Source organism: Lycorma delicatula, chromosome 1 (genome assembly GCF_047948215.1).
Source record: "Lycorma delicatula isolate Av1 chromosome 1, ASM4794821v1, whole genome shotgun sequence".
NCBI lineage: Eukaryota > Metazoa > Arthropoda > Insecta > Hemiptera > Fulgoridae > Lycorma > Lycorma delicatula.
Window position 1 is genome coordinate 349,068,208 of NC_134455.1, and position 245,517 is coordinate 349,313,724.

Sequence of the window (245,517 nt, forward strand, 5' to 3'; positions counted from 1 at the left end):
TCTAAATTTATCTTTGATCTAATTACTTTATCGACAATATAAAATATTTCTTTGTATTTAACAATGAGGTCTTTTGTAATCCTTAAAAATTTATTGGTTGGGTCATTAATTTTTTTAAAACTATTTCATTTATATATTTATTTATTAAATCATTGTATTCATCAATTGAAATAAATTGATTTAAATCATTGTATTCATCAATTGAAATAAATTGATGAATACAATGATTTAATTTTAATTTTATTTGGTTTATATTGACATCATATTGTTCACATATGTAAAAAAAATTGCATTTTAATTTCAACTTAATTCATTTTAATTAATTAATCTTTATAATCTTAAACAATTTTTTATGTTTTACATATTGTTTTGATTATAATTTTTAATTTAAATAAAAGTTAAAAATTTTTGTATAAGCTTTTAAGGTATATTAAGTTAAATTTAATTAAAAAATCTTTAATTAGTTTAAAAATGCTTAACCTAAAATTATAAGTGAATAAGTGGTATGATATCATGAATTGCGAGTTAATGATGTTTTTTGAAATACATATATAATTATAATGCAGCTGATGATGTGAATCAAGTTCATGAAAGCACTTCTGCGTATGTAATGAAGTAAGGTAAGTCATCCTATTTTAATTATTCTGTGCTTGGGGGTTGGTCTATTAAATATAGATTAATGTATATACATTTCCAAATAACTGTGATGCATCGAAGAATGTACCTGACGCATGCAAAAGTTAGCCTTCAACTTACTAACAAATACCCTGTTTGAATTTTAAAATGATTGTTTGCAGAACACCCAATTGCACCTCCCAAAACAGCGCGCCAGAGGCACCCTGTTTATTACCAGTTGATAGCGATGATTGATCTAGCCTTCCATGATGATTGCTTGCATACCTCACCACTCCAGCCCTCACACACAGTCCCCACAGGAAGGCCATTATTGTTAAACAGAAATTTTTTTAATATTATTTTATTTCACGTAAATTTAATTCTATTAACTCTGTAATATTATTTATTTGATTGATAAACAAAAACCCTCTTCCTCTTTATTTAATAATATAGATGAATGTTTGGCTATATTTGGGCTTATAACTAGACCCCATTGAGTGATTTGCTTCAAACTTGATAGATAGGTACTACCTGCAGGGGAAAGAATGTATTAAATTTTTGCAGAAATTTGAAAAAAGAGTGAGGCTGTTTTGGCTAATATAAAATTTCAAAATCTTTCTGGGGCACTTCAGAAAAACGTTTTTACAAAAGTTGAAGTTTTTCTTCATCAAGATCACAAATTACTAAAAAAATTTATTTAACATTCATCCCCTCTACCAAAAATGACACTATTTATTTTTATTACTTTTTTTACCTATATCTTGCTTCAGAAAAGGAGTTGATGGGAATTTTTTTGCATCTATATTTTCTACATTAGGCCTTCAAACCAGTATAATTTTTTTGCCCTTCCTACTCCAATGGTCTATAGTAAAAAAATATTCTTTTAATTTAAAAAAATAAATTATTTTAAATTTAAATTGATCTCACAAGCTACATGTTGCAATTAAAATGTGAAAATCATTATTTTTTAATAGCCCTTATTGTTTAATATTTTATAAAAAAAAATTAGCCAAACATTTTCACCACTTAGAAAATTACAACTTTATTTATTTTGAATTATGGCTGTATCTTTGTGTTTTTTAAACAATTCTAAAAAGCTATTTTTTTAATTTATTAATACCACTTTAGAATTATTGTCTTAAAAATTAATTTTACCCAAATGGTTCCCATTAAATGTGGGAGCTACCAAAATGAAAAAAAAAAATTTTGAAAATTTCAATTTTATTTATTTAAAATAAATTTTAGTGAATATTTTAATCATTAAAAAAAAGTTGATGCACGAGTCCCAAAATTTTCAAAAAGTAAAAACATTTTTTTTTAAATTGTGATGCTAATATTAAAAATTTTGGTCACTGCTTTATTTTGTTGAGCATCTTGACTTTAAAAATTAAAATATAATCAAAATGGTATTAAATATATATTCCATTCACTGAATTAAAAAAATAAATAAATAGATTTCATAACTTGACTGGAGTAGCTGGGAAAGTTATGCAATTCATTGCCAGCTTTTTTAAAATATAATATTAATCTAGGCAGGATCATCCCACTGAAGAGGATCTTAAGTCAGATTAAACATCTTTTACTTGGTGAATGTTAATCATGTTTGGATTTTACTGGGTGATCATTTGGAAAGTTACCACATTTATTATTCAACAACTATCAGTCTCATTGTATTTCTGTTTGCAGGCATGTATACCATTCACAGGGGGAGAACCTTTTTAAAATCATTTTCAAAGGGGGGAACCCATTCTTTCCGCTAAACCTACCCCAACTCAAAAATCTTAAATGGGAATGGTAACATTTAATTATATTAATTGAGATCATGAAAAAAATAATGAATTTTGGTGAAAAGAAAATTAAAATCCGCCCACCCTTTCGCTCAATAGGTGCAAAAAACCATTTGGGTTAGTACTTTTTTTAAATTTCAGGCCAACAAAAATAACTATAAAATCACATGACGTTATTTCTTAAATTATTTAAAATAATCAATCTGTGAAAATTATTTTTTAAATTACCAACACAAAACTTCACCCTTAAATGTTTTCTAAACTTTCAAGGGTTGAAAACTTATTATTTTTTTAACTGAGATGTAGCTTGTAACACCTAATTATAAGGTCCTTTTAATGACAACTAATTTGGTACAAATAAAATAAAATAAAAATTGATTCACTGATATTGAAGTTACGATTAAAAATGTGTTTTTTTAGGTTATGTTGCGATATAGTGTTACCGACCCAAAGCATTAGGTCTGAAATCGTCAGTTCATCAAATATATGGTATTTAGGTTTCTCCAGCATTGAAAAAACGTACTAGTAAACACAGCATTATAACATCAGTTAAACTTTTTATCCATAAGGTTCCAGGTTCAGATCCTAGCGAGGCTGGTATTTTTCATACACAGTAACTATTATTCGTATTTCTGTGTATAAGATTAAAAAATATAAAATAAATAAGCCATCTAAAAAAAAAGTTATTTTCTGACTGTCTATTAGCCTTGTGTGGCTTTGCCACAATGTACTCTTATGCTCTGCCTTTTTTATATTACTGTAAATTAATCTGGACAATTGTTTCTAGGATGAAAAAGGTAGCGAATGTTTACGTCCATGTTTACGTTTACACAAAGTTTGGTACTGAAATAAGACAACTAAATCGTTTATTCTGATCGGTTTATGATAAATAAATGGTTGTATATCATGTCAGTAATTGTTATGCATGCTAATACACGAATAAATTAATGCCCGGCATTTGTGTGGATGGATGATGGAAAACTTTCGTAAAATCTTGATTAGCGCAGCATCACAAAATACAGAATTAATTATAAAATAAAATATATATGTTATTATAATCTAAGCCAATTATTTAAAATACTACTAGATATAATCATACAACTCCAACATAAAGTTTGAGTTCATCAGTAACTTTTATTCAGCATCAGTCGGCTATGTTATTTTAAGTTAGTTTAATGTTAACTTATATTCAGTACAATGTTCTAGATAATAAACGTTAGCAACAACAGTATAGTCCACCATTAAAAATAAATGCAAATGGTGATAAATGAAAGCTTATGACATTTTTATTTCCTTCAGCCAACTGTGGGTGTTTGTCGACTCTACAGATTAATCCAAAGGAATAAAACAAATATTAATACTGCTATGACCAAAATTAACTTTTTTTCAATCAATGAATTTTATGAACGTTTGGCTAATCGACGCAGCTCGACCTTGCATCCGTACTCATCTACGGGGCAATGGCTTACTACATTACTACTTCTAATTTAGCAAGATTAATTTGTTCAATTCTTAATAGCCTTCTGGTTAAAAAAGTAAAAGTTATGAAATTTCGTCGTGACTCGTAAATTTAATTTGAAATCATTTTATTTTTATTTAACGATTTTGTTAAGTTGTTAACATGATACTCAAACCTGCATTAAGTAAAAAAAAAAAAAAAAAAAAAAAAAAAAAAAAAAGTATAGTAACTAAGAACAAAATATACTGAAGCAGAAAGAAAAAAAAATAAATGAGCAATAATTATAATGAGGGTAATTAACAATTGTTCAGCAGAATATTATTTATATTAAAAAAAACAAATAACAACTGATAATAATTTCCCTTTTTTGGTCTGAGAAAATAACCTTTATTCCAAAATGTAAGTACTTTGTGAAAAATAAATGGTGTTTGCTATTATGAATATATTATAGCAGTCTCATTTTATAAACGTCAACTATCTATTACAGTATTGGTCGAAGTTGGTTAGTGTGTTGATTGTGAAATATGACGTGTAAGTTCTAGCAGTTAACTTGCTGATCTGTTGCTATCAAGTTATTATTTACTGAAAAAGAAAATGGCATTTAAACGTGATAAAAAAGAGGAAGAAGAGGGTAGGTATATAAGTGTGTAGAGGCTGTTATTAAAAATTGTGTATATATTTTTCAAATTTAGGTTAGCTCTCTGCTTGCTGACGTCTGTTGTGGTAAGCTTTAAAAAACGTTTATCTAGTTATTTGGAATGTATCCGTAAGTTTCTATAAAATTATTTGTGATTTGACCAGTAAAATGAAGTGGATTACTACAATTAAAATAGGTTAGAAACCATTCAAGGGTGTTTTTATGCTATTTATTTACATCATTTCTGTAATTTTTTTCAACTATTTTTAAGAATTTTCTTGTAGCATTGAATAATATTGATTAATTATCAGTAATTAGCTATTATTAAAATTGTTATAATTATTTATAGAAACTGCCCCAGCCATTGCATAAACCATGGTGATCTACCAAATTGATTTATTGAAAGTGCTTTAATGGTTGACATTTTTTACTTCCTTTACACTTCAATTTTCGATATGTTACATTATTAGATATTTCAATAACAGTAGTTCCAGAGAATTATCAATTACATGGAGGGTAGTTTTCAGTATCATATTTTTGTTTTTGTCTGTGTTAACAAGTTGAAATGTATACTGGAACAAAAAATGGGTTTCTTTTAAAATCCGCTTTGATCAGGCTCGGCTTCCTAAAGGATCACAGTTTAAAAGAACTGTAATTGGTTTGCATTTGGAAATACCTAACAGAATTTTAAAACATAGTTCCATTGGAGGTGTAGTATATTAATTTACAAAGTCTTTTTGTTACTGTTCATTTGAAAGCAGTAATTTTATTCATGCTATCTAAATATATATAGTGTTCTTCCATTATATTTAACGAGATAAGTGTTAAGTAAGTTAAACTGTTACTAAATAACATTTAATTTGACAAATCAGGTTATATGTAATTTAGTAAATAGTCTTAAAAATAAAAATATTTAAATTAAATTTTATTAATGAAAAATATAAAACTACAACAAACTTGGATTACAGTAAAGAAATCTGAATAATCTGTTTTAATATGAAAGAGTAAAGTTTTAGATTTTCTTCCTTTTTGCTGTTATGCTAATATACAGTCAGTGATAATAAATAATTGTACTTCACTACAGTCATTATTAGATAAGGAAAGGAATTCAATGTAGAGTCATTCCATAAAATGTTGCATGATGATGGTTATATCATCTTATGGAAATTTAATTTTTATGATGACCACATTCAAGAAAAAAAAGTTGAAATGATTGCCCCAAATCAGTTGTCACCACTAAAGATTGTTACAAGCATTTATAATTCTTTAATAATTTCTGCAGTTATTAAGATATTAGTTTACTTTACCCTTTCATTAAGAAAATTACAGGCTGTAGAATTACATATTCTTGTTTATTTTATTCTAGATGTAAGAAATAAGTTAAAGCTTGAAATTGATCCTTTTCCAAATTTCAGTTATATAACTCATATAAGACAAGCATACAGAAACTGATATTCTGACATACTGTCAGCATGTAGTAAATATACGTGGCTGAATAAATAGAAATAAGAAGCCCATTAACTTAATTTAAAAGTTGCATGTTTTTAAAAGTAACAATTTTTGTTGGGGGTTTTTTTTTTTAAAAAAAAGGTACTATGCACAATAATCTGTACACAAAATGATCTGTTGTACAATGGAAGAAAAATAGCATCTTTTTTTCATTTTTGTAGCAAACAAATTTAGTAAAAAATATAAATAACTTCTTCAAACACAAAATAAAATTATGTATATTTTGATATGACTTGTTTGAAAATAGGGTGGTTGGGTAGTTTGTATTTTTAAGAATTCTGACCTGAGTGGATATAATTTCTGCACCAAGTAACAGTGAACATAAAACCAACACTTTAATTATTAGATGCAATATAATTTGTGATGGAATTTCTGTTTTCAAAGAATTCCACCAAATTATCCCTGATAATCCCCACTTCCAGATTTTCACCCGAATTAGCATATTTTATATTGAGTTTTAAATAATTTATTTTAGAATTATGTATTTGTAGAAATAACTATTATTTCCATCAAGGTTGGGAAAAGTATCTTATATTGACATAGCATATTTCATTTCTTTTTACTAAGATAAACATTTTTTGAAGTGAAGTTAGAAGTGAAAGGCTTAATGCTTCTATTTTTACTTTATTTGAAAGACCTCTTTAGAAAGGCTTTATTAAAGTTAAGTCTGTTAAAGCATCCCATTGGTTTGCATCCCATTGTGTTTATTTTAACAACTGTTTTACTTAAATTTGGGATGTATTTTGCTTTTTTATGTTTAATTTATATTTAACTCTAGAATAGCATATGGAAAAATATTTTTTGCTCTTGTAGGAATATTTTGAAATTTTATTTATTTGAAAATAATGTAAAAATACAGTGTTCATAAAGTTATGTAGCCCATGTATAATGACAAAAGTAATTTAATTATATGATACTGGAAGTTAAGCGGACTATAATTTTCACTTACACCTCACAATGAATGTTCAAATTACCCATCTTGACTGTAGATGCAGGTGTCAGTTCATTTATTCATATGTTGAACATTTAGAAGTGGTGGGAGATCTGGAAATCCTGTTTGGTTGTAATCAATCATTAAAGCTCAGGTGCGCTTTGCACTTGACAAAAGTGACATTAGCTCTGCTTTATCAGCAAGTCTATCTAATGAGTGTAACAATGAACAGTTTATTGTTATTTTTCCTTTAATGTGTCTTGTACAGAGTAATTTTTAAGTCCTGTTACCCAATTTTAAATGTAATTTAAGAAAAGGAAATTTGGGTGGAATAAAAAATGTATTTGTTACTTACAAAAGAGATTTAATAAAAAGCTATTACTTACATAATTGTTAAAGAATATGCTCAAAATGCCCACCCCTTGCGGTTATACATGCATGGACTCTTTTCAGCATATTAGCAGAAACCTTTATAAGAGTTGCACTGGAAATATTCGTGATTAAGTCTCTAATATTGACTTTAAGTTCATCGAGGATTGCTTTTGAAGGCCTCGGACTTAATATAGCCCCACAAAAAGTAGTCAGGAGATGTGAGGTCTGGGGACCTTGGAGGCCATAAGCCGCTGCTTATTATTTGATCTTCAAAGAACTCTTGCAGAAAATCCATGGTTTCTCTTACATGCCATGTGGCATGTAGCGCCGTCTTGCTGAAATCAGCAATACCGTGCTTGAGGTTCCAGGAGGGACACAAATTGGCGCACAATATTCCTGCATACTTCACCATTTATTATATGTTCGAAGAATATGGGTCCGACTATACGATTACGAGATATCGCACACCACACACAAATTTTTTCAGGATGCTTAGATTTGTTTTGTAAAGCGTTAGGATTTTCAACCGCCCAAATTCGACAGTTTTGACTGTTGACATAACTGTCGAGATGGACCCAAGCTTCATCACTAAAGAATTCTGTGTTTAAAAATTTGATTCCGTTATCATTTACGAGTGACCTTACCAACGGCAATATTGCAATCGCTTGTTTAAATATGGAGGCTGAAGCTCTTGGACTAATCGTACGCGATATGGATACAATTTCAATTTTTTAGCGGCTTTCTGAACTTTCGAATATGACAAACCGACTTGCGTGGAAAGTTTTCGTAAACTTTTCCGTGGAGAATTGAGCAATCTTGTTTTCACATTCTCTAAAGCGTCATCTGTCAAGCGAGTTTTCCACTACGTTTTCTGTCGCAAACACTACCTGTCTCTCGAAATCTGTTTGCTAGCCTAGAAATTGACATTTTTTCTGGCGGAGGAACACCATCAAATTTAATTTGAAATGATTCTTTTACACTCGCGTACGATTTCGTAGCAAAATATTGTTCAAGAATGAAAACTCGTTGTTCTATGGTAAAAGACATTCTGTTCGTAACACGACCGGAAACGGCACAAAAGTTTACACAGCTCAAGGAGAATCAACTCACACTGCCGTATGTATACCGGTTGAGTCGCGCTACCAACTTCATGTCACAAAATAAAATTTCCCTTTCTTAGAAAAAAATTACCAGACATTAACAATTGGGTAACAGGACTAAAAAATCACTCTGTAGTTTAGTGAACTTTATTGTTATTAAATATTGTTTATTTTATAAATCGGTTATCTATCATTTTCACACTGGTCCAAGGGATTGTTCCAGCCCCAGAATTTATCTTTATACAGTCCATTATTTCCAAATTAACATAAATTTTCTCCCTGTATGGTACCATCCTATCTAACATTAAACCCATCACATGCTCAGTCCAATGCTTCTTAGAGTTGCTGCACTAATTTTAGAAATATTATCGTAGATATTTTCTTTGATTTATTTAAAGTGTGCAACTGCTTTTTAAAAATAGTACCTTTTTACACAGGGTTTATGATCCCATTTAAAAATCTGGTGGTGAAAGATCTGGGGACTCCTGAGGCCATAGTCTATGGAAAATTTTACATTCATTAAAAAATTGACATAATCCCACAGCCAAGTCAGTTGAGTGGCATGTAGTATCAACTTGTAATCTGGAGTTTTCAAGCAAGGTTACAGAATTTATAATAATATCTAAATATTATTCTGCAGTTTCTGTTAGAAAAAATGTGTCCAATTACTTGTCATCACAAAATGATGCACTAAATACCAATTTTTTGAGAATGCAATGGGCTTTCCAGTTAAATGAGAGGATTCTCAGAACTACATATTCTATTGTTTTGGTTGTTAGTTTATTCAGAAAGATGAAACTATATTTCATCAGAATAAAAATGCACTAAACGATAGTGTTCATGTTTTGAACAATCTCATATGAAATGTTTTGAAGTGCCTACATTATTGAAGTCATCTCTTACATTCAGGTTCTCAAATTCTTGCACTATTCGAATTTGGAAACTTCAAAAATTTTATTTCGAGACTTCAGGCTTTTAACCTTGTGAAAAACCCTGGCTGAAAATCCAGTATGTTGTGTAAGTTTCGTGAGTAACTTTATTGGAGAATGTAAAAGCAGTTGATGAAAATCATGTTACATTGAGGAATGACCATTTTACATTTATGATCAGCTGTATTTCTTGTTTCATGAAACCTAGACTAAACAAAAAATACTGCATTAATTAGAAAATTAACTATAAAAAACATTCTGGCCTTTAGAATAAAACTGAATGCTTAAATAATGTTGTAAAATACGTATACACTAAGCTTGTGGAAAGTGGATGCATGTTGTACTGCTGCGAAGTATGATATAGACAGAGGGACAACAAGTCATAATGTTTACGTTTTCACCTTATTTAGTACAGCTCAGCAAAATATCCATCTCAATAGACATCTGTAACAGACTTATAAGTATAGGAAAAGGATCTGTTTTGGGTTGCGTGACTTTATGAATGATTTGTATAACCATTATATAACATTTATAAGTATTATTATTTTTTCTATTGCTGTATTATAACATTTTGAATTATGTGGCTGGAACTTGTATCATAATGAGGGTAATTTTGAAGCAGATTTTCAATATGATACAGGTATTCAACCTATTCTTTTCAAACACTGACTAATAAGAAGCAGGTATTGTTTAATGTATCAGCTGTTATTTTACTTTGATTTTAATCCAGTTTAATAGATAACAGATGTTAATTTGAAAGTACAGTGATAGATAGCTAAGTTTCTATATTACACTGTTTAACCTTTTGTTAATTATGTCAGATTCTGTAGAGGAAATGTCTTTAAAACCAATTGATATTAAAGAAAAGGCAGAAGTTATGACTAAAACCTATTGCCACAGAAATGTATTGTTTAATGCATTTTTTGAAAAATTAAAAAAAAATTGTAAATAATGCATTCTATCATTGATTTAAATCAATAATTCCAATATTTTCTCAGCTGTAGAAAAAATAGGGTATACGAATCTCTATGGTGGCCATTAATGCATTCTTGCAAAGTTTATGACACTCGCCAAGGCTTGTATCATAACTTACTTTGCACTTGTGTATTAATGGTTATCATAATAGGCTTGCATAATGTACTATTTTATGGCATAATTTAAATGCTGATCTGAATACTGATTTAGGTTTTTGTTTCTTGTTTTAGGTGGTGGTAACCCATTTCAAAATTTGGAAAAAACTAGTGTCCTTCAGGAAGCAAGAACATTTAATGATACTCCAGTGAATCCAAGAAAATGTACTCACATACTTACAAAGATATTATATTTGCTAAACCAGGTGTGCTATTTTAATTTTTTTTCTGTTGCCATTGTCTTTTTTCTTTCTTTCATTGTTATATTATTTGGTATTTTATTCTATATAGAGTGTTTCAAATTAAAAGAGGCCTTGTCACCCAGTAGTTTATACTAAATGCATATTTTTGTTAAAATGCATATATTGTTGTGAGATGGATAGAATAATGTGGAAAATGTTGGTACAACTGAAGCTAGAATGGGGAGGGAGGACTGTTATTAACTGCATATTTGAGTGTTGCCAGACCGTGTCAAGCATAGCTTTTGAACAAGGTTGTGTAATTAGGTGTTTTTTTGTTAAAATGCAACTGTTGAAGAATGTGTATTTGTGATGGAAACTTCTTTAGGAATGAAATCTCATGTTGTGTGTTGGCAAAAGTTTAGAGAGAAATTTCAAAAGGAAATTTCAGTGAAAAGTATTATTCAGAAGTAATATAAAAATGTTGTGAATCAGGTTTGGTGTTAGACCAGAAATGTGCTCGACATAAGTCAGTTTTAATGATGCAGGGCATACAGGACATTAAAGTGGTATTTACAAGATCTCCTAATAAATCTTTGTGGAGACTAAACCGGGAAAAGAACATTTCACTAGGTTCAACCTGCACTGCAATGAGGAGAATGCTGAAATGGTAGTATTATGCTAAAGGGGTTCACTATAATCAATGGTTCAAGAACTTCATTATAGACATCATTTTAGATCTGTTTTTCACAGATGAAGTGTGGGTTCACCTTTGTTTTACAAGACATATCATAAAGTAAGGGCCATTGCATATATTTAAATATTAGCAGGTGTGAACATGGTTACACGCATGTAGGGCCATTTATTGGCTACTTACGAAGCCACTGCAGTTGTTATTTTGATCCAGTAGTCGTTTACCTGTCGGTGAATTCAGATCACAATGTCCACGACAATCGTTTCTCCTGTCATTTGTGAACTGTTTGCTGTGATTTGATTTTTGTGTGCAAAAGGATCTTTAGCTGCTGAAATTCATCAGGAGTTGTGTCTAGTGTATGGACCTACAGTATTGAGTGAAGGAAAGGTTAGACAATGGTGTTGAGGCTTTAAAAATGGCTACACAAAAGAGCGAAGTGGCAGACCTAGTATTCAGACCAATGAAATTGTTGAACAAGTGAACCGAAAACTTTGATGTGATTAGAGATTGACAAACAGTGCTCTGGCTGATGAATTTCTGCACGTTGGACGCACCTCTATCTATATGATTGTCACAGAAAAGCTTGGATATCATGAATTGTGTGCAAGTTGGATACCAAAAATACTCACCAACCAACATAAAAAGCTAAGAATGTGCAGTGGATGAGTGATTTTGGACTGCTATTGACAAGATGGATAGGATTTGTTTTTCCACATTGTTGTGGACGATGTTCTACACCAATGCCGAATCGAAACAACAGTCAATACAGTGGCACCATTCAAGTTTCTCAAAACCGAAAAAGTTTAACCTATCTCCGTACTCAAGTAAAAAAATGTTGGCTACCATTTTTTGGAATGAAAAGGACATTATTTTGGTTGATTTCATGGATCATGGATCAACATGTACTGCATAATGCTTACCAAACTGAGACGTGTGATCCAAAATTGACGACATAGAAAACTGTCACTGGTGTAATCCTCCTTCATGACAATGAGCGTCCTCACACCACTCCCTTAACCAAGAAGAAGATTCAAGATTTTCATTGAGAACTTTTTGACCACCCTCCATATAGTCCCAACCTTGCACCTAGCGACTATTTCCTCTTCTTGTATTTGAAAAAGTGACTATCTATTGAAAAAGTGCTGACTATCAGAATTGTGTAGAATTTTCTCAGCTTTCCAATGATGCCAGTGGCGTTTTGCTATTTTGATAAATAACTGATATGTTAAAGAAAAACCAAAAGAAACAAAAAAAATATTTTTTACAATAATTTAATGAAAAAAAAGTCAGCAACAAGATATTTTTATAAAAGAATTTTAGGGACTCTTTCTGCTTGGTCTTATGCTTGGGATAATTTTTTCTCCTATTTTGATCCTCCTGCTCTAATATGCCTCCTCCATTAGTACAGGGGATTAATTTGATGCTAGAATGGTGAACATGTTCCAAATCAATAAAAAAAATTCAGTAAATCCAGTTATTTTATATACATGTGGGATTACCTAAATAAAACATTTTCTCAGCTATGAGGTGGATGAGAAACATGGGTAATGTTTCTCCATGGCTTCCAGCTCTATGGATAAAAGAGGTGTGTTTCAATTTTATACGTGGGGTTATGAAAAAACCCTAGTGTTCTTTTTTCAAATTAGAAATTTGCGCAGTTTAAAAGAATATATCACTGTACCAATTGCTTCTATCACACAGGATGTTCTCTTTCATGTATGGCAAGATATTGAATACAGCTTTGATGTCTGCAAGGCAACTGAAGAAACTCGCAACAAAATCTATTGAACTGATAAGATTTTAGGAGAATTTTCCTTATTTTGATGTATACTTTATGTCATGCTTTGCTCCAGAACTATGACTGTTTGAAACCCCACCAATTATTTTATCATAAAAAGAGAATATACATGATTATGACAGTAGTGGCTAGATCAGTGAAGTAATTTGCTAGCACTGTATTATTTTTTTAATTTCTTCAAAGAGATATTAGGTAGGTAAATTTGCATGATGTAAAAAATTTTGCTTTGCTGATCAACACAATAATCTGTTTTATTTTTTTATGTGTTGTAGGGAGAGCAGCTTGGTTTGACAGAAGCAACCGAAGTGTTCTTTGCTATGACAAAATTGTTTCAATCAAAAGATGTAGTACTTCGCAGAATGGTGTACTTAGGTATAAAGGAGCTTTCATCATTAGCTGAGGATGTCATTATAGTCACATCTAGTTTAACAAAAGATATGACTGGTCGTGAGGATTTGTATAGAGCAGCTGCAATTCGAGCACTCTGCAGTATTACTGATGTAATATATCATATTTTTATTAAAAAGTATTAAGTAATCAAGATTATAAAGTAAATTATTACTTTGTTAAATATTACTATTGGCTTCGATAATTGCTGGTTTATAATTTTTCTATTTTTATTTTTTTTTATCTTTAAGAGTTAAAATGAGAAGTTTGTTAAAAAACTTTTATAATATGCTTCAATTTTTTCCATTTTCAGGAAATTACAATCTGTAATGATCACTAAAATGAGGTTACTTTGTATGATAGTGTGTGTAGTTTTGATTATTTTGAGCTTTGAAGCATGTTTGATCGAATGAATTAAGCTTCTTATTGTTAGTTGAATAACTTCTACAAAAATGCAATGTAAGATACTGTGTGTTGTAAGTTGTTGGTTAATTTTTAACATCAGTAGAATGCTGAATGCATATAACTTTATGTATAACGTTTTCTACTTGCAAACTTTTATATAATTTTGTTTTTGGTTGCACAACTTTTTCTACTTTCTGAAACAAGGAATTAATTAAGTCTATAAAGATAAACAGTGTAATTGTTTGGTTGGCACTTTTATAGCAGTGGGTGGAAGGCTTGATATACTCTTTGTTAAGGCCTATTATGTAGTGCCATTTCTGTTGTTGAAAGGGTGGAAGGATTAGCTTCTGTTTGTACTGATCGTTGGAAGGAAAGATGCTGCTATGTCTAATATAATATTCCTTTACTTGCATAACTTTTGTGGTTGAAATTACAAAAAAAATCTAAGGAATCCCTTTTATTGATTAGCATAATAATACAAATCTTTTTGTCAGAGTTTTTCTCTTTGCTGATCGGTATGTCCAAGAGACAAGGAAGACAAGGAAAATGTCTTAACTTTGAAGAACTGATACTGACCATAATGTTGTGTTTGCAGTGCTGGTAATTGAATAATAATAATGTAAGTCCCATTTTAAAATGACATTTGCTGTCTTAAATGTTAATTTTTCTCTTTGCTAAAAGTCTAGTCTAAAGTACGTGACTATCACGTGGCGTGATAAGTCTGCGAAAATAACAAGACATAATCTTTTGGGAAAAATCATTTTCCCTTTCTCAACACAAGTCTATACACTTGATGTATGATAATCAAAATTTTCAATCCCGTTCTTGTAATATAATTTATCCAAGTTTTCAAAATAGGCTGATATTTTGGCATATTTCTTTCCAGCAAGCCAAGGCAATTCTTCATTTTTGGATATTAGTCCGAAGGTTCTAAGTTTGGTCAGTAGAGGGTATGGGGAAAAGAATTTTGTAGTGTAATTCAAGCAGCATTTCTGTTCCAGAAGAATGAGCTGATGTATTGTCTTGGTGAAAAGGACCTTTTTTCAAATGTAGTAATTTTTTTATGTCTTCATTTAAATGATCCAGCAAAGATGTATAATGCTGCTTGATTATCATTTTATTCTTGTCTAGAAAGTCAAAAGATTATGCCAAAAGTGGCATAAAGACAGTGGCTATCATCTTTCCTACTGATGAAATGGTCTTCTCCCTCTTGGAGAAAGTTTCTTGCCCTGCAAATCATTATATAAATATACATATTATATACTGTGTGTATGTGTACATTGTAGACTGTGTAGTTGAGTATATTTATTTGCTAATTTTGTTAATTCATTAATCTTTTTTTTTTTTATAGAATCTTTCCTGTTTTGGTATTTTATTTATTTTTAAATGTAACTAACGAAAATATTTAAAAATCTATTGTCACTTATTTTCTTTACCTATTTTTATTGACGTAATAAAATATGATTATAATAATAGCGTGTCCCAAATGAAACTGTGCACCATTGTTAACAAACATTTAATTTATTATATTCAAGTAAAATGATAGAAACAGGGATGAGACTACAATGAATTTTTATTTACAGGAGATGCTTAATACGGTTACCACTTGCCTCTTATGTTTGAGAATACACTTTAAAGCACACCAAGTGCTTTAAAGTGTATTCTCAAACATACGACCAAGTGCTAAACTGTTCTTTTTCACCAAGTGCTAAAGTGTGCACTTTTGACCATACTTTAAAACACTGCATTTATGAATTGAATTATCTTATTTTTCAGTTCATCCAGTATATGAGAATTGTTCTTATAATAAATGCTTCTATTGCTCCCCATAAATAGAAATCTGTTGGTCAGACATGCATTGAAATGAGTCTATCCCAGAAAACTTCATTCAAAAAAATTTAGCAAAACATTGGTGGAATGCACTTTTGCTACATTTTGTTGGAAGTGCATTCCAACAATATCTTTCTCATTTTAGGCCAATGAAAGTATAAATGATTTCACTGTCGTAATGTTCTGAGTTTACTGTGTTCTAGAAAAACTGAATGATTATCTACTTACATGATATAAGACATGAAATATCAATTTTTTTAGTCATATTGTTCCATTATCACTTGAGGAAAATTCACAAACCACACCCACCTGACTTCTGGCTATTGACATGACCTGATAAATGAAACTACATTTCATCAGAGATCTGACAGAAAAGGCTATTTCAAGAATATCTTTTAATTTTTAATTTATAAAATCCAAAAACCACTGGCAATATATATAACATGTTTAGGAAAATTAGCGTTGTGTATGTGTAATCTATACTCTGTGTCTGCTACACTGAGATTTTTTCTTGTACTAATTTTCTGATAAATGTTTTTAGACTTTGAGCACTGTGATCAGAAATATCATCCAACTGTCCCTCTGTCAGGATAGATGGTCTTCTGGACTTTGACAGATCCAGCTCCTCGGAACTCGTTGATCAAGTTTCACACAGCATTGTGATATGGAAGTTAAAAAACTTTTGATGAAACATTTCCTTTATCCATTTTATATACTCACTGCCACAATGAAATAAATTTTCAACCAAAAGAATGTCGTCTTCAAGTTTTAAAACTACTATCATCAACTGTAAACAAAAGCTTTCAATAATTATTAAAATTAAAAGTATTGTCCACAATGTAACTTTGATATCAGATGTTAGTTTCATTGCTGATTATAAAAAGTCAAGTTAAATCATCTTTTATTGATTGAAATCCAGATGTTTTTGTTTAGGTGCACAGCTACAGTGGTGAATAAATTAATCTTAACATAGTATTTTTAATAGAAAATGTTATTTTTTTTAAAGAAAAAAAGTGTTTAATAGTATATGTGTCCTTTGTTTTTGATTATCTCATTAATCCTTTTTGGCCTTGATTCCACTAAGGTAGAACAATGATTTTTGATTTCATCATCTCAAAACTAAATCTGTATCACTGAACTAATAATGTCAGTTTATGTTCTACAATTCATTTTCCCAAGTCTTCTTTTTAGTATGGCCCATAAATTTTCAATGGGATTCATGTCAGGGGAGTTCTCTGGCCACGAGAGCACTCAAATTTTTTGTTTTTTGAAGAACTCTTTTCTTTTCTGTGATGTGTGACATGTTGCAAGGTCCTGTTGGAAATGAGTTCTGGGTTTGTTTGGATAAGTATGACTATTTTCCTTAGTGTTTCTGGCCCTTCATATGTAAAACATCGCCAAAAAATCTTTTTGGCTGGGTGTTTGGGAGCTTGTTGCAGGTGTGCTGGCATAGTAGTCTTCTCATATGCTGAGTTATGAATGTAGACTACTGTTTCCCCTTGGACAACAAAAAAAAATGAGTCTCGTCTGAAAAAATAACTTTTTTCCACATCTCAATACTCCATTCTTTATGTTCCTTTGCCCATTGAAGTCTGTTTGTCTTCATAACCTGTGCCAGTAAAACTGCTTCTTTTTAGGTTTCCAAGCAATTCTTCCCACTGCCAACAGTCTTCTATGAACTGTCATATCAGAAATATTAGTCCCATTGGCTCTCAAGTACCTATTAAGGTCAAGAGTTGACAATTTTGGATTAATTTTGCTTTTTCTTATTAGTAATCGATCCTGTGTAGGCGTGGTTTTCCTATTCCATGTACATTTTCCTTTTCTCTTTGGAGAGACGGAACCTGCATTCCTAAACCTTTTCATGATTTCATTTACAGTACCTAACCACACTACACTCACTGTCTTTGAGTCATTTGTGTGAGTTGGGACAGACAACAATTTTTTATCGCTTTTGTGGGGTTATATCCATTGTATTAACAAGAAACTAATAACAGACTTAAAACAAAAACTCACAAGGTCATAAAGAACTAATTGGCAATGAATTATAAAAGCACAAAAACCACTAATTCTGTTTGTATACGAACTAACAATGTAACCTGAAACACCAAACAGCAAGCAGTCTGCCACAGATTGAAAGTTCCCTACAGCAGAACAAAAATTCCGTTTGTTTGGATTAATTTGTTCACTACTGTACATTTGGGATATCCTATATAATATAAATTCAAATTTATAATGGTAAAGATTTTTTTTGAATTTAATTATTTGACAGGTCACAATGTTGCAAGCCATAGAACGATATATGAAACAAGCTATAGTAGATAGAAATCCAGCCGTCAGCAGTGCAGCTTTGGTTAGTAGTTTGCACCTTACTAAAGTAGCCGGTGAAGTTGTTAAACGATGGGTGAATGAAGCACAAGAAGCAGTAAATTCTGACAGGTATAATTGAATAATTAAAAACAATATAAGTTTATAAGTTTGTCTTTAGGCTTTCTTATTATTATAAGTGGGTGATAACTTTACATTATCAGTGTGTGTGGTAATACATAGTGTATTTTATTGCATTTAGCAACAGAATTCTTCATAATTTCTGAATTGTTAAAAAAGCTTACTGTTAGTCGCAAAGTTATATTAATTATAATTGGAAGCATTATTAAAACAAACTATTCACCTGATTTTATAACAGGTTATGTCAAAATTTACATAAATTTATTCTGTGCTTGATGATACTGAACTTTCATCTTTTACTAATTTTTGTCTGCTGTGAGAACTTAAAAATGACAGTGCTTTCAGTCTTTATTACATTGCTTGAATTTGATTGGTTGCCATTAAAGAACTACTACACTAATCTTCGTGACGTTTTACATTTTTAGCCCCTTATTAACTTATTGCATCTTAAATTTCAGATGTATATCTGTAACTGATTATAAGTTGTAACTTATAACACCATTTTATTTTCATAACTACACATAGAGACATAGGTCTAGATTCTATGTGTTCGTTGAATGATGAATTTATTGTTGTACAAAAATTATTGCTAACCTGAATTTTTTTTACAGATTTTTATATGAATATATAATAATTCTTTTAACCGATTTACTAATCAAGAGAAAATTTGTATTTTTTGCTAGTAAAACCTTCCTATTGACTTTTCTAAAATCTATTAGTTTTTACAATTTGCAGTAGTTTGGAAGACATGTGTATAACAAGTAAAACAAACTTGAATGCCATTATTAGGAAAAAGATCACTCTTCGTGGACAGCTCCTACAGTGCAACCACTGTTGATTAATATACACCTCTACCTCATCCAGACACAGACAGTGATTTTATTTTAATAATACAATTGTTTTATTGATAGTATCTAACAAGAACAGAAATAACATTTTCTGTGCAAATAAAGGATAAAAATGTTTCCTTTCAAAAAAGTAAAAAATAAAAAAAATATATAAAAATCCCAAAAGAAGAACAATTTTTGTTTTATTATTATAAAATTTAAAAAAAGTTGACAACGGTTACATAACTTTTCCAGCTTTAACTTTGAAAAACTTTTATTTCAAAATTACCATATTTAAATATAATGATTTAGTTATGCAATGTTTAGAGGGTACAATTACAAAATCGTTTGGATTCGATATGCTCTGGATCAAGTGACATTTTTACCTTTAACATATGCAACATTAAAAATAAATTGAGAAAAAATCAAAAGTTCTTAATAAAACATTTTGTATTCCAGATGATCCATTTCACCAAACGACGTTTTTTTTTCATCAACATTATAATACTACATTTAGAGTATAATTGTTAAAAAAAATAACATTTTTAGTAAAAATTTTGGTTTTAGTTTTATAACCTCCTTGCTTGACAGCTACTTCATATTACTTTTATTCTTTTGTAAGAACCATCCATGCATTGGAAAACCCAAACTTCACCGAGAGCTAAAAAAGCTCGAATGAGCAAATCAAAGTTCAAAGCAGTGATGATTGTTTTTTTCAATATTCATGGAATTGTGTACCTTCACTGGGTTCCTGAAGATCAAATCATTAATCAAAAAGTAAGAAAAAAACAACCCGAAATGTGGAAGAACAAGTCATGGGTTCTTCATCAGGACAACTCATGGGTTCTTCATCAGGACAACGCACCAGCTTACACTGCATTGTCTTTCAAGATGTTTCTCGCCAAGCATAACATCCCAGTGTTAGACCGTTTGCCTTATTCATCTGACCTGGCACCGTAACTTTTATCTGTTCCTCAAGGTCAAATCTGCATTAAAAGGAACAAGATATCAGATAGTTGAAGCTGTAAAGAAAAAGCGGCATGGGTCATGAAAGAGCTCAAGAAGACTTCCTTCCAGCACTGTTTCGAACAATGGAAAATTCACATGGAGCATTGTAGGGATAGAGGAGGGGTGTTTATTTAAGGGGATAATAACTAAGTACGTATAAATTTAAAATAAAATATTTTGCAGCATTAGTTTCATTTAATAGCCGTACCTCATACAATTACAAATAATAACACAATTATATATTTTATTTTTAGTTAATAATAATAAAGAAAATTCAATGTAACTATTTCTGTAATATAACTTAACATAAAATGTGTATCTTGTTTGAAAATTTACTTTCCCCATAGTTAAATCAGTGTTGAGGGTTATAATCAGAATAACATTTTATGAAGTGAAACAGAAATTTTGAGATACACCACCAGCAACTTACAATAATAATAAGTCTATAAATATTGTAATTCTATAATAGTAATTTCTTCAGTAATTAAATTAGAATAATAACTTCAATTTCATCGATTTATAGTAACCCTATAAATAACAGAGTATTGTATTCTCTAAAGTTTCTTGATTCTTTTATATTATTTGTAATATTTTTGGCAGAGTTAACACAAATTTATCATTCCTACCTAAATTACTCTTGACATATGTATGTGTGTTACTCTGTACATATTACACCTTTTATAACAAATTTTTAGGACTCTAGAAACATAGAAATATTTTTAGGACAGGATGCTATGTTTTTTAAAAAATGAAAAAGATTTGCTGAATATATTTTTAAGAGAAATCATTCTTTACATATTTATTTGTGCTACCAATGATGGCTTTTTATTAGAATAATTCATATTTACTAAGTTATGATTGTAAATAGTTTAATAAGTTATATATATCAATCTTGATTTTATCAAGGAGTGATATAACATTTTTAGTAAAATTGTTGTACAAAAAAAAAATTCTTTAAGAAATAAAACTTATATATACTTAATATATTAAACTTAATATATTTATACTATATATACTTAATATATTTATACTATATTTACTATCTATACTATATATCTATATACTATACTATGTATACTATATACTTAATATATTATATATACTTAATCCTATTTCCTTTTTTTATTTTCCTTCAAAGACAGATTCACATCTAAAATTACTCCCAGTTTCTTAACCATGTTTACTTGTGATATAGCTTGACATGTGCAATATATGTTTGTATTACTGTTTAAATTGAGATTTTTATGCTGTTTAACATTCTGTCACACATTTTAATTTGAAAAGTTAACCGTTTTTGATTTTCCTCTGCCTGATTCCCATAAGATCCTAAATATTTTTCTTTATTTTGTATACACTTTCAGCCTCATTAAATTTTTCACTACATAAATCATTTATGTATATAATATATAAAATAGTTCTAAGTACAGAACCCTGTGGGATACTGTAGATAACAGTACCTTGAGAGCTCTCCTAATTTGACCTGTTGAGATTTTCTCCTCAAATACATCTTGAACTATTTATTGTATTGACCTTTTATTCCAGTTTTCTGTAGTTTTTAAAACAAAATGTGATCAATAATATCAAACGTTTTTTCAAGTTCAAGAACAAACCCGTTACTGGCTGACTGTTGTTTTTACCTTCTATTATTGGATGTGAAATTTAAAAGTGCATCTTCAGTATTTTTTCCTTTGTGAAAACTATATTAATCTTTTACTGAAAAATTTTGTTTTATCGATGAAATCTATGAGGGATTTGTCTAAAATAAAGACCGCTGGGATTTTTCTCTCCTTAAGGTAATTAAAATAGTCGTTCATGGTCATGCTAGTAATGTCACTGCATTGTTGTTGCATTGTAGTATCTTTGATTACATGTGAGATGTGAGTTGTTATGTTATAAAATGAATAAGAAAATTGATTTGCCGCCGACTGTGAAATACATGGAGTCATATGTTTTTAAACCATCAGAATATTAAGCCGGCTGAAATTCATAGGTAGTCGATTGCTGTGTACGGTGATAATGTAATGATGAAAGAAACATTTGAAAATAGCGTGAAAAGTTTAGAAATAACAAAAATAATGTGCATGATGAAGAACGTTATTAGAGGCCCTCGATAATCACCAAGGACTTGTTGAAACGCGTTGATGATGAAGTCAGAAAAGATCGTTGCTCAACTTTTTTTGACTTGGCCCTTCTTTTTCCTGATGTTTGTTTCAAGAGCTATTATCGGTCACACTGTTCATGACCATTTAGGCTTAAGAAAGGTTTGTGGACGTCGGGTGCCGCACATCTTAATGGAACATCACAAAAAATTCCTAAAGGGAATTGCTTTGGAATTTTTGATGCGCTACACAGAAAATGGTAATGAGTTCCTTAATTCAATTGTTATCAGTGATGAAACATGGATTTCATATTACACGCTAGAGAGAAAACGGCAGTCAAGTGAATGGCGTGGTGCCATCCTCAATCACCAACCAGACCAACAAAGGTCAAGCCCCAGCCATTTGGACACAAACTGATGGCCACAGTCTTTTGGGATCAGTTTGGCATACTGCTGATTGATTTCATGCCATGTGGAACAACTATAAATGCAGAAGCCTACTGGAAAACTACCAAAGTTACGGTGCGCAATTCAAAATTTCGTTTTGGGTTGCTGATCGACAGCATTGCCCTGCTGCACGATAATGCATGTCCACATTTTGTGGATCCAACACGTGATTTATTGAGAACATCTGGATGGGAAATTTGCGATCACCCACCATAGAGTCCAGACTTAGTTGTTTCTGATTACTGTTTGCTTGGGAATGTTGGGTAAAGTTAACAAAAAATAAAAGAACACACAGCTCATATTTGCCAAAAGAAATTGGACTTTAATTGGAAAGGAAACAAACGAACTTATGCTAAATCATAACCTTAAATTAAATGAAAGTATGAAATAAATATAACTTAATTATTTATAAGAAATAGTAGCTGAATCAACATATGAACAATGATATTAAATGAGAAAAAAATGAATATACATTTTGAAAATCTACAATTTAACAAAGCCTGAAAACAAGAGAACATAAAAAACCTTATTTACAATTAGATACTTATAAACATAACATCAATAAAAATAGTGTAACTGGAAAACTGTTGCATTACTGAAAATTAGCAATGAACAAAAGGTCATTAACCTAGAAAAAATAAATTACAGTAAATCTTATTAATGGCACTGGCCTTTTCTAATTTATGAACATCAAACTTAGCATTAAATAATTAAAACATGTAATTCTAGTTTAGTGTAGAAAAAAGGCCACAATAATATTCTAGTACAAAAAGAGTTAATTACAATAATCAAATTGAAATAAATAAACATATAAATAGAGTTCATTTAGTGGTAAGCTTTCTTGAAAATATAAAATTACAAAGTCCAAAAACATAAATTCACATCAGGAGTAATTTGCTTTAGGTTAATTTAAGAGCAGTATTAAGAATACAGTTAATGAGTAGAAAAGGATTAATCTCGGCGATTAACAAGTTACAAGATTAAATGATAGAGTTAATTACAATAACAACAAATTGTAATAATTAAGCATGTAAAATAGGTTGCACCTGAACAATGACATAACCTTATATAAGCTACCTGTCATGCCTGCACTTAAGTGAATAAATGGTTTTTTAAACCAAACTTGAAATTGAAATGGATAATGTACGATTAACTGAATGTTTCACAAATTTTACTGATAAAATAACTGATTAACGTAATAAATAATGAAAATTGAACTTGCCTGTAGCACACAAATATTAGCAAGAGACGAACTCGTGAATGAAGGTAAATGAATACATACAGTAATCCTGGGCGTAGTCTGCAGTGGTGTATCAGGAATACAGGGGTGAGACGTGGTTTAGAGGTTGAGCAGGACGTGGCGTCTTCAATATGTACCAACAAGTTTGGAGAGATTCTGCATCGATGTAAATGTAATCAGCAGCTCGAGAAGATTCGGCGTCGATAGAATTGGCAGTTTGTAGTGATTGAAACACTTTCCACAGAGACGTAATATAGTGAATTTGAAGAATAACTTAACAAAGAAACGAGGCAAAACAAAACATAGAGATCGGTGAAGTGACGAGACGCTGACGAGTAGAACTAGAGAATATTTCGACAGAGAAATACCACAACGTTTATGAGAGTATGAATGCGATGAAAATATTATCACAAAGTTTGAGAGAGAAAAGTTACAGTCGACTGTACATGGTGAATGTCTGATCTACTCTGCCGAAAAGATGGCGTGAATGAAAAGAGGGGGAAACCAAGCATAGGCAGTGGACAGGAGAGAGTGTGTGTAAAAAACAAGAGATGTGTGCATTTATTAGTATGGGAAAGAAAGAAAAAAGGGTGTGTGAAGGCAACAATAAATAATACAAGAAAAAAGCACGCCGTCACTATTAAGATGACAGAATCGCCCGTCTGGCTGACGCCAGGTCTCAAAACAAATATAATCAAACAGATACAAATATGACAAGTCCAATACGGAACATAGTAATAAATTTACCAAGCCTGTAACAAACAACAAGACCCAACCCTAGCTTTGAATTCATAGGAAATGACGCAACTTTACGCAATGGCGTAAACAGGAAAATGAATGAATTTCTGAGTGGTAAGCGATCTACAGGTGATGATGAACTTAAAAATGCTGTTAATCAGTGGCTAAATGAACTGGTGGCAGAAGAATAGGATGAGGGTTTATTGAAGCTGGTGTATTGCTACGAAAAATGTCTTAATACATTTGGTGATTGTATAGAGAAGTAGTATATAAGATATGTAGTTTAAGAGAAATAAAAAATATTTATAAAGTTTTCAGAACAAATTTTTTGCAATGAAACAGTCTACTTTAGAGATCACCTCTTGTATTAACCTAATTTTTATAATTTTTTCTAGAATTTTTGAGACCTTAGGCAATAATGATATAGGTTGGTAATTGTTAATATTTTATCACAGATCTTAAATAGAAGTACAACAAAAAATTATTTAAATATAGCGGGAAATCTACCTTTGCTTATACTCAAATTAAACAAATGAGTCGAAACATTAATAACAATATTACTCCTTTTATTATATAATTCCTGTTCCGTCTATTCCCATTGACTTTTTATTTTCCGTGCTTTTAATAATACTAATTATTTCCACATTACTTGTAGGCTTCATTTAAAATGACTTGCTTGGTTTTTCAGAGAAAAAGTACCTTTTAAATTTATTATTAGAATGCATGTCACTTGTTGCTATTTCTTAATCTCCTCTGCTACGGTTAAAAAGTAATTGTTAAGTTTTTCCGCATTTAATTGTTTGTCTCTTGTAACCTCATCACCAATAAGTTCTAAAGAATCTATTTTGCTATTTTTAGATTCGGCTATTCCTAATAAATTATTTATGCACATCCATTGTTCTGCATTATTTTTGGATCTCGAAATAAGGTCACTGAAATATCTATCTTTAGTGAAATCTAAACCAATTTTTAACTTATCTTTATATTTTATATTATATTTTTTGATGGTTATTTATTTAGTTGCTGTTTTATCTTTTTATTTATTGCGTTTTTAATTCTATATACTAAATTAACATTTATACATGGCTTTAAGGGATTATATTTAGTTTTACATATATATGTTTTTTATAGAATTTAAACAGTCAGAAAAGACATTAAAAAATAAGTTAAATGCATTGTTCACATCATCTGATTTTAAGGCGTTACTCCAATTCATAGAATAAAGTTTTTATTTTAGCTAATCAATATTCATGTAAACTTTACTTATGTTATCCTTTTATATTATTATTTGTTAGAGTAAGTACTAAACTAATCAATGAATGATCTGTAATGTCTATCAAGAATTTCCAAATCGTAATTTTCACAACTTAATGATTTCCTTATTTGGACATGAAAATCAGCAATATGGTCCATATACATACCAGATATAAGCCTTGTAGGATGTGTTCATTATAAAACTAAAACCGTGATCTTGCAATAGAAGTAAATATTTATCACTTATTGCATCATCAATTATGCTATTTATACTTATATCACTGACATATATTATATTCTCATTTTCAGTTGCTTGCCAATAATTCTGTAATTCCTGTAGATAAATACCTTTTGAAACCCAGTTAAATCTATAGAACACCATTATGTTGAACTTAAAATTATTTTGTTCAATTTCAATTCATATATCTGTGGATTTAAAATTTAATTTAGAATAATCAATACAATGTAGGCCTATTCCTTTTTTAATATATACAATAATCCTCCTGCTGTATAACTAGAATTGTAGTTAGAGAAATAATTATAATTGTCTATTTGACATTTAAATAATTATTTTCAAAAATCTGTATTTCAGTCAGTACTATTATTTCAGGCATTTTTCCTAGTAATAATAGCTCTTGTAGAAACAATGAAAAGTTCACACACATGTTTCTGATATTTTGTAAAACTAAATGTAAATCTTTTTCTGCTCATTTATCTGATTATAAACTATCAAACATAAAAAACCAAATACCATTTTAGGCCAACTACACTAAATTATCTAAATCAGAAAGCTATTTAAGTACAGTGATTGGATGACCTGTTTTCCTTTTTAATATGTTCTCATTACATATCCAAAAGTATTTAAACCATTTTTCCTTTTTCATCTTTTCACATGCTGCAAGAATTTTTTGTCTTTCCATGGATAAGCTTTTGTTGATGCACGTGTGTATATCTGTATGGAGACCCCCATATGTCACATTGAAAAAAATTCTTTTTATTCTTATCTTTCTCAGTAGCTCATCTTTGTTGATTTTTCTTGCCAGTTTAGATAATGTTTTGGGCAGAGAGTATTTCCCCTTTATCCTGGAAGTTGATGGCAGTAGTTAATTTGCTGGTAAGAAATCTGATGATCCAATGCTTGTATACTTTTTTAACAACATTGACCAATGTATTCATTAGGTTTCATAAGATAATTATGTATTTCGATGTGATTTTCTTTTGAATTTACTTTGATGTTATTATCCTTTGATTTTACTTTTAAAACAAATGAATTTAATATATGTGAGCTAACTATTTAATACACATTTATAACATAATTTAACTATAAATACCTTTTTCATGTAAGATAAGGTTGACTGAGCATAATCCAAACATAACCAATCATTCACTTTGCTTACTCATACTCTACTTGAGTTTATTTTAAATTTCTACTCTGTTTCTGGATCTTCTTTTACAGATTTTATATTTATGTTTGATCTCTCAACATTGTTTAGTCTATAATTTAGACATATGTTTGTTTTAAAATGCTTAATCTATCACTTTTTAAAAATATTGTTTGCAGCATTATGGTTCAGTATCATGCTCTTGGAGTATTATACCACATTAGAAAGTCAGATCGTCTTGCCGTCACAAAACTGGTAGCAAAACTAGGAAGAATGTCATTGAAGTCACCATTTGCAGTTTGCATGTTGGTTAGTTAAATTTTATTTTTATTGGTCAAATATTATATTATTTTAGATTGTATTAGAATTTTGTTATTAAAAAATGAAGTGGCCCTAGAATGTATTCTACCTGTCTGTACTTTTCAGTGATTAAATTTTATGTAAAATTAGTTTCATTTACATTTTTTTTCACAGTTTGGGCCCTGGTTAGAAATGTAGTTTGTATCAACATGTATATTACTTTCATAACTGTAAATTTTGTCCCAGATATGCAAGGTTTACATCATTTTGAAAATTCAAAAATCTACTTTGTATTGTTCCTTGTCTGGAATTACATTTTAGACTTAAAACAAGATAAACACCATATCGGATTTAAAAAAAGTATCTTTTTCACAAAAAGGGTTTTAAGAAATTGTCAGAGATTTAACTTCTGTCATTTAATGTTTTCTCCTTAATTTTTAAAAAAATCTTAATTTGGGGCTTCTTGTGAGAATTTTAGAAACATACAAATAAATTATATTAACATAATTTTTTATTGCTAGAAATTTTTGATGACATAAGTGAAAAAAATAAAAAATAAAACGACATTTGGATCAGAGACTTCTTGATTATGAGACTAGAATGCTTGCCACTCAATTGCTGCTGCTGCTGCTATGACCGTAAAGTACAAATGAGTTACTTAAACCGCTTGAAAATCTTTAACTGGAGTTGACTCAGAACTAGGGCCAAGTTATAGAAGCTGCCATTTTGGATTTAAAATGGCAGCCCTCTCCTACCACTCTGTGAAAGGGCATCCATAAAATCTCTGATATATTATCCACCTTGCTAGTCATTCATTTTGTATAGCAGAGAATAGAGTGATTATTTTTATAAATTATTTTACATAGTTAGCAACGTGAAAGGTAAAAGAGAATTAAATGATTTGTTTTGGCACTTTAACTATTGTATATTTAAATCTATCTAAATGTAATTATGAATGCTCAAATTTTGATTCATGATAGGTCCCTGAGAATAAAAATTTATCAACTTAGGAATAATGATATGCAGTTCTTTTCCTCAAAATACAACATATGAGTATTATGTAGTTGTTTTTCATCTAGTTTCTGACTGATTATATGATTTTTTTTTTTACTGCATCTATTTGTTTTATACAGGGTGATATTACAGTATTGAAATAGGTTCATATTTTGGGTATTAGGCCCTAGGAGTACTAGGAGGTCAAATTAAGTTCAGATGTACATACTTATAAAATTACTACTTTATGATGTTTTAAATTTTTTTGTGGCATCTTGTATCCGGCACAAATCAACTAATTTAGAAGCAGTTATTACTGTACTTGTATGTTGAAGTAAGAAGTCAAATGAGAAGTTAATAAATTACATAGTTGTTACATAAAACGAATTGAATTGTGAAGTAACAGCTGATTTACTGGTCTAAAAATGTAATAACATTTTTAAATTTAAAAATTTTTTAATTCTATAAATTTTATTTAAAATTTATTACACCGAGTAAGTTAGGAATAAAAAAATTTAACTACATTTTAAAGTTAAATACTGTGATAATTAAAGTAAATAATATCAATTGACCCAGCCATTTAATTTGTAGTAGTGTTATAAATTATTAGTTATTGCATATTATTATTATAGCATTATTTGTTATTGTGAAGGATGTTATTATTCATATTTTGGTCATTAGTACCAAAATTACCTGTTTAAAGTTTGTTATGCGATGATAACCAGAAGGTAGTAAGAAATAAAAAAGTTACTACTGGGCATTTTACCTCATTTTATTACTACTACAATTTTTCTGTTTTTGCAACTTTGTTTACTTATAACTCAAAAACTAAGGTATTTTTCAAAAAATGGTTTTCACCATAATTTTTTTCACAAAATTTAATTTTTGTAATTTTATAACTATGTAGATCAGCACCTAATTGTGCGTCCTAGTATTTCTCAGTTTTGAAATATGAAGCTGTTTCCATACTTAAATATTGTTCTGTATATGTAGTAATTTGATATAAATGCAGATTTTATTTTGAAATATTTTAACAATTGAAATTAAATTGTGACTAATTGTAATAACCGATATCTTGTGTCATGTCAGAGAGTTAGCACCTACCTTCCTTTGAGAGGGGTTTGTGCCAGGTGTAACCGGTTATATTTTTTCATGTTATTGGTTGCTTGAAACTTTATTAAATTATTATTATTAAATTCTAATCCATAATACATCCTGTTCTGGTGATCTGGGATATAGTAAGCTGCGTAAAGTAGGTAGACATGGGTTATGATTTTGAGCTATGATTCTAACTTTCTGTTATGATTCAACACAACGTGAGTGTTTGATAAATGTGTACAATGTCAAGAGATTGTGCTTATAGGATATTGTTGAGGTCATTTTTATTACCTACCTCCTTGATAGGAGCATACACCAAATTTTAGTCATGTTGTTGGAAAATTCATGTTGTTGGAAATTGTTAGAGTCGATCAAGTATTGTGATTTATGAAAAATGATTGAAAAATATTTTTGTACGATGATAAAACATTACTTAAAAAACCAACAAGAAAGTAAAGCTAAGCCAGATAAACATTGTAGTGAGACTGCTCCATCAATCAGAATAGTTTAAAAAGTCATTCAGTTATTTTCAAAGTGTTCATATGAGTAGAAACAACGTTGAACATTCAGGATGGCCTTTTGAGATTACAGTTGCAGAAAATAATGAAAAAGCCCACAATATGGTGCTGAAGGATAGAAGATTGAAAATATGTGATATTGGGCACCTCAAATGAAAGGGTGCGTAATATTTTACACAACTATTTACATATTTGAAAACCATCCATCAGATGGGTGCTGTGTTTGCTCACAGTCAATCAAAAGCACGAATGAATAAATAGTTCTGAGCAAGTTTTGGATTGTTTTGTTATAATCGAGAGGAAGTTTTGTGCCATTTCATTACAGCTGATGAAACTTTTATGTATCACTACCTACCTGAAACTAGGAACACTGAAACAATGGGGTGCAGTCAGGGAACTTGCTCCAAAGAAGGTGAAAACTGTCCTGTCAACAGAAAAAGTGGTTGCCAAGACAATATTTTTCATCTCTTCTAGATTATCTAAATGAGGAAATAAAGAAAAACAGCCATATTTGACAAAAAAGAGGTTAATTTTTATCAAAAATGATTCACCAGTTCGCTCTTCTTTGATTGTCACAGCAAAATTAATCGAATTACACCATGAAATTCTTCAGCATCCCTCCACTTACCTTCAAATATTATGTTTTTAAATATGAAGAAAGACTAGCTGGAAAGAGTTTACATGAAATGAATTATTGTCAACATCTTTCTATTCTGAGACCCCAAAAATTCTCATATTTGTTTTTGCATGGACTTATCAAACATCCCTTGCATTAAAAAACTTTTTCTGTTTAGTAACAAGGTGCATGACAAGGTATACTATACTAGTCCAAATGAGTTGTATGCAGGTCATTCTACTGTTAGAAATTGATACTGTTTTGAATGTTTTGATAAGATAGATCGATGTGTTATAAAGCAATAAAACTGATATCCAGTGAGACTTTAAAACAACTGGATAAGATTAAAGGAGTGCACAATAAACAGAATTTTAATTTTTTTTGAAATATTTCTATTGAATTCTTATTTTATTTTTTAATGTTGCAGATCAGGATTGTGTGCAAGTTGTTAGAAGAAGAAGGTGGAGAATGGGCGGACTCGCCTCTGTTTGAATTTGTTGAGTCTTGTTTAAGGCACAAATCTGAAACTGTTGTGTATGAAGCTGCACATGCTATTGTTAACATGAAGAATACAACACAGCGTGAGCTTGCTCCAGCTGTTAGTGTTCTACAATTGTTTTGCAGTTCGCCGAAACCAACATTACGTTTTGCTGCTGTTAGGACGCTTAATAAGGTACTGTTATTGCAATGCATATTCTTAAAGAAGGCATCAAAATATTCTTTAACTGTATCATTGTGATACATATTTTTATTGGTTTATTTTATAATGTATATACCATGTTATTGACATATTTTTAATACAAAAAATATTTGTTATGACAGGTGGCAATGTCTCATCCTACAGCTGTTACAGCGTGCAATCTCGACCTTGAGAATTTGATTACTGATACTAACAGATCGATTGCTACTCTTGCTATCACTACTCTCTTAAAAACTGGTGCAGAATCTTCAGTTGATAGATTAATGAAGCAGATTGCCTCATTTGTGTGTGAGATCAGTGATGAATTCAAAATAGTTGTTGTACAGGTATGTGCTGTTTAATTTTTTTTGTTGTTAAAAAAAATGAATCCTACGTTAAAATTTCTCTGAATGAAATAAAACACTTTTTTCATATTATTTTTCTGTGTACTTATATAATTTTTATTGACTATTGAAGGGAGGCTAATATATTTTATAATATACTATTTATTTGTTTAGCATTGATATTTTGTTGTTTGTGATTTGAATATATTGGGATTAATAAATACATTTTTTATTCTGATCTTATTTGCTCCTTTATAAAAAAGATAAAAATTGTAAAAAAGGATTAAAGGAAATGGTTTAGTGTTTGCCTGGATGGATCAAGGGAAAAACCATGGTTAAATCGACAAGAGTAAAATGATAAAATACACAGTTAACTTTAAAATAAAGGGGTGGCTTAAATCTAATGCACACTGGAACGTAACAAGAGAACAAATTTTGCACAAAGCTGACTGGGCCTCCCGTCTAGTAGTTTCATTCTTCTACTAACATTCAAAAACTTGTTGATCCATGTCCTCTCATTTTCTACCGGTTGCTATTTTTATAGAATTGTGTATGCTTGCACATCAACACATCTAAAACAAAATGCAGTGATTGAATTTTTAACAGTAGAAAAAGTGAATGCTAGTGATATTCATCATTGTGTAAAAGTTGTTCAAGGTGATTAAACTGTTGTTCAGCATACTGTGAGTAGGTGGGTAATAACATTTTGTGGTAAAGCGAATAATGAAGATGAACCTCACAGTGGTCAACTGGTTTCTGTGACTGATGAGAAGCACCAAAAGGAGGTGGAAACACCGGCTTTGATGCTTACAAGTCCATTTTTTTTAGGAGACCTATGCATCATGTCTGACTATCCATCGAGCTGATCATTCTGCAACACAATAATGCTCGGTTGCACCGAGGCTCTTGTGAAGTTGAAATTTGAATCTATTACGTACCTTCTATACTTGCTAGATTTGATGCTCTGTATTTTTCACTTCTTTTGGCAATTAATTAGGGATATTAATAGTATTCATTTCACCTTGGGTCATGAATTGAAGGATGCAGTGAGGTTGTGGATCAAAGAAAGACCACCTCAATTCTTTGTTGATGGAATTAGAAAATTGATTCACTATTAGGAGAGATGTGTAACTGTAATTGGTGAGTAAGTAGAAAATAAATTAAGTTTCTATTGCTAATAAAATATGCTTTTGTGCTATATTTGTTTCATTTGACTATTTCTTTTCGTTGCGAGTTATTTTTTCCAGCACTCATAATAGATTGTATTAAATTCACATTAACTACGTAGAATAAAAACACATGAAATAATGTTAGAGGTTGTATATATACAATATATATATATATATACATATGTAATTTAATAATGTTAAACACATGAAGAAATTAGTACAAAATATGTCACAATTAAGAAGAATTATTTGAATATATATTTATGTATATGTTGAATGAGATGCAGAAAGTTTAGGATATTTTATGAAATTATTTATTATTTTTAAAGAATTCATCTACTCATATTACTGTATATTATTATGATTTTGAAATGATTTAAATGCATATAAATTTGCAATACAGTTAATATTTTTTTGTATTATTAAATTAATGGTAAAATATTAACAAATTTTCATTATTAATAAATTAGATATTAAGAGTTAGTTAAATATTATTAAGGTATTGTTTCTAGTTGTTTCATTGTATTTTATCTTAAAAGATTCCACTTATGTTGGTGAAGTGGGAAAATTTAAAACAGCCGTAATTAAGTAAGATTTTATTTTAACATGAATATTTCTAGACTTTTCTGTTAAGTTAGACATACCATTTTATTTTTTAAAATAAAGCTTAACATGTTTACACCATTACAATCTACACAACCTTGTGGCTACTTGTAGTCTCACCCTTGTAGTTTTAATTAAAAATTTCCTATTATTTGCCATAATATGGTTGGTGAAAAACATATAACTTTTAAAATTTTTAATTTTAGTTTCACTATGTTTGTGATCACTTGACATACATCTTGCTCTTGAGCAAACTTCTAATAAAAAAGTTGTATGTGGGCAAATCAGGAGATCTAGCCAGCCAAAAAATGTACCCATCTTTGGATGTATTTGGTTGGGAAACTGTTCTAAAAAACAGTAATGGATACATCAGCAGTAATACTTGTTGCACTGTCTTGTTGGAACCATGCAATTTGTGGAAATTGAAATAATTTTTGCCTTAAAATTATTTTGACTGTGCTTGTGTAACACGCCAAAGTAATGGTTTTAGCATTTCCTTGATCATATTGATAAAAGAATGATCCAATAATGCCAGATGGTGAACATGCACACTGCAGTGTAACTTTTGGACTAGGCAAAGGTTTCTCATTAGCTGAAGTGGGTTTTCAACGTTCCATTATATAGACTATTCTGCTTATTTATGTAGCCATTCTGGTGAAAATGAATTTCATCTGACATAAACATATGGTGGATTAAGTTTTCATCACCATTCAAATGCTACAACATTTCTTGATAAAAGTTCATATGAGGAACCAAATCAGTATGTTGTCATTATTGAACTATTTGGATTTTATAGGGGTGAAAACCTGAGTCCTTATATAAAATTTGACAGATCCGTGATCACCGATATCAGTGCTAATGATGTTTAATTGCAGAACTCTGTGGACTGCATATTATGGCAGCTTTGATCTTCTATTAATGTTTTCTGGGATTCTAACACGTTTTGCTGCTCTTTTATGTTTTAAATTTAATGTAGAAATAAATTCCTCAAACTGCTTAATCCATAAGTTAATTGCGTGAACATACGGTATCTGCCCGTGATCAGAATATTGAACAGATAGCGAAAGTAACCATACTACACAGTTTTCGCAGAAACACTATTTATATAAAATGATTTAACACAGAAAGCATGGTGTGCACCTAATCACTGTTCCATGTTTATTAAATGGCATTAGATGATCACAATATATCACGATCAATGCTCTCACCCAAATGTCAGATGAATAACCAATTTTTTAAATTTTCCCATTTCATTGATATTCCCTGTATTTTCACCTAAGTTTAGCTTATAAAGAGAAGAGTTATGCATTCCAACTCTGGAATACTAATTGGAATAATATTTTATCTTCCCTTAGGAATGTTTTTTATTGTCAGTCATATTCAGATGGTTTACCATTAAAATTTAATTATTAAATAATCATTTCTATTATTCCATTTAAATTCAGCATTGTCATTTAAGAATATGTATAATTCATTCTTTACATCATCATTTCTAAGTCATTCCAATTTACCATATACCTTGATTATTCTTAATAATTTCTCTTACATATTTTTAATTGAACTCATTTTGATCCATGTTTTGACACTTTTTTTGACCCGTGCTTAGCCTTCTGAGGCAAATTTATACTTTGTCTTATAACATTTGGTTTGATGGATTTTGATTTGAGGCATGGCTGATTTTACATCAGTCTCAGGATATATATATAGAAGAGGATATCTTGTTTTAATGTTTTTTAATTATCTTTATTACAGAGAGGGATTTGTTTAAATCGGTCTTAACGTTACTGCTGGTGAATAAGTAATGTAAGTCTTTAAAATGAATGTAAACCATCTGATGAACGATTATGATTATATGTAAACCTTCTGGTCTGGCCATTGGTTAAATATACTTGAAATACAGATCCCTCAATCTCTTCCTATTGCTTTCAGTAGCTCTAGCAATTCCTCTTTTTTCTTCTGAAACTATTACTTCTTCAGTTGCTATCTTTTGATTCTCTCATTGTCTGCATTGCATTTTTCATTTTAGATAATTTCCTTTTTTTTATTCTTTTCTCCAACTCTTACTATCACTTTTGACCGTTCTATTTATTTAATCATCCTGCAAGTGATTCCTCCTTTTCCAAAACCCCTTACCTTTGCCTACTCTTGTATTCCCATTTTACTCAGAAATTTCACTCTGGTCAGCCTTGATTTGGGCTTTCTTCCTCATTATTTATTTCTGTATGCATGCATGAAAGAAAAAGCTCTCTACTGAGTAAATAGAATACCTGCTGAATGCAGATACCTCTACAATAGTATACTTGTAGTAACCTTACTTCTATTAGACAGTTCTGCTTCAGAGCAAATACCCTAAATTTATGAAGAGTGTTTTGAGCTGGCAGGCTTTCTTATTTATTGCTTTCCTATTCTTGTCTATTTTACTATACTTATCAGCTATCTAAAACTTCTTGACTTATTTGTCAGTTCATTTGATACTGATAGCCATTACTACCTGGATCACTTTTCTGTATGCTTACTTTTATCTTACATTACTGCATCGTTTCTTGCCACATATTAACTTTTATATTTCCTCACACCACCTGAACTGTCTATAAACATTGTTGCCTTCTTTTTCCTTCTCTGACCTTTGCTAACTTTGGTAACATATTTTGTCTACTGCATTAATAAATACAAAGGTGAGAGCACACTTCTTGGTTTCAAACCATTTCTCTATTCTATCTTTAGATATTTCTTCTTTAGTCTTTACACAGCTCATATTCCACTTATTTACCTTATCATTCATCTACTTGTGAGCGGTCTGATAAATTATGCAGATTTTTTGTTTTGAATTTAGTCTGATAAGTAACCCTTTTTTTAAGATTATTAATTCCTTTTGAGTTAAGATTAGTTTTAAAAAAATACTTACAATTATGCCCTAAGTATCTCAGTTTAAAAGGCTTATCATGCACCTTTTTACACTTTTTTCCTATAGATAAGAGCTGTTTTAATAGACTTTGAATAATGATTTAGCAAAATAGTGCCAGAATCTGACAGCAGAGACATTCTGAAATTTAAATTTGTTTTTTTTTGTTCCTATGAGTAAGTGGCCTCTCGCTGATTTTATTAACTCTTGGTTTATTTACATTTCCGTTTTTTTGAATAAGACTCAGTTTTATTATATAACTTTCTTAGGAGTCTGATAAAGAAATCTGAGAAATTTTTACAAAGCTAATTAATAAGAAGCTTAGAAGACTTATTTAAATTTGTTTTTTTTATTACCTTAGAAGTTCATTGTTCTAAGAAAGTAGTAGACAGTTTTGTGCTAATTTTATGGACTTATCAAATTGCGTCTCTTTACTTGTCATTTTTTAAGGTAGTCTGTTCTCTCATTACTCTTAACTGCTTAGTGTTCACATAATCTAGGATTCTGCTCTGTTGGAAAGTAAAAGCTTTCAGTCATTCTTTAACTGGTGAGAGATAATATTTGATCTGAGAACCCTAAGTACTGCTGATCGGAAATTATGATGCGTTTGTCAACATTTTTTCATTCTAGGGCTTTAAGATCTTGTGAACATTTTTGTGAATTAATTTTAAATAAGATTGAAAATTACTAAAACAAAATTTTACTTAAATTGTTTTTTAAATTACAAAATTTTCAATGTTGTATATTAGAAAATCCAAAGGTTTCAAAGGCTTTACGAGCGATCTTTGATAGAGAAAAAGTAGTTATTTGGAGTGCTGTCCAATCCCAGGTAATTTTTGGACTATATTTCTCTGAAAATGAGTACAGATGTGCAACACTTGTTATTGCAGCTTGATGCATAATACAGTTGAAAGATTTTTTAATTAATCATTTAAAATGACTAGATGGATGATCTTGGTTTCAGTAAGCTGCTGGAACAGCACACACTACTTGTGTCTTTTGCAGCAATTGTTTGGGAGTTATGTCTTTTCTAGAAATGGTGTCATTCCGTGGCCAGCATAATTTCAATTTAAGTTTGTGTAAGACTTTGTGAGTCATTTTTCAAGATGCAGTCTTACAACACTAATCATCAGTTTCATTGAAGAAGCTGAAGTGAACATTAGTAAAGAGATCATAAACATTACGGTTGATTAATAGCAGAAATTTCTGAAAAACTTAAGCAAGACGCTTCAAGAATTCATACTTTCAGGTTGTGGACATTTAAAGAATGTAATTTTTAAATTGTAATTGTAATAAAATAGTTTGTAAATTGTATATTTTGTTCTTAAATGTGATGTAAATAAGAAAAATTAAACAAGATTTTAGGTTTTCATTTTCCCCTTCACATTTTCTCATTTCATTGGCCCATTCTGTATAATGACCATGTTTTGTATAAGGAATCTCTTGTCAATATATTTCCAGTTTACAATGCAGTAGCTTCTGTTAAAATTATCCATACCTCTGCTAAAATACATGTTTCTGATGGAACTGAATCTAAATAATGCTTAAATGCTAGTATGAGTGCACTTAAACATGCTGCAGATATAAGAAAATAGTCCAGACTTTAGAAGCTTGAAATTTATCTCTTGTCTGTTTTATAACTTTTATATGGTTTTTTTTGTTGCTGAATAACTGCTCTCAAATATATATATATGTATGAAATTATGGCATAATTATTATCTTGTGTAAACAAAATGGTGGCTTTAAGCTTCAACATTTTCCTAAAACATGTCTACTGACCCAAGTTATCATCTCCTGGCCATGATTTTTAATACTTCATATCTGTTTAGTTACACTTTTTTTCTTTTTTCAGGCTATTAGAGCTTTATGCTTTAAGTTTCCAAGAAAGCATAGTGTACTGATGAACTTCTTATCAACAATGTTGAGGGATGAAGGAGGTCTTGAGTATAAGGCTTCCATTGCTGATACTGTCATAACAATAATTGAAGAAAATCCAGATGCTAAAGAGACAGGTATATTTGTAACTTTTCTGATTTTATAATTTTTTTTTTTTTTTGCTATTATACTGATTGTGATATTAATAAACTTTTGATTTAAGATTTACTGTATTATTCTCTGCACATATTCTAATGATAAGCGAAACTCTTCATCTTGGATCACAAAAATTGGGGAAAAAATGTATTTTTGGGACAATACAGTTGTGAGATTGACTGAAATGACTTAGTGTAATTTATAAATAACTCTTTTATTTTACCTTCATTCATTCATAGTGTTCTATTATTAGGGCATGTCCTGTCATGGCTGCTGCTCTCCACGTTATTCTATCCTTTGCTATCCTTTTTGTTTCAGCATATTTTCCCTTTTCCATAATCCCATCCATCATTTTAAATTTCTTCCTTCCTCCTCCTTTCCTTCCATTCACCAAGCCTTCTTTTGCATCCACTAATAATCACCTTCTCGTACAATGTCCTAGTCAGTTCCTTTTCCTATAATCAATCACATTCAACATTTTCCTGTTCTCTCTGGATTCTCCTTAATACTTCCTCATTTGTTACATAGTCTTGCCTTCTAATGTTTATTTATCATTTTGTACCACACGTATATCTCAAAAGCCAGAATTCGTTTTTTTGTCTGCCTTTCTCATCATCTATGTTTCAGCTCCATTGAGCATTACATTCAAAATAAAACATTTCCTTAATGCTAAGTTAACATTCCACAGTCTTCCTTTCGTTCTAAATGCCCTCTTTCTTCTTAATATTCATGTTTTAATTTCTACTGTGCAAGTCAGGTCATCTGATATAATGCTCTCTAAGTACTGATATTTCTTCACCTGCTTTAAAATGTCGATCTCTAAAGATTTAAAGATTGAATTTAAAATGTCATATCTTATTTTAATCTCAATCCTCTCCTCTTTTCTACCTAATACCATACATTTTGTCTTCTTTTTGTTGACCCTCTACCCTGAGTTTTGCAATCTTCATTTTAGTCATCAAGCATTTCATTTAATTTACTTGGGTTCACTGCCAGTACTGTCATGTCATCAAAACGTATACATTCTAGTCTTCTTCCCCTGATCTTTATTCCTCTTTTCCCATTCAGACAGCATTTAATTATTTCTTCCAGATGTATGCTAAGCAGTGTGAGAAATGCAGCATCCCTCTCCGTCCAATCCCTATTCTTCCCTGTTATTTTGTCTCCTACACCCACTTTTATTCTCTGGTTAAATAGTATAGATCTTTTATTAGGTACCTCTCTTTCCAGTCAACATCCTTTTTTTTTTTCAAAATTAACAGTAATTAATCCCATCTAGCTCTTATCAAATGCCTTTTCTAGGTTGTCAAATACAGCATACACTCTTCGCCTCCTTTCCATATATCTCTCACTTGTTACTCAGCAGCCCTATAGTGTCCCTTGTTTCACACCTTTTCTAAACCCATACTGTTCTTCCTCAATACTGTCTTCTAATTTATTGTATATCTTCATATTTAGAACCCTTAATATTACCATAGCTGCATGTGATATTAGGTTAATTGTTTTATTTTCTTCACATTTCTTCATATTTTTTTTCTATTGGTACCATTATTGTAGCCCGGAATTCTTCTGACCACTTTCCTTCTTCAAGTACTTCATATCGTAGATCTAAAAATAACAATTTTCCTGTCTTTCCTAGTACTTTGAACAGTTCAACTGGTAATTCATCACAACCCTTGGCTTTTACTTTTTTCATCATTTTAATTGCCTCATTTATTTCCTTTTTTAATATATTGTACCCTCTTCGATCTTCATGAACTATATACTCTTCTTCCTTTCCCATATTCTTTCTCTTAAGTTTTCTTTTAACACTTATAAATCCGCAATGTATTCTTCCAAACTCCTTTTTATTTCCTCCTCATTAAGTGTCTCCTTATCCTTTGCTCCTATCTGAAAAATGCTCTTTCCTTATTTTTCTTTAAAAAACTATTTCTGAAGCTTCTTTATACGTTAGCTCATATCTTCCTTCTACATTGATTATGTGAGGAGCCAAATTTTCTGTCACTGTGTATTTTTCCTCAAGCCACTTTTCCATAACTTTCTCAGTTTCCCTTAGTTCATTATTCAACCTTTTATATTTTTTCTACCTTCTTCTGTTTGTACATTTTTCCACTCTCTCCATTTTCTTCTCCGGTTTTTAAATCCTATCTCTTTTGGAGTTTCCTTTAAACTCTTCTTAATTCTCATCCACTTATCATCTGTATTGATTTATCTCCCACTCTCATTTTTTTCAGCATAACCTTTTCCATTTGGAATGGACATGATGCTTGATACATCAATACATTGAACATTTTTAACTTGATCATTTAAGATGATTTATTAATAGGTGATCTTGGTTTCAACAAGATGACAGAACAGTACACACTACTTTTTTTTTGTGGCATTTTTTTACAGCATTTTGTGTTTCTATTGCAAATAACAATTATTTGGGAATCATGTCTTCTCTAGAAATGTTGTCATTCAATGGCCAGTATGAACTCCTCGATTTAAATGTTGGCAAGACTTAGTGGGTTATTTTTCAAGAAGTAGCTTGGACAACACTAAACCTCAGTGATTGAATAAGTTAATAGGAGTATTAGTAAAGTGATCACAGACATTGCAGCTAATTAATAGCAGAAATTTCTGAGAAGTTTAATCAAGAGGCTAAAGCCTCTGAAATTCCTAGCACTGTGAGACGACTGCGCTAAAATAAAAAAAAATTAGATTTAATTTATATTTAATTTGTTTTAAAAAAATAATGTATTTTGATGATCCTATGATTATATCTAAAAAAAAGTTATTTACTTTATTAAGAGAAAAATTACAATTATGAACAAATCCTTTATTTGAATAAAATAAATAGATAACTTATGTTCAAGTCTGATTCTATTATTCTTAAAAATAACATTTATTATAAAACAAAATTTGAAAATTACAATTAATATATATGTATTAACAAAATAACACTGGTTTACAACACTTTTTTAAAATAATTATTTTGCTTTATTCTTATGTATTTTTTGTCGCTCAATCCAAACATGAACTCAAAATTTATTTTAATGGTTTCATTTTTTTTTTTGTAATTGTCACTTGTAAAAATTAAAAATTGTTGAAATTGTCTATTTTCTTTATTATTCTAAACATTTCTTGTGAATCATGGTTTAAATTATTAATGAAATATTAATGTCTGAAGATATTTTTAAATGAAAGATATTCATAAGTTGCTTAGAGTGGAATAATTTGGAAGATTAATATGATGTTACATCATAGAATGTCATTGACGCTAACTGTTGACTCATTCTGTTTAGGAAAAATAAATGTATCTCAGTAACAGTGTAACTTTTAAATCTCAAAGAAGAAATAATCAATTAATCAAGTTAAAAAATCATATGAATTCTAGTTTCGTATAAAGCCTTGGTGCTGTTATATCTGCGTAATTCTTGTATAACTTTACTAAGTAGGAAATTGGAACATCTTTGCTGTTCTTTTGGTATGGAAAGAGCCTAAGGATCACTCTATAGACTGTTACTTGTATTGCAAAAATCAACTTGATCACAAATAAATTCAAGAAATATGCTGCATATTCTAGCCTTCCTTCAGCCATAAGACCTGTTCCGTTGAGGTACCTGTATCGGCTTCACCTTAACATAGAGTTTAGAAGAAAATGATGATGATGATGATGAAATGGGCTATAGTGATATAGAAAGTAATGAAGAAGAAAATGATCCAAATTTCTAAGGTGAGAGCAATGAATCTCATAAAATTACTTAAGCAGAATTTATTGATCTGGTTTGTCAGCTTAATTTGTTTAAAATGCAGACAGAGTTACTGGCTTAAAAGTTAAAAGGCTGGAACCTCCTTGAAAGTGGCACTAAATATATTTTTTTGTGTTAGCAAGAATTTCAGCACCTGTTCGCCTACAAGATAATAGTGTGCTACAGTGTTGCAAATACGTTATTAATTTTACTAAAACTTACCACAATCCTACAGAATGAAGATTGTTTATAGATTCATCTAAAACGAATTTGAAAGCCAGGACCTTCATAATGAAATGAGGAACCATCAATTTCTATTGCTTATGCTGCACAGATAAAGGTTGGCTGTTATGTGAAGACCTATAGGTGAATACCATTTCAGTAGGACAGCAGCTTGGCTAAGTAATAAGCATGGAAAACATGTTCATCAGGATATATAAATGATACACATTGTATTTTTCTTGATGTGACAAGTATGTAAGTAGTTAAGTGGATTTTCCCCAATTGGCTTTTTACACAGTTTCTTCCTAGATGTGATGCTTTTAGAGATAGGTTGGTCAGATTTGGTTTGATTAATTCAGGCTTGTGCCCAGAATGTAGGGCCATTGCTGATGTGCGCCATGTCTTATATGTCTGCCTCAGGTACAAAGCTGAACGTATCAAAGTAGTTAGAAAGCTTATGAGGATCAGTTCTGGTTTTGATCTGAGAGTTAATTGGAAGACCGAAAGGGAATGAATCTTTTTTAGATTCTTAGCCCTGCGGAGGATGGCTGAGGGGCTCTGATGCTGTTATAGATAGAATAGCATCCCATGTGGCTAGGGGCCTGCCTGAGTGCTTATTTTGCCAAGTTAGGTGTTTTGGCTTTGAGCTCTGGTTTGTTAGCTAAGATATTCGCTATTAGGATGAGAGTGGATTTGTGGAGAACTCTGTGATGGAGCTGCAGTGTGGGAGGGTGTAGGCATTGACCTCGCTCTCGAAAGCGGATCGTAGCAGAGAGTAATAGGGTATATTTTCATTAGAAGCTTATTAAATTTGTGAATCTGATTCTTGATTTTTAAGTAAATCAAAAGGACTTAAGTAAATTGGATTGTAGGAAAAAAATGTTGTTGCGGTCAATACTTATTTTGTTGGTATGAAGATAGTTAAAGGAAGAATTTTTGTGTGATACCTTTGGTGATAGAGGAAGGGGCTACAAAAAATTATTTTTATCTGAAATGAAATTTCAGGGAATGCAAGTACTTGCATTATAGTTTTTTTTTTATGGCACAGTTGACGGAATGTGTCAGGAATTGTTGAACTAAAACTGGATAACAATTATCTTTTAAATTATAAATGAATTTTCAGCTTCAAACTTCAGCTTCAGGTTAAACTGATGACTGTGTTGTATTATCAACTTTAGAGGGTCTAAAAGATGACTTCTGGTAAAGCCATCAGGGCTAGGAATATAGGGGGTGGTGTGGCGACCAGGATCGTCACAAGGTGGGTGTCAGGATATATATAAATGATGAGAACATGCTACCGGGAAAAATGGAGCCTGAATCTTGCAGATTATTGCTGGAAATTGAAAATTGATATTCCAGAGGCTTAATATAGGAGAAAACTAAAGAAAGGCAGATATTAAGTGAGATAATACCGTATCATACTGTAGGCTGTAATTCTTTAAAGAAATCAGGATTTCTTTACATACTTTTCCTAAAAATCCCTGCCCTTTCTTCAATTTTGATTGCAGATTTGAAATAGTGTAAAGAAATATTAGATGACACGGCTTGATTGAATGCTGCATGTAACAGAAAAAAAACATTTATTTTATACCATTGTTATTTGAGCCATATTTATATTATGTTGAATGGGAATGGAGAAAATTCTTTTTTCTTTTTTTTTATGTATAAATACTTTCATTTGGATTCCTAGGAAATTATATTTTCAAAAATATATTGTACGATCAGTGAAAAAATCATTAAAAAAAATTATTTCAGGTTTTTCATATAACCTGAAATTCATGTGGAGGGAATAATGAATTATGAAAATATAAAGATGAACCACAGTGCAGAGTGGTGATACTTGCAACTGAAAATATGATGTTTTCTATGATGAATTAGAATCTTATCACGCTTTCAAAGGAAAGTGGGAAAATACATTTATCTAAGAAAATTAGATTGTGATGGATATATTTGAAAGATCCTCTGATAACAATCCCATTGAAAACATTTGAGGAATCTGTTTAGATAGTTGGCCAATGAGGATTGATGTTACGAAATCCAAGAATGAATTTACAGTAGTAGAGTTGTGTAAAACTACAATTGATTTTATACCAAATAGAATAAATAACATTATTTTCAACAAGGAGGGGATCACATTTTTAACTAGTTAATGTATTTTTGTGAGCGAATAAAACTGTTATCAATAATTGGAATTTAAGTTTGCATAGTACTGTATATGTAATAAGAGGGAAATGTATGGTAATAGAATTTAATGACTAGTAATATTTATTTTTTAGCAGTTGCTAGTCTCTTTTAGGATTAATATTTCTTTTAATTCTCATCTAAAGGTTTGGCACATCTGTGTGAGTTTATTGAGGATTGTGAACATACCAGCCTTGCTGTTAGAGTATTACATTTGCTTGGAAAAGAAGGTCCTCTTACGAAACAGCCGTCAAGGTGAGTTGTTTGTAGATAATTGTTTTCCTCTTGTATTATTTATATTATTTTTACCCCATGATAATTTTGATTGACAATTATGCAATGTTAGTTATACTGTGATACCCACCAGGTTGGTCTAGTGGTGTATGTGTCTTCGCAAATCAGCTGATTTTGAAGTCAAGAGTTCCAGCATTCAAGTCCTAGTAAAGACAGTTACTTTTATACGGATTTGATTACTAGATCGTGGATACCAGTGTTTTTTGGTGGTTGGGTTTCAATTAACTACACATCTCAGGAATGGTCAACCTAAGACTGTACAAGACTGGACTTGATTTACATTTATACATATCCTTTGAAGTATTACCTGACAGTGATTTCCAGAGGCTGAACAGGAAAAAGGAGGAAGTTATGCAATGATGTAAATGAAATTCTATTAATTGAACCCGTAAATTATTTTGCCAGGTGTTTTAAACAGAGCAGTTTTGTTATTCAACAATATTCACCATTAGGATCTTTTCTTGAATACTCAGGCTATTTTCTGATTACTAATAGGTTTTACTCATCATATACATTCCACAAAATTGATAATAAAAATAAAGTATAGGATTTATTATTTTCTAAAATCGAGTCTCTTAGAATTTAGATTACTGTATATTGATTTATTTTATTTTTTCATGTAATGACAGGCTCTTTTCTGATTGTATAAAATTTATGGCATTTGAAAAATGCCAGGACTTGAACTCAAGTACATTTTAGATGAGACAAAGATGCTACCACTCCATGACTTTTATATATAGGTGTCTCATAAGGAAATTGACATACTTCACAGGTGTATTCCTCTCATCAAAATAATGAGAGTTAAATATAGGTCTGGAAATGCTTAGTTAGTAAGTTAAAGCTAGCGAAAGTTTCCATCCGGAATTCAGCTCTCCTGGTGAATTTTTTAGGATGTTAATTGAAGGGTGAAATTAATGGTTTCCTATGGTTTTTGAAATGCAATGCACACTAGAGTACAATGGGAGAAAACAAAATGATGTCCCATAAAGCAATATTTACTCATACTACTAGTTTCATTCTCATACTACTAACATTTTAGAACTTGTTGACCCATGACCTCTCATTTTCTGTTGGTCTTCGCTATCATGGAATTGTACACTGCTATGTCAGTGTGTCTTAAACAAGTTACAATGATTGAATTTTTAACAGCAGAAAAAGTAAACACAAGTGACATTCATCATCATCTAAAAGTCGTTTGAAGTGATGCAATCATTTATAGTAATGGAACTTTTGATTGAAGTGCTGTGAGTAAGTAAGTTTTAAGACGTTAAACCTTTTGCATCAAAAGCTGGTGAAGCAAGTATTGAGGATGAACCTTACAGTGGTTAATCGATTTCTATGATTGATAAGAAGCACCAAAAAGAGGTGTATAAATTACACTATGATACACATATCTATGTAATCACATACACTGCACTGCATGTGCATTCAAATGCACGAGTATTTTACACAACAAAATAGTAATCACTTTGATTAAACCAAATTACACAACCAATTACACATATACAATGTGTCCAATGAGGAAACTGACATATTTCACAGGTGTATTCCTCATCAAAGTAATGAAACAAGTTTACATAAATAAAGGTCTGGGTACACCTGTGAAGTATGACACAATCAAGTTCACTTGTATACTTCTATTACTCCTATTTCATTCAGTTTTTTTAGATTAGAAGAGTTGATAGTAGTCTTTGATATTTAAAAAAAAATGTTTTAAAGTTGTTAAAAGGTTCCAGGATAATAGGAGTCTGGAAAGGTAAACTATTTACTGACTAGGATCAACTATTTACTAACAGAGGTATCCCAGTTGTAATACCAGACAAAGTAAATTGATGTGGTTATTGACATGGATTATTTTATTTATTTTGTGTCTGCATATTATAATGTAGTTAAGATTAGTAAGGTATGTCAGCTATGTTTGTTTAGTGTTCCACGATATTGGCCAGTTTAAGTGCAAGTTTAAGTGCCAGTTTAAGTGCAGTTTAAGTGGTATAAAGTGTGTTTTTGTGGAACTTTTAGTACTAAGTGAGAGGAATGCATGGATGTAATGTTTTTTTAATCTGTCTGTTAATTTTTGTTTTATTTAAGTTTGAACATTTAGATGGCGTCGGGGGGATACAACCTCCTGACAAGCAGTGTGATAAATTTTTTAAATGCCATTCGAAACAAAAAGTTGCAGTAGTAGTGTATTTATTATGTGAAAGAATATTTCATCAAAGTGATTTTGTGAAAATAAGAGGAACAAAATATATAAGTGATACATTAGTAATTTGTCCGGAGCATAATCTAACCTCAAAGTATGATGAGTCAATAAGTGACTTTGTAAGAACAGTAATAGCTGAGATTAAAATCTAAAAGCAAGAAGATAACAGGGCACAAATGCTTAAAGAACTACAAGAAGAATTTCGAGACACGCGTAATAATACAGTAAGAGATGAAGTTGCAGGATATAAAATCATGAAAAAAGAAAACATATTACTGAAACAATTAAACAAGGAATTAATCAATAAAAATGCAACTGTTAATGTAATTGAATTAAATACAAAAAAGTGAATAAGAAAGTAAACCAACTTTTACAGAAGTAAAACAAAATTAAATCTCAGATAAGAAGAGTACTGAGACTAGTAATAAAAAGAATAAACAATGATGATGATACTGACATAAAAGATAAAATAAATATTTTATCACTTCATGATAAAATATAAATCTATTCAAACTAAACAAATCTACATGAAGAATGATAATAAAATGATAAAAATTCTCCAAAATAAATTACCTAGTTGCTTTTAAAATTTAAGTGGAACAATTACTGAAACCCAAAATAAAAGTGGTTGGAATAGATAATTAAGGAAAGATCAACAATAAAAAAAATTGAACAAGATATAAATAACAGAAGTTCAGCAATTTTAGTAGCAAAGGCCAAGTTTTACACATGTACATCAATAAAAATACTGGAATGGATACAGTTATTATGAAAGTTTCATCTGAAATTTATATATATCCAAGAGAAAACAACAATCAAATTTTTGTAGGATATCAAATTGTAGAATTTATGATATGATAAATGTTACACCATGCTTCAACTGTGGTAAATTTGGACATAGTGGAAAGAAATGGAGAAACAAAGTTGTGTGCCTAAAGTGTTCTGATAAACATGAAACTAACATGTGCTCAAGTCAAGAAGTAAAGTGTCAAAATTATATTTATAGCAATAATAAATACAAATCTAATTATAACATTAATCATTTTGTCATGGACTTGAACACGTGTCAACTATATAAGAACAGAGTAAAAAGGTTAATCGAGATGATTGATTATTCTGTGACACCTGAATTACCGACATGCAACAATACAAATATTTCACGTCAACCAAGGGTAACTCAATGGATGACACCTACTACATCAATAACTAGACTACACAAAGGTCCCTTGTGCACTTTATACAAGCAACAGAATTGTCTATCTGCATAAATATGCAGTGGTCAGTGGCAAAGAGGATAGCAACTGATTCAAATGACGGTGGAGAATAGGATAGATATTATTGAAAGTATACATGACAATCTTGTGAGAGAAACAACATATTGTGATCTTGAAACTCTTAACAGAATTATGCATGATGATGATAGATTAATATTATACCTAAATATAAGAAACTTAAGTGCCAATCATGAAAAACTTAAAATTTTTGTTGAGAGTTTATCAACTATGCCTTATATTGTTATTTGTACTGAAGCTTGGAATCTTGAAAATCTTGCATGTTTTGTTTCACAGGGTATAGAATATATTACAATAATAGTAGGATTAACAAGTTTGATGGTGTTATATATGTGAAAGAAAATTTAATGGATAATACTGAAATTTTTCTAAAGTCAATATTTATAGGACCTATATTCCTCTGTACCAATATATTGTATTTTTTGTAATCAAAAACCAACTTGAGCAACAGAATTACAAAGTAAATGAAATGACACCTTATTTTTCTTTTCTTTATTCTAATAAAGAAAAGATGCGATCCCGTATCATCAGTTTTATCAAATTTATATATCAAAACAATTTTTTTTAGGAAAAATTAAAATATTACAATTAAAATTACTATCATATATAGAAAACATGAAGTCAGTTAAAATAATTACATATATATGACATCAATTAAGAATTAAAAATTAAAATTAACTTTAAAAATAAAATAATTAGAAGATTTATACCATGTAACCTGGCCACCCAATGTTACATTACTGAGTGGATTTGAAATTATTTATATACATTCTAATATATCTATTTTTTTTAAAAACATGCTGCCATCTGTTGCTGCTTTTATAATAGTGTTATCTTCATAATCTGAAAGTTGATAAAGTTGGAAATTCTTTTGTATATATATATAATCTCTGAGGTTATTTATAAAAGAAAAGCATCAGAAAAATCATCCTAACACAGGTATGGCATGCAAAATTATAAATTTTACAGAATTGAACTATATTTTCCCTTAATTTTATAATTGTATTTTCCTTAAAATTGTATTTACAGAAATGTAATGTACACCAAAAAGCAATTCAAGAAATGGTATCACACTTAGAGAAACATTAAAAAAATATTTTTTGTCTAGCAGTGATATCAGATATAGAATGTTGTTAAGGTGGTCAGCAATATTAGATTAACCCAATTTACCACTTTTATAATTTCTAATATATTCTAAAAATCTAGTAAAAGTTTGGATGTATATATATATATATATTCTCTCCAAAATGTCCAAACTTTTACTATTATTAGAGCTTTTACTAGATCCAAATCTTTACTAGATTTTTAGAACATATTAGTTTATAGTTTAAACTATATTTGGACGAATCTTGGAAAGGCGCCAGAGCTCTCAGGTTTATGAACTTGTCCTAAGTGCAACATAGTGAAACATAAGCTCATCTATATTTGTGCAATAAACCAAATTATTTTTGTCAATAAAGTTTTGAGAAAGTTCTTTTTGTCAGCTTCGAAAGCCTGAAATTTTTGTATTTTTTTAAAGTAAATTCCAATCTTGCAGTCTTGATCCTAACAGTTCAGCCTGTTGTTTTGATAAATTTAAATCCCTAATCAAGTCATTTAATTCACCTTGTGATATAAGATGTGGCTTAGTGGAAGATAATTCATGATCCTTTGGTTCACACCAAACTATAGGTACACCAAATGGGAAAGCCTTCTGTGTACCTTTCAGACATCCTCTTAAATATACAGAACAGTTAGTCCATACTATATGAGGAGCCCACGTCTTATCCTGCTCACTAATTTTGCACTGAAAGTGCAAATGATAAGCTTTTTTAATTAAAGGTGTAATGCTTTTTATTTGATTTTACGGTAAAATCACCACATACATAACAAAAGGCATCCGCATCATTTACACAATTTTGAGGCATTATGATGCTGCACTGTTAACAAACTTAAGACAGCAATAAGACTGAACAATTGTAATTCATTCCTAAATCCAGTGCTTAATACAAACAATACAGCTGTGTTTTCAGCTACATGTTTTGACCTGCACCGATCAAACATGATTAATCTTGTTCATGAAGGCTCACTCTTCCGTACTAGATATTATGTCATAATATGTGACTATGGTATGATTGAATTCTTTGTGTAGTATTGTTTATTTGTAGCTTACAAATCATGTTAACAAAGCTAAATAATAAAAAATGAGCTAATGAAGTATAATATAGGAGCTTAAAATCCTAGCTGTACATTAAAAAATGAAACAAACCTTTAATTAAAATTTAAAAATTTTTCAAAAATGGTAGGTGATAGAAAGATTCTGAGTTCATACTCATTTCAGCATAAAAAAACAGATTAAAATCATGTATCGCATGTTAGGAAACAAATATTACATTTATCAGTGTATTCGGACAAATTTGGAAATAGTGGAAATCAAGAAATTTAATTTAAATAGTAATAGTAATAGTTTGGAAATTTTGAAGAGATTTTATGTATATAAATACAAAAGAATTTCCAACATGATCAACTTTCATAGTATGAAGATGACACTATTATAAAAGCAGCAACAGATGGCAGCATGTTTTTAGATAAAAATAGATATAATCAGAATGTATATAAATAATGTCAAATCCACTCAGTAAAGTAACATTGGCTGGCCAGGTTACATGGTATAAATGTTCTGATTATTTTATTTTTAAAGTTAATTTTAATTTTTAATTCTTAATTGATGTCATATTTAAATATATGTAATTATTTAATTTAATTTACTTTATGCGTTCTATATATGACAGTCATTTTAATCTTTTAATTTTTTATAAAAAAAAAAGAAAAAAAATTAGTTTTTGATATGTAATTTTTATACAACTGATGATGTGGGAAGATCTTTTCTTAAAGATTTTTTCTTTAATGGAAAAAAGAAAAGAAAAATAAGGTAAGTGTCATTTCATTTACATTGTAATTCTGTACTTTGGTTGTTCAAGTTGGTTTTTCATTATAAAAAATACAATACTGAAATTATAGAAATAGACAGACTTAAAGTTCTAATACAAGTGTGAAACTTGTTGGGTTAAGCAACTTTGATATATTGGCTATATATATATATCACATGATATGTCTAAACTTGAATTAATCAGTAATATAAAGAAATTATTAAACCATCAGAAAAATCTCAAAAATCATATAATCATTGGAAACTGTAATATTAATTTGATAGAATATGATGATATAAGTCAGGAATTTTTTAACTACTTTCTTATGAATGGACATATATCCGGTTTTCACAGGATAACTAGACCATCCCATAATGAAAACAATGGATTGTGCATTGAAAATATGTTCATCAAAACCATATCATTAATCTTGAGGATATTAAAACTTGAAAGCTCGATGACTGACCATTAGCATTCGCATCTTTGAATAAATTGAAAACAATAAAAACAACTGGTATAAGATACAATTTAAATTATGGCTAACTCAAAAATTATACTGTAACAATTAATTGGATGGAATAGCATAAACTCTATGCAAGATCCAGTTGAAGCAACTCATAGTCTCATAATGGCAATAAGGAAATGTATTGATGATACCAAAGATATTAGTCAAGTTAGAAAAGATTGAGATAAAATACCCAGAAAGAATTGGATTACTACAGGATTAATAAACTCCTGTATTAGAAAAGAGTTCCTATATAAGATATGGAAATTAGAGCCCACGAATGAAAAATTGAAAACTGAATACAAAAACTATAATAAAACCTTAAGTAAAGATATAAAAATGACTAAAATGAATTTTGATAGTAAATTAGTAGAAAAGAAATCTGATAATATTAAGAATTTATGGAAATTTATAAACTGAAAACTTGGAAATAAGGTAAATATATTTAATGGAATAAATTACATTTATGATGATAGCAAGAACAAAATTGAAAAGCTTGAGGAAATTGTGAATATTATGAATACGTATTTTTGTGGAATAGGAGATAATTTAAGCAAAAAAGATTTTACAACTGTTGAATATGAATATAAAACTACCGCCTATGAATGAAAAAAACTATATTAAATGTACTGATGAGATAGAAGTACAACTAATCGTTAAATGTTTGAAATTAAAAAATAGAGGAGTAGATAATATTAATACAAAATAAATTGACATTAGGTTGTTATATAGCTGAACCCTTAGCTTAGCTCACATATTTAATCAGTGCATAGAGAAGGATGTATGGCCTGAAGCTCTAAAGAGAGCTGAAGTTATACTGATCTATTAAGCAGGTCCTAAATGTAATATGAGCAACTATAGGCCTATATCTCTAATATCGAATCTGGGAAAAATCTTGTGAGAAAATAATTCATAAAAGGATTTACTACTTTGTACTTGAATGTAAAATACTAGGACATAATCAATGTGGTTTTATAAACAATAAACTAATGATGCCCTCAGCTACATAACTAATAAACTATATAATGAATTAGATAAAAATAATTCAATGGCTGTTACATTTTTTGACCTAGCTAAAGCATTTGACCCTATAGACCACCGGATTTTATTGGATAAGCTTTGTAGATGTGGTATCAAGGGGAAAACTTCTCCTACAGGGTCAGGAAAAACTTTGAAACTTATGGAAAGTTATTTAAAAAACAGGCAACAGAATGCTAGAGTTGGAGTAGACAAAAGTGATTATAGGAAGATATCAATAGGAGTTCCACAAGGTACAATCTTAGGTCCTTCTATTATTTATATTGTATATCAATGATGTTCTTGTGGATACGTGTGAAAGTGCGATTTTGTTATATGCAGATGATGCAGCTGTTATTGCAGCTGCAAAAATTAGATTGAAGTTGAAAGAAAAATGAATGAATACTTAAACAATGTTTCAAATCGGCTAGCCCTGAATAAGTTTATCTCTGAATGTATACAACACAGTATTTATGACCTTTGGAACCTACAGTGATAGTGTACCCATGGAAATGAATGTACAAGTCAAAGCCGAAAAGAGTTGAATATATTAAATATTTAAGAATGATTATTGATTTTAACCTGAAATGGGATAAACACGTTGAGTATATAATCAAAAAGACTAAATACGTAGTATTTATATTTTTTAAGCTATTGAGAATCACGAACATAAAAATGTTAAGAATGAAATAATACGCCTTTTTCCACAGCTTAGTGATTTACAGAATTATTGCACGGGGTGGTGCATGCAAAACGTGCACAAACTTAATACAGTCTAGAAAAGAATATTGAGAATAATAAGGGAAAATACTTTTAGAGAAATTACCTATGAACATTGGCAGATGTTTTCTTATCATTCATTAAATTACAACTATATTGAATTACAAAATAAATTCATCAATTCCAATAGTACAACAAGAAATAAATATATTCCAGTGCTGAGAATAAATAAGATTATTACCTTCAAAAGCAGTTATACCAAAGCTATAAAAATATTTAATCTATTGCTAAATGGTCTCAAAAGATTAGTGAGAAGTAAGTGTACCATAAGCAGAAAACTTAAGAAATGGATTAGAATGAATATATAAGTTTTATATTTTGTTAAAATACTGAACAGGGTGCTTTAACTTGTTGAAGTGCTCTAGTTGAATTTTTTGAATTCTCTGCTTAAAAGGATGATGTATGGTTACTACTTTTGGAAATATTTATAAGATGTATATCTATTGTGTTTTAGTTATTAAGTTCATTTTGTTTTAATATGCAAGTTTCAGTCCTGCGAACAGGTGTAATCACTAGTAGCTCTGCTGGAGTACTGATGTGTATTAGCTGATGTATATTGACTAGTGAAATAAATAAATGTATTTTTATGGAATCGTAATTTAATGATAAGAAATTTAATATTAATTATTGAACTACTTAAAGTAGTATTTGGTATATTTTTCAGATATATTCGGTTTATTTACAATAGAGTAATATTGGAGAATGCAGTTGTACGTGCCGCTGCTGTTTCTGCGATGGCACAGTTTGGTGCTGCTTGTCCGGATTTGTTGCCCAATGTCCAAGTATTACTCGCTCGATGTCAGATGGATTCTGATGATGAGGTCCGAGATAGAGCTACTTATTATCATAGCATTTTGGAACGTTCAGACAAGCCACTTGCTAATCATTTTATTGTTGATACATTACAGGTAATTGTTTTTAGAGTATTTCTCTGGCTGTTATGTACATTTCCTCTAATGTGATAACTTATATTTGTTATAGGAAATATCAATTTTGTTGGATCTATTTGTTACTTTTTTTAATACTAATTGCTACCCAGTTATACTTAAAATTATAGTACAGTGTTGAACATAATTATATTTCAGAAGGAAGATTTCTAAATCATAAATGTAGGAGTAGTATTTTTTTTTTATTAGTGCTTAGTTTTTCTACTACCACTCTTAATATAACATCAGTAATTAGTTCAGTTTTATTTTTTATTTTAAAATTACATTGTCTAAGAGAAGATCTCAAACCCAGTAATATGTAAGGTATAGCTTTTTTATGAATTTTAAAATTAATTGCCTAACAGAAGGTTTGTTAGTAAGTTATACATGTACAGCTTTTTTATGATTTGCTTGTATAAGAACAGTTAGTTTTTTCACTGTGCTATCGAAATTAACTAATCTGGCTGCTAATTACTTTTCAAGTTCTCTTGCTTCTTCTGAAAATAAATTAGTCTTTTTTTAATATACCTTCAACATTTATATTATATTCTTGTGTAAATTATTCTCCTTATTTTAGTAATTATAAATCAATGAGCTGTTATACTTCCTCATATTATTTTTTACTTTTTTGTGGCAGTTCTCATTTTAACTTGCGCCTGCTTTCATTGGTGCAGGTAAATAATGCTTTTATTAAAATTTGAGGTATTTTTCAGTCTTTAGCCTATGTTCCTTTACAGCTTGTTCTACTTTGATCAAGAGCATACTAATTGAGATGATATATCATTAATTACTATATTTTATTCTTGCTTTAAATTTTTAGAGCTCTTTGAAATTTAGATTGTAGTACAGTTTTCTTTGAAATCAGATCATTTTCCTAGTTCTGTATCTGATTTTTTTCTTCTGTATTTATTTTCTGTATATTCCTTCCACGTATTAGCTTTCTTTTTACTGTCTGAGAGTGGTATTCCATACAAATATGATATCATACCCTGGCTTCATTTCCCCTAATTTTTTCCTAATGTTTAGAAAGGTTTTTGTAAATTTTTTTTCTTCATCATCACTACTTATAGTTATTTACAAGTTGGCTGCGGTATTTTTTTAATGTGTATAATTTTCATGGATTGTAAGTCTAACTGTGCAGTTTTTACTGGTGCATTACAGAATACTTTCATTTTACAAGTTTTTTTGCCTTTCTAATACTGTTGGTCATCAACAAAACTATTTTTTATTACTTATCACTGTGATGGTCTATTCAAATGTCTTTCTTATTTAGGCTCCAACCATACTGATCTCATATATCTGGTATTGTACCAAAGTGACAGTAAATTTTATCTTCTTTTTACCAACTATTAGGACCTGTACCGCCCTTAAGGAATTTTTTTTCTAATTTTCACCAATAAATATTTAGGGACCTCTGCTGCATTTAAAAAAATAAATTATATAAGTTACTTATATTTCATGTTTTCCCTCTGAAAATTAGAAAGTAGGAATAAATCTTATTTTTATAGAAAATTAATTTGAAATAAAGAATTTTGGGTAGAAAAATGTAATTAAGAATTCAAAAAATTGTATGAATGGAAAAAATCAAAAATCATTTGTGTTATTAAAATTAATAATCCAAAAAATGTATAAATTGCAAAATCGTAAAAATAATTTAAAAAATTGTACAAACTAAAAACATTATATAAATATTACAAAAATATGTAAATATTAAAACAAAAATTATGTAAAAAAACTGTTCTACAAATATCATACAGCCTGGAAAATATTTTATTATAAAAATCAATAATATGTTCATATGGAACATTTAAAATTATAATTGTATATCATAACATCAAACTAATTATGCTGTTATTATTATACAGGGAAAAAATATTTGCTTTTAAAGTAATGAAACATTTTAATAAAAACATTCATAGACAACATTAACTAAAACAAAAGGAAATCAATTTCTGTTAAACATCAACTGACATAATATTTTATCACTTTTTACGAGAACATATTTTGAAAATACTAGAAATTTATTTAGTTTTAAAAATGGTTTACTATTTTTCACAATAAAAAAAAATTGCAAAAATATTTAATCTTTGAATTATTGTTAAATTTGTAACAAAAGATTACAATAATATAGAAAATAAACCTATAAAATTGGCAGTGCATTATTTTCTGGAGGAAGTTATACTTAAAATACAGATAACCCAGTTGTTTTAGCATTTAATACAAAAATAATAATTTGAAAAATATTAAATCTATAAAAATCATAAATATTTTAATTCAAAGATTATTAAATCATTAAAATATAAGTTAAACTTTCAAAATATTTATTGCCAAATAAATTAAATCATAATAAATATTTTGAAAGTTTAACTTTCAAAGAGATATCCTAGTTGTATGTATATTTTTTGTAGATGCATTTTCAAAAATTATGATCAAAAAACTGAATGAAGTCATTCCTGAAATGATGTGTGAAGTACAGTATGTTTCAAAATGAATATCGTGGTTTATAGCTATGTAATATTTCTTAAATTTCAGGTACATTCATTAGTTATACATGAAATGAAACTCAAACAGTTTTAGCCATGCACAAGCTCATAAACTGTTTCCTGTACCTTCTGCTTGAAAGTTTAGTAGCAAAGATGGTAATCCCCTGACAGAAAGTGTGTTTTGCAGTTTGCAAAGTGAGAATCTGAATTTTCGTTTGAGCATTCTGTTAGAAGTTCCGTTATGATCCTCCAAGTGATAATAATGTTCGTAGATGGCATAAACAATTTGAAACTGCTGCCTGTATTTGTAAAGGGAAGGAGTACAGGGTGACTGAGTATGTCCAAAGACAATTTTGAACATATTAGAGAGTCTTTTGTGCATGGTCCTAGGAAATCTATTAGGAAGGCTAGCTGCGAATTAGCAATTCTAGTGACATCTGTGTACAGTGTTTTAAGGAAACACTTACAACTGTGTCCATATTTTTTACAGCTGTTACAAGTTCTAAAGCCTACAGAGTACAGTTTGTGTGCTAGCTTCGCAAATGAAATGATGACAATAAAGACTTTCTTTATTGTGCTATATTCAGTGACAAATCAACATTTCATGTTAATGGAAGAGTAAAAATTAATAATGTGTTTATCTGTGGATAAGAAATATTGCAGTGTGAATGAAACTCCTGAATCTTTTTTGTGCTGTATCCTGACGGCAAGTTTACGGGCTGTTTTTTTCACAGAAGCAAGTGTGTTTGGACTGAAGCATCAATTACTTCAGACTTGCTGATTAAAGTATGGGATAAACTCTCCTATCGGCTGGACGTGTACCATGTGACGAATGGTGCTCACATTGAACACTTGTAGGAAAAACTGTTTGAGTTGCTCTTTCATTTCACGTATAATTTATCAATGTAAGTAAAACTTAATAATTATTACGTAACATTAAAACCCTGTTATTGATTTTGAAACACACGGTAGGTATAATTATGATATGGTCAATTAAAGCATTTATTTAGATGCTGGTTGGTTATAAGTAGGACCTTGTACCAAACACTATGAATTTTGTATTAAAATGGTACAGTATCAGTCAACTGAGTCTGGTACAATTTAATTCTTCTAATGTTAGAATTTAATATTTAGAATTACTCAGTATGACATAAAAAAATAAGTTGGAGGATAGACAAAAAAGTGTGGGAGGTTTTTCACCTCCCACACTGAAGGGAAACAGAGGAGAGAATAGGACGCCTCACTGTAAATACTCGTTCAGGGTATACTTAACCAGTGCCCCAGTCAATGTGTTAACTAATCTTACTTTATCGCTTTCTACTCTATTTATTTATTTTGCTTCTTATATTCAAATGCCAAATATTTGTTTGAAAATGCTATTGGAATTTTGGAGATGACAAAAAAGCTGTAGATTTAAACTGGATATCACAACTGAACAGAATATCAAAGAAGATGTTGTCCAAACATATTCTATTGATAGAAGATGATTAAAGTCTTAGGGACGAAATATTAAGATTAAGAAACAAGTGTTACTCTTTAAGTCTATGTATGTAAATGATGTCTATAATATTGTGAATTCCAGTTATAATTCTGATTATTTGTGTCGATCTCAAAATAAAGACTTGTCTGTCAGCTTAGGATGGTAAAATCTAATTTATTTTAAGAGGGAGTTACATAGATTTGAAGCTGATGAAAAGTGTAGTATCTGTCATATGATGAGCATGGAATGTCTGTTTCTCCTCATTACGATGAAGATATGTCTTGCTGTTTGTGGAGGATAGCAGAATTCAAAAGGAAAAAGATACACTTTTTGGTATAAAAGTTAAAAAGCAACTGAACTATGTATATGTGTACATGTCAGACATTAAAAACGGGTTTTTTAAACATTCAGGAGGAAGATTTTTGAAAATTTAAAATAAAATATGTAATTATCTATAATTTTAGTTTGTTAGGTTGTGTTTGTTTTATTAATAATTTATAATTGCAGAGGAAAAACGAAGAATAAAAAAAAGATTAAGAATTTGAAGTTGAGCAATATTATTAAATAGTAAAAGATTTTATATGGACATTATTGGAATAAATTGATAATTAAATTTAAATATTGTAAATGAAGTGATTTGGAATTGTAGTATTTGAAGATTAATATTTTTTTTTATATAAACTCAGCTGTTTTCTAATTCTTTACTTATATAAATAAATTATTATTGTTATTAATTTTACATCTTCCATATCAATACTTTCAATAATCACGTACTATAAGTTCAGAAAAAATAGGAAAACATGAGTTTGTAATATCAAAAGAAAGTAGTTACATTGTATGAGATTCTACTGGAAAATATAATTTAATCAAATTAAACTAATCTTGTACAATCACCAATAACTTCCCTGTGTATGGAAAAGTTATTTTTGTGTTGAGATTAGAGAAATAATCTTGAAATAAAATTTTTGTATTATTCAGCTATTTTTGTTATTGTTCTCACAAATTTATTTAGCAGTAATTAAAATTTTAATAATATTATTGGTGCAGAAAATGTGTGTGATCAAGTTGGAAGCTTTATGAAAACTAAAACCGTCCATCAGATTTTTATACAAATCGCATCCATCACCTTTTAGATTCTGTGGAGTGGTATTAAGATTTTGTTTTTTAATGATATTTTACCATGGTGAGAACAAAACAGAGACTGTTTATTAAACTTCCTGTTGCATAACTTGACGTTCATCATTTGTTACTAAAAAACTATTAGACCAATCATGTTTTTTTGACCAATCTTTTCATATGCAAATACATTCTATTTTATCATTTACAAAATTTCAGATCAGTATCTTTAATAATTTTTGAGTTATTCAAACCGTAAAAGCACATTATGTGTGGATGGATGTATACCGTGTAAATATACAAGACAAGGCTTATTAAATTCATAATTTTATTTTAAATAGATGAATATGATATTTGATGAAATGCATTGTTAAACGTGCATTTATTAGGGATTATTTGTTAGAATTCATCGTTGTGTTATTGTGGTAACTAAAAAAAAAAATAAATCACCCTTCAGGAAGTCAGTTCTTTTTTTTCTGATAGTCTATCCTACATTCACAGATTGAATGTTTTACAATTTAATGGTTGTATAAACCTGTACCTACTAACTAATAAGAGCTAGACTGCTTCAAGTCTGTTTAGGGAGAAAAAAGGTTATTCATGAATAACTATTATTATTATTTTTTATAAATTAAGTAAAAACAAAATTATAAAAATAAAAAAAAGATCACTAATTTTGATAAAAAATGTTGAAGGTGATAAGGTAAAAATATGGGCTGCATGTGTAAAAATTTTAGTATGTTCAATTCAGTGGTTTTTTTAAAATAACAAGCGATAAAAGTCAAGGTGCACAACAGAAAACTCAAAAAATGATATCTTTTGTTTTTCACTGTGGTAAAACATTTTAAGAAAAAAGTGTAAAACTAAAGTTTAATATCATTAAATGCAGAATAAAATAATCTAAAAGGTGATGAAATTTGTTTCAAAATCTAATAGAGAGTTCTATTTTAGTATAGACTTTTCGTGGATTTACATCCTGGATTGTATATTCAATACTATCTAGAAGTTACTTTTTACTTTAGCTTTCAACTTGTTACTATAGCTTTTTATTTTTAATAATAATGCCATTTAAATGTGCATTGAAAAGTGTGAAAACATATTAATTTTCCATTTAATTACCACACACTGGTATCTGTGTTTGTATGTTATGCATTTTGAAGTTACTTCTAAAAGTATAAAAGTGGATTAGCCTTTATCTGTTTAAATATTATTAAAAAGAGAAACTACTGCTCTGATGAAAATTGATAAAAAGGTGCTCAGTAATTATGATTAAATAAATGTAAAAGAGTATGCTTGCTTAATATTATGAATTTGGATTTTTATTAAATATATCAACTTTAATGTTTTAAATAGGTGTCTGTTCCAAGTCTAGAAAAAGCTTTGCATCAATATACATTAAATCCCAGTGCCATTCCGTTTGACATGAAATCTGTTCCTCTGGCATCTGCTGTTCCAACAGAAGATCCAAATGCTGTTATTAAGATTGCTACTGATGGAATTATTACTACTCCAGGTATTTAATAAAACTATTATTTATATTTGTCTTATTTATACTACCGCATTTTAAAGTTTAGATTTGAACAGTTATCACCTCTGTTTTGCTTTTAATGTGTATACAAATTTAATTCAAAGTTCGTTTTATTGAAAGCTTTTTGATATCTGCTATTAAGATTACAAAATAACCTGCTGAAGGAGGTTACAAAAATCTTGAAAGGATGACATTCCATTTCATTATAAAAATTTCTTCACTGAAATTCAATGTTTTGAATTCTCCATAGTTCCATGTGTATATTTCTGAAAATAGATCATGTAATAAATTCTGCAAATACAGCAAAAAGGTTTTATACATATATATTTATTATTTTACTGAAATTAATTTTTTTAGTCATATTAATCATCTGTACTTTTAAATTATATTTAAACTAGCTGCAGAGCATGCCTATGGATGCCTCCGCAGTTAGGCCCTCCAGGCAGGTTGCCCTGGTGGGCGGTGTCTTGGAATGGAACTATTATGTGTCCAAAATTGATTACCTCTTGTGTAAAAAAATTTTTTTTTTTATTGATGAAAATTGATATAATGAAAGTTAAATTAGAAATTTAACTCTAGAAATAACTATTAACAAATTGAGATTTTCCACTAGTGATCGGTACATTTCGGTGCCTACTTTTTGGTTATAGATCATTATTTTATGAAGAAAATCAATCACATAAACAAATAAAAAATATATAAAAAAAATTTTATAACAATTCTTAAATTAAATGCACTAAAAGGGAAAAAATAATTTTAGGACAGTATCTCAGAGTGGATTTGACAACAAGCTTTGATGATGATATGTAAGATTATGTGAAAGTAATAGCTTCAAATTAAAAATTTGATGTTTTTGCAAATTTTTTCTTATGCGTGTTTGCACCCCACTCTTCAGGCCATTCATCACGCATAAGAAAAAATTGGCAAAAACATCAAATTTTTAATTTAAAGCTATGGCTTTCACATAATCTTATATATTACCAAAGCTTGTCAAATCCATTCTGAGATACTGTTCTAAAATTATTTTTTACATTTTATTAGTGCGTTTAATTTAAGAGTGGTTATTAAGAAGTTTTTTTATATATTCTTTATTTTCTACTTTTTAGTCTTCATAAGTTCATACTTTGCAGCTGTACTAGTGCACATGTTTGAATGTATTTAGCTAAAGATCGGATCAGTATGTTTTACGGTGGGTGAGTGCAATCAAAACATAGGGCTAAACGATTTAATTTCTGGATAACAAAGATGTGGTCGATCAAGAGTGTACTTGATGCGTTAAACAGTTAGTGCCTGACTGCTGATACATATGGCGTTTAAATCATGAAAATCAAATGAGCGGTTATCAAGATATTACGGTGTCACCGCATTGCACTCCTTCCCCTTATTTCCGAATGGTATCTTGAAAATATTGTCATTTGACGGGTACCACTGGAAGTGGATGGGGTTATCGTTGGGGGAGGTCAAAAAATTTTTTCAGTGCTAGGACTGTTTGTTTTCGAGATAATTCAGATGTGGTTAAAAAGTACTAAATTTTCCCAAAACTTTGATATATATGTTGCATATATATTGATATATATATGGTATATCAATATATAATAATATAACAAATATACACTGGACCACACGAGACATGTATTAACGAATTGGAATTTTCAGCTAATTATTGGTATATTCTGTGCTAAGCTAAGGGGGATGCGCACGCATGCACACATGCACACACACACACACACACAAATGCCGTTTTGTAGGGTAGGATTCTCTTAAATGAACCACCTAGTACAGAATATCGAGTTTAGACATGTCTTAAAAGCATAAAAATAAATTAAAAAGTAACTGAGAAGATCCAAAATTTATTAAAGGTATCGTCACTATTATAAGAAATATATGTCAACAAAACAATATTGAATCTAATAAAAAATGTTATACACAAAAAAAAATCTTACCTATAGGGTTTTCACTCTCAGCAATTATGTTAGAAATATATTTACAGGATTTTGAGAGTATAGAACATTGCATACACATAAAACTTTAATAAGGACACACTATGTTGATGATATTCTCATTATATATAACTTTGTAATAAACAATGAAAATTTAAAATTCACATTTGAAATAGTTAATAGAATGTTAAATTACTTAGATGTTAGTATCGAAATAAACAAGGACAACCAAATTGAAACATTAATATATAAAATACCTACAACTAATAATATAACAATTCATAAAAATCAATTCATCCTTCGTCTCATAAAAATTAATACATAAATATGATTAATAGAACAATCAAATACACACACAATAACAAAGAAAAGTTAAATAATAAAATAAACATCATAAAACATTTAGCCATTGAAAATGGATATGATACTACTTGTTGGGTAAAGTTAACAAAAAATAAAAGAACACACAGCTCGTATTTGCCAAAAGAAATTGGACTTTAATTAGAAAGAAAACAAATGAACTTATGATAAATCATAACCTTAAAAAATTAAAAGAAATTATGAAATAAACATAACTTAATGATACTTAAGAAATATCAGCTGAATCAACATATGAATAATGATATTAAATGAGAAAATATATGAATGTACATTTTTCAAATACACATTTTGAAATCTACAATATAACAAAGCCTGAAAACAAGAGAACATAAAACATGTTATTTTCAATTAGATACTTATAAACATAACATAATAAAAATAGTGTAACTGGAAAGCTGTTGCGTTACTGACATATTCTGTAATAATGAAAAATTAGCAATGAACAAATGTCCTTAACTTAGAAAAATAAATTACAACAATTCTTATTATTGGCACTGGCCTTTTCTGATTTATGAACAACAAACTTAGCATTAAATAATTCAAACATGTAATTCTAGTTTAATGTAGAAAAAAGGCCACAATAATATTCTAGTACAAAAAGAGTTAATTACAAAAATCAAATTGAAATAAACAAATATATAAATAGAGTTCATTTAGTAGTAAGCTTTCTTGAAAATATAAAATTACAAAGAAGTCCTAAAACATAACTGCACATCAGGAGTAATTTGCTTTAGGTTAATTTAAGAGCAGTATTATGAATACAGGATTAATCTCAGCGATTAATAAGTTACAAGATTGAATGATTACAATAACAACAAATTGTAATAATTAAGCACATAAAATAGGCACCTGAACAATGACATAACCTTATATAAGCCACCTTTCGTGACTGCACTTAAGTGAATAAATGGTTTTTAAACCAAACTTGAAATTGAAATGCATAATGTACGATTAACTGATTGTTCCACAAATTTTACTGATAAAATAACTTTAACGTAATAAATAATGAAAATTGAACTTGCCTATAGAACACAAATATTACCAAGAGACGAACTCGTGAATGAAGGTAAATGAATACATACAGTAATCCTGGGCGTAGTCCGCAGTGGTGTATCAGGAATACAGGGGTGAGACGTGGTTTAGAGGTTGAGCAGGACGTGGCGTCTCAAATATGTAGCAACGAGTTGGGAGAGATTCTGCATCGATGAAAATGTAATCAGCGGCTTGAGAAGATTCGGCATCGATAGAATTGGCAGTTTGTAGTGATTGACACACTATTAACAGAGATGTAATATACTGAAGTGGAAGATTAACTTAACAAAGAAACGAGGGAAAACAAAACATAGAGATCGGTGAAATCATGAAACACTGACGAGTAGAACTAGAGAATATTTCGACAAAGAAATACTGCAACGTTTATAAGAGTATGAAGACGACGAAAGTATTAACATTATATGAGAGAGAGAGAGAGAACATCGAAGCCTGGTCCTCCAAGGCTGGAGGACCAGTATCCGCATAATGTGAAAGTCAGGACTAGAATGAACAAAGCTGGCGTGGTGAGAAGTAGGGGAAGCGAACAAAGCAAAGGACAGAAGAGTGTGTGTGTGTGTGTGTGTGTGTTGATAACAAGAGTAGTATCTTAGTGTTAGTACGAGAACGATTAGAGAAAACATGTGGAATTCGGGAACGAAGACATAACAAAAATAATTTACAAGCAAGCAGACCATTAAAGGATTACGTAAGACTGATAAAAATAAATTTCTGAATACGCACAAGTTGAAGAAATGGCATTAGGGCAGACAAAGAGAAATAGACTTCTAGGAACTAAGACAATATTGAAATTGGTGAGAACAAAAACACTTAAGAAAAATATATATATTAAGACTAAACAGCAATAAATAAAGTGTGATAGAAATAAGCTGACACCAGTATGATGATGCAACAGTAAGTCAAACTGGAGCCTGAGAGAAATTGATATCGAAAACAAACCCAAACAACCTATTTTAAAATACACGTTTGATAAGCCTTAAAAAATGCAAAATAAATTTACCAAGCCTGTAATAATTACAACACTCAACCATAACCTTGAATTCATTGGAATAAAACAACTTTACGCGTTGGCGTAAACACTACTTTATTAATGTTTATAATAAACAACTATCAAAACACAATAACAAAAAAAGATTCCTTACAACCAATATATATATATATATATATAATAAGACACAAAAGAGTGAAAAATATCCATAAGTACCAGATGTTTCAAAAATTTAAAAATATATAAAAATTTGTTTAGATATTTACAATTCAGTTGAGGTCTCATTTCATAGCAAAACACATTAAGTTTTGATTCATGTAGTTCACTATTACCAAATTTGGCTACCATTGCTGTCAGTTTTGTTAAAAATTCACTGGTGTGGAACATGCTTGCTATATGTTTTAGTTTCACAATTTGCAGCCAGCAACTGCAGTTCAATGTAATTTTCGTAGAGTGTGGTAAGAAGCCTATTAAGTATGCATACATATTTACCTACAGGTTGGTCTAGTGGTGAACTTGTCATTGCAAATCAACTGATTTCGAAGTCGAGAGCTCTTTTCTTCAAATCGTAGTAAAGGCAGTTACTTTTATACTGATTTGAATACTAGATCGTGGATACCGGTGTTGTTTGGTGGTTGGGTTTCAATTAACCACACATCTCAGGAATGATTGACCTGAGACTGTTCAAGACTACACTTCATTTACATGTGTACATTATCCTCATTCATCTTCTGAAGTAATACCTTACGGTGGGTGTGGAGGCTAAACAGAAAAGAAAGAATAGACGTATGTATAAAATTTACGTTTGGTACCAAACCTTCGTTGAGACAGGTTATTCTCTTAAACATACAAAATCACCAGGACACCCACGCGTTCTTGAAACTGCTGTGGAACAACTTAGAGAAAGCTTAGTTGGAAGAAATCAACTCGATGTGTGTCACGTGAGTCTGTTATTCCACAAACAATTGTTTGGCACATATAAACAATTGCACTTGAAGCCGTACAAACTAATCGTGGTTCAAGACGTTACAGATGTCGACAGAGTTACTCAGTTGCAATTTTGTGTAGTAATGATGGATAGAATTACAGACAACGCTAACATTTTAGACAATGTAATCTTTAGTGGCGAGTCAATGGTTCACATCAGTGGCAAGGTAAACACCCATAACTGCCAAATATGGAGTAGCAAAATCCTACATGAAACTTTACAACACATTCATGATAGACCTGAGGTCGTTGTTTTTTGTGCCCTATGCAAACAAACATTGTGTGACCTGTTCTTCTTCTAGGAGGCAACCACAAATGGTATTGTTTGCCTTGACATGCTTCAAAATTTTCCAATTCCTCAGTTAGACGATGATGACTAAGATGGATGCTGTTACTATCAGCAAGTTGGAGCACCACCTCACTACCACCTAGAAGTCAAATTTCTTGGTCATGAAGGTACAATTGCATGGCCATCTTGCTCACCAGATTTGAGCCCGCTAGATTTTTTCTTGTGGGGGTTTCATTAAAAATTGGGTTTATGTACCACCTTTGCTTGCTGGTCTTGTTGAATTAAGACTTCGAATTAACACTAGTGTAGCTGCAGAGGTAATGCCGGACTTGCTGGCCACAGACTGGAATGAAATCAACTTCAAGTGGGATGTATATCACCTTACAAATGGAAGTCATATCGAACCAAAGTAATTGGGTGACAAACTTTGTGTTTTTCTATGAAATGAGACTTCAACTAAATCTGTAAGTTATCTATTTTTATCGCAATAAGCTTTTAAAGTTGTGAAGTCCTTTTTGAATCACCCAGTATTTATACACTAATAATATTGAAAAAATTACTAGAACTTAAAATAAAGAAAATTTAAACCAGCATACAAACATAATATTAACATAATAAAATATTTAAAAAACGGAAGTAATAAAAAAAGTAAATAATCTGTGTGGAATTTATAAAATTAAATATAATGATTGTGATGGAATTTATATAAGAAAAACAAATAGATCCTTTAAAACTAGATTTCTTGAACATTATAGGAATTATAAAAATAATAAATTAGGTTTATCTAATATGGCAGACCATTTGATAAACAATAAACATTCTGTTTCTGATAACACAAATTTAGAAATATTAGAAATTAATAAAGATGATATAAAATTAAAAATATTATATGTATTATAAACAAAATTTCAGTTTGATACACCATCAGACAGTGTATGAGGGAGACTGTTTTGTAAATATAAATTGTAACAGATAGCAGCACTTTTGTAATAAATTAATTGGCAATTTTAATTTTAATATTACAGTAATGAACAAACATTACACCATGTACATAGTTTGTTTTAGTATTTTTAATTTTTGAGATATATTCAAATGAAAAAACTCTCTTTTATAACATTTTTGTAAGAGTGTAAGGAAACGTGTAAGTCAATATTGCTGTACATAAAATTTACTAACTTAGAAAAAAAAATGTATATACATTTTTTCATTGTTAAATAATTAATTTTTGATTTATTTAATTATTTGTGGTAAAATAAATAATCATAATTAAGTAAAATAATAAAATCGTAAATCATTTTTGGGTCATTTCTGACATTTGGTTTTCTCATAATATTGTCAATGCCCATTATGTAAAAATTATCTTAATGCCAAAAAAATCCTATTTTTAATAGGTGAAAATACCTATTAAATTTATAATATATTTTTACACAATAAAAAACAAAAAGAGAATTAAAATGTTCATTTATTTAGTATCCTTTTTTAAAAACTAAAAATCTATTGTCAAGTGATTAGTGTTTTGTTCTTTGTTCAAATTACAAAATAAAAATACTATACAAATAACTGAAAACGCTTTAAAATGACTCTTGTTTCCTTACAGTATAAATGATTAATATAATCCAATGATTCATATATTGCATTGATCTCTGTTTTGTCTGAAGCTCAGCAGAAGAATTTTGATTATGATTGGTCTGTTAATGTATAAATAAAAAAAGAATTACAGCTAAGAGGGTATGGCAGAGTTATAGTTGTTAGAAGTTTTATAAGACAGTGTTGTTTTAATTATACAGGTGGCACAGGGAAACTGGAAATTTTGAAAGTAGTAGTGGCAGCCTTGAGAAATTGGTAGAAAGATGGGAGTGCCATCTTTCTGCACACAACTACCTGCCATTTAGTAATCATGGATCAGTGGGTCGTTACACAATGTGCATTTGCCGTGAAGGCATTTATTTTATAAAAATGGTGACAATGTGACTGCTGTTCAACGAGAATGCCAATGTCATTACAATTTAGGATGACATGGTTGTGTTCAATCTTGCTACGCCATCAAGGGTTGAGAATTTTGAGGAGATGGGTTCAGTTCTAAAAAAGAAACCACAAGAGGTCAATGAACCCCAGAAGAATTGAAGCAGTTTGCAAGTGGAAGAAGCCCACGATAATCGGCAAGGAAACACGCTACAGTATTTGAACCTAAACTGAACATCCATCTGTCGAATACTCCACAGTGATTTGAAGTTTCACCCTTACAAAATTCAAGTTGTACAGGAACTGAAACCATCAGACTATGTGGTGCGACAACAATTTTGTGATAAAGTGATTGAAAAGATTAATGACGTTCCTAATTTTGTTGATAACCTTTTCATGTCAGATGAGGCTCATTTCCATATCAGTGGGTATGTAAGCAAACAGAATTGTAGTTATTGGGTGGCTGAAAACCCTTGTCAATTGCATGAACAAAATACACAGCCAAAATATTAAAGTTTGGCATGCCGTAAACACAAGGTGTGATTGGGCTTTAGTTCTTTGAGGATGAGATAGGGAATGCGATGACCGTAACGTCTGTATGATATGTTTGAAACTATGCTGTATTATATCTTCATAATCCTTTGTTTTAGCAAGATGGGCTGTGGCTCCATCTGCCAGAGTGTCGATGGCAGCCATTTGATAGCTCTTTGATAACCATGTAATTTCACGGTTTGGTGACATTCATTGGCCCCTAAGATTTTTCTGTGAATTTTTCTTGTGGGACCACCTCAAAAATAAAGTGTACTCCACTTGCTCAACAAAAATTGCTGTGTTGAAAACAAACATTCGAGAAGAAATCGCTGTTATTCCCATGGAAGTATTTCAAAGTGCTATGCAAAATCTCAGCATTCACTTCCAGGATGCATAAATTCAAATGGCCATCATCATCTTATGGACATTATTTTTAGAAATTGAAATTTTTTGTGTTGGGATATGTAATGACATGCAATTTACTTTTTATTTTCAACAATAAAACTTGTAAATTCATTATTTTATGTTTGTGAGATTTACTTCAAAATTCCCTGTTTCCTTGTGCCACACTATGTCAAATCTTTATTTTATCTGTTGATACATATAACAGTTGAATACAGTGCTCGATCAAGATGTTCTTGGTGCAGGTTTTGAGATCTGCTGAGTAGTTTTTGATGCTAAAAGAAATAATCCTTTTGTAATACATTGTAAAGTATTATAAATGAACGTTTGTAATAAATGAATTCTTTGGAATTTCTGAGTAAGAAATTTTGTTACTTAATCTTTTAATTGGGTTTAAAAGAAAAATTTTCTTTTGTTAAAATTATAGTACTTTAAATACATTATTCACTGCTTGCAGAACTGTATAAATTAATGAAAAGGACTAAATACATAAAATTTTAATGGGAAAAATGTTAAATGATTACCCTTTAGTTTTTTGGCTCGAGAATAGAGAATTTCTTCTGTTAATTTTATGTTGTACTTATAAATGTTTTAATCAATTTGATTTTAATTTATGTTTCATTCTTATACAGGACCAAAAGTACCGGTGCTCAGCCGAGAAGAAAGTAATGCTGAAAAATTGCTGAGTGTTCCACAGTTGGCAAATCTACCTGGGCCTTTATTCCATTCATCTGATTCGGTTCAGTTAACAGAATCTGAAACCGAATATGTTGTGCGGTGTTTTAAACATACTTTCCCGCAGCATCTTGTTCTACAGGTTGGTAGCGGTTTATTTTAGAACTTATTTAGATGTGTTTTTTTTATTTTTATTCTGATCGATGTGAAGTCAAAAGTTATTTCACCAATTTATCTGATGATATTGTTAAATTGCAGTAATTGATAAACTAAGTTTATGAGGTTTTTTTTTGTATTGATGGATTTACTGTTAATAAACCAGAGAAAAATGTCTAAAGCACTTTAATAAATTTACTATAACTTTGTACACAGACAAATGCAACTACAGTTTTCTTGAAGGTTGTAATGCACCTTGGTGTGAACATCTTCACATATTTGACAGTTTTTATTATCTTTTGGATTAAATATACTGAACAAAACTGCTGGATTTTATATTACCATACGTTGCTGAAATTTTTTTGGAAGTAAGGAAGTGTAGAAGTCTAAAACAGAGATGTATATGTGCTTAAGCACTGCCCTGAAAATGCTTTCTGTATTATGTTCATTTTTTTAAAATTGCATAGTGTATTATAAGGTGCTATCTAAACGTTATTGAGTTTAACACTACACACATCGTATATCTGGATCTTATTTTCCACCGTCATCTTTAAAGTAGTCCTTGTAGAGCTCAGATATTGATCCCAGCTTTTCTTCCATGAGTGGATTGCATCCTGAAAGTATTGAAAGGTTGTATATTCATCACTACTTCTGAGTTTGTTTGAATTTCTTCTTTAATGTCAAATCTTCATCCCTTCAACTTGGGAAAGAGAAAGAAGTTGCATGGAGATAAACCAGGCAAATATTATGGAGAAGGAACAATCACTGTATTGTTTTCAACAAAAAATGCTGTTTTATGAAAGCAGTATGTGTCTTCTAGATGTTTTGGTGAATCCATTCATCCCTGCACTCCTTCTCAATACATTTTCTTCTCATGCTCTCCCTTAGCCATCTTAGGGCAGCACATTAGAATTTTCATTAGTTGGTCTGACCAGAAGGATGTTACTCTTTGTGGATAATTCCATCAGTATTGAAGGATGAAATCAATAAGGATTGGGGTTTGCTCTTGACTTCAAAGGCTTTCTTTAGACAAAATGATGATGAGCTCTTTCAGTATAATGATTGGTACTTAGTTTTGTGTCATATCCCATAAACTCTGTTTACTGAGAAAGGAAATATGGGTCATTTCAAAGGATTTCTTTCATTTTACTGCGAATATTTAGGTGATACTATTTCTGTACATCACTCAGCAGTCGTGGCATGAACTTTGTAGCAATCCTTCTCAAATTATATTCTTATGATAACATATGCTGATGTATGCTACACAGTAGGTCCACGATGTTACGGATGTCAATTGTCTGTCTATGATCTTTCACCATTACATTCCATACAGTAATGACAATTCTTATTTAATGTTAGTAGATGGTCATCCAATATGTTCATCATCATCATCAATAGTTTAACCATTTTTAAAATGTTTAATTCAATTATACATTTGTGTCTGGCCTAAAACATTGTTATTAAATGTGGCCAGTAACATTTTGTGGATCTCTGTTGCTATTTTACCAAGTTTAAAATAGAAGTTGATATAGATGATACACATTCTCTCAGATAAGTCATTGCAAAAGCATAACATACATATAGCAAACAAAATAATAATGGTAGTAAACATAACAATGGAAGATTGTCTGCCAAGAATATATTCACTTGATGCATTATGTTACTAGTACAACTGTGCTTGATTGTGTTAGTGCTCATTCATGTTAAATACAATCATAACTTTTTGGTAACACTATTTTGTGTGTTTTTTGTTCTAATTTCATTTTTGCATATTGTCTTTCTTAAATTATATTATTTAAGAAAAAATATAACTTATTTTTTCTAAAATATTTTCAGTAGAAGGATTTATTTTGAGGAATTTGCTATATATGTATTTTTCTGTTACAGTTTGAGTGTTTAAATACACTTAGTGATCAGCTTTTAGAGAATGTTAGAGTTCAGCTAGAACCAAGTGCCGGATTTGAAATAGTTAAAGAAATTTCATGCCCTCACCTTCAGTATGGAGAAACTGGCAATACTTATGTTGTTCTCAAATTCCCAGATGCTCTTGATGCAACAATAGGCACGTTATTATTAATTTTATATTTATTGTGATATTTAGTTTAATTCAGTTATTGAGTGTAATTTTACTGTTGATTGTTTTTTTAAGTGATTAATTTACTTATAAATTTTCCAAGAACCATAATGTATCCGAGTTAATGTGAAAAGCAATCTTTTAGCATACACTTATAAGGGATGGCTAGAAAGTAATGTGCACACTCATTTGTAACTTGCAAATGGAAAGATATTATTGAAGAAAAAAATCACTACGCACTTGTTTTATTGGCTCCAAAAGTTAATCTTCACTTTTCAGTGTGGTCACAAATCACAGGTGTACATTTCTCCCAGTGGTGAACCAGTTGGTTCATCCATTAATGAAAAATGCCAGTAGTTTTTTATAGTCTGTGAGGTCACAGACTATGAAATTACATAGATAGTCACATTTCCATCTGTAGTGAAATAAATTCTCTTAAGTTACCTCTTCAAGTATGGGAAAAAGTAAAAATTGGGTAGTTTGGAATGATTTGAAGTTTAATTTCACAAGAGCCTTGAGTAAACTTGCAGTATGTTTGTTGTTGTGTTGCAGGATTATTGGGTTAGTGGATTTTTTAACACGTTTAGATTAAGACAACCATCAATTGTTTTTAACATATCTACTTATTACGTATTCTTAATCAGTGTAAACGAATTCTGTTAACCTTTTACGTTATTAAAAATTTAATCTCTTCATGTTATTTTAAATGCATTGACATAGCAGGTACACTCAACTTGATGGAAAATGCTACTGACAAAGGAGTGAACAAAATCCAATGAAACTATATTCTTGTAGTGGGGGAAATTGCTACTGACAAAGCAGTGAACAAAATCCAATGAAACTATATTCTTGTAGTGGGAGAATGTTGATAAAAGATGGCAGTATGTGTTCTTTATGTTTTGTTCTCCCATTTTATATATGACTGTTTGATACTTACTTATCGGTCACCCTTTGCAATTCTTGTAAATTTAATAATTTGCAATAATTGACAGCATAATATATATATAATTTGTAATAATTTCAGCATTTTAATATAACATTGATGTAGTTCAGCATTTAATATAAATATATTAAAGATATTTATATATTTGTATTAAAGTATGTAATTACACTATTATGTATTATGTACAATAGCACCATTCTGCTCTTTAGAAATACTGAAAAAATTTGTGAAAAAATTGTGTGTGCTTTCAACAGTTTCATGATCAGCAGCGTAGTTGTGTTCACTTGGATTGGCAGCAAGGCATAATTTATTGTAATGTTTCAGTTTTGTGGAAAAGTGATTTTTCTTGATTTTTTATATCACCCTTAGGTTATTTATTTCAATTTCAAAATTTACGAGATTTATCAAGACTTATACAATAACTCACTTTTATCTACGTATATATGTGTAAACAATTCTAATGTTTGTCCCCCATCAATATAGTCCTCACTTGCACTTATTTATGCAGTCTTGTTTTCCACTGGACAGAGGTGTTGAGCAGATCAGTTTCTGTCAACTAACACATCTGTCCTTTTCTACCTAATTGTGTTCCTTAAAAACCAAATTCACTTTAGGGGAAAGAAAATAGCCCATGTTTTCAAATCTGGAAAATATGAAGGATGACTTAGTGTATTAATGTGTTTGTTGGCCAAAAACTGCTTTACAGAAAGTGTTACGTGAACAAATCCATTTTCCTGATGAAGAATGAAACATAGCTTTGCCAGAACTTCCTTATAATAATTCCGGTTCAGTGTTGCACATTTTGCAACTCATTCTTCCAAAAGTACAGTGAGGAATTACAGTTTCAAAACAGTGAGCATGGATTTTGAATTTGGTCTCAATTTACCAAGCTTTTTACATTTTTTTTGGCGACGATTGTGTTTTTACCCAACCATTTTGTCTCAGGATCGTTCTGGAAGGGCCAGGTTCCATCACTATTGATAATTTTTTTGAAAAAGGTTGGGGTGGGTATCTAGCTACTGCCACATGTCAGTACAAATTTCCTTGCGTTCTTTTTGATCCAGTGTGAGAATCCTACAGACCGTCTCTGCAAAAACCTTTTTCGTGGTGAAATATTCATGCAGGGTCTTTGTCAGTGTTCACAGCTTTAGTTATCATTCAGATATTCAGTCTGCAGTATTCTCGAACAGTTGGCTATTTTTTTTCATTTTTGCTGTTTCTTCAATTTGAACATTATCCAGAACATTCATCACTTTCCATTTGATGCTTTTTGATGAATCTTTTGTGCTGCTCAAACATGCATGCATGAAAAATACATCTTCCCCATTAGTCTCAGTAGGCATTTAAAACCATTACATTGGTGTTTTGTCCAGTTTTACTAAAATTTTCATATTGACACTTAATTCAATTTTTAAAGTTGGGCATTATTCTGTCACACAATAGAAAACTTGTGTAATAAATGAACTGTACAACTGAATTTCAAGAGAAGTGTTGTTTGTTATGCAGGTTAAGACATGCATTCAAGGTCTTTATTAGAGAGCTCACAATTAGTTCTCACTGCTTCATGTAAGCAGTAGGAACACTGTCTCATTATTTGATCAACACATCTCATATAGTTTTAATTTATACTGTGTTTATGGTGATAACATATGCTGTATCAAAATAGAAATTAGATATAGAAAAATAAATATGGTGAGTGTTAATACTTATTTGCTGAATAAATTTTTTCAGGTAGTTGTGGTGCTACGCTAAAATTCATTGTGAAAGACTGTGATCCAAATACTGGTTTACCCGATTGTGAAGAAGGTTATGATGATGAATACATGGTATGTACTTTATTATTTGTACACTTGAATCATTCTTTGTTTTCAGAATAGGTAGCAAATGTTTATATGATATCTGTTTTTCCTGCCTTTGTTACGTAAAATAAATTCATAAGTATTATTATGAATTTATTTTAAACTACACGCAGTATACCTGTGTGTAGTTGATAAGTGAAATTCTTCGGCTTTTAAGATCTTGTGCTTTTGGTGGCATCAGCATTCTGTAGTACCTGGATTATTATATCTGGTAATAACTATAATGCAAATAGTAATAAAGCTCATTGCACAGGCAACATTCTATGTGCTCTAGAAAGTTACTGTTGACAATTTCTTTCATTAAAATGCAAAATGCAGAATGCAGGAGTGTTGCAGGATGATAATCTCTATCTATTCTTTCTATTTTGTTGTTTGATTTTTTTTTATAATGTTGTTTAGTTTTACTTTTTGTTTTGGATTTTAAATTATAATTAGTATTGTTTTTTTTTATTGTTCTTTGGCTGTTTATGATTAATAGTTGGTTATATTTTAATCTAATACATTGAATAGAATTGGAGAATTGGATTTCTTATATTCAGAAAAGAATTCATTTCTTTGATAACGTCTACACAGCAGAAATAATATTTCTGTAGCAGAAGTAAATGGACAAATGACTACTGTTTGACTTCTGAACTTACAACGGCTTGTTTGTTATTTGAACTCGGCTGAAATAGTGGAGATTGAGTGATTTCAGAAGTTGTAAATGCATACAGTATATGAATATCATTTAATTTTTTAAGTAAAAATAGAAAAGTGTTCGCAATTACCAATTCAAGATACTTTTTAATGAAAATTGTGATAAACTAAATGGTTTTTACATTTTGACACAAAAAGCTCGCCAGGTTTCTTGGTTGAGGAATTTGTTTAAAAGGTCTCAGTTTCTCGAATAGTTAAGGAATAAGGTAGGTTTTCTTGTTTACTGGTTGTTTTCTAAGAAAAACAGCACTTAGTGCTATTTTGATTTTATATATATATATATATATATATATATATATATATATATATATATATACTTGTAAAAGAATCACATAAGAATTGCTAAGTCAGTGTGGTAGAATTACAAAAAGGAATAGTCCTGTTTTTACAAAAATGAGTATTTTATATAATAGACTATTTTACAAGAACCATGAAAAGGTTGAAAAAGAATTACTTGGTTTTATGCTTTCATTAACTTGTTACATTTATTACAATTTCATATAGTTCTCAGTATCATGTGATACAAATTTCAATGAAAAGTTTACTGTTTTCCCTCTAACCTTTTGACAAATGAAGGTTTAGTTTAGTCGTGCTTTTAGGTTATTGAAAAAGTTTTTGTCATAATTCCTTTCAAACAAACAAACTGGTGTGTGGTGAGATGGTAAGGAAGGGGGCTGTTACAGAGTGGAGGGTTCAGGTGGAGAAAGGATTGGTAATTTTGCTGAGCCCACAGAAAAAGTAAGATATGTCGATGAAAGAATATTTTTCTTGAGATTGAAAGGCAAAGGAAAAGATCTAGTGATAATACAAGTGAATATATCAACAAGCCAACATCAAGATGAGGAGATTGAAAATTGCTGTAACAAGATTCAGGAACTGATAGATGGGGAAAGGTGAGGAGCTTGCATTATAGTGGTGGGAGATTGGAATGTGGTGGTAGGGGAAGGATCGGAGGCTTTGGGTTAGGTATAAGAAATGCTAGAGGGACAAGAGTGGTGGATTTCTATAAGGAGAACTCTTTGGTAATTGGTAATATGCTATTCCAAGCCCACAAGAGATGCCGCCGATACACATGGACATCAAGAATAAATGGAGAGAGGTACCAGATAGACTATTTTATGATAGAAAATGGGTATAAATTCAAAAGCGTATCCAGGTGCGGACCATAATCTTGTGGTGAAAGAGATACGGATAAAAGATTAAGAGATTCGATAAAATGGATGAGAGAAGAAAGTGGAAGAATGTCAGAACAGAAGAGGGTAAGAAGATGTACAGGAAACTAAATAATAAATTAAGAAGAGAGACAGAAAGGGCGCGGCATACATGGTTAATGGAGAGGTGTGAAGATAATTCAGAAATTGGAGAAGGTAGGGAATGAAGAGATGTATAGAGTAGTTATGGAACTGGTATCTAGAAAGGGAAAAAGTAAAACTAGAATGTAAACTAGATTGGACAGAAGATGGGGAGGTGGTTGATGGGAAAAACGAGGTTCTAGGTAGATGGAAACGGTATGTGGATGGACTTTACGAAGTAGATAAAAGACCAGAAATCCTAGGAGTTGAAGATGAATCAGAAGTGTGTGAGGAGGAGAAAGCCTTAAAGGAAATGAAGAACATGAAAGCATGTGGATTCGATGAAGCACTGGCTGAGCTATGGAAAGGCTTAGGGGAATTAAGAGATATCACAAGCCTGTGTAATTTGATATATGAGAATGGTGATTGGCCGGAGGATTTTGTGACTACTATTTGGTCCCAATCGACAAGATTAAATTGAAATGCGAGGAATATAGGACCATTAGCTTTATATTGCATGTAGCTAAGGTACTACTAAAAATGTTGAATGGGAGACTTTATGGAAGACTAGAGAGACCAACTGAAGAAGAGCAGTTTGGGTTTAGAAGGGAGAAGGTAAGAAGGGATGCAATAGGTTTAATAAGAGTGATCAGAGAAAGATATATTGAAAAGAAAAGAGATTTATATGTGGTCTTCATAGATCTGGAGAAGGCATTTGACAGGGTGGAATGGGATAAATTGCTGAGAATCTTAAAGGTAAAAGGAGTCGCTTGGAGGGTAAGGATATTAATAAGAAAAATGTACTTGTCACAAATGTTAAAAATGAAGATCGGGAATGAGTTATCAGCGAAAGCAGACTTGGGAGAGGGGTGTGGCAAGAATGTTGCATGTCACCAATTCTGTTCAACTGTTACCTGGAAGCGATAATTGAAAAGAGTGTAACTGGTAATAACGGTGTAATTTTGGAGGAAGAAGGAAAATGTGTGTTAGTTTCGCTGATGACATGGCAGTGTTAGCAGAGTGAAATGTTGAGAATAAATCAAACCTGCGAGGAGCATGGGATAAAGATAAATACAAAGAACACAAAAAGCATGATAATTAGCAAATCAACCATAAGGGCAACAAATAGGATTGGGGGAAATAAAGTTGAGGAAGTGTCATCCTTCAAGTACTTCGGGTGCATCATTAAGGAAGATATGAAGTGTGATCAGAAAGTTAAAGCACAAATTGCTAGGGCAAAGGAAGCATTCAGCTAAATGAGGAGAGTGCTATGTAGCAAACTAGACCTGCGACTAAGGAAAAAACTTGCGAATTGTTTTGTGTGGAGTGTGGCCCTTTATGGTGCAGAGACTTGGACTATTAGGAAGGGAGAGGAGAAGATTGGAGGCCTTTGAAATGTGGGTTTGGAGGAGGATGGAAAAGATCAGCTGGACGGAGAGAGTTTGGAATGGGGAGTTGCTTTGTGGAGTGGGTGATTATTGAAATAATAAAAAGAAGAAAATGCAGTTGGTTGGGACATTGGCTGAGACGTGATGGCATTGGAAGGATTTGTAACGGGGAGGAAAGCAAGAGGTCGGAGATAAATAAAAATGGTAGACAATATAAAAAGGGAAGTGTACTAATAGGAAGTAAACTATTTATTTGCCGTTCGATTACGGTTTTTTTTTTTTTTTAATTTGAAGTTGAGAAATTTGGCATTTTGGGTCGTGTGTTTATTTATTTCTTTATTTATTTTTAATGTTACAGCTTGAAGATGTGGAGATTTCGTTAAGTGATCAGATACGAAAAGTTGTTAAGGTCAATTTTGGAGCTGCATGGGAGGAAGCCGGTGATGTTGGTTATAGTGAGTTAGAAGATATGTACAGTTTAGCCAGTACTTTAACACTAGAGGAAGCTGTTTCGAATGTAATCGCATTTCTTGGAATGCAACCTGCTGAACGAACTGATAAGGTGCCTTCTGGGAAGTCATCTCATACCCTCTTTTTAGCCGGTGAGTAATTAGAAATCTATTACTTAAATTTTATGCAGTCAGTGAACAGAAGAATTCTATTTTCTTCTAAGGTTACTTATTTTATCTTCTTAATTACCACATCTTGCTCATGGAGAACAAATTAGCCATAAGGTTTATTGTAGGGTTAGCTTTACTGAAAACTTATGTAGAACACTTATCACTTATGTAGATATGAGTCATCTGCATCTCAAGTAAGACAGAATTTTTCATATTTCACTTTATATTATGTTAGGTCAAAACAGAGAATATGATTTTTTACTTAATTTACACAAACTTAGGAAATTCTTGTTCTTTTTATTGACATAGAGTCCTGAAGCTAAATGGAAGCAATGATCAAGACTGTCATACATTTTTTAAGTTTGCATTTCAGCTTCTACAAAGTGAACAATTGATTTTTCATATACCTAGAACTATTTTAATTCAAATTTATTATGATTTTTAAAACCGTTGTTGAAGGCCGGCAAGTACAAATATTACCCTGGATTTTTGAAGGAAAAACTGTTTGAATTTATTGGCAGTCAAAAATGTGTGAGATTGATAAAAGAATTTGTCTCCTTTGTTTAGCAGATCTTGTCTCTATTCTTGAGACAGTAGAAATGGGTATTTATTACCTATTTCTTACAGATGTAAAAGAAAAATTCACTCTTTCCTCTCCATATGAGGTTTTGTTCATGATCACTTAGGAACAATTTCAAGAAATAACAGGTGATAGATTCAATATAATAAATAAACTTCTCCCTAATCGTGCCAAAAAATATCATACGATGATGATCACATATTGCAGCATAATTTTTAAAAATTCATTTTTAAATGATAATTCTATATTTATAGAAATGTGTTCGTTTAATTCTTATCATGAGCTTTTTAGCCCAGAACAGAACAACAAAGTGGGGGCTGCAAACTGGTAAAAATTGATCATCTATGCTTCTCTTTATGACTGCATATTTTAAGATTTGACTTTGCTGGAGAGAATTATAAGCTACAATAATATACATCCTGATGTTTCATTAAGGATTAAGAATCAGTTCTTAAGTGAAAATAGAAAACAAACGACTCCTGCACCTTTCTTCATAAAAATAGATTAATATGCAAATTTCATTTTTTGAAGATATAATATTTTTAGCAGCGAATACCTAAGAGCCTGAATAAAAAAAAGTAATGAAATAACCTTCTAGCATGTCCAACAAATATGTGAAAAAAATTACATATGTTTTTGATTTAATAAAAACATTAATTTAAAGTTAGCCACATCAAGAAAAGTGATGAGTTAATAAGTCTTATTGTACCGATTAAACAATGTTTAATATTCAAAATACAATTAACAATGTATTTTGAATTAGTTATCTTTTGCTACAGATAACTATTAGACAATTAAATACAAACAAATTATGGTAAGACATATGAAAATCCTGTAGTAAATGTTTTGTTTGTGGCCATTTTTTTTGTGACAAGAAGTTAATTGCATTTCGTCTGAACTGTTCCTACTCTTTATAGCTTCAGGTACCTTTTTGAAAACAGAATTTTCATATTTTTGTAATATTTCAATAAACTCTTGTTTTATTACTTTTGTTTTTCTGTCAGTTTTCTTATTTAAATAATTTTTCATGTTTTTTCAGTAACTTCTTTAATTTATCAAGTTCCATTTTTTCTTGTAATTTTCTTAAAAATCATTGAATATTATTTATTACAAACCTTTTCTTTTACAATTATGATCATTTTAGAATTTATATAAACCTGCTTAAAACCAAACCAAAGTGTTATCTTTTATTAGTAATAAGTGAATGATTAATTATGCTGCTGTTTTATACAAGGTTCAAATATAAATTAATTAATTTATGAATGCCTAACAATAAATTGATCAGTTAAGATAAATAAGCAGCATTACAGTTTTATAAACAAAATATAGTCATTTAAGAAGTTCCAACATGTATGTTAACTCTCATGTTTAAAACATATCGGTTTTATCCCCTGTTTAAAAATGAAATATTATCTCAGAAAAGCAGACAAAAAGGTTTGCATAACTTTACCAACTTTGTGCATGACAGATTGTCTAAAATTCCACATGGGCTTTTAACTTAATTACCTTTATTATGCAATATTTAGAGTACATTAGAAAAAAGATCAAAATACTCATTAAAAAACTTTTGGGTCCAATTTGACCCCTGAGATCAAATGAAGTTTTTTTCTTTAAATTAAAATTATGTTGTATTAAAAAGTAAAATTGAGAAAAAAATTAAAATTTTTAGTAAAAAATTTTGAATACAATTCGATTCCCTTGCTTGCCAAATTACCTCGCAAAACATTTTTAATAACAGTCAAAACTTGGAAAATACTTTTTTTAAATTCTTAAGTCGGGTCCTATAGGACCTCATTTTTGAAAAATGTTTCCATGTCCGTACAGTTAAAGTACAGACCCCATTTAGCCTCGTTGATTTTTGGGGCTTAAAAATTTATTGCAATGATATTCAACAAGGGTAAACAAATTATTGCTTACTAAAAAAATATGGGTTTGTGGATGGTCCCTAATCTAATTGGATCGAAAATCAGATTTAAGTTGGAATATATATATATTTCCAAATATTTATCATTTTTGGTCAGGGGTTTCAAGATACAAGGCAAAAAAATAATTAAAAATAACATTGAATATCCATCACCACTAAATCTGGTTGAATTAAAATTTAGGAATTTTAAATACTTTATTTTATGACCTTTATTTTATACAGAAAATCAAAATAAAAAATGAAACTATTCCTTCCCCTTTTTTAATTTTATCCTAAATTTAATGCCGTCAATGTCCCCTCTACCTTAGATAAAGATATTTTAAGAATTTATGGTGAGTCATTCTGGAGATATTAATCAAAATATTCTTCTACACATGATGTTATACACATCTTCCAGAAATTTTTATAACCTTTTTTGTTGTTGAAATGTCGACATTTACAAAAATCCTCATATCCAAAATGTTGACCGATTGCTATATTTTCCCTTTAAAACTCTGCTAATACACCAGTATTAGAGCTATAGTAGGAAATAATATGATTGATATTGCATTGCAACATTTTATTGCCTCTGGTGATTATTTATAAATATTAGTCAATATTTGTTTGTACAAAATTAAATTACTTAATGCTATATACTTTCAAGTAAATACTTGAAAGTATTAAACATCAACCACATTAATATAATACAAACATACATTTTCTTGTGCTGTTTTTAGAAAGTAAAGTTGAACCTAGGCCTTGTTTATAATTCCTCTTTTTTCTACTTGGATATACAAAATATAGAATATTAAGGTTTTAATTTGTTATATCTCATGGATGAGATGTGCAGTGTTGACTTAAGGTTAGAATCAAAGACCAAAAAGGACAGTTTTAATTATGTGCATGGTTGTAGATTGAATTCTTATCTTTCTGCTTGACACTGCCAATAGCAAAGATTGTGATTACTTAACAAAAAGCCTCTGGGTTTTGAAATTTGTGAATCTATAGTTACAGTTCAACCTGCATTTCGTAGAATATTTAATTGTGATCCTCCAAGTGACAATAATATTTGTTAGGGGATTAGGGAAGAATATTAGAAATGATTGAGAGAACATTTTCTTCAAACCTGAATCTGAAGAACATTGAATGTGCCAGTGAGTCTTTTCTGCTGTCATAAAAATTCTTTTATGCTGGCAGTGAACTAGCAGTGCCGGTGAAGACAGTAAGGAAAGCGTTTACACATGCTTCCATACTGTTTACAGCTGTTGCTAGCTTTTAAGCCTACCAACTATACTATGTGTGCTGACTCAGTGATCAAAATGTTACAGCATAAAGATAAAAACTTTCCTGATTGTATTGCTAAGAGTTACACTCTTATCATTTTATTTGCGATTCATTACTGGAAGTCAAAAGATAAGAGATTAACTAGCTTTTAAATCCTGATATTTTTGTACACCTTGCATAAGAATTAATTCTGTGTGTAATTCATTGTGCTACTGCTTTTGTCACACACTGATACAATGGTCTTATAAAATAATGAAAATTGTTGTGTTCACCATAACTTTGTTAATTTACAAGTTTGGTCAACCTGCTCTCAGCACGTCTTTAATATTCTCTCGTCCAACCAAAAATGCGATAATGCCAATGAAACATGTTTCACACGATCTTCACTAATTGCTTTTTTCAACATTTTGTACAATCTGGAAGGTGAATCAAATTGAACAATTATATAATTTCCAGAAAAATTGCTCATTATTATTGCCTATTTTATGGGAGCAAAGTCAGTTTTAAGTGGTTAAAAAGTGATGACTATGCTTTAGCCTCAGTCTAAATTAAACACATCCTGATGAAAGATTTTAGTTTCAGTTAAACCTCTTTTTTTGGAAGATTTTGTTTATACTGTATCTAATTTATAAATGTATATTATTTAATGATTGTCCTTTCATTTTTTATTTTACAGGTGTCTTTAGAGGAGGTCATGAAGTTTTAGTTCGTGCAAAATTAGCATTGGCAGATGGAGTAACGATGCAGTTGACTGTACGATCAACTGATGAACAAGTTGCTCAGCTTATTACATCAACTGTTGGATAAAGTGACTTACTTGAATAGTTCAATAATTAATTGTTATAACTTGAAAAGAAATTCAGTTGATTGTACAATTTTTATGCACCAACCTTAGAACAATTTATTGTCCATGAAGTTTAAAAATTCCTTTTCTGAAACGTTAAGATTGTACATTATTCTCTTAGCTTTATTATCAGTTATTTATTTTTTTTATGCATTTGTTTAATTAAATATTTTAAAGAAACATACTGTATGGAATAAGAAAATGGTGAAATAAACAAAATTATATTAAATGTGTCATTAAAAAAAATAAATATATAAATTATAAAAGATGATAAATATTGTTTTTAAAGATTTTATTAAAAATAAAAGTTAAGTATTAATTAAAGAAGTTGTATGTGTTAGCCCATTTTTATTGAATTAGAATCTAATAAAATTTAAAAATAAAAGAATTTACTTACCTAAACGTACATACTTTTTCTTGTATTGTTGGTGTCAAGGTTGTTATAAGAGCTTTACATTTTGTTTAGAGCTACTTCTTTCAGTGTCTTTCATGAAGTCTCTTGGAGTCTCTCATCACTGATAGCAGTAAACACCCTGGCTGTCTTAGCTGTTTTTCTTCTGAATATACAGGTTGTTTCTAAAATAGTGGGCTGGCTATACTTTTTCAGATTCTACTTGTAAAACTAAACAAAGAATATCCTTTGAAAAAATGGCAATTTCTCCTTCGTTCTCACCCTGCATATATATATATTTTGTTATTTTTATAATTTATATGATTTAGATAGACGAATCACATTAATAATTGGTAAGCATCTTGGTAATACAGTTTTAAAATTGGCAAACAGGACTTAAATACCTTTGAAAATTACAAAATGGTGGCCATGTTTATTTTTCAAATATATCTACATAATTATTAGTTTTATCAAAATTTATATTATTTACCTAAAATATTAAGCCTTTTATTTTGAAAAAATAAAATGTAAAATAAAATAAAAATAAAAAAATTAAAAATAAAATGTCATTTTTCAACAAATGGTTGAGTTATGGGAGAAAACTGATGTTGTAATTTTGTATTATAATTATTAGGTCTATTATTGTGAGAAAATTATTACTTAATTTGAGACTAATTTACAATACTAGAATTAACAATAAATAAAAACAATATTTCATTGAATTGAACGTAAGTAGAGGACGTGAAAACAGACACATAATTACAACAATTTTCTACCACAACTCGGCTATTTGTTAACATATTTTCAAAAAATAAAATGCCATTTTGTTCAAAATAAAAGTCTTAATATTTTAGTAAATAACATAAATTTTGATAAAACTAATATTTACGGAGATATAACAGATTGAAAAATAAACTGCCATTTTGTAATTTGCAAAGATATTTTAAGGTCCTGATTTTTTGCTAATCTTACTACTTTATTACAAAGATGCTTACCAAATATTAATGCGATTCGTCTATTCGGACTTCAGATATAAATTTTTATAAAAATAACAAAATGGCGAACAGGGGGAGAATCAAGGAGAAATTGCCATTTTTCCTAAGGATATTTTTTGTTTAGTTTTACAAACAGAATCTGAAAAAGTATAGCCAGCCCACCATTTTAGAAACACACTGGATAGGGAATCTCATGTATTGGAATTGGTCAAATTTGAAGCATAAACTAGCACCACTAAATGAGTGGTAGAACCAGTAGAACTAAATAAAATGAAAGTTTATTAAAAAAATGTCTTTATTTAAAAATTACTACTGTCCGTAAATTTCTGCTTATGTTGCAAAAATTAACATTCTTTTGGTTATCTAAATTGAGTAAAATAAACATCCCTACAAACACAATTACAGTTGCACAAGCGTATAATGGTTTTATTTAGTTCCCAGCATCTTATTCTGCGGTGCTGGTGTTTGCTTCAATATTGAACACTTAATTGTATTTTACACCATAAGGATCCCTTATCCAGTTATATAGTGATCAGTGATCTGGTCTATAAAATTCATGGCTTCTGTTATAATCAAATTCTGTGTAGTCATCTTGGACTTTGTGATACTGCATTGTAATTTGCTTCTGTATAGTGGCAAGGTTTTATATAAAAACTGCTATTTTTTGTTTTAAATGGACATCTGTCAGTTCAAGAAGCTATTTAATAAAACAGAATACATACAGCTTTCCTTCCTAAGTATAATAAAACAGTGACTTCCAAACAAAAGCTGCAATTCATAGTGAAAATCTTATTAAACATATATTTGTGATAAATATTCTGTGATAAATATTTATATATATATATATATATATATATATATATATATATATATATATGCTCTAATATGATGCTGCAGATAGAGATGAGATATATAAATACTGAGATTGCTGGAGTGTCCATCAACAACCCTATGTGCCAGTCTTTGCGTATTTGTATGCAAGCAGTGAAAACAAAAGTCTGATTTACAATTGACTGACGCTTTTATATTAGAAATAGGGCTAACATATAACTGGTTCATCCTGGTTTATAGATTATCTCATTCAAGATTGACTTTATAACCATCAGAAGAAAAGTTCACACTTAAGAGTCATGGCAGCAATTTGATTAACAGTGTATTGACTATGATTGTATGAATTATAATTGTAAATAACTGAAACTATAGATAGATACAAGAATTTTCCTGTAAACTGGTGAAGAAATAAAAATAAAATTATCATAATTAAAAACTTTAATTTTACATAAAATTTTAAAAAATAACAAGTTTTATCACAGCAGAATTTATAAGCAGTAATGATACTTATAAATCTCATAAATGATTAGCTACAATAATTAAAAACCTTCAATCTAGCAACACAACTTTAAAAAAATATCACTTAACATAACTGTCCTTATAAAGCTTCTTTAAACATTTTATATCTTCCGCTACAGCATTAAAAGCTGTTTAAATAGTAATACTAAAATATTTTCTATAAAAAATAGGATAAAACACAAAGTATAGGTATTCAGTTAATTTTTGTGACAGGTTTATCTATAATACATATGTTAAACATTAAGTAAAAATGCATCAAACTGCATCAGTTTGAAAAGCAGTACAATTTGATCTTTGTCAATTACTAACAGATGTTAAAAAAATTGAAGGGCTGGGCCATTATGTATTTTTCACACAATTATATAAAACAAAAACAAAGTATTAGAACATAATAATTTAACCAGTAAACATTGAATATTTTCTAACTAATTTCTAGTAACTGTTATCTACAAGGTTTGATAAAAAAGTAAGTGGAATTTTTTTTATTTCCCAGGCTGTATAAGTCCAATTGTAACAATTTTTTTTTGTGTTGGTACACTTGTCCTTAATGTATGTTTTGGTATGGCAGCGATTTTTAACTTGTGGAAAAAATTGAACAATGAATTTGCATTTAATTTTGCTTTAAGAATGGAATAAAGTGCAGCACTTCATTGTAAATGTTGAATGTTGCTTTTGGCAATTTTTCTATGCATAAAAGAAGTGTTTAAAAGTGGTACAAATGTTTCCAAGATGCGTCCTGAATGACCCAGCACATCAACTGTTGATAATTGCTAAATCACCATTAGAGAGTCAATAAGGATTAATACCGGGAAGTTCTACAGTTTGCTTGAAGCAATCCGAAGAAAATGCCCAGATCTGTGACTAAACAAATCTTGCACCTGGTAACATTTCACTGCTTGTTCATGAATTTTTTGCCAAAAACAATCTCCATTATGATGCCTCACCCTCTGTATTCCCTGGAAATGTGACCTCTTCCAATTCCCCAAGCTGAAAAGAATTATGAAAGTTGACATTTTGCCAACACGAAGAGATCAGACAGAATTGCTGAAGAAACTACACACCACAGTGGAAATTGCATTCTAGGAAAGCCCTGCCACAAATGTATTATATCTAAAAAGGAGTACTTTGAAAAGTGATAAAATCCATATTGATGAAAACCCATCCATAATAAATGATTTTTGAGAAAACTAAAATCCACTTATTTTCTGATCAAACCTCATATTTTGTACTTTTGTTAAAAAAAATAAAAAAAAGTAAATGAAACTAAAAAAAAGGAGAATATAACATAAAAGCATTTTACATATATATTAAAGCTATTTAAAAAATGACACGATATTAGAATATTTCCTTTATCATTTACAAATAAAGTTTTAACTTTATTATATCAAATCTATATGGCACAGAATACTACTTTAAAATAAAAAAAAAGATTAAATTATTTAAATTCATACTTGCTCAAATTTAATTGAAAATCAAAAACATTCATAAATGTATTTAGGAACTGATTGCACCAAAACAATTTGAGATTCTTATTTCCTTGTGCCATTGCCAAGGCCTTATTGCCTTGTGTCTTATATCATAATTTTTATTATATATTTTTATTTTATATATAATTTAATCCTCTAATCATGCATCATGGATTAAACCGTTTGTTAATTGGTAAAAACCACAATAACTTCTTAAACTTTTAAGTGAGGTTAGAAATTCATCAAATGTTTCTCCTTCATTTTTCAACATATAAAAAGGGTTAAGTTTCATTTCTAATAGGTTTGCAATATCTTTCAAAAATTATTTTATTTATATATATTTTTTTCTGCTGTTGTAAGGACAAACGTGTACTTAAGAGAAACTTAACGTGTAACTTCTAGAGCTTCTTCAATCATATTATGGAAACAGCTACTTCAGTTTCAGAATCTTCTATTCTGATGCACCTGATGTTTTAAAATGTATTTCAAATCTCTGCTTCCATTTTTTAAAGTTTGTAAAGGTGATGGTTGTTTCAGTGTGTCAATTTGCCGCCTCATGCTAGGGAATGCTACTCGATACATATATAATTATATTTTATTACAAAACTTCCTGCTATCATATTTTATAGTTTGGATACCATTGCTGTCATGATCATTTGTTTATTACAAGTTTTAGAACATTAAAAGTGGCTCAAGAGGGTAGAGGAAACAACAGGAGAATCAGAGGCAAACACAGAGGAAGATAAGAAAAATGATGACTGACAGATGGCAGAAGATTAAAACCTCAAAGGAAAAATAAAGTTTGTATACACAATCCAGAGATGGCCAATTAAAAAAAAAACTTACCCAAATTATATTTGAGCATCAAAATTTTCAATTTTGAATAAACTTTTTTTTTTGATTTTAGGAGCTTCCTTACTCTGTAGATTCCTAACAAAAAAATTAATTTAAAAGGAATTAAAAAAAAAAAAATAGAATTATAGCATTTACAAGAATTATGAAAAAAAAAATACTTCTCATTTTGGGTACGGAATAATATAATCAGGTTTCAAAGCTACTTTAATTTTAATAGGTCTTAAGTGATGAAGAAATATACAGAAATTTTTTTTGTAATAAAAATTAAAAGAGAGCCAAACATAGAATATATATATATTTTTTAGAGGTTGAGAATAAATTTTAAGAAAACTTTTCTCTATATCTAACAGCCCCTTCAATAAAGGCTAAAATAATAAAAAGAAAATTTTCAAAAATACTTTTCAGCATTTTTCCGCAATTTTAAAAAATTCTAGACATTTCTTGATAGCTCTAAATATGAAGTATAAACTGTCAAAAATTTTCTGAAAAATATTTAAATCAAAGGAAATAAAGCAAAAGAAAAAAAAATTTGGATTATTTATATATGCATTTAAGTAACAAATTTGCTTTAATAAAGTTTTCTCTAAAATGCCTCAAAAGAAAATCAAAATTGATTTTTTTGTAGTTCTCCCACCACCTTAATAAATTTTGAAAAAAATATATGCCCCACATAAAATATTTCAGCCAAATTTGAAAAAAATCGGTTCAGTCAATCCTGAGTTATAAGTTACGGCTAAAAGCAGAGCAATTCGCAAACATTGTTTTTTTTGGTCTAGATGAACTAGATGCACCCTAAAACATAAAGATTTGCAGAAAATCATATAATCCATTTTTGACATGGTCACCATACTATACCCTTTATTACAGCTATATTCACTGGGAATATAAACTAGAAGTATTACAAAAAGATTGAAGTAATCTATTATTTTCTTATTCTTCAGATCACAGCAAACCTGATATGTGCTGCAATTTTATGGAACATTCAACAACTGTAATAACGTTATTTTTGCATATAAAAAGGGCAGGAGGAAAAATGTCAAATTAGTACATGAACAAGCACATGCTTAAAGTAAGTGCAACAACAGATGGACCACTGACATACTAAGAAGTAATTTAGTGTCAACAGAAAGATATCTCAAGTAGCATGTTTCCAAACTCTGTCACTTATGTTTATAACTCTGTCGAACACTTATTGTTTATATCTGTGGTTCAATGTTGTCGTCTCTCCCCATCAGAAACTGGCTACAGTATACAAAATTCCATTAGGGCATTCAGAAATACAAACATGACATATTGTAGTCCACCACAATTTCATCTTATAATATTTTTTTTTTGTTTTATATATTTATAGACTGTACATGTTGAACTGACACACGTCCATGTAAAAGCACAGTTGAAAATAAAGCATATACCAATATCCTATTATTTTATCAAGAACTCAAAAGGCCTACAGATTTTTTCAATGTAAAATACAAGTCATCATATATACTTCTACAGATGTTTATATTTATTTATAATTCATCTTAAAAGTTCATTATTATCATTTATTTCTTATGACAGATTATTGCTACCAATGTAGTAAATAAAAATAAAGATAAAAAATCCATCACTTTTATCAATATAAAATAACTGTATTTTGAATTCTATCGTGTTCGTTTTATTTTATGTAGTGTATTTAAATTTTGTACATTCTTATATTAACTTATCGTCTACCATCCATTTAGACCTAAGGTGTTATGCAACAACAGAAATCAAATAAATAAATGAAATTATGCATGATGCATAAGCAAGACTGGAATATGGTTGTGGGAGGTGAAGAATGGTACATCAACACCACATCTCTCTATACCATTTTGGCTTATACGAGATTACTTATAATTTATTTTGTAACTGTTTCTTTCAATACTTATCTAATTATACTATAGCACAATTTTTACAAATTAAAAAAAAACAAACTGGTAATCATTTTAAAAAATGGAACACAAAAATGTTAACGGGGAGACATTTATTGAAGCGATTCATGATTGAATAAAAAAAAATCTCTTCATCCAATAAAATTTGTGGCTATAAAACACTCTATTTTAGTGTCTATTAATCAGTAATCAAATTTACCCATAAATTTACTACTTCTCTTCATATATTCTGTGACAATACCCAAAGAAATAGTTTCTGCTAGTTCCAACATGTTTTAGCTACTCAAAAACACTTGTAAATACATAAATAGAACAGTAATCACAAAAAACAGGAATAAACAATAGATTGACAAATTCAGTACAGGAACTATGAAAGAATTGAATGTTCACAGAAAAATAGAAGGTGTTTTGACATCAGAAATCCTATATTAACCACTACTACAGACCTAGATCTGGAGGAAATCCCTTAATAAGCTGATGGGTTAGAAAATAAAATTACACCTGCATTAAAAGTCTAAAACCTTTCTAAGAGAACAGGATGAACAAATTAAACAAAAAATAACAGAATGATTATGCAAGCATCAGCTCTGTCGTCATAAATCTATCTATGTCTTACCACAGTATCTTCTTTTTTTTTCCCCTGTTTAGCCTCCGGTAACTACCGTTTTAGATAATACTTCAGAGGATGAATGAGGATGATGTGAATGAAGTGAGTCTTGTACATTCTCAGTTCGACCATACCCGAGATGTGTAGTTAATTGAAACTCAACCACCAAAGAACACCAGTATTCACGATCTAGTATTCAAGTCTGTGTAAAAATAGCTGGCTTTAATAGGACTTGAACGCTGGAACTCTCGACTTCCAAATCAGCTGATTTGGGAAGAAATCCACCCAAATCAGCTGATTTGGGTGGCGTTCACCACTAGACCAACCCGGTGGGTCACCACAGTATCTAAATTATATTTTGTTTACCATGAGCTATTTACTTTTATAAAAAATAATGGGAAAAAAAAAAGTGTTCTGCCAACATAGATACAAAATGGATTTTTATACAAAAAGATACCGTTAACCATAATATTTTAAATGGCATGAAATTTGTAATATGTAAAAATTCAATATTTCTGTAATGGTGAATGTAATGATTAACAAATATAGTGAGAGTTGAATAAAGAAGTTAATTAATAAAATTTAAAATATCTTTTTTTTCAACCTGGATAAAAGTTACACAAGTTAATCACATTTTTTTTATATTTTATATCAATAATCAATATCTGATTTTAATACAATCTATTTCCTACTTAATTTTTTTAATAAGTTTAAAAAAAATTTACTAAGAAATATTGTTAATATTTATCCTCAGCTAATAATTAACTTAATAAAGCAGCAAGTATGTTTCAAAGTTGTTGAAAACTACTACATAAATTTCTCTAAAACTAAAAATAAAACAGGGATAAAATCTACTTTCACAATATTTTTATGTAATATAGCAAATTTCATTAGCAAAAGCTAATGCTGTATGGGTTTAATATTTCACAGGCCCAGTCCAAATACAAAAATCTAAAGCTTTAATGTGGGCAGTGTATTATATAACAATACCATATTAATGTAATACTATACTAATCTATAATACTTCATATTACAGAATTTTGTTGATATTTTGGTAACAATTAATATCGTGTAAATAATTATGTCAAAGTTCATTTAATGATGTTTCTGCTGTTGATGATACTGAATTTGATGCAATAATAACTGAAACTGTATCGCTGATTGTCGCCACTTTTGTTCCACATTTACCTTTGATTTTCAGTGTAGCTGCTTTTGATCGTTGCACTGCTCGTTCAGTTTTTTGACTAAGAAATCTGTCATACAAGCAAATAGATGAATATATAATATATGAATATAATATATATAATATAATATATATGGAACGGAACGGAATGCAAGAATGGTGGGAGTTTCAATATTTCTCCCTACAGATCGCAGAGCCTGGACAATGTCCCTTAATGCTGCATCTTTCTGTTATCGGGCGGATTTCATTGATTATTTAGTGTCTGTTATAAATTTTAAGTTTTATTTGTGGACGGATTTGGTAATTTGCATTCCTATCCGTATGGACCAGCGTGAAATTTATTTACTGGTTCTGACAGTGAGAGACTAAGCTTTTGAGCCTAGTAATCCTGGCGTGATTCCCCTTCAGTCCATCTGCTGAAGTCCTTTCGGTACCAGCACCTATGGGCAGGAGTGCCCCTAATGGAGCCCTAGTTATTTGAAGGGAGAAATGTGCCCCGTTCTCCGGAGGGAGTCGCATATGCTGACTAAATGAGATTGTGGTCTCCACGTGGGACGGTGTGGGGTGTTGTTTAGATTTTTATAGTTTTAACAAAATTTAATTGCGAAAACGGTTACTTTCACGGCCAGAATTTTCATGCGGTTTCCATCTATAGGTTATGCGAAATAGAGGCTCCTAAGCCTGGTTTGTCATTTTTTGACTCTCGTACCGCCTCTTCACGGTGGTTCGTTTAATACATGAGGCCAGTATTATACTCTGTGAAGTACGGTCCTCTCGGCAGATGTCCCAGAGATGGCCGAGTTCGGACACGGCCACTCTCCCAAACAGTCTGCGTGCCTGCGCCACCCTCACCTCAGATACGGTGTGCAGTCCCGCATCGTAGCGAAGAGTGACGTTTCTGATGAACCACGGTGCTCCAAATATCATCAGCAACGCTATGTTTTGGATGGCTTCTAATTTCTTTTGCAGCATGGAGTTCAATAAAGCTCCCCATGCCAGGTAAGCATATGTTAGAATCGGCAGGACGTATAGCCGAAAAATGAGCAATTTGGTCGCCAGTGGATATGGGCTAGCACTATTCAGTACTGGGTACAGTGAGGACCTGACGGCCTTTGCCCTTTGGGTCACACATTTAACATGTTCTCCTAAGGTAAGCCATTTATCCAGGACTACTCCCAGGTACTTGACTGTTTTCCCAAAGGGGATTTTCTCTCCTGAGATTTCCAGCTGCCTGGCTGGAGCACGTGTCTTGTATGTGAACATCACTGCCACCAATTTTTCACCATTGATCTTGATTCTCCACATATCGAGCCACGGCTCTACTAGATCCAATTGCCGTTGAAGTCTCTTGATCGCGTTATCTACACTTCTGGATTCACAATAATATGGCGTGTCATCTGCGTATAGGGCTGTTTTGACTCCTCCCGACAGCGGCATATCGTTGATGCAGACTGTGTACAAGAACGGCGAAAGCACTGCTCCTTGGGGGACTCCAGCGGCTACATCTCTGGTGGAGGAGATTGTTCCCCCTACTCGTACAACAAATTGTCGGTCTAGTAAATAAGACCTTATCAATTTGACATAGCGACAGGGAATCGTCATATGTGTGAGTTTATACAGCAAGCCGCTATGCCGAACTTTGTCAAAGGCTTTAGCCACATCTAGAAAAATGGTTGCAGTTACTGCTTTTCTATTTAGGCCTCCGACAAGACTGTCGATTATTTTAACCAGTTGGAGGGTCGTCGAGTGGCTAATATATATAGATGAATATGTAATTAGCAAACTACTTTCTTTTCTATTATGAACTCTGTATGTTAATTAATTTGGTGTGATTTAATAAGTCAGTCAAATATAATCCCGATTTTTGTTTTTAACATTTATTAGGACCGAATAAAAATATAAAAAATTTAAGACTTTTCCATGCAGTCTCCCTTATGTTCTACATATTTTTCCCAGCATGCAGAAAGCTTGTATTCCTTTCTTCATAATACGTCATATCATGAGCAATTGTGCATAAACTCCTCTATTTCTTGTCACTCGGGGAATTGATGTCTTCTGAGTACCTCTTTCAATGGGCCAAACCAAAAAGAAATCACAGGGGAATAATTCTAGAATGTGCAGTGGGTGTTTAACAAATGCCTATTCCCTGTCATTGTAGTGAAGGAAAATAACAACTGTGATCTGCTGACGGCACCTTTTGTTCCTGTAGGTGGCTTTCATTTTGTCCAATTTTGACTGTAGTACACAGCATTCACAATACGATGTTTGTACAGAAAATCAACAACCGATATGCATTTCCAGACTTTTGATGATGTAACACAAGGTGTTTTGTGATATGTAATTGACACTTTCATGCCTGATACCCACTTCTGAAGCAATTTCATCAATTGTAAGGTGCTGTACATCTTCAATGGAATCATCTATCACATTGTCAAACAATTATTGTGACCTCATTTTCTGCAACTTCATGACCTTTAAATCCACTGGCCCGTTGTAGATTTCAAATTTTGGCCCTGTCATGAAAAAGTCATACAGGGAGTATGATATTTTAACTGCACATGCCGTCAAAATAATCAACAAATTTTCTAGTCAAAACTTTTTAAAGTTTGATGTCCACATTTGTAAGAAACTTCATGATGATAGGTTGCATAACTGACAATGGAAGCTACCGCTCCATGATGCTATTAGCCAGAGATGTAAATTCTGAGATGGCTGGAGGGTCCTTCCCTCCAACTCTATTGTCAATACCTCTCTGCATCATCCTACTTATGTTCACACATGAGCTGTGAAGACAAAAGTCGGGTTTATATTTGAGTGATCCTCGTAACACATAAAATTATTCAAATTACTTCTAGATTTCCCAACAAAAAAAATGTTATATTATGTTAGGATATGCAATACCAATTGTTTGTATAGAAGATCCAATATATCTAAGCTGCCTAAAGAATTTTAATCTTTCTAGAGATGTAGGAATATATTTTTATATAAAAAAACTCTGCTTTTTAGAGAATATACTAATATCTATCATATGTATGTAGTTTATTAATTTTTCTTCTTTAAAGATTACTTATTCTTTAAAGATTAACTCTGCACGTTTCTGTACAGCACTGCAATGTGTTAACCATTTTATAACTAATAAAATATTTAATAATTAATGTTATGAATGAACAGGACTTTATGTAGTTCAAAGTTCTCATTTAAACAGTTATAGGTGTTGCCATGAAATTTGATGCTTACTAGTGAGCCGACAAAACCTGCTCCATGACATTCTAGTATTCTTCTATCATGTATATGAGGAATGAGAACTTCAATTTTGCAAGTGTATTCTTATAAAAAAATGAATTTTCAATTACTTGCTTTACGCTTGGTAAGGTATGAATAATAATGAATTATAAGTAGTTTTCCAATTTCACAATCTGGACCAATTGCGATCAGAAAGTAAAAATAAGATATCCTCAAGTTTTTACTGTTATTAAATTAAATCTAATTTCAAACACTCATCAGCAAAGGTATAGGCATGCTGAGTACAAGCAGTATATGGAAGCAAAATTATCTGCTAATGTAAAATCTTTTCAATTTTTCACCTAATTAGTATTCATTCTGTACTAAGGCTGCAGCAAACAACTTTTCACCTGAACAATTAACAAAATAAAATATATTTCTTAAAAATGATTTATGTCTTACCGAACACAGACGTACTGAATCAGAAGTGCAGAACTAGCAGCTAGAGTACGTATACCAGGATCTAGGAACATTTGTATTACGAGCCATGCACCGCCGGCTGAAATACACATGCATGACACAATAATAATTGTGTGCATCCAGTGTTTACATGAGAATCCTGCAGACCAGTCTAATTTCCTATATAATTCCAGATCATATTGAGTATTACAAACTGAACAGCAAAGTGGGTTGTTTGAATTGCAACACTGTAAGGCAAAATAAAAGGTTTAGTTAAACAAACAAAATTTGTCAAAACAAGTAGTATTAAATCAAAAGAATTTTGGTTTATAAAAAAAATCAAAAATAAATTTTTCTGATTAAAATTTCAATTTTTACAATATTTGAAGCAGTAGATTAAACATAATCTTATCTAAAAAAAAATTACAAATAAATTTTTTAATTTTATTGAACCTTTTCCATCCAGAGGAAACAGATTTTTTTTATTAAATCATTAATATTTAAGTTTAAATGTTAATGTAATCAGATAAGCGAACAGTCAAGAAATTTAATTAAGATAAATTTTATTTGAGAAACAAATAAAAATATAATTTGCAACAATAAAGAAATAACTTGAATTTGTAAAATAACAGAATGAAACCATACTAATGTGGATGCAACGAAACAAAAATCTATAGCAGTTATTCTTTCCAGAAGTTTAGTGGGGTTAAACAGATGTTTGAATTTTTCTAACAATATGAGATGTAAATAAAAAGTCTATCACTATGTTTTTTCTTTAAAATATTTGAATGCAAGTGGTAAAACTATATAGGGTGCAGTACTACTACTCAATGCGCATGTATTTTTTTTAATCTCATAGAGCCTGTACCAGTTGTTCAGCCATTTTTATTTTATGTATAATTATGGAACACTTGAACAGTGTTACTGCATTAAGTTTTGCAAAAACTTGACGATACCCACATCAAAAAAATTTGTAAATTAACTAAGCTTTTTGAAATGAAGCTATAAAAATTAAAGTGGTATTACACTTTTTAAAATGACCAAACTTCAGTTGAGAGTGGCCAGGATATCAGTATACCATGAATAGACAAAAATCCATACATCATTAACATGTGCAGCTTGATAATGGAAAAACATCATTTGACCATCTGAGAGATTGTAAATGACTTTTGGATTAGCAATGGTTCTATACACATGATTTTAACAATGATTTGGGAACACATAAACTGGGTGCAAAATTTATGCCAGAGCTTCTTTTGCTTGAACAGAAAGAAATCCATTTTGATATGTACATCCTGGAGTGGATCAACAGTATTCCAAACTTTCTTCAGATCATGATAACTGATGTTGAATGTATAGTATGACCCAGAAACCAAAGCTTAGTCATCTCAATAGAAGTCACTACCATCACCATTAAAGCTAAAGAAAGTCAGACAAAGACGAGCAAGGTGAAAATCATGCTGATTTTTTACTACCACGGGGAGCTGTGCATCATGAATAAGCAGCAAAAGGCTAAAGTATCAACCAACAGTACTATCAGTTCAGGCAAGAGACTAAATCTTTGGAGATCATCACAAGTGGTGGTTCAGCTCTCCATTTGTCACACCTAATCCAGAATTTCTTGATTTGACATGGAAATCCTCAGGTTCACCAGGCTCTGCTTACTTAGCAGATATAGGTGCTTGCAATTTCTTGTTGTTCTATAGCTGGAGATGCACAGAAAGATTCCCAGTTTGACAAACTAAACAGCCAGCCATTCCTAAAGTCAACTATGAAAAATACTTCCATTTATGGAAGGACCAATGTTTAAAGTGTGTGAAGTCACAAGGGAGATGACATTACTGCAACAAGTTCTGCCAAAAGCTTAGTGATACTGGGAGGAAAACAATTCAACAGGATATCATATGATATCCTGTTCAGCTGTCTACACAGAATATGTTGGAATGGACAAACAGTAATCTTCCTTACTGTGAAAACTAGTGATAGATTTTGGGTAAAGAGGTATGCCAGAAATTAAAAAAGTTCAGTCTCAGTACAGTAGAAGTCATAATCATGCCACAGTGCAAAGAAAGGAGGACAGGTGACTAGCAAAATGAAGGTGAAGGTGATTGTGACCACTTTTTATTTTTACTATAGTGAAGAGGAGTTTGTGTATCATGAATATACCAGAAGGTTAAACTGCAATGTTTCTGTGATGCAGTTTAGCACAAGATATCAGAACTGTGAGAATCAGTGGCAGTTGAATCTCGATAACACACTAGACTAGTGTCACATCTAATCCCGATTTTTGTCAAGCATGGAATCCTGCAGGTTCACAAGACATGGTACCTTATGATCTCAAATTATTTTCCAAGCTGAATATGCCATTGAAAGGGTCCTGACTTGTCAAATGCTGCCAGTATCCTTTCAAAAGAACTACAGAAACTTTTTCAGGCAAACAGAAAGACCTCTGTATTAAATTCGCAATCCCAAGAGGACTATTTTAAAGGAGACTAAGATTGGAAGTCACTAGGTAAGCTACTTTTTTTTTCATTGCCTGTGGTCAAATACTTTTTGAACAAATTTTGTATTTAAAAACAAAAATAAGAATTCATTATAACTTAATTCAAAGTGAAATTACTGTAGGAATACATATTATTTTATAATGGAGGAATGTTTCAATTATTGATTTATTTATGCATCAACAACATACTATGCCCAACAGCAGTTACTGATGGATGATGATGAATTTTATAAAACGTAAAAAATTCTATGCTGACTTGGGCTTAAACACTGAGAACCTCAGGATAAAAGGCAGACTCTAACACTCTACCAAGGAGATTATCATATGTTGATAGTAAGAATACCTTCAAATGAATGTATAAAAAAATTCAAACAAGTAGATTGAAGGAATTTTAACATTATATACAAACAATAACTGAAATGTAATTCCCAGTTGCCCACTAACTCACAAATGAAAAGAGACAGTCAAATGAAACAACTATGTTAAAAGTAAATATTTGCTACAAAAACTAACATTTATTTCTCCAAGAAGTTACCATTTACAGGTACACATTTCTCCCAACGAAGAACAACTTTCTCATTTCATCAATGAAGAATGCTGATAGTCTTTCCTTGATCCACAACCCCACTGTGTCTTTCAGTTCATTAACTGTGATGAAATAAATACTCTTAATATCCCTCTTTAATTGCGGAAAGAAGTGAAAATCATTGGGAGCAAATCCAGTGAGTAAGAAGGGTGTGGAACAGTTTTAAATTTTAAATTCATAAGCGTGTCGGTGATAGCACACGATCTGTGTGGACGAGCACTATTGTGTTGCACAATTATCAGCTTTGTGGATTTCAAAAATGATTTACATACATCTTCCACAGTGTTTTAACATCTCAGTGTACCGCACAGACTTTATAATCGACCAGGTTGTTGGTCACATATGAATGTTTGGAATCTCAGAACACTATCAAGAGAATTTTTCTGCAGAGGATTGTGTTTTGAATGTTTTTGATTATGGCGAAGCAAAGCACCCAATTATATTTTATATAACTGTAACTATAGTTTATATTTTTGATATATTTTTTCATGCTTTATTATAATGATTTAAACCAAGTTTTCTTTCCCATCACAATATCAAAAAGAAAGTCATTTCCCTCGTCACGATATTGTTTCAAAAGCTGTACACAACAATACTTTTTGTTGTTCATTCTTTTCAATCATTTCTAAATATTGAACAAGATTTTTTTTAAAAAGTATGGGTTGACAATAAATAGCAGATCATGCATAATCTCTGTAATGAAGATGAATTACAGATTTACTTTACAATGTTACTCGGAAGAAAAAAAATTAATATTTTAAATGAGAGGGGCATCAGAGGTAAAACAATGAATGGCATGGTGTATTTTCTAATGTTCCTGGAGGTGAATTAAAAGAAATCTTATAATTGCAATGGTCAGGTGCTATAAAAATATATAATACTCTCCTAACCGGGTCCAGGATACAACAGAAAAATACCACTCTTTAATAAATTTGATAGATCTGAACACCTCAGAAATCTGCATCTTGAAAGTAAAAGGATAATATGTCAAATGTTTGAAGTAACGTTAATATAAATTGGTTCCTGTAGTTTTGCGAAGTTAACTGCTTTAGATACAGTATAAGTAAATTTAAACATGGTAATCACTATATTTAATTCATCATCATCATCAATATTAACTAAATAAACTGCCAAATAGATTAACAAACAACTCTCTAATGCAGTTGTGGATGCCCAGCAGCTGCAACATCGTGGCTTATGCCGATGATGGGTTACTGCTGATTTGGGTTGCCGGTTGAGGGCAACTTGCGTGCTGAGATAGAACTCAGAACGACGCAGGCATATAGGGTACTAAGGTTGTGGAGTCTTCAGGATAAGATGGTTTTCAGTGCAGAGAAAACACTATGATGTTCATCAAAGGCCGTCTAGCTGCGACACGCCACCTGCATGTTGTGATGGACGGCCATCCGATTAGGTATGTTACCGTTCAGATATATCTGGTTGTCATCCTTGATGAGGCTTCAATTCAGGGAGCACCTTCAGGTTGTCGCAAGGAAGGCAAATTGCCTTATTTGGTGTTTGTATAGTCATCCATCCCGATTGGAGGTTGAATTACTGTACCATGCGCATTCTTTACTAAGGTGTCTGTGAGGCCATAATATTGTACACTGCATCAGTCTGGGCTCATCGTTTGCAACTCCAATGATACAGGGACATGTGAGCCCAGTGTTTTCTGCTGCTAGCTATTGTCAGAGATTACAGAACTGTCTTGAGAGAGGTAGTCTCTGTGATCGCCAGCATAAAGCCTATTGACATTCTAGCTACTGAATGTAGCAAGTGGTATATTTCCAAGAAGGCAGGCCTTCTCATTTCTGGGTATTTACAAGAAATACAAGACCAAGGTTTTGACTCAGGTTAGGTGGAATGATTCTTCTACTGGTCGATACACGCACGGTATCAACCAAATGTTAGGGAGTTGCGAGCAATTAGCTGGGTTTCTCCCAATTGGTACTCAATGCAATTCCTCTCAGATCATGGTGCGTTTAGAGATATTTTGGCTAGATTTGGTTTGGTTGAGTCAGGCTTGTGCCCCGACTGTGACGACACTGTGGACCATGTCCTGTATGTCTGTCCCCGGTATGAAGCTGAACATATCAGAGTTGTCAGACAACTAGAGAGAGTAAATTCCTTTCTTGATCTGCAAGCCAATTAGAAGGCTCGCAGAGAATGGACTATTGTGGCTGGCTTCCTTCATTTCCTCAGGCTCAGCAGGACTACTGAGAGAGTATAAGTAGAATAAAAGCCTGGGTGGGAAGGACCGCTTGGACAATTGACTGACTGGAGGTAGGTGTATTGGCATTGAGCCACAGTTACATAGAGATTGATGTGATTATTTTGACTGTTTAGCTGTTGGCGGAACGTTGACTCCAGTGCCGAGGGCATGGGTTACAATGTAGCTGTGAGGTGTAGCGGTATCTCGATGATGGTTAAAATAGAGTAAATGTCATGTGGGACTCTGCGATGGAGCTGAGCGGGAGTAGGAGGTCTGTCTGCCTCTCCCTAGTGGACCAGACTGGAGTCGGTAAATTAAGCTCAGCCTAGGGTATGAGCTAAAATGAATTCACTAAGGGAACTAGGAGTAAACTCCATTGTTGCAAGCAACATTGCTGGTGGTATGTTATTATTTATATTGCCTCGATCGAAGCAACATTTACAAATTGGCTCTGTCAAATGTAGAACTAGGGGCGGAGTTCGTGCTTCCGCGAACTCGGTTAGCTAGTTTAGAGGGAAACGATTTGGACATTCAAGATGTCTGTATGAGGCCTGCAGCGAAGGCAAAAGCTGAGTTAAAAAGTCAACAATGTAAATGCCTCGGTAGACATTTACATTGGTGGGATCCCAATCGAGGCCTGGCTTATTACTGTGAGGTGTAATCAGTAGATGGTCTAAAAGACGACTCCCATTAAAGCCCATCAGGGCTTGGAACAGGGGGTGACTGGAATCGTCACACAGTAGGAGTCTTCCCTACGGGGGTTGGGTTGTGTACTATTATCAGCTCTTGAATACAAAGATAGCTGTCTATTAGAACAAAAGGCATGACCAGATTATGATTCTCCTTCACAATAATGCCCGGTAACATACAGTTGTTAACACTTTGTTAAACTGGACAGAATTTATAGGAAACTTTAAAATATCTCCTGTGTGGTCCAAATATACCTCCCCTCGTATTCTTTTTGTTTGAGCCATTGAAGGAGGGCATAGATTTTAGAATGACAAATAAATAGAGGAGTTCATGAGCAATTGGCTCATGAGACATCCTCAAATTTTATATGAAGGGATTCACAAACTCCTCACATGTTAGGAAAAATTTGTAAAATTTCAGAAGAATATGTAGAAAAAAATAAAGATGTTTTTTATTTTTAGTCTGTACTAATAAATGTTAAAAACAAAATTCCAGTTTATATTTGACTGAACCTCATAGTAATCTACAGCTAAAGATGATCTAAATATTAAAAGTCTCTCAACTGTTTAATTTTGTTTCATTAATATTGTTTTCAACATACAATTATGGAGAAAAATTATTAAATTACATTATGTGTTATCTACATTAACATTATGCTAAACACACATTAATACTTAATCTGACATAATTTAACTAGAAAAACAAATATATCTTAAAATAATACCTGTTCAACAAGCCACTTTTTCAAGCAGTCATGGTGTACAACAGATATATCACCACGACAAGCACAAGGTTGAATGAGAGGTCCCATGTCAGTACGATCTAAATCGCGACAAATATAACATTCTTGGCTAAGACATGAATCTTCCCCTGCGTTCAAAAAATTAAATTACTGATGTAATTGTTATAATTAATAGAAGATATACCTACTAAAATAAAAAAATACATCTAATAATATTTAAATATTTAGAACTTACATAATGGTATTCAAATGAAAGAAATAACTTGCTGCCTGATGCAATATCAACTGTTAAATACTAATTTTCTACAAAAAGCCAACAACTGCCTCGGAATGCTTTAAATGGAAAAGTAAAATTCATTTTCTTTCCTCAATGGCTGGATTTTTTCTGTACTAAAGGTTTTTCCAATACTTTGGCCAATTCAGGAAAGGGATAGGGATAATGAAAGTGATTTTCAAGAGTAATCTTGTAGCGTCTTTCTCTCTTCTCTTCTTTTTCACCTTGAAAAACATAATTCTAAGGCATTTTTATTCTCAGAGATTTTCCCCTATATGCAACCGTTTAGGAGCTACAGGCTCGAACTTAAAAACCAAAATGGCAACTAACTCCATTTTTTGTAAACAGTAAAAATTAATTTTAAATTAAGAAAATAATGCTCATAAATTTGTGATGGAACATTTAAATGTATTAAATATTTTATTTATTTGTAGAAAGAAATAAATTACATAATATTGTAGAAAATATTTTTTTGTAAATTAAGACGCCTAGATTTTCAGCAACAGTTGTGAATTTAATTTTGTAAATTTTAACAGTGCAGTAATTAAATGATTTAATATTAACATAATATTATTTATTTCCTAAATTGTAATAAAAAAAATATTTGCAAATATCTTTCTTTTGTATTGTTGATATATTTTTTTTTGTAAATTATACTGAAAAATAATTTGTTGATTTCATTAAATTAATTAATGCTCATAAATTGAAATAAAACATAACTATTTTGTCAATCTTGTTTTATTTTTCATTTATTAAGATTAGTATAGAATTTGGGCCACTGATTTATAAATGTTGTAAAACTTTTACTATAAAAAACATGTAACATTTTTAAAAGTTAACAAAAATAATGTAATATTATAAAAATTGAATTCCATTAAAACAATAACAAAATGTGTAAAATTACAACACTGAGGACTTAAATTCAACTCATAGGGGGACATATAGACAGGTACAACTAGAGAAGTATAGTTCCTGTTACATGTCTCTTACTGTTAATAACCAAGATTTAAATCTCTAAATATTTCTTATTATTAAATAGATATCAGGCTTTCGTGCAGATGTGTAGCTTTCTACTAATATTCTTTAAATTTATTGAATCATAAAGATTCTTAAATGAAAATAATGCTAAAATAAGCCTAACAATAAGCCTTATGGCTTATGGCTTATTGTTAGGTTTAATGTTATGGAGTATCTGCAGTTTATAAATGCAAAGATTCAATCGCTTGGAAATATCATGGACACTGCTTTTAGGAACATTTAGTTGACAACTAACATTATGAACTGAACATTTGGACTTTGTTAGAAAGACAGCTAATTCTTTCTCTGCTTTCAAAACATCCTTTCAAATTTTTTGTGTGTTCTTTCAAAACGCTATCAGTTTCCAAAAACTGCACCATTTATGTAAGTTTTTGTTACTTGGAGAATTTCTATAATAGACTTCATATAACTTTGTACAACATTCACTGATTTTGTTTCTGTGAACCAGTATGCGCACTGTGCTTGCCATGTTTCTAAAGCCTGGGCTTATAAACTGTTTCACCTGGGCAATGATCTAATGCAGCTGCTATCTGACTGAGAATGTTTAATGCATTGGGTTACGAATGAGGTTGATCATGGAAGGAAAGGAGGTGTGTAGAAGTTCAAGAAAAATTATAAAAATGTGCAACAATACAGAAGTGAATGTACTTCTGTTATCAAGACTGTAAACTTATTGGTAATTCTTTCAAAGATTTTTATTTACTGTGATTTAATTAAATTAATAAAAAATATAATATAAAGAGATAAATGAAAATAATAAAAACAATCCAAAAATCTACTGCTTTTGACATTATGAATTGTTTTTGAAGTTCTAACAAACAACTTGGGAAGTCATTTTCTCTATCCACCAAATCCATTAAAAAACTGATAGGTGGCACTCACCCGTGAATCTATCTTGGTAAACACAACAACCATTTTGTTATATTGCAAAACAACTATTAACTTTATTACAGATTTGGTAAATTTTTGGTCAAAGTACTTGAATGTCAATGGCCTTAATCAGAAACAAATGAAGGTGAACTCAAAGACTACCTCTGCGTCAAAGAAAAAACTGCTGTTACTGAATACATTAACAAAAATATCATTTGTTTGGCCGAATTTGACTGAAATAGATACATGTAACTGTCATAAGCTCTTGAATTTTGAATAAATGAAAGAATTGAATAGCATAAGTTTGATTTTAAACATTCCAGATAAAAATAATTTTGTATAGCAAAAAAATCGATATATTATAGTAACATTATAAAATATCCTATTTATATTACCTGACATCTTTCCCTTTTCTTCGATTTCATCATTCTGTAAATTACTCACTTCTGTCTTTTTTATTATACGTTTTGGGTTTAAAATCCATAATTGTTCTGGACTAAAAAAAAAAAAATATGTATATAAATATGTATAAAATGGTAAAAATTAATGTATTACAATTTTTAGTATAATTAGTGTTCAAAATGTTTAATACTGCAGACCATTATTTTCTTACCGAAGACCAAACCTCAGAGAGAAATATTTTGGCAGTCATTACTTGAAAACTTTTCTTATGTTTAGCGTAGAGCTAAACATAAGAAAAGTTTTCAAGTTTCTGAAATCAATTTCAGAAATAGTGTCTGTTCTATATAAACAATGGGTGTCTGAAAAAGAACTCTGCAGTTTTAAATCAAATAAAATTTATTACATTTAGAATTAAAAATGTTTATGGACTAAAGTTTTTTTTACCTCTTAATGTAACTCAATAAGAACACAGTTCTGCAAACAACAAACTGATAATCCGCTTAATTTCACACTCTGGTGAGCAAATCTGGAGGAATTGTTTTCACAGTTGCTGTTATTCTTTGGTGTAGGTGATCTAGTGTCTGGAATTTTTCTTGATATACAATGTCTTTCACACAGCACCAAAAGAAGAAATCCATCTGCATCAAATTAGGACTTCATGATGGAAGCTTCTCTGCCTACCCAGCCTTCTGGGAACCTGTCATTGACCGCAGTTCACACAACTTCTCTACAATGTGGAGGGGGTCCATCTGGTTGGAAAATTAGGCCCTTGATATTTTCAATCTGTGGAAACACAAATTTCTCTAACATGTCTGAACATACTACACCTTTAATAGTCTGCTGATGGAAAAAAATGAGCCAAAAATGTAATTATGCACAATACATTACCAGACATTAACTACTGGACAAATCCACCAATTTGTGTGGATTTTCTTAGCCCCATACTTGATAAATAGGATGATTCATGATTCCATAGAAATATCACTTCAACAGAGAATAAAATGCACTGCAGATAGGTTTCATCAGCTGAAATGAAATTAATTAAACAAATTTCATTCAAAGAGTTTGTTACAAATTAAACCCTTTGTGGCTTATTGCTAGGTTTAATGTTATGGAGTAACTGCAGTTTCAAAACGCAAAGTTTCAATCACTTGCAAACATCATGGACACTGCATTTTGGAACATTTAGTTGATAATTAACATTATGAACTGAACATTTAGATTTCGTTAGAAAGACAGCTTAATTCTTTCTGTGCTTTCAAAACTCTTATCAGTTTCTAAAAGCTGCACCGCTTGTGTAAGTTTTTATCACTTGGAGAATTTCTATAATAGACTCACACATAACTTTGTACAACAGTCACCGATTTTGTTTCTGTGAACCAGTATGCGCACTGTGCTTATCGTAATTCTGAACCCTACTGGGCTTATAAACAGTTTCACCTGGACAATGATCAAATGCAGTTGCTATCTAACTGAGACGGTGTAAACTAAAACTTACTTGTTGCTTCAAAATTATGCACAAAGCACTATTGAGTGCTGTAAATAAAAACTATTTCATTTTTAAAACTCTGGACTTCTTTTTCTAGTATAAAAAAAGTGATTCTAGAGCTAAACATAAGAAAAAATTTAATTAACACCTGCCAAAAGATTTCATTCTGATTTCTGCTCTAAAGGTAAGATAATGCAGTACAAACATTTTTTGGATACTAATTGTAATAAAAGATTAATGTATTTTTATCTGAATCAACAAGAAGGAAAATTACAACAAAATGGTTTCCTGAACTTTATCTTAAATATCTTTTTAGAAAAACTATAAAAACTAAAAAAAAAAACAAATAAAAAAAAGAAATAAAATAGCCTTATTAAACTGCCAGTAAACAAATAATAATTTGCTTACTGAAAAAAATTCAGAATAAAGTCAATAAAATCCAAATACTACTCTGAGAAATTGGACTTCAATTAAAATCAAAACAAGTTTTGCGATTCTAAATAGTAGGTCACTCAAAAAACCAAAATTATCAATCAATATTAAAGTTAATAAAAATTTAACTGATTTATCTTGAAGATATGTTGAAAAAAAACAAACTTCATTAGTTTCTAATGAACATTAACAAATTCAACCAATAAAAAATCGATCCAATTATTAACTAGTTAATAAAGATATTGTGTTGGACATCTCAAAATCATCTTCACATTTATTTATAAGTACAGCAGAATTTAAAATTTTAGCGATCGTTCATCTTGTATAACTTTAAGTTTATACCCTTTTACTTTCATCTGATTTCATAAACAATAATTTAATGGAGCGGGTATGGAGATCTTGGTGGGTTAATTAACAAGTTTTCAATGAAGAATCGATTGTTCATGAAGGACAAAATGATCATTTAAAAATTTTGTTACATGATTAGTAGAATGTAGAAGAGCTCCATCATGTTGAAAATACATTTCCATTCATTTTGATAGTAGATCATTTTCCAGCAGAGAAAAAATTAATTCTGTAAAAAATGTAGGTAATTTGTAAATTTGGCCTGTAAGATGATGCTTTAATATGAAAGGGCCAATTAACTAATTATCTATCTTAACACATCAAATATTCATTAAAAATCTATACTCGCAGTTTGTATCTACAGTATCATGTGAATTCTTTACTGAAAACAATTGAAAATTTAAATGTTGTTGATTACATCACAAATAAAAGTAACTTCATTTGTAATCAACAGTCATTAAAGTAAGCAGTGATTCACATTAATTCATTTACAAAATTGCAGTCGTGCAACATAATATTTTCACTGATGATGGTGCACAATAAACTGATTCAAACCATGAAAATGTAATGTTTACCATGTATGAGTTTTTGTAATATTAATTGGCCTAGGTATTTTTTACAAACTTGTTGAGCTACATACAAATGTTTAAAGAATAGGATATTCTGCAACTGAAGGTTTAGCATTTCTATTGAAAAATTCATAAACGTAAAGTATCATGTATTCAGCCATGAGTAAATAAGTGAGGTACCACTGTTACAAAACAATTGTAACAAAATTTTAATAATTACAATTAAAGTTGAATTTAAATTTTAAACATAAGTAAGTACAATTTAAAATTAAATTACAAATTATCTCTTCAAAAGGTTTAGCAGTTATCCAAGATGTTTTACTATGGCGATACTGTTAGGGTTTTTACATTTTTAAAATTTCTTGGTTTTACGATTTTCTGATTACTAACAAAGGACGTTTCTCAGTCCCTGTCATAGTACTACAGACAAAATTGGTGATTCGTTCTTTTGAAAGTTTTCTGCCTATACCTTTTTCTCCTTTGAATTTTTATTTTTATCAGATTCTTTAAAAAAAAAAGTCTTACTTCATGGGCACTGAATAAGTCTTCTTCCTTGTAACCATTATGCATTCTCGCCACACAGTTTTTAACCAGTTATTCATAGTATTCAAATCAAGATCTTTTGCTTTCCCGTTAATTTTGACCAAAGAAATGATGTGGTATTACTTAAATCTTTCTAACCAACCATCAAAAGCTTTAAAATTGTCACAGACTAACCTTTGAGTGAAGAGTTTGGCTTGAGTTTATAACAGGAGTATGTTTACTGGAAAATTTACTCTTGGAAAGTAAAACAGCTTGATCAATTTGTTCAAGTCTGGTTTCAAAAACTTTTTAAAATTACTCCCTTCACTACAAGGTAACTAAATTTTGTCTTTTTTTCTATATTGTGCCTACTGATGATGAGCTTGCTAAGTTAAACTTATGACAAACATCAACTTGTTTAACACCTTTCTCTAGTTTAAGAATGACTTCCACTTTTTCTTGCAAGAATAATCAGTTAAAAAAAAAACTTGGTTTAAACAATGAAAAAACTGTACACTGTACAGACTGTTACACTAATTTAACAGAAAAGATAACCTGCAAACGAACAACTGGGCAGGCTGATCAACTGACTTCAGTCATTGTAATGTGATGTTTTTCCTGGAAAAGCAAGGTTGGCAGGAAGTGCTGAACACTGACTGCCCATTTTCTGCTGTAAAATAGTAGTATTTTATTCAGTAGTACAGCAGCCTACTACCTGCTATGGCTCAGCAATTACTCTTCACAAGATAAAAGTCACATTTTAACAGCCCATCCTCTTAATATACAGTTGTAAAATTTTATGAACACTTTATTTTCATGTAAAAAAAGTAGTTGGCTTGACATAACAGGCTGTCGCGTTAGAACAATTACAGAGATTACTGGGATTTCATCAGTCGTAATAAAGAGATTAAAATGCTGCACTTTAGTATAACAATGTGGACCAACAGATATTGCTGCTATAGTGAGATTTCCATTATAGAGTACAGCACGGAAATTTGACTGTATATATACACATACACATATAAATATCATGCTGTACTGATCTTAAATAAACACAAAATTTATAAGGAAACCAAAACTGGCAATTAAAACAAATTAAAAGATTTAAGAAAATAAAATTTCATTTTATTTAAAATAAAGTATCAAAAGTAATGACTTATATCCTTGCTGTAATCAACTTTATTAAATGGGTTCAACAAAACTCACGAGGGTGTTGATATACAAGCTTATATACTTTTAGAATCTTAAGATAAGGTAGTAAAATGCAATTTAAAATAAAATAAAAACTCAGTCTCAAGTTCGATTGACATAAGTCTTTGAAAAGAAATCCAAAAGAAAGAAAAAAAAATTTAAGTTAAATAGTTGGTCTTATAAAGAACAACATTAATATATATATATATATATATATATATATTTATATACACCACTCCTTCCACTAAATAATGTACCAGAAATTGAAAGAAATAACAGAAATAATGCACGAGAGGATATTGCCCATATTAGAGCATAGGTCATATTTTAAACGATGAATGATAATAAAATTCCCAAGAAAATCCTCCTCTTTTATTTAAAAAGAAAATTAAAACTGTATATTGTAAGTTAACAAAGACTTAAAATGAAGCAAGAATAGAAATTCTGGACTTACAAAATGAGGAATTAATCAAATAAAAATGTAAAGAAATTTCAGAAAGGAGAGTTTTCTATGAATAAATCCAAAAACAAACAAGAATATTAATCAAAAAGTTCAGAAAAAACCCAGTGAGAGATTTAAAAAGTATTGCCAAGAAAGGAAGGAAAATCTAACCAGAAATAATTTTTCTAAGCATCCAAAAAGATGCTTAGAAAAATGTTTAATCTAATGCATAGTAGATTGAAGAAAAAATAAATTTAAAAGAAAGAGTTGTAAAAGTTTCCTGGCTTTGCCCTTGATTTAATTTCAAATACTCTGTAGTGTATTAATGACTTAATTATGCATTTCGTAAAATATTCAGTAAAAGCATTTTTGGTCCCAGTTTTCTTCTTAACCAAATGAAGTTTTTCATTTCAAAACTATAATGAGAGTTCAATAATTAAAAAAAATTAAAAGTTTTAATAAAAAAAGAATTGGTCATATCTGACCCCCCCCCCCCCTTAGCAATTACTTATTAAATTTTCAATAACAGCCACTACTTGAAAAATACATAAAACTATGGAAAATTATAAAAATTAAAAAAAAAAATTAGATTTTTCAATCGGTACCATGAGATCCCTCTTTAAAAAAAACAACATATCTTTTACATTAATACTAGATAAAGTTGGATTTTCAATTTTGAAAATTAAAGTTTAAATTAATTTGTATTTTAAACAGAGAATTCCACTCAGCTTCCTTGATTTTTGAGCATAAATGATTATTATCAGAGTATTTATTTACATCAATAAGTCAACCAGATTTGGTGCAGTGTTATTCAACAAGGCTAAAAAAATTATAGTTTACTGGAAAAAAAAAGTATAAGTTATGGGTACTGCGATGAACTCTTGCTGATGAGGTCAGAAATCAGGCCAAAGCTGGGATGTATATTCAGCCAAATATTTGCGCCAAATTTCAATTGAAGTAAATTTTAATTCAATTATTTAGAAATTAACTGAATTAATAATTATTTAGAAATAATATTGAACATCCCCCCACTCTTACATTTGACTGACTTCATATTTTTAAAATTTTATACCTTAAAAGTATTTTCATTGTACTAATTTACTTTCTAATTGTACATTAAAAATGTTAAAAAACCTGCCCTTTTTTAATTTTGTCCAAAATTTAATGTAATCAATGTTCCACATATAGAAATTTTTGAGCTATTTTTGAAAAAATTAAGTCAAGACAAAGCCAGTTCAGAGATAATAATTAAAATACAGAACACACCATTAATATGTGTGTGAGTGTTTACATGTAGCTAATCTTCTGGATATTTCTATTTTATTGTATTCTTTATACTAAGGGGGTGAATAATTTTCATAAACCCTGATACTTGAAATTTTGGCTGATTGTTATACTCTCACTTTACAGCTACACTGCTGTAACAGCAATACATCTGTAGCCAGGAATGTAAAACAAATTGTTTCCTTGGCAGCATGATTTCAATTTATTAGAAAAAAATAAAATAATAAATAAATGGCCAAAAGAAAAAAAAATATTTTACCTCATACAATTCCAAAGAACACAAGGAAACCACAAAGCAACGCCAATTTCAACAACTCTAAACACTAAGTCGTGCCAATTTCGACTATACAGAGGGACCCTGAAACAATTCATAATTATATAGATTAAAATTAAACAAAGATTAATTATATACAAAAAACAAAATCACTAAATTAATTACAAATATTTCATGGAAATTTTAACTCAAAAATAATTATATAGCAGTCTAAGTAAAATGCAAAAGTTACTTTTGTAAGATACTTTATCAACATTTCCAAGATGAAAAAAAAACAGTAGAAAGCGCTACCTCACTTTGTAAAGATTCACACTGCAGATATATAATAATGCAATAATATATTAAATATACAAAATTATTAAATACATTAAGTTATTGTAAATTACTTATACAGTTAAAAATCATAAATATTAAAATTAGATTACAGTACCTGTTTTGGGAATTCCCATAAATGGTAATCACAACATTTCTGCTGTCAATAAAGTGAAATTTTGGATGATTTTTTACATGAGAAACTGTCTTAGAATGATCAAATTGATCTCATTAACAATGAAATCAAACTGTACTGTTTTGTTCTGAAGCGTTTAAATAACACACTAAGCTCAATGATTAATTATAATTCTTTATGACTGATATATCATAATTATATATATATATATATATATATATCACATCCCCCTTTGATAAGTTTTTATTTGAGTTTTGTTATTTATGGGAGTATGAACAACCTCAGCGTTTGCTTGGGTGGATCAAGGGAAACTATGATAAAACCTTTATCAGAGCATCACACAAGTTACAGAGTTAATTATAAAATAAAAAATAAATGTGATTAAAATCTATGCTAATTATTTCCAATTAGAGACAAATGAAATAATTGTTAAGGTATCCATGTGAAGATAAAAATTAACTAAAAAATGTCAAATTCAGAAGACACTAATTAAAAAATTATTTGTTTAATTACTGTTATTTAAAAGTTAATCGATAGAATAATACTGTTTGCATAAAAAAAACTCTTTTAATTTTATTTCAAATAAATTGATAAGGAGAGTTTTTAAATGGTTTGTTAATTTATAAAAATGACACCAAAAAAGCTCTGTCAGAAGTCAAAATATTGTGCTGGGTTACAGGAAAACAGCTTTGTGGTCTGGTGTACACGACTCATGCTTAAAGGAAATTCAACGATTATCAGATATATTTTTATTATCTTGAAAAGCTTGTTTTGAATTTTCAAGGGAGCCTCCAAAAAATTGTTATATTTAGACAGGAATACACATGCGCATAATATTTAATAATGACAAGCTTAGCGGTTTATTAAGGCGCTTCAAAGCCAAATAGTAAACATCAAAACCTAACAATGATTAATAATCAGTTCAGTAAAAAAATAACATCAGTTTGAAACATAAGCTTAAAAAAGAAATCTTAAATAGTACTTAACAGATAATTATATCACTAAGTAATTAAATAAACAAAACTTTATTAAATTTAGTATTAGCCAGTAACCAGCCTACTCTTTTTAAGAATGTATAAAAATTGTGCACAGGCTATTTTTTATGTAAATGTATTCTTATATAAACAAAAAAACTACACTGTAAAAATTTTCACTCACTAAGTACTTAAAGAATCAATTAAAATTAACTGATTACATTCACTGTAAGACTGAACATTTGCATTTGATAATTCAACTGAGCAAATAAGTAAATAGAAAGTCTATTTATTACTTTTATTATTTATTCTATCTTATCAATGACTGCTGTTAACCTGGAAATATTTAGTGATTTATAAAGGTTCAAGACTGTTATAAAATTAATAAATTGATGATGAACTGTTTGACTTCAATTAATAAAAAAGGAGTTGCACTATTTATTATCAAATAATGTAATGATAAGTAATATAATACAATACAATTACAATTACTTCTTTCATTTAAGAGAATAATAACTCTTAATAATAAATATGACTTTTATTCTTATCAATATATAATAAATTATAAATATCACATTATGAATACATATCCTCCTCCATTAACAAAACCAAACTGCTGCAGGATTTGCTAGGATGATCAAAGGAAACTCTGGTAAAACCTTGGCATTTTATATGCACATGTGCATACACACGCACATGCAGAGAGAGAGAGAGAGAGGATGAAGGGAGAGGGAGAGGGAGAGAGTGAGAGAGATAGCGAATAACAGTTAAATAAAATAGACTTTTATTTAGAGCAATACAAAGACTAAATTTAACTGGAAAATGATTTTTATTGATAACTGATTTATTTTTCAAAACTGAAAAAACTAAAAAAACAGAAATTTCTGATATTCAAAATTAATAAAAGAAGTTTCAAAATAAATTATTTAATACAGGATAGTACTGAATCAACAATTGTAACAGTGTATTTAAGTCCTGTTAAAAAACTATAATTTTTGTTTAAATCAAATTAAAATAAGGAATAAATTCCATAAATTGGCAATAAAATAACAGTTGTCCAACAATTTTTTGATTATTTTTTTAATTGTAATTGTGTTGTTTTGTAAGCTTACAGTCAGGTTAAAGTTCATTAGTGCAATTTTCCTGTTAATACAAGTATCTGAATCTTGTTGATTATTGAAGTAATAATGCCATACTTATTTTTGAATGAAGAATATGCCAATATATATATGGTGTTTATTTATAGTGTGTGTGAAGGCAGTGCTACGGCCGCTGTTGAAGAATATTGATGTTATCCTAATCGCAGGATTCCAAACTCAAGAATTATTATTTGAGCATTTTGTATGTTACGGAAAATAGGATCTCTTCCTAACAGTAATCGTATCCCATACGACCGTTCTTTCCAGCATGATGTTAATGTCAATGTTAGCATTATTATTGCTGTTCAGCATAGTCCTGGTGTCAGTACAAGATGTCTTTCTAACTGGTTGAGAGTTTCACAAACTAAAGTATGGAGGACACTTAAGAATAACAACCTTTACCTGTATTATAAAAAAAATGCATAACATCTACATGCAGGAAACCCTGCCCTTTGCTTGGTGTTCTGCAATCTGTTAAATACTCAACAACTCTTCAAATATATTTTATTTACCAATGAGTAACAGTTCACTTGTGATAACATGCACAACATAAGAAACCAACACTCACTGGCAGAAGTAAACCCTCATGCAACAATGGAATGTAACTTTCAACAGTGATTTGCCATTAATGTACAGTGTGGGATTATTCATAATCAGTTGTTTGGACTGTTTATTTTCCAAGGGTGCTTAACAGGTGAGGCGTACTTACAGTTTTAAAAAAAAAAAATGATAGCCATTTATCCATGTTTCCACACTTCTCTTTCATTGTTTCCGCTTACTTAAATCAGCAATTCGCAGATAAATGGATCGGTCAAGGTGGTTCACAATCCTGGCCACCCAGATCACCAGATGTTACACCAATGAATTTTTGTGTACAGAGTTGGATGAAGTGTAATGTTTATAAGCTGAAAGTAAATACCTGAGAGGAGTTACTTGCCCGTATTGCTGATGCTTTTGCACTGTTAAAGAATAGCCTCAATGAACTAAAAACAGCAACACAAGCAATTCAAAAATGTGCAGCAAAGTTCATTGAAGTAAATGGAAACATTTTCAAAAATTTATTGTATTTTATTAATTTTTTATGTTTTTTTTATATTTTTTATGTAATCATTTTCTAGTTAAATTTAGCTGTGTATTGCTCTAAATAAAAATCCACTTTATTTAACTGTTATTCGCTTTCTGTTTACTTTGTTTATACTATTCTGTTTAGAATTAAATTCCTAAAAGTTTTATGGAAGAGTTTTATCTATTTATCAGCAATTTAATAAAGTGATTACAAGTCAAATGTAAAAAAGTGCATTTTTTGACTCCTTTTTTATGTTTTTTTGCCATTTTTTAAAAAAAACTAGAGAAGTGACAGTTCTTGGACTCATTTTTTTCAATTTGTCAGATTGAATTTAATATGAAACCATCAAATTATCTTACATTTTTGCATCCCGAGAATTTCTGTATGGCTTCATTTCACTGAAGGAAATGAAATCTGGGTGAAATTTTTTCACCACGTATAACTCGCTAACGAAGCATTTCAGGACCTATGTTTATATATACGTTTTTCTTTACTTTTATACATGGAATGATCTGCCAAAGTATTTGCATAACCAGGTAAATCACCATGTATATAAAAACAAAAAGAGACTGAAAGAGAATACATGTAAATTAATAATTTTTGAACGTACTTCTTCTTCCAGAACTCTCCTAGAGTCTCACCACAAAGGAACAAGACAATTGTGCTGAGCATTAATGCCTGAGATAGCAAGCCTAGTCGTGACTGATGTAACTGTGAAGTATCAATAACTTTACCCTGTAAGAGAAGACAAATTTTATATTCTACAACTCAAAATAAAAAACTCATGTTGTCAAATAATTTTTTAACCAAATAAAAATACTTTTAATCAGTACTGTAAAATTTATGGTGACTGAACAAGAATTTTACTCTATTCTGTAAAAAAAATATTTCAACATCTGTAATTCAGTGGATATAAAAACTAGTTTATATCCTCAAAAAATTAAATGAGAATTAAAAAACATGACTTCAGTCAGCCAACTGGCTGACTGAACTGGTTTATTTAACCTTTTGAAACATAATATCAGATTACTCTATTTTCTCATATAAGATCAGATCTGATTTATTGGACTCTCGTAGAAATGGCATCATTTTTTTAAACAAATTATAGCACATATTACATTCAAAATGTTTGAAAATTAAAAAAAATTATCAATATTCATTATTCTGAATTGAAATAAAACTACAGGAAGCTGGTCAAATAACTAGAAATAAAATAATTGTCTTTCCAATAATAAATAAAGTTCACACAAAAAAGTAATAAAGCAGTATAAGCAATAAGTGTATTCAACCACCTTCCATCAAATATGAATCTAAGAACTATTAAAATAAATATTAAAGAATGGATCACTGACTCAGTTTCAGGAAACATCGTAATAAGAAATGAATTATGTAATATAAATCTGAAAAATTGTATTTTGTCTACTAGTTGATAGGTTAATTTTAAGTTCATTCGTTTTAAGTATTTCTATAACAGTAATATCTCAGTCCCTGTGCACAGATATCTATGTATATCTCTACAGCGATTTCATGCATATACTGTAAAATTATGTGCGTAAAATTTCAGAAATAAATATCAAAATTTGACAATATTTAAAATTTAGTTATTATGTTTATTTATACAATTGGTAGAAGAACAAAAAGCTGTTCATTATAGCAATTGTGAATTGCATAGTACCAGGTCTGTTTAGAAAATAACCAAACATTTGTAATTATGCGTCAACAGAGATATTTAGTGACGTGCGGTTGGCAGCATTGTATTCAAATAATCTCCTTTGTAACTACATGTTCTTGGATTGTGGATATCTCGTTTAGTTTTCATGTTATTGTTATTTGAGCGCAACAAGTTTAAGTGTTAGTAGCAATTTTTGTAATGTGTGATTTTCAAGAGCTATGATATAATATAAAATTGCATGAGAAACTGGGAAAAACTTTCACAGAAACGTTTCAACTTTTGAAACAAGCTTACACAGATGATGCTCTGGGTTGTATGCAATGTTACAAATGGTTTTCACAATTTAAAAGTGGTCGCCAGTCAATTGAAGATGACCTTCGACTAGGAAGGTTTCAACTTGAACTGATGACACCCACAATCAGAAAATCAATGATCTGGTGCAGGCAAATCACTGATACACTATCAGAGAACTTGCAGAAGAATAAAATATCACGGCATCTCAATTGCATCATGCCGTGATATTTTGACTGAAAAATTGAATACGCATCAAGTTGCAGCAAAGTTTGTTTCTTGTTTGATGACCATACAGCAGAAAGAACAAGTGGATGTTTGTCAGCAACTTCTTGAACTGTCGATGATAATGAAACAATTACGCAAATGATCATAATGGGAGATGAAAGCTGGGTTTACGGCTATGACATTGAGATAAATGTTCAATTACCACAATGGATTGGCAAACGATCCCCCCAAACAACTCCCCAAGAAAGCACATCAAAATGATGCTCTCTATTTTTTCAATTTTAATGGAATTGTGCCTTTTGAATTCTTGCCTCAAGGTGAAATGGGAACTATGCGTACTATCAAGGCAATTTAAAATGGTTACATGAAAAAATCAGCAAAAAGTAACCAGAGTTGTGGCGAGACAACTCAAGGTTCCTTCAGCACACAATGCACCTGTCTTGCAGTTTGGTTCCTGTAAATGTTAGCAATTGTTCTTCTACCACTATACTTGAATCCTAAATTTTTTAAAATGCTGAACATTTTATTCCAGTCTACATTATCAAATGCCTTTTATAAGTCTATAAATACTATGTATGTTGGTTTGTTTTTCTTTAATCCTCCTTCTGCTATTAATCTGAGCGCTAAAATTGCTTCCCTTGACCCTATACTTTTCCTGAAACCAAATTTGTGTTCTCCTAACACTTCTTCTGTACAGAATTCTAGTTAAGATTTTTGATGCATGAGTAGTTAAGCTAACTGTTCTGTATTCTTCACATTTTTCTGCTCTTGCTTTCTTTGGTATCATGAAAATAACACTCTTTTTGAAGTCTGACGTGACAAAACTTCTCCTTTTTCATAAATATTACACACCAGTTTGTGTAATCTATCGCTTCTTCACCTGTACTACACAGTAATTCTGCAGGTATCCTGTCTATACCAGGAGCTTTTCTGCCATTCAAATCTTTTAATGCTCTATTAAATTCAGATCTCAGTATTTTATCTTCCTTTTCATCCTCTTTGACTTACTCTTCTTCCTATGCAACACCAGTTTCTAATTCATTTCCTCTGTATCGCTCTTCAATATATCAATATATTCCAATCACTTATCGTCTACATTTTCTTTCGTATTATAAATCGGTGTACCATCTTTATTTAACACATTATTAGATTTTAATTTATGTACTACAAAGTTTTCCTTAACTTTCCTGTATGCTCTGTCTATTTTACCAATGATCATTTCTCTTTCCACTTCTGAACAATTTTCTTTAATCCACTCTTCTTTTCCCTAATTCGCACTTCCTATTTATGGTGTTTCTTAATTGTTGATAATTCTTTTTACCATCTTCATCACTAGCATTTTTATATTTTCTACGTTCATCCATCAGCTGCAATATATCCTCTGATATCCAAGGTTTTCTACCAGTTCACTTTGTTCCGCCTAAGTTCGCTTCTGCTGATTAAGAATTTCCTTTTTAACATTCTCCCATTCTTTTCTATATTTTCTACCTTATCTTTTTTACTTAGACCTCTTACGATATCCTCCTCAAAAATTTTCTTTACCTCCTTTTCATCAAGCTACTCTAAATTTCACCAATTTATCTGACACTTATTCTTCAGCTTTTAAACCCCAATTTACATTTGATTATCACTATGGTCGCTATCAATGTCTGCTCCTGGATATGCTTTGCAGTCGAGTTGATTTCTAAATCTTTGTTTAACCATGATATAATCTTTCTGATACCTTGCAGTGTCACTTGGCTTTCTCTATGTGTATATTCTTCTATTGTAATTTTTCTATTTATTATTGTTAGTGATTATAAGGTGTGGTTTATCATTTAAATATTTTTTAAACAATAACAATGAAGCTATTGTTATAATCACTTATATGATTCTTATAAACTGGATAAACAATAAAGTACGTTTTACAGGATAACAATAAGAAAATGAACTTTAAGAATCTATATTATATAGTTTCATATAAGTTATATATAGATTCATAACCACACATACAAATCATATATATATAAAGGTAAAACCACCAGATTCTTCATAAAAAGGTTTTCAGAGCATTGTAACAAATTATAAAAAAGGAAATATTAAATTTTCAAATGTTATTGAACTTCTTTTAAAAAATAAACATAAGATTACTGATATTTATAATAACTTAGAAATATCAGAAATAAATAATAACAAAGAAATTGACATTCAGGAAAAATATTATTTTAGTAAATATAAAAATAAATATAAACTTATAAATAAGAAAATTGAATATGATAGTATAATTTTTTAATTTATAGACCTGATATAATAACTGAATGATTTAATATAAAATACCACTCATTATCATGCAATGGTAGATAATGTTTTAATTTATTGATATATAATATATATATATATATTAATAATGTGTCCCACGAAGAGGTTTATGCTTTTGATTTAGTATCACTCGCCCATTCCCCCACTAATTCTATTAAAGCTTTACAAACCTTTTAACAGAGGTTCTAAAAATGTTCTGTGAAAATTTCAACCTTTCAGGATTTATAAAAACAAAATGATCACTTTCAAAATCAGCACTGAATTATGGTATGGACTCTGCTAAATTGTCAATGGCCCATGCACAACATTTAACTTTTTGTTCAGTTGTAAATCCCATTTTAACAATTAAATGCTTACACAGGAAATTGAAGCAAGATTAATTTATTCAAGTTTTAATAGTTTTATTCAATTTGTACAACTATTTAGGTAAAATACTCATCTGATTTTAATCACTTTTACCAACTATTTTGTAATGAATAAAAAATGTGATTTATCTGAAACTGATGTTTTTACTTGAAAGCCGCCATTCTGTTTTTATAAATCCTAGACAGCTGAAATTTTTGTATAACATTTTTAGAACCTTCGTTAAAAGTCTGTAAAATTTCAATAGAATGGGTTGGGGAATGGGCAAGTTATGCTAAATCAAAAGCATATACCTTTTTGTGGGACAAACGGTAAATATACACACTGATGAAATTTATTTTAATTAGTATGTAATTTATATGTCTGACTGCTGAAGATGGGGTGACACTCAAAAGTGCTGCAGTTAGGCAAGAATTCTTAGCTTTTTACACTGACTTTATCTGGGATTATAATTTTATAATTGTTTAAATTATTAAATATATATATATGTCTATTGGAATTCAAGAGAGCTGGTATTATATTATACAGAACATCTTAAATTACCAAATCTCTGCTACCAGCATACATCTAGCTTTAGTCAGATACATATATCTGACTAAAGATAGTGTCTGATAAAGAAGTGTTGGGATTTGTTAAGAAATGGTGAGTTTCATGTGATGATTAAACATTACTTCTTAAAAGGCAAAACCACACAAGAAACTTAAGCTAAACTGGATAAATATTATAGAGAGTTGGTAATATCAATTAAAACAGTTTTTGAGCGGAGCATAAACAGTGAAGATTCCATGACTAACATAAAAAATTACAACAGTAGAGAATATTTTAAAAAAATTTCTGATATGATGATGGAGGACAGAAGATTGATAGTGTGTGACATCACTAAGGCAATAGGTATTCAAATGATTAACAGCATTATATTTTACACAGATATTTACATATACAAAAACTGTTTACAAGATCAATGCAATGTTTCTTCATGCACATTTTGGAGCTGTTCCCAGATAATCATGAGGAATTTTTGTCCCATTTCAAAAAAAGCTGATGAAATTTGATACATAATTACAAGCCTGAAACCAAGGAAGAATCAAAACACCAGTTGTAATTGGGGAACTCACTTTAAAGAAAGCGAAAAATCGTTCCATCAGCAGTAAGGTGATGGCGACTGTCTTTTTGGATGTTCATAGGATAATCTTCACTGATTTTCTGGAAAAGGTTAAAATAACTGGGCAATATTGTATATGTTTGATGGATCGTTGAAATAAGGAAGTAAAGAAAAATGATGAGATTTGATAAAAAAGAAAATTCTTTTTTACAAAGACTATGTGTCAGCTCAATTTTCTGCAAATACGACAGAAAATTGTTTAAATTACACTACAAAATTCTTCTGCATCCACCTTACCTCACCACACTTAGCAACTTTACCTTTAAACTATTATCTGTTTCAAAATATAAAAAGTGGCTTGCAGGAAGAGATTTACCCAAAATGATGAAGTTATTGCCAAAACACCTGCATATAAATCATGCTACAAGTATGATAAAAAAATTGTAGGCATTGCTACATTAAGTGTACAGACTTGAAGGAAGATTATGTTAAAAAATAAAAAAGGGTTTTCTTGACAAAGTATGTTTTCATTATTTTTACATGTATAAGCCAAACACTGTTGCTACATATGAACAAAAATGAATAATTTTATTCAACAGACACAATCTTGTCATTATTGCTATCCAAATTAATTTGGGGGTTATACAGAATTAGCAACTTAAAACCGAACCACTACAGACTAAACACAGTTGTGACACTTAACATTTTATGAATGAAATGAAAAATTTTAATTAAATTCTATATTAATATTAGCAAAAGTTTACATATTTACTTGAACACCCATGCAGCAACTCGCTTTTGTGCCCGAGTATCATACTGAATTATTGATTTCCTTTCATTTTGTGTTGGAAACTGGCCCTGTTATATACCATTTTTTAACTGACTCATGCATGCTACTCTTTGCTGGGATACAGGGAATCAGACATTTTTCCAAAATATATGATACAATTCTTGAAAGAATCCAGTATGCACATAAGCTTCAATTGTAGCAACCCTTTGCTAGATTGAATAAGGCATTTTAGAAAAATATAACTGCATAGAATGAAACTAAAACTATACTGCACTAAAGCGAGAACAGTTTAACTGATAACAATAGATGACAGCAGAAACATTTACAACTGACTGCTGCTATTAGTAGTAGCATTAAAGGTGATACTCAAATAACTGGAGTTGGAGCTGGTTCAGTTCAGTTTTAAGTTGGTCACCCGATATTACTCTATTATGGTAACAAATTACTGTTATAAATAAATCAAAACCTAGAAATTGAGTCTTTAAAATAAGTTAACAAAAACAGATAACATACAACAAATTTACCAATGATATAGAGTTAGAGAATAGCATCTAATTAAATAAATAAAATAATTACTGGTTATCTGCACAATAGGACGACAATATGACAGTAAAATATACTGACTTAAAATGAACTTACATGTTGAGAAGAACGAAACAGATTCTGGATCTCATCAAACTGGTTTTCATTGCAGTGTTTTGAATCATTTGTTATATCAACCAAAAAACCACCACGAACCTATTTGAAAAAAATTAAAATTAATCACTGAATTTGAATCTCTTCATGTAAAAAAAAAATACAATCTTTTTAAAACTAAAAGTTTTGTTAACAATCCAATAAAAAAATATAGCTACTATATATAACAAAAATTCCATATCTTATTTTGCTACAAAAAATCAGAAAAACAGATTTTTTTTATTAATGTGTTTAGAGCCTACAAGCCACATCAAAATTTTATTCTGCATTTGATTAAGATGAACTTTTTTTATAATTTTTTAAGATATATTTATACCACGAGGAAAGAAAAATAGCCATTTTTTAATCTTCTGTTTCGAACTTTGACTGCTTTGATTAAAGAATTACTCATCAGTTCACATTTTTATACAAAGTAACTCATTAATTTAATAAGATTTAAATTTAATAAGTGATAAGTTGATAGAATGGGCTAACATGAATAAAAATTTGAGCATGATTGGTTTAGTAGTTCTTTAATGATAAATGACCAAAATCAAAGTTTGGAGAAGACTCAAAAATCTTTTGTCTTTTTCTATTCTTACAACAAAAAACAAATATCTTGAACAATTAGTAAAAAATAAAAGTTTATCATCACAAATGCAGAATAGAATTATGTAAATTTTGATGTGATTTATTTTGAAATCAGATGAATAGTTTTTTTTTTTTTTTTAATAAGCATTTAAACTTGAGTGCATATAATTTAAAAGCCAACAGTAGTGAATAAATTATAAAAAAATATATTTGACATAACCTTAAAATTTGATTACAATTGGAGTAAGCATTTATGAATTATAAACAAACTGAATGACATTTACATATGAGAATGATAAAAATAAGTTCTTTTACTTGCCCATCTAGCGCTACAGCAGAGCTACATCCTCAGTATCTCAAGATTTTGCCTAATTAAGGTCTTATTTTTCTTAAGCACATTTGTTAACAATTAAAAAATAATATTTCCAAAAATAAATTTTTGCAAAATCATACTCCCATCACAAAAAATACTCTAAATAAACTACTGGCTAAGTGGGTATAGCTAGTGCAGCACTAACGTACAGCTGCTGTAGTAGTCTGCTATGTAGTGATGTCACAGGTGAGTTGTAGAATTAAATAAATTAATAATATTTAAAGTGACTGCTAGTACCACCACATCAATGTGAATGAAATACAGTATGCGCACATGCTTTAGTTAGAATCACTGAATTAAATAAACAAAAAAATATCATATTTAAATGAAATTATAAATATTTTAAATTAAGTTGTGCATGTAAGCCGTGTATCAGAAAAAAGCCGCATGATGGGAAAGTCCTACAACTGTGTGGTCAGCTTTTTTTTGTTCACAAAGAAAATAAAAACATAATTTACATGTATCATTTGGATGTTTCAGATTTGTATCATATGGTAATGACACCATACGATACAAATCTATCTCACAAAGATCTTTATTGACAATTCTTTAAAATCTTATAGGCTTTTTAGAAATTTATTAGCATAAAAATCAGGTTAACTACGTTTAAAAGTCTTTCTGTAAGGATAAGATGCCTTACAAACACATTCACCACAAACATGTAACACATCTTCTAAAAGAAACCAGTTACATGGATGTGTAAATTATAATAGAGCATAAATTTTACTAAAGCAAGTAAGGAATTTAAATTAAAAACAAATATGAAACAAAAATTACCTTAAAAAAAACTTCAACTCCATAGATGAGAAAAAAAATCAAAACTATAAGAAGCAAAATGGCGTAACAACCATTGAATATATGAGTGTAGAAATTCTGCAACAATAAAAAGATATAAGAAATTAAACTGATCTCTCATGTTACCAAAAGTTATTCAATATTATAAACAAAATAAATATAGCAAAAAAAATCATTGACAAACTACTGCAAACCAAGAAACAGATAAAATATTTCACACTATACAATATCATAGAAAAGTTTATCTAGCTCTTCATTTTCAAATTCAAATAGTGGTCATAAAATTCCTTTCAGTGATACAACACAGATTTTCTGAAATGCATCTGACAGGACCATATGTTTTTGAAGGATGACTTAACAGCATTTTAAATATCCCAGTCTCTTCTTAGGATATTAATTGCATTGAAAAACGCACAAAATAACAGACAGAGGGGGAAATGAAGCAAGATAGGAGAGCATTTATTTGCTCATATAAACATTTTATTTATTTTTATGTTCTTGAATCAGTCCTTAAGTTTGGTCAACACTTTCTGGGATATCCTCAATAGTACCTCTTAAACAACTGCAAGGCAGTAAAAAAAAAAAAAAAAAAAATTAGCAATTGCTCTTACCTTAAACTAATCTATTTTTCAGTACGAGACAACTATTTTGGGGATTATCATATGCCACTTTTGATACTAGCTGTTTTAAAATCTATTTTTGTTAACAGCTAGTTTAGCAGTTACAAATAGCTGTTATAACAGAGCAAGTAAGAAATCTAAATTAAAAACTAATATGAAAAAAATTACCTTTTTTTGAAAAAAGATTACCATTTTTTGTTAATAGTTAGTTTAATTGTTACTAAAAATATTAAATCATCACTACTTCAGTTACGACTGATGTAACCTCAAGTTTTTTTTTAATATCAAAATGTTTGTTTTCAATGCCCTTTAAAATGAAACGCCACAATCTTTCCTTTCCATTCAAAATTTTTAATTGTCCCACCACGGGTACTTGGAGATGTAACAAAGATTGGTTTTAAACAATAAAAAAATAAAATTACATAAGTAAGAGTGTAAAACTTATTCTGAAATTCAAGACTGTCAATGAGCTTCTTTTGTGTCAATGAAATTTGATCTTAAAAAATCAGTCTGAAGTAGTAATGTTTGGCTATAAACCACTAAAAGTAATTACTGTTTTTATCAAAGTAATCAATCCTATTTATGGATGTGTATTATTTTAACCTTACTCCATAATTAATAAATTTATTTAATAAAACAAATAAGAGATGTAGGCCAACAGTATATTAGAGACTTCTGAATGTGAATAAAACAAAACTCTTGACCGAAGACTCAAAAAAAAAGCCACTTTTCATTCAGAAACTAGTCAATGTAAGTTCCCACATTCCTATAGCATGTACACTTTATGTAACTTTCAAAAATCATTTAGAATCTTGTTCTTTGCTCTTGATAAGTCATTTTTATGAGCAATCTGTCATACTGCAGTTAATAGAAATGAAAATGAAAACGACAATGAAAGATCAATAAAACATTTTTTTTATTCCATTACGCAGTTTATTAATTTTAAGTTTGCCACCACTGGGATCACATTAACTAGAAAAGTTACGAAGAATGAGGAACTTTCCTAGAATTTTCAGCAGTTAAAAATACTCTTTGTAATGTTTGAAATTTCTGCCATTTTTTCAATATAAACACATTTGTTCAGAAGCTACAGCTGTAGCTATCGGCAATATCTGCCCTAAAATTTGAACCTGAGTTGTTATTTTACCCTTTGTTATTTCAATATCATATTTTCTTAATGTATCATTATATTGATTAACTTATAAAATGGTAAACTGTTTTGTCTTAACAGTTATACAACATTTTAATTCAATGGCCCTAAATTCTTTACTAATTTTGTCATTCCCATAAATAAATGTAAACAAAAAGATGGCAAAGGGGTGTAAAACTTACCCACTTTCCAGACAGATTTTTATTTCAAATACTTCATATGCAAAACTTAGAATACAAATGGGGAAAAAATCAAATTCTTCATAAAGAACACTTGTTATCTACTGTGACCCCCATTGATCAAATGACATTTTTACCTTAAAAATTATGCAGCATTAAAAATATAATTGCAGAAAAAAATTCCTAGTAAAAAATGTTGGGTTCCAGTTGATCACCGACTTGATCAACTGATGAAAAAAAAATAGCTGTTAAAAAAATCAATTTTTTTTGCAAAAAAATTAACAGCCACAACTTAAAATGTCAGAAATCATTAAAAAATTTAATTCTTAAATTAGGACCCGTGGGGCTCCCTTTTTTTAAAAAGTTCTCAAAAGTTATCTCCATTAATACTAGGTAAAATTAGATTTTCAATTTTTTTAAGTTAATAAAAATTAATATTTAAAGTACGGTTCCTCCTATTTAGCCCTTGTTTTTTAGGACTAAAAATCAACTTAATAAATAATTTATTTTAATAAATCAGCCAAAATCGAGCCAACTTATTGGCTTATAAAGCTTAATTTTTTATTAATGTACAAAAGTCAAAAATAAAAAAATAGCAAAAATTACCCCTCTTCTTTTTAGTTCTGTCTAAAACTTAATTCAACAGTGACCACATTTTTTGAGCCATTCTGGTGATATTGATCAAAATAGACGGCACCAAATATACATACATCTTCTGGAAATTTCTGTGTTTTTTAAGGGGGTCTTGAAATGTTGACATTTCTAAAACCCTGATATCCAAAATTTTGGCTGAAAATTATACTTTTCCTTTATAGTTGTTCTGCAGCAGCAGCAGCAATATTCTTACAGTCAGGAAAGTAAACAACAATTACAAATTATTTTTCATTACATATTTTTTCATACAAAGATGAAGTGTAGCTCCTGGATGTTTATATCAAGAGGAAAATGTCCAAAAATAAAAATGTCTTATAACCTATGGTATATCTACAAAAATTATAAAAACTGCAATTTCAAACATGCCAACATATATTTTTAATGCAATCAGAAATCAAGGAAAAGTTAGTCATTCAAAGTTCTTCACACCTTTTCTTTCTAGTTTACAAGATTCCAAATGGTAGCAATTTAAAATGATCATGTTGTATAACAGAAGAAAAAAGTCAGAGGTTTTTCTTTTAATTATAAGATAATTATAATTTATTTAATATATTTACATTTTTACCTATTTACACAATAATTTATTAAATTATTATATATTTAAGAAGAAATAATAACATGAGAGAAATTTAAACTTCAGAACCTGCAGAAAAACAATCAGATATGAACATTTTCTGACAGAAATCAAGAAAACGTTTTTCATTTATGTCTATCTATGAGTATCTGATGTATGATAGAACAGAAATACATAATAAATAATATTGTTAATTGATAATAAAGCAAAATTAACAAAATAAAAGTAAAATTTAAGGAAAAATAAGTGTAATGAAACTCACCTTTAGTTCAGGAGTTGTATCTAACAACTGAATGGTGTAAAACTCAGCAAGTAAAAGAGAATAACAAATTACATTAAACATTACAAAAGCTAAGAAAGATTTTGACAGGAACTGTGGTTTCTCCCACCTGACATCTCGAAGATGAAACACCTAAAATAAAAAGAGGGAAAAAAGCTGTAGTTAAAAATTAATGGAACCACTTTTGTCAGTTTTACTAACAAAATAATGTGTTAATGAAAATTAATTGAGTTCACATGTTAAATGAGCGATAAAACTTCAGGATTATTTGTAATTTTTAATTATCATTTACAAATTCAGCAACAGAATAATATTGCTTCTGTAAAAAAAGATTTTTTAACTTATTTAAATTATAGTGAGTGGGAAGATTTTTTGATATTGTTTGGTAATATAAAGGTGGACAAAAAGAATATTGAGGTTTTAAAACTATTTAATATCTTTTTACTTTAACTTAAGGTATTTGATTACAAATAAAATGAAAGTAACTTTACAGTTTTTCCCTAAAGTGTTCAGTGTGAGCACCTTTCTTCACGCAGTACACATCCAACCAATAAGAGAATTCATCTTATATTTTAACCAACACGTCTGGAGTAAAGGAAGCAACAGCTGCTTCAATCCTGTAACTCAAATTAAACGGATTAGAGGTTGTGGTGGAACATACACAAGATCCTTTATAAAACCTTGAAGGAAAAAATCACATGGGGTCAGATCGGGTGACCTTAGAGTCCACCACAAGCTCTGTCACTGGATTCATGCCCATCGATCCAGCAATCAGGAAAATCATCAATCAGCTGATTCTGTACAGACTTCTGCCAGTGAGAAGGGAGATAAAATCTTGTTGTCAAATAAAATCATCTGATCCATCTCTTAGTTGAGGAAAGGGCCATATATGCAATACATCCAAATAAGTAACTACTATTACATAAAGCACTTCAACATAAAAGAAAGGCTTGTAAACTTGCTGTCAGGATATCGTCAGAAAAAGTTTAATTTTGGGGAGTCCCTTTCACATTGTAAGAATTCATGGTGATTCTCTGATCCCATATATGGATGACATGTAAGTTAACTTCACCATTACGATGAAATATTGGTCAATCACTAAACAAAATATAATCAAAAAAATTGTCATCTTCATTCTGCAACATTTTGATCGTGAAATTGCCATGCACAGTGTAGTCAGTATGCTTCAAAGCCTGTTTCAACTGTAAATGGTATGGACGCATATCTGAGCGTTTCCTAAAAACATTCCATACAGTCATAACTGGCATCGCTAGCTGCCGGCTGGCCTTCCTAACAGATGTTTTAGGACTTCCTGATATATTCAACAATTTCTTCAGACAACCTTGGTCGTTCCATACTCTACCCTTCACACAGATACCGTCATTTCAAACTGATTATGCTGTTAACGAATGTTATTATTACTCAGAAAATCAAAATTACTTTCCATGGAACACAATTGATCTGTAACTACAGGTTCATGTTTAGCAAACTGCAAAACACAGAAGGTTTTTTGTAAAGGAGTTGCCAATTATGCTAGTGTTGCTAAGCGGAAAGATAAGGAATCAATCTACATTTCGGTATTAAAAATTACAATAAAAGTATTAATAAGGAAGGCCCTTTCTAGTTTGTCAAAGTATTGTGTTGAGTTATATGAAAAGTTCTGTTACTTGATTTAATAAAGCTGGATATTGCTATATTTTTAAGAATTCTGGATGACTATTCTTTTTAGCAATTGCATTTTCATACAAGGATAGTTTAACAGTAATTTTCTAAATACTGATCTACACAATTTATACTTTAGATACTTATAAATAACCTGAGAGTCCATTTTTGTATCTTAAAAACTCAAAGTGATTTTTTAAGGAAGCCGCAAAAGATGAAAATATACTTCAGATGGGAATATAAGTAAGAATAATATATATTTAAGAATTATGATGAGTTTAGTATTTTATTAAGGTGTTTCAAAGTAAAATAGTACAGTTTTTGTTGTAAATGAAATCGATTTTATATGACAAATTTCCTCGTTAAAAATTACTGTAGAACTAATTTCAAAGTCAGAAAAAACTAAAACATATTTTTGAGACTAAGATTACCTCATTTCTTCTAAGTTTTTGAGGTTGCAGTAAATTCACATTAATTATCACATTAAATATAAATAATTTACATTAAAATAATTATCAAAAATATCTTACTCAATTCATAAGAATGAAAATATTAAAAAATTTATTCATAGTTATAAAATGAAGTATAAAAATGACATTTCTGGTAATTATTGTTACAAAAAAAAAAGTCAAAATAAACTGTATTTCAAATGATAATATAATATAATAGTGATAGGATATAAACTTACATGTGTAGCAGTTCAATGAAAGATGATTAATAATAATTCATTGGGTAAATTACATAGTTCACTTGAGAAAGAGGAACTAAATTTACTACCTAATTAAGCCTAACTATTATTATAAACTGTAATTAATTAAGACAATTTATATATGAAATTTTTCATTCTGTAACTGTCAAAATTAAATCGAGTGTTTAACATCTAAAATCAAAAATTAAAAAAAAACAAAGCATAATTACAAATCAACACAATATAATTCTAAAAATAAAGTTTACAGTAAATAATGAAGAGCAATTAATAGAGATAACAAGAGACTATATAAAAGCATAGACAATTGAGAGATAGAAGGGGGAGGGGGAGTTGAGAGGGAGGGGGAGGGAGAGAGATAATAGCAACAGAAATTACAAGCACATTCATTACTCAATAATAAAATCTATGTAGCTAACAAAGAAAAGATAAATCTTAGATTAAAACAAACATTTATTATTATTATTAAATATTATCTCTTGTGCTGAATATTCTAATTATAATACCTAATTTTATCAAATCATATCACTACATATCAAACCAAATATAGCCCCACACAAACATCGCTACTTAGATTAAAACAAACATTTATTATTATTATTATTAAATATTATCTCTTATGCTGAATATTCTAATTATAACACCTAATTTTATCAAATCATATCACTACATACCAAAACAAATATAGCCCCACACAAACATCACTAGCAAATACAACACTTTTTCAATATGAAACACTAGTTTGAATGGTAGTAAATAAAACTAATTTTCAGCTGCTCTGTGATTCTACAGGATTCTGTGTTTGTGACTCTGGTTATGTATTTCATCAAAATTTGATTTTGTCTCAGTTTGATGCATAATTACTTCATTAAAATGCCAGTAAACAAATAAAATTTTTCAACAAATTTTGTAGAGAATTAATTCTGAGAATGTTTAAGAAATTTAACTTTTATTCAAAACAAAACACAGGCCAAAGCATGACAGAAAAATATTGTATTAAAAAAAAAAATTGTAATATTGTATTGTAATTTTTAACCAAAACAAGAATCATTTCAATATTGGAAAATATCTAAAACAAAATCAATTATTAAAAATAAATAAAAACATATTACAAACTTAACTATTACAATAATTGTTCAAAACGTATTCCTTCACCGTCTATATAATATTAACCTAAATTTAAAATTCTTTGGATGGCCCTTCTTAGTGTATCAGGATTGTTTCATACAATTTCAACTGTGTTGAGATTTCTAGAAATCAATTTTTCTTTTTTAGTTACTTTTTTCATGTACTACCAATTTCATACAACCCCTCAAGTAGTGGTGGTCAGGACAGTGGTTTCATACAGTCCACTGGCGGCAAAAATCCAGTCATTTGAAAAACCATTTCTTGCCTTGTCACTAGGGGAACATCTTCTAAAAGATGGATAGTTTATTTTCTAAAAAATTTGAGTACACATTTCCGAAATGGGACTCTTCAAAAATAAATGGTCCAACAATGTACCACACAAACATTAATACAAAATCTGTCTTGAATACTACTTTCTACTGCCTCATGTGGATTTTTGAAACTCTTAAAATGATTATTTTGTGAATTATTAACTTCATTTCTTGGAAAAATTAACTTTACTTGGAAATAAAATAAAAATTACTGTGTAAAAGTTGTCTTGAAGTCAATGAAGGTGGGAAGTTTCCAGGTTTTTTTGATCCTTTGCAAGTGTTATGGGTAGAAATTTTCTTTACGAAGTATTCACCATACTGTAATGTGCGACCAACTGGTGCAATTTGAAATTGTCTAGCACTTATAATGAACTTCTATTGGGCTATGTTGAACTTGCCGAATTAGATTCTGCTCTTCATTTATGCAATATTGTTCTTGGCGTTTAACAGAATTTATGGAAAAGAAACAGTTGTGTGTAAACACTGAAATACAGAAGGAAAGTTTTCAAATTTGAAATCATTCTATTAGGGAATTTTGTTTATATTTATGATGTGCAGTTAGTCTATTTCCATTACAATAACCGTAAAAATAAATTATGTTTAAGTATACTATATCACAAAATTGAAAAGGCACTGTTAAAAAGTGATATGCAAGCAGTGTAATTTTTCTTCAATTTTAAAGAATATAAAAATGCTTAAATGCAATGCATGAATTTCAATAGTTGATCAGCTAATAACACAACTTGCTGACTAACAAAATAAAATTTTTTTCAATTCATTTTTTCAAAACTATTTTTAAATAATGAATTTTCATTTTTTTAATATTTTTAAAACACGATGAAAATTAAATAACGCTATTAAATTCCAATTTAATTTTCTTTCATTTATTTAATTTTAATAATTGTTTTTATTTGTACATATTTTCTATTATTGAAATGATTCTTGTTTTGATTTCACATTATAATAAAGTGTTTTTCTGCCACATTTCAGCCTGTTTTGTTAAAAGTCAAATTTCTTATATTCTTCAAGTTCAGTTAATATTACCAAATATATTTTCTAAAAATTAAATTTTCTAAAAAATTACTACAGCTATTAGTTCTAGGACCTGCTTTATTCAATTTTTCAGTCTAAAACCCTACGAAACCATTCAACTTATCAATTAATTTTAATTCAGATAATTTCAGTAGTGCTTTTATCCTTAGAGCAGAAATCAAGGTGAAATTTTTTGCAACCTTTAACTTAACCATTCAGGCATGGATGTCACTGTCACATTTCTGCACTAATATTATTTATTAAAGATGTTTACTGCTTATAATAAAATAATAAAAATATATTACCAAAGATTCAACAAACCTCAAAAACTGAATGAATACAAAATCAGTTTATAAAATATAGAAAATGCAAAATACTACAAAATATAGTTTCAATACTTGTGGACCTAAAATGTTTTTTCACAAAAATCGCTAAATTATAAACATAAAAATCTGTAAATACAATAGAATCGCAAAATATGCCAGAATCACATTACGGCCAATTTTTGTCCTGATAGACTGATTTGTTTTAGTAAATCATTGAACACATATACTATGATAAAAACAAAAAATGTAAGGAATAAGCAATCTGAATATAATCTTTAAAAGTTGAAGAAAGAAAATAGTTATCTAATGAAAGAATAAAAATAAAAACAAATAAAAATACTGAACAAATAAAAGATCCACTGATAAAAAAGCAAAAAGTAAAATGAAACCATGTGTTTAGAAAAACTACTTCAAATAATTATTACATAAAAATAGAAAATATCCTAAGTAAAAATATAAAATAAAATAATATCTACCAAAGAATAATATACATTTTTAGTCCTGTTTTCACTTTTTTCAGTCTCTTTTGGAAAGACAAGTTGTATAAGTTTTTCTTGAACACTGCACGTAAATTGGGCTTTGACATGATATACATTTGTAGTTTGTTTTCCGTTTTATTAGTGGAAGGCACAGTCTACACAATTTTTTACCATCTAATTTATCATTTGGTATATTTTGTCCATCTGCTTCAGCATTTTCAGGTGCAATGTCAACAATTCCCAAAACCTTGCAAATAATGTTTTTTATTGAACTTGAACATTCGGATTATTTAGCCAGTTTTCAAGGTGCTGTTCCATAATTTTTCGGCCATATCAATGTATACCAAGAAATTACAGGATTATGTGCGTAACAAATACAGAAAGGGTATTCGCTGAACTTATATCAATAATTTTGTAAAAAATCCCCAACAGCCATCTTGGAGTTCTACAGTTTGAAGAATATTTGAGGACTTCATATCAAGGACATCTACACCTCCTTTTGTTTTGTTGTAAAACTATATTATTTGAAGTTTTCTGTCTTCAAATGTTTTTGACTGGTGTATACTTAATATTAATATTATACTTCAATTAGATTTTGGGACAAAAGACGTAAGAGTTAATTTTCCGTTGAAACCAAAAAGAGCACTACCAACTGGCCTAGATTTCTTCGGTAAAAATTATTCGGGTATCTGTTTTTACGAAACATCCCGACATATGTTAGACCGCCATCTAATAGCTCCTTGCGTACTTTTACAGAACTAAAGTAGTTGTCTACAGTTATTTCTGTTCATACTACGAATACATTTAGTCAGTTTTAGAACAGCTTGACTTTGCTTACTAAAACAGGATTGCTCATCAGCAGTAAGGCCAGTCCCATCATAATCTTTCCCTGTGTAAATTTAACCATCATAAAAATAAAAATTGCAGATGTTTGTAAGTGACATTACTTTGATGCCAGATTTTTGCCGGCTTTTTTGGCATGTATACTGAAACATGACACCTTCCACGAAATTGGTTCGTGGCAATTGGCAATTATCAATGAACCTTTTAAAAATTTAAGAAATTGCAGCCGCCGTTTCAATTTTTTTCCATTCATTTTTGTCATCTGGGTTATCGAAACGAAGGCAAGAAATCAAAATTTTGTACCTTTTTGCTGACATAATTCACAAAAAACTGGCCTTCCTGAAACACTAGTAAAAAATAAAGATTTTATATTTTCTGAAAAATTTGCTCAGAATTTTCAAAAAATTGCTATCAATGCTGATATCTCATCAAAATTGGTAGGCTGAAATCTATTTTGATATTTGCTGGAGTTTTTTTTATTTTTTGTATTGTCTAATTTTTAATTTGTCCATTCAATTATCTTTAAAATAAGCAGCTTCTACACTTGATAGGGAGTAGCCATTTCACCAATATTACGAGCTAGAGGAAGCATTCCAGGAAGACTTCGAATGATATATTGTTGAGGTACCCTCACACATTGATTGGGCTGTTCTGAATCCCACTCTTCGCCTCTTCGTAAATATAATTCTGGAATTTCTAGCGCAACATTTTCATGTTGAATAGGCCAGTCATTATTATTTTGTCGTTGTGGCCTATTATTCGATTCCTCATTCATCACTATTTGAACAGTGATGTCACTATTGATGCCCACTCGATGCGGAATAATCTGATGTTAGTATATAGTCATGGTCTTCATCAGAATTGCCAATAGTTTCATCTGAAGAATCACTATGAGTTAAGCTTTCGTCTTCTTCTTCAAAGACTGTTCTTTGCACAACATCTTGAAAACTATTGTCGTTTACACGGAAAATGTTCCCTGCCATCTTAGAATTTTGTAACGATAATCTGCAGATGGAGTACCATAGATCGGTAATAAACTTAATGTTATGTGCAAACATGAGTATAACAGACCGCAATGATTTATAATATGAACCGGACTTTAGGGAAATACAGAAATTATAACAATGTTAACATGCACAATACTCACTCAACCACTGGCAGACACCTACTGAAGCTCAGAGCCTAAAAATCGTTAAACAACTTCTCCACACCAACCTTCAAAATTTTCCAGCAGAATGTCATACTACGTCCACACCTGAATTGTTAAATGTGAAGGGTTTTCTGATGCATATTTATATCATTTCCATACAGACATTCTCACCTGCTAAAGACTGCACCTCAAATATTTTTACACAGATAGATGCAAACGCTATAATCTATAATACTGTGGTGTCATTTTGACAATATGTTTATGAAAATGTTGTTCTGTGACAACTTGAGATAAAAAAGACATTAATTAGACTTAATTAAACCTGATAATACTTTACTATTTGTTCTCTACAATATTTTAAGACCATACATGATATTTTATTTAAATCACACTAATTTTTTTTTTTATAGATATTGTTACTGAATTAATTACCTTTTCTTTTGGTTCAAAATTACTGCACAAACATGTCTGAAGGTATTTAAATCTTTGTTTTGCAACATATGCTTACTTATTATAACTTTTAGTTGCTGCTGCCTGAAAATTCCTCTTAACGAGTTGAAAATTTCTCTACCAATGATAATAAACTTTCATTACAAATCCACAACATTTTTAAAGCTACTGAATTCAAACATTTCTTTACACATTTCACAGTCCTGAGTAAAACGTTTAACAATGCTTTTAAATTTTTTGCGGTGTTAAGTTCTTAAAGTGAATATCTACTGCCTGCAGCCACTGCAAAATGCAAGTTTGAAAGGTTCAGCACAGACAATGGAGACATGATTTCTTTACATGACAAAGCAAACAATGCTGCGCTAAATATGCTGCAAACCACTTTTTGTTAGTTTTTAGTTGCAGCAAAGGGAGTTCATTTTAAACAGTTGTAGTGTATTCCTCTTATTTGATTCAAGGGAGGAAATGAATAATGAGTAGTGTAAAATGTTAATTCAATTCACCTTGAAAGTTATTATTGAATTCAAAATTACCTAATTATCACAGTCAACTGCTCCACAATGATGCCTAGAGTAATGAAAAAGTTTATAGAGAAAATGTGTGTCATTTTCTTGAGAGTGATTTCAATCAATAAATACAACTATCAAAGTTGTGTCTTCATTTGGCTAAAGTTTCTTGTGATTTGTTAAAATGTCATGCTTTTAAATAAAATGCTTTTAAAATGTCTATTACCTCACTGAAATCAGTTCTTATCTGATTGCTTAAGCCAGAATCAGTGCTATTATTTAGTTTTTTCTTAATAACATTATGAATTAAAATAAATGCAGTTGTGTAATCTTCACTGTCCATTTTGACTATTATCAAATGACTGACAAACAAAATGGATCACTAGCCATATAACAAATGAGTGCTGCATGCAATGGATACCCACCTTCAGTATTTTCTTTCTGAAATAATTTTTTATATCTTTACTCATGCTGAATAACATTTGTTCCCTATATTTTGAACATAATTATTCCTAACTCAGTTTCCTAAATTTAATAAATTTTTTTGGTAACTATTCATATCCAGGTTTTCTGTTTTAAGCTGCTTTTTTCTAGAAGAATAAACTATACTGAGGAGTTTAAATAAGTTTACAAATTTATTAATCAGGTATTACAAATTAGGTTAATTTCCCCTGAAAAAATCTGATCAATCTACCTGATTCGACTTCAGTTTTAATTCTGCTGAAATGCTTGGAGGTAACTCACAAAATTTTATTATTACTACTTAATTTTTCTCATTTCACAACTGCCAACATCATAAATACTTGAGAATAATTCATTACTTTAACATGAATCTAATTATTGATTAGATTTCTTAAAATATCATTTATTACAGAATCTTATATATATATATATATATATATATATATATATATATATATATATATATATATATGTAGTATAACTATGAAACATAGATTTATGTTATACATATAAAATTCTTTAGATCTCTTAGCACTTCTACTGTAATGCCCTAGAATTATTATTAAACTAAATTTTTCAGTTAGCCGATAAACACTGTGAAAATTTTCTACAATATTCCTATCCCCTATTTCTAATTAATCTACATCCATTTCAGAAACAACCTATTTGTAAAATTAGTAATAAAAAAAAACACGCATTTCCCTAAATAATTTCCCAACACAAAAACCTTATGATATTTATTTACTTTTAAAGCAGCAACAGATTTATTCTCAGTAAAAGTTACTTCATTTTACGAGAATTTTGTAGAGAATGAAAAATATCAAGTCTGACTGGGATTCAAAGCTCACAGCCTTCCAGATGAAATGTAGTGATGCTACCATTCTGCCATGGAGGTCAATGAAGTGGTAGCATACAATTACATACAAACATAAAAAAAACTTAATAAATGTAACAAGAACAAAGTCTATTATTAACTGTTATTCAAGTGTGCTAACAAACCATAATGTTAAACTATTACTAGAGCCTATATATAGTGAAATTTAAAGTTAACATTGTACAACTAACCTCAGCCCAAAAACAAACAATAAGAGATGATCCTGACAACAGTAAAGGGTAATAAGCACTCATCAAGCTGCTTGACCACCGATATTCCATTGATGCCTAAAGATCACAAAAACACATAAAATAAAAGAAAATGTTAATTTATAGTTTAGAATGTAATCTTAATGAAGAACAATTAAAACAGATAATAATGAAAACATCATGTGAATGAGGTAAAAAAAAACATATTACAAAGGGTGTTCAGATTAATCCAGAATTATTTTTAATAAATGTAGAACACACTTATGATAATACACAAAAACTTTCATTTCTCAATGTAATTCCCTGCTACATTTATCCCGGCATTTCATTAGTGCCTGGATACCCACAGTGTAGAAAGATTTGTCGTTACGTTGAAACATAGATAAAACTGGCTGCTTCACCTCATCGTTGCTACTGAAATGCTGGCCTTCCAGAAACAATTTCAAGGGCTGAACTGGTAAAAATCACTGGGAGTGAGATCCAGACTGTACAGAGGGGTGTGCCAATAACTCCCACCCAAGATCTTGTAGCATGCATGTCGTGCAGTGAGCTGTATGCAATTGTGTACGTTGTCCTGCAGAATGCCTTTAATAATTGCACCAGGCAATTTTTTTCGAGAGCATTGTGCACATCTTGAAGAACTTTGCAGTAGTACTCGTTGTTAATACTGATTCCACGGGATAGAAAACCAATGTGAATGATGACATTTTTACTCCAAAAACTGAGGCATAATGATTGTTCCAAACCACCTCGACCAGGATATCATCACTGATGTATGACCTTCTTTAAAACATTTGCACCACTCAAATGTTTTACTGCGACTAAGAGTGTCAACACCTACTGTATACAGAGTTGTGAATAAATCTCATCAGGTTTTTTGCCTTCATTCGTGAGAAATTTCATTACAATGTGCTGTTTCACATATCCATTCACCACACTGGACGCCACGTTTTTACAACTGATTGTTGTTATAGTTTAACATTGTTTCACATTGGCACATCATGCGGTAACAGCTGACACTTGTACCTTTAATTACAACAGAATGTGCAGGAATCTCCACTTACACTCTAGTCTAACAAAAGTTCTGGACTGACATGAACATCCCTCAAAAGAGATAAAAACATACTACATAAAAATGCCTCATGAAAATTAATCCACCAATCTATTAAGTGATGTTTTGTATTTTATATCCAGAAGGTTAAGCAGGTCTGGCTTTACCCAATAAATACTTCAGCCAATAACACTTATTGTTTTTTTTTGTGTGTTTATTGGTGGGTGAAAAATGCTTTAGCGTTATCATCACCCGGAATAAAATTTTATAAAAGAAAACAAATAATAAAAAAAGGCTGGTTTAAAAATTAAAAACTTACAACTAATATCACAGCTGAAAAATTTATTTTTAAAAACACTTAAAACTAAAATACAGCCGTAAAATATAAAATTTAAAAAAAAAACTTAAAACTAAAAGTGTAAAATTTAAGTAAAATAACGAGAGTTTAAAAAAATCCAAGAGCGGTATAAAGAGTCCCTAATCAGATAAGGGAAGACTAGAAAATTAAGATAAAAAACTAACACTAGTTAAAAAACTAAAATATTAAAAAGCTAAAACTTAACAACTAATAACATAAAATATCACTAAAAAAAAAAATAAAACTACTATCAGAGATAATAGACTTAAAACTACATAAAAACAATATGTATGTATATATATATTGTATATATATATATATATATATATATATATATAAAAATCAAATAAATATAACAAACTCCGAGAGGAGTGTAAAAGGCTCCTTCTCGGATAAAAGAAAATGTAAATATAAAATCAAATACATAACAGTAAAAATACATATAATACTATGAAAAGGTATGTAAAATATTAATACTTCTAAGGTATAAAAACACCTGGTCCAAAACTTCCTATCATTGCCCAGGATTTGATGAATGTTCCTGGGCAATTTATTGGGACACTTATTGTGCAAACGCCAAATATGAAGCACAAGTTCCTCAGTCAGTCAAGTGGCAGAGTCCTCCCTCCAAACAGCACTCAGGATGCATTGAATAAACATATTCTGGAATCTTTAATATGAATCTATTAAGATGTGATCTACATCTACAATACTGAGAATAAGGGAATTTGCAAATAAAAAAAAGTGGATGGTAAAAAAGTCAATCGACTCTTCCTGGAATTGCAGTTCAAGATAAACCTACCTACAGAAAAGCAGACAAGACTCAGCAGAAGAGAGGGAGAATTATACATCCATCACTGGGCACTTGTCATCTACAATAAGCAGTGAGCACCCAGTAAAATTACATATATACACATACTAGCAACACCTATCGTGACTATGACTAAGAAGTAAATTACACCATTTTAACCATTTAAACTTGGAATGTCAAAAAACTGTTTCTTAGTGTGCACTTAAACTGTAAGAAGGTGTATACAAAATTTCAGCAATTTATCTTCAGTAGTTTTTCTGGGAGTTTATAAATTACTCAAAACATATTTTTTTACATGCATATCATCCCTCTAGCGGTTTTGCCCATGCTGTATGGTTACTTGCATCTTGCATTTCCCATTGTGGCGAGGGATACCAGTCATAGATACCTTCACTCGCCCTTCCTGTCTAACCAGAAGGTTCTGCCCCTTGGACCTTGCTGTGTTCATAAACTCATGCTTGTGAGAATAATAATGATAAATAAAAATTAAAGCCTGTTTAATTTTTAAAAAATATCAGTGTATAGTAATTTCTTCACAGTAAGAGTTTCATCAGTACAGGACCTGAAACTTTGAGTGATCTAATGTAGGTTTTAAAACAGTTGGCCTCCATCTTAAAAATATTACTTCTAACTGGTTACCCATACTTCATACAGGTAAAGCTATACTTTGCCTGGTTCTTAGTGTTACCTGACAAACACCACTACAAGGTGATTATACTTCATTTCTCATTTTTACTTTTATTTTATATTTTTTAGTCAAGTCACCAGAGACAAGTGCAGCCAGTCGTATTGGAAATACAATAACAATGGCTGAGTTGATCGAGTCGCCATGCTATATACCATCGCACCCGTTGAAAAAATCAAAATTCAACGGGAAAAAAAATTTAAATATTTAGGGTATTTGCAAGCCCCAATCTATGAATATCTCATTTAGTGTAGTTGAAAATGGGAAAATTTACAGTCATTGTTCAAATTTTTTTACCTTTTGTCACCCCTTTCAAGGTCAAATTTTGAAAAATCTAGAAATTGGTTTTTAATATTTACATGAAAATTACACACACCAAAAATCAAGCAGTTATCTTCAGTTGTTACTGAGAAATTAAAAACATTAGCAAATTTCATTGTTACTCCATTTTAATTCTTTTAACTCGGTATTTCAACAACTCCTTTCTTAGTGTGCACTTACACCATAAAAAAAAACACGTACATAAATTTTCATCAATTTATCTTCAGTAATTTTTGCTGGACAATGATCATTCAAGACAAGTTGCTTTGTAGGTACAGATATTAATTTATTAAATATATTGTCCAGTGTATTGTAACTAATAATTATGAACAAAAATTATCATCTTAGTAGCAAGCTCAATGTGTTAACTTACCAGTTTATTTAAAAAGTATTTTATGGATCTCCCGAATGAACATCAGTTATTTAAATATATCTTGGGTAAAGCATTACCTTTATCATATGTTAAAACGGATGTTGTCATGATCAACTGAATTAAAATTGGTTACAACTAAGACAGGTGTACCATTTTAAACAATTCATCATTTTCCATAATTTTCTTGTTTATATATAACTCTGTATTTACGTTTATATTTATAAATGTAATATTTTTTTAAATATTCAAGTTTATTATTATTTATTTATAATACTTCTATATTGTTTTCAATGATAGTTATTCTATGTTAATGTGTAATGAGATGATCAACAACATTTTAAAAATTCTTTCTTTTGTTAATGTATTACACCTCAAAGTTTGAGGGCACAAATTTTAGTTCTAAAAATCTCAGTATAAAGGATCTATAGGTTTTACCATTATATATTTCTTGACATTCATTACAATTTTATATATGACCCTATTACAAAATTTATTGTGTATTTTAATTTTAGCATAATTAAAATATTTTGCTAAATCATTTACCACTGTAAAAGATATTCTATACTTTTTAATATTGGAGAGATAGACTCTACATTTTATTTATTTTTCTATTTTTATTTTTTTTATATTACGTAATATATGAGTCTTAGCAGTAAATAACCAAACATTTTTAATTATGTGCCAACAGTGATATTAAGTGACATGAGGTTGGCAGCAATGTGATCCACACAATCTCCTCTGTAACCACATTTTCTTGGATTGTTGATATCTCGTTTAGTTTTTGTATTATTGTTATTTGAGTGTAACATGTTAAAGTATCTGTAATGAATTTTATAATGTGCGATTTTTGGGAGTAAAGATAAAACATAAAATTCTGCGTGAAACTGGCGAAAACCTTCATAGAAAGGTTTCAACTTTTGAAACAAGCTTATGGAGATGATGCTCTGGGTTCCATGCAATGTTACAAATAGTTTTCACAATTTAAAAAGTGGTTGTCAGTCGATTGAAGATGACCCTCAACCAGGAAGGCCTTTTGACTTCAACTGATAATACTCTCATTCAGAATATCAACGATCTGACTGTCAGAAAATTTAAAGAAGAGGCTAGCATCCCGATTGGATCATGCCATGACATTTTGACTGAAAAATTGAATATGCATTGAATTGTAGCAAAGTTTGTTCCTCGTTTGATGACCGAACAGCAGAAAGAACACGTTTGTTGGTGACTTTTTAAACAAGCCAATGACGATGAAATATTCATGCAAAGGATCATCATAATGGGAGAGAAAAGCTGGGTTTACGGCTAAGACAGCAAGAGTAAAGCTCAATCATCACAATGGATGGCGAAGGATCTCCACGCCCCAAGAAAGCAGTCTTAATCCAATATTAAAGTGATGCTCTGTTTTTTTTCAAATTTAATGGAATTGTGCATTTTGAATTCTTGCCTCAACATGAAACAGGGAACTGTGCATACTATCAAGGCATCTTACAACAGTTATATGAAAAAATTAAAAAAAAAGAGACCAGAGTTAAGGTGCGGCAACTCATGGTTCCTTCACCACAACAATGCGCCCACACTCAGCTTTGTCAATTTGTCAGTTTTGTGCCAAAAATCAGATGACTGTTCTTCCTCAGCCTGTCACCAGACTTGACTCCTTGCAATTTTTTCTTATTTGTGAAATTAAAATCATAGATGAAAGGATGCCCTTTGAGACTACGGAAATTCGTCATGGACCTTAAAGGCCATTTCAAATGAAGCTACCCAGAAGACTGCTTCGCGAAATGGAAACACTGCTGGGAAAAGTGTATGAATAGAAGAAGGAAGTACTTTGAAGGAGACAAGGACCAATAATCTGATTACTAATATAAATTTAAAAAATAAAGTACAGTTATGTTCTGAACAGACCTCGTACTCTACAGGTTTATGTTTCTAGGTTTTTTTTAAGTGGGATTAATAAAGTACTTATTTTTATTTCTATTCTTTTTAATAAGTCTTTTTTATTAATAAATAATCCTTTAAAAATATCTTTATATTCATTTTAGTTTGCTATAAATTTTATTTATTCTATTTATTTATCTAATCCATTTTATTGTGGTGTGTATATTTTTATGCTTTGTGTATCATAACATAATACACAAAAAATTTTGTACATGCAAGGATCGATTTGATTTTTTGTGGATAGTTGTATATATTGGTTGTTTAAAAACTCCAGTTAATATTTCTTTGTTTTCATTAATGTGTACATTAAAAGATTTAATTATCTATTATCAGTTTCTACTGTAAATTTTTATTTTTTCCAGTATGAGTTTAATTTATTCAAAATAATTAAATGTTCATTTCTTACAGTAGGATTAAATATTTCTAAAATTTCACCTTGTCCTTAAAAGAGCATTATGTGCACAAGTTAACCATGTACTACATATAATTCAGAATGCTGTATAAAAATGTCAGATGTAATAGCAGATAATGAATGACATGCCCACTGATAAACCGCTTTTCAATATACTCAATTTTTTGTTTAAATTTATTCAGTATTTAAATACTATAAGATAATGCATTACCTGAAATACAGGTTTATACAATATTAAAAGCAATTGATCTATCAAAGCCTTATGTCATAAGAAAACTTAAATGAAAAAAGGTTTGAATAAGTTATTAAATATATTTTATTATCAGATTTTTATATTTTTTTAAGTTTTATTATGAAATCAAATTTTATTTAAATTCTAAGAGTAAATGGTGAAAGTGGCTTTTCTTTTTCTGTTTAGCCTTCAGAACCACCACCATAAGGGTATTACTTCAGAGGATGTTATGTATGAATATAAATGAAATGTAGTCTTGTACAGTTTCAGATCAACCATTCCTGTGATGTGTGGTTAACTGAAACCCAACCATCAAAGAACACTTGTATCCACGATCTAGTATTCAAATCCATATAAAAGTAACTGCCTTTACTAGGATTTGAACCTTAGAACTCTCGACTTGATCTTCTTCTTCAAAAGGTGAACTGCAATAAAATATTCTGATGTTGATCTATATTAATGGTGTGTTCAAAGAAACTAGGGTCAACAATTTTTTTTGTGATATTGCATCTTCTGCAGATGCAATGGTATTTCACGACACATAATTGAATTTTCACCACTCCGAATCCTACTGTTTACGTAGTCATCCAAATGGAACCACACCTTGTAAGAGCAAAATAACATGTCCTTAAATATATCCCCATCACACTGATGAAACTGATGATAGATAATGTTCTAGCTATTTTTTTTTGTTGTTGGGTTCAACAAGTTGATTAACTATTTGAATTTGGAATAGTTGAAGGTTTAACTCTTGTTTGTTTGCCCAATGAATGGTTGAGTTTGTGGAATTAATTTCTGCTGATAAGTGTCTAATTGATCTTTTTGCCACTGATTTAATTGGTGGGATGTGAGAAGTGTTGAAGAAAATATAGGAAGTTCTTATATGTTAAGAAAAGGAAAGGAAACAAAGTGATGGAATGACAATGTAAGAACAGCAAATGAAAAGAAGATAGCATGGAAGACATGGAGATAAGGCATAAGAATGAAGATAGAGATAAATAGAGGGAAGCAAAAAGGAATGTAACAAAGTTGGAAGCAGAGAGAAGAGCAAATGTTGGAAAGAGTTCACAGAAAAGCTGGTAAGGGGGGAATAAGAAATAACAAGGGAATAAGAAAATGCTTTTTGCTGTCATTAAAGTAAAGGAAAAGGGAGAGAAGATGTAAGTTTACTAAGTACAATCTAGGACACGTGATAGTAAAGAAGGAAGAAATACTTTGCAGACAGAAAGAATATTTTAATGAACTCCTTAACCCAAAAAGATTGGGAGAAAGGAAAAAAAAGGCCAGGTGAGGGATATGAGGACAGAAGAGGGGTAACATAATGATGTAGGAGATAGAGGATGCTTTAAGAAAAATGAAAAGAGGCAAAGCAGCAGGAATTGATGGGGTAAACACTGAGATGGTGAAGACTGCGAGGAGTTTATGGTTTACAATGGCTGTAGAGACTGTTCAAAAGTATATGGATAAAGAACAAGATTCTAGAAAACTGGAAAAGGAATAATCCTCATATTTAAAAAAGAGGACAAGATGTTATGTAGGTATTACACTCACAGCAAAACTATATGAAACAAATTGAACTATTTTGAAACAAAAATATCAGATGCAATATTTGTGCTGAGACAAGTGAATGAGAAGGAGTGGGATTGTAATAAGAAATTAGTAATGGCATTCTGGACATATTAAAGGCATATGATGTATGGATAGGGAAGTTGTGTGGCAGGTGCTAGAAGAAGAAATGTGGATAAAGAGGACATCCAGGTGGATAAAGAGGACATCCAGGTGGATCAGAGATAAATTTGAATTTTCACCACTCAAAATCCTACAGCTTAACTGTTTACGTAGCCATCCAAAAGGAACCACACCTTGTAAGAGCAAAATAGTATGTCCATAAATGTATTCCCCTCACACACAAATTAACAAAACCAATGATAATATTTTAGCTGGTTTTTATTGGGGGGGGGGGGGGGAGATCAACAGGTAGATTAACTACTTGAATTTGATATAATTATAGGTATAACTCTGATCTTTTGCTCAATGTACCATTGATTTCGTCAAATTAATTTCAGCTCTTAAGTATCTAATGATAACTATATGTGAGGTGAGCCAGAGTTGTCTCAGGACAAGGCTGGGAGTGATGTCAGATTGGTTTGAGACAAGGAAATGTGATATCTCCACTTTTGTTAAAATAACTACAAATGGAATCTTCAAAAAAGTTAAAAAGGAAATAGCAGAAGGAACAAGCAACTTGTTATTTGCAGACGACCTGGTTATATGGGTGGGGGGAAGGGAAATGTGAAAGGGGATTAGAGTGTGCAGTGAAGAAATTCAAAACATTTCATTACATCTAATGAAAAATTTTTTCAAGAAATTCAAGTTCAATACATTTTAAAAACAAAAGGCCAGTTTATGTTTGACTGACCCTTATAACATTTTATTAAAATAAATAATATTTCATTAAAGAAATAACAAAATTTAAAAAAAAAATCAATTTAATATTAACACATAATTTAATTATTATAGAATTAAAATATATAAAAATAAATCTACAACAGTCAATGGAAAGAAAGTCTCACTTTTCAAAAAATTTGTTATGTCATGGTTATATATTGTTAACAGGTATGAGAGATGATCTCCTGAATAGTTGTGTTTGGGAGAAAATATCCAAGAACAAAAATGTATTAAAAATATGTGTCATAATCAAATATGTTATAAAAATTGTCAGAGGGGGGTTGTTTTTTAAAAACATGAAGTTGGCTGCCATATGGAAAAAGGTAGATATTTTAGACATGCCAATAGGGAATTTTTAATGCACTAAAAATGAAGGATACCATTTTAAGTTATATGTAGTTTTTCTAGTTTCTGAGATCCTAATAAAGGTATATTTAAAATGAACACCTGTAAAAATTAAAATATTTTATTTAATAACAGACATATGGTGTATTTTTTCCTCCTCTATGAATCATGAGACCTTGCCGTTGGTGAGGGGGCTTGAGTGCTCAGGGATACAGAGTAGCTGGACCGAAGGTGCAACCATATCGGAGAGGTATCTGTTGAGAGCCAGACTAAGGAATGATTCCTGAAAGAGGGCAGCAGCTCTTTCAGTAGTTGTTAGGGGCGTGAGTCACAATGACTTAAACGGCCGTATCAACATCACTCAGTCCTCTGAGTACTGCGCAGCTGAAAGCAATGGAAAACTACAGCTGCTTTTTTTCCAAGAAAATGTGGCTCTCTGCATTTTCACATAGCAACAATGGAGGCGCCTTCCTTGGTAAAATATTCCGGAGGTAAAATAGTCCCCCGTTCGGATCTCCGGGTGGGGACTACTAAGGAAGGGGTCACCAGAAAATTAAAAAATAACATTCTACGAGTCGGAGCGTGGAATGTTAGAAGCTTAAAAAAGGTTGGTAGGCTAGAAAATTTAAAAAGGGAAATGGATAGGGTGAATGTGGATATAGTAGGAATTAGTGAGGTTCGGTGGGAAGAGGAAGGCGACTTTTGGTCAGGTGATTTTAGAGTAATTAACTCAGCGTCAAATAATGGGCAGGCAGGAGTAGGTTTCGTGATGAACAAGAAGATAGGGAGGAGAGTGGAGTATTTCAAAACGCATAGCGATAGAATCATTGTAATAAGGATAAAATCAAAACCTAAACCGACAACGATTGTTAACGTTTATATGCCTACAAGCGCCCATGATGATGATGAGGTAGAGTGTGTATACGAAGAGATTGATGAAGCAATTAAACACGTAAAGGGAGATGAAAATTTAATAATAGTTGGAGATTGGAATGCAAGCATTGGAAAAGGCAAGGAAGGAAATATAGTGGGTGAATATGGGCTGGGCAAAAGGAATGAAAGAGGGGACCGACTTATAGAATTTTGCACGAAGTATAATTTAGTAATTGCCAACACCCAATTTAAAAATCATAATAGAAGAATATACACTTGGAAAAAGCCAGGCGATACTGGAAGGTATCAGATAGATTATATCATGGTTAAGCAAAGATTTAGAAATCAACTCGTTGACTGCAAAACTTACCCTGGAGCAGACATTGATAGCGACCATAATTTGGTGATAATGAAATGTAGATTGGGGTTTAAAAACCTGAAGAAAAGTTGTCAGATGAATCGGTGGAATTTAGAGAAGCTTGAGGAAGAGGAGGTAAAGAAGATTTTTGAGGAGGACATCGCAAGAGGTCTGAGTAAAAAAGATATGGTAGAAAATGTAGAAGAAGAATGGGAGAATGTTAAAAAGGAAATTCTTAAATCAGCTGAAGCAAACTTAGGCGGAATAAAGAGAACTGGTAGAAAACCTTGGGTTTCAGACGATATATTGCAGCTGATGGATGAACGTAGAAAATATAAGAATGCTAATGATGAAGAAAGTAAAAGGAACTATCGGCAATTAAGAAATGCTATAAATAGGAAATGCAAACTGGCGAAAGAAGAGTGGATTAAAGAAAAGTGTTCAGAAGTGGAAAGAGAAATGAACATTGGTAAAATTGACGGAGCATACAGGAAAGTTAAGGAAAATTTTGGGGTACATAAATTAAAATCTAATAATGTGTTAAACAAAGATGGTACACCAATATATAATACGAAAGGTAAAGTCGATAGATGGGTGGAATATATTGAAGAGTTATACGGAGGAAATGAATTAGAAAATGGTGTTATAGAGGAAGAAGAGGAAGTTGAGGAGGATGAAATGGGAGAAACAATACTGAGATCTGAATTTAAGAGAGCATTAAAAGATTTAAATGGCAGAAAGGCTCCTGGAATAGACGGAATACCTGTAGAATTACTGCGCAGTGCAGGTGAGGAAGCGATTGATAGATTATACAAACTGGTGTGTAATATTTATGAAAAAGGGGAATTTCCGTCAGACTTCAAAAAAAGTGTTATAGTTATGATACCAAAGAAAGCAGGGGCAGATAAATGTGAAGAATACAGAACAATTAGTTTAACTAGTCATGCATCAAAAATCTTAACTAGAATTTTATACAGAAGAATTGAGAGGAGAGTGGAAGAAGTGTTAGGAGAAGACCAATTTGGTTTCAGGAAAAGTATAGGGACAAGGGAAGCAATTTTAGGCCTCAGATTAATAGTAGAAGGAAGATTAAAGAAAAACAAACCAACATACTTGGCGTTTATAGACCTAGAAAAGGCTTTTGATAACGTAGATTGGAATAAAATGTTCAGCATTTTAAAAAAATTAGGGTTCAAATACAGAGATAGAAGAACAATTGCTAACATGTACAGGAACCAAACAGCAACAATAACAATTGAAGAACATAAGAAAGAAGCCCTAATAAGAAAGGGAGTCCGACAAGGATGTTCCCTATCTCCGTTACTTTTTAATCTTTACATGGAACTAGCAGTTAATGATATTAAAGAACAATTTAGATTCGGAGTAACAGTACAAGGTGAAAAGATAAAGATGCTACGATTTGCTGATGATATAGTAATTCTAGCCGAGAGTAAAAAGGATTTAGAAGAAACAATGAACGGCATAAATGAAGTCCTACACAAGAACTATCGCATGAAAATAAACAAGAACAAAACAAAAGTAATGAAATGTAGTAGAAATAACAAAGATGGACCCCTGAATGTGAAAATAGGAGGAGAAAAGATTATGGAGGTAGAAGAATTTTGTTATTTGGGAAGTAAAATTACTAAAGATGGACGAAGCAGGAGCGATATAAAATGCCGAATAGCACAAGCTAAACGAGCCTTCAGTAAGAAATATAATTTGTTTACATCAAAAATGAATTTAAATGTCAGGAAAAGATTTTTGAAAGTGTATGTTTGGAGTGTCGCTTTATATGGAAGTGAAACTTGGACAATCGGAGTATCTGAGAAGAAAAGATTAGAAGCTTTTGAAATGTGGTGCTATAGGAGAATGTTAAAAATCAGATGGGTGGATAAAGTGACAAATGAAGAGGTATTGCGGCAAATAGATGAAGAAAGAAGCATTTGGAAGAATATAGTTAAAAGAAGAGACAGACTTATAGGCCACATACTAAGGCATCCTGGAATAGTCGTTTTAATATTGGAAGGACAGGTAGAAGGGAAAAATTGTGTAGGCAGGCCACGTTTGGAGTATGTAAAACAAATTGTTGGGGATGTAGGATGTAGAGGGTATACTGAAATGAAACGACTAGCACTAGATAGGGAATCTTGGAGAGCTGCATCAAACCAGTCAAATGACTGAAGACAAAAAAAAAAAAAAAAAAAAAAAAAAAGGTGTATTTTTAAACAAAAATCTGTTTTGAATTTGCCATCTACATACACGATGTAAACAGATGGTCCTTATGCAGCTCTGCTATTTAAATCAATAAGCAGCTATTAGCAACAATAATTTACTGACTTTGTAGTTAGTTTTTATGTTCATCCGTTTATAATAAGCGCTACAATTCATTTGATTGAAAAAGTTGACTAAAAAATTGGGCTATAAAGAATTGTGTGTCACATGGGAGCCAACAATGTTAACCAAAACACGCAAAGAAAAAGATCTTGTTGCTGTGCATGAATGATTGTGGCAATAAAAAATGAATGCGATGAATTGTTTGATCGCATTATTACCGGAGATGAAACCTGGATTTCTTATACGAATGTTGAAACAAAGTAGCAGTCAACTGCGATGACTACATTCATCATCTTCTAGACTGAAGAAGTTCAAATGAGAATTCTTAGAAGAGCTATAAAAAAACAAATGATGAGGGATGCTATCCCACAGGATTTTGTTTTTGCATGACAATGCTCAGCCACATACTGAAAATCAGACAGTGAGACAATTGGAGAAATTTTGTTGAAAAATCTTCAATCATTCATCTTACAATTCATAGTGATAATTCTATTTTTCTTTACCTTAAACAGTGGCTTGCATCAGAAAGGTTTGAAAATTATGACAAATTGGAAAATGGCGTTACTATGTGTTTAAGTCACCGGTGGTGGAATTTCTTGAAGAGGGAATGAAGAAGCTAGTGAAACATTATGAAAAATATGTTTAAGTTGAAAGCAGCTGAATAGAAAAGTAATAAATAAATGTAGCTTTTATGCGCAAGTAATAAAGTTTGTTCATATTTTTCAGTCATGTTTAACCTAGGTCCACTTTGAAATAAAAACATGACTGAAAAATATGAACAAACTTTATTACTAATAAAATAATCACTCAAAAAAAAACCAAGATCATACTCAAACAAATAAATACAAAAAAAAAAAAAAAAAGAAAAGATTGTAGCAGAAAAACATAGCCTATCCTCAAAAAGATCTTTGACATCACAAATCAAAATTTTAAATTAAAATAAATAAGCAAAATAAAAAAAAAAAATAAGTCAAACATTACATAAAAAATAGGAAAACAATGAAGAAGAAGAATATAAAATTCACAAACACAACAAGAATTAATTAAAATTAAATCACCAGAATATAAACCATGCTGAGTTAAAGAAAAAATGATCACTCTATAACAAGCAGAAAAAAATAAAATAAACATCAAAAAAATAACTGAAAAAAAATCTTCATCTTAAAATAGAAATAATTAAACAAATCTCAGAAAATAAATTTAATCTGGGAGGACAAGATATATTTATAACACAAAACAAAAATCAAAAGAAACTAAGTGAAGGTAAATAGTTAAGTAACCCCCTGACAATAAAAAATCTCCGGCTTCCTAACCGATCATAAATAATACCAATTAAAAAAAAAAGACCAGATGAAACAAAGGCATGAGCAACTATAAAAGATAATGAACCAACAAGTCCAAGACCAGATATAGTAAATAATCCACAAATAACCAAACTTATGTGACAAACAGAAGAATAGGCAACAAGCACCTTTAAATCTCTTTGAATTATACAAAATATTCTAACAAAAAAACAAATACTAACAAAAAAAATAACCATAATTAAATAAAAAATAATAAATATAACCTAAACAACGAATAAATCCGTAACCCCCCAGCTTTAATATTACACCAGCTAAAATTATAGAGCCTGAGGTAGGTGCCTCAACATGGCCCTAGGTAACCATAAATGAAACCCAAATAAAGGAAACTTAATCAAAAAATAAAATAAAATAATAAACATCAAATAATTATTCAATAAAAAATCAAAAAATAAATAATTAAAATAACCATAAAAACTATTTAAATAAAAAATTCTAAACAAAAAGGGGAAAGAACCAAAAAGAGTATAAAAAATTTTAAAAAATCCTGCACTTAAACGCTCAGGCTGATATCCCCATCCAAAAATCAATAAAAATAAAGGAATCAATCTACACTCAAAGAAAAAATCAAAATAAAAAAAATCAATAAAAATAAAATCCAAAAATAAAAAAATAATAAAAAATGTAAACAAAAAATATAAATCTTGGAAAACAAATCAAAATAATAATGTAAATAAACAGATAGCAAAACAACAATAAAAATTAAGCAACAAAATATATATGAAATCCTATCAATTATAAAAAAATAAGAAATAGAAACAAAAAAATAAAAAAAAACAAACCCACTAAATACACAATTCAATTATTTAAAACACAAAAAAGGATTAAAGAAAACAAAAATAAAATAAATTTTAACATAAGGTCAATCTATCTAAATAATCTCTTCTAGAATTACGAATTAAAAAAACCAATAAAGAAAGTCCTAAAACACCATCACAAACCCCAAACACCAAATAAATAACTAAAAAATAATAATCAAAATCAAAATAACCTATAAACCCAAAAATAAAAAAAAAAAGAATAAAGTAATAAATATTCAAGTCCCAAAAGACATAAAAGAAAATGCCTACGAACAAATAAAAAAATAATTAATCTAAAGAAATAACCAAAAAAATAAATAATTATCATAAGTAAAGTTTAGGATAGTTTAAAAAAAAACAATGATCTTGTAAATCATAATTTAAAAAAAATTTATCTAAACAAAATCAGTAAAGAAAAAATCATCTTTAGTATCCAAAACTAATATTTTATATTGAAATACTTACTGAATTTTCACAAAATATTTAATTTTATCAAATATTATTATATCTCCAATACTTAAACACCCTATATCACTAGGATCAATACTAATTTTTCAAACAGCCCTAATGTGCAGAAATAATTCAATAATAATTAAATCATCATGATATCTCTACATCATATTCTTAACAACAGTAGGAGGACTAATAATTATATTCATATATATATATATATATCAAGAATTGCATCAAATGAAAAATTCAAACCAAGAACAAAAATTTTTTTAATCTGAATATTAGTTATATTAATTTCTATTATAATAAGAAATTTAGATCCAACCACAGAAATAATTACTAAATTTAATGAAATAAAGGAAATGACAACCGAACTAACTGAAGAAAAATCAACAAGAAAATGTTTTAGAATATATAAAATAAATATTACACTTACAATAATATTAATCCTAATTATTACAATAATCTCAGTAAATAACATCGTAAGAACATTTGAAGGACCACTTAAAAATTAAAAAAACTTATGTTTAAATCAATACGTAAATTAAGACCAATCAATTCCTTCTTAATTGATTTACCAAGACCATCAAATATTTCATTATGATGAAACTTTGGATCACTTTTAGGAATATGCTTAATAATTCAAATTATTTCAGGATTATTTCTAGCAATACATTACTCCCCAAGAATTGATAAAGCTTTTAAAAGAATTGTACATATTACCCGAGAGGTAAATTACGGATGAATAATTCGAAATATTCACGCAAATGGTGCATCATTATTCTTCATTTTAATTTTTATACACACAGGACGAGGAATATATTATGGATCATTTAAATTAAAGAAAACATGAATATCAGGATCGTTAATTCTTTTAATATTAATAGCAACAGCATTTATAGGATATGTATTACCATGAGGTCAAATATCCTTCTGAGGAGCAACAGTAATTACAAACTTAATTTCAGCAATTCCTTACATAGGAGAAATAGTAGTACAATGAGTATGAGGGGGATTTGCAGTAGACAATCCTACACTAAATCGATTCTTCACATTCCACTTCATTTTACCATTCATCTTATCAATAATAGTAATATTACACCTAATATTCTTACACGAATCCGGATCATCCAACCCACTAGGTATAAAAAACAATATTGACAAAATTCCATTCCACCCCTACTTCACAACAAAGGATATCTTAGGAATAGTAATAACAATAATAATTAATTTAAATCCATTCCTCACCATAGATCCAGAAAATTTTACACCAGCAAATCCACTAAGAACACCTCCACACATTCAACCCGAATGATACTTTCTATTCGCATATGCAATTCTACGATCTATCCCTAGAAAACTAGGAGGAGTAGTAGCACTATTAATATCAATTATAATTATTATATCAATACCATTCTCAATAAAAATAAAATTTCAAACAAGATCATTCTACCCAATAAATAAAGTAATATTCTGAACTATAGTAAATACATTTATTCTACTCACATGAATCGGAGCACGACCAGTAGAAGAACCATATATTATCACAGGACAAATCTTAACCACTATTTACTTTTCTTTTTTTATTACCTATCCCATGTCTGCAAGCATATGAGATAAATTATAAGTCATAAGTTAATAAGCTAAAAGCAATATAACTTGAAATTACAGGAAAGTATAAAATACTATTAACTTTTTTATCACCTTAAAATAATGAAAAACAAAAAAATCCTAAAAAAAATAAAAACCAAAATATAATTTAAAGTAACAGGTAAATAACTCCTTCAACACATATATATTAATTTATCATAACGATAACGAGGAAAAGAACCACGAACCCATACAAAAAAATAAATAAGGAAAATAACCCTAATAAAAAAAAAAATTTATACAATCACCCCCCAAAAAAACTAAACAAGTAAAAAATCTCATAAACATTATATTTCTATATTCAGATAAAAAAAAATAAAGAAAATCTAAATGATCTATATTCAACATTAAATCCAGAAACCAACTCCGACTCACCCTCAGAAAAATCAAATGGAGAACGATTAGTTTCAGCCAAAATACAAGAAAGAAAAATTATAAATAAAGGAAAAGAAAAAAAAAATCAAACATCCAACTGAAAATAACAAAAATAATTCAAATTAAGACTCACAATATAAAATAAAACAAAAAATAACTAAAAAAAAAAAACAAAGAATTTCTCAAAGAAATTCTTTGAGAAATTCTACGTATACAACCCAATAAAGAATAAACAGAATTAGACGACCAACCAGCAATTATAATAAAATAAACCCCCAAACCAGAACAACAAAAAAAAAGACAATAAGAAAATCCAACAAAATTAAAACTAAAAGGAAATATTAACCAAAAGATTAAAGAAACAGAAAGACCCAGAATAGGCACAAAAAAATTAATTAAATAATTTCCAAAAACAAGAAAATAAAATTCCCTTCTAAATAACTTTAAAGCATCTCTAAAAGGCTGTAATAAACCAAATAAACCAACCTTATTAGGACCCTTACGAAATTGAATGTAACCTAAAATCCTACGTTCAAACAAAGTAAAAAAAGCAACACCCAAAAGAATAAAAATAAATAAAAAAAAAGAACTAAGAATAAACATTTACTAACTGTAAAAATACATTATTAAATTCTAAATTTAAAGCACTTAAATCTGCCAAATTAGTAAATAAATTATTATATTACCAAAAATCCTTTCGTACCAATTAGAATAAATTCAAAGAAGATAGAAACCAACCTGGCTCACGCCGGCTTGAACTCAGATCATGTAAAATTTTAAAGGTCGAACAGACCTAAAACTGTAAAACCTACCCCACAGAAACTTTTAATCCAACATCGAGGTCGCAAACAAATCTATCAATAAGAACTCTCCAGATTTATAACGCTGTTATCCCTAAGGTATCTTAATCTTTTAATCAAAATAAAGGATCAAATATACATAAAAAAATGTAAAAAAAAATAAAGATTAAAATTTTATCTGTCACCCCAACAAAATTTAATTTATAAAAATTAAAAAAATAAACTAAAAAAAAAATTTTTTAAATAAAATAAAGATCTACAGGGTCTTACGTCCCTCTCCTAAATTTAAGTTTTTTAACTTAAAAATAAAATTCAAATTAAATTTTTAAAATAAAGTATAATTTTCGTCAAATCCTTCATTCCAGAAATTAAAAGACTAATTATTATGCTACCTTAGCACAGTCAAAATACTGTGGCTATTTAAACCATTGAGCAGGCCAAACCTTAAATAAATTACAAAAGGACATGTTTTTGATAAACAGGCGAAATTATTTTTTGCCTAATTCATAAATAAAATTTTAAAATCTACTAATTTAATCATAATTAAAAATAAAAAAATTAATTAAAATCCAGTAAAAAAATAAATATAAAAAAAAAACTAATTTAATCTACAACGAACTTTAAATGATGAAAGATTCTAATCCAACAAGAAAAAGAAAAAAAAAATTATATAAAAAAAAAGAGCTTATCCACCTTAATATAAAATTTCAAAATGAAAAAAAAAATAAAATTAACAAAAAGAAATTCAAGTTCAAAAAAATACTGTGAATTCTAACACAGTTTTTTTTAATAGAGAGTTCCGATATCTTTGTGATTTGTTGAAAATATTCATTTATTCATTGAAAATGGGATGGCTGATTTAGGTGATAGATTGTAAATTTATTTAAGGTTTTAAACCTCTTACTCCCTAGAAACAGATATTACGGTGGATGAAAGGTTGAAAGGATTCTGAGGAAGACGCTCCTTCTGATAGTACATTCCTTCAAAACACCATAAATACAAGATGAAAATACATGCACTTGTAGACTCTAAAATGTTTTACACTTACAATTTAAAATTTACACAGGTAGGCAACCAGAGTGTCTGTATAACATAAGCTATAAACTGAAAGATGTTGTTACTAGACTGGCAAAACCAATATTTGGAACAGAAAAGAATGTTACTGTTATAACTAGTCCTCCAGTATTGAGCTACAGCAATTGCTCAAGCAGAAGTTGTCAATCTTGGGGACAATAAGAAAAAACAAGACAACAAATTCCACCAGAATTTGTGAATACAAAATCTCAAGCTAAGAAAACTAACATGTTTTGTTTCAACAAAGACGGCTCACTTTTCTTATGTGCCAAGAAAGGAAAAGAATGATCTAATATCAAGCTTGCAATATGAAGATAAAATTGATGAAGAGACTGACTGGGAAAGCTCAAGCAATTCTACCAAAGGTGAAGTGGATATGGTTTATAAGTTGTGCACAACATTCAATGTCACCAGAAATGTTTGGCAACGGTCATTGTTAATTTTTTTTTGCCTTGCTCAACAACGCAGGAATCAATTCTAACACAGTTTTCTTGGTAAAAAATCCAAACCGAAACACTAAAAGCAACAGGCAATACTTTCTGAAGGCTCTGTTGAATTCTTTAATCCATGAATGAATTCTGTCCAGAACAATTACAAAGGTGAAATAGTCAGTCAGAATGTCACTAGAACTTCAGCAGAGACTTCGGAAATACCAGGCTATACCTCAACAACAAAATCAAGTTGCTACTGCTAGTAATGAGGGAAGAAGAAAGAGATGTTTCAAGTGCAGGGAACTGAAGAAAGTCGCTATTCTAAATACACCTGAAAAAATGTATCACTGTTTTCTTCTGTTTAGAAGTTGCAAATATGCTACAGTGCTGCATTTGAAAATGTCACTTGGTTAAAATGCATTTTGACATTCTTCTAGTGACTAAGGTTTGTTATAATAAATATAATTATTCAAGTAAATAATATTGCTATTATTATTGAATGCTGTTAGATAAATTGTTTTTTTCTGGATTTAGTGTTAAAAATAAATAGTTTAATGATCTGAAATGTTTTATATTTTTTAAACCTACATTTGGATGATGTTTGTGTTGTTAATCTGTGAGATTAGGTGCACCTGATAGTGTTACTATTCGTTACACTATTCATATTGCACCCAACAGAAGGTTAAAAACAAACTTTGTAGTATAAGGAAATAAATGGATAAGAGTTCCAACCGGTATTAAGCAACCATATAAGTTTGAACTAGACTCCTGACAAGAGGCTGTTGATAGTCCACTGCTTAGAGATAAAAATGCTCACTTTTGATAAAAATGTAGCACCTCTGATAATATCATTATTGTATAAGTTGCTAAATGTTACAAAAAGATATACGTGAAAGCTTGTCCTTCTCATTGAGAAGAAATAGCAAAAGCATTCGTATCGAGATGTTAAAGACCCAAGACTGTTAAATTCTTTTTAAAATATTTTTCATCTAAATATATATGATATATATTATAATATATATATATATATGATATATATTATTTCATCTAAATATTTATGAGAATTTTATGATTAAAGACATAAATGACCACTACAAGTCATTTTAGAAATACATTAATAATATTTAATAACATCAACATAATAAGATACTCACAGGTGAAGTAAAATATACTCCTCTAAGTATAGATGCAAGAAACACAACAAAATATAATAACTTCTGTGTAGTTACACGGCAAGCTTTAAGAAACGATGGCATTTTCATTCGCTGCCATTCTGCTATAATACACATTATCAGCTGCACAAAACAAATAAGTGCTAGCATAAAAAATACACTGGAGAATGCAACAAAATAACTCCGATTAATAGCAGTGCAATGTTCACCTTCAAATTGGATCTGCAATCATGTCAGACATTCAAACTTATAAAATATGAACTTAACATGTACAAAAGTTTGCAGTGATTTAGTTAAATATATCATTTCATCACTAATAAAATATTACTTTCATTTAGATAAATAAACCGTTTATTTTGATTAGTATATAATAATTCATCATATAAATACTTCAGGAATGGTTTCATTCTTCATTAGGACAATGCCCTTGCTTACACATCACTTTCTGAAAAGTAGTTTTTGGTCGATAAACACACTATTAAGCTTGAACATCTTCCATATTTGCCAGATTTGGCACCATGGAGTCAGTTGAAGCAGTAAAGGAGAAAACAGCAATGTGTTAACAGAAACTGACTAGCTCCACATCTTTGATCAGTAGAAAACAATATTACATCAATGTGTAAGTATGAATTGGGACTACTGAAGAGGACAAGCAACAGGATTGTACATATAAAAATAAAAGTATCAGTCTTATTACTTATAGAACCTTATATATGATTATCCTGTTATCAAACAAAGCAATACATAAGAGTAGTTCAAGTAGCTCTAGAACCACGACTCCTTATGCAACAAAATATATTCTGCCTAAGTAAATAACTGCCCCATTAACAACAACATAGTTTTAGTCCGATGGCTCATCTACTCTCACTGTAATTATAATGTAAGAGGTATTAGGGAGGACAATTAATTGAACAACCACATTCAAAGAAATCCAGACAATTTACTATCTTGCCCATGGCTATAACCAGTCTTGTAATACATGAATAAATAAAATAATCTAGTATGAATGAAATAACAAAAATCACCAAATTAAATACATATAATTACAGTTTGATAATATATAACAAGAAAACACTAACATCTCTTAGACCATTTATATATTTTGTAGATTGTATAAGAAGATTTATGATAGTAGATACACGGATAAATTATTTGATTGGGAGCAAATCATAAAGATGGAGAAGTCACCTTAAAACTGTTTAAGAAGTAAGAAGATTGAAATTACAATAATAAATATGATTACAAACTATTTTATAAAAACTAACCTCACATATGCATGATCCATTATAACATTCTCCATGTCCAGAACAATTGTCTACACAAGATGAATTATCCCACGTGGCTGTCGTCATTGAAGTTGATGAACCAATGTAATCAACTGCGCTGCTATAGCTATATAATACAGACATTGTAGTTGTCGATCTCTTGCTGGTTAACAGCTCTTCCATCTACAGACCAATAAAATACTATAGTAAAAAGAGATCAGATTAGAACTATAATAAATAATACATTTTATTTTGAATAAACTAGAAATTTGTTAGTTATGTATAATCAGGTAGGTTATATTGTTGTCACTATAGAACTTGTGGCAGCCAGCAGAAATATCAAATGTAGTAAGGGCTTGGACATTGTGTCCTGTGAGGCAATCAAACTTGTAAAACTCGCTGATTATGGTGTGGTTGATGCCTTCAACCACATCAGAACCTGAGAATAGATTCTAAATTCATGGAAGAATGTCCAATTTGTGCTCCTCAGGAATGAGAGGAGGCAAGGCTGCAACCCTTTCGGACGATCTCTTACTCAATTATTTGAGCAAACTTTATGAGAAGGTATTAGTTAAAGTTTACAGACTGGACCTAGAGATAGAATTAATAGTTGGTTTAATTAACCACCAGTTTGGCTTCCATAGGGGAAGATTAACACTGGAAGCTATTGCCAGAGTGATGACCACCAACCGGGAGATCAGATTGGGCTTAAGGCCTGATTTTTTTGTTTTCAGGATTAAGACCCAAAATTTTTGAATCTGGCTGTTATCCTATTCAACATTAAAAATGCCTTCAACAGTATAATGTGGGGAATTTTTTTCAGGGCATAAAAAGACACGGTATCAGTTCATAGTTGAGGAGGAGTATCTAGTGTGTTAATTCTCCAAAATAATAGGTAGTTTCGTCAAGGGAGGGGTGTAGATCAGGATGGGTTGTGTTGTTTCATAGGCCTCAGCACTAGACCCAACATTATGCTTCACTTACGACAAAGTTTTGTCCATCATGCTTCCTGAAGGGAAGCATGATGGACCCAGCCCTGTCTGGGTTTGTGATGACTTGGGTCTGACCATGACAGCCAAGACAGAGCAGTAGTCATGGACACCAAGAACAGGCCGATACATAAAATCATCTGCATATCGAGCTGAAGCTTTTGCCTGATATAAGTGGTCTTGAATAGGTGGAAGCTCATCCCGATTTCATTTAGGGTTGTAGACAGTCATCTACACTTTTCCTGCAGTAAAGCACCTAAAGGTATGATCATCAGTTGGATTATGACTTACACTGGGGGCCTCGCATATCTAACTGGAGGAACGTCGCAGGTGGTTCTCTCATGCTCAAAAAGGTGAAAGCACATTAAATTTTGAACTATGTCTGTAGGGCTGTCTCTCTATGGATATGCTAAAGAAATGTTGCTCAACCAGTGGTCTGCAGAAAAACTTTAGTGGTCTGTGAACTTTTTTATATTTATTACATAATTTTACAACCTTTAAATGTACTATTGCTAATTTGTTTAAACAAACAAATGTTGTACTTACTGTACAACACAACTGCGAGTTTACATTTGGCAACGCTGCCAGTCAGTTGTATGAAATTGGTGTTTTGTTATACTTTTACTTAATTTTAAACAGTTCATTTTCTTCTGTGATAGATAGCATTATGACAATTTTAAATTTGTTAGTCTAAATTAGACATAAAATATAAGTAAGTGTATACAGTTTATTTATTAATTGACATTAATTTTTTTATATCATTCAGATGCTTAAAAATGAGTAATGAAAAGAAAAAATTAAAATGTATTACAGACTTTTTCAAAAACCAACCACTAGTTGCAGTAGTGCTTCAAAAATTTATTCTGGAAAAAATTCACCTGCAACAAAACGATACTGTCATGTTCATTGTTGTAACCCAGATTACTTAAAATATGGTTTTATTTTATTGTCAGAATCGGAAGAAATTTTCCAAGACTTCAATGCGTCATATGCAGAGAAATTTTATCAAATGAATGTATGAATCCCACAAAATTAGTATATAAATTACAAACAAAACATTCAAAACTACAAAATAAGCCACTTCAATTTTTTTAAGGTAAAAGTGCTGAATTTAAAAATCAAAAGTAATCTTTGAAGAAGTTTCTTTTTATCTACAAATCTTTTGTAAAAGAATCATATTTAGTTGCTTTACAAGTTGCTAAGTGAAAAAAGGCTTATCATATTGCCGAAAACTTAAAAAAATTGTGCTTAAGAGACATGTATTCTGAAATCCTATGTAAGGCTGCTGCAGATAAAATGAAAACATTACCGCTTTCTAACAATACTATTCAGCACAGAATCACTGAATTAGCAACTGATGTTGAATACCAATTAATCTAAAAGATTAGAAAATCAATGTTCGCTATTCAATTCTACGAATCTACAGATGTTACCAATAAAGCAATACTGTAATGTTATGTCCATTATATTGATTATGAAATTAATGACATTTTTTTTTTTTTGTCTTCAGTCATTTGACTGGTTTGATGCAGCTCTCCAAGATTCCCTATCTAGTGCTAGTCGTTTCATTTCAGTATACCCTCTACATCCTACATCCCCAACAATTTGTTTTACATACTCCAAACGTGGCCTGCCTACACAATTTTTCCCTTCTACCTGTCCTTCCAATATTAAAGCGACTATTCCAGGATGCCTTAGTATGTGGCCTATAAGTCTGTTTCTTCTTTTAACTATATTTTTCCAAATGCTACTTTCTTCATCTATTTGCCGCAATACCTCTTCATTTGTCACTTTATCCACCCATCTGATTTTTAACATTCTCCTATAGCACCACATTTCAAAAGCTTCTAATCTTTTCTTCTCAGATACTCCGATTGTCCAAGTTTCACTTCCATATAAAGCGACACTCCAAACATACACTTTCAAAAATCTTTTCCTGACATTTAAATTAATTTTTGATGTAAACAAATTATATTTCTTACTGAAGGCTCGTTTAGCTTGTGCTATTCGGCATTTTATATCGCTCCTGCTTCGTCCATCTTTAGTAATTTTACTTCCCAAATAACAAAATTCTTCTACCTCCATAATCTTTTCTCCTCCTATTTTCACATTCAGTGGTCCATCTTTGTTATTTCTACTACATTTCATTACTTTTGTTTTGTTCTTGTTTATTTTCATGCGATAGTTTTTGCGTAGGACTTCATCTATGCCGTTCATTGTTTCTTCTAAATCCTTTTTACTCTCGGCTAGAATTACTATATCATCAGCAAATCGTAGCATCTTTATCTTTTCACCTTGTACTGTTACTCCGAATCTAAATTGTTCTTTAACATCATTAACTGCTAGTTCCATGTAAAGATTAAAAAGTAACAGCGATAGGGAACATCCTTGTCGGACTCCCTTTCTTATTAGGGCTTCTTTCTTATGTTCTTCAATTGTTATTGTTGCTGTTTGGTTCCTGTACATGTTAGCAATTGTTCTTCTATCTCTGTATTTGAACCCTAATTTTTTTAAAATGCTGAACATTTTATTCCAGTCTACGTTATCGAAAGCCTTTTCTAGGTCTATAAACGCCAAGTATGTTGGTTTGTTTTTCTTTAATCTTCCTTCTACTATTAATCTGAGGCCTAAAATTGCTTCCCTTGTCCCTATACTTTTCCTGAAACCAAATTGGTCTTCTCCTAACACTTCTTCCACTCTCCTCTCAATTCTTCTGTATAAAATTCTAGTTAAGATTTTTGATGCATGACTAGTTAAACTAATTGTTCTGTATTCTTCACATTTATCTGCCCCTGCTTTCTTTGGTATCATAACTATAACACTTTTTTTGAAGTCTGATGGAAATTCCCCATTTTCATAAATATTACAGACCAGTTTGTATAATCTATCAATCGCTTCCTCACCTGCACTGCGCAGTAATTCTACAGGTATTCCGTCTATTCCAGGAGCCTTTCTGCCATTTAAATCTTTTAATGCTCTCTTAAATTCAGATCTCAGTATTGTTTCTCCCATTTCATCCTCCTCAACTTCCTCTTCTTCCTCTATAACACCATTTTCTAATTAATTTCCTCCGTATAACTCTTCAATATATTCCACCCATCTATCGACTTTACCTTTCGTATTATATATTGGTGTACCATCTTTGTTTAACACATTATTACATTTTAATTTATGTACTCCAAAATTTTCCTTAACTTTCCTGTATGCTCCGTCTATTTTACCAATGTTCATTTCTCTTTCCACTTCTGAACACTTTTCTTTAATCCACTCTTCTTTCACCAGTTTGCACTTCCTGTTTATAGCATTTCTTAATTGCCGATAGTTCCTTTTACTTTCTTCATCACTAGCATTCTTATATTTTCTACGTTCATCCATCAGCTGCAATATATCGTCTGAAACCCAAGGTTTTCTACCAGTTCTCTTTATTCCGCCTAAGTTTGCTTCTGCTGATTTAAGAATTTCCTTTTTAACATTCTCCCATTCTTCTTCTACATTTTCTACCTTATCTTTTTTACTCAGACCTCTTGCGATGTCCTCCTCAAAAATCTTCTTTACCTCCTCTTCCTCAAGCTTCTCTAAATTCCACCGATTCATCTGACACCTTTTCTTCAGGTTTTTAAACCCCAATCTACATTTCATTATCACCAAATTATGGTCGCTATCAATGTCTGCTCCAGGGTAAGTTTTGCAATCAACGAGTTGATTTCTAAATCTTTGCTTAACCATGATATAATCTATCTGATACCTTGCAGTATCGCCTGGCTTTTTCCAAGTGTATATTCTTCTATTATGATTTTTAAATTGGGTGTTGGCAATTACTAAATTATACTTCGTGCAAAACTCTATAAGTCGGTCCCCTCTTTCATTCCTTTTGCCCAGCCCGTATTCACCCACTATATTTCCTTCCTTGCCTTTTCCAATGCTTGCATTCCAATCTCCAACTATTATTAAATTTTCATCTCCTTTTACGTGTTTAATTGCTTCATCAATCTCCTCGTATACACACTCTACCTCATCATCATCATGGGCGCTTGTAGGCATATAAACGTTAACAATCGTTGTCGGTTTAGGTTTTGATTTTATCCTTATTACAATGATTCTATCGCTATGCGTTTTGAAATACTCCACTCTCCTCCCTATCTTCTTGTTCATCACGAAACCTACTACTGCCTGCCCATTATTTGACGCTGAGTTAATTACTCTAAAATCACCTGACCAAAAGTCGCCTTCCTCTTCCCACCGAACCTCACTAATTCCTACTATATCCACATTCACCCTATCCATTTCCCTTTTTAAATTTTCTAGCCTACCAACCTTTTTTAAGCTTCTAACATTCCACGCTCCGACTCGTAGAATGTTATTTTTTAATTTTCTGGTGACCCCTTCCTTAGTAGTCCCCACCCGGAGATCCGAACGGGGGACTATTTTACCTCCGGAATATTTTACCAAGGAAGGCGCCTCCATTATTGTTATGTGAAAATGCAGAGCCACATTTTCTTGGAAAAAAAAAGCAGCTGTAGTTTTCCATTGCTTTCAGCTGCGCAGTACTCAGAGGACTGAGTGATGTTGATACGGCCGTTTAAGTCGTCCTGACTCACGCCCCTAACAACTACTGAAAGAGCTGCTGCCCTCTTTCAGGAATCATTCCTTAGTCTGGCTCTCAACAGATACCTCTCCGCTATGGTTGCACCTTCGGTCCAGCTACTCTGTATCCCTGAGCACTCAAGCCCCCTCACGAACGGCAAGGTCTCATGATTCATTAGGATGAAAATATGATTCATAGAGGAGGAGAAAAAATGTATATACTGCATTTTGAGTGATTCATTTACAAAAGCACTTTGGGACATGCAAATAGAAAAACCATTATTGTTGTTTTAGTCTATAATAGTTTTGAATTTGAATCTTACTTTAGATAATACTCACTAATACTTACCAAATTAACTGTAGATAAGTTTACTAGTCTGAGTTGTTTGTTTGTACTACCTGAATGTTTGAAGTTTGTGCATAGTTTGAATAGTGCTCAAAGAATTACTTTTTTGTTTGGAGTATTAAAAGTTTATAATATATTATCATAAAAAAAAGAAATTAACAAATAAATCTAATCTGATTCAAAAATATATTCTTCACAGAATATATTTTTATATACTAATAAGCAAACTTTGAAAAAATTTAAGCAGTTGGCACCCAGAAAGAAAATATTTCATCCATTAGGCTATGCTAGTTTATTTATTCAGAACTGTGTATCACAATTATAAAATATTAAACGATTTTTTTCTTAGACCTTCAATAATTTCTAATCTGTAAATACATTTGGTAAAACTGAATTAGTAAGTTTATAAAAAATTACTTTAATGACTACAAGCGATAGGTGATAAGCTGAAAAACAATGTAATTATGTTGATAAGATCGAATAAATAAGATATTGCACAAAACATTACAAATGATTTGGAGCACATGAAATTATACTGATAAAAAGAAACACTAAATCTTGTAAATTCAATACATTTACAATTTTTTCCCCTTGTAAGATCCAAATACTTCATTAATTAGAAGTTCATTTGGATGTAACTCTGGAACCAATGAAAATAAGTACCACATATGATATATCGTTGAAAAACTCTCAATGAGGGCTTCTTACTGCAGTTAAGAAAAAGTCCAAAATTCAATTTTTTTTTTATTTTGGGATTTTTCGGTCACTTTTGGTACCAGTCAATTGCAATAAAAAGGAAGTAAAATTATTATCTTCCAAGTAATATCTCAATTTTTTACACGACTGCCCAAAAAGGAGTGTAATGTTTTTAGGGTGTGTATATGTATTTCATTTTTTATATTTGTAAGATCAACTAACATTGTAAAACAGTGATCATAGAAGACGTTGAATAACAACTATCATCTAGCAATTAGAATCTTAAATTAATATTCGCAAAAAAGACATTACAATTAATTAAATATCAAACGAAACAATTTATTTCATCATCAAGAAATTATAATAGAACAACTTAGACATATTTCTTGATTTTAGTAAAAATATTTCACTTTCATTTAGATTATTGAAGTCCTTGAAATAATTGTTGAATTAAGTAAAAATCTGAGTGTTTGTCATGGTATAAAATTATAAAAATAACACTAGATCCAGTAGTAATCTTCGTAGCTCACGATTACAATTTTGAAGTTTTCTAACAGTTCAAGATGTATATATTGAAGATAATACGATGAATTTTGTATTATAAGTCACATATGCCACTATTAATTTTAAATTAAATATAATTTTCGAAATGCGAAACTTTAGGAGATGTCCTTGTCCATTGATTCCAATGATAACTGATTCTGAGAAGCACATGATGCAGTAAACTTATAAATTTGTTGTTATTTTCAGAAGTTTTCATAATGCATTTATCTTCCTTTAATTCAACTGAATTATCTTCGAATACCTCTATGGTCACGTCGTTACTCAGGGCTGATGAAACAGGTCTATCAGAATACGATTCTTTGCTGTTATCTGTTGTTTTCGATGATGTCTGGACATGACAGACCATTTCCTGCTTAAAACTAGCCAGTTGTTTTTCATAATCTATCTTCGTTTTGTTATTTGCTCTAATAGAATCCAAATGTTGTATCTGTAGATCACGTTTCAGATTTTCATTTTCTCTTCTGAGAAATGCATTAGTGTATTCTTGTTTTTTGTATAATTCGTTGAAATGTTCTAGTTTAGCCTTCACTTCATCATAATCTTCACTTAATTCTTCCATTCTTTTTTTATTTGTTTTCATGACCTTTTCCTGTAGAATGTATTTTTCATTTGCTTCAAATAATTCAGTTTTTAGTATTTTTATGTCTTCTTGGAACCAACGATTTTTTTCATTTAAATCTTTTAAAATATTGGTTTTCGATTCTTGAATGCGATTTAATTCAAGTATTTCAGTTTTCAACCTCTTTATAATGTTGTCTCTGATATATATCTCTTGAATTGTATTGTAAGTCTCGCCATTAATTTCTATGATTCCTTTAAATATTTGACTTGGTTCAGTTTGATTATTTTGCGACATTTTTCTTTAAACCGCTATAAAAATTCTTCTTATAGCTATGAGTAGAAAAAATATAATGAATTAGGTAAAGTAAACAATTCAAATATAAAATAATTCTGTTGCACGGCAACAGACTTTCAGATTAATAAAAAAGTAGATAGAATAATTCATTGTTAACTTCCGTTGGATGCATTATATTAAGAATTCTTTTTTACCTTTAATTACATGATGTTTTTATTAGTATTGCATGGTTAGTTGATTGATGTGATGCCATCTACTGAGGCAATTAATGCTGACCTTCAGAACGTGTGCTTCTGGAATCATAGTGAGTGGCTGACCTATTTGAAAATGCCCAGGGTTAAAGGGGACACGTCTGAAGAATCAGAAAGGTAAGTTAACGAACGGGAGTTTAAACAACTTTCTGTTCTACATAAAATCGTGAATGTCAGTGATGCCTTACTAATTGTTCTTAGCAAGAGATGCTTTACAGATTTTACTGAAACGAGGAGATCTGAGAGGAATGAATTTCTAGGTAATATTGTCTTCAGCGAGGGTATCAAGTATTGTTTCAAGATGTGCTATTGATGATAAAAGTTGGTTTAATTCGTTTGAGGTTCGAACGAAGAATGATATTATAATATTTTAAAGATTACTATACCCTGGATATCAGAATAAACTAATATTATATCTTTATATTTGTAAATATACATTACAGAGATATATTTATCGAATATTATTTTTTCAACATTTTTGTAATTTTTAACTTAATTTTTATATTTTAATATTCGATTAAAAATGCATTATTATAATCTAATTACATTAATAATATTTTTCCGTGGTGTTAAAATGTCAGGATTTTAAAATTATTTATTCATTACATAACTAAAATTTTGTTTCATTTATGATAATTTGTGATGGGGAAGAAGGTTTTAAATCCGCAAATTTTCGCGTGTAAATTTTGTATCAAGTTAACTGATTTTTTTTTGTTGTATTTTTCTGTTTGATTTAAATTTCTGTTAGGGGTATTTTTAGAAAATGTTATTTATTAAAAGGTTAGCATTAAATAAATTTAAAAAGATGTTACAGATTTTATAAGAAAACCTTTCCTGTAAAACTGACAAAATGTGACTATGGCCCTTATTTCATTGTATCCTTCAATTGCTTTTAGAATACATAAAAACGAAATATATAGTATATTGGATAGGTAAAAATTAAATTTGTTCGTATTTATAAGGTTTTTTTTAAAAAAGAATTATTGATATTTAGATATGAATGAATTATATCCTATACAATATCCCATTCCACCTTATCTCTAAATGAATGAAAATCCAATTAGATTACTTATAACTTGAAAATACTGGATATTTGAAATTTTTCACTCCGTATCTTTGGTTAGGATATCATATACTGTTGTGTTTGCATCAGTTTTCTCATCTTGATGAGAATGTTAAAATTAGTTCCCAAAAAGTTGGAGTCGTTATTTGAAAGTTTTTTTTTTGTTGTACCTCTCCCCAAAAAGATACAAAATTACATTAAGTTATTATCGCCAAAGGATAGACTAATTCCTGAGCTTTCTAAGTATTCATCTTAAAGAACTATTAGAAACGGGCTGCAACATTTTTTATTCGCTCTGTATATACCGGTAAAAATATATGAGGGATATAAAGTAAATTAATAGAGGAGAATTTATAAAGCAATTTGTGGAGCTTAAAGATCAAAGAAGTTGTTGCAGAGGCGTTATACGAAGCGAAATTTTGACAAATTAATGACATAAAAGAAGAATATTTTTGTTGTCTTGAGTTTTTTAATTACACAACTAGTTTAACAATTTTTAAAACAATTAATAATTATATTGAAAGGAACTCACTTAATTGCAAAAATTGTATTGGGTTATGCACTGATAGGGCTAGAAGTATGACTGGAAAACATTCGGGAGTTGCCAAAAAAAATTAAAGAGGTAGCAGACGAAAAAAAAATTTTACTCAGTGTTATACATTGAGAACAATTCACAGCTAAAAAGTTGTCTTGATTTGAACACCGTTCTTATTCAATCGATAAAAATAATAATAATCAAAATTAAAAAAAATAATAATAATCAAAAGCAATGCACTGAATTTCAGACTACTTTCAAAATTATGGAATAAAATGGGATCTGAACATGAACATTTATTAATTCATGCTCCAGTAAAATGGTTGTCAAGGTGAAAAATATTTTTTTTTGTCTTCAGTCATTTGACTAGTTTGATGCAGCTCTCCAAGATTCCCTATCTGTGACAGTCATATCATTTCGGCATATCCCCTTCATCCTACATTCCTAAGAATTTGTTTTACATGTTCCAAACATTGCCTGCCTGTTCAATTTTTCTCTTCTACCTGTCCCTCCAATATTAAAGCGACTAGGATGCCTTAATATGTGGCTTATAAGTCTGTCTCTTCTCGTAACTAGATTTCTCCAAATACTTCTTTTTTCATCAGTTTTCCGCAACACCTCTTCATTTGTCACTTTATCCACCCATCTGATTTTTTTAACATTCTCCTATAGCACCACATTTCAAACGCTTCCAATCTTTTCTTCTCACGTATTCTGATCATCCAAGTTTCACTTCCATATAAAGCTATGCTGCAAACATATACTATCAAAAATGTTTTCTTGACATTTAAATTAATTTTTGATGTAAAAAAATTATATTTCTGAATGAAGGCTCATTTCGGCTGTGCTATTCGGAATTTTATATCACTCTTGCATTGTCCAACTTTAGTAATTCTACGTCCAAAACAACAAAATTTTTCTACATCCGTAATCTTTTCTCTTCCTATTTTGATACTCAGTGGTACATCTACATTATTTCTACTACATTTCATTACTTTCGTTTAGTTCTTGTTTATATTCAATCAATAGTTCATGCGTAGGACTTCAACTTTGCAATTCATTGTTTCTTCTAAATCTTTTTTACTCTCAGCTAGAAGTACACGTGATTCAAAGAAACGGGAAATTTTGAAAGTTGTGTTGGTAGCCGTGGGCGATTGGTACCACTTGATAAGTGGCAGCAGACTCTCTAACCTAACCTGCCATTTGGTTGTCATGGATCCTTGGAGTGGTGCGCAACGTGCATTTGCTATCAAAGCGTTTTACAAAAACAATGACAGTGTGGAAGGAGCGTGTACAGAATTTCACCATCATTTTAATCTGGGACGGCACCACCGTGTTCCATCAGCACATGCAATTAAAACATGGATACCTAATTTTGAGGAAACTGGTTCGGCAATGAAAAAGAAACCTCCAGGTCGTGAGCGAACCGTACACCACAGAATGTTCAAGCTTTACAAGATGCTCTCACACGAAGTCCACATCGGTCAATCCGTCGTCTCTCAGCATCTTTACAATTGCGTAGTTCAAGTGTTCGAAGAATGTTAGTGAAGGACTTGCAATTCCATCCATACAAGTTTCAGATCGTCCAGGAACTGAAACCGAACGATGCAGTTGTGCGAGCACAATTCTGTAATGTAATCCATCAGAAGATAAATGATAACGAAGAGTTTGTTCCGTGAATGTCAGATGAAGCGCATTTCCACCTCAGTGGATTTGTTAACGAGCAAAATTTCAGATACTGGGCACAAGAAACTCCTACGCAGCTACACCAGCGTCCGTTGCACAGCCAGAAAGTGACCGTGTGGTGTGCTATGTCATCTTACGATGTTATAGGCCCTTATTTTTTTGAGGATGACAACGGTCTTGCGATTACAGTGACGTCGGCTCGTTACGTAGCCATGCTTGAAACCTTTGTTGTGGAACAACAAAAGAGATTTCTACAGATTCTTAACACAGCCTGGTTTCAACAAGACAGAGCAACGTCACATACTGCACCAATATCGATGGCAGCTGTGCGCCGATTGTTTGCACAACGTGTCATTTCACGAAATGGTGACATTAGATGGCCTCACAGATCGCCTGATCTCTCAGCTTGCGAATAATTTTTGTGGGGTCACCTTAAAAGCAAAGTGTTCCACAGTAGACCTGCTAGAATGGAAGAACTGAAGGCAAAGATCCGAGAAGTAATTGCAGAAATTCCAGTCAAGATGTTACGTCAAACCATGAACAATTTAACGAAGAGACTTTGGGGTGTTTACGTAGAAGAGGTCACCTGCAAGATGTCATCTTTAAAAAATAAACTAAAATGTATGTATCCTAAAATGGCAACATTTGTACAATTACATGAAATAAAATTCATTTTCTAAAAAAAATTTTTTATTAATGTTATTTAATTTTTTTAATTTCCCGTTTCTTTGAATCACTCTGTACTATATTATCAGCAAATTGCAGCATCTTTATCTTTTCACCTTGTACTGTTACTCCGGATCTAAATTGTTTTTTAACATCATTAACTGCTAGTTCTTTGCAAAGATTAAAAAGTAACAGGGATAGGGAACATCATTGTCAGACTCCCTTTCTTATTATAGCTTCTTTCTTATTTTCTTCAATTATTACTGTTGCTGTTTGGTTCCTGAAAATGTTAGCAATTGTTTTTCTATCTCTGTATTTGAACCCTAATTTTTTTTAAATACTGAACATTTTATTGTACAGTCTTTGTTATCGAATGCCTTTTCTAGGTCTATAAAGGCCAAGTATGTTGGTTTTTCCTTCTCCTAACACTTCTTCCACTCTACTCTCAATTCTTCTGTACAGAATTCTAGTCAAAAGTTTTTATGCATGACTAGTTAAGCTGTATTCTTCACATTTATCTGTTCCTGCTTTCTGTGGTATCATGACTATAACACTCTTTTTGAAGTCTGATGGAACTTAACCTTTTTCATAAATATTACATACCGGTTTGTAAAATCTATCTACCACTTCCTCACCTGCACTGCGCAGTAATTCTGCAGGTATTCCTTCTATTCCAGAAGCCTTTCTGCATTCAAATCTTTTAATGCTCTATTAAATTCAGATCTCAGTATTGTATCTCCTCTTTCATCCTCTTCGACTTTTTCTTCCTCTATAACACCAATTTCTAATTCAATTCCTTCGTATAACTCAATACGACAATATAACAATATATTCCACACACCTATCGACCTCTCCTTTCATATTATAAATTGGTGTACCATCTTTGTTTAACACATTATTAGAATTTAATTTATGTACCACAAAAGTTTCCTTAACTTTCCTGTATGCTCCGTCTATTTTACCAATGATCATTTATATCTCTTCAGAACAATTTTCTTTAATCCACTCTTCTTTTGCTAATTTGCACTTCCTGTTTATATTATTTCTTAACTGTAGATAGTTCCTTTTACTTTCTTCATTACTAGCATTCTTATATTTTCTATGTTTATCCATCTGCTGCAATATATTCTTATCCAAGGTTTTCTACCAGTTCTCTTTGTTCCGCCTAAGTTTTCTTCTGCTGATTTAAAAATTTCCTTTTTAACATTTTCCCATTCTTCTTCTACATCTTTTATACTCAGACCTCTTGTGATGTCCTTCTCAAAAATCTTTTTTACCTCCTCTTCCTCAAGCTTCTCTAAATTCCACCGATTCATCTGACACCTTTTCTTCAAGTTTTTAAACTCCAATCTACATTTCATTATCACTAAATTATGGTCACTATTAATGTCTGCTCCAGGGCAAGCAATGCAGTCGATGAGTTGTGATCTCTAAATTTTTGCTTAACTGTGATATAATCTATCTGATACCTTGCAGTATCACTTGGCTTTTTCCATGTGTATATTCTTCTATTATGATTTTTAAACTGGGTGTTGGCAATTACTACATTATACTTCATGCAAAACTCTTATAAGTTGGTCCCCTCTTTCATTCCTTTTGCCTGGCCCATATTCAACCACAATATTTCCTTCCTTGCCTTTTCCAGTGCTTGTATTCCAATCTCGAACTATAATTAAATTTTCATTCCTTTTTATGTGTTTAATTGCTTTGTCAATTTCTTTGTATACACACTCTACTTCATCATCATGGGCACTTGTAAGCATATAGACATTAACAATCGTTGTTGGCTTAGGTTTTGATTTTATCCTTATTACAATGATTCTGTTGCTATGCATTTTTAAATACTCTACTTTCTTCCCTATCTTCTGGAAACCTACTCCTGCCTGCCCCTTATTTGAAGCTGTGTTAATTATTCTAAAATCATCTGACCAAAAGTAGTTTTCCTCTTCTCACCGAACCTCACTAATTCCTACTAGATCTACATTTAATCTATCCATTTCCCTCTTTAAATTTTCTAACCCATCAACCTTTTTTAGACTTCTAACATTCCATGCTCCGACTCAAAGAATGTTATTTTTTAATTTTCTGGCGATTCCTTCCTTAGTAGTCCCCACCCAGAGATCCAAATGGGGGACTTGTTAACCTTCGGAACATTTTACCAAGCAAGGCGCCTCCATCTTTGTTACTACAGAAAGTTACATTTTCTTGGAAAAAAAACCAGCTGTAGTTTTCCATTGCTTTCAGCTGCACAGTACTCAGAAGACTGAGTGATGTTGGTGATGTTGATATGGCTGTGTAAGTCCTCCTGACCTATGCCCTTAACAACTACTGAAAGAGTTCCTGCCCTCTTTCAGGAATCATTCCTTAGTCTGGCTCTCAACAGATACCTCTCTAACATGGTTGCACCTTCAGTCCAGCCACTCTGTATCATTGAGCACTCAAGCCCCCTCACCATTGGCAAGGTCTCATGATTCATAGAGGGAGTGAAGAGTATTAAAAAGACTTTACGAAGTAGAAAGATTTCTTGAAACAAATAACAGAACTAAGATATGCTTTCCTCGATCACAATTGAACTGGAAAACTGGCTTACTTATCGGATATCTTTTCATTAATAAACGACTTAAATTTAACATCGCAAGGAAATAATGCTACCAGTTTTGATTTGTGGAATAAAATAGAAGCATTCAAAAAAGTTACATCTATGGTGCCAACGTGTAAAGGGTAACAACTATGATAGGTTTCATTCATTTTCAGAATATATTAATGAAGCTGATATAAATATTAACAATTTAAAAACTATTGTTGTCAAACATGTAACAGCATTTAGTTCTGCATTTGATCAATACTATCCAAAAGAGGAAGCTCATTGGAGAGGAAATATGTGATTTTAAATCTGTTTGTTGAACAACATGAAAACACAGTGTTACTGATTTGGAACAAGTGAATATTGAAAAAAGCCATACGAGTATTGCTGCCATTTCCAATAATTTATTATATGAATCAACGTTTTTGGCAATGACTAGTATCAAAACAAAACAGAAAGAAATCATATGAATATAAATTCAGCTTTGTGTATGGCAGTCACTAACAGAGTTCCAAGAATTGACAAACTAATAAATAAAAAACATAAAATACAATTGCATTAAGTTTGCAGTGTACTAAGTTTAAAATAAAAAGTATTTCAAAGTTCCAATTTCATATGTTTTTTATTACATTGTTTTATTCAGATTGTCTTCTGCTTATTTCGTTATTTATCTTGATCAAATATGGCAACTAACTAACCAATTTTTCTATAATTTTGTACAAAGAACAGTCTTCGATCACATACATTAATCTAAAAGAAAATCAGATCTAGGGTTTCGACAAAAACTACTGCTTGGGATAACTTTTGACAAATTTTCTCTCCTCTACCTCTACCAGAGCATCTTGTGGATGATTACTGAAAATTATACCGTCGTTTTATAGTACTATCTGAACCTTTTAGGTAATCAGTCTGTGAATTACTAAAAAAAAAAAACCTGCACTTTCTTCAGTTTGGCATGCAACATTTTGTGGGGTCTGCTGTATCAGTTGTGTTGAGAAACACTGTGCTAAAGGACCGTCTCAAGTGATGCCAATGAGGTAGTGACCGACCTTGCACTCCTGGATGTTCTCAAGAAGGTAGGAGCATTACATCACAGAGACTGGAGTCATCATTCCTTTACAATTGGCAAGAGAGATAGGGTCAGTCAACTACGGGTAGATGGACCCGTACACTGATCTCAGATCTCCATAGAAGTCTCCACTGTAAGAACAGAGAACCGAGTACAAGCTGATGCAGTTCTTCAGTAGTAGCTTCAAAAATACCTGTATACAAGGGCACCTCTGTTTGTTACTATTGCGGAAAGCGGACAACACTGCAGAGCACACTGTGTTTGTATACGAAAGATTCATGTAGCTCAGGGAAGCTGCCTGAAATAATTTGGCATGCTAATCCCCGATAACATCATGGGGACTACGATGCAAAACCAAAGGGCATGGCACTTTTAGTCAAGAATGTTGGTCTCAATTATCTGAACAAAGATGGCAGAAGAAGTTCAGGGATGAATTCCCCTGATTATCCGATGGGACTGCATTCATAATTAAAGCAGGTCCAGGTCCATACCCAAGGAGAAGTAACAGTAAAAAGTATGTTTTTTTATTACCTTCAATAGAAGAAAAAAAATTAAATAAATTTTTATTCTGATTGGTAAATAATAATAATTCTATAAATTATATCAGGAATGCATAAATAAAATAATCCAAGGATAAAAGAAAAGAAAATACCAGTATTTCCTTGTGTGAATCAGGGGAAACCTTAACAAAGCATTCATTGATCAGGGAAGCATCACAAAATACATACAATTAATTATAAAATAAAAAATATGAATAGATGTAATTAAAGTCACAATTATTATTTAGAATATATTTGCATAAAATAATGTTAAAATAAATAAATAAAATGAAGATATTTAAAGTTAAAAAATATAACTACAAAACAATTCACAATTCAGATGGTGTTAATAAAAATTACTACGTAACGGCAAGCTTGGATGATCAGCCTGCACGTCACTGTTATTCTATTGTTCTCTGAAACATTGGCAAACCATGATTAGTCATCTCTAGTCTAGCATAAACATGATGTATAAGTTGGATAGTAATTATCGCACTTCAAGTTCACTGTTACTTGGTGGCGACTGTGGTTCAACACATATTTATGTACAAGTACACACATTTATGCAGAAAATTCAGGATTTTTTCTTAACTGTTTAATTAATCAATTTTTTCTTAATTGTTTAATTAATCAATTTTTTCTTAATTGTTTAATTAATCAACAGAGTAATATTGTTCCTGTAAAAGAAAATGTTTCAATTGTATTTTAAATAAACTGGAGGGGGAGATTTTTTAATTCTTTGGTAATTTATTTTTAAAAAGGGCAATGGAAGCAAAATAATAATCCCCATCAATCGTACTGAATATTTTAATTACATGGAACTTTAATGTAAACAATAAAATTGTCCTTCTTGCTTTTTTTATTAATTTGCTTTCTCAATGGGCAGCCTGTACATCTATTGTAGCAAAATTAAGATAAATAAAATATTTTTTGTTCGATACTTTGAATTTTGAACTGACCAAATTCAATTTTATTTTTGGTACACAAAACATAATAATTGCAATTTCTGAAACAAAACTGTAATTCCTTATCAATATTCAGAAATACTATAACAAGTGTGTATTTCTAATGTTTAGTAAGCCACATAAAAATTCAATTCAGGGCCAATTTAATTAAATAATCATACATTAAACAACAAAGAGCATTGCCATATTAATTATAGAACTACTGACCTAAATAAGTTCAGAATCAGTAAGATCAGAGGGCAGAGTTCAGCAATGCTCTGAATTTAACAATTTAAACTTAATTTGGCCTTAATACAAAATATATGCAAGTACAAATAGGGGATATATTTTTATTTGTCAACAAAAACAAATTTCAATAAACAATAACTACGTGATTTGTTATAAATATGAAATTCCAAACCAGCTCTAAATCCTTTGTAAAAAGATTCAAACCCATCTCAGTGTGGAATTATTTAATTAATATTCTACACACAAAAATTTGGATTAATCAAGACCGCAAAGGTATTACAAGTTTAATGTATTTTAAAACATCACTTTTGTGTTCTTTAAAATTCAACCTGATAGCTCTACTTAGCAAACTGAGCTGGCCTTGGTCTCCTTTCTCTGGCCCTGGTTGTAAAACTGGATTAATACTCTGATGTAGAGTATGAAGTCCATAACAAACATATTTTTTTTGACACATGAAAAAATTTCATGGAATAATTCATAGCGTTCTCTCCAAATTTATTAAGTTTTACTGAAAACAAAGTGAAACCTAGACTTATTTTAATAAAATTAAAAAAAATGTTGTTTCTTAATAAATACACACTGCTTTAAAAGATAAATAAATATTATTAAATACGGCTTTTAAGGCAAATCAACAGAAATAAACCATATTCATTAGCTCCCAAAAAAAATAACGAAACTCATGAAAAACTGTATAATGTACAAGTTTAGCAATACGAAGGTATTTTGATCTAGGAACACAAAGGCCTAAGTTAAACTAACCCTAATAAATAAATAAAAATTCAGGGCATGTAACGGTATCATAATTCAAATTTATCACACAAACTTTTTATTTACTGTTTTAGTACATATCAACTACAATATCTGTATTTTTAATAAAATTTTACGCAAAAAATTCTTTCAAATGCAACTGACCTCAAAACTCAAAGCATATTCTTTTACAAAAAAACCAATCTCTTAGTATGGCCGAAGGAACGTAAAACAAAGTAAAGTAATTTAATATTTGTCTTGAAAAGTTAATTAAAATGTAGGCAGTGAAGTATATGACGTCTACCAGCAACTGTTAGATTAGAAACTTGAACACAATGTAAAAACATTTTATCACACCCATAAAAAATTAAAAGTTACTGTAATTAATAACAACACACATAATTAACCTGTTCGCAGATAAAAGAATCCTAAATGCAATCACTGTTAAAAAGGACGCAAGAACTTGCACTACAACATTACTTGACAATCTGACCAGCAGATCAGCTGCTGTCGCTTGAGGCTACTTCTGCTCTCCTTCCGTAGAGAAATAATCAAATGTCGTTCAATTCTGTTTACGCCATTTTCTGTCCGAATTTAAATTGCTAATTATTAAAAATGGATAAATAACTTCTTTTTAAAGAACATGCTTTGAACTCTTTTTTAAAACATTCGGAAGAGCAGTATTTGTTCAATAATAATAATAGTTTTTGGAAATTAGTAAGATAATTTATTAAATTACTTTAAAATAGACTATTTACAGTTGTAAACTTCTGAGTCTTGGTATGCGTACTCTTGCAAACAGATGCAAACATCTAAAAGTTATTTGTAAAAGCAAGTCCACAGTAATTTTAACCTGAGCCTATTTTATTCTCAAACTTTAACAGAATTCTTTGGTGGCTACATGTGCTATAAATAGGAATCTAAATTAATCATAAAACCAATAGACAATTTATATAACATGGGAATATTAAGTTGCTATTGAAAATGTCATATAAGTTTATTTATTTATTGGGTGCATGGATGGTGCATTACTGTTTATGTTTCATTATCATTTATGCAAAATTGAAGAAAGAAAAAACGATCATCAAATCTGTTAATAGAATGAAACAATCCTATTGTAATAAAAAATGAATAAATTAATGTATTTAGTTAAATCAAACCATACTGTTTTGCTTTTAAATGATTTCATAAATCAATATGCGTCTTAAATAATTATTATACTTAAATATATTATATTTTGACACCAAGTGTATTCCTGTCTGAAATATATTTTGGGTCTGACTAAAAAAGTCAGACTGAGTTTTCAATAAAGAAAAATGTGCTGTCAGATCATCATTTGGCACCCATAAGTATGAATTATGTTGATCAATATTTAAAAAATTAAACATACTAATTTATTCTTCTGTTATATGTATAAATATAATAGTTTATCACACATCCATAAAAAATTAAAAGTTACAGTAATTAATTACAACACATAAATTCTTATCAAAGAAGAATAATTATTTATTCTAAAAAAATAACATCAATTTCTATCAACCAGAAAACATAAGTTTTTGATAATACAATTCGTAGGCTTACTATATTATGGCCTTAGTATGCTTCCTTTGCCATTAAAAAAGTCTTTCCACAAATTTGTTAAAAATATAATTAAATATTTTCTTTTCCTGAAACAATACATTTACTCTGTAGATGAACTTTTAAATAATATAAATTGAAAAAATACCTTAAAATTTTCTTCTTCCCATTCAACATGTTCATAAATGTGAGAATAATAAATAACATTAACACTTCATAATAAGTTTCATATACTTAATTTTCATTAACACCTTCTTTATGAATTATAATTATTTTTTATACTAAGTATCTTCATGCATTTTTCTTAACATTATTTCATGTATTTATATTTCAAATAATTAATATGAACTTTAATAGCATTTCTTTTTAATTTTTTATAATTAATTATGTATTTTGTAATGCTACTCTGATATGGTTTTGCCATGGTTCTTGCTTGATCCATGTAGATAAATTCTGAGGGAGTTTCTTTTTTTACATGGAATAGCATATCTACCCATTCCTGATGCAATGAATATTATGTACCAGTCAAAATAATGGATTTATTTACAGAAACACTTTTTGTTTTATGCAACAAGGAACAGCAATATTACTATTAATTGCATAAATAACAGAATATTAGATGATAAAATAATACATAAAATGTAGCTGTTAATTTTACTATGAGCAATATTGTGCATATAAAAATATATTTCTATTTGCAACCATTAAATAATAGAATGTTAACTACCGGATATACTTTGTTCACCGATCAGATCACACAAATATAACCAAATCAATGCACTTTGTACTGGCCCAAATCATCTGACAGTCCTAAATGTCCTGCACCACAACAATGAGGATATGGGAGAATTACACAAATTCATTTACAGACTAGTATAGTTATCCAAACAAATCTGTGACAATAAAAGTTGTGACAATAAAAGATTTGTTTGGATAACTATACTAGTCTGTAAATGAATTTGTGTAATTCTCCCATATCCTCATTGTTGTGGTGCAGGACATTTAGGACTGTCAGATGATTTGGGCCAGTACAAAGTGCATTGATTTGGTTATATTTGTGTGATCTGATCGGTGAACAAAGTATATCCGGTAGTTAACATTCTATTATTTAATGGTTGCAAATAGAAATATATTTTTATATGCACAATATTGCTCATAGTAAAATTAACAGCTACATTTTATGTATTACTTTATCATCTAATATTCTGCTATTTATGCAATTAATAGTAATATTGCTGTTCCTTGTTGCATAAAACATTTACAAATTATTATTTTTTATTTTCAAGAAATGAAAAAGTAAATATTTTTTAAGTGACATGGAAGGAAAAGTGAATTTTGATCTGTCACATGTATTGTCAAGTCGAATTCTTTAAGCCTCTTTACTTCCCTAAATTGTTAAAATACTAATAGTAGCCTGAAATCATTTGAATCTTTATTTTTATATATATTCATAATATCATTCTAATCTTGCTACTTTACAGTATATTAATTATGCAAAACTATATCAAGCTTATTTATTTATTGTTAGTGGGGTTGAGTTTCCCTTAGCATTTCTGTTATCAGACCTGTTGGGCACTTCCAGAAAAATAACAGTCTTTCCAGTCCCATATATCTAATGAATTTCAAAACCTTTGCAAATATGTCAGGAATATATATCTTGAAAGACTATTACTAAGATTTGAAATCATGTTCTTTCAAGGGTGTCTCATTCAAGAATAATTAATTTTTTTGTCTCAGGAGATTGTTGACAAATTATACATAGAATATCATCTCAGAGTAGACTTGCAGTAGTTAAATAGCTTCAGTATGATTCATATCCAACAATAAAGAATTCTACTTTCCATAACATCCTCTTTCTAAGTGGATGAAGAATTTGAGAGGTGCCAATTAAGTCGACAGATTGCTATCTTTTCTATACTTTTTTGAAGATACTTAATTCAAGTATTACAGATAAATGTGCTGATTGTTAGTTTACTTAAAGAATGAAGCTCTTGCTGCCGTAGAATTTAAACAAAAAAATGTTTCAAATCCTGTAGAGACAAGAACATTCTTTTTTTTCATTAGTGTGTGAGCACTTATTGCATTCTATGCCATGGTGTCTTGGCACTAATTTCAATTTTCTCTTGTGGACAGAGAGTGTAAGGAAACTCTGGTGGCATTACCATATCAGCAGGATTAAAACAATATAGACTGAATTCTGTAAGTACTGCTATCTATTATAAAGTAGATGGAAATTTGTCTGTGGTCTATTTCACTCCACACATGAAGAAATACATAAATATCAGCCAGGAAAACTGGCCTGGAAAACTGTACTATACCTAACAAGCACTCCCAGTTTTATCAGCCATAGTAAGTACTTCCAGGCAGTTAGGATGTCCCTGACTATTTGTTTATTCTGGAACCATTTTTATATTAAAAAAAAATGAACATGACAATTCCTGGTAACTGCAGGTGTAAAATCTTTTCTTTTCCTCTTTCCAATTGTAAACAGTGAATGGGTAAACTGTGAGGCTTGGGATGTTTTATCGATCCTCATATCAAGAATAATACTATTAACAATGTTATTGTCAGCGGCAGTGTCTGGCATTACTTATATATTTTGTCCACCATCCAGTACTGATAACTATATGCTGTTAATGTAGCACCAAAAATTATTGGTGCTACAAACTGGCCAAATTGGAGAGTCCAGAGTTTTATCATTTGCAATCGATTACGAAGTCTAACTACATTACAACACAGTTCAATACAGAATCTGCAGCTCATATCAGGATCGTACACCCTATTGCAGAGTAATAAAGTCAGTACCCAACCTCAAAATAACAGTAGTAAACAACCTACTCAGCCTTCCTAATGTTTTTGGCCAGATGAGTATTCCAGCTGAGTTTCATAACAAGTATAGTTTTGAGATCCTAACCTCACTTGAAAGTTAAAAAAAATGGTACTGCTCAATTTAAGCTCTACTATTCCCAAAGAATGTTCCTTGTGGTAAAAGCCACCACTGTTGTCTTTCAGGAATAATCCCCCCCCCCCAAGGCCTATTTATTACACCAATGATATAAAATATTCAGAAGCTTATTTAACATATCTGATACTACTTATTCATGGGAATTTCCTCTGAGTAGGTGCAGTTAGGTCATCAATATTGCCTTGTCACGTAAAATTCTTTCTGTTTAAATTGAGTACCATAGCTTCTGCATCGAGGCACCATATTAAATGAGAAAACACATTTCCCAGAGGAATCTCTTCATCACAGATATTTCTATTATGATACACATATCTTTGTCATTAAATAAATAAATAAATCTTTTATTTTGATCAGTACATAATAACACATTACATAGATCCTATCAGAAACGGGTAGATATGCTATCCCATGAATAAAAAAAGAATAAGCCACAGCATTTGCCTGGATAGATCAAGGGAAACTAAAAATTTTCATCAGAGAGCATCACAGAATTCAAAATTAATTATAAGATAAAAGATAAATGTGATTAAAGTCCATATTAACTACTTTTAAATATTAACACATAGAATAATGTTAAGGTAAAAACATGAATATACCTAATTATAAAAAAAAAATAACAAAAACATAAATCACAATTTCAGAAGGTATTAATGAACAATATTTGAGCCCATAATTATGTAGAAGTTGAATGAGATGGAGAAAATTTAAGGTCTTTTTTTTTTGTTTTTTAATTAATATTATTAAAATTTAGACAAGAGTAATATTGTTTCTAAATCTTTTAATTATATTTTAAATAGATTGGTGAAAATCTTGTTTTAAAAGGTCTGGTAATTAACTTATAAAAATTGCAGTGGAAACATAATAAGGTCCTTTCTACTAACAGTATTACTGTTTCAATGAATTTCTAAGTAATAGTAATTAAAAAATCTTAAAAGCACAGAATTTTCAGCATCTCTTTTATCATGTATGTAAATACATACTTAAATAAATTGTAGTCCACAGGGCTGATTATAGCGGTAAATTCATCATTGCAAATAACTTATTAACAGCTGATTTTCAAAGTCAAAGGATCTGATGTTCAATTCCTAGTAAAAATTGGTTGCTTTTATGCAGATTTGAATACTAGTCAGTGGATACCGGGGTACTTTGGTGGTTAGGATTTAATTAACCGCATTTCTCAGGAATGGTTGGCCTGAGTCTGTACAAGGCTACACTTCATTTACCTGATGATATGTCATATATCATCCTCATCTCATCAGGCCTGGGAGAGGGTTGCTTATTGTTCACTAGCTGAACAGATTGCAACATACCCATTAGGGAATAAAAAAAAAGTAATTTTAATGCTTCTGAAGTGCCAATTATTTAGTAGTTATTCTCTATATATTTACGATAACATTATTTTTAAATTATACAGAGTGATTCAAAGAAACGGGAAATTTTGAAAGTTGTGTTGGTAGCCGTGAGCGATTTGTACCACTTGATAAGTGGCGCCAGCCTCTCTAACCTAACCTGCCATTTGGTTGTCGTGGATCCTTGGAGTGGTGCGCAACGTGCATTTGCTATCAAAACGTTTTACAAAAACAATGACAGTGTGGAGGGAGCGCGTACAGAATTCCGCCGTCATTTTAATCTGGGACGGCACGACCGTGTTCCATCAGCACATGCAATTAAAACATGGATATCTAATTTTGAGGAAACTGGTTCGGCAATAAAAAAGAAACCTCCAGGTCGTGAGCGAACCGTCCGTACACCACAGAATGTTCAAGCTTTACAAGGTGTTGTCACACGAAGTCCACATCGGTCAATCCGTCGTCTCTCAGCATCTTTACAATTGCGTAGTTCAAGTGTTCGAAGAATGTTAGTGAAGGACTTGCAATTCCATCCATACAAGTTTCAGATCGTCCAGGAACTGAAACCGAACGATGCAGTTGTGCGAGCACAATTCTGTAATGTAATCCTTCAGAAGATAAATGATAACGAAGAGTTTGTTCCGTGAATGTCAGATGAAGCGCATTTCCACCTCAGTGGATTTGTTAACGAGCAAAATTTCAGATACTGGGCACAAGAAACTCCTACGCAGCTACACCAGCGTCCGTTGCACAGCCAGAAAGTGACCGTGTGGTGTGCTATGTCATCTTACGATGTTATAGGCCCTTATTTTTTTGAGGATGACAACGGTCTTGCGATTACAGTGACGTCGGCTCGTTACGTAGCCATGCTTGAAACCTTTGTTGTGGAACAACAAAATGGCTTTCCACCAATTCTTAACACAGCCTGGTTTCAACAAGACAGAGCAATGTCACATACTGCACGAATATCGATTGCAGCTGTACGCCGATTGTTTGGACAACGTGTCATTTCACGAAATGGTGACATTAGATGGCCTCACAGATCGCCTTATCTCTCAGATTGCGATTACTTTTTGTGGGGTCACCTTAAAAGCAAAGTGTTCCACAGTAGACCTGCTACAACGGAAGAACTGAAGGCAAAGATCCGAGAAGCAATTGCGGAAATTCCAGTTGAGATGTTACGTCAAACCATGAACAATTTAACGAAGAAACTTCGTGAGTGTTTACGTAGAAGAGGAGGTCACCAGCAAGATGTCATCTTTAAAAAATAAACTAAAATGTATGTATCCTAAAATGGCAACATTTATACAATTACATGAAATAAAATTCATTTTCTAAAAAAAATTTTTCATTAACGTTATTTAATTTTTAAAATTTCCCGTTTCTTTGAATCACTCTGTATTTTAATAATTAATATATACTCTATAATCACATCAATTTTTATACATAAACCCTCTCTTGGTGGATTTTAAAAAAAATTTTCTTGCTTAAAATGTAAGACCTTTAAATTTATTAATGATAACAGCTTTTCTTTTTTAACTCTGATACTTTTTACTCTGATTTTCTTTTTTTTTGCTCTGATACACTGGTTGTAAAATGGTTTCTTAGGTTTATAGATGCTTCTGAATCATATATATGATTTTTGACCATCAGGTATGTTTATTTATTGATAGAACTTAAATTGATTAAATCTTAAAAAATGCAACTTCAACAGAAAATGGTGTCTAAATTAACACAACTGATTTAGCTTAGTATTTTTTAAATATTTTTATGAATCTAATTAAAAACTAAACAGAACAGAAATTAGGATACAATATAAATGAAATGTTTACGATTTATTTCAGTATACAATGAATATGTGAAGTTTATTTTTTATGGTAATGAATAAAACATTTTGGGTGAGGTCCAACTATACACTTATTACATGATAATACCGTCCTACTTTTACATTGTCTGCAGTGGATTCTTCTATTATTTAAATTTTTTTTCACGAAGATGCAAGTCAACTTGGTGTCGCTGAGTTGTTGCAGTTGAAAATACTGTTGGTCATCAAATTCTTTGCATTTCTGGAATTGTAATTTCTTCCATGTTATTTGCCTTTGATGATAATGCGATAACTACAAGTAGTCAAAATTTGAGTCGCTCGACTTGTTCTTTGTGGGTGTATCGATTAAGCTTCCATGAATTTTTATTGCTGAAAACAAAGGCCACAACCATTTTTTCTTTTCATTGTTATTCAATAGTTAGTTACTAACACCATTGTCCAGTGAATTGACCACACCTTTTCTTTCTTTTTCCTGTTTAGTCTCCGGGAATTATCATTCAGGTATTACTTCAGAGGATGATATGTATGAGTGTAAATGAAGTGTAGTTTTGCACAGTCTCAGTTCGACCATTCCTGAGATGTGTGGTTAATTGAAACCCAACCATCAAAGAACACCGGTGTCCATATTTTAGTATTCAAATCCATATAAAAGTAACTGCCTTTACTAGGACTTGAAAGCTGGAACTCTCAACTTCAAAATCAGCTGATTTGGGAAGATGTGTTCACCACTAGACCAACCAGGTGGATTAAATTAACCCCACCTGTGTAGCGATTTTATCGCTTGATGAGATCCGGCTGTCGGATTGAAATTTTCCTTTTTTTCACTGTAGAATATCTTTTGACATTATTCAGAGGTTCAGTGGACTGAAAATTTGTATTTAGAGAACAGATGAGTTATCATTCCATTTTGTAATAAAAATTGAATCGATGGTATCAAATTGATAATCGTATGACCCATGACGTTCCTTACACAAAGCATCAGAATGTTCCAAAGGCAGTTTTGAATTCTATTTTCATTAACTGTTCTGTTTGTGAAAAAAACTTCCTTCTTCAGTAAACTAAACAATTTATAGGAACTAAAAAATGTATCAAAATAAATGCTGTGCTTTCCATGATTGTCTACAATGCACAATTTATTTTGAATTGATTCTGAAGCACCTAATCCACTGTTAGAATCTACTTCTGCTTCTTTTCCTTGATAGAGAGAAAAGTTGAAATGGTATCCTTGTGAAAAACATAGACACCACACCTTGTAGCCAAAGCGCATAGGTTTTCCTCTCATAAATATTTTACAAGAATGGCGACCAAAGTACAGTATCTGTTCATCTGTTGAAAGGTGGTGAACAAAAACATCATATTTGCGAAAGTTTTTTATTCAGAAGATCAATATAAGGCTGCAGTTTAGAAAACTTGTTTACAGTATTTAACATATCATTGTCACCCAAATGTAAATTTCTTTTTATCTCTCTATACTGCTGGCGGCTCATGGCTGTCTTTTTGAATGTTCATTGCTACTGAAGTTGCAACTCAGGAAATTGTGAAAACTAAACAATAATTTTTTTCTGTCTAGATATAGATAATAAATAATTGACGACAAGATAAATTGATATAGAAAAACTGCCGCTATTTTCGAATACGTAATAATCAGTTAACATAATATTGTACATGGGAGTTAATTCTTATAAAAATGATTTATAGGTCATTTCATAAGCAGCAAAAAGTAATAAAATTTAGTGAGCAATAACATAAAATACTTATTACCAACAAACACGTTTTTGCAATTATTTAATAATATGTAAGATTGTTGTTAAAACAGGCTACTTAAAAATAGTAAGCAAATATTATTTCATGTAATAATTACAACGCAACAAATTAAGTTGTGTACCCCAACTTTAGCTGTATGCGGTTTTAAAACAAGTAATGAATTTCACAACATATTGTGAATTTTTAAATTTGTTAGGGGAGACTCTCTCCCACTTTTCCCCGCCAAAGCAGGAAAGGGGAAGGGATGAAAAACGGATTGTTGGATAAATAGTAATGACGTTCTCATGCGATGACTCAGAATGGTGGGGATTGATACGAAGTCAAGTCGCTACATCAGTTGATCGTCGCCACAGTCGGTGGCAGGATGGGGTATGGGCTTAGTCGGGTCAAAAATAGCGGCCCTTTTGCTGTTGACAGCTTTAAGGTTAGGGCTTGGGTTATCGCCGGTAATTATTCGATCGTCACTTAATGTACGCAAGAAACTGGTAAGAATATTAAATAAATGACATTTATTTAATGTCAGATTATTCATTTTACATAAGTGCAATAAAACGATCGGTGAATGCAAAATAATTTTGAATAGGGTATAGAGTAAAATTTATTCCGAAAATTACAAAATTGCTTTTATAATTTTTCCTCTCTAGGAAAATACTATTTTATAAAAAAAGGTTGATAAAAATATGATTTTATTGTTAACAAATAATTAGATTTGAAAGAGAAATCCGTACACTGATTTTTTTAAAATGAGGCCCGACATGTTAAATTATCTAACCGAAATGAATAATAAATTTGGTTTGCAACATAAAACGACTGTAAATATAAGTAACAAAAAATGCGTTTACTTTTTTTATTGAATGAATCATTTTGAAAATTATATCTAAGCTGATATATGTATGATGTAAAGTGCATTTAAATTTACGAATAAAAAATTGCTATTTAAAGAATTAATTTAACCGGCTGTTTTAATTATGTAATTATAAATATCAATTACAATCGGTCATCCATGGTTTTGTCCCAATTTAATAACTATGCTTTTTATTCGTGTAGTAGCATATCTACTCATTCTTGTCTCGATCTATTTAATGTATTATATATATCGGTTTTAATAAAAGATTTGGACCTTTGTCGGTAAGCGGGTACCACTTTTACTTATTTTTTTCTAAAATAATAACAATTAAAATGCACATTTATACAACAATAACCAAATAATATTTTTACCGAAAAAAGACTAATTTTCCGTATTAACAATCTTTGATTAATCTTCTATATTTTTTTTCTACTTGTAGATTTTATTCAAACATGGATCTTCCAAATGTACCTGCGAGAGGTCCAATATATAAGCATTATTGCTTATAATTATAAATATAATCTAACCAAACTTAACCTACGCTAGCTTCGCTCGCTAACCTTGACTAACGAGGTAGGTTAAGTTAGGTTAGATTACATTTATAATTTCTCTTCAAATACCCCCAAAAAGAAAAAAAGAAGTGGTACCCGTTTACCGAAAAAGGTCCAAAGATTTATTTATTTATAATAATGGTTATAATTTGATGATTGGCGATTAAAAAAACAATCAAAATCAGAGAGACTTATTTTATTCCGAATATTTTTACTTATAAATATTATTTTATATTATTATTGATATATAGTGATAAATATTATTTTTTATACGGTATTTGTTTAGATATATGATCTCGTTTTAGAAAATGTGTTCACGATTGAGCATCGTCATCTTATTTTATTATGTAAGCAATAAGAGATCACTCACTACCATGAGAAAAATGTCTCAATATATATAAATTAGAAAAAGAAACCGCATTTAATTAATTTATTCTTCCTTGTACGAAGTAAAGGAAGTTTGTGATCGCGAGAATTTTTAGTTTTCAGATTTCAACGGAAGTATTCATTTTGACAATCCCTGAATCCATTTTGACTAGTTTCGGCGTGACATCTGTCCGTATGTATCTCGTAAAACTCAAAAACGATTAGCTGTAACATAGTAACTGTAAACTGTAGATATGCTGTAACATCAAGTTGCGCACCATCCCTTTTGATTGCAATCGACTATACCAAAGTTGTCCAAAAAAGCCCAAAATTCAAAACATTGGGATTTTGGACTTTTTCTTAACTGCAGTAATAACCCTCATTAAGAGCTTTTCAATGATATATCATAAGTGGTACTTATTTTCCTTGGTTCCTGAGTTATAGTCAAACAAAATTTTAATTAATGAAATATTTGGATCTTACAAGAGGGAAAGCACATCCGTTCGAATTCGTCTTCATTTCATTTTTATTAACTTTTTTTTAAATTTAAATATATTGATTTATTTATTAATAATTATTAACCTGTGATTGTAAAACGTATTTTAGAATAAATAATAATTCAATAACAATAAAAAAATATGAAAAAAATCAGAAGTTATTAGTGAAATAAAATTTTATGTATTTTTAAAAATGTGTATATGTAATTTAATAGGCGTACAAGGAAGTTATGTGGTGTCCACATCAGATTTTTTAAGATGAGTTGAAAAAAGAATATTTATAAAATTATAAAAAGTTTTCGGAATGTAACACACACCAATAACAGGAAATGCGGCCGACCGCAATAAATAGATTTCCTTGGGCTGAACAATTTGTATGAATAAATCAAAATGATAAAAGCTTATCAGGTTTTTTTTCTTTTGTGGGTTGTTATTTCTGATTAAGAAATCAGAATAATTATTTGGTTTTATATGAATATCCTTATAAAGTAAGTATTATTTATTTTGATTACTCGTACATGTATGTGTATAGTAACTTGTGTGTACGTATGTGCTGTATATACTGGTAATCAACTCAAAATGGCTACAATTGGGATCTCGGATACTATAAGTTTTATGAGAAACTGTAAATTGGAAACCTTCTTTTCTACATTAAAAATACAGTATTACCTTTTTTGAAATCTTAGTTCTTTTTCCAGAATGACGGCCAACTTCATTATTTCAGATGTTCATGGCTTTAATGAATTTCTGGGTAGAAAATAATGCTTTAGGACAATTTTATTATGGAATTTTTCTGTAAACGCCCTTTACGGAATGGTCGACCAGAGACTGTACAAGACTATTTTTCATTTACGTTCATTCATATCATCCTTATTCATCCTCTGAAGTAATACGTTACGCTGGTTCCGGAGGCTAAACAGAAAAAGAAAGAGAGAGCTATTACAGTGATACAGGCTGACAATATTATAAACTTTAAAAAAAATAAATAAAATTTTAATGCAAAATAATTATCATCTCTTTTTTGCACTGCTGAAAAATTTCTCGAATTTAACAGTACACCCATCGATGGTTAATGTCCTTATTCATTTGTTGTTTGAATTGTAAAAATACTTTAGTTTTTAAAACTTTTTATTTGTTTGCTTTTTTACTTGCTTTTCTTGATCAACTCAGAATGATTTTTTTCATGTTTGTCCTCAAATCTTGCATTTTAATTTAACATATTTCCTGACATTGCCTATTGATGAAATTTTGTACAGTTATTATTGGCGGGTGACAATACAATATTCAACCATTACTTTTGAAAAAATCCCCCCTCCCCCGTTCGGGTGTTAATTAAGGGTTCGAGTAATTAAGGTTTAAAAAACCTTAACGATTAATTAAGGTGTAAAAAATTGCAAAACGGCTAAGTTTTTTGCTGACGGTCAAACGTATGTCACCCTTAGTCGAGTTAGATCTCTCCATGAACTTAGGATCGAAGAATTGGACAACAGGGAAAAACCTTGCAGTAATGATGCGTTATCAGAGATGGATCGAATGAGAAATCTTTTATAAAAACACATAAAAACATTTGTCGAAAATTGTGATCGTCAATTAGTAAATGAAATAAAAACTTCACTATTTCGTTACTTTGTATAATAAACGTTTGATTGAAAATTTGTTTGATATTTTATAAATATATTACAAATTTCAATGTATGATGTTCACTTTTGAAATCCAAATTAACCTACTAATTAAACTCATCCAATTTATGATAATAATTTGTAAGTATGACTAAAAAGTATAAAGCAGATTTTTAAAATTTTGAAAACTTTTGTAATATTATTAAAGTGTTTTATCAGCTGTTTATCTTTTTATTTTCATTTTAATAATGGAGTTTGAAAATAACGAAAATTGGATATGTAGGAAATTTATTTTTTTAATAAAAAAAAAAAAACAGGAATTTAAAATTACCGACAAATAGATTTGTACAGTGATACGTTGATAGACATTCACTTCATCGTAAACTATTTCCAAGATTAGTTGGTAAACTACGAAGTAATGGGTAATTTCAGAAAAAAGGGCTAAGATTTCAAATATAGTAATATTGTATTTTTATTGTAAGGAAAAATCTAAGGAAGGTTCACCGTTTAAAGTTTCTCATAAAACCTTCTGATATCCTGATTTGATGATAATAAGTACGGAAACCCTTAAATAACTTTTCAAAAAAGTTAAACTAAGAAAAATGAAATTAAGAAAATACTTCTACCTAAAAAGAGCATTTTTTTTGTATGAGACCATCGCATCCCAAATCTCCACAAAGAGGGATAACTAAAAAAACTTTACAAGAAAAAATTTCGGTAGAGACAAATCATTTTAAAGGGTATTGGAAAACAAATGTTTTGACGTGAAAAAACTTCGACGAACTATTATCAACATTGCGATCATCTAGTATTTTTCATATAGTTTTGAGATAGAAACAGTTGCTAGATTTTATTTTTTAAATGTTTTACTGTTGAACAGTCGATGAAAGTACTGCAGAATTCCCATATTAACCGAAAAATTTACCCCCAAATTTAAATTCCTGTAATTTCAGTATATTTTCATTTTATCCTAGGGACAGAAATTAATGTCACATTTTTCGCAATCTATAACTCGAAAACAGGCGTTTTCAGACCTATGTTTATATGAATTTTTTTTTCATATCCAAAAAATCTTTTATATATATACTATCATCCCCGTTGCGGCTTCGCCCGCGCTGTATGGTTACTTATGTTAACTGTCGCGGTCAGGAAATGTTTAGCCAGTATGTTTTCTCGTTTAGTCAGGGGGCTTTCCTCCCTGGACTCACTTGTGTTCATTAAAATCATGCTTTTGAGAATAATAATGATAAATAAAAATTAAAGTCTGGTCAATTTATTAAAAATATCAGTGTAAAGCAGAGGTTCCCAAACTTATTTTTCTCATAGACCACTTTCAAAATTTTACTGGTTCCGGTGGACCCCCTGCAGCTACATTTCTATCATATTTCCAGTCGACGGAAAATGTGAAGATTAGATCTAACAATGAAGATTTGCGTTACGGCTGAGTTCCACGAACTAACAGCTTCCGAAAAAAAAGTGAGAATTGATTGGTTAATTTTTGATCGACTGTGCTGTGAGTGGATGTCAAAAAAGTAAAGTTAGCCGATCAAAAAAAAATGCTTCCATCCAACTTTACATTTTTGACAACTACTCACAGCACAAGAAAGCAATCAATTCTCACTTATTTTATTTAGAAAACTTCCCATTCAGAGTGGTAAAAAGCAAAAGAAAAATAGTATATTTTTTTGTGTTGCATTTATTCAAATATGTAATCATTACGCTATTAATTATTATAGTTATCATATTGCAATGTAATATAATAAAATTGTCGTAATATAATTCAAATTAATCATTAATAACGTAATGTAACTTCTACAATGACAATCACAAAATAGTTACAATTTTAATGGGAGGGATGTACTTGATGGATTGACAGCAAATTATCAATATTTGGCTTCAGTTTTGTTAGGAATAAGCTCAAATCTCACCGTTCTGTGATATTGATTCTGCTCCTTTTTTTTGATAAAATGTTTGTAACGACACTAAAACTTTTTTCGACAAGATATGACGAGGGAAATGCTATCAAAAGCTTTCTCGCAATTCCCCAGTCCAGGATATTTTTCTGGTATTTCTGCCTGCAGCCAAAATGTTTGATACCCTCTTTTAAATTTCACCTTCAGCTCCTCATTAGTGCTAAGCTCGAGTAGCTCCTCTTGTAATATCACATTCTCCACTTCCGTTTCATCAAATGGATTTATGATCCATGGTGGTATTTCTATCTTCAAATCTGATTTTGAAGTCATCATGCAGGGCAATTAAATGTTGAATGTATGTCTGAATATCCTCATCAAGGCATTCTACCTGTGACAAGTTTGAAAAATGCTAGCTTTGCAAGTCTCGACACGTTCGTTGTACTGAATATGGAATATGCAAGTTTTTACAAGTAACAGTCGCTGAGCTTCTCAAAACATTATTTGCTTAGATTGATACGCAAAGTAAAGCCAACATTTTAGTTCTTCACTATCGAAATCAGATGAATTTTCGTGGACCCCCGCTTACGAATTGTGAACCCCCATTTTTTTGTCACGCCAACGTAGACCCCCGTCGAGTCTCCCGTGGACACCTGGGGGTCCACCTGGACCACTTTGGGAATCAATGATGTAAAGTAATTTCTTCAGAATAATAGTTTGGTTAGTACAGGTCGAGAAACTTTGAGCGATCTAAAAATAAAAATAGTCGACCTCCGTCTTAAAAATAGTAGTTAGCTGGTTATTCGTCCTTCGGTCGGGTAAAAATTTATTTTGTCCGGTTCTTAGCGTTACCCGACAAAAACCATTAGGAGGTGGTCGTACTTCGTCTCTCATTCTTATTTAAAATTTTTATGTTATATTTAGGTGAAAATTATACAAAAAATCAAGTTGATATCTTCATTTATTACCTAGAGATTAAAAAAAAATCTGGGTTTCAAAAAAAATTTCAAAGTCTGTTTTAACCCTTTAAACTTGGAATTTCAAAAAATTGTAGAAATTTGTTTTTAGATATTCACATGAAGATTACGCACACAAAAATCAAGTTTATATCTTTGTTTGTTACAGAGAAATTAAAAAAAAAAAAAAAATAGTAAATTTCATTTTTACTCCATTTACCTTTTTAAACTCGGAATTTCAAAAAATCATTTAATGTGTATTTAACATCATAAGAAGAACCTGTATATTAATTTTCATTAATTTATCTTAAGTAGTTTCTGCTGGGTGTTGGTGAATCACTCAGTCAGAACATGTTCGCCCTTGAAGATCGCGGCACACTTCCACCCTGTTGTTTTTCTATTCAATAGTGAGGGTTTGTAGGACCAATTTCGTACAAACTTGTTTCATGTCCAATTCGTTTCTTAAAATTTGAAGGACTGCAGTACGGTTCAAATTCAATTGTTCTGCAATCGTTCTGACAGTTAATCGCCGGTCGTACCGTATCAAGTCTCTGATTTATTTTTTCCCCTACATCCCTGAGCCGGACATCCAATTAAGTATACTCGGCCCAGAAACGTGTCTTTAAGGCGGTCTTCCCGCCCACCGGTTTTACACCCGGCACGGCAGGTTAACCGCCCCGGTACTAGATCTTTTCTTGCCTGCCTCTAATTCCCGCCGACGAGGGCAAAGCCCGGCTATGCCGTTCCCCACTCCCGCCGAGACAGAAACCGGGTCTCGGTCTTTATGCCATTTGTCTCAAGCCGGTGCGACCAGCACAAGGAGCGCGCGCACCCCCAAAACCAGCCACACCGGCCGGGTCTAGGTCTTTTAATTTTATCCCTGCGAAATCTCCCCGGAGTCCCCGTCCCCTCACCGAAACCTACACGCCAGGGCATACAGGCTCTCAGAGACGGGGCTGTCCACCTACCCCTATTTACGATTGAACCTAACGATTCCTTCGTCGCGCCTCCTCTTCCTTAGTGCGAAGAACCGTACCGGCGAAATTGTTAAAAACGTTCCAGTTCTGCTCCCTCCTTAGCGACCACTCTACTATGTTATTCGTGTTCAGGTTATTGACTGCTATGAATTGTCTGTATTGTGCCCGTTTCCGGTATTCGAACATCGTATGCTCTGCGTCGTCCACCTCCTGGCAGTAGTCGCAGTTGGGTGTGACTCTCTTGCCGAATATTTTTAAATAGTAACCAAAACATCCATGACCCGACATCATCTGTGTTATGTAAAAGTTCACCTCGCCATGTTGGCGATCCATCCATGCGTCCAAATCACTTATTAACCTTCTGGTCCAGGCCACAGCGTTAGTCTCTGCCCATACTTCCTTCCACCACTGTAAGGTCATCGCCTCGGTCTCAGCTCTACTACACCCTTCCGCTCTCACTTTCCTGCTCTTGATCTGAAGTTCTGTCGAGCAAATCAGTTGAAGCAAATCAGCAAGTTGAGCAAATCAGTCTCTGATTTGCTCAACATTGTCATCACTTTCTGACGTTAACGGTCTTCCAGAGTGTGGATCGTCCGCAACTGATTCCCGGCCATCTGAAAATACTTTAAACCACCTAAAAACTTGGGCTCGTGACAGTGCGTCATATCCAAACGCCCTTTCCAATTTTGAAAAAGATTCAGTAGCATTCTCACCGAGTTTAACACAAAACTTGATTGCACAACGTTGCTCATAATTAGTCACTCATTTTTTAGTCAACACAACAAAAACTCGTTTCATGAAAAGTTTGTTTACGTCTCGCGTGGCAACAATAGACTAAAAATATTAATACCTAATATAAATCAGCTTTCAATATATATAAAATCATATGTTTACTAGTAACTTTACAGTGTTGCCACTTTAGCTACCAAAAAAACTAGTCTCATTACTTTATTTACAGACCTCGTATGTTTCTCGCCTAACTCAAAAACGATTATCCTTAGGATGTTGTAATTTTGGATTTAGGACTGTTGTAACATCTAGTTGTGCACCTCCCCTTTTGATTGCAATCAACAGAACCAAAAGTGTCCAAAAAAGCCCATAATCCAAAACATTTGGATTTTGGACTTTTTCTTAACTGCAGTAATAAGCCCTCATTGAGAGCTTTTCAACAATATACCATTATTGTGGTACTTATTTTCATTGGTTCCAGAGTTATAGCCAAATAAAATTTTAATTAATGAAATAACTTGAATCTTACAGGGGAAAGGCACATCGGTTCGAATCAGATTTCATTTTTTTAAATCTAAATATATTGATTTATTAGTAATTATTAATCTCTGATTGTAAAACTTTTTTTACGATAAATAATAATAATAAAAAAAAACACCAGAAGTTATTAATGAAATAAAATGTTATGTACTTTTCATTAAAAAAAAAAAAAAATGTGTATATGTAATTTAATAGGCGTACAAGAAAGTCATGTGGTGTCATCAGATTTTTTTCAACAGGAAGTATATTTTTTTGATATTGTTTTACTGGGTTTTTTAATTAACTTTTTTTCAATCTGTTTACAACAAAACATACCTAAAATTTAGGCCAATCTTAAAATAATTATAAAATTAACTTTTGAAAAGATTGATAAATTGATCCAAACATTATAATTGTTCAATCATGAACTATCTATCATATAATGACGCAATTACTTATTTACACAGCTGTCGAAAAAGCAACTGAATGTATGTTTATCTGTATGTACTTGTTGGAGTGACAAAACGAATTCTTAAAGATTAATAAAGATTCTTTATTTAAAACGATTTCGTGATCATTTAGCTCATAAAAGAAGATCCACATTAATGCGAGTACAGATATTTTAAGAAGAAATAGTGTTTTTAAAGATATGTTTTATTATTGATTGTCATTAAGTTTTTTTCTATTAAATTTATAATTTTTAAGAGATTATATTTTTTATAATACATAGTAAATTAAACTTAATTTCTCTTCAATACGTTTTTGAAAGGTTTTCTTAAGATTTCTTTATATTGAGTTTTTAAAATTACTTTTTTTATAAACAGTGGCGGCTCGCGTGTGGGCACTGTGGAACTGCAGCACCCCTTTTTTCCACTTGATATTATCGATAACATTTAATATAATGAGTCGTTTTTTCTTTAATTCTTTCTTTATACTTGGACAGTATATAATCTGTAAGCTTAATATCAGTAGCCATCCCCCAATTTATGAAAAAGATACAAAAATCTTTGTACGGAACAGTGCGCTTCACAGTTCCAGCGGCGTAGTGTTTGGCTTTTGTGCATCTTCCTATGTGCATGCGCACATAGGAAGAAGCACGTGAGGCTGCGAGGGAGAGATAGAGAGAGCACTGTCTCCTCTCGCAGTTCCGACACTGGCATGCTGGTGGAAAGCAGTTTTCTTTTTTCTACCCATTTGTACGGAACGTTCCTTGTTCGTTTCCTTTTTTAGTTTAGTCGGTGGAAGGAATATGAAAGCGGTTTAGCTGTTTTTTTCAGTAGCGATCAGAAGATGGCGGAAACCAAAGGCTCTTTGATTACCAAATCTGTCCAAAAACTCGCTGGAAGGGTAATTAGTATAAAACTAATTACGTATTTGTTTCTGTGTACATAGAAATTTAAATTAAGCACCGTTGGACTATAGTGTTTTTAAGCGGACATTTTATTAAGTTATTATCTAATAATACTAAAAAATATTATCTGTATTGACATTTTATTATTTATTCGGTTAAACCGAATACGGTTTTTAAGTAAAACGTGCTTAAAAATCGTGCACCATATTCTTGAATGCGATAAAGTGTAGAATTATATTATTATTCTGCTTCCAGCTATTCTATTTGATTCATTTTTTTCGGTTCTTTTATTTTGAAAAAAATAAAAGAACCGAAAAAAAATAAATTAAAAAAACTTTTTACTATGAAAAAAATTTTCTGGATCAGAACCCCCACTAATTTTAGCTACGAATTGCCACTGTTTATAAAATAGTATTGTAAAATTTCATATAATTTTGTAAATTCCGATTCTTTTATTAGCAAATTTCTACTCATTAGTTTTGTAACGTATTACTGTATGTTTGTTACTAACATTGTACGTGTGTCGTGAGGCATTTTTTAATTTTACTGAAATACATTTATTTTCGTTTTTTTATGAACTCTTACACCAGTTTAACGTCAGAATTATATAACTAGTTTGTATGATAAACCCTTTTTAATTTTCTAATTATCCGAATTTCTGAATATCAGTATCCGGTCTTGAAAAGGTCAATTCGGATAATCGGCGTTCCACTGTATTTAAATTTATATGAAAGTACTGAGTGTATAAAAAAGAATGATCCGAATTTAAACAGATATATTTCATAATAAAAATATATTAACGATTATAAGACAGATTACATACTTTTCTGAAATGTTTAACCGATTTATAACTTATTTTTACATTTTCCACTTACCGACAATCTTTAATAGAGTGTTCGAGCGATTTCGAATTAGTAATTCATCCTCAGGAACATTGATGTATTATAAAACATCAATATTCCTGAGGTTGTATTACTAATCCGAAAGTCGCGCTTTCGGATCATCAATATTGATGTTTTATAATACATCAATGAGGATGAATTACTAATTCGAAATCGCTCGAACACTCTATTAAAGATTGTTGGTAACTGGAAACTATTATATAAATAAATTATGTATTAATACCCACGGGCCATCATTAATAAAATTAATTTAAACGATTTATAACTGTTCAATATACCCTCCACCAGCTGCAAAGATAACATCAAGACGATAGCTGAATTCTTCCGTTACGGGTTGCAGACAGTCCTGTGTTACAGAATTTAATGCAGCTGCCATCTTGGTTTTCAGCTCATCCAAATCAGTAGGTAATGGTGGAACGTAAACCCTTTGTTTCGCATATCTCTACACGAAAATGTCACGAGGTAATGTGTGCGGATCTCGGGAGCCGAGAGTGTGGTGCAAAGTCTTAGGCTTCCGTACGCCCTATCCAACGTCGAGGCAATATTTCTGTGAGAAACCGACGAACTCGGTTACGCTGATGTCTAGGGACCCCATTACTGAAAAAAATAATTTTTCAGTATTTTCATTTAGTTGTGGAAAAAATAATTCCTGCAGTACATCGCGATAAGAATGGTTTGTAACTTGTTTCCTTCAAAAAAGAAAGGGCCATACATTTTTTAAGGACTTTTGCTAAATTAGGCACAATAATAAATAAGGCACAAAACGCCTTCTCTTGCATAGATACCATGTTGTTTACAACTGAGATTAGCGTATTTTTGAGTGCTAGTACCGCCAATACAAGCGATTCCCTCCGGAAAGGGGAGCGCATTGCATCTTCCAAACACTAGGGCCCCCGAAAGGCGTATTCCTGCTAGGTCGGAAGGCTCTAGCACCGAAAGGACTTCAGGGGAATCAGGTCGGGAGAACGAAGCTCATACGCGGCTAGTCTTCCAAGGTCAGTCCCAAGGTCAGATCAAACAATTTCTCTCCGGTCTAATGGCTCGGAACGCAACAAATAATTCCGTTCATAAATAAAACAAAATAAATATAATTGCCATTAAATAAATAATTATACGCCCGATAAAAAAATTAAATATATAATTATCCGCCGATTATTGGCTGTCAGCAGCAAGGGACTTTTCTCCAGATTCTGCGATTAGTAGGAGATACAAATTCTCCCGCTATCCTTGGTTCCGTTCCATTCCGAGTGCCGGTATTGTAGTCTGGTGGCCGGTATTTGAAAATCTAGAACGTCCACCTTCAAACGTTGAAAATTTCATTCACCGACTATGCTATATTATACTATACTGGGTACGGTTTTGAAATAGGATCATTCTTTTTGATACACTCGTTATACCAAATAATCATTTTTACTGTTAAAAAACTAACAAATTTAAATCGTTTTGCAGGTCGATGTCTTTGTATCACTGTGCCTTTGCTTTGGCGGTGGTGTATTGTTGGCGACATGTTTTGTTCATTTGATACCAGAAGTAAGATCAGCATTATCGACGTTTCTACCAGGACATAAGTTTCCACTAGCAGAATTGTTAGTATGCGCTGGATTTTTTCTTGTTCATCTATTTGATGAAATAATAGTAGCGTTTACTAGTTTAACAAATAAATCATCATTTACCAATCGTGTATCGCCTATTAAACGACCTCAACCATCTTCAGGTGAAAACGAATCGAATACTACCGACGTACCGATTGAAGAAGAACGACAAGTGCGGAGTTTATTAGTGGTTTTGGCATTGTCTTTTCATTCCTTTATAGAAGGTCTTGCTATCGGTGAGTTAAATATTATGCTTAACCGTGACTTAAATGTGAATGAATTTTACATGTTTTTTAGCGTAGAAATATTTCAACTATCGAATCATCTACAGTATTAATACAGACATTAAAAAGGATTTACAACAAAGCTTTCCATGGTTTTTAGAGAATAGCAATTAAGTAATGAAGTTAATAACTTTTCCCAAAGTGTAGGTGCAACGGAATGGTTTATAATTCGGTCGGACACTTCCAAACTCAACACAATTCTTGGGTTTCGAAACCCTGAGCCTGTTCTTGAGTCATTCAAGTAATTTTTGGAGAAAAAGAATTCTGGCATCATATAATAAAAGCAAAATTATCGACCAGTAATGAGCTGATCCCTTCCTGGGGGAAGAATCTCACAATCTACCGAAGGATTTTGATCAGGGTAAACCCCCATTTTGGAGGGTACCTTGAAGATTTCCTTTGAATTTTTGTACCCCTTTTATTCATATTTGTCTTTTACCCCCATTTTGGGTTCGGGAATATGGATCAACTCCCGGTAAAATTCATGGATATAATAGGCTTAATTTATACATTCATCAGTCATCCTGACCCGAGTAGGGGAAGACATCCGCCTTGTAAATATCCCGGTCGCTATATCACCCACCCTTCCTTCCTTTTTTTTATTTTTCCTGTTTAGCCTCCGGGAATCTCCTCAGGTATTACTTTAAAGGATGAATGAGGATGATATGTATGAGTGCAAATAAAGTGTAGTCTTGTACAGTCTCAGGTCGATCATTTCTGAGATACTGATTAATTGAAACTCAACCACCAAAGAGCACCGGTATTCACGTTCTAGTATTCTAATCTGTATAAAAGTAACTGCCTCTACTAGGATTTGAACGTTGGAGCTCTCGACCTCGAAATCAGCTGATGTGCGAAGACGCGTTCACCACTAGAACAACCCGGTAGGTTCCACCCTTCCTTCCTTCTTTCTTTTTCCTGTTTAGCCTCCGATAATTACCGTTCAGATAATACTTCAGAGGATGAATTAGGATGATATGTATGAGTGTAAATGAAGTGTAGTCTTGTACAGTCTCAGTTTGATCATTCCTGAGATGTGTGGTTAATTGAAACCCAACCACCAAAGAACACCGGTATTCACGATGTAGTATTCAAATCCGTGCAAAAATCACTGAATTTACTAGAACTTGAACGCTGGAACTCTCGACTTCCAAATCAGCTGATTTGGGAAGACGCGTTCACCACTAGACCAACCCGGTTGGTTCACCCTTCCTTCCTAGCCCTGATGGACTTTACGGATGGGCTAAAAGACGGAGGTCATCTTTTAGACTCTCTAAATCTGATTACGAATCGCAGTCATCAGTTGGGCCTTTGTCTGGATGCCACCGATACAAATGTCTCAGCTGTGTGTTCCATCAGTGTGTTTACTCAACTCTACTTCCATCTTCGTATTAGGTTTCTTTCAATCTCGTTCACCTACTTTAGTTTGTAGCCATCAACTATCTAACCAATCGCCGAGTAACCGATTGCTAAAGCGCGATCCCCGCGCCTATCTCTAATACCGAAGGACACAAAACAACCATTTCTATATTTACCATAATTTCAAACTAGACTGTACTATCAAACATTTATTCTTTTGAGTCTAGAAACAATTCTTAGTCTTAGAAACTACTAAATTCTATTGTCGTACTTCTTAAACAAATGTTGACCGCAACAATGACAATTTTGTCCTAAGATACCCGAATCCATTTCTTAATTTATCAAAGCGAATAAAAAATCAATGAAATTCTAACAAAAAGCATATACTAACGCTCTCGGATATGGTCTGCTTTCAGAAGATATATGTCTTCATCCTTCCGCATCGCAGCTCCATCACAGAGTTCCTAACACAATTTACCTCCATCCCAAAAAACGAATAGCTCAACTAAACGAAGCCCGATGCCAAAACGCCTATCTTGGCGAGGAAGCGCCCAAGCGAGCCTCTAGCCATCCGGGTTGCTATTCTATCTGTTTGAGCATAAAACCTCTTCATTGCTAAAAACCTAAGGAAGCCAGCAACTACGTTCGAGTTCCTTTGGGTTTTCCAATTGTCTTAAAAATCTAAATCAGAATTAATTATTGCATGTTCTCTGATTATTCTAGTACGTTCAGGCTTTTACTTTGGACAGACATATACGAGGTGCGACAATAAAAGTAATGAGACCTATGTTTCTTTGCAAGATGTGGCAACCCTGCAGCTTGCGTAGGCACACCATCTTTGACCTTGGTCTATAAGCTACTTCTAGTCCAAGCGGCACATTGATGCAACTGCTCAGTCGTGAGTTGTGCTGTAATAAGTGAACACGTGTTTGTGTCTCTTGTCACAGAAATGAAACCGCAAAATATTGCGCAACGGTATGCCATTTCTTTTTGCGTTAAATCAGGTGAAAACGCGACGAAAACTTATGGTAAATTTCAGAAGGCTTTTGGAGAGGAGGTTATGTCAAGAACTCAAGTTTTTCGGTGACATAAAGTTTTTAGTGAAGGCAGAACGAATGTTGAAGATGATGACCGCAGTGGACGACCATCAACCTCACGGACAGATGTCAACTTGACCAGGGTGCGTGAAATCGTACGATCTGATCGAAGATTATCCGTGAAAATGATCGCAGAAGAACTCAACATCAATCGAGAAACGGTTCGTCTAATATTAACTGAAGATCTTAGTAAGATCTGTACGAGAAAGATATGTGCAAAAATGGTCCCCAAAAATCTCACACAAGAACAGCGAGAAACACGGAAAAATGTGGCAGGCGGTCTGTTAGAGCAAACGGAAATCAATCCAGATTTGTTGAGCCGTGTTATCACTGGTGATGAAGGTTGGTTTTTTCAATACGATCCAGAGACAAAACGCCAAAGTTCACAATGGTGCTCAAAGGGATCACCCAGACCAAAAAAAGCTCGCATGTCAAAGTCAAAAGTGAAATGCATGCTTGTATGCTTCTTCGATTCTAAGGGAATTGTTCATAAAGAGTGGGTGCCTCCTGGACAAACAGTTAACCAATATTTCTACAAAGAAATTTTAGAAAGACTTCGTAAACGAGTTCTACGTGTCCGTGCCAACATTGCTGATAATTGGATTCTGCATCACGATAGTGCGCCATCCCATACTGCTCTGTCAGTACAGCAATTTTTAACCTCAAAACAAATTTCAGTACTACCACAGCCACCTTATTCACCAGATATCGCTCCATGCGAATTTTTTCTATTTCCAAGAGTCAAAATGGCGGTCAAGGGACACCATTTTCAAACAACACAAGATGTCCAAAAAGCTGTGACGAAGGTCTTGGAGGATATTAAAGAAGATGAGTTCCAGAAATGTTACCATCAATGTCAGAAGCGCTGGAATAAGTGTGTGCAATCAGAGAGGAACTACTTTGAGGGAGACAACACTAAACATGACTAAAACGGTAAGCAACATTTTTTTCACATCAGTCTCATTACTTTATTGTCGCACCTCGTAGGTCATTGTGTACATTGTCAACTCGGATTATTGGAAATGTGAAAAATAAAGTAATTAAAGCTAATAATATTAAGAAAAGCTAATTTAATTGATGTATGATATTAATAACTTTAGATTAAGTTATATTTTTAATGTATTTGATAATAGGAGCCCATACTAGATTACACCAATAAAATCCCAAACTAAGCAGTATTTCAGTTTTTTTTTTTTAAATAGTCTTCTATATTTATTTTTTTTTTGAAAGAACATTGTTCTTGTCAGAAATAAAATTCGATTCGGGTAGCTGTTCTACGTTGCGTAGTACGTTTTTCAAAAACATGAGCGAGTCACTTGTCGGTTACCTTCGTCTTCAACCCCACTATCTGAGTCGCTTGTTGCCTGGTGTTCCACAGTTCTTATTATCTCGCCAGTAATCTTTTCTTTATCCTCAAATGGAATTAAACCATCATTGATTTCTTTTTTTGTCGAGTTTCTGCAACTAGTGTTTTTTGCACTAAAGCGATGACGTCGTAATCTGTAAAACTCCTTTCACTTTTCTATCTGTCTCTTCAGAAGAAATATTGCTTTTTTATGATTTGTTTAAGATTTCTATTGTAATTTAACACCAAGTATCCACTATCCAATAAACGGTATCTTTTACGTTAATTTTTTCTTCAAAATCTGTTCAATTTGCGCTAAGTTTTAATCTCTTCTCCCAGAATATTTGTAAGCATCTTTCATTTATGGATGTTCTTAAGCGCGCAATGATCCTTTTTTCCACACCCTGAATAAGAATACTACTGATATTAGATGGCAAAAATATAGCTTTAATGTGAGCACTGCAAAGTGCTTCCCCGTCCGGATATAATGAACGGTTATCATTTAATTTTAAGAACTACTGAGAAAGTTTTCTTTCATTTAGAAACTTTTTAACATCGACAAATTTGTAGAAAAACCAGGTCTTAAAAATATTCTGATCTATCCAAGCACATTCCGAGTGGAACAAAAAACCGGCATTCCTCGAAAAGCAATGTTTTGAAAGCTTTTTAGATTTCTTTTTATGACAAGCCGATAGTAGTGAAGATTATTACCCTCTTGGATTTGGCGTTGAAAATACAGCGTCGTGTTTTCTATAATATTAGTCGAGAAATCTGTCAGTCTTTTTCAAGAACGGAGTAAAATCATTAATATAATTTCTTGCTCGTTTTTTTTTTCAAACAATTTTCTTTATACACATCACTAGCATTTCTAAATATTGCTTCTTCGGACTTCACAATTTTAATTTTAAATATTGTATGCGACTCCAGTCTTCTACAGTTACATAACTTATTACGAAAAGGCTTCAGCAGTAGCTTCAAGTGTTTCGCTTCTATGTGTTTGACTGCGTCTAATTTTTTAATTCCTTGTACGAAGTAAAGGAAGTATTGTGATCGCGAAAAATTTCGGCTTTCAGATTTCAACGGAAATATTTAAAGCACTTCCGCTTATCCATTCGCTCTGAAATTTTGCATACAGGTTTGCTCCTAATGACAACACATTTTAGCAACATTTTCAAGTCGCTAAGATGCCCAAGTTGTTAAGTGAAAAAAAAAATGCCCCTTGAACTTATGCAACCTCGTTTACATGCATATTTTTTTCTTAGTGAAAGATAACCTAGTCTATTTCAGTAAATTTGGATCTAAAATTCGCGACCGAAGTTTTGGAAAATTTAGTACTTTTTAACCGGATCCGAATTTTCGGACGAAAATCGCAAATATCTTGAAAACGGTCGGTTCTAGCGTTCTGTTTTTCGCCCAAGGTTCTGTTTTTCGCCCAAGGAGTTTGAAAAACTCCTTGGGCGAGAACTACATTCTCTCCCAGTGGTATCCGATGGATGCTAATATTTTCAAATGCCTCCAGGGTGCCTTTCGGAAATGGGGAGGGAGTACGATGGGGTGCCACCGTAACATCTCGGCAACCGCTCGTCCGATTTTCACGATTCAAACGGCATATGTATCAGCACGTCGAGCGTTAAATGTTTAACGCATCAGGTACACTCTTGATTGACCGGATCTTGGTTATCTGGAAATTAAATCGTTTAGCCCTATGTTTTGATTGCACTCACCCACCTTAAAACGTACCGAATCGATCTTTCGCTAAATACGCTCAAACCTGTGTACTAGCGCACAAATATAAAAATATAAACTATTTAAAAAAAAACTTTAAAAACCACTCTTGCATTAAAAAGTAGAAAAAAATGTAAGAAAACTTTTGAAACACCACTCTTAAATTAAACGCACTAAACGGTAAAAAAATAATTTTAAGACGGTACCTCAGAATGAATTTCACAAATTTTGATGGTGATATGTAAGACTATGTGAAAGTTATAGCTTCAAATTAAAAATTTGATGTTTTTGCCACCTTTTTCATATGCGTGATGAATGGCCTAAAGAGTGGGGTGCGTGCATCCCACTCTTTAGGCTATACCTCCCAGAACAAAGGGCGAAGAGCGTAGCATAAACAGTAGACATCAATCTGTTCGTGTTTGGCTTGGATATCTTATACAGTTATAAAACTATAAATAAATACATTTAGGGCTAATCCCTAATCAGTAACAGCCAATTAGTCTGCATAATATTGCATAACGTAGCTATTTAAGTATCTAATAAAGAAAGAAATTATTTTAATAATATATAAACTCAGGATTAAATAAGTAACTAATAAATATAAGACGTGAATTTTTTAATCGATTGGAATACGCAATAGTCGTAACTTATACATACTGTCTTTAATCGTGTAGTATTGTAAACCCGTGCTCGTTAGGCAGCAAGATATACAGCTTACTGTTCATCAGAGATAGTGCCAATTCGGCTTGGACAAACCGTATGTATGTATCTCGCATAACTAAAAAACCGATTAGCCGTAGGATGTTGAAATTTTGGATTTAGGAGTGTTGTAACATCTAGTTGTGCACCTTCCCTTTTGATTGCAATCGACTTGACCAAAAATGTCCAGAAATACCCTAAATCCAAAACATTTGGATTTTGGACTTTTTTTTAACTGTAATAATAAGCCCTCATTGAGAGCTTTTCAACATTTAGTGGTACTTATTTTCATTGGTTCCAGAGTTAGAGCCAAATAAAGTTTTTATTAATGAAATACTTTGGTCTTACAAGAGCACATCGGTTCGAATTCGACTTCATTTCCTTTTTTTTAACTGTTTTTTAATTTAAATATATTGATTTATTAATAATTATTAACCTGTGACTGTAAAAAAATATTACAATAAATAATAATAATAAAAATAATTTAAAAAATCAGAGGTTTAGTAAAATAAAATTTTATATACTTTTAAAAATGTGTATATATAATTTAATAGGCATACAAGGAAGTGATGTGGTGTCCACATCAATTATTATTGGCAACGGAGTATGTTCTCTCTTTAAACCCATTTTACAAGAAATTATTGAATTTAAATTCATTAATATTCTAAGAGAAAGGTACTATAATACGCTTACAAAATAAAGCGAATATAAAACAGAACGAACTTTGAAATTATGTCGGCAAAACTAAATACAGTTTAGCACTCTTATGATAAAAACCGATCTTGCATCATTACTCGTGTCGTGACAGGTTGACATAGTAACAAAAATTCTTACAAATTCCATCAGGTGAGTGTTTACAAAACGTTTTGGTTGACACATTTATTGTAATGTATGAATAAACACCGAGGTAAACACTATTTAACAACAGAATAGCCTTGAAATAGAATTTAATTTTATTAAAGTCCATACAACAGAAAGACTAGCAGGAATCATAATTCAGGGCGACAGTAAGACTAAAATATATGTATTTTGTATTCTGAAAAAGATAATTTGTAGTAGTGTACATTTGTAATTTTTTAAAAAATTCTACTCTGATTATTGCGGATTAACGAAGTTCGGATTATTCTGATTATACTATACTGCTTTCCCCGTGATAAACCGTTATATCCGTTTTTAATTATTTTATTGTAAAGGTTTACAATTTAATGCAACAGACGGCGCTGTTAGTTTAATTTCCAAATTTTTTGAAAACGTTTTTTTCGCATAATACATAATACATATATATTTGATAATCTTTTTACGACTATTGAGGGATAGTGAATATTTTGTATTCGACCAAGATTTTGTCATTAGTGTCACCCGTGTTTAAAGCGCTAAATAAAATGCCGCGGTGTAAATAAAATTAATAAAAAAAAAATTATTTAACGTTACAATAGCTTCGTTTTGAACACTTAGTATTAAGTTGCTTCTATAAATAATACCTAAAAGTTTTCACGATAGTAAAACTTTATTAGCGTGATAACAGAAATAATAAAGTCAGCGAAATTACTTTCGATGTAACTTACTTTAATTTTGTTGTTGATATATGGATTTATAGTTCGCCTTATACGAAACAATTTATTAAATTATGTCTTGTAATCTTAAATAAAATAATAAATAACTAAAACAACTTTAAACGTAAGTATGATCGCAATAATCCGGGATTCGGTAATTCGATTTTCCCCCCTCAATAATCCGAACCGAATTTCTATAAAAAATTACAAATGTCAACTACTAAAAAATTATCTTTTTAATATCATATGTATTTGATAGTTCTATTATCGAACTGGATTTTGATTTTCCAATCTTTTTGCTGTATAGATCTAACTAAAATTGAATTTTATTGCAAGACAATTGACAGAATATCCCGTTGTTAAATAGAGTTTATCGCGGAGTTTGTCCATAAGTAACAGAAAATAAGACGACCGAAACCTTTTGTAAACATCGGCTGAGCCGATGGAATTTCCAAGAAAATCTGTTTCTTGGACAGCCTGTCATCTTCGTCCGTGTATCCTATCCGTGAAATACAAGTAATGATCCTCGATTATTCTTTATCTTAACACTGCTGTACTATATGTCGTTTCTTGAACGCAGTTTAACGTAGATTCAGTTTTAAACTTACTTTCTTTGTCGAGCGTTGTTTTATATCGTATTGCACTTATTTTATGAGTGAATTAAAATTTTTAATTTTTTTATGTCTTCGTTGCAATTGAATGTAAAATGAGTTCAAAGAGAAAACGTGTTTCGTTCACGCCATTAAGTTAACCGTTCACACAGTTTTAAATCGCCCACATTTAGTATCTTCATCATAAAGATACTTTTCTTTGAATGTCGGCTACAGCCTTTTCTTTTACTTTTTTCCTGTTTAGCCTCCGGTAATTGCTGTTCCGATATCAGAGGATGAATTAGGATGGTATGTATGAGTGTAAATGAAGTGTAGTCTTGTACAGTCTCAGTTCGACCATTCCTGAGATGTGTGGTTAATTGAAACCCAACCACCAAAGAACACCGGTATCCACGATTTAGTATTCAGCCCTAACGGGAAGTTAGGTAACGCTTAGTAATTGAAGCCCTAACGGAAAGTTCGTTTTACATTAAAACCGATCCTGTTGTACACCATTTTTTAACCGAATCATGGATGCTACTCTACTGCTGAAATACCGTCAGTCGGAGAGTTTCCGTAAATGTTTGAGGCGTTTCTTGAAATGACCCTTTACTCGACCGAATATTTTAGAAAAATACAACTGCAAAAAACGAAACTATACTTTCACTGAAGCGTGAACAGTTTACGACTGACCAGTACCGGCTTGCATATAAGCACAGTGGAGCTGCAGCACCCCTATTTCCACTTCATGTTATCGATAACATTTAATATAATGAGTCCTTTTTTCTTTAATTTTTTCTTTATACTTGTACAATATATAATCCTTAAGCTTAATGTTAGTAGCTATTAAAGAGATACAAAAATCTTTGTAATCTTTGAAGCGCTGGAACTGTGCGCTTCACAGTTCCAGCGGCGTGGTGTTTGGCTGTTGTGCGCATTCGCACATAAGAAGCTGCACGCGAAGGAGGGAGAGAGAGAGAGAGAGTGAGAGAGAGAAAGCATTGTCGCTCCTGCAGTACCGACCCTGGCGTGGTGGTGGAAGGTAGTTTTTTTTTACTCTGTATGTGTATGGAACGTTTCTTGTTCGTTCCCTATTTTAGTACTCGGTGGAAGGAATATGAGAGCGGTTTGATTGTTTTTTCAGTAGCGACCAGAAGATGGCGGAAAGCAACGACTCTTTGATTACCAAATCTGTTCGAAAACACGCTGGAAGGGCGAAAGAGAAGATAATTAGTAAAAACTAATTACGTATTTGTTTCTGTGCACGTAGAAATTTAAATTAAGCACTATTAGACTATAGTGTTTTTAAGCAGACATTTTATTAAGTTATTATCTAATAATACTAAAAAATATTATCTGTATTGACATTTTATTATTTATTCGGTTAAATTGAATACCGTTTTTAAGCACAATTTGCTTAAAAACCGTGTATCGTATTCTTGAATGTGATAAAGTGTAGAATTAGATTATTATCCTGCTTCCAGCTATTCTATTTGATTCATTTTTTTCGGTTCCTTTATTTTGCAGAAAACTTTAACCACGGCCTTGAAAAGGTCCAGAAAAAGATTTTCTAGAGCAGCACTCCCACTAATTTTAGCTACGAGCTAAAACTGACAAGAGCTGAGAATAATAACATACGCAATCGTTACTGACGCTAGTAGAAGCAACGATAAAGCTGACGTTCAAACGAGTGCAGTTCGAGCCGTCTCGATACGGTTTTAAGTCGGTCACCTGGTATTTGTGAATTATAATTCGCGTAAAGGTTTTGAGTCAAACGACGTAGGGGATGGAGGTAATTTATGTAAAATACTAATCGTGTAATTAGAGTTAATAGATTATTTAATTTCCTTCAAAGCAGTAGCCTATCCAAGGCATTCCCCTTTTATATATATTCTTGAATAATTCTAATTTATCGCATAGTATTTAGGAAATATTGGCCTCTACCGAGAAATATTTTATTCTGGAAATAAAGTGATATTTTATGGTTTTTCGGTAAACATAGCTGTTTTCGGTTTAATTTACAATTTTAATATTTACTACGGTAATAAAAATTGTATAAATATATTCTTTTAAATTGATAATCTGAAATACCATTTTTCTTACTAGATATAGTTTTAAAATATTTTATGTCGTAGTTTAAATAGCGTGTAAATTACAATTTAATATTTTAATTTTTTTTTGTCTGAGAACTAATCCATCACAAAAGCCTACAAACAAGTTTATACGTGGAGCGCGAAGATGAAAATTTGCAGCATATGAAAAATGTCATGCCTGATCGGATTTCGAACCCGGAGCCTTCGGATGAAAGGCGGAGACGCTACGGTTCGCCACGGAAATTGGCATTTTTATATATTTCACTTAGCGATTAAATTTAATAGTATTATTTCTATTATTATCTTATGTATTTTTTCAGGTTTAGAAGAAAGTTCGACTGATGTATGGTTTCTTTTCTTAGCGGTTGCACTGCACGAAGGTGTTATATTGTTTAGCGTCGGTCTTGATTTGGTGACGTCGAACGTTCCTTTAGCGCAAACGATAATTTACATCAGTGTTCTTGCATTAGTATCTCCAGCAGGTTATGTATTTTCATTTTTTATTTTCTTTCGACGGCTATATATATATATATATATAAATAGCTGTCGAAAGTCATTTTGTCTTCAGTCATTTGACTGGTTTGATGCAGCTCTCCAAGATTCCCTATCTGGTATTAAGTCGTTTCATTTCGGTATAGCCCCTACATCCTACATCCCTAACAATTTGTTTTACATATTCCAAACGTGGCCTGCCTACACAATTGTTTCCTTCTACCTGTCCTTCCAATATTAAAGCGACTATTCCATGATGCCTTAATATGTGGCCCATAAGTCTGTCTCTTCGTTTAGCTGTATTTTCCAAATGCTTCTTTCTTCATCTATTTGCCGCAACACCTCTTCATTTGTCTCTTTATCCACCCATCTGTTTTTTAACATTCTCCTATAGCACCACATTTCAAAGCTTCTAATCTTTTCTTCTCAGATACTCCGATCGTCCAAGTTTCACTTCCATATAAAGCGACACTCCAAACATATACTTTCAAAAATCTTTTCCTGACATTTAAATTAATTTTTGATGTAAACAGATTATATTTCTGATTGAAAGCTCGTTTCGCCTGTGCTATTTGGCATTTTATATCGCTCCTGCTTCGTCCATCTTTAGTAATTCTACTTCCCAAATAACAAAATTCTTCTACCTCCATAATCTTGTCTCCTCCTATTTTCACATTCAGTGGTCCATCTTTGTTATTTCTAATACGTTTCATTACTTTTGTTTTGTACTTGTTTATTTTCATGCAATAGTTCTTGCGTAGGACTTCATCCATGTCATTCATTGTTTCTTCTAAATCCTTTTTACTCAGCTAGAATTACTATATCATCAGCAAATCGTAGCATCTTTATTTTTTCACCTTGTACTGTTACTCCGAATCTAAATTGTTCTTTAACATCATTAACTAGTTAATGATGTAGTTCTATGTAAAGATGCTAGTTCTATGTAAAGATTAAAAAGTAACGGGGATAGCGAACATCCTTGTCGGACTCCCTTCTTATTACAGCTTCTTTCTTATGTTCTTCAATTATTACTGTTGCTGTTTGGTTCCTGTAAATGTTAGCAATTGTTCTTCTATCTCTGTATTTGAACCCTAATTTTTTAAAAATGCTGAATATTTTATTCCAGTCTACGATATCGAATGCCTTTTCTAGGTCTATAAATGCCAAGTATGTTGGTTTGTTTTTCTTTAATCTTCCTTCAACTATTAATCTGAGGCCTAAAATTGCTTCGCTTGTCCCTATACTTTTCCTGAAAACAAATTGGTCTTCTCCTAACACTTCTTCCACTCTCCTCTCAATTCTTCTGTATAGAATTCTAGTTAAGATTTTTGATGCATGACTAGTTAAACTAATTGTTCTGTATCTACAGAACAATTAGTTTATAAATAGTATATATGTATATATATAGTGTTTATGAAATGATGGGCTAGCTATACTTTCTCGGATTGTGCTAGTAAAACTAAACAAAAAATATCCTTAGGAAAAATGGCTATTTCTCCTTCGTTCTTCCCTTGTCCGCCATTTTGTTATTTTTATATAAAAATTTTATCTCAAGTTCGGATAGATAAATCACATTAATTAATATTCGGTAAGCGCCTCGGTAACAAAGTTTTAAAATTAGAAAATATTCAGGACTTAAATACCTTTGTAAATTACAAAATGGCGGCCATGTTTATCTTTCAATCCGTTGTATCTCCATAAATATTAGTTTTCTCAAAATTTATGTTATTTGATAAAATAGGACGCCTTTTATCTTCAACAAAATTACATTTTTTTTTTAAATCGGTTAATAAATAACCGAGTTATGGCAGAAAATTGATGTAATTTTGTGTAATAATTATTAGGTCTATAATGTGAAAAGATTACTACTTAATTTGAACTAATTTACAATACTAGAATTAACAATAAATAAAAACAATTAATGTTACTGATAAACAAAAAAACAAAAAAAAATTAATATTTCTTTAAGTGTGATACTATTTCTTGAATTGCTTTTTGGCGTACATTACAGTTCTGTAAATACAATTAATTTTTTCCCTTTTTCCCCTTAGTCAAGGGGTTTCCCCTTTTTCTCCTTTTCCCCCTAAATACAATTAATTTTTTTCCCTTAGTTTTAAATAAATTACGCTTCAAAAAAAATTAAGGGAAAATACAGTTTAAATCTGTAAAATTTATCATTTTGCATGGCCTTACCTGTGTTAGAATGATTTCGCGATATTTTTATTTTATAAAGAGCCTCAGGTACATCACAAATTAATGTCAAACAGTAATCGGTTAGCATGTTAGTATTCCATTTCCCTTTACAGCGGCTTTCCATCACCGCAATGTCTTGGGTGGAAACGTTCACCGTGTTCGTAACTTACGTCTCCGAAGTTATCCGGGAAAAAATGCCGATGTGAGTGGAGGAAATGTATTTTCAAAAACATATTACATTCCATAGCTCTGTATGAAGTAAGAAGTTGATCAACAATATTCTGGTAATTGTCGGATTTTTGTTTGCCGACAAAACTTTTGCAAAAGTCTTTAAATGAAGCCCAAGCTGTATTTTCTACATTATTTAACATCGAGTTAAATACATCATCTTTGACCAACTCTCTTATTTGAGGACCAACAAATATTCCTTCTTTAATTTTTCCTTCATTTAACATTCAGAAATTTCTGCCTGATGTACAAAAATCCGGGACTGCCCTGCTTCATTGGTTTTACAACATTTTTCATTAGTTTTAGGTTGATATCGAGAGGGGGTAAATTATTTTTTTGGGTTCAACTAAAAGGGCTCATGAATAATATTTTTCCCGTTTGGAGTTATGTTGTCTCGTTTCTTCCACTCTTTGGTAACATAATGTTTATCCCAAGCTCGGCTGTCCCATTCGCAAAGAAAACACATGTACTTAGTCTAACAAAATAGTCTGCATGCCTAACAAAATAGTTATAACTTTCAAATAACCACATATGTTCCAGCTATGTTTTTTGTAATTTATTTTTTCAAGAACGTCTTTCATCACATCGTATGTGTCTTTCAAATTAATACCATAGGCGATTGGTATCGAAGAATATTTTTTACCATTGTGTAGTAGAATCACTTGTAAACTATGCTTGGACGAATCTATGAAAAGCCGCCAGTCCTCAGGTATATGAACTTGTCCCAGGGAACAAGCGTTTGTTACCGCTTGATGGTGATAATCGGTCTAGCCTCCCACGAGGTGCTAGCATACCTCACCGTTCTAGCCTCACACGTAGTCCCCACGGGAAGCTAACTGTTGTTAACTGATTTTTTAAAAATTTATTTTATTTAACGTAAATTTAGTTCTATTATTTTTGTAATATTATTCATTCGATCGATTCGAATCGTTCAGTTCAAATACAGCTCACACATTGAATTAATGAACTGTGAAATATAAGTATATGTAAGATTCTATACAAAACCGTTAATTTTACTTATCTATTTCTGTTGTCCATGTAGTTTTAATATAGGATTATTTGATCTTGAGAATAGAAACCTGGCTGAAATCTTTTGCTCGCAATAATTTAAATTCAAAGGGTTTGCAGGTCTATATTTTTACCATTTTTTTCATTATTTTTATGAAAGGAATACGCCTGTAAAGTACGGCAAATATTTTCTGAAACGCTGTTTTTAATATTTGAACGAATGAATACCCGGCCGATTATTAAAATTTTTGTTTGTTTTTTATACAGGAATATTGTTAGGACTTTTATTAACCGGAAGCGAGTTAAACAGTCATAGCATCAGCATCGCCGTAGTACAAGGATTAGCGGCAGGAACGATTCTGTACGTAACCTTCTTTGAAGTTTTAACAAGAGAAAGATACGAAAGATGTTCGTCTGGACTTCTTGCCGTACTAATAACCCTACTCGGGTTTCTCTTTATGTTAGCTTTACAACTTATAGGTAAGTCGTCGATACCTTGATCTATAGTATTAATTTACTCGTATATATCCAATTTACAACGATCGATTTGTACAGTGTCCCGAATGTGACCGTGCACCAAAACAAATTTCAATGGATAAAATACAATTAACCTTTTTTTTTTTTTTTTTTTTTTTTTGATATTGTCAGCAGTGAAAATAACGGCTGACTTTGTAAAATAGTTTTTATTATTGAAGGTTTTATTTATTCTTTTGAACGGTACGAGTGTATTAGACAATGGTTTTAACACTTGAAGCTCGCATTTTTAGGTTGAAAATGCGTTTCATTGTATAGGTAAGGACACGAATACGCGAAGTAAATGTTTTATCGAGATTTTTAGACATCGATTTTTCACAACGCAATGATATGTAAAACTTGAGAAATTGAATTTCTTGGATTTCAATTTTTTTTGCGGTTGTCAAAGACAAGCTTGAGTCTGAAGACCGTTTAACCTGAAAGAAGAGAAATCGATGAAGAGGATAATTTTGATCGCATAGTTCAAAGTTAAAAAAAAATCTATCAGAAAATTGCCACATAAAGCAGCGGAAACTTCAGAATGTAGTACGCGTAGAGCATCATTTAAAACTACGCCCGTACAAAGTAACTGCAGCGTTATGCGATACTGGTTTTCTCCTAAACGTATCGAGTATTACCGGTGGTTTTTGGATTTCATTACCGCTGGATTTTGGATTTTATAAATGAAAAAGAGAAGACGTTTTCGGTGTATGATTTATTTTTTCAGACGAAACGTAGTTTCATCTATCGGGCCGTGCCACAGTTGAAGAATAGTATATGATTTGTGAATAATTCTCATGTGATCTTGGACTGACCATTACATGATTCAAAAGTTATATTTTATTATTAATCATGCATGGCCCGTCGGTATTGATATAAATTAATTATATAATAATTTCCACTTACCAACAATTTTTGTTATGTCCGTGCGCTTTCGGATATTAATCCATCATCAGGAACATTTATGTGTCATGTATTATAATTATTTCATTCACAAATTAATATATTAAATGAATTTTGAATTTTAAAAATAAAAATTTTAAATACAACAATTGATCGTCAAAAGTTAAAAATTGTCCGTCATGTCAGTATGAAGTTCTCAATTCACTGTATGAATTCTCATAAACGTTCCTGATGCTGGATTAATATCCAAAAGCGCTTGGACATAATAATAAAAATAGTTGGTAAAGAAATTATTATATAATTAATCAAAAGTTATAGTTTAGTGTATTACATCACGTAAGCGAGTAATCTTTCAGTTCTTCCACAACACATCCGACACGGAATGTTATTTAAATGAAATCATTTATTCTTTCACATTACTGGAACCTATATCTGATAAGATAAATCAACGATGCACACCGCCATTGTTTCGTTAAATTAGCTGCGTGATATTTTCGATGAAGGCTCATTTCAAAGCGCACGTGCCAGATCTTATACTTGGAGATTTTTATTTATGAGCAACAATGAACAGGTCTGTTTAAATGAACAATCCGCATACCCTGGACGAATTGAAAAATAACACGACTGAATTTTTAAATATAATTACTCTTTTGGTTTTCAGTTTGCATTTTCAAATATTTTAAAACGAGTTTAGCACGCCTGGAATAAGTTTAGGTGTGCATCTTCTGTAAATAAAAGTTCATTGTATTAAGTATTATTCCTGTTTATATCATTTTATATTGAATATAATAAATTAAATGTTTTTAAAGATTGCTGCACAGTTTCATTTGGGAACATATTAAAATTAATCTGTTCCTCATAAATATATAGTGATACAAAAAGAATGTAATAACTTTTACGACCTGTTCTACTGATGAACATAAAGAAGAAAGTTCATATAAACACACTTTCGGAAACGTTTCGTTAGCGAGTGTCGGCTAGAGAAAGATTTCTCCCTGATTTCTGTGCCTTCGGTAAAATTAAGCCAGAATATAATTCTTGTGACCCAAATTAAGTGGTCAATTTAGTGGTTTTAACAGAAATCTCATCTGGTGAACTTTTTTTTAAGACCATAACGGATCACTTAAGTTCATTTTTTTTTTTTTGGCAAGTTCTTTCTTTCCTTGCTGATTTGTTGTTTTTCAGCTTTTCTTTTTTGCCAGTAATTTCTAAGGATTTCAGATTTTCTTGCCCTTTCTTGTTCAGAGTACACCCGGCTTATTGTTTTCTTGGGTTTTGATAGGAATCTTGTTTCTTTATTTTTTAATTTCTCGTAGTTTCCGGTTTTCGTTTTTAGGTTTTCACGGGTTATGTCTAATTCCTCCATGTCTTTCTGTACTTCGTATAACCAGTTCGGTCTCCTTTTCTTGTTCCAGAAAAGTTCGATTATCCGTCTGATAAGTCTGGTCTCTTCCATTCTGAAAATATGTCCTAGAAAGGAAATTCTCTTCTTTCTAAATTTATTAGTTATCGGGATGATCGTTTGGTAAATCTCTTCGTTTGGAATAATTCTCCAAATCCCGTCTTTTTTAATGTTTTTCTCGATGCATCGTCGTAGAATCTGTCTTTCAATCTTTTCCAGTTTGTCGGTAAACCTTGTCTGGTACGGTCCAAATATGGTTTCGCATCCGTAAAGTATTTCTGGTAGGATAACTGAGTGATAATGTTAAATTAAGCAGAACTACTTTTAGTAGTTTTCGAGAAATCTAGGGTTAAAGACAAAATATTGGGGTTGAAAAACACACTATTTTATGTTGGCGTGTTGAATATGTAATACACATGTTAAACGTTTTAAACAAAACTTGTAGAAAGTTTGATTCGAAGTAAAATGATACCGATAGAATCCTCAGAAAGTAAATGTACAAACATAAGAATTTCAAAAAAGTTTATTAAAAACAAAATATATCAAAATGTGATAGATTTTAACCAGGCATAAACGAGAAAAAAATTTCAATATTACAAAGTAAAAAATTTTAATATTTTTGAAAAATAAACGATCAAAATTAAAAAAAGAAGAAAATCCTAAATAATTTATAGACATCTTTAAAGCTAATTAAAAATTATCTTTTTGTAAATTTGTTTGAAATAATCTATTTCATAAGTATTATTATAAAATAATATTTAATAATATTATCAGCTGATTCCAACAGTTAAATTTTAGGTAGATTTCATAAGAAAGTTACCTTTTGTAATGGTATCATGATTCGACTTCCAGAACATTTCGACGTATCTTCGCGTTTCACATTCCCCAGACCCAAAACCTACCGTCAGCTCAAAAGTTTATATATACATCTATATATATATATCTTTTTTTTTTTCACTTTTTTGTGGACACGATAACTGCCGTAATTGTACGCCAATTAGTTTCAAATTGATACATAAAATATAACGACCCAAAAACTCGGTCGAGTTCGTTAATTAGAAAAATCGGACTATGGGGGTGGAAATGAAGGGTCTTTTTCGAAAAAAATAACCAAAACATCGCAATAACTTTCTTATTAAGTAAAATATCGAATTCGTTTAAAGTTCCTACTATTCTTTGGATAAGAGCTCTTTGGGCCAGAAGGGTCTAAACGTTTTTGATATCACTAACCATTAGCTCAGGGGATAGAAATTTTGAAGACAAAAAACCTCCCTTAATAGGCACAGTATCGAATCGGTTTAAAATTGTCCTTAGTCCTCTAAACATTACCTAAAACGTTTGTCAGAAACAATTTTTGATATGACCAACCCTTACGCCACCGGATGACCAAACTGTTGTTGGAATTGTAAGAAGATGGGGCTTGTCGTACGTAAACATGAGACACTTTTTCAAATGGAACCATTGTCGTATCGAGTAAATTTGAAGTTTTTCGTAACTTTAAGGTGAAAATCTTTTTTCACTTCTTAGCACCGGTGAAATCTATCTCCGCCTCCGGCATGCCCAAAGGGATTTTTGTAGTACTGTATTTGAACAGCTATAAAAATTTAAATAAGTGAATGGATTAATTAGTGCGCCTGTGTCATTATCTAACAATGCCATTTAAATTTTTCAATGTAGAATACGCAGAAATCATTTTTTTTATGGGTTCTGCAATGGAAAATTACGAATATCATGGAAACACTACGAACTGGAGGAGGTTCCAGGTCACAGAAGCTTTTCTTCGGTGTTTCGGTGCTTACGCACCAAAATACCGAAGCAAAAAACCGCCGGATGGATTAATGATCATTTTCATATATTACTGATTGGCAAAAATAACATTCTGACCGGGAAGAAGCAAACTAAATTTAGCACATTGAACGTAGCCCGGATATCAGTACCGGAAGAATTTCTTAACGCATCGGTTTAACACCGAGTAAGGTCTTACGAACCCTTTGAAAAGATATATTCCATTCTTTTGATCTGCAAATGGAAAACAATTATTTCCTAGAGATCATCCTGTACGTTAAAATTTTTGGACGATGTTAATAAAGTAAATTCTATTTTGTTCACTGAATAAGCCACATTTACTCGAAGCGGAATTATTTATTTAAAAAACAATGACGTATAGAGTCACGAAATCCACACGGCACCGTCGAAGCCGGATACCAATACAAGTTCCAAGTAAACGTTTGTTGCAGTATTATAGGGACTAAATATCGAGACCGTTTATTATCAACGAGAATGTTTCGGGGGTTCATACTTAAACTTTTTGCAGAATAATTCGTCAAATCTGTCGGAAGATAAGAATAAAATAAATAATTCTCCATCACAATAGGGCAACTCTACACTTTTCTCTAACAGTTTCATTATTTTTCTGTTTAGCCTCCGGAACCACCGTAAGGTATTACTTCAGAGGATGATATGTATGAAGTAAATGAAGTGTAGTGTTGTACACTTTCAGGTCGACCGTTCCTGAGATGTGTGTTTAATTGAAATTCAATCGTCAAAGAACACTGGTATCCAAGATCTAGTATTAAAATTTGTATAAAAGTAAATGCCTTTATTAGGATTTGAACATTAGAACTCTCTATTTCGAAGTCAGCTGATTTGCAATGACGAGTTCACCAGTAGACCCAACCGTTGGGTTTTACTGTAACATTTAGACGACACTTAAATGTGATTTTTTAAAAATAGTGTATTGCACATGGTGGACCTATCGACCGGCTTTCAAGGTCGCTTGACTCAACATCTATGGAGCAGCTTGAAGTCATTAGTATATGAACAATGGTGTAATACAGGAGAAGAATTAGTTATTAGAATTTTCAGTGCGGTAAAACTATCACAAAACATCCCTGTTTAATTACGGAAAGCGCTCAAAATTATTGTTTGTTAGGTAGAGTGATGTAACATTGGGGCGGACTTTTTCAGCAGTTTATTTATTTGTTTGTAATTCAGTTTTATTGTTTACTTTTCTATTTGTTATTTTTCTACAATATTTAATTCTTTTGTTTTGTGTATTCAACATTTTCTTTCGTTTAATACAGTTAAAATCTGCTACATTCTGATATGTCTTTTTTCAATAAAATTTGAAATTCTTGCGTTTATATTTAGTTTACGTAAACTTTATTCATACCATTTTACTCAAAATCAAATTTTCTGCAAGTTTGGTTTAAAACTTTTACGTGTTTATTACTCATTTAACAGAACTATTTTACGCTAAACATAAAATAGTGAAATTGTCGATCCCTATCTTTCCATCTTTTACCCCAGATTTCTTGAAAAATATTAAAATAATTCTCTTTCGGCACGCCGGAAGGCGGAAGTAGATTTCACCGGTTCTAAGTAGGGGATAAAAAAGATTTCCACCTAAAAGCTAAGAAAAATTTCACATTTATTCAATACGACAATGGTTGAATGTGAAAAAAGTTTCACATGTTTAGCATACAATTCCAGCAACATTTTGGTCATCCCTTGCCGTAAGGGTTGATCATATCAAAAATTGTTTCAGACAAAAGTTCTAGGTAATGTTTAGAGGCTAACGACGACCACTTTAAACCGATTCGATACTGTGCCTATGTTAATAGGCACAGTATCGAATTAGGTTTGTCTTGGAAACCCAATTTTTTCAACCCCCTGGGACAATGGTTGGCAATATCAAAAAACCTTACTTAGATAACTTTTAGGCTCGTATCCAAAGAATAGTTAGAACTTTAAACGAATTCGATATTTTACTTAATAGGAAAATTATAACGATACTTTGTTTTTTTCGAAAAAGTCCCGCCATTTCCACCCCCATGGTCCGATTTTTCCCATTAACAAACTCGACCGATATTATGGGTCGTTATATTTTATGTATCAATTTCAAAGTGATTGGCGCAAAATTACGGCAGTTAACGTGTTTACAAGAAAGTGAAATACATATAAATGTATATATAAACGTTTGAGCTGACGGTAGTTTTGGGGTCTGAGAGATGTGAAACGCGAAGATATGTCGTAATTTTTCGAAGATCGAATCGTGGTACCCATTACAATAGGTAGCTTTCTTATTAAATCCACCTTATACTGTTCTTGGACCTATTTTTTTTTTTTTTAGGTCAGATTTAACATAAAACCACTACTAGATTTACCTTTTAATTTAGGTTCCAAGAATTACAGTCGCTTAATTTTACCGAAGGCGCAGAAATCAGGGTAAAATCTCGCTATCCGACAGTCTCTAAGGAAGCGTTTACGAAAGTATCGTGTATATGAACTTTCTTCTTTATTTTTACCATAGAACATATCCTGAAAGTTTGTTACATTTTTCGTGAAACACTATATTTAATAATACATTAGTGTTCATTTTACGTCTGTTATCAGAAGAAATAATGAATTTTATGAAAAAAATGGTTTTGTTATCTCTAATTGTGGAAATACACAATAAATATATTTGCTGCTTGAATACAGTATTAAAATATAAAAATACTTACCGATAGCATTTTTATGGCAGTTTTAAGATATGTGAGGATTTAATATGCTAGATATGTTAAACATAATTTACATTCCAGTCATAATGAGTTTTGTCAAAGAATAATGAAAAACATTGTAAAAGTCAGTTTAAGTAGGATAAAGTACGAAGAGAAAGAAGAGAGAGAGAGACATCGAAGATAAAAGATAAATTCATAAAACTAACACGAATATCAGTCGCTTTTAGGTAGTTGAACTCTGGCTTCTGTTTAATAAATATGTTATTAACATATGCAAAACAGGTTCAACGACTCGTTTAAAATGTATAGTTCTGTAGGCTATACTTATGAGTAGAAGAATAAAAAAGAGCTGATAGATTTATTTTCTACTTTAGCTCTTTAAATCGATGCGGTAGCTACTTAGAGTTTTCTCCTTCTGCGCCTGCAATACGTCGCGTGCAGCTATGACGTGACTAACGGTTGTAACCGTGCGTTAAATGCAAATTCTCTGGATTACTTAAACAAAAAACAACACCATGTTCTGACTTCGTTTCGGAAATACTGTTTTTAGAGTACGATATCGATCTTTTGAAATAGGTTTACTGTTGATAAACAAACTGACACCTTTCAACCTTTAGATTATTGTGAATGAACCGTATAAAACGGGTTTTTATGCAGATTCCACTAGTTTATTTTCGTAACAATATTACACTGAATGAATCTATAAATATAATAAATTCTTCCTTACGTAGGAGGTTTTCCTTATTTTATGAAGTTAATACAATTTATATTATCTGTGCTGCTTAAATGGGTTGATAAAAAACCACTTATATCCGTGGTTCTTCGAATTTAAGACGCACTCTATATTTAGTAAATAATTTCTGGAAAAAATAAAAATACTGTACAATTTATTTATTATAAATAACAGTAAGTCATATCCAAAAAAATTACAATGAAATTGTAAACCGTATGATAGGAGTTTCGCAGATATCATTTCTTCCATTTAAAAAACAAAAATTTCTTTAATATAAATAAAACTGTTTTGAACAAAATAACACTGATATCAAAAAAGGTAAGACACTATATTTCTATTATCAAAATCTGTTATTAATTTAGAATTTCTTTAAAAAAAATACATGTTAAATATACAGAGTGATTCAGGAGGATAGGGCAATACTTTGGCAACTCATTCTAGAGGCTAAAAATAATAAAAAAGTTCGTATAAAAATAGGTCCGAAAACGCTTCGTTAGCGAGTTATACAGGGTGAAAGGTTACGCCCGAGTTTCAGTTCCTCCGGGTAAATTATCGCTTCCTGAAATTCTGGGAAGGTCAATTAAAGAGCAAATTCAATTGTTTCTTATGGTTTTTGAGCTGGGAAATCGAAAAACATAGGTCCCAGAACTGTATCTCTTTTAATTTCTAGGATATCCCACGTAAAACGCCAAAAATAGGGTCAAAAACACATTTTTTTACGTTTGACGTACAATAACGTTGTTAAATTGGCAATAAATCATACATTTTTTAAACAAAAATTGTGGAGAATTTAATTATAAGAAGATTGATGTAAATAATGACAACAAAAAAGAAATAAAATTTTAAACATGTCGACTTTTATTAACAACAAAACCGACGAAAACTTAGAAGAAAATGTTACAAAAAAAAAAGTGAAATGTGTAGGAGCTCCATCAAGTTGGTAATACATTTCAATTCGTTTTGCTAAGGGGATATCTTCGAGAAATATAATAAATTCATTACGTAAAAATTCCAGATAATTTCTCCCTGTGACACGATGTTGTAGTATGAAAGGACCAATTAATTGGTCATCTATGATACCACACCAAACATTCATTGAAAATCGTTGCTGGAAATTTTTTTCCACTGTAGTATATGGGTTTTCTTCAGACCACCGATGCGCAATCCGTGTGTTGTTTATTCCGTTACGAGTGAAAGTAGCTTCATCCGAAAATAGTATAAATGGAATTAAATGTCGATTTCTATTAACCCATTGACAAAACTGCAGCCGAATATGAAAAGGATGCAATCTATTATTATTTAATGTCCTCCATACTACTTTGTGAAATATTGAGCCGTGTTGCAATTAATCGTGTGCTCGTTGTCGGACTACGTTGAACCATCTGCAGAATATTTTCACCTTCATCAGCATGATTTGCTTGTCGTTCAGACGAAATATGAGCGCTGGGAAGTGTATCATTCTCACGAAGATTATTAAAAATTCTAATAAATATTTTACGATTTGGTACAACACGACCAGGATACCCCTGTCGATATTCCGTAACCGCTGCCGCAGCACTTCAATTGCAAAATCCATAGATGAAAATCATGTCGGCGTATTCGGTATTAGTGAAGATACGCGGCATTTTTCAAAACAAAACTAAATCGAATTTCCCTTTTTTTAACAGACTTAATTTTTATGCACTGTAAAATGATTACAAAATTACACTTCTTAACAGTGTTCTGAAATTTTTACGATAAGAATTCGACGTAATACTGCAAACACGATTGATCAGCGAAAGGTTATTTTACACATTACCACAATTAACTGACTACAATGAGTAGTATTTAAAAAAATTGTGATGAAGAAAATCAGTGTTGCAAACTTGTTTTCCGTTGGTCTAAAATTATTGTACCTACTAGACACATCTGTTTTCTTTATTTGTAACATTTTCTTCTAAGTTTTCGTCGGATTTTTGTTAATAAAAGTCGACATGTTTATAATTTTATTTCTTTTTTGTTGAAATTATTTACATCTATCTTCTTATAATTAAATTCTCTACAATTTATGTTTAAAAATGTATGATTTATTTCCAATTTAACAACATTATTGTACGTCAAACGTAAAAAAAATGTGTTTTTTGGCCCTATTTTTGGCGTTTTACATGGGATATCTTAGAAACTAAGAAAGTACAGTTCTGGGACCTATTTTTTTCGATTTCCCAGTTCAAAAACCATAAGAAACAATTGAATTTGCCCCTTAATTGACCTTCCCAGAATTTCAGAAAGCCTTAATTTACCCGGAGGAACTGAAACTCGGGCAAAATCTTTCGCCCTCTATAACTCGCTAACGAAGCGTTTTCGGACCTATGTTTATATGAACTTTTTTCTTATTATTAGCCTCTAGAATGAGTTGTCAAAGTATGGCCCTATACTCCTGAATCACCTGTATGTGTACAAGTAAGTTATGTGGTGTCCACATCAGATTTTTTCATTAATTTTAACATTTATTTTATTGATTATTGTGTATGTTTTTGTAGGGGTCCATGAACATGAGTCACACGAGCATGAACACCTTGACTGTCAACTAATAAATAATGCTAACAAGGAGAATGACTTACAATCAAATTTTCTTGATGATTTTCAATACTAAATCTGTAAATGTTTATTTTGTTAATTTTATTATGTAAATAAATGATTTTGTTGCTAAAAATTGTTTATTTAATTAGATGTGTAAAATTAGGCGATGTGTGTGTTTCCTCTCATTTATTAATTTTGAATAACGATCTATTCTGTCTATTCCAGGATGAAAAAATTCTTATCCCGTAAAATATATAGAAAAACAATAGTTTTTTACTTTTCATTTAAATATTTAAAATTAGTTTTTGTCAGAAATGGTGTTTCAGAAATTTATTTGTTTAACTCTTTATGGGCAAACAGATGAAAAGATTATGAACACCTAGAAAGGGTAACACAGAATTTTATATATTATTTTACACCTTTCAATATTTAATATATTGGTCAGAACATTTTTATTTGTGAACACAATATTTTAATCTGAATCTATTGTACAAAATGGAATTCAATAAAATAATATTAATTTACATTTTAACAATTACATTAAGAAGTTGGAAATATGAACAACATAAAAAGTATATTTTGAAAATAGTAATGAATAGTTAAGTGTGAAAATCATTAAAACAAATTTTTCCCATCCTATGACACAATGCAACTTCACAAATATTGCGTTTCCATTCTGAATGAACTGGTTTTTTTTATATGTAAGGGAATATCTTTGCGGCAGATCCAAATGGTGGGAGCTGGATTTCATCCTCAAATTTAATTCAACGTGTTTTTTTTGTCTAACTTTTAAAGGGTTAGCTCTATTGTTATCAGCACAACAATCGCTTTTTTAATTGTACTGTTCTAGGTGTCAGGATATTTCTACAAATTTTGATGATGGCTTAGGTCTTTGACCATGTTTCATATTAAGCTCTTTATGAATGATTGAAAGCTAAATTACCAATACTTTCTCCATTCTGATGTAATTTTCATCGTTCTATCGGTTCTCTTGTATTTTTTATTCACTTGTACCCATTTCATTTTATAGGTTAGATACTTTTGGGCAGTAGTTACAAACTGGATTCTCCAAAATTGACAATTTTTTAATTTTTAACAATAACATTTACTTTACAACACTAATGTTATTAAAACAACTTTGGAAATTAATGAAGTATTCCAAACAAAAACATTTTAAATTATAAGTCCTTAAAATATAATATGCAGAAACAAAAGTGGTGAAAAAATAAGCAGATATGAAAAATTATTAGCAGATTGAGGTTAACAGTGAATTCAGAGCTGATCCCGTATATATTGACGTTCCCAGAAGAGGTCACGACCGAGGCTTTCGACGATGACTGTCTCCTTTCAGTTTGTGGTAATTCACGACCGTTCCCGTAGTCCTGCAGGCCCTGGTACGTGATTATTTGCCTAACCGTATGGCTCAGTATGCACACCTGGCTGTAAAAAAATTTTTTACCAGGGATGCCCGCAGAGTTCCTGAAAACGAAGTTTATGCTTCTCAAGGGTGCAGACAAATTATCATACAGTCGTAACCCCCATATTAAGTATAAAGGCTGTGTAATCAGCCGAGTTAGAGTTTATAAGTACCTAGGTATTTTGTTTGACGAGAAGTTGCTGTTTAGCAACCATATTAGGCTAGTAGCGGCGGAGCCGTCTCTGTGATGCACGGGCTTAGGATTGCTCGGAAGGATTACGCGCTGTCGGGCGCGATTTGTACATGGTGTACCGAGGTGTCTTCGAAAGTATGACCTCTTATGCTGCGTCCGTTTGGGCGCATATGTTGGAAAGAAATGGAGTTCTTGTTCAAAATTGAAGGAGTGCCTAGCGCAGAGCTTTAATCGTATGCACTGGTGTGTTTAAAACAACCTCCTACAAGGCTACCTCAGTATTTGGAAAGGCTCTCCCAATCGATTTAGTGGGGAAAGTTTGGGGGGCCACGTGGAAATTGCGAAGAGGGGGAGCCGAGGTATTTGGGATGCGGTTTCGAGCCGGCCTGTACCGGAGCGTAACGGTATTGCAATACCCCGGTTCTAAATGTCGAACAGTTGCCCATCTTCCACCTGCGGAGGAGGCTTTACAGCCTCGCGATGGAAGCATGGCAGGAAGAATGGCATTGACGTTCCCAGAAGGGGTCACGGCCGATGCTTTCGCCGATGACTGTCTCTTTTAGTTTGTTTTAGTCTTTTAGTTTGGCAATTCACAACCGTAGCTAGAACATCTAGCGCAAGCGACCTTGTCAACCTCGGAGGGCTGGATGGACATTCAAAATTTAAGGATTTCTGTGTCCAAGACGAAGTTTATGCTTCTCAAGGATACAGACAAATTATCGAACAGTCGTAACCCCCATATTACTATAAAGGCTGTGTAATCAGACGAGTTAGAGTTCATAAGTTCCTAGGTGTTTTGTTCGATGAAAAATATCTGGAGCAACTACATTAGGCAAGTAGCGGCAGACACCGTCTCAGTGATGCGTAAACTTAGGAGAATTGCTCGGAAAGACTATGGGTTGTCGGGCCATCAAATGTACATGGTGTACCGAGGTGTCTTCGAAACCATGAGCTCATACGCGGCGATCGCTTGGGCGCAAAGATTGGATATGAATAGAGTTCACTTGTTCAAAATTTAAGGAGTGTTCAACGCAGAGCCTTAATTGTATGCACTGATGTTTTTAAAACAACCTCCTTCGAGGCTACTACCGTATTGGGAAGGGCTCTCCCAATCAATTTAGTGGTGAAAGTTCGGGCAGTCATGTGGAGATTGGGGTATCGAGCCGGGCCAATACCGGAGCAGAACTGTGATCACAATGCACCGGTTCTAAATTTCGTTTGTTGCCCATCTCCTACCTGCGGAAGAGGCTGCAAAGCCTAGTGATGGAAGCATTACAGCTGCAATTAGACACCACGACTAAGGGATGATCCTTGTATAAGTTTATACAGGATCTGGGGGAATGGTATGCCTCAAGCTCATTTTTAAGGGCAACGGGTGCCCAAGTGCCCACCAACCATGTTAATTTAAACCAATATCCGTTTCGGTTCTGCCTGGCAGCTGATGAGCTGTGCGTCAGCATGGAGGTCCAGTCAAATGAACACCTGATGTTTAACTGCCATGTTTTTGTGGGGGGGGGGGGGTCCAGAGACCAGGTCACCCTGAAACTTAGAAGTCAAGGGGAAAATTTTCCACTAACCAGCGGCGAGTGTGGCGAGAGCCGAGCCGCATTGTCAGACAGTATGAGAGTTCCTTGATGCGGTTGCTTTGTTCAACTGACATCAGTAGTTTACCTAAGGAAAAGACTCCTACTGCGCTGCTTTGTGAAGCTAACCTAGAGATATATATGGTTGACCACCAGCTAATTAAGGCCCAAAGTGCTTTAATATGGTGGTCAGGTCAGTACCTGACAGCCAGTGCTGGCATTCAGCGACCTAGGCGTGGTAGAGAGTTATTGTCCTCTATGAACTAATTTTAACTTTTTGATAAGTCATATATTTTAGTATGTAAACAGGGTGCGCCTATCCATTTTAGTAATACATGACAAGTGAGTGGTGGGACACACAAGAAAGTGGTGTAAGGCACCAGGCTTATTCCGCTCATGCAGTTAGGTAAGTTCCAGGAGCTAATTAGGATATTGGTCGCTAAACCGTTTTGAGGAACGGTAGCTGTTTGTGGCACAGACATTTGGTCTTATGTTTTAGGGCAACTGAATAGGGTAGTGGTGGCAGAAATGCCAGACAAACCAATACCATAAGAACAGTTAAAGGAATATACCACAGTTTTCATTTAGTAAAATTACACAAAAATTAGAGCAAATAAGAGAGGCAAGACTTGCCCTTATGTCCTTTTTTACACCCACAATTGAGTTCATGTGATTTTTTTATTTTAGTAACAATAATAATAAAAGTTAATTCACCACAAACAGTAAAAATTGAATTGTTAGTTTGATTTTATCAACAAAGACATTCTTATGTAAATTACTAACAATATGTATGAAGCACAGCAATAATAATACACATCTGTATTATTACAGATAGCAAATGTAGGAATAAAAAAGACCCAGCCAGTGGTGGTACCCACAACAAACTGATTCTCTAGTCTTTGTTTCCTCAATCAAAAAAGTGATTAAAATGACTACATCAATTAAGATATCATTAATAAATATTACTAATGAAATAATTTGTGATAAATCTACTTTTCCTAGAAGGAATAAATCATAGTAAATGGTTAGTATTGACGACATTCTTTTGGGTTGGCAAGAAAGTTAATTTCAGTTCTGCACTGTGAAATAAAACTCAATTTTTTTATACAAAGAATTAACTTTAATCAGTTAATAACATTTTGCCATTTTTCTGGCAACTTCAAGATTCCTCACCCATACAACTTATCCTTATCCTTATCAGCAAAAAACTGGACCAAGTGCGATTTCAAGTCATCACTGTAATTAGTGAAAGTTTTACCATTCAAAGAGTTTTACAAACTTCAAAATAAATGGTCATCTGGTGGTGCAAGATCAAGGATGTATGGGTGATAAGACATCACTTTCTGACCAAGCACCAATAATTTTTCACGAGTACCAAAGATGTGCAAGGCCTTGCATTATCTCGGTGGAACAAAATTCCTTAGCAATTCTGTCAGTTTTTCTTTCATTGTTTTCTCCAATTTCATTAACTGTTGACAGTAAACATCTGAATTGGTAATTTGGTTCCTTGGAAACAGTTCAAAATACACATCCTTGTAATACCACCAAATTGACATGATTTTTTTTTTAAGCAATTCAGCTTTTAATGTGGCTTGTACTGAAGCTTGGACCATGATTGTTTTCAACTGATTTTATTGTAGATGACCCATTTTTCATCACCAGTGATGAATCGTTTTGAGAAAGGATCGATTTTATTGCTTTTGAGAAGCATATCGCAAATAAAGATTTATTGTGTTAAGTGAATCTTTTACAATACATGAAACCCAAATATGTAGCTCCTAAATGAGTCCAAGACATTTGTTATGATTTTCAATTGTTTTATACATTTAACTTCTATGTAATTTCTCACACAGTTATATTATGATCTGATTCAATTATGACTTTGATTTGGTCTTCATAAACTTCAGTAAGTCAACCAGAACATGTTTGTTATCTTCGAGTGAAAATTCTCCATAACAGAATTCTTCAATCAAATTCTGACAGGTGTGTTCTGTTAGGCCAGAGGTCGGCAAACCGTGGCTCACGAGCCACATGTGGCTCTTTCACAAAAAATAATTTAGAAACCTATCCTAAAAGTGAAATGTAAACCGTTTGAAAAGTAAGTCTTCTGAAAGGAGGCTTGATTAAAAAATAAATATTAACACAGTTAGTCACTCTTGATGGTATGTTCATTGTATCTTTCAATTTACTGCGTACTGAATTGTATTTCAACTATTTGTTTCAATTTTTTTGCTGGAACCAATCCCGACAATTAAAAGGTAGCATTTGTACAATTTTTTCTAGAGACATTGTTTTATCTTTATTCAAATTAAGAAAACAGTGCTTGAGCTTCCTGTGCGAGTTGTGCAAACAAGCTCAATCAACGTTCTGCCTGCAGTATCACATTCCTGTAATTAACTTATAACGCAGGAAATCTTTCGAGTGAAGTAAAAAATGTATATTTTAGATTCAAAAAATTATACATATATAGTTTACTTTACTTATGCTATGTATATATTTAATACAGTTAATATTGTATGGGGTTTTAATGATTTTTTTTAGTTTTGATGTAATTTTGTGTTTATCGTTTATTTTTATTTAAAATGCAAATTTTCTAGATCCCATAATAAGTACTAAGAATAAGCAAGGAAAAACTGAAGATAAAAACCGTGGATTCAAAGAGGAGTGGACTGAAAACTTTGCATATGTCCAAAACTCAAATGGTCTTCCTACGTGTCTTATTTGTCAAGAAAAACTGGAACATAACAAAAGGTTGAATTTAGAAAGGCACTTTACATCTAAACATGAAATATTTACCATTAAATACCTGGTTGGTGATAAAAGGAAGAAGGCGGTTGAGGAGCTCCAAAGAGGACATGAAAGATCATCTTTTATTTTTAATAATAGGGTTCAATCTTTTAACAATGCCAATCTGGCAAGTTTCATGATTAGTTGAGAGATAGCTCAGAGGGGAATCCATACATGGATGGCGAATATATCAAGAGTTGTTTTTTAAGTGCCTCTGAGAAGTTATTTAGAGATTTTAAGAATAAGGAGGACCTAATGAAAAAAATTCAAGAGATACCTTTGTCCGCTAAAACACTGAAAGACAGAACAGTAAAAATATCTGCAAACATTGCAAGCCAACAAATCGAAGATCTCAAAACAGTCACAAGCTTATCAATAGCAGTTGATGAATCTTGTGACATAAATGACACTGCACAAGTTTCCCTTTTTGAACGATATATCTCCACTTCGAGCCCCAAAGAGGAACTTTTGGGATTGTTGCCACTCAAAGGACAAACGCGAGGACTTAATATAGCAAATGTCGTAATTGAGTGCTTTGAAAAGCATCATATACAATTTGAAAACATTGTCTCGATTTCAACAGATGAAGTGAAAAGTATGATGGGATCAATAAATGGCTTTTTAACTGATATGAAGGAAAAAATTAATTACAAGATACTTTCCTACCATTGTATCATTCATCAGGAAGCACTATGTTCACAGACGTTTCCTGAACATCTTTGTAAGGTGATGGGATTGGTGATTAATATTATCAACTCTATCGTAGCTAAAGTTCTTCACCATCGCCAATTTAAAGAATTTTTAATTGAGATAGAGAGTGAATATGCAGATCTTCTGCTACACAAGGTCCGATGGTTATCTCGAGGAAATGTTTTAAAATGCTTTGCTTCTCTGTTTACCAAAATAAAGGCATTTCTCTTCGAGAAGAATATAAACTACGCAGAGCTTACTAATGAACTATGGATCCAAAAATTTTATTTCATGGTGAATATTACTGCCCATCTTAATCATAAATTAAAAGGAAAAGGAAACACGATCTTTTCGATGTTAGAAGAAGTAATTTTATTCGAAAATAAATGATCGCTCTTTGCAGAAGATTTTGAAAGAGAAACCTTACATCAATTTCCATACCTATCGGGTTATTGTCGAGAAAAGAAGGTTAATAATATTCTTAAATATGAAAAAGGCCTTTCTCAATAGGTTCAAAGATTTTAGAAACAGCAAAGCGACGTTAACATTTGTTATAAAACCTCTGAATATAGCGGTATCTGAAATAAACTTCTCCCCCTTTAATATTGATTGATATTGGACGGTTTGAGATGCAGTTACTGGATCTTAAAAATAAAGCTCTATAAATTCCAACGTCTGTGTGCAGACCTAGAACTATTGGAGAAAAATATATGTGAACTAAGCTTACAGCACAAGCTTTCTGCCTTAAAAGATCTAGAGAGAGAAGATATGTTGATTTTTAACACCTGGAAAAGCATTCCCAACTCATATGATCAATTGAAAAAACATATTTATGCAAACAATCATTTTCAAGCATGAACTTTATCAAAAGCAAATTAAGAAATAGGCTTATCGATGAGAACTTAGAATCGTGTCTAAAGTTAAAACATCATACAAACCCGACTTACCTCTACTTTCAAAGGGAATGCAAGGACATCGTTCACATTAGAGGAGAATTTGAATTTTATAAAGAGCGCCTTTCGGAATTTTTAAAATAAATATTATCTTTATATAATATCTATATGGTATCAGTTTTATTTAACACGTTGACGCCGGAATGTACCACCGGTTGTGCAGTTTTGATAAAAAATAAAGAATTATTTTTTGACCCCAGGTAAAAGTAGTGCAAAATAAATTTTTACTAAAATGTCGATTAACAATATTTTTAATAAGCTTTATTATAGAATTATGAGCCGTGCTACTTATTTTTATGACTATATATGGAGTAAAAGCGATTTTATAGGACACTTTTCTTGTTTATATCCTCGATTTTCAGATAATTTCCTATTAACATTTTTTTTTTTAAATCCTGCCGTATATAAATCTTACAAATCGCTCTGGCATCGACACGTTAATGTACCATTGGAAAAATATAAACTATTTAGAAAATATAAACTATTTAAAAAGCTAGAGAATATACATATTACCCAGTTTATTTCCATAAAAATATCTTTATAGAAGCAAAGTTTACGTTTTAGAAAAAATGGCTCTTTGAATTAATTTCAATTTTGTATTTATTATATTTAGCTCTTTGGCTGAAAAGTTTGCTGACCCCTGTGTTAGGCAATCAACACCATATATTTCACATATCTTGTGAGCCTCAGCAGATTTCTTGCCTGTAAAATATGTTGAAAATGTTCAGTTTTGCATTCAATGTTAAAACTGGCTAACAGGTACAAACAAAATTATGCACAATTTGCTTCTAAAGTATACTAAAAGTGACAGCTATCAAATGCCAAAAAAAAATCATAATATTAATATTAGTTCTTCAAAACAAACATAAAGCTATCTATTTGGGAAAACCTTACTTACTTGCCAACCACAATATGATGTAATATCATATTAGTCATGCTGGTCACTTGTTTAAATTATTTCACTCTTTAACCATTTATAAACATTGTCCCAATCAAATCTATGGGCTAACCCATGCACCGTTTCATAAAAGATACAACATTTAGTTGTTGAGGTCACTTGAAGAAACAAGAACGTGTTTTGTGTACTCTGCTTTTATTACACGTCATATTTTTTACTTTAGACTCATCTAAAACACTTTTGGAGTGTCTTAAACACACTACTTGAAAATTCATAAAGGAAAAACATTGATTAAAAAGATGAAGTACTATTTTCACAAAATACAATACTTCAACTATGAAAAACCAACTGATATGCAGTACTGAAGATATTAGTTTCTCCTTATACAACAGCTAAGTGTACTGTTTTTAATACTCCACATACTTTGAGAAGACCTCCAACTTTGGTTGGGATATTTATATGAACATCCTTTTGCAATATGAGACTTTATAATTGACCTTTAGATGAGGAATAATTAAACTCCAAGCACATCATCTGTATACAGAATACACATTTACTAGAGATGTTAAGTGATTAAAGAGACAAATGACCAGTACTTAACAAATTGAAACTGATGTTCAGTTGGTACACCTGACAAAGAAAATATCAGATGTTCAAAATTAATTTCCACTATTATAACCTCTTTTATTTAAAAATGTCGCCTCTGAAACATGTACCATGGAAGAAGTGTGCTGTGATCGACTTTTTACTTTCTGAAGGGTAAAATTGTCCAAAATTCCCTTACAGATGTTAATATTCATTTTATGGTAAAAATTATGTTAACCTGTACATTTTTATGAGGGGGTGAAACAGTTTAAATCAGGCAGTAAGAAGGTAATTAAATATCAATTTTCATCGTAGTATAAGAAAAATTAAAGTTTAACAGACACATTGCAAAATTGCATTAATGATGTTATTTGCAGACATGCATAAAAATTTGGTAAATTGTTGAAATCTGTAGTGCAAGAATCAGAACTATCCATTCCATTATTCATAATCAACTGATTTCATATTTGTACAAAACAGTGGTTTTTAGAGGAAGGTAATGCCTTTTTAGACTGCATAATGACTTGCTATGAATCTTGGATTTATTCTTTTGAACTGGAAACCAAATGTCAAAGTTTGGAATAGAAACATCTGAGTTCGTTCCCCAAGAAAAAATTCAAAACTTATGCTTTAGCTGGTAAAAGTAATGTTTATGATATTTTGGGATTAAAAAGGCCCACTTTATTGCAAGAACAGTGTACAATCAACAGCAAGTACTAGTCACACACTAGAAAATAAAGTAACATCTGAAATAAAGAGGAAACATCCTAATTCTTTCTTAAAAGACCTATTTTTTCTGAATGATAATGCTCGTTTCCATACCACTCAAAAGTTACGTAAAGCTTTTCAAAAGCTGAGTGACATCAATTTTACAGGCCTGATCTTGCACAATCAGATTTTTTGTTTGGTCCTCTCAAGAGCTTTTACAAGGTATTGAGTTCAGCAATAATGGGTGGATCAAGAATGGCTCGGGTACCAAGAACAATTCTTAACTACTGGAATAAGAAAGCTTACAGAAAAATGGGACAAGTGCCTAAACATGGCTGGATATGTTGACAAGTAGCAGAATCATTATCAATGAATAAATAATTTCTTTAATCAATTGTCTTTGTCTCTATAATTATTGAATGACCATTATACCAGTAGGTCTAAAAGTCACTACCCATTGTTAAGGTCATTATTTGAATACAGAACAAAAACAAATTGGATTCATAACTAACGCTTTATTGAAGATACATGATTATTTATTACATTTTTCCATCTTTGACAATACATTTCTACAGATGAGCTGGGATGATTAAGCATACTTGTCTGCACAGTCATGTATTGGAATCTATTTCTTCAAAAGCCTTTTGAATAACATCTTTCAAGTCCTCCATTGTTTGTGGTTTTGTAGCAATGGCTTCATCTTTAACAATTCCCCAAAAGAAAGAATCCATGGGTGAAAGGTCTGGAGATCTGGATATAATTTCTGTTGCCCCTTGCCAATAACTTTCCCACCAAATAACTCATCGATGTTGTTTCGCACAGCTGTTGTGCAACAGAGATTGAATAGTAGTGCATTCTGGTGTTTGTGTCAATAACTATCTGATGAAAACAAAAGGTGGTCATTTAAAATCGATGGGGAGATCACAGTCAAGATTATCCTAACTTTACAATGGGGAGCAACTTCTCGCCCACCCACTACATAATAAAGCTAGCTAATATTTTTTTAATTTCATTCTGTTTTCTTTCAAAGAGTTTATTAACACTAATGAAACTTTTATGTCCGTAAAAAAGTAGATTTATCCATAGTTCCATAACTTATACAACTATTGCATAGCAATGAAATTATCTGGATGAACGGCTTCCCAGACAATGTATTGGCTGTGCAAGTGAGGAAAACATGGTGTTTAAGCGTTGGCCATCATGTAGTCCAGACTTAATGCCTTGTGACTACTTTTTATGGGGTTATGTAAAAGACAAAATTTTTGTACCACCCCTTCCTTTGATATTGATGATTTAAATGCTGTTGCTACACATATTTGGGAGGAATTCGACTACAGAATTGAATTTGTCCTGCTGCAACAAACAGTGCACATATTGAACATTTATAAATAAAAACTTAAAGAATTCTTCTATATAATCATCTTAACCTCTTAAAAAGAAAATTTTTAATAAGCTATCAAAAATGTATTTCATTTGTAATCACTCTGTATAGTAACCTTATGGTTACTACTGTACTATATCTGACACAGCTGTATCAGGTAATAGAGTTTTACAAAATATAACATTACAAATAAGAATAAGTTAGGTAGTAATCAAAAGCTATGTTTACAAGGGGATCTTGGTAAGCTTTCGCAAAGTCAAAAGATATCTGCTCATAATGTACTATTGTCATTCTTCGTTTTTTCTGGATCTACTATGTCTATACACAAGTTTCAGTCTGTTACTGTCATTGCCATTTGAGTCGATTGTGCATTGAAACTAAACCAAGACATTTAATTGTTACAGTAAGTCTATTTCATCAATTACAACAGTTTACAGGTGGTTTTTATTTTCGTAGCAGTGATACGAGCAAAACCTGAACATTCCAGATGGTCTGCTAAGAATAACTGTAGAGAATATTGAAAAAAAGGAAAATATAGCCAATTGTAAACAAATTGGTTTTGTTAGTGTTACTTAACAGTTTGCATTACGCTTATCAATCTTTTTTTCCCTTCATCAGCTTTTATATGTTCCAGAAAATATTCTTGACAGATTAGATCAGGGTTGTTCACAAGGCTACATAAAACTTGAGTTATGACCATAATGAATTCAAGTAGGCAAAATCTTGGAAAACCTGTCTTTTACTATGTCTTCAATATTATAGATGAATGTTCAAATGTTTCATTCAAGTTAGTGTGTGTGTTTTGGACAATGTTTCTTATTCAGATAAAGTGGTTTTCTTTCTGGATAGATTAACATCAAAGAGAATGGATCTCTGAGTATCCTTGCATTAATTATAAAAGACTATTGAATTTGCATTGTATTAGTGTGCGATTTTGTGGCAAATGGTGGTTGGACTTATACAAAAACATTAACTGTAGCATATTATTCAGAAATTACATTTGTAATTAAATAAATATAGCTAACTATAAGTATATAATAATTTTACTAAAAAACATAATCATAAACTACTTACAAGGGTTGTTCAATAATTAATGAAACTATTAAAAAAAATATATATATATATATTATTTGTAGAAAAATTATTCATTCAATGACAATGAAATTAATACTACTTTTCAACATAATCCCTAGCTACATTTAGACAGCTGTTCAATCTTTCTGTGAGCTTTCTTATTCCAGTAGTAAAGAATCATTCACCTTCATTTCTGAACCATTCTTGATATACTTATTATCACAAAAAAACTCTTCGAGAGGACCAAATGACAAAAAACTGATTGTGTGAATCAAGTCAGTAATGTTGATGCGACATTCTAGAGCTGACTTTTGAATATCTTCCCGTGTCTTTTGAACAGGCAAGCATTATCATGGAGAATTATAACTTTTGAGAAATAAACCACGATGTTTCCTCCGTTGTAGGTTTCACTTTATTTTCTAGCATGACACAATAGTAGTCTATGTTGATTATATGTCATTCTTAAAAATAATTGCAATAAATTGATGGACTTTAAAGAAACAAAACACCATTAGCGTTGCTTTACTGGCTGATGTGCAGGTTTTCAGTTTTTTTTTCTGGAGGGTGAACTTGGATGTTAACATTCTATTGCAAGTTATTATGCAATCTAAAAAAGTATTACCTTCCACTAAAAACTGCAGTTAAAATTCTATACAAATCTGAATTTAGGTTGACTGTCTTGAATACCACCTCGGACAAATTCTACGATATTCCAAATTTTTATTCATCTGTCCTTCAAATAACATTATTAATACGATTTTGCAAAGCATCAAATGAAACTTCTACTGGTATCTACAATTATCAAAATCAGTGACACTTGTTCTGGCTGATTTAAACTAGTTGATCTACTTTAAAAATTAGCACAGTTAAAAATTCTAATTATTGCTCTGTTTTAATATCAATGAGTGAATTTCAAGTGGTTTACACATTCAGAAAAAAATTTTATACAAGGCACACTGTTCTTTTATAGTACATATTTTAAGTGAAGCCAACATTTCAAAATAAACAAAACAGGTTATAACAACGGAAATTCTATTCGAACAACTGATATCGAAGTCAAGGGTGCCGAGTTGAATGTGAGACAGTCAATAAATATATTCTACTGAATAGTTTTTCTGCTGTCACCGTTGGTCTTTAATTATTGAACAATCCTAGTAGACTGAACAATTCAGACCCTCAATTATATTAATATAATAATTTTTTTAAACAGATTATTATATTTTAAATTGATATGAGGACAATACAATTAATAAAACTGAATATATAATTTTTTTATTTTTCATACACAACTTCTTTTTTTGTAGAAATTTTTTATCTTTTTTTGCGCTTAAACAATATAATTATAAGAGAAATAGCAACAGGATTGATTAAAATTAATAAACGGCATCATTTCAAATGCTACAACTCTTTATTTTCAATATTTATCCTTGGTACTAAAATGCAAATATCTAGGATATAGATGAATGTTGTATTATAATACGCGATCTTTCTTTTATTCATACAGTATTTTTGTACATTACATAATAATAGTAATAATAATAATAATAATTAATAACTATTATACAACTATGAATATAATATAATAATAATAATATAATAATAATAATGACGACGACGATGATGATGATGATGATGTAGGTTTTGTTAAAAAAACAAATTAAACCCACGTGACTGGAAAAGGATATAAAATGATAAAAATTGATATTATGATATATATGTGATTATTACATTACATTATGTACACAACGAATTCGTGTATTTACAAAGAACAAATATTATTATTACATATTTTCACACTTTATTTTATTATTTATACATACATTATATATATATATAGATCGCTCAGTATAGAACAAGATGTTTCAGGGAGCAAAAAAAGGGACAAAATAATATAACTATTTAATTATCTCACTAAATATATAGACTTTTACAAAGTTTTGCTGTTTATTCACACAATCCATCTACCTATATTCTTTCATCAATTAAAAAAAAAAAAAAAATGCGGTGAGAATTCATAATTATACTAAAGAAACTCAAATAATAGACATACATAACAACACAAACAATAATTTTTCTATATATTATTTATATTACTTTATTTACATAAATACATACATATACAAACCTATAAATATACACAACAGTTGAAAAAAATTATTACAGTAATAATAATAATATATATATATAAAAAAATTAAATATTTTGATAACTTTCAAACGGTCCATTTTATTATAATGTACAAGCCACACACGTTTCCCTTTCAAATTACATTAACAGAAAAAACATACCAGTCATATTTTTATTGTACTTCTATAACTATTTTTTTTTTCAATTTTTAATTTTTAAAAAGCAATACAATTATATATATAATAAATAAAAAGCATATATTTCAGATTTAAACATAAAAACAAACTGCTTAATTTAAAAAAATAAAAAATATATATATATATTTAAATTATTTCTTATCTAATAGTTATTTCTCCAGTTAAAATAAAAAAAAAAAAAAATAGTAGAACCATATTCTTTTTTTATATACACAACACAAATTATATAATAAAAAAAAACCAACAGAATCTGACGTGCCATTTATATATATATAAAAAAAAAGAATACCATTACCTGTGATAATAGTTTTTAAAAGAGAAAATTAAAATAAAATTATAACATCTAGGATTCACTGGGGAAAAAAGTTTTAAAAATAAAAATGGTAAAAAAAAATAAATAATATACGATACACATAATTACAATTTTCTTAGTAATTATGTCAAGGAAAAAAGCTTCCTTTTGGCGACTGCAATTTGATAATTATAAGCATTTAAATAACCCTAATTTCTAACCATTTTGTTTAAGATTTTTAAAAAGAAAAATCAACAAGAACTAATATTTCTTTATTTTAATGAAATATTATTTCTATTACTGGAGTTAAAATACGAATAACAAGGGCAATAATTGCTAAATATACATGATCAAAAAGTATTGTGACAAAATAAAAATTTAATCACTAAAATTAATAAATCATTAAGTGGAAAATACAGGTGTGACATAAAATCTTGAAAAGAGTGGAGCCGACTGTATTTCAGTAGCGATGACATGTTCGGGGTGAAAATAAAATCGTTTATTCATCATAGTCATTATTAAAAAATGGTGTTTTACTATAAAAGGCTGGTCTTGCCATCGCTTCAATGCGGGTCAAAGAAGTCGTGTTCCATTTTGTAACATCATATTGTTACGGATGCATAACTTCAGGAGTTACAGGTTTGGCTTTAAAAATAAAACCTAGGTCGGCCAGGACACCAGAAAACGTTGAGCGTGCTAGGAAAGTAGTGAAAACTCACTCCTGCTTTTCCATCCTTAAAATTTCCTGATGCTGAAACTGGAAAGGAGGGACACATTACTCACAATTGAGTGTGGCACCGGCCAAATGGGGTGACTACCCGCAAAGCTACCATTACAGTGGATCATTTGAAACAAACATTTTCTAGGAGCCTAATCTTTCATCTCGGAGGCATTGCTTGGTCTGCTTGTTATCCACACCTTAGTGTTTGTGTTTTTTCCTGCAGGAGTTTCTTAAATCCAGATTGTATGCGAATAAATCCCATCATCTGGTTGAACTTAAGAAGGCCATAAGCCAGGAAATTGCCATAACACAAGTGATGTTAGGTTGATGTTTTGAGAGCTTCAATGAAGAAAGGATTGTAGAGTGGCTGGTGAAAAATTCCTATCATTGGATTATATCTTTTGTGTAATTGAGAAATGTACAGAAAACAAATCGGAGAATTAAATTTTAAAATATGTTTAGTAATTTAAGTGCTGTTCTCTTCAAAAACTGTCTATATTTATGTCGCATTCAATAAAATAAGAGCCGGTAGCATAAAAAAAAGATTCAACAAAATACTGGTTTTTTTTCCTGCATTGTAATGCTTTTTATAAAGTTTACAATAATAATCAGACAATGACTTTCACCAAAAAATGTTATAACACTTTGTTCTTTATTTTGGTAAGTAACTAAAAATATTTTAAAGACTTGGTCTGACTATAATTTAAAACATTATGTACTTTTATCGTTTTATACAAACATACATTTTTACCTTGAAAATAAAAAATTCCTTAAAGGCAAGAAGTGAGATTTAATTAAAAAAAGAAAAAAAAAACATTAATAAAACAGATTTTTGTCTAAAATTCTGTTAATAGATACAGGAAAATACACAAAGACTGTTTTACAATTATAGGTTCACATTTTCAAATAATTAATTTTACTTAAGGAGGTAATAATTAGAAAGATGACTAAAAATTAAATTTTATTTAATATATCGAAAAAGAATTTTAAATCTAAAATATCTTTTATATCAGCTTCAAAAATCACATGGAAAAAACATACTATAAAAAATAATTTAAGAAGGGAAGAAAAAGAAAATAAACAGAAAAAGATGAAGTGTTTGCTAGTGCAAACACAAACTAATTACATCAAACATCATTTAAATTTCCCAAAACAGGAAAAAATTACAGGTTAACAAATACTCTTAATTTTTCTTCTTTTTTTAGGGAAGGGGGAGGTTGGAAAGTCACTTAAACATAATAATTAAATTAAAAATTTTAATTTAATTAAAACGCTTCTTCATGCGATTAATTACAAGACATATTTTAAAATATAATTCAGAAGTATGTTTGAAATTTAATCTGTACAGGTGATTTTTTCTATTAACAAAATTAAATAATTATATAGAAGGATGAAATTAAATGTTACAAGAGAAAGAATTGTCATAAAATAATAATAATAAAGCCTGTTTAAAATTATTTATTAAATTTACTTTGTCCAAAAAATTAAGTATGAAATAAAAGTTTCTAAGAATAGGATTGGGAGAATTCGTAACATAAATTCAACTTGTTCATGATTTATGAATAACAGAAGCAAATTAAAAAAAAAAAAAAACAATAAAAACTTTACTTTAAAAAAAATGATATGCAGCTTTATTTTATAAAATAAAATTATCATACCGACAGTAGTAACAAAATATCATCCTCTCAATAAACAAAACCAAAAAAAACCAGAAAAGCTAAGAAAAAGTACATCTGTAATATAATTGTCAATAATACACTTTTAAAAAATAATTTGATAGTAAAGATTGAATTTTAAAAGCGCCAAGAAAAATTATAAGGACCTAAAAACCAATAATAAATGGAATAATTTATAAAAAATAGTGCCTAAGATTGATATCCTATTATATTTTAACGATTCCTAGATTACACCTTCTTTTTAGATACATATATTTATTCATAAAACACAAGCTCAATGATTTATCTTTTAATCATCTATATTATAGTTACATTCAAATAAATTTATGGTTCACAATTCAATTTAAAAAGGACCCAAGCCTCAATTTAACAGTTCACTTCCAACAAATCAAATGACATATTTCAAATATTTTTTTTTTTTTTAAATGGACATCTTAAATGAATGATCTGAAAACAAAGCAAGTAACAAGTTTAACAAAGTACAAATTACTTAAAGAAAATTTAAAACTTACCTGCTTGAAATTTATTTTACATTTCATCACCTCAGATAAATCTCTAAGCAGTAATTATTTAAGACAACACTTTTGTAAAATAATAATATAAATATATTAAAGTGCTTAAATAGAAATAATGACTTGCTCAATAAACGATTTTTCAAAACAGAACATTATAAAGCAGTAAAAAATATATTATTTTACATGATTTAAATGAACTTTTTGCTATTACGTTGTCAACGATGTCTTTTTTCTTTTATACATTTTTTAAGTGAAAAATTTCTGTATGCCCAGATTTACACAAAGCAACTCATTTTTTTTTATAAACACATTTACTTATTTCTAAAAATATTTTAACATCAAAGTCATCTCTGATTGCTCTTTTCTAAAATCAAAATTTAAAACTAAAATATTTTTTCACTCAAACTTCATTAGTTTGTATAGTGATAGCTCATCGAGCCATATTTTGATATTAATATATAAAGTTATATGGATTAGAAATACCAAAATCATTCACGGTTGTTTTTTTTATTTATTAATTAACATAAACAAATGGAGTAGATTGACGAAAATAAAACTACTAAAAAAGGGTTATTTTTGAAATGTAAAATTTTTACAATCATTTTCAATAAAAAAAAATTATACACATAAATGCTAAATAATATTATAGTTACGAATGCATGTCAAACACTTAACTAACATCAAAATGTATAGTCAACATACCCAAATAAACATAATAGCAAAACTGTTAAAAATGACTTCCAGTTCTCAACAAAAAAAATCTTTAAAATAAAAAATATAAACTATGATCACAAACTTGACAAGTGTTACATTAATTTTTTAAATACAAATTTACATAATTATATATAGCAACTGATAATAAATTAAGAATTAAAAATGTGTAAAAAAAAAAAGCAAAACTCTAGTAGCCAAAAATGTTGTATTAACAATGATTATCCAGCCTTTCACTAGCAATTTTAATTAGATTGCACTATCATAGAAAAAAATACAAATAAGCCAACTAATATGCAACTGATACCCACAGAAATAACGATGCACAATTCGATCAGTTAATATGTATAAAATATGATATTCTGCCAGGCATAAAAAAAATCACTCATCAACAAATTCCCTACCACAAAACACTAACTAATAATAATAATAATAATAATAACATACAATAACATAATAATAATAA

At 30.9% G+C, this 245,517-nt stretch overlaps 3 protein-coding genes and 1 pseudogene across 7 annotated transcripts; 3 read left to right on the forward strand and 1 right to left on the reverse strand.

The window, feature by feature from the left end:
- Positions 1-4,333: 4,333 nt before the first annotated feature.
- Positions 4,334-84,246, forward strand: gammaCOP (coat protein (coatomer) gamma). 2 transcript variants are annotated; one of them, XM_075382472.1, is made up of 16 exons: positions 4,334-4,492; positions 10,545-10,675; positions 13,413-13,640; positions 18,035-18,201; positions 27,384-27,513; positions 31,157-31,402; positions 31,552-31,755; positions 38,279-38,438; positions 44,741-44,849; positions 54,259-54,502; positions 60,953-61,112; positions 70,290-70,474; positions 72,376-72,554; positions 75,241-75,331; positions 79,099-79,342; positions 83,804-84,246. In XM_075382472.1, exons 1-16 carry the CDS (start codon positions 4,456-4,458, stop codon positions 83,932-83,934), a joined length of 2,646 nt encoding a protein of 881 aa, XP_075238587.1. In that variant the 5' UTR covers positions 4,334-4,455; the 3' UTR covers positions 83,935-84,246. The 2 variants fall into 2 exon arrangements, with proteins under 2 accessions (XP_075238587.1, XP_075238588.1); XM_075382473.1 differs by lacking the exon at positions 4,334-4,492 and adding an exon at positions 4,555-4,694.
- A 2,362-nt stretch (positions 84,247-86,608) lies between these two features.
- Positions 86,609-179,479, reverse strand: LOC142334452 (uncharacterized). 4 transcript variants are annotated; one of them, XM_075382475.1, is made up of 14 exons: positions 179,134-179,479; positions 162,405-162,467; positions 160,601-160,783; positions 159,318-159,557; positions 138,660-138,755; positions 128,522-128,671; positions 125,065-125,160; positions 123,288-123,386; positions 116,515-116,639; positions 112,263-112,361; positions 105,723-105,823; positions 103,128-103,273; positions 96,416-96,660; positions 86,609-92,801 (listed from the first exon to the last, which is right to left on the reverse strand). In XM_075382475.1, the coding sequence occupies exons 3-14, from the start codon at positions 160,781-160,783 to the stop codon at positions 92,633-92,635; spliced, it is 1,749 nt and encodes a 582-aa protein (XP_075238590.1). In that variant the 5' UTR covers positions 162,405-162,467; positions 179,134-179,479; the 3' UTR covers positions 86,609-92,632. The 4 variants fall into 4 exon arrangements, with proteins under 4 accessions (XP_075238590.1, XP_075238589.1, XP_075238591.1 ...); XM_075382474.1 differs by lacking the exon at positions 162,405-162,467; XM_075382476.1 differs by lacking the exon at positions 162,405-162,467 and having other exon boundaries at positions 179,376-179,456.
- LOC142334453 (cytochrome b-like) lies at positions 154,357-155,448 on the forward strand (annotated as a pseudogene).
- Positions 179,480-188,763: 9,284 nt separating the features above from the next.
- Positions 188,764-226,676, forward strand: LOC142334454 (zinc transporter ZIP1-like). Its single transcript, XM_075382479.1, has 5 exons — positions 188,764-188,934; positions 201,123-201,501; positions 212,331-212,492; positions 216,199-216,411; positions 226,504-226,676. The coding sequence occupies exons 1-5, from the start codon at positions 188,821-188,823 to the stop codon at positions 226,614-226,616; spliced, it is 981 nt and encodes a 326-aa protein (XP_075238594.1). The 5' UTR covers positions 188,764-188,820; the 3' UTR covers positions 226,617-226,676.
- Positions 226,677-245,517: the final 18,841 nt, after the last annotated feature.

Excerpts from the sequence above, each read along its gene's own strand:
- gammaCOP (XM_075382472.1), top strand. The coding sequence starts at position 4,456 with ATGGCATTTAAACGTGATAAAAAAGAGGAAGAAGAGG. Across the intron at positions 10,676-13,412 it reads TATTATATTTGCTAAACCAG|GGAGAGCAGCTTGGTTTGAC; the intron begins GTGTGCTATTTT and ends TATGTGTTGTAG. Across the intron at positions 38,439-44,740 it reads TCCAGATGCTAAAGAGACAG|GTTTGGCACATCTGTGTGAG; the intron begins GTATATTTGTAA and ends TCTCATCTAAAG.
- LOC142334452 (XM_075382474.1), bottom strand. The coding sequence starts at position 160,783 with ATGGAAGAGCTGTTAACCAGCAAGAGATCGACAACTACAATGTCTGTA. Across the intron at positions 128,672-138,659 it reads TTGTTTGTTTTTGGGCTGAG|GTGTTTCATCTTCGAGATGT; the intron begins GTTAGTTGTACA and ends TTTTTATTTTAG. Across the intron at positions 123,387-125,064 it reads GAGTTGAAGTTTTTTTTAAG|GTTCGTGGTGGTTTTTTGGT; the intron begins GTAATTTTTGTT and ends TTTTTCAAATAG.
- LOC142334454 (XM_075382479.1), top strand. The coding sequence starts at position 188,821 with ATGGGCTTAGTCGGGTCAAAAATAGCGGCCCTTTTGCTGTTGACAGCT. Across the intron at positions 212,493-216,198 it reads TGCATTAGTATCTCCAGCAG|GAATATTGTTAGGACTTTTA; the intron begins GTTATGTATTTT and ends TTTTTTATACAG. Across the intron at positions 216,412-226,503 it reads GTTAGCTTTACAACTTATAG|GGGTCCATGAACATGAGTCA; the intron begins GTAAGTCGTCGA and ends ATGTTTTTGTAG.